This window comes from Coturnix japonica, chromosome 1 (assembly GCF_054131305.1).
Source record: "Coturnix japonica strain WE chromosome 1, WE-NBRP24, whole genome shotgun sequence".
NCBI classification, from domain to species: domain Eukaryota; kingdom Metazoa; phylum Chordata; class Aves; order Galliformes; family Phasianidae; genus Coturnix; species Coturnix japonica.
The window spans coordinates 41317461-41522310 of record NC_140663.1 but is presented as its reverse complement, the minus strand read 5'-3'; the positions used below and the strand labels follow the sequence as shown (position 1 = coordinate 41522310).

The 204850-nt window shown below is 41.1% G+C and overlaps 6 protein-coding genes, 1 non-coding gene and 1 pseudogene across 13 annotated transcripts; 3 read left to right on the top strand and 5 right to left on the bottom strand.

Moving 5' to 3' along the window:
• Positions 1 to 637: 637 nt before the first annotated feature.
• LOC146762366 (uncharacterized) lies at positions 638 to 11871 on the bottom strand (annotated as a pseudogene). The gene is made up of 3 exons (XR_014949008.1): positions 10766 to 11871; positions 6032 to 6141; positions 638 to 1147 (listed from the first exon to the last, which is right to left on the bottom strand). The product of XR_014949008.1 is annotated as an uncharacterized LOC146762366 (transcript).
• CDK17 (cyclin dependent kinase 17) lies at positions 11107 to 95354 on the top strand. Of its 5 annotated transcripts, none has more exons than XM_015858651.3 (18): positions 11107 to 11471; positions 45397 to 45545; positions 49808 to 49846; positions 58678 to 58842; positions 64756 to 64889; positions 77264 to 77389; positions 80232 to 80288; positions 82128 to 82242; positions 82778 to 82872; positions 83880 to 83942; positions 86344 to 86467; positions 87712 to 87832; positions 88296 to 88393; positions 88682 to 88787; positions 89587 to 89629; positions 90745 to 90835; positions 91621 to 91698; positions 91915 to 95354. In XM_015858651.3, exons 2-18 carry the CDS (start codon positions 45428 to 45430, stop codon positions 91950 to 91952), a joined length of 1611 nt encoding a protein of 536 aa, XP_015714137.2. In that variant the 5' UTR covers positions 11107 to 11471; positions 45397 to 45427; the 3' UTR covers positions 91953 to 95354. The 5 variants fall into 5 exon arrangements, with proteins under 5 accessions (XP_015714137.2, XP_085371320.1, XP_015714161.1 ...); XM_085515194.1 differs by lacking the exon at positions 49808 to 49846 and adding an exon at positions 13546 to 13653; XM_085515185.1 differs by lacking the exon at positions 11107 to 11471 and adding an exon at positions 13546 to 13653.
• A 3080-nt stretch (positions 95355 to 98434) lies between these two features.
• ELK3 (ETS transcription factor ELK3) lies at positions 98435 to 127751 on the bottom strand. Its single transcript, XM_015858690.3, has 5 exons — positions 127326 to 127751; positions 111197 to 111405; positions 104686 to 105480; positions 102212 to 102334; positions 98435 to 100057 (listed from the first exon to the last, which is right to left on the bottom strand). Exons 2-5 carry the CDS (start codon positions 111401 to 111403, stop codon positions 99959 to 99961), a joined length of 1224 nt encoding a protein of 407 aa, XP_015714176.2. The 5' UTR covers positions 111404 to 111405; positions 127326 to 127751; the 3' UTR covers positions 98435 to 99958.
• A 38096-nt stretch (positions 127752 to 165847) lies between these two features.
• Positions 165848 to 165919, bottom strand: TRNAD-GUC (transfer RNA aspartic acid (anticodon GUC)). Its single transcript has one exon. It is a non-coding gene; the product is annotated as a tRNA-Asp (tRNA).
• Positions 165920 to 166159: 240 nt separating this feature from the next.
• LTA4H (leukotriene A4 hydrolase) lies at positions 166160 to 178113 on the top strand. Its single transcript, XM_015858638.3, has 19 exons — positions 166160 to 166328; positions 166552 to 166682; positions 168101 to 168221; positions 168555 to 168623; positions 169053 to 169157; positions 169829 to 169881; positions 170637 to 170709; positions 171020 to 171160; positions 171326 to 171349; positions 172328 to 172398; positions 172509 to 172620; positions 173599 to 173743; positions 173827 to 173930; positions 174219 to 174289; positions 174779 to 174833; positions 175239 to 175334; positions 175877 to 175959; positions 177196 to 177300; positions 177599 to 178113. The coding sequence occupies exons 1-19, from the start codon at positions 166176 to 166178 to the stop codon at positions 177717 to 177719; spliced, it is 1833 nt and encodes a 610-aa protein (XP_015714124.2). The 5' UTR covers positions 166160 to 166175; the 3' UTR covers positions 177720 to 178113.
• A 2837-nt stretch (positions 178114 to 180950) lies between these two features.
• Positions 180951 to 192201, top strand: HAL (histidine ammonia-lyase). Its single transcript, XM_015858602.3, has 20 exons — positions 180951 to 181308; positions 181760 to 181820; positions 181997 to 182024; positions 182304 to 182378; positions 182483 to 182555; positions 182641 to 182707; positions 182902 to 182939; positions 183018 to 183143; positions 184369 to 184508; positions 185642 to 185689; positions 187340 to 187487; positions 187566 to 187661; positions 187778 to 187836; positions 188615 to 188695; positions 189502 to 189567; positions 189654 to 189819; positions 190183 to 190317; positions 190693 to 190801; positions 190898 to 190967; positions 191827 to 192201. Exons 1-20 carry the CDS (start codon positions 181062 to 181064, stop codon positions 191974 to 191976), a joined length of 1983 nt encoding a protein of 660 aa, XP_015714088.2. The 5' UTR covers positions 180951 to 181061; the 3' UTR covers positions 191977 to 192201.
• Positions 192202 to 194638: 2437 nt separating this feature from the next.
• AMDHD1 (amidohydrolase domain containing 1) lies at positions 194639 to 200548 on the bottom strand. Of its 2 annotated transcripts, none has more exons than XR_014934233.1 (9): positions 200386 to 200548; positions 200084 to 200190; positions 199864 to 199928; positions 199322 to 199599; positions 197913 to 198138; positions 196811 to 196999; positions 195823 to 195916; positions 195259 to 195419; positions 194639 to 194990 (listed from the first exon to the last, which is right to left on the bottom strand). XR_014934233.1 is itself a non-coding variant. In XM_015858614.3 (9 exons), exons 1-9 carry the CDS (start codon positions 200520 to 200522, stop codon positions 194876 to 194878), a joined length of 1308 nt encoding a protein of 435 aa, XP_015714100.2. In that variant the 5' UTR covers positions 200523 to 200548; the 3' UTR covers positions 194639 to 194875. The 2 variants fall into 2 exon arrangements, 1 of the variants encoding a protein (XP_015714100.2); XM_015858614.3 differs by having other exon boundaries at positions 196811 to 196935.
• A 1291-nt stretch (positions 200549 to 201839) lies between these two features.
• On the bottom strand, positions 201840 to 203181 carry SNRPF (small nuclear ribonucleoprotein polypeptide F). The gene is made up of 5 exons (XM_015858625.3): positions 203093 to 203181; positions 202819 to 202993; positions 202614 to 202739; positions 202440 to 202504; positions 201840 to 201965 (listed from the first exon to the last, which is right to left on the bottom strand). Exons 1-5 carry the CDS (start codon positions 203179 to 203181, stop codon positions 201899 to 201901), a joined length of 522 nt encoding a protein of 173 aa, XP_015714111.2. The 3' UTR covers positions 201840 to 201898.
• Positions 203182 to 204850: the final 1669 nt, after the last annotated feature.

Below are 204850 nucleotides of genomic sequence, written 5' to 3'. Positions count from 1 at the left end.
CTCCACTGCATATAAATTGCAACATTTATTATCAGTTTTCCAAATTCCTGTATATCATATGGCCTTTGCTTCAGCCCTAGGGCTGTACAGCCCCTATTCAAAGTTGCAGTAATTGTTCAGAGTAAGGGAGGTTTTTGCATTTACAGATGCATGGATTCATGTGCACTCAGTAAAATGGAGTTTCCAGCTACTGCTGAATAAAATTCCAATTTGCTGGATCACTGTTACCTCAGCGGGGACCTGCAGAGCTTAGAAATACGTGGATTTCTGAATCCCCTTTGAAATCTTACTCTGATGTCAGAGACATTCTTTCTTTATGTAAGACCTACTTGTTCTGGTCAGCACCTCAGCCACCTTCTCTTATTCTTCTCTTATATTCTTCTTCTTATTTGGCAGCCACCACTAGTGTACACTATCAGGATGTTCTACTTCATATCAATTCAAAGTTCTAAAATCATTATGATCAATGCCTGCATTGCTCCAGAACACTTCAGGGTTTAAAAGACTGCTCCACTGTATGCAGAAAGAGCTTTATTACATGCAGAATCAAGCTGTTCAATCAAGCCATCTCCAGCTATGTCTTTCTTCAGAGTGCGTGTGAGACAGGTATGTTTCAACAGGATAAATTAAAACAAAACAAATCCCCATTCCACAGATCTCTCAACATTACTGCTCTGTTTTTTTAAGAGAAACTGAAAATACAAAAGCAAATTAACATTTCCAACACACTTGGACAATAATTGCCATAGAAATGTGAAGAATAGTCATACAGAGAAGAATATATGCAGAGTCAGAGACCACAGTGACCTCCCACACTGCATGGTTCTTTAGAGTTACTGAAATTATAAACAAAGTAAAAGCTCTTTTTTACCAAACGGCCGCCTTGATGTCACTTGTTTCCACATTCCAGCTTCTGTCACTGCATCCCACACTCTCCCTGTTGCTAAGTGCTTTAGGCTTCTGCAATATGTTCCAGCAGCTCCCTGTTTCTCTCGGATCTCCAAACATGCTATCGTGTGAGAGCAGAATGTCTTGGTTTATCTGACCTGGTAAGAAAAAAAGGTTAAACAAATTACAGCTTCTTAAAGAACACAGGAATTTTTCATACCAAAAATGTCTTTGTAATCTTACATGCCCTTTCATAACACTTTGTTAGCACACGCTTTCAACTCGCAGTATGATATATGAGGGATGGGGGCATGTTACAGCTCCTAGGAGCAGCTGTAACTAAACTTTGACTGTAAGTAACAATAGCAACACAGAGCAGAGTGTTTGCAAAAGGCTTAAATCAGTTCTCTCACTGTGCTATGCAAATAAACTCACAAACAAATAGAAATCATAGGAAAAGTGAAAAAAAAAGAAAACAACACATCACTTATAAATTTATATCATTTTGTAATTTTATTAGTAAATATTGACTGTTTCATCATTCTGCCTTAAATGTTGTGCTTGATTCCTTCTACCCTTCTAGCAAGCACGTAGCAGCTTCTGTTCAGGAAATAATGATATTGTCACTGTTGTTCACCAAGTTACTCCACTCTTTTTGTGTTTTTTTGGAGGGTGGATAGGTAGCTTACTAAGTGTACTTTACAGGCTGTGTGCCTTTACCCTCTGTGGTGTAGTTCCACAGTTTCCCCTGTATCTCTGGCTATGGTAGCAGCATACCTGCCACTCCAATTGACAGCAGGTTTTGCTATATTTCTTCTGCTCAAGTTAAGACAAGAAACAGCAATAAAAGAGCTTTCTTGAAAGCTAACATATGTATTTCATACACAATGAACATCTTAGGTACATATTCATCTTGCATTTGCCATATCCCGGAGCCAGCTCAAGGTACAACCAAAGTAGGCTGTATTTACATGAGAAAGTAACTCAGTACATTAGGAGCAGATCAGTAGATTGAAACAGTTGATAGTGAGGCATCTCATTTTTCCATTATATGTGTTTTGGGGGGTTATTCTGGATTATACTTAACCTGGTTCCTGGAGCCAAGCACATCTGCTACATGTGTGGTAAAAAGCTTTCTGAAGAGAAAAAGTGTTTGGTATGTGCTAGAGGACCTTGTGATGATGCAGCTCACACACTATTTTAGAACCTACTGTCCCCATTAGCACTAGGGTGCATTTGGAGCGCATCTCAAGCAGAGCTTCTGTTTTCAATTCTTCCTTAAAGAATTGACTTTGTATGCACCAAAACCACTCTGAAAACAGAAACAATTCATGGTAAATGGAGACAATGACAGTATTTTTCTCTCAGCTGCACAATTGCTTTGAAACAAATTGCTAATGTAGACACAGCCCTTTGAAAGCTGTTGAGGGCAGAATTTTCTGCCAATTCCGTTTGAGCCTAGGAGAGGAGATCAACTGCTTTGGGCTGAACCCCTTCACTCTGCATAGACCACATTTCAATATCACTTAAGGCTTTTTCCTTCTTCCACATGCATTCTCAGCACCAAGGGAAGGTCCCAGATCTGCCCCATTGCCATCCATCTGGAAGACAAAGGAAGCAAACTGGGGCTGCTGGAAAATAGTGTATGCTGTAGAATGAGGACTGACAACTACACAAGACCTGAGCATGGAGTTGCCACAGCCAAAGAGAACTGGAGGAAGAGTCTCTAATGTAGAGCGGGCATACACTGGTTGTGAGAGAGTAGAAAAGCCCATGTAGCTTCTAAAATGCTGACACTTCTTGTTATACCTCAGAGTCCTCTTCTTCCATCCTCCTCAAGCATCCCCACAGTTCATGGTATCCTAACATTCACCTGGAACAAAAAGACCTTTCCTGACATCCCCTTTTTTAATTCTGAAATTCCTCACCTCCTACTGCTGCAGAATTTAATCAACTACATGAACACAGGATTTTTAAAGCCGTGTTTCAGCAGATGCTTTCTTTCTGCTTCGTTCTCCCCACACGGGGAAAAAGAAATTATTGTGAAATCTGCCTGGTTTCTTCTGGTTCCTAGGTCTCTTCTTTGCCTCCGGTCATATATTTTAATAACAGAATGCTGAGACAAAGTGTATCTTGACTCTGTCTTCATTCCCTCTATCTGGGCCTGAAACCAAAGCTGATAACCAGTCTTTCCCTTAATCAAACCCCAGGATAGGATGTTCCATCTCTTGAAATCCTAAAAACCTCTTTGGAAGAATTCTTTGGAATCTGTTGTTTTAAATAATTTGGGTTATTTTGAACCAGGAAAGGATAACAGCCAGGCCAGACATTGGTATTAGCTGGGATGCAACAATTAACAACTAAGCGGGTGTAAGAATCAGCCAAAAACTATGCCTCATCCCCTCCTAACTGTATAAAATAAAAGCATGGCTCACACCTAGACTGGGGCTAAGGCTCAGGCCAAGTGTGCATTCCTTACTGCTTCCTTCTTTTCCTCTGAAGCACCAGTTAAACTAAGGAGATTTTACAGCATAGGATTATGCTTAACTTATGATCAGCTCTGTGTAAATATCAATGGCGAGCTACAGAGAAACTCAAATGTCATCATGGCTGTTCGCTGGATCATTTCAGAGAGTCGGGGAGCACGGGAGGAGGAGAGCAAAGCTGTGTGCCAGAGGAGGCAAAATGGCGACGGGACAACAAGGCCGAGTCACCTGGAGCAGAATGGTGTGAGTGCGACAAGAAGGAAGGAAGTGCCCGACGGAGCAGAGGATGAGCAGAACAAGGTGATGCCAGTGATAACATTCTCAAGATTATTCTATCAAGAAAGACCGGAAAAAAAAAACATCAGGGGTAGTAACCAAAACAGTTTTAAATTCAATTGGCTGGGGTCAGAAGTCATTACCAGCTGACGGCTGTGCCTGTGATCCGTGTGAAACAAGCAGAGCGCTCGTGCAGTTAATTGGCTCTTATCCAATTAAAACAAAATATGCTGAAAAAACTGATGTGTTCCTGTTAAGGCCAAGGCATAATGCAGGTGGAAGCGGCCCACACCTCCCACGTAAGGAGATCAACCTGGGAGGCAGCGAGATGTGCTGCAGCACTGCGCCAGCTCACTAGCTCAGAAACAGAGTTCCCGTATTAGCTACGAGTGTCTCTTTAAAGGTAGTATACAGATGCAGTGTATTCCCTGAACTCTATTCTTGGTATGTTACTAAGAGACGGTTGTTTCTATGGAGAGCTCATTGGTGGGCAAAATAAACCATTTTGATGAATTATAAAAAAGGTAAATTAATTTTTTAAAGAAAATATTGCATGAGAATGCTAATGATATGAAGCCACACTAATGCAGAATTATAAGTACATATTTCCTTTCTCTCTTTTTTTTTTTTTTTTTTCATTTCTAGTGGACGTTTAACCTAAATTCTGTATTGTCTACAAACTGATATAAATTAATGTCTGTCCTGCAAAGTACTTAATGGATGAAACAGCCACCTATGTAGCAGCTACAAAAGCTTCAGCTGAACATTGGTTTGTTTTAAAGCTATGGAGGATTGTACAGCAGTTTATTGTGGTTTATAAGTATCTACTTGACTATGCCGTGATGTGAACAAAAGTGCTTTGAAATGAGAATTTTAAGGGCAGAGAAGGAGAGAATAAAGTACAGCATTTAATTTTAACATGCCTCTGTGATAACAGCTAGACTCTACAGATGACAAGCAATAGATATGTGGGGGTTTGTAGCGTTCCTGCTTCTTTCTTGTTTATAGCTCTAATTATTTTACACTGTGCTGAAACAGACCTTGAAAAACGTTGTGCTTGACTTAGAGAACGGTTTAGTTGATCAGTCAACAATTTGGCAGAGTAAATAACAAGAAGCTACACAAAAAGAAGTCAGTGAGGAATTCTACAATTAAACCAGTCAGAATTTATGTGAGTAACCTTTTCTTTCTCTGTCTTTACATCTGTAGAAATTATTCATCTCATCTGAAGACTCACTGTGACATTTTCTGTGTCAGACTCAGGAAAATTCTGTATGTACTGGTTCATTCAATAGTCTTTTATCACCCACAATGTGTTAATTACTCTGCTTTTTCACCAGCTGGCTATTAGGGAGGTTTCAGTGATACTAACAGTGCAAAGAATGCATTGCTAAAGTTGGATCCTGTGCAACTGACAGGATCCCTTCAGGCCCTCAGTGACTCAAGGAAGGTTAACCAACAAAATCATCATCTCAAGACTTCTAAAAGTCTTTTTTCTTTTTCTTTCTTTTTCTTTTATTTTTTTCTTTTTCCATGAGCAGACAGGAGCTGCCCTCCTGTTTTTATGCCACACTTTTTTCTCCCTTGCTTGCTTGCAGTCTTTCAAGTCCAACACCAACATACGCATACGAATCTGGCTACATAAGGCAGGAGGGTTTGTGGTGCAGCAAAAATGACTTAACAGGAGCCTGACGTGGCTGTGCTGATGTAGGAAACAACTCATCGCACCTCTTCGTCCCTCCCATCTGCCAGAGGGTGCTGTCCTTGCAGGAGGTGTGGCAGAAGAAATGCAGGCATCTGACTCACCGCCCCAATGTCCTCTCTAGTGGTTAGAGTTAATTGCCACACTACGCAGGGGAGCAGGCCGGGCTCCAGACCTCTCACCCTCAGGCCGTAACAACTTGCAGCGGAAGGGTAGGGTGGTAAGCGCGAGCAGTGATACATTAAGCAGCAACGTCTTAATTCTCCCGACCTATCCTATATAGTTAGAGCACCAAGATTATAAAACAGAGGACATTAGCCTAGGTGAATCCCTGCATCTGCTTACCTTGTCATTTCCTTGCATTTGTCTTCCATAGCTTAACTCTAACATTCTCTTTCATCCCTGGGCCCTCCTCACACACCCCTTATCTTAGTGCCTGTTCTGAATAGACTATCTGCCACTCGCATCTCAAAGGCTGCCATTATAAATCTGCAAGCAGTCCTGTCAGCCATCTGCCTGTGCACAGAAAACTATATAAGGAACTCTGAATTCTCTGCACATCAGCAATACACTCTATACATCTGACTGTCTGTGCACAGAACCTTTCCACAGTTACCCACATTACTCACTTTATTCTGTCCCCAGATTTCCTTTACCTCTTTTAATCTCTGACATTTACTACGCATGCTTGGCTCCACACTCATGCACTTTCTCATAGTCTTCATACTCTCTACACTGGATTTTAGTTCCAGTTCCACTTATTTTCGTCCCATGTCTCTTCACAAGTTCCTGTTCAGTCATATACACATAAACTTGAGAACTGTTCTCATCTTCATGGCATCAGATACCTTTCCTAGAAGGAACTTCATATTTAAATACAAAGTTTACAGGAAAGTAAGGATAACTTTTCATGGTTGAAAGCCATGCAACATAAGTCAGGAAATTCTCTGGAGATATCAGTCATTAAAATAAAGAAGGAATGATAAGTTTGACACCTATAATCTTGTATCTGCAGGAGTCGCTGTGTTTTTTCTGTGCTTTATTTTCAAATCTGCTGTTTTGATTTGGCAGTGGTTCAAATGTTCAGAGACTCACTGATGGCATTTCTAATCAGCTCAGGGAGTAATGACTGCAAAATTCTATGAAGCAATTTACTTGCAAAGAAGAAGGAAAATAGATGCTTGCTATTCTGTCCCAGATACTGAACTTGAAAGGAACAGGAGAAGAATAGGAGCCTCTTTCCCTGACATTTCATTATTTGTTTCACAAAAGAGAGATGTGCATCCCCAAATATATACCTAAGAAGGAGAAGCAGCAGAGATGCATATACCCAAGTGACCTGCTTTCATTACCTGCAGATTTTCATTGCTTCAGTCAAATTCTTTCCACCCGTTTTAGTTTCCAACACTATATTTAAACAAAATATTAAATATATATATATATATATTTGAACAATCTTAGGCTTCAGTTTCATAGCAAACTATCTTCTACTGCAGAAATCTGCCATTTTTAGGCAATCTATAGAAAATACCTCACCATTTCCTACCTGAGCAGAATAATTGTATGGGGTTTGGGTAGGCCTAATATTTTTGGCTTTAAAAAACAGGATGTCCTGCATTTCAGAGCAGGAGCAGAGAAATAAAGGAGTGTCTAGCCATTTGTTTGCTAAGCAGAGCAGAAATGTACAGGAAGAGCCTCTCTCCCTGCGATTAATTTCTTTGTCAAAGGTCTAACCACTTACTGAAATCAGCTGAAAGACTTCCTTGTTATTAGTTGGAGATGATTTATACAAGGAATTAAACTAGATATTGCTCCCTCCACCAAAACAATGGCCTATGTCCCAAAATACCATTACCTACATATCTGTCCGTGTCCCAGAAATGCTGGGTACAAACAAAAATATCTCCTCAGATGTTGTTAAGACATAAATGCTTATCTGCATGAATGATGAATTATCTTCAAAATTTGTAATGAGCTATAAGCAAACATGAAATAATATTTAAGTTGGATTTTGATAGGATGTTGTGAAATTAGGAGTGGGAACTGAAAAGTTAATCAGCATAAAGGAACAGGAAGAAGAAAATGGCCAATGGTAAGCCACGTACATGTATGTCATATATTATATTCATATGCTACAAAACGTCAGTAATGTAAAATACATACAGGCCAAGCACAGGAAGACAGAATTTTCGGTAATGGTAATTTCTCCAGTATTTGATCAGTCTCTGGAGGCCACTATAGCACATGAATGCAAATCTCAAGTGCAGACAACAAACACACCAATATTTGCACTATGGGAACTCTCTCCTGCTTGCCAAGCAAGTAAGGTTTACAAGAGCAAACAGTAGCTTTCCCTATTACTGTCCAGAACATACAGTGCAGCTATGTCAATGACCAGTCATCAGCTATTCAAATCAAGGTAGAAACGGCTGTATTTCTGTTAACAGAAAGCGTGTATAGCTTTTTGTTTCTTGAAAGGTTGAACTTCTTGCTGCCATTTCCTGCTTCCATTCATTCCAAGAGGAAGGGGCTTGGTCTCCCAGTGACGTTAGCAATTATTTTTTTTAGCCTAGAGGTCTGCAAGTAGTACTTTGCACTAAATCCAAGTAACCTGGAAAAAATATATGAATACCAGCTTGGTATAAGAAAGCAAGAATCCATCTTAATTTAGGATTGTTAAGCGGACAGGAGTTTTGTGTAGGTGGAAGACGATCAGTACAGAAAGGAGCGCTACACAAACTAATATATAAATAGCAGAGCAGAGCAGAACAATAGCTCTGTTTCTTCTCTCAGAGCACAGATACAATTAGTTAGAGGATATTGCATTCTTTAGAAATTTTTGGCATCCAATAGAAAAAACAATTGCATTTTGGAAAAAAAAATATATTGTATTTGAAAATCATTTCCTCTTTTAATTACCTGCCAAGACCTTCAGTCTTTCTCCTGCAAGTGAACACATCCCTTGTACTGGAGCACAATGCTTTCCCACACTGATGGGTGGCAGGGAGGGCACTGATCCCTGATGCTGCAGCTCACCATCCTAAACTGGGTTCTTGTCAGGATGCTTTCCACACACATTGTTATAAAATACATATGGTTCTGTAATGTTTCCATCTACCAGCATGTGCGCTTCCCTGATTTAACTCCTATACTTTTACTGTCACAAAACAACTGCATCCTTCTGTTCTACAAACGCTGAGGCAAGGCCAGTGTCTTCATGTCTGAGGCAGGAAATCTTGGTCCCCTGACGACACAGTATTCCTACTGCTGCCTCTATGCTCTAATGGCTTATGCAGGTTTCATCCGATCATCCAGAGGTAATAATTCATGCCATGGAACTTGGACATACTCTATTCTCGCTGTCTTCATAACAGACCTATTGTACTCACCAGCCAATCCATTTCAAAACTAGTTTAAAATATTAATAATCACGGTTAGCTAGATGGAAATATGATTGATTGCTACATATTCCACTAAATAATAAAAAAAATCAATAGCTAGAGTTATAAAAACAGCCTTGTGGGATACATTAATCAAAATCAGCTCCTACATTTCAAACTTCAGTCTGTCACTGTCTTGCTTTGGTACTGTCTTTTGCACAGACATGAAAATCTTTCTCTGAGGGCACACGGCAGATGAAGCATACAAAGGCTAGATGGAGAACAGGTAATACACCGGTACTGACTCTCCCCTGTTAACTCATTATTCTCCTTAGTACAAGCGGAAACCATAAAACATACTAATTCCTGCAGCTACTGCTCATACCTTGGCTTTTGGGTAGTTGATCCTAACCACTCAGTTTTTGGTTTCTCATCTTGTCACAGCTACTTTGCTGAATTATGAGTGGCAGACATGGATGTGTATAAAATAAAATAAGCACAGCAGAAGCATCACTATCTTACTAATATTTTCATACTTGAAAACGAAAGCACAGCTTCATGAACTCCCAGCCCACCTCCTTTATGAAACATAGTTTATTTGGGTGTGCTGCAAGTGCACTTGTTGCTGTGCTGTCTCAGGAACTTGTTCTACAGTTCATGTATGTAATAACAAACCTGCACACAATCATTTATAATGATATTACTTACCCAAAATAGCCTTCAAATTGAATAAGATAAAACAAAGCACAGATCATCTCGTTAGCATTCAGAGATGAGAAGAACTGGCAGGTCTAACAAGAACTGGTAGGTCCTGAGCTGCAGAAGAGATCTTGTAAGGGATATCTTTGCATTGCCAGAAGTTCAAAGCACAAATGTCTGCTTCCTCTGTCATTAAAAATCCCACACATTTTGCAAAGGTAAGGCTATCCTGTCTTGAATGCATTCAGAATGAACTCAGTAACCATGTTTTGTCTACGTAGACTTCAAGCATGCTTCTGAGTCATATTTACTGCTTTTTATCCTCAACTGATTTCACTAGGAGCATACATCAGCATGAGCAGAGTGAATTTGTATGCACGTAATAAGTGGCTTGATGCTTGCATTCCTTTTTAGGCAAGAGCAAGCTACTTCTGTTTACTGGGAAACGTTCATCAGAGTTCTGGTTCATTTGCACTGCTAGAAGGGTGCAACTGAGCTGGAAGCAAGGGAAATTTTTGCTGGAATTGCTCTTGCAAGCACAGCTCCCAGTTGGCCCCACTGCGGAGAAAGAATGGCTGGAATGAGCCGCACATGCCTCCACCTTAGCACAGAGTTGCCTGCAGAGCTTGGCCTCCCTGAGTGCGCCTGGATGTACCATGAAGCACGGACGTCCCATCAGCTCCCCTGTTTGGTTTCACCCATTCAGCCAGAAGGCTGCAGGTCTGCTTGGATAAAAGGCCTTGTGGCCATGACACTGAGCTTTGGCCAGCAAAATAAAAGCAAAAATATGTCCAAAATGAAAAGAGAAAAAACCCCAAAACAGCAATTGGCCAAAGTGTGCCCTAAGCGTATCTGTGACCCGGTACTTGAAGCTTAAACACACATCACCGAGATCACTTTAGATTTGGACGTATTGTTCTGTTTTGTTCTTTGTGTGGTGGAAACATGACAAGAGGAGATAGCGCAGAACAAATTGTTTGTAAGGGTAACTCGTAGATTTTGTTCTGTAGTACAGGAAGGTTATGACAATTGGGGGCAGAAAGGACTGAGAAGTGAGGGAATGCAAACTGGATCATTTTGAACAACAACTATAAAGGGAAGAGCAAGGAGGAAGTATGGTTGGTGCGGGCAGGATGTGCACTGGGATGGCACACAGACTGTGAATGCAGCAGAGGTAAGAAAACACCAGGGCATAACGGAAAGGACGTTTTCATTGTGATTGAGCAAGAAACCTGCAGAACCTACACGGCCACCCCTAACCCCAGTAACAGCCGAGGGGGGCGGCTGCTCCCCCAAAGCCGGGCAACACCCTCCCGCCAAGCCCCAGCCGAAACACCACAAGTGCCGCCGGCGGCCTGTACACCTGAAGCGATGGCAGCCCCTCCCCACGCTGACACAGCCCCGGGGAGCCCCGCCGGGCCGGGCCCCGCGCACCCCGCAGGACAGGCCGCGTACAGCCGCGCGGGAGCGGCAGCGCCCCCTGCGTCCGGCCGGGCCCGGTTCTCACACCCCCCGCCCAGGGAAGGCGGCCCGAGCTCCCCGCCGCCGCTCAGGGGCATTTCCCGAGGCCGCCCGGCCCTCTCTCGGTCGCCGCTCCCCGCAGCCGCTAGGTGTCGCCGGCGCCCGGCCTCCCCCGCGGCCCCTCCTGCGCTCGGGCTGCCGGCGGGGCTGGCTCAGTGCGCTGCGAGCGGGCGGAGGCGGCAGCCCGCAGCGGAGACGCGTAGCCCGGCTCGGCCCGGCCCGGCCCGGCTGACTCAAGGCCCCGCGCTCGGCACGGGTAGCGTTCGGCTACCGGCACGGCCCGCGGCCGCGCTCCAGCTGGGGAGCCGCGGAAAGGCGACGGCGGGGGAAGCAGCCATGTTGGAGCGGGGAATAAAGTGACTTCGCTCGGGGAGGTGGTGCGGCCGGCGGCTCTCGGGGCAGTAAGGGGAGGGGGCTCGGCTCCCGGCGCGTCCGGATATCGCTCTCGGGCGGAGGAGGAGAGGAAGGACAAGGGGCAGGAGATTCGCCCCCCGGACCCGCGGAGCCCCGGCGCTGCTGGTGAGTTGGGGCCGCTCATTGTCTTCGTGCCCGGGCTGCGGGGCCGGCTGCCGAAGCGGGGCCTCGGCCTGCGGGGTGAGGGGCGAGGGGAAGCCGCGGAGACTCGAGAGCCGGGCCGGGGGCGCCTGGCGGGGCCGGGGCTGCCCGAGGACCCGCATGCGCTGCGGGGGATTTCCGCCGCCCGCGGACGGCCCCGGGGCCCGAGCGGGGGCGGCTCCCGGGGGCCGCCGTCGCTCCTCGGCCCCGGCCCGAACGCGAGGCCTGGGGGCGGCGGGGCGGCCCGGGCTGTGCTCGCGATCCTGGCCGCGCTTGTAACCTCCCTCCCCGCCGCCCCCTCTCCCAGCGAGGCTGCTTTCTTCTGACAGCTCCGCGCTTCGCAGCCTCCGCACAGATGACACATTCGGTCCTATTGCAGCCCCCCCCTCCCCCCACACACAAGCACACTCAAAATCTGTCGGTTCTGTGTGTGGCATAAGAGCTTTTGTGCCCTGCGCTCCTACGGGTTGCTGCATGACAGGATACGTGAACACTGGCTGACCATGAACTTCAGTGAACTCCTCTTTTTCCTCCCCTTCCTTTGCCAGATATGTGATGGCACGAGGCCAGCGGGAGCAGAGCAGTACTTCCCCCCCCAGGAAGGTGGGATGGGTGCCTGTGGGTGCCTTTGGTGCCTTGTAAATCCCCTGGAACTGTACCCACACTCGGGTTCTGCTACAGCCTCCACGGAGGTGGATCTGCTGCTGTGCTGAGTGCTGACCTCAGTCCTCTTTGTCTCTTTTCTGTACCAATTTCAGCAGCAAAACAGAGTTGTGTTCCAGTCTGGGCTGTCTTTGGCACTTCTATAATGGCGGCTACTGGTATTATGGGTATGGTGAGGGAAACGGGGCTGAAGCATATCATACTCCAAATTACTTTATGTCAAAGGCTTCTATTCATTTTATTTCAGTAAATAACTTAGGTGTGTGGTTTCTTCCTTTTATAATTTAACAGAAGATCAATAGTAACTTGCTCATATCTGTTGTGACATATATGAGGAGAGGAAGCCTTCGTTCTTGAATGGTTCTGATTGAGCTGCAGACTAGATGAGCAAAGGTTAAATACGTGGAAGACGTGGGTCAGAAGAAAACTTATCAAATCAGACGGTGCCAGATTTGGGTTTGTTTTTATGTTAGAGCTGTGTAAAACTGAAGGAGGTGACCTGGGACTTTATGTGCTTAAGATACTAAAGAAATTGCCATATTGCTTTGTTGTAGGAATCCTGTGTGCTCATTGCACAGCCCTTGTTATTTATATCTGCACTCGATGTGATGTGAGAAAGGCCTGTTTTGAATAATTAACGCAGAAGTAACAGATACGAAAACGTGGAATCATATGTCTGAAATGCGGAGTGAAGTAATATCCCTGAAAATTATTTATTCTTAAAAGAACAAACCGAATCTCCTCCTCCAACAGAGAAGTCATTACAGTGTTAACTTGACGTTAAAAAGGCCGCTTAAATTTGAGAGATGAAAGCATCCCTTTATGATGGCATTATGTAAATCCTGCCTGTCAGTGAGCAGTCTGCCTTACAGCACCTTTAATGGGACAGAGCCATGCAGCTCAGACCTGGGCTTTGCGTGTTGCTGCATCCTGGTGTTCTCCGGGGATGGAATTGCACACAGATCAGTTGGGGTCTGCCTGCATCCACGCTGCTTGCAAATGGGAGCCTGTGTTGTCTGCAGCAATTGGTAGCTGGGAAGCATGGGGTCATTTATTTTTAGCTTGGCCAAGGATGTCGTGCATTAATTCATCTATTTAATATAGAAAACACCTCTGACACGTAGTGAAATACTCAATATATAATTTGAGATCTAGGCTTAGAATAACTGAAAAACAGCTCTGTTTTTCCCCTGAATGGGAAAAATGTCTTCAATTTCTGCATAGCGCTGCAGCATAAAAATAGGAGATTGCTTGTGGCATAGAAATCCTGCATGCCTGTTGTGCCACACAGTATCAACAACTAATAAGCCAAGATTTCTGTCTGGATTGTTAACATGTGCATCCTTCTAATTTCTTAAATACGTATCTGTTGCAGGAGGACAAATAAATATTTCACTAATCTGAGGAAGTTGTGGTTCAGTGCAGTGTATTTGAATAAGCCAACCTAAGTGCCACCAGGAAGGGCTTCATGGAGGCTGATTCTGTGAGTGCTGCATTAAAACCTGAAAATTGCTCCTTCCACGTGGAGTGGAAGCAGTGTTTGATCTGTGGACTGACCTGCTTTTATTTTTGGCTAGGGAAAAAAAGTGAAAATGTCTGAAGATCTGAAAATTGTCTAAAAGTGAAGCTTTTCTAGTGTACCTTCGGTGTTCGTAAACACATCATAGGTTACAGTTCTTAAGTTACAAGTATCTTAAGTTCTCCGCTGTGTGGTTTTGCAGCTGCTTTTGTTTTTTAGGAGCAAGCTCCAGTTATCTATCTCATGACTCAGCTGCGCGCTGCTGTAATTGGTGACACTTCAGAATCTGATACAAAACTCTCCTCCCCAACTTTAGCTTAGAAATGCTTTCCAAATGCCAGATGTTTGCTCAACAGTTCCACAGTCTTCGCTCTGTTTGTGCTGCCCAGTGTTGCGCTTCACATCTAAAGAACAGACTGGCACACTGTGCTGCTGGTGACCATTGTCTTTTTTGCAGTGCGTGTCATTGTAACGATGACGTTCTCAATCTGAATGTAGGACTTCAGTTATTTTGGTGCCAGTTGGAGTGCTGATACAGAGATGGTTGTACTTGGATGTTAGAACTAAAAGTGTGTTATATTTGAATGCTTTTATCACAATGCAATAATTTAATTCTTAAAAACTTTAAAGGAATCTAAGGCTACCTTTTATGTTAGTCAACTTAGTAAATGTGTTATAACCTTTCAGAGCCTAGTCATGTTTTTCCCATGTGAACAATGAATAACAAATAATGCTTCCAGAAATAGTAATTTCACAGAAATGTCATTAATGGTGAGAGGTGTTTTCTTTTTTCTTTGTATTTTGTGGAGAATTGCGATCCGGTTTTGGCAGGTGTTTCTCTACAGATTGAGACAATGCTCATTTAGTCAAATTATTAGTAGTAACTCTGTATCAAATACAAATCCCTACTTGCGCACTATAACTTGGTGGATTGGTACTTCCTATAGAGCTGTTGGTTTCCTGGCCTTGTTTTTAGCAGAGGTATTGGCTGTAGGGTTCGGCTGAGCTGCCTTACTTTAATCTCTCACTGCAGCGGTTCTGGTGCAGTTATATGGAGAATGGCAACTTTAAGGGCTGCATAAGTTAGGTAGTTTGCATCTAACAAGCTTGTGGTAATCTCTTTTTTCTTTTTGCATAATATAATATCCCGCATGTATTACAAAAATGCTAAGTTCCAGTGGGAGAACCAGTGAGTGCTATATCTGTAACTGAAGTGACAAGTTTGGGCTTTGATTATGACAGCGTGAAGAAAGAATGTAGCCTGGAAAAGGTGATTTCTTGTACAAGTTTTACAGCATTTTTGCGTTCATATATTGTTGGAAAGCCACAGTTCTTGAAGAAAGCATGAAGTCGTGAAGGAATGCAGATCCGTGTTTAGGATTTGGTTACTTTCTGGAATCATGCAATTTATGGTGATAACATTAGATTATAAAGAGAGGTTAAGCTGGGCATTTCCATGCCAGTGCCAAATTCTTATTTTGTATTTTCTAATGTGTTGTAAATTCTCAAACCAAGTGTTTGACTATGATCCTGCCCTCCTCCCTCCCCATTAGAATATTATCTGGGACAATGAATCCTGCATATATTACGATGAACAAAGCTGTGTTATTATACCACAACAAAGAGAGATGTCCTGTTTATCCTCCTAGACACAGTTCTCGCTTGTTTTCATATTTTAGGTTGGGCTTGCTAGATATCTTGTGTAAGTGAAAGTTACTGCATGCTCTCTAATCATATTTCATTTAATTATAGCCTATTCCTTATAATTGTACGCCTTCCCCTGCTGCTGTTTTCAAGGCATGCTGGAGTTGCATGACGGTCTCTGATTTTTAGCAGCTGTGCCTTGTCAGCCTCGCTAAGATGACTTGCCTGCTTTCTGTTCCTTCTGGAGCTGGCAGGATCCTGGCTTATCCCCCTGTGCTCTGCAGGCTGGGCACTTTGCAGGCATCGTGTCTTCACATGAGCTTTCGTAGCCAGAACTTGTCTTTCAGGAACGTCCCTTCGCAAGTGTTTTTGTCTCCTTACACATTACTAATGTGGAATATCTTGGTTCGTTTGAATTTTGTTCTGATATGTGGAAGATGTTTTTATACAGCAAGCGCTAAAGGTATCGTTTAGTGAGGCTTATAGAAATGGTGCTGATTGGCATTCATGAAAATAAAGGTCTTTTGGAGATAGGAATTACCAAGACTAATCAAAGAACATTAATAACAGAAAACCCGTTGTCCTGTAACCGAGAGAAACCTGTCTGAGTTTCTCTCTAGGAGTATAAAAGCCAGTTCACAAAAATGTAAAGAAGATAAAGCGGATGTGGTTGATAAGCAAAGCCAGAGACTGTGATGAGGAAAAAACTGTGACCAAAAGGCAGGATGTGTTTTGGGAAGAAAATGAATTCTAACAAGGCTATTACCCATGAAAACACTAAAGAAAATGGTAGCGTTTGATGCTATTCAGAAGAGGTCAGTGAGGTTCATTAAATACTCTTATGACCATAAGTAAAACCAGATGATAGTCATACATGACGCTTTGAAGTGCTTCCTAAAATAGCTTGAAGATGTTGAAGAGCAGCCCCTGGAGTTGTGTGGTAAGGATTGTAAAATGTTGATGGGGCATTTTCTGGGGTGTGGATGCAGTTGGTGTTTGTCAGTTGGTCTTAGAATAGTGAGGAATTCTGTGATGAGCACAACTGAAGTGTGCTAAGAGTTGGTAATGAGCATTGTAATGGGTGTTGACTGAGCTAAAGTTGAGGTTAAAATGATCGTGGTTCGTCACAAGTTTATAGAAGATTGATCTTCTATAAACTTTTGAGTCTCTTGATTAGAGATGAACTTTATAATATGTGATGTTGGTACCGCAGACAGACTTCCATAAAAACCTTTGGTTGGTCATTACGTGACATTTTGATTCAGGAACTACAATGGTTGCTCATGTGTGTGTGTATGATGGAGTAAAACCTGGCTGGCCAATGGCAGGAGCCAAACGCTCCCTATAAATACCACAGTTACGTCACAGTGCCATGCGGGCGCAGCAGTGTCACGGTGTCTAGGGGAGGCTGTCAGTGCTGGCTGCCAGGCGTGTTTGTCTGGGGAGCAACAGAAAGTGAAAATGGCTCACTGTTCTCATACATAGATCTCACAGAACTCAGCCAGAACGTGCCATTGGCGCAGGGTGAGTGCCTGCAGTAACTGCAATTTGCCTTGTATGTTAGAGAGCAGATAATACATTTTGATCTATGTTCAGTATTTGGGGGGGGGAGGGTCAGCAATCAAAAATCATACGCAGGAGGTCTAAAATCAAATTTAACGTAATAGATTACATTTTATTAGACTTGCATTTCTGACTGTAGAGTTCATAAACACATAGGCCAAAGAAGTGGTGTCTGTGGGTTGTAACTGAGGAACACTAAGAGCCTTGTTTCTAGTCTGTTCCTGGCTTGTTGCAGGAGCCACGTCCTCTGTTTTTTCTCTGTCCATGAAGATCCAGTTGTCATAAACAGCAGTAGAGTGTTTAAATGTGCAGGAGGGTTGTTTTCTTCTTAACTACCGCTCAGTCTTAAAAGCCTTGTCATAAATATCTAACTAAACTGTTTAAGTGCCTCCTTGCAAAAGTATTTTATAATAATTTACCTTATTTATAGGCTCTTTGAAATCCAAATGTGAAGCTCAGATGGCTGCAGGAGGCTGCGCTTGGCCCTGTGCTGCCCAGCACCAGCAGCTCCCGCTGGCAGAAGGTGGAAATTGGCACGAGCAATGTGGGCTGTGCTGCTTGTGGCTGCTCTGAGGTGCCAATGGAGGTTAAGATAGGCACTGGGGTGCAACCTCACATTTGTTGGTTGGGTTGTTGTTTTTTTTTCACATATTTAATAGTCACCTTCTGCAGGATCATGGAGAAACAGCAGTTTGTAATTATTTATTTTTCTAAATATCCTGAGCAGATGGGAGGGGAAACTTCCTCCTGCATGGAGAGGGAAGGAGGTCCTTGACTGCTAAATATACCAAGCGTGTATGCTTTATTAAAGACTTTTAAAAACACGGTGCAAAATGACAGCTCAGAGTTTATTTTGGTACTGAAAGAAAAGAGACAGTGGGAGATAGTTGCTGGTAAATCATACATATAGTTTGTTTTGAATGCAGGTACATCTTTGAGATGGGAGCTGTGAAGTTCTCTGTATTGCAGGACAGAAACCTGTAGAGGTCTAATTTATTTATTTATTTATTTATTTATTTATTGTTCTTGAAAGTAGTGTTTAAAAATTGAATGATTTAATGATTTGAGCTGAAATTGAGTTCAGAACAAGTGTCTGAGTAGACAGCAACAAAAAGTGAGTGGCCACAGTGGTCATACTTCCAAGGGACTTTGGTAGGGCTTTTGTGCAGGATCCACGTCCTTTCCAAAGAATCGGTCACCTGAGGAAAAGATGAGAAGAGCATCTTTGGCTTTACTGAAGCTACAGCTTGGATTTACATGGCTGGTATTGCTACTCAGTGTTCTTGACAATAATATCCTGTATTTCTAACCTGTACAATAGCACAGTTTCAGAGCCAATTTCAGAACTTGAAGGTTCTCCATAGTTATTTCATTACCTTAGTCAATATGATTCGGTAGGTTATGGCAAATCAAAATATTTTAAACCTTATGCTATTTACCTTCAGGATTAAATAAGATAAACAGCTTACAGTGTTCCCAGTTGCACAAGTCACAGTATTTTTAAACCTGCTGCTTGTAATACCGGGTTGTTTATCAGGGAATGCAGTTAACCTAGATGTTGTATTGTGGCTTCTTTTTGTTTCATCTGGATATAATTCTCAAAAGCAAAATGTCTGATCCATAAGCCAAAAAATAGCTTTTGAAATGTATTTAGGGAGAGGAAGTCGTTTTGGTACTAAGCATACTCCCTTTTTCCTGGGCAGCTTGGGAAAAACAACATAGCTGTGTATAGTAGTAAAAAGATTCCAGAGCTATATACTTTTCTTCTTGAATTTTCCTATTTTAGGAACAGTGCCAAGTAGATGATGAGTTCTGAAGTTATGGACTTGCTGTGCTTTTGTAGCAAGTTTAGCTGTTGCATTTTAAAATGTGTTTTTACTCTGCATTATGAAACGTACAATGAAGATAAGGAAGCATTCAGAACCTGCTTCCTTTACAATGGGATTTTGTTTTGGTATTCTTACCTAACAGGAGGTTTTTTTTTACCATGCTATTTAGGATTGTTTCTGTTGGTGGAAGAGCAGACATTAGTTGAAGGATTTAAGTTGTATGTTGTTCGTCATTGTTAAGTTATTTGGTGGGTGAATGGATGGGCAGTGGTTATTTGCACCTGTGACTGTCTTAGCAAAACACCCACGTTCTCTTTAATCATCTGTTTCTAGAGTGAGTAGTTAAAACTTGGAAACTATTTTATCAAGTAATCTTATCTAAAATACGATTTATGCCAGACTGGATGATTTGAGTGCTGGTGTTTGTTCATTTGTTTGTTTTCTACTACTTGTATTTATAATCAATAGAGTAACGCTTTCAAAGGACAGCATTAAGATCTTAATGCAGAACTGCCTCTCCTTCCACATTTACTACAGAGTAAGTCCTTGTTACAGTATTGCAGCATCCCAGTTTGAGCTGAATTTAAGCACTTGCTTCAGCAGTTCTTGCTGCATTAGTAAACTGAGTAGGATTCCACTTCATGTGTGGGAGGGAAGGGAGTTGGAGAAGGCTTACGTGGCTGATGGTGAAGAAGGCAGGGTGGCTGAGGAGCAAAGCATTTTCTTACTGGTGCTGGAAAGCTGGTAGTTGACTCCACATTTGATATGAAACTGTCTGCAAGGTGCCTGGAGATAATGTCCTCCCTCCCCCTTCCACCTTGCTATTCATACAGTTGGGTCTGTAATATGTAAGTAAGACACACAGGCTTTTCTTTATTCTTCCCTTCTACTTGCAGAAGCCTACGACAAATTAAAATCCAGCAGCGTCAGTAGTAGCGATAGTGATATTATATTTTAATATTGAGATAGATCCCTGTGCAGTCTGTTTGCATTTTATATCTTGTATTTTCAGAAATGAAGGTTGCAGGAAAAAATGAAAATAATCATTTTTGTATTATCAGAAACTGATTTTTAGGGTATGTGTGGTCCAAAATAAAACAAGCCTCCTCAAGACCTGAACTTACACTGAACGTGCTTTTGGTGCTCATTACAAACTTCTAATGTCACTACAATGTGGTCAGTTGTCAATTTGCATCTTTCCATGATGGGGTTACATTGCCGTAGTTGCGCATGGCAACTGAAATCGCAGGTCATTCCAGAGGTTCTTTGCTGGTTTTGCTTGCAAGATGTGATATCTCTATTTTACTAGTACACTGAGAATGAGTTTCTTGAGTTTCACTATTTGCAAAGGATATATACGTATATATTTAATATGTCTTAAATAACCAGTTGAAGATGTAATTTTAGTAAGGTGCTGTTAACATCAGCCAGTTTTCATGGGAAGCAGTGCATCAGTAGCTAATGAAGAAGTATGAAGGGAAAGATTATGTGTGTTTTGTGTTCTTAACCAGAGGCTCATTTAAGGTGCTAATCCTCAAGGTGTGAGCATCAGGGCATTTTGTAAATCAGACTTAGCTGGGTCTGCTGCAGACAGCTGCAAAGAGAACTAATGCCCCTACAGACTTGGAAACGTCATACAGTATAGATTTGTTGGTAAACATTTAGACTTTTCTAAGAAACAAGAGGATGAGAAGCACAGAGGTGGTGCATCTGTTAAACACTTTCAGGCCAGCTTTGTGTTGACATGATGGGATGCCTTTCCCTGTGTCTGGGGCTAGCTGGTGTCTTGCTGCCAGTATTTTTATACCTAGGTAAGTGGATCTGTCCTGAACTGCTTAACCCACATTACTGCTTTACGTCGCAGTCTAGGTGATTGTTCTGGTGCCTTTTCCATCTGCGCATCAGACAGAGCTAATACACACGTAACCTTGCAGCGGGAAGTACCCTCCCTTATCTGCATTGGGTGGACAAAGCTCCCAGTACCAGACTACAATAACAAGTCTTTGTCACTTCAGGAGGTTCAAAAAAAAAAAAAAAAAAGGAAAAACAACTCGCCAAAAACGAAAGCAACAAAACCTTCTGATAAAGCACAGGAAGCAAAATTGTTGACGGAGAAAATTCCTTTTCTATATCGTCACTTTTATGAGAAGAGCCACACCCCAAAGGTAATGCATTTAACTGTTAGTGGATCCCAGTGACAGAGATATGTATTCACAGATTTAATAGAGATCGAAAGAATCTTAAACAATGTAACTTTCACTGTTATTGATGGTAGTTGCTATATTATTCGAATTTATTAATATTTTCTCTTTGTGGCTGCAAGAAGCTTCAGAAAGTTGCATTCCATTTTGTGTAAAAAGTAGTTGGTGTTTCTGATGGTTCTTTCATTTTTTTTAACTCCTGACAGTGCTCCTTCTGCATAGTGACCCAGCCTTGCTTTTTCTGTTGGATAGTAGCGTTGTTCCTGTGGGATTTAGTGTCTGTGAGTCTTACAGCTGTGCAAGCTTTTTGCTACACAGCGTGGAATAAAGGGAAGCTGCGCCCTGTGTCAGAGCAGAGGTGAGCCTTTATTTCAGTACTGTTCCTCTTCCCTCCCCGTCTGTGTGACTGTGCAGCTTTGTTGAGCCTGATTTCTGAGCCAAACCTTGAGGTCAGCAGTGGTTTAGTTGGGTAGAAAGGGCAATGAATATAGATTACACAAGAGAGTGAATGAGTCTATAGCAGTGACCAAACGAGAGCTTTACAGCCTGGGTGTGTCACTGTGGCAAGCTGTGTCAGACTGGAGATGTAGTGGAATCTGTTCTTGTGGGACAGCAGAGGTCTGGTGCTTTTGGTTTGTTTTAAGACAAAGAGTCTAGAGGTTGTCTTAGGGCTTTGCTTTATGCACTGTCAGCAGTATTTTTGGTGTAAAAGCTCGGTCAGTCATGTTTATCCACTGACATGCAGTGTACGTGGATCTGCCCCCGAGATGCTGCACGCAGCATTGCTCATGGTATGTTCTTATTATGTGTGCTGTGGATAATGAAATGCTTTCAGCTCTTAATAAGTCATGGGAATGTCCTCAGCTCTTTCAACTTCCGATCTTGAAATGCTGTAGGTTGAATGCAGTGGTGTGCAGACAGTGTAGAGGTGACTAGTGGTTGATGCTGAAGTGTCGGAAGCGTTACAATAAAGGAGACTGAACTGAAGCTAAAGGTGTTTGGGATGCCCTGCCATATTGTGTTCTGGTGACGCTGCTTTGTTGCTCTACCTGGTTCAGAAACAGTTTTTCTTTGATCAGCACCTCTGAGCACTGTTTGCTTCTGTGCCTTAGTGCTCACAAATGGGTTGCTGCTTTCAGAATTGCAGGGCCATGGGATGCCTCTTTCTACTTTCCTACTGCCACTTTTTTTTCTTATCATTGAGAACCTTGAATCTTTAAATATATGTGTTGTATGCAGGCAATGCCATGAATAAGGTTTAAACATCCTACTGGCCAGAAGCATTATCCTCCAGAAATTCTAATCTGTGTGTGCAGTTCAGAAATTTATTTACCCAGATAATTTTGCTAATATTTATTGAGTAAAATGAAAGAAAACGATGGAGATTTCGAAATGAAAACAGAGAATGGCTGTGAGAATTTATATTGCTATAATTGAGCCTTGTAGTTTCTGATCTATAGTTTTACTAGTTTATTTTTTCACTAGTTTAAAAATATATAGATGTTTCTGTATGCAGTAATACAGCATTTATACATCTTTGCTTTTTTACAGTTAATATAGGTTTAATTTTTTTTCATTGATATATAGCAGCAGTTGAAAACAAGATATGTGTTTTGTAAGTACTGATGAATGCTGGAGTCTGCTTCTGAAAATGATGTATTTTTGGTTAAATTTAATACTGATTATGTGTGCTTTCCTACCATAGGTAAATTCCTTGGAGATCAAGGTAGTGTTTGGGAAGAAAAAAACAAACAAAATTGCCCTAAAGAATGATTTAAACGAGTGTAATTTTGGGACACTATTTGAAGACAGTGTACCTGATATATTGGGGTTTTTTAAAATAAATTTTAAAGGTGATATGCAGTTTAGCTTAAATAAAAAATAGGAAGTATGTTCTATTTTAAATGTTAATTAAATTCATGGAAAATAGAAAGGCAGCTGATGGATAGAAGGGTATTATGACCTTGTGGAAAACAGAAGGTATTTAGGATTCTAATAAGCATTTCTGTATCATAGAACTTTCTGTTTTGTTTAAGAGATCTTGAAGTAACATTAATTACTGCAACCTATTTTTAGGTTTATTCGTGTTTTGGAAAATTGAGAATCTTACATGTGATGTACATGAAACCTTTCTCACTTTAAAGATGTGAGGTAAGCTTCAGGCTTCTCTGACAAAACACATTCACATACTGAGAGAAAGAGATTATAATTGCAATTTTATGGCTGGGTGAAATTTGTATGTAGCAAATGAGATGTAAAGAAAGGTAACCACATTTTCTTCACGTGTGCAAGGCCATCTTCTGTATGCAATTTCTGCACTTCCTTTTGTTGTGTGCTTCATGGTTAGTTAATGTACATTGGGCATGTTACAAATGCATGTCTGGCATATCAGAATATCATTTATACTATGTAAATCATAAATACTTTATTCAGTATTTTCACTGCTCATTACACAGACTCTTCTAGCAGCACTTGAGAGGGTAAATGAATTCTCTTAAGACCTAAGTGCTGTCACCAGCAATATCTACCTGTTTACATTCTGTATGGGCTGTACACAGAGCGCTTTTTGAAGGAATAATCCACTGGATGAATAAAGAATATTCATGTTTTTGTCAAGCTGAAGTTTACTACAAATTCTAAATGAAGTGAAAATAGTGTTCTTTTTTGTTGTTGTTGTTCTTTTTTTAGTGAAGCATCATGTCTCAAAACAGCAGTGTTAATAATTTAGTAGGGTTAAAAGAGAGGGTTGCTTTTTGGCAGTTCGTAATTATTCAAAGTCAGTTGAGTTTAAAGGGGGATGAGAACTTCCTTTGTATGAACTGGCATGCTGAAATTAACCTGCCCTGTCCTGTAGCGTGGGATGTACTGTTTTATCACAACGGCACAGCATAATGTGATCAGCTTCTACAGTTCAGTCCAGTTGAATGAAATAGCCGCGTCTTTAAGGTGTTTTTATTTGTGAAGTTAGATCGGGATGATCACTGGAACTGAAAGCAAAGGCAGAGGCCCCGTTACACAAGGTCATGGGCTGGCTGGTGGCAGCTGTTGTGCTGTGGCAGCTGGGCAGGCCTGGTGCAGGGAGCAGGCCGCTTGTGTGATAGTGCCAGGGAGCGCCGTGCCCAGAGCAGGCTGTAAGTTTGAGAGTAAAAGTGCTTTGAGGTGAGTACCTGTTCACTGCAGCCTCCAAAAGCCATGCTTACATGTATGTAATTGGTAGCTTGCCACACATGAGTATTTAGCATGGCAGTTTGGAGGCCATGCCCAAGAAAAACGCTGCAGAATATATGGTATATGTAAAAGTAAATATATATATATATATATATTAGTAGTGTTACATATTAAAGGTTAACACTGATAATCTTCTCAGCAATAAATCTGTAAATATTGTATACTTGGCAAACAGTGTATGTAAGCTGCTAAAAAGTCAGACATAATCCTAGTCTTTTTGCAGTGTTCTTTAAAGACCAGCGTGATACAGTGCTCTCTGAAAAAAGCAAGAGGAATTTCCTGCGTGTTTCATATACCAATATGAAGTGGCTCTTTTTATACTAAGACATTTCCTTAATTAAATTCAAGTGTCTGAATAAAAGCTAGTACATTTGTGTTGTTCTGATACTTACTTTGTTGTATGTGATGTGATACATAAAGAAGTTGTGATGTGAAACATAAAGAAGAGCTTGCCTTTGCTGTGTTAAAAAGTGCTCTTGAGTAGAAGATTTATATGCGGCATTATCTTCTACAGATCCATGGGGAAATTTGATTGTAAGCCAGCTCTGGTGGCACAGGTAAATGGTTTTGGAAGAAGTATGGATCAGTTTGTGAGTGTGCAGTACCAGACTGTTCTGAAGCTGAACAAACTTTAGTAATTATTATCTTTTCCCTACTGGACTGTACCAGGGTTTGAACATAAAGGTAGATTTTTGGAAACATAAACCAGAGGTGGCCGTGTGTGGCACAGACTCTGCTTTCTTCAGCCTTATCTCACATGCTGCATTTTCCATGTGATTCAGCTGTTGCGATAGTAGAAGGATGGAACTTCCTGTGGCTTGTTGTCCACAGACACTTCCCTTCTCTCTTAACTTTGCTGGACGAGCAGTCCCAGGGTAGAACTGCAGCCAGCATGCTGAGCATATAGGACTTCTCCCTCTTACCTCTGTTATTTGCTTGGAAAGTATCTGCTGTTTGTGCTCATGAACCTAAATGTTCATATGTGGAACTGTTTGTTGAACATGCATGTTCAAAAGAATTGCATAGTTTTGATTTATCCTTAATGATAAACTATGATGTGTCTGTGCAGTTAACATAATGAATGGGAGATGGCTAAGACTTTCAGTAGTCTTGATGAGTAAGTTGGTAATTCAGACAGAGGGTACTTACTGAAGTTAATAATAAGTCATTGGAATTGATTAATTACAAGCCCAATTAATAAGAAGCCTTTATTGCATACTTACCCATTGCACCCTCATTGTGTCTTTCTGAATGTCAGAACAATATGTGATTGAAGCATTTTGAATGATTTCTCACGTGTCATAGTAAGCTGTGAAACACAAAATGCCAATCCTGTATGCTATAGCAAAACTTGTTGCTTTTTGAGCTTCGTGGGCAAATTCATTCAGTATGAATTTTTGCTGGTGAACTACAACGGGAATGGATTTCCAGGAATAGTTTGTTGAGTAGTAGATAGAATAATACCTTCTGTTTGTTTTGGTAGCACTAGAGAGACTTTGATCCTTATTCTTGTTTTTGCTTTGCTGTGAACATGCTGGTATAGGGGGTTTAGCACAGTGGTTAAACTGTGCATGAGAAATAGGAAGTTCAGCCAGACTCCTTGCTAGTATGAAAGCCACTCTCTGTCCTCAGGTTATTTCTCTCCTTGTTTTTATTTTTTTAATGTTTACTTTGCTCTGTGTGATATTGAAGAAAATACAGTGTATATTTTGAAAAAGGGATGCAAAATGTAGAGTATATTTCAAGTGTTCAGAAGTCATCAGATTTGGCTTTAAAAAGTCTACTTGAGCTTCAGTGTATACCACCAGCTTTGGTATCCAATATCCAATGTAGTCTAATTTAATGGTCTGTAGATTCCAGTCTGATGTTTTTTTTCTCCAAAAGCTTTGTTCTTTCTACCAAAAAGAGTTTAATTTGATCTGCTGTATGTTGATATTTTGTGTTGCCTTGCTGTGATATATATATTTGCCTTTTGAAAGGTTAATTTACTTTTTATTGAAACTTTTAATCTGCTAAATGTCTCTTCTGCTTGACTTTATTATACTCGTCGGTTATGCTCTCATGTTGAATGGTAAGTAAGAACAAACTTAGTCTGGCAGGGAACTGGATATGTGGTTTATGTAACTTTATTATAATAGATTGGTGCAACATGCAGAAAGTATGTGTAGCAAGAATAGACTTTAAAGTTGTTGGTCCCTGTATTTGAACAATAAATCAGCGATAACAGTATTAGCCCTGGTAATTGCAGTTTCTTAAAGGAGATCTAAGATCTTTATTGTTGCCAGTCATGAGTGATAGTCACTGAGTGAGCAGAAGTTGTGGAAGGTGTGTGTAGGGGAAAAAGAACAGCTCCTGTGAGGATGCACTAGGGATGACATTGTGTCTGTCTGACATCCAGCCTGTGAACTTAACATGTTTCTTCCTTGGATCCTACTTATCCTTGCTGGAGGATAAGTAATAAATTTTGTGCTAATTTCAGATTTTTTGGGTTCAGTATTTATATCTTTTTTCTATCAGGCTGTCAGAGAGCTGCACGCTTAGTTACTTCAGCTCAGAAGTCAAGTTTGCAAACACCTTAATTTGTTCTGAGCCTCACTGAGGACAGCAGGTGCTCATCAGGCATCACTTTTCCAAGTGCAGTATAAATGTATTGACGCAGATCCTCCTCTCTGTGCAGATCTAGCTGAAGACCTAGCAAGTGGGGAGGCACGCAAGCTGTCTAGAGTTGTCTTCGTATACTATGTATTTTTGTCTAGTCACTAACACTTCTTAGAACTCTCTTAAGCTTATTCCAGGTGCATATTGGTTCTTGGGAAGGCACTCCATCTATTTATATGGAATTGATGTTGCATGGGGGAAGTGTAAGAGAGATTCTTCTTATGGAGTTAATTAGAGTTGATGGGAGCATATCATGGGGAAATTAGGTACTGGGAAAAAAAGGTATCTTCATGCTTCATTTATTTCAGATTCGCCTTGGTAACGTTTGAATGCCTTTGCTTTTTTTGCTGTCAAAATGTCACTATTTGGATCTTTCCCAATGTTTTCATTCTACTGATAGGAAACAGAAGGGAAGGAACTAATTGATATTAGTCTGGAAAACATGTTCTGAATACAAGTACAAGCATTTGTGTGTTCCCATCCAGATTTCCAGGGTGTGAGGTATGTGACAACAGGAGCATCATTCTGGGAATGCAGTTAGATCTCTCAGGAGGCCAAAATGAGTTTCCTTCCTTACTGCTACCAAAGGAAAGTGCTCATACTTCTCTTGCTACAGATTCTCTTAAATTGTTGCTTTATAATGAAAAGCTTGTCTTTGCTAGCTCATTAGTAATTGCTACCTCCTACTCTCTTGTCAGCAGGGGGTAGGATTGCCTCCTACACCCAAGGAAAAAACAACAACAACAAAAAATGTGAAAATTAGATTGTGACAGAGGCTAAATTCAAAAGAAATTTGAGAAGAAATAGGCCAGGCTAATCTTTAATTCTGCAAGAGAGCAATTCTTTCTGCAGGTACTAAATGGGAACAAAAAACAACAACAAAGCCATCGTTTTCATTACAGCGGTGTCTTTGAGGGCCCAAGCAACTCCTGTGTTACCAGGCAGAGAACATTTCCAAATAGTATATGTTAGCAAACTGAACCTGGCATTCCATATTCGAGTAAGGCTTTTCGAAGTGGAATCTTTCTGCAGTTTAGAAGCAGTTGCGTGTGGTACCTGTTTACAAGAGGGGAAGGCGCTTCTGTGCTTCAGGAACAGCATAAGCTGTGAGAGCTGTGGATGTTTGTGCTTTGGCACTGGGACAGTATAGGCAATGACACTTCAAACAAAAACATGAGAGGAAAGTTTGTCAAAACTCTGCTGTGGTGACTCATGCATCTTTTTCATCATCTCAGATTCTGTCTGTGCTGAAGTCACAGCAGTGAAAATACGATGGTAGCTGTTAAGTATTGGTTTGCATGCTGCTACCCACGGCAGCAGTTCCTTGAAATTAGTTGTAAAAAAATGTTATAAATCTTTCTATGAAGTCTTCCAGTCTTTCTTACTTGAATTTTTTTATTCCCTGAAGATTGAAAGCATTTCCCTTACATTTTTTCACATTCCATTTAACTTTAACGTTCAGTGACTATGGTAAATGTTTGTGTTGTTTCAACAATTAATCTGTTCTTCAGGCTGTGTTTGCAACTGATGGATGAATATTTATTCCCCCTTCCTGTCAATTTGCTGCCTTAACTGTAGAATACAATATACCATACAGAATAAAAGTAACACACATAGTGGTCAAGTTTGTCTACTTGACTGGCATGTTGTGGTTGAGGCTTTGTGAAGCAGTGGCTTATTTTGAAACCATGGGTTTTATTGGATGTAGTCACCTGTTGTCGTGGTTGTTCAGATCTAATACGAATATATTCCACTGTCATATTGAAATAAAGAATAACTGTATTATTTATGGGAAATAATATTTGATGATCCTTGTAATATTCCCTCCTTTCCATTGTGTGTTGTGGTTTTTTTCTTGTGGGAGTAGACAGCTTGTAACTTCCTTATATATTCAGGTGAATATGAGCTTAAGTGGTCACAATCTGTTTGAATCATCAGTGAGACTTATGTTATAAAACAGGTTATGTGGCATTACTGACACTTAATTCTATTGAACTAGAAAATTGCTTGTAAATTCTTGCCTTCAGACCAAGCCTTCCTTTTTTGGCATCTGGAAAATCAAGTCACTGGTTCTCAACAATTCAGTTTTGCCTTTTTTTTTCTTTAATAGCTTGATTATTTTGCCTATTTTGTAGATACTAAGAGTCTACAAGTGCATGGACAGTTAGCGTGAATTGACTTATATGTCGTCAGTCAGTCAGGTGGCAGTGCTGAGCTGAAAGCTGATGTAGAGAAGACAAGTAATGCTCATCAAAAAGAGCACTGTCCAAGTGTGCAGAATAGGACTATTACTTATTTGCAGTCAAATTGCTTCTAAAAAATTGTTAGGTTGAGATTTAATACTAATTTCTTTTGATTCTCTCCCATTTATTCAGTATATACGTGTTGATTCATAGGAATGGTTTTTTGTTGTCATTTTTTTTACTTCAGAAAATGGAGCTCAATTTGCGTGTGGTTTGCAGGAGCTTTATGGTTTTCCTTTTTGAGTGCTTCAATAGGGCAGCTTCAAAAAAAAAAGAAAAAAAGAAAAGGGAAAGCAGGGGAGAGAAACAGCACACAAAGTCCCTCTACCTTGAAGGCATAATCAAGATTCTGAAAGCTTGCTTGAATGGGATCTGGATCAGAGCAGAATCAACTGAAAAGTGTTTTGATGTGCTTCTTTTGTTGGAATAGCAAATTGGTAACTTCTAGGTATGGCTTTAGTGTTTAATTATTCAGTCATACAAGATAAAATAATTATAAATGAGATAACAGGGAGAAAAGATGGAAAAAAAAATCCTAAACCCAAGTTCATGTGTTACGCTTTGATGTTGGGATTTTAGTTGAACTTAAATCAGTATAAACTGTCCTAAAATAATCTGGACAAAAATAGTTTCGGTGTTAGTGGCTTACACACCACAATATATACTAGGTGTGCATGTCATAATACTATAATATACATGTTCTGATTGTTATGCTTAACTGTTCTGACCATATCTCATGTTCCAGCTCATCAAAAACTTCTCATTTGAGCATTTGAGTTTGTCTACTGTGTGACTTAAAGTAATGGCTACAGAAAACTGAGGGTGGCTGTGTATCTCTGTTCAGAGAAAATTCTTCCTCAAAGATTAGTCTATAGGTGTATTGTTTACATTACTTTTTACCAAAAGCACCAGTTTTGGACTTCTTTTGGTTACAGGCTTTTTAACAGTAGCTGTGTAAATACAGGGAAGGAGCATACGTATTTTTTTCCAATGTTCATATTAGTATTTTTTCTTTTAAAAGTTTCCAGCTTAGGTTATGCATTCATTCCTGAGTTGGATCTAAACTCCTTCTTGCTGTTCACTGAACTTAAAATAGCTTTAAAAAAAAGAGAAGATGAACAGAAAAGTCACTGCTCACAGGATAGCCTTCAACTGTACCTTATGGCCTTCTCATAGGAATAAGAATTTCTATAGCTCCCAAGAAATCAGTTCTGTCATTAACATTTAGACTTAAGGACCATGTAAAGCTCTTAAGTGCTTTCTCATATTTTAAGGATTTTTTAAAAAATTGTTGCAGGTTAGTAATTTATAATATTTGAAATTGTAATTATAATTACTGCAGAACAAGATACGAAGACACGTCGTGACAACTGAATTATGTAAAATATCAAATTTTCCTGACAAATTGTCTGAGTCACATATTTCTCTCATTTTGTTAATTTTATTTTGTTGTGAAGGTATTTGAAACTGAAAAAAAACTCATATGCAGGGAACAAGATAATTAGAAATAATAGCACGCTTTGGTATTTTTACTTGAATAGTTTCATCTGCATGAATTTTAAATTGGCCATCTAGTTTAAGGGGCTGAATGCATGTGCTAAAGTCATTTAATGGCTGTCTAGTCATCTTCATAGCTGAGATAATTGCCTTAATTTAATGTGCAAGGAAACAGAGTTTAAAAAATGTAGATGTACAGCAAAAAGTGTAGCAGTTCAGTGGTTTTTTTTTCCTAGCATAGAATACATTATAATGAAGAAGTTTTGGCCACATAGCCAAAAGTGATTTACTTTCAAATGTGTCTGATTTAATGAATAGAACAATGCAATACAATTTTTTCGAGCATGTTGAAAATGTAGCTAGACTATGGAAGAAAGAAGTTTGTATTTCTTGCTCTGTGTAAGAGTTGTGTCCCTGTGCTGGCTTCCTCATGGAAATCACATTGTGTCTTTTGCTCTTCCTGACAAGTAATGGAATTGTTATCAGTTTACCTGCAGGGGATGAGTAAAGATGAATACTCGACTGCTTTGAATATTACCGTATTTCTGAATAAAACAAGATTTCTGTTAGGATTTGGATGACTTTTGATAAGTTGTTCTTAGATTTTCTTTGTCAGTTTCCATGGCCCAACTTCTGGCTTCGTCATACTTCTGTCATACTCCTTCTGTCTTTGAGGATTGGATAAGTGAACAGAGAACAGAGAGACTTCCAGGGTGAATTTGTGTCTCTGAAGAATGAGACCAATTTCAGTTGTCTCAGTAGATAATATTCTGTTGCTAAAATGATTTCCAGTAGTAACCCTGCAGTGACATAACGCTTCCTGTATGTGGAAACTGGAGATTTTTTGAAGCTTGAGAGGTCATCTCTCATTGTCTTTAATGATTAATATCTGACATACGCATGTGAGCATTCTCTAATTGGATGCTGAAAATCACTAGCATATTTTGTGATAGAACAAATAAGATTTCACAGTGGCAAATTAGCCCAGATTTTGTTTTATTCATTACTCTTAGGCATCCTTCTTAAGAATCACTTATCATGGACTCACAGAATGGCCTGGGATGGAAAGGACCTTAAAGATCATCCAATTCCAACCCCCTGTTAATGGGTAGTGCTGCCACCCATCAGCTCACGCTGCCAGGGCCCCATCCAACCTGGCCTTGAGTGCCTCCAGGAATGGGGCACACACAGCTTCTCTGAGCAACATGTCCCAGTGCCTCAGCATCCTGTGAGTAAAGAATTTCTGCCTAACACCGAATCTGACTCTCGTTTAAATTAAAGCCATTCTGCCATGTCCTGTCACAATCAGACCGTGTTGGAAGTCTGTCCCCTTCCTGCTTATAAGCTCCTCTCAAGTACCTCTGAATTAACAACCTCTTGAAGCTAGACATTTTACAGATACGTGGCTAATGTCAGCAGTTAAGTATAAAGTCGTAATCTTCACAGTGAGTGGAGGAGAGAATAATATCTTGATTGAATGCATCAATTTAATACACATATATTATAATGTCAACGGACTCCACAGGAATGGAATCACAGAATTGTAGGGGTCGGAAGGGACCTCCAGAGATCATGGAGTCCAACCCCCCTGCCAAAGCAGGCTCCCTACACCAGGTCACACAGGTAGGCGTCCAGGTGGGTCTTGAATATCTCCAGAGAAGGAGACTCCACCACCTCCCTGGGCAGCCTGTTCCAGTGCTCCGTCACCCTCACTGTAAAGAAGTTGTGCACATCCGTGCGGAACTTCCTATGCTCCAGTTTCTGGCCATTTCCCCTTGTCCTGTCTCCACACACTGCTGTAAAGAGTCTGGCCTCACCACTTTGCCCCCCACACCTCAGGTATTTATAGACCTGGATCAGGTCCCCTCTTGGTCTTCTTTTCTCAAGGCTAAACAGACCCAGTCTGCTAAGACAAAGCCTTTGTTTCAGGTTAGTCCTGTGAAATAGGAGCATTGTTAAACATTTCTTTCTGTTTCAGGTTAGTCCTGTGAAATAGGAGCATTGTTAAACATTTCTTTCTTTTAAAATTGTGAAAACTGCAATATTCAGGTTTGGAAAGTAAAAATTTCTTATTTTACTATGTATCTATGTAAGTATATGCAAATTTCAAAAACCTTCCATTCATTGAAATTTGAAGCAAGCCTTTGGGTCTCTGAGATGTGTTATGTTGGCATAACGGTGCACCTGGGTTTGGGTGGAGTTCTGATGTCTTTGCTGGACAAATAATTAGCTCAGTGGTGGGAGATTAAAATAATAATAATAAAGTGTAAAGCATTTACTAAATCAAATAATGGTGTAAAAGACTTCTTTACATAGATTAAAAAGTAAGGATATTAACTTGTAATTGACCTTCTTGAAAACTGCGTTTCTGTGATGCCTGCAGTAAAATTGTTTTGTCGTTGTTTGTGCTTCAGAGCTCTGTACAGCCAGTCCTACACCAGCTGCCTGTACCTTGGATCACAGCTCCACCTCTAGTAATAGCAGATTTGTTCTTAATGCTCACTGTGGGTTCACCCATCAGTGCCAACATGATCTGGATCAAGCATCAGCAAATAACAGCACTTCTGTTGACTTGATCAGAACACACCATCCTGTTGCTTTTCATCTTTGGTGTGGCTATGGTAGGACAGATGATTCTTTGTTCTGTGTGGGTTTGGAACAGAATTACATTTAGAAGGCGTTTGGAAGAGATTTGTACAGAGAAGGCAGAGAGCTCTAGTGCTCCGTATCATGTGAATGTATGGGGCTTTGATCTAGTAATGAAACAGCCTAACAACCATTACAGGCTTAAGATTTAGATCAAGTCTCCATCATATTTTTCTGCTTTTGTGGGTGGGAGAACTTGTTGCCTGTAGCTTACTCTAGTCCTTCTCTCTTTTGTTTCTAATTACTTTGTGAATCAACTCTACTTTCTTCTCCCCTCTTGACTGTCAGTAGTTTGTATGTTTCTTCCATTCATTGCCAATTGCAGTTCAGTGCTGAAGCGTATTTCTCCATTGGCTTTGGTTGCTTTATAAACATCAATTTATTTTTATCCATAAAAATCTGATTGTTGCAACTTCTTTTTGAAAACCTGTGTATTCTGGAGTGACTTCCCTAATAAAGGCAAGCTTTTCTGTGCAGCTTCTAACTTTGTTCTTTTTCCTGTTGTAGAGGTGGTGCTGGTCAGATGAAATGAAAATAACTGATATGTTTTTTCCCTACATGATGGTAGAACTGCATTCTCTTTAGTGGCTCATAGGCTTTAATTGAATACCAAGAAGCAGAATGGGCAATTGAAGTAGCTTCTACTTAAATTATAATGTGGGCAGTGAAGAACAAATTAGAGCAGTTAAACAGTAATCTTTGAAATGGGCTTAGTGTTGTGTTTTGGTCTTTGTAACCTGTGTGGTTTTTGTATGCTCACTTGGGTGCTTGCCACTTCCATAGATTTCTGTATCAGATTTCTTTGAGTTATCAGTGTTCTTTTATCTTTGTTTGATTTCAGTAACAGACCACCAAGATAGTAGGTATTTGGGTTCATTATTTGTCTGGAAATTGAAATGGATTAAATCATTGTTTAACAACATCTATTTTGGCAAATTCAGCCTTGATTCTCAGAAACCACCCTTATTTTCAGTAATAGAGCATGCTTTATATATTTATTTTTTTGTGTGTAAAGCAAAAGCAAATGCACTTCTGCAGTGTCAGAGGGCACTTTGTATGTACCATGTTTGCTGCCATCAACAGTTTCCTGTTAAAGCTCTTTTTTTTGTAACGTTAGTGAATTAAGAAGGGAAGTCTTTAATAATCAGCTAAAAAATGCTGTCTGCCTTCTTCCTTCATGTTCAGTAACTGCATTTTTGACACTGTTTGCAATAGCAGAGATAGCTGGGTTGTAAAGAACACAGTTCTGTTAATTTATGAAATAATTCTGTAAACATTTGTCTTTTTATTATTATATCATGACATCTTTATAGTTCTGTGGTCGATTTTATTGCCCACTTTTAGGTTCTCATAATTTAGCCAATATCCTGAGCTCTTCATCAGCTTTTTATTGGAGCCTCTACTCTCAGATAAGAATCCATTCATAAAGGTGGGCAGTGTAGTTATTGGGACAGTCACAAGAATTAACTAATTCTAGGAGTATCTGTAAGTACCTCCTTAGAAGTCCTGAAATTGTCTCCTTAGTATTTTGATGGCAGCAGAGAAAATTAAGTTAAAGTGATTCTGCTGAAGCTCCAAAATGAGTTCTTGATTGTAGTAAAAGAAGAAAATCTTAAAAACCCTTTGGTGGGATCAGCTGTCATGCAGAATGCATGCCTGATCAAATAAAGGGAACAGGAGCCTGTCACCCCACAGTCCTTCTCTCATGAGGAGCCCTGCAGTCTCTGGCACCATACCTTTATGGTGAAAGAGTTGCCGATGCAGTGAAGGTCATCTAAAAGAGACAGGAAGCTCCCAGATTATGTCAGGTTGACATAAATACCATTTTTGTGATACTGTGGTAAAAAAAAAAACAACCTTTATAAAAGTGTTCCGTGAGATTGCTTGAGTCTTCTCTTATGGGTAGAGCTGGATCAGAAACAGACACTGGAAGAACAGTGTCATAACTGGATTATTTTGTGCTTTTATGAATCGCTGTTGAGGCACAGATGATGATTCCTTTTGAAGACTTTCTCTTGGGTTCCCTTTTATTAAACAGAAATGTAGACTGCTTTTCAGGAAAATGAAACTGCAGAAGTACAAGCACTAAAAATGAAAATTGTGGTGCTCCTTAGAAACTTCTGGGAGTATTTAATTGCAGACTTATCGATCCTAGTCATTAAAACAAAGTGAACTGCAGTGGAGGGGATTCTTCTGGTTGCTCTTCAACAGCAGCATACTTGGCTGGTAGAACAGATTTTATATTATGTGCATCTCTTGGCACGGAGACTGCGGATAGAAAACAGCAGTATGAGTGCCAGGTTGCTTCAAGAGTGTTTTTGGAGAAGGGGCAAAGGAGTGAGAGGAGCTTGGACTGCTCTTCTGATGTAGCAAAAGAGATCCTGCATGTCTTCAAGCAACCCTGCTGGACTGTTCTGAGGCCTGTGTCATTTGGTGACATAATAATGGTTAGGACTCCTTTATTTTCTGCCCTGGATTTTTACAGCAAAACAGGTTTGGTATTTCTGTGAGAGATAAAGTTGCATTCAATGTGGATCTATATTAGACTCTGACATTAAAAACTTCTGAAGTAATATTCTCTAGGGAATGCTGAGTATCTCTCTGTATAGGCAGCAGTTCAGATTTACCTTTTCACTAAGGATTTTCTCTTTGTGAGACAAATCTTGCGGCTTGACAGCATTACCCAGGTCACTGACAGCAGGCAGCAATCTCAGCCTCTGCAAGGCGATTGAGATGGAGAACGTGAATCATTTTGCTGAGGGAGGTGCTCACCTTCTGCTAAGCTGTGGCAGGATGAGGCTCCCTCACAGCCGGGTTCTCACAGCAGAGTGATTGTGTTAGTGAATCAGGACAAATTATTTTGAAGACAAATATAAAATTGCACTTCCTCCTTCTGCCAGGCAAACAAAAGAGAGCAAATGGGTCTGCTCAGCACAGTGATGTGTTTGTTACAGTGCTTGGGGGATCCTTTTACTGCCTTCTTTTCGTAATAAAATACCTGGTTATGTTTACGCAGGCTTAAAGGATCCCAGAGAGATTCCAGTCACCAATGTGTGTGCCTGCTTTTGTTGACTTTACCGGTTTCAGTTCTATTTAAAACATTTTCTGGAGAGTAATTGTCACTCTGTTTTTGTTTGCTAATTACTCATGTCTAGTTTAGTATTATTTGTTAATGTTAATAGTTGCTACTCTCCCAGTTGCCCCGTATCCTAATACCACCTTATTGACCTGTCATTTACTTACAGATTAGCCTGTTTCCATGTGACAGGTTGTTGCCATGTCTCCACTTCCCTGAGCCTTGCTGACCTCAGTTTGATCCGTGGCAGTTGCCTTACTTTGTATGCTTAAATGAAGAGGTACTATTCTTTATATGCTCCTGGAAAGTACCCTGGGAAGTACCTGTTATGAGATGTGATAGGATGGCTTAATGAGGGAGTGGGATGTCACTGCAGGAGAAGCACAGACACTGAAAGGGAAAAACCTGCGTGTGGTTATTACATGGTAGGAGCAGTCTGAACTATTGGAGAGTGAAGGTGCGTGTGCTGAGTACTTGTTTTTCATTTCCTGCACATTTGATCTTGACAGATGACATCCTTCTTTAACAATATTTTCTATTGTCCTTTATTTTATTCACAAACTCCATTTATGTCCTCCCTCACCTTCTCTTTAACTAGACTAAATTAGCTAAAGGTAAAACTCCCTGAGTTTTTCAGGCTGTTTTTCTAGTACTCAACAGTAATACCACATTACTCCTGGTGCAGACAGTATGACATTGCATTCAGTGCACATCAGTGATCTGTGCTGTACCTCCAAGAAGGCATTAACATGGCTTAAGCACATTCTTGCTCTTTCTCCTCTGCTTTGCACTACATATTACCATTACCTTGCTGTTGCCAACATAACTATTTGTGAATCCACACTACAAACATATGTCAAAACTCTTCTTTCTTTCCCAGGTTGTCAGCCAGATCATCATTTGCATTAGGCACAGTGTCTTATGTGTTCTGTATCTTTGGCACTGGGTGCTGAAATGAGAGCGAGCACTCTGAGTCCCTGTGTGCATATCCAGTTGACCCTTAAATGGCAGCGTGAACATATCAGGCAGATGTAGCAGCATTTGTCTGAATGTTGTAACAGAACAAATTGGTCCCACGCTGGGACATCTTGACTGCTATGTAAAAATTAATACAGCAGAAAAAATTGTAATCGACTTATTCAAAGCTTTGCTGTTAGTGAGGAGTTTCAGGAGCTGTATCAATTACAAGACTGGAGAAGGGAAGAAAAGACAGTAACCAGGCTGGATGTGGCTCTGGGCAGCCTGGTCCACTGGTTGGCGACCCTGTACATAGCAGTGGGGTTGAAACTAGATGATCATCATGGTCCTTTTCAACCCATAAAAAAGAAATAATAAACTTATTTAGGTAAAATACAGTAATTCAAATGTATTTTGGGGCCATAGTAGAGAGAGTGCATTGCTAGAATGAGTTTATTTACTCCCTCTTTGGAATTGCCTTCACAGTATCTCTGTGGAGATGTTACACATACTCAGCTTGACTGTGACAAACGTTTTCAGTCATTGTTTCTGTCAAGAGTGACTTACTTTGTTTTAGCCGTCATTGTGTTGTTTCACAAGCAGTAATTTCACCACAGTTTGCTGTTGTCAGAAGTCTCTAGAAAAACACAGAACACTTCTTCTGTGTTAAATAAGACTCCATACAGGCAGTTCTGTTACAGGAGTGTTTTCTTAATATCTTGCTTTGTGTCTCATTGTAATGCATCAGTGCATCAGATGAATGTGGCCTGCTATTCTTAGTAGGGAAAATATCATGGATATTGACAGTACTGTAGAATATGCTGCCTATGTTGTCTCTTTTTCTCTAACTGAAAATCCTTTGTGTGTTTTTATGCCGTATTTTCTTTTAAAAGAAGAAAAACAAAACAACCAAACAAATCACAGATTACATTGAAACAGCTTTGTTTCTTTTTTTTTTCCTGAGTTGCCTTCTGCATGTATATAGAATTGAGAGGAATGCATCCAAAATTGTTTTAAAATCATCCTGACTTTACGATATTACTCATGCAGAAATGAATACATACAATAATTATGAGATAATTTGGTTTTACTTCCTTTGTTATAGGTTTGAATGTAAAGTTTTTCTGGATGTGTTTTTGTTTGTGTGTTCACGTTGTACAGATACTGAGAACGTGTAGCCGAACATTCAACGCTGGGAGGAAAATTGGTACAGTGGTAGTGCCAGTGACCAAATAAAGTAATTATTTTCCTGATTGTATTGTCTACAGTTTTAATCATCATTCTAAGTCTTGGGTTGTAAATATGTGTTTTTGTGTGATGGCACTACAAAAGCCAAATGTTGAGGCCTGGTCATGAAAGGTCAGATGCTGCAAGGACAGGTGGTGATAGATTGAAAACTGAAGGTGAAGCAAAGCTCCTTCTGTATGAGACTCTTCAGTTTTGTACCTGAATCCTGGCAATAAAGGAAACTCTTTGGTATTTGAAAGCGTGCCTTCTACAGATAACATTGTTTGGGCCCTCAAAAGAGTGCAGTTCTTTTGCAATCTTAGAAACAGTATTCTTGGGTCTAGTAGAGGATTTCTGCTCAGTTTTCTTGCTAGGGCTGACTCATTGCAAGGCTGAAGAAGGTGGCCCTGGAAGAGATGAGTGCACCATTGTAGATCAGTTACTAAATCAATCTCTGTATTGGGGGATAGCAAGCTTTCTGTGCCCGGTTTTTAAAGATGCTTTTCTTCTGAAGCCGTGTTAAGGCAATTTATGCATATTAATCAAAATTCAGTAAAATTGCAGGCGTCTTGTTTCCAGCGCTCCTTACATCTTTTGATGTGGAAAGTTCCATTGGTAGTATGTTACATTCATGTAGTATTCTGGTTTTTGCCATTTTGTCTGAGAGGAAAAAGTATTTTCAGTTTATGGGCCCGACAGCAAATGCAGGAGGCTTTGCCAGCCAGCTCGTTTATTTTGTTGGCTTAAATGTCATCTAGTTTAACCAGAGTCATACTGTGTTTTTTCACTTGGCTGGTGAGAGAACACAACCTTTGATAATTAACATGCGGCTATTCATTAGTGCAGTCTATCTAATCTAGGGAGATATAAAATACAATGTCTATATTGATTTTTTTGCTATTTGATGTCGCTTGTATCTCTGGGGGGGAGAATGTGTGTGTACATTTGAAAGTATGTAAACTTGCTGTGATAGAATAAGGAAAGCTGAGTCCAGGGGAAAGGTAAGTATATGATATGAAGGAGGACTGCCAGAGTTAACCCTTTTGGAAAACCTGGGTGGTTTGTTTCATTATTTTCTGTACTAATGGTATCGTTAAATACATGTATAGCGATCATTCTCAAGGTTTTATTTTTTAATTTAAAGATTATGATTTGTGTCAAAATTTGTTTTTGTTTCCATTCTTCATTACTTTTTAAAGGTGAAGTGATTATGAGGACAAGGCAGAAAAGGAAATGCATTCTGAATATAAATTCAATTAGGACAGGCTAATTTCCATGCATTTCCTCTGTATGCAAAAGTTTTTCTAGTTGATGTACATCAGGAGCTGAATGTAGCTACGCTCTTACTCACCTCAAAGAGGAGACTCTTTGCCTATAATACAAGCCTCTGATAAGAGGCACAGCTTTGTGAATACATTTCTGCTTGCAGTTTTCAGTAATTAATTTGCTGTGATCTGTAGATATATAGAAGGGCCTCACCTCAAAAGATTAATTTCATGTTGATTATTGTTTTGTTAATAAGGAAATGGCCGTGAGAGTCCTCTCGCCCTTTTCAATGCTTGGAGTTCAACTGGGCTGTTATATTTGACTTTGTAATTATTGTTTTTTTATTAGTAACGAGGGTCTTGTTTCTCAGCTGTCACTTGGATCTGTGCTGTGTCATTTATTTGGCAAATGCAGCATAAAAGACAATCTCTGAAGCAATTTTGTTCCTAACAAGAGAGTCTGATTGGCCAGTCATGTTGTTCTAAAGGCATGGAAAAATGTCTTTTTTTTTTTAATTATTTTTTTTTCCCCATGGATGTAAACAAATGTGAGTTGAAACAAAACCAACAGATGCAGTGAGTAAGATGCCATATTTATAATGTATTCTTTTAAAGTAGATCTGTGATTGTGAGGAAGTATTATATGTGAATTTTACAATTTGGAACTGTTGGTTTATCGTCCTACATCAAGTAACCATATATTTTTCATTAGTGTAATTTAGTTTGTTTTGTATTTGATGCGCAAGATGCTTGTATCATCAGTAGCTTTTCTCTACCTTCTTTTTTCTTTTTAATTCATATAAATTGAGGCGAATTTAATAGATACGAACACTATAGAGTGCTCTTTTTTAGATTAAGAGGACAATATCCTTGACAGATGTTCCCTTGTCTCAGTTTTTAATTAACATCTTTTACATTAGTCCAGGTTTTGCAAACTTCTTTCTGACACAAGCAGGGGTTATCACCTTCAGAAATACTCATGAATGATAAGCATCATGATAAGCATCTGAAGTTATTGGTGCAGTCAAACGAATGACACACAGCTTATCATGCGCTTGAAAATAAGACCTGTAACTGGTGTAATTAAGACACAAGTAGAAGGTTAAATGATGAGCTGCTCAGATTTGAAAGATAGACCGTATGACATTGCATTTTGAGAGTCACTGAGAACTGACATGCTGAGAATCGCATCAGAGGGGTTTTTGTGCTTCTTGCTATTGGTTTTTTTTCCTAGGACTATTTTTATTTCTCAGGCTGTAACACTGTGCTTGATTTTCCATCTTAGACCCTAAAAAGTGTAAGTCCCAAAAGCTCATCCTGACCTCCAGGGTGGACAGCCAGCTCTGTGGCTATGCTGGTATCTTCTTGCCTGGATGTTCCCCACCTGTGGCTCCTGAGCACCTCAGTCCCATCCTGGTGTTGTTATCAGGCTGTTTTTATATGAAGTATCTGGGCTTGTCTTTTCCTCCCACTTCAGCTGCTTTCCTTGGATAATGAGTTTTTCTTTCCACCTTCAAATGTTTGGGAAACACCTCTCCCTCTTGTAAAGCAGCTTGTAAAAATAGTCAAGTAGTAACTTCATTTTGTGCCAAAGTAGGAAAGTAAATGTTAAAATGCTTAATCTCTCTGTCGACGCACTGTAATGCAATTTAACATCTGGAAACTGGAGAGTCAGCATTTAGTTTGATCCAAAACTTACTGAAGTGGAAGGACAGGTTCCCATTGGCTTCAGAGGGCTTTGAATCAGCCAGATCTTGGTCAGCCACCAGAATCTGTGGCCCTCCTGAAATAAATGGCTAACATGTAAGCTATTAAATAACTTTAGCACTTCTGAAAATTTTGTCTGAATTTGGTTAAGCTTACAGGATTATGCACTCAGTGTACGTTAATTGCAAATACAGACCTTCTTCATTCCTTTTCTTCAGCAAATCAGGGGGCTGGGAGCTTAAGGGAAGTATTGTGGGTTTGTTTGTTTGGTTTTTTTTGAGGATTTTGACTATCAGCATTATAAGGCCTCTGATTTTTTAGTGAGTAGATGAGTGCAGAATCTAGTCGAGTTATTACTTTGAAATGAGGATGCTTTGATGCGTGCCTGCAGTGTATCCAACGTATTGCCTTGGATCTGGTTTAGCCAAAGAGAAGGTGCCATAGTACAGGCATTACAAGAGGGATTGGTTTGATACAGAAAAAGGGAGACAGAAGCCATGTGTTTAAATCTAATTTCACCTAAGTGATCACCTAAGTGATCTTAAAAATGTGATGTTCGTTTTTAAAACTGCACCGTGGGGATTGTTTTTAAATGATGTGCAGAGAGTGAAGTGGGAGCTCGAGGCTGTTGAAGCATCAGTCAACAATAATGAATATTGAAAAAATTTATTATTTTTCGTATTGTAAAGAGCAAAATATGTGTGAAAGGTAAAATTCAGTAGTTTCTGAGGATTTAGTTGTGCTACTTCCGAAGACAAAAATACCAGCTGTTCTGGGTTAGACTGGAGGTCATTCATAAGAAGTAGCAGCCCCTTTAATGTGTTGTTTTTTCCTTCATTTCCTGTCAGTTTAAGGACAGAACAAATATGTCTCTGCCAGTTTTTCTGGCTTGTAACAGATAGTAGCATGTCAGACTGCTTGTCCTCATTCTGTCTGCGGAAGACTAGAATTTGCATTAGTTGCATTCAAGTGTATGCACCTATATGTCTTGACATTTGAAATAGTCGGTTTGGCTTCAGCTTTGAAATTCAGAGTAAATAAATCTACAGACCAGATTAGCAAAGTCCTCAGTTCCATTCTAAATTTTCCAAATAAATTGACTGTGCATATTCATCTCACACTAAGAACTCAGGAGAAAATAATGAGTCTTGCTTCATCTAATCATAGCAGCTACATGTGTATTATTAATCAAGTAACTCCATTTTAGATTTGAATCAGGCTTCATATTAAAAAGAGAAATTAAGTATGCACCTGTTATCAACTATTGAAAGTGATTGTCAGACTGTTTCCTTGTAATTTTGATTCAAGTGAATTAAATTGAACCTTTCTCTGATTTTTCTGACGTTTTAGACATTTTATTGAACCAGTTCTTCCTTTTGATTGTGTAGTTTGTATTTTTGAGGTTCTGTTCTCTGAGGTAGAGAGAGGTAGAAAGATTTAACGGGTTCTGCGGCTTTGGCCAGAAGTGAGAATGCAGAAGTTGGAGAGTGAGGATGTTCCCAAATGCTGGATACAGTCACTCCATATACATTGCCTTCCATTTCTAGATACGTGTATAATGCATATCTCTACATGACTGAAGTAGCAGGAATGTCAGTACTTAAAGCAGGAAGATTTGGTTTCATATAAGTAAGCATCTTTTCCATTAAAATTAAAAGAATAAAAAATCTGAATTGTTTCAGAAGAAGAAAGCATTTACGCACTTGTTGATTTGCCCTCCTTGTTCTTCCTCACTTCTAAATTACTGTAAAATCAAGTCCTCAGCTTACTCAGAATCTTGCTAATAATGTTGCTTCAACACCCCATGAAAACCTCACAGAACAGAAAGAATTTTGAAACTGTAATTAAGAAAATATTTACTTTTATGCTCTCTTGAAGTGTAAAATCTCTGTCAGATTTTCTGATCTATGTCTGTTGATTTGTATGTAATATTCTTTAGCGGTAGAACTTTTTGATTAAAAAAATATGTAGGCTTAAATATTTGCAAGATTAAAAGCCAGGAACAGCCTGTTTCCATATAAAGGCATCTGTTTTTGCAGTTACTGCCCAAGTGGAAAATTGGAAAGAAATTGTTGTGCTTTCCATTAGCTTTAGGGCATTACATAGCTAAAAATTCCATGTATCCTTTTTGAGAGTAGTACGTGTAGGAAGACGCAGGTTTCAAAAACACCAAAGGATAATTGAATAAAACCAAAATAAAAGGATGTGTCCGTATTTTTTTAATTTTTATTTTTTAATTTTTTCTTTAGTTTTTAAGAAGAATCGTAGGCCATCTTCTAGGAAAAATTAAACATAACAGTCTCAGATAACTTCTTCAAAGCAAAGTCCTGAACAGGAAAAGTAAATATTCCCCTTGGAACATTCTGTGTTGGGTTCCTTAACAGTCAGATTATCATTCTGTTGAGTGAGAAGAGATGAAATTATTCATGCAAAGTTGTGTTTTTATTGCATGGGCAGAAATGCATTAAAAGAAAAGTACTCTGCTTTGTTTTGTTTTGTTTTTTCTGACCTAACTGCATCTCCAGAAGTTCTATTTTTATTTCCTACACATCTCCTACCCATAGCCTGACTATTTCTGCCTACTCCTATAGTAGCTTTGATTGCCTCAGGTATTAACCCTGTGTTGTGGTCTACCGTTCTCCCCTTATACACCATTCCTTCTTTGTTGCTTTTTGTGCCATTAGACTCAAATCCCATAGGTCGTTTTTTTATCTACTGTTACATACTACAATGAGCAGTGTGCTCTTATTATTGAGGCTGTATCTGCATTATCCTACCATCAACTGCCACATCCAACCTCCGCTACCAATTTCTTCTCCTTTTTGTAATCTAACATCTAAATAAAGGGTAATCAATGCAGTTGAAATGTGTATACTTAGAGGGGTTGTGGCAGTGTAATAAATGAAGTCATATTCTCAATTCATTATTAAATGTAGATATTTACTGTACTGCTTTTTTTATTTCTCTACTTGGAGGTGGCTATCAAGGAAAATCTGGTTTTCTGGTTTTTTCTACATGAATTATGGATTTAGGAGTGTGAAAAGGACAAAATGTATGAGCAGCTCAGCAAAGAATGTTGTACTTGTGTGTTACAGAGCCTGTGTGAGTCTTGGAGGCTCTGAGCAGATGAACGAGATTCTGAGAAGTAACATCTAGGGTGAACCGTCCATATGGGGCAATGAAAGACAGCAGTGTGCTTAACTGCAGTGCGCCATGTGTTTGCCCTTACGTGACAAAGTTCGCTTACCGGCTTAGACTTGCGACAGCCTGTTTATCTGCCTATACTTTTGATATTATTGCTTCTTTGTTTGCTTACCACTTCCCACAGAGAAAGCGCCTCTTGCTTTCTTCCCAGTTTATTCCTGTTGTCTGGCTGAAGAGAGGCATCCATTCTAGGTGTTGTTATTGGGCCTTGGCTGTCAACTTTGGAATTTGGGAATTGCTTTTGTGTTTTAAGAGTCTAATGTTGTCTTCCTCCTCATTTGGTGTAAAGGGCAACATAGAGAGGTCAGTAACGTGTCGTCCTTAAGCAGATGGGCTGAAAGAGACAGAAGGTTCCAACGTGACTGTCTCCAGCAGCTTTGGAAAGAGACTGCAGCAGGGGTGCAATAAAGTAGGCAACAAGAGCGTCAGCAAGTTTTCAAATAGCTGCTATTTTTATTATTTTAAAATTAAACAGTAATCAAATTAACTGTTGTGGGTTTTGCTAAGCAATGATTCTTACTTTCTCTAGTATAAATCGAAATCACAGAAGCGTATGTCTCAAGGCATTGAGTCATTGCCAAATGATGTCTTGACATTCTTCTTCAGCCTGGTGGAGAAACCCTGGTCTAAGGATGTGAATGTTTTGTGGATAAATTGCATAGTGACTATAATTTCTATGATTTTTTCTTCATTTTTATATAAGTTAATTAGTTTCCTGATTAAATAATTTTGTTCTTGCTTTTTTTTATTCTTTCTTTACAGGCTTCCTTAAGCCAGACATAATATTGATAGAATGAAAAAGTTTAAGAGGAGACTTTCCTTAACCTTGCGTGGAAGTCAGACCATTGATGAATCGCTGTCTGAGCTAGCAGAACAAATGACAATTGAAGAGAACAGCAGCAAAGATAACGGTAAGCAGGTCTTTCACTGAAATGTAAGAATTTTGATCAGATCTCGCATGAGGGAATGATATTGGGTTTTATTTCAGGTTTCATGATTGCATGCACATCCTTATCAAGCTGTTCTTTTAGTTTACCTTATATTTGACTAGTCTGGTTCTTGTAGCAGTCTGATACCTTGTCACATACTGGTTTACTTTAATATCAAATTGTTATACATATTTATTAAGAATTACCTGAATTGCTTTTTTAATGTGTTGTGCAGCAAGGATTGTAGATGGTCTATCAGTAAACAAGCCCATTATTGTATGAATTTCGTGGGTCTTGCATCAACTTAATATGACTTCAAATTGTTTATTTCCCAAAATCATTATTCTATAATGTGTTGATAATAATTGCTTAGGTAGTATAAGTGTAACTGTTTAACTTATCTTTGGTGACATAGCACGCTAGTCTGAGAACTGTTACTCAGAATAAGTACTACCTTAGTAGTTATTTAGAAGTACCAAGGATAACTAGCTTGTCTGTGTATTCTTATGCAAGTCTTTGTCTGATCCCATAAGCATACTGGCTGCTGTCAAGTCTGCAGTAGTGATAGTACTGCTTCTGAACCCGCGTCGCAATAATAATAACTAGAGGATATTTTATTTGCTTTGTTCTGTTTTCTTGGCTGTGGCATTGAAGTCACGTTGCATTTTCTGTGCTGGTTAGTATTATTTATTGCTCTGCTGACATCTAAGGTTTTCTCAAGTATCAAGAGATCTGATTATTATTTTTTCACCTCACACCAGTAAATGATTCTTAGTGTTGCTATTGAATATTCAGAATTGGCAGGGCTGGGAAGTTTGAACAGATGTAGAGACAGTGGAATTTGCCCTGGAGACTTGTAAGCTCCATCCAAGATCTGTTGCATACCAAGCTGAATTTACCTTTGACAAAACAAAACAATTCATATTTTTCATTTTTACCTTTAATCTCTGCTTTGTTCTTTGCTGTTGTCTTCATCATGGGCCATACCTGAGAGTTCTGGAAACTATGTCTATTATAACTTTTTGTGTTTATTCAACAGATTTACTCCAAAACAGTAATTGTAGTATCTTCTCAATAATATGAATAAAGCACTTTCTGTAACATTCTGAGGAGTAGTGCCTCATGGTTTGTATTAGCCTTTGTTACTGAAGCATATTTTTTTCAGACCTGTATATACTTCTGATATGTTGATTCCATTATGCAAATAAGTGTTAATGAATATAACTTTCATGCTGGGAAATAAGCATCAAAAATTGTCACCGTCATCAGTGAGTGTATTGAACTGGGTTGCTGAAGTGACTCGCTTGAAAACTGGATCCAGAAAGTTTAATCTGTATGACGTTCTGGATGCTAGCTCAAGGGAGAGAGGACACAGTAACTCATTCATGAAGGTGTGAGCTTATGCCATCCTAGACCACGTATTGGCAGTTTTTAATATTTGAGAATCAGCCAGCAACTTAGATGTCTTCTGCATGTTGATCACTTTGACAACCTTGACAAACTTAACTTGTCTGTAGGTATTTCAGCTGTTTCTAATTGCAAATGAATGGTTTCGCTTTCAGTGCTTGTTTTACTTTGCTTTCCACATTATTTCATTGGTTCAGAAGAAGCTTATATGCTAATATTGTGTGGTACAATGCTTAGAACTGCAAGATGCTGTTAATGCCATAGTAGAATACCTTTGGACACGTTTATTAAGCATTGTCAACCCTTTTCAAAGAGGAAGAATAGTAAATACAATTGTACTGTCACTATGTATAATCTTTAACTCATAACTTTTAATCATTTTAAAAAGTTGTACCACCATTTTCTTGACTTTTCTGATAGTTTTAGAATGCTTACGTTAGTATCAGTTCAAACTCTGATATTGCAGAGATGGACAGGTACTATTCAGGGCATTTTTATTTTCCTTTGAAAACTAAAAAGTTGGTTAAATGCTTGCTACACAATTTATGAGATCTTGGTTTTCAGGCAGATCATAGGAGTCAAGATTTGTAAAGTGCTATCATACATACATATGTGTGTGTGTGTATATACATATTATATATATACAACATAATGGGAGAGATTTACCTCAATCTCTTTATGTATGTACATGTATACTATAAATATACACATATATATATAGAGATAGTGTAAAGAAACCTGTATTAATTGTAAATATCAAATTGAGACACATGAGAAAGTAGTGTCTTAAAGAACACCTTATGAGTTGGTAGATACATTAAGATCATGAAAATTGCATCTTTTGCTGCAGTAGTGATCATTTCAGAAGTTAGGAGTAACTTTCTATCCCAGAACAGAAATCAAACAGCTCTTTAACCCTATGAACAGAGAAACTCAAATGTGACCAGTTTTGCAAGCTGTGTGTCTCTTCTTAACAGAACTTTAAAGGCTCTGTCTAGTAAATCAAAGGCAAACCAATATTTTGATCTCCAGAGAATCAAAGTCAAGGATACAGTCAGTCTTCAGAAGGTTTCATCATGTGTCTCTTAACTTCAGTTATATTTCTTATGCCAAAAGACAAGGTACTGTCTAAATAACCTGAAGGCTTTACAGATTTTTTTCTTCCACCATTGTCCAGTTTTTAGTTCTTATATTTTTCTTCATAGAGAATACCCCGTCTTGTCTCTTGTCATCCCCTTCTGATAGCCATACTCACTGGAGCATATATATGTTGTATAAGGTAGCTTTTTTCCTTCCTGAAAAAAGTGTCTGGTTTACTGCGCCTCAGGGGCTGCTGAGGCTACAGCCATAAAAATTCACTTAACAGCTGATCTGCAATCCACACTCATCCATGTGCTTTTTCATAATATTGTTTTATAAAATCTTTATTGGGAAGTTCCAGTTCAGCTTTGTGATTCTGGATGCAGATGACATGGACATCATACCAGGGGCCTTTCATCATGGTTCCGTTTTGCAGTAGACTGTTCTATTCAGCCCACTATCAAACCTTTCCTCTCCTAGAACAATTGCCTCTGATTCCAAATAGCTGCAGCACTCTATAAACCTACCTTGTCATTAACTCTTACTTCTGAGTGGGTTGTTTGAAGTCTGGTTTAAAGGAACATTACTACTATGCAGAACAAATTGTTCCATTTGTAGTTCACCAATGTAAAATTAGATACGTAACTTTTGATTTCTTTGCAATGCATTGATACCACAGAATGAGCTGACCTTTTGTATGCAGTTCCATTTCACATGCAGCCTCCTTCATCGTGCTATGTCAGTAGAGTCTCAGCATGCAGCACTTACCCTTCAGCAGCAAAGTGGGATTAGCAGAGATCAACCTGGATTGTTCAGTGCAATAGCAGTATCGTAGCACAGAGTTATTGCACTGAACACGGAATAATCAACACTGTTCTTTCTGGAACACCATCAAATTACGCTGTGACCAGAAACCTACATATGATTAAATCTGCCTTAGAAATTACATTCATCATAATTGGCTTTTGGGTGAGAAAGCATCACATAATCAGATGTGTAAGCCATAAAAGTAGATTGACCAATGAAATGCCTAATATGAATCTGAAGCCTTGTGTACTGTGGGCTGAAGCAGAATCCTTTTCATGGTCTCTAATGCTTCAACATGTAAAACTAACTAGTTGGATTTGCTGTGTACTTTTTAATTCTGCCTTGATTCTAGCGCAATAACAATTTGCTGCCTATTTCTTTTAATCCTAGGTACATTAATATATATGCATTCAGATTAATATTAAAAATACTAAGTGGTAATTTGTAGCACTTGACAACTAAATTTGTTCCTGAAATTTTTCCTTGCCAATGTCATACTAATGAAGTTTGGCCAGGAGAAACATCCAAATCATACATATTTAGAGCTCAATTAAGTGTAAGATTTATGCGAATGCTTTAAATATATATGAATATGCTCCCTAATGAAAGCGAAAAATGGGGCTGTATTGTCTAATATTATAAGATGCTTTAGTATAAGCTCCAAGCATGCTTTTAAGATTAATTATAAGATATACTCATAAATACATCCGTAACTCATGTTAATATATATTAAGTGACAATTCAGTTGGAATGCCATTATATAATGCCATCTTGTTCTCTCTATATATGTATACATACATGCTGAAACAAAATAAGTGAGGGTCCGATATAATTGACTTCCTGAATATCATAGAGTAACATTTATCTCCATTTAATCTGCTTTAGCTCAGTGATATGATCGTAGGATACGGTTTCACAAACACTTCCATAATTTTTTTGTAATTTTACAGGTGTGAGTAATAATGGAAGGATCAACTACAGTAAAGTGCGTAAGTGTTTTTTAGGTTTAAGGCCTTAATGACACGTTTCTGCTCTGATGAAAAGAATCCATGTTTGTAAAAATTGACACATTGCAGTGCTGTTGTAGAGCATCCAAATCTTTGTGTAGTTGTCGTCATTTCATATCATCTTCAGTACAGCTGAGAAGTTCCCATCTGCTGTGTGTGATTCCTTGTATGTAAGGAAAACAGTGGGTTGCAATGTATTTTCAAGACAATGCGCTTGAATTGAAAATATGAGCACAAAAATACTTCCAGTAATAAATCAGTACATTTTTTAATTGTTTTAATCGAGGAACGAATCAATATTAACATGTCAAGTGTGGGGGGTGGGAAGGCGTTGGGAAACACCAAAGTGATGGAGCTCATTCTAGAGATACAGGTTACTGCAAATAACTGGGAGTTGTCACAGCTAAATACTGAACCGCATATTCTTCCTTACGCTATTCTGACAATGGTTTTATTATGTTTATATGTACCCTTCTGTGCTGTGGCATACATCAATTTTTGTTGTTACTGATCAGTATGGTTTTCACATCTCACATATGCTGCACAGCATAGTGTTCTTTCTTCCCTTCTGTTTTCATTTGCTTCATCCCACAAAACCTGGAGGCTCTGTTCATGCGTAGAAGTGCTTGTAAGTAGAAATCAGCATGAACATCCAGCACCTGAAAGCCAGCTTCAGAGACTTGAGGGGTTTTTATCCACTCATCTTTTCCTTCAGGACTGGAGAACAGGTTTGGCAGGAGAATACGGTGTGTGGATGCAGAAGTGGACTCATTATATATGACACGCTTCTGCTAGCATAGTCTCACTGATGAATATGTAGAAATTTCTCCTTAAATGGCATTTAGATGGATTTGCAGAGTATGGAAAAATAAAATGGACGTGTGGTAGTTGTTTTTTTTCCCTAAAAGTAGGACAAGTAGGCAACTAGATCCTCTCTTTCCTGATTTGGTTGGCAGTGTAGCCTCACAGGTATTTGTGTTGGGAGCTACAGGGGGTAGCTGTGTGTGGGAAGGCAAGAAGGGAGGCAAGGGATGCTTTTATCTTGACTGAGTGCTGACATACTGATATAAATTGTACCTGCAAACAGCATGTGAGAGATTTCATGTTGTGTGATGCATTCTGGAACTGCGTGTTCTAAAGGGAAGACTAATACTTGCGGTAGGTCATGCATACACAGTAGGAAGGTGCAGAGCTACCATGCTTGTGTTCAAATATGTGTTCTGGTAGCCATGGGTATTTTCTTGATAAGTGCTTTTTAAACCAAAATAAATATATAAATCTGAAAAGGCAGATTTTCAGCTTTGAGTACCTACCTTTTCATTTGATTGTGATCTCCTTCATCTTGGTAACTAGACTGAAGGTAAAAACTCACTGTACATAAATACACCTTTGAAATACTTTTTCTTGTGTATTTTAGATGTCCTGATCTTACTTTTGCCTTGTGTATTGCCTGTTGTTTTGGTGATTTTAAAAAGTCAGTGGTAAAACTTACAATTTTCATGCCAAACTTTGAAAATAAAAACAAACAGGATCCTTACGTGCCATTTTATTATACATTAAAGTACTTTATCTTCATTTCCAGGGGAAATTCAAAGGCTAGCCTTCTGTCAGCATTTTTCTTCAAATGTTTTATTTTTTTGTCACGTATCTTCCAAGTGGCAAAACTTGCTCTAAGCTTCACTGCTATACACAAAAGGATTAACTTTGAGCAATGGGAGGAATCCGTCCAGAGTTATGCTTGGTTTGTAATGTTGTTACAGTCACATTTGAAGCTTTCATTTCATTGTTTAAAGAATAAATACAGTTTTGATTGGTTTTGAGTGGTAGTTCTATTTTTAGAGCTCATTAATGTTTTCCTAGTTATCACACAAAGGAATCTGCGGAATCAATCCCATAAAATAATGCATAAGTTTACGTTAATTCATACACTGCTCCATGAGAGTGCAGATAACAGGAAGTGTACAGCTACTTCAGGTTATCTAAATATTCTATGACAGCCATCACCTGCAATCAACTAATTTTACTAAGTGATTCTGACAACCTTCCAGCAGTATAATTAAGTATCGTATCATGCAGAATACCAGCTCTACAATGTCAGAAATTCACATACTTACATCCAAGGACTTAATTTCTTCAGAAAAGCAGTTTATTCAAAATATTTTCTGTTGCGAGTCCTGAAAAGTAGGTCACTATTACCAACAAATACATAAAAATTGAGCGGTTATTAATACAGAATACTTTCAGATTAGTTAAATGAACATGTAGTAGATAATGCTGAGACATAATTAAACTATATTGCAATAGCACTTAGGACTTTGAAGCATTTGCTAATATTTTTTAAAGGCTTGGATAGATCATACTTCATGAAAGCAGAGCTGCCTAGAGATTGAAAATATCATTTCCCTTTTGTAGAGTTCTGGTGCTTCCCTGCTCTTTATTAAAATGGGAAGAAAAATAAAAAGTAGCAACAAAGAAAACAAACTTGAAATTTTCTGGAACAAGGGTAAGGTCAAGGTGGGTGGAAGAGGAACTGCATATTGTCCTACAAAAACTAGTAGCTGATTCTCAGGGCATTTAGTGAGCCCTTGCTTGTAGTTGAGCCAATCCTGAGTCAGGCTCTGCAGCTTAAAGTGACGAGTGAGATTCTTCCGTCTCCCCTGTGTTAGGGCCAGCACTGCAATGGCCTAGTTCAGAAGCCTTCTTTTTGCCAGAGCAGGATCTAGGGATATCTTTTTGGTAGCATCAGTGAATTGTGTCATGTTTGCTGTGACGTAAGTTTATCTTTACTTAAAATGTGGAGCACACCTGGATTCATTCCTCATTATATATCAGATTCAGAGGTCATTGAATCTGGGTTTCCAGCATCCTACTTATTTTTATTAGCAGAAACTCCAATTGTTTACTTTATTTGTATGAAATTTAAATATATGTTTATTTATTAGAATGTGTTTTTTTTTATCTCCAGAATGGAGAGTGGTTACTGAATAATGCATTTTCCTGTAGACTTTTCAGCTCTATCAGTGATGCCTGATTTAAAGGGAAGATGTCATCATGTATGACAGGTGATTTTGATTCTTTAATAAAGCCATCTGAAGAAAATATTCCAAAACTTAGACAGTGGCATATGAAAGCCAGCCCAGTCTTTCAGTCACACAATAGACGTACTCATGGGACATGAAAAAAATAAAAGAGACAGTTGAATATCTTCTATTAGATATTCATAAAATGTATTTTAAAATGCATTTACATTCCTAATGAAAACACTTTCTTTCTTTAATCCACCAACTGAGTGACATGTGACAGTAGCTGAGGTCTTGCATAGAAATGCCAAGCAATTTGCAGTCTCTCTGGAACTCAGATTAACTAAATCCAGTTAAATAAATCCAGCGCAGGGAAGAAAGAAGTGGTATGGCCCTTTGTTAAGATGGATGGATAAGAAGAAGAAACACTGAGGTTTTATTGAAAAAATACTGAATTTGGGAATAATTTCAGGATAGAATTTGTGGTTACTTTAAATTACAGTTAAAGGGAAAAGACAAGACATCTTTATAGCCTCATAAAATAGTTGGTTTAATTAATTCCTTGGATGGTGTTCTTGGTTATATAGTCTATTGTTCTACTCTACACTGGCAGTGCTCATAATTATGAGCATAAATTTTTTATTGCTTTGTAATTGAAAATTTTGAGCAACTCAAGTTCTTTTCTGTTCTCAGATGTTTGTTAGCGCTTACATAATTTCAAATGTAGCAAGACAGGTGGTACCTGTGCTCTACGACAAGTCTGTGTGGTTTAGCAGCTCTTAAAACAACAGTAAGCCAGGCTGTTGTTGTGTGGAAGAGTATTTACTTTTGGTAGTGCTGTTGTAGTTAATTTGTGCTGCGCCAATAGTAATGGGAGTTTGAGTGATAGGATACAAGCAATATGAGAAAACGATCCAAATTGCATAAAACAGCTCAGCATAAACCAAGCTTGAAAATCAAGTAGTACAATAGTATTTAGGCATTTTGTTGCCCAATTTTTAACTGAGAGACCTAACATAATAGCATGCATTTGGCTTTATAAAAAGGGTATGTGTGTATAAATAAAAATACGCCATTATATATTTATATGTAGATATATAAATGCACAAAGTATATTTATAATTTATGTATACAAATTTTTCAGAGGCAGATACATTCACATTTCAAAAAGTATTAATGATTAAGTTAACTTTTGTCTTATTTGAATAAAATATTTGCATTATTAATGTAATAGACAAATACTACATTTCTTAATGAAATGAAATCTGTTGAGAAATTTAAGAGTTGAACTAAATTTGGTTGTTACATCTTGAAAGATGAGCTGAAACTGGAGTGATTTTGTAGCCAGAATACAAAGAGAGCATAGTACTTACTGAGAAAAAATAATTCAGAAAGAACAATTTAGCAGTCTGTCTTTCAGCTTGCTTTTCACATTAGGAGGCTTATCAGTTTGTAATTGAAGTTTACAGAGTCAGTTGAGGAAGGAGCCAGAGATGATTACTTGGGCCTATGCAGGAATGGCTGTGGTAGCAGGAGCAAAACCCTCACAGCTGCACCCTTGCAGCAGAGCTCTTGCCGTGTGAGGATGAACGGAGCTGTGGATAATTTGCCTCTGAAGGTGATGTTTGAGGGAGAGTTTGAGATTAAACCCCAAAATGTACTCAGCAGCATTTGTGTCAAGTCTTCTGCCTGTCTCTGGTTCAGAGACTTCCTCATCTAGGCGAGTTTCTGTGTATTTAGTAACCTTGAGAAGGTCTCAGTCTCCCCTTGGCGTCTGGTATGCTTTTGGTCCTCGTCACGTCCTGTGTGGTGAGGAGTTTCCAGAGACGTGTGTTGTGAAGAACCACTTCCGTGTGTTTTACGTCAGCTTTTGCAGGGTCCTGCTCTTGTGCTGGAGGAGGTGGGTACGGCTGGTGAAGTTGCTCTCCAACAAGCCTGCCGATTGTGCTACATCTTCCTCAGTTGTCACTTTTCAAGGAGGAAGAGTCCTAGGTTGCACAGGCATTCTCACAGCAACTGTTTGCCACCTTTGGTTACCTTTGTTGTAGTTCTAAGAGCCCTGTCTTTATAGTTTTATTCTGTTTGAGAGATAAAGACCAGAACTGTGTATGTTACTCAGTGTGATAGATCAGTACATTTGGAGCACCTCTCCTATGAGGAAAGGTTGAGGGACCTGGGTTTGTTTAGCTTGAAGAAGGCTCTGGGGAGACCTCATTGTGACCTTCCAGTACTTGAAGGGAGCTTCTAAACAGGAAGGGGAACGGCTGTTTATGAGTGTGGACAGTGATAGGATAAGAGGGAATGGTTTTAAACTGAAACAACAGGGGAGGTTTAGGTTAGATATTAGGAGCCTGATCCTGGTGGTTGGCAGCCCTGCACATAGCAGGGGGGTTTGGAACTGCGTGATTGTTGTGGTCCTTTTCAGCCCAGGCCATTCTATGATTCTGTGATTTGCATGGTGAATTTTCTGCTGTTTCTCTATTCCCTTATTATTTTGACTATTCAAAATATTAAACCAATAGTGCCATGAAAATATCTACCAGAAATTCATGTCAGCAAAGCCCTTGGGGAGTTACTGAGTTGCATTTATTGAGTACAGTGATGCTGATTTAAGGAATATGAATTTTATATAGTGAAACGCTTTTTTAAAGACAAACCAAACCTATAACCATGGGGATAAAATTATGTGAGGCAGTTTATAAATGTATGTAATAAAATCGTATAACTTTTACAGATAGTTTGGTCTCATTCAAAAAGAATCAGTTACACTAAATTCTCACCATAAAAACTGCAGTGTTACCCTTCAAATGTAATGATTCAAAATATTAATAGCTGTGCAAAAAAATGGATTATGAGAGTAGGTGAAATTCAGTATGAACTTTGGGATCTTTGTGATTGTTGGACAGAGAGAGCTAATACATTTTTTTTTTGAAAGCATTCCCTTTAAATGCTTGTATCTTAAAAATGTGCAAAAATAATAAGTAACAGCCTTGTAAATTAATTTCCAGCAGGACTTTGCTGATCGTTTTCAGCATTCATTCCAATTCTTACATGTTAACTGTTGATTCTGCATGGAGGAATTCACAGTGGTGAATTCACATGGACATTATTCTAGATCTGATAGCATACCACATTGCAAATTAAACTAGATATGTTATCTATAACAAAATGCCTATCAGACTGCAAGCATTTGTTGTACCTTTGCAAAGAGGAAACTGCTTATGATCCTTCCTTTTTCCTAAATTAATGTTGTTAGGATTGTAAACAAAAAAAATCTTACAGTTAGGTACTATTAATGCTGATATCAGTCATGAGAATTCTAATAGTTCATATCATTGTTTGAGGGTAGTAACACTTGGCCTACCACATGACTTCAATTAGTTTTGCTAGATTTTATAGTGGGCTTCACGATTTAGAACAGTACTTAATGATTACACAGAAGGATAATAGTTGCCTATGTTGAGAAAAGTTATTTCTGTATAATTTGATCTTAGTATAATAAGTATTACTTTTGTTTATATGAACTTGCTGTTAGTTTTATCTGTGTTTATCATCAAGCTGAGTTTTTATATGTTAAGATGTTATTTTTGTTTTAAACTGTAAAAGATATGCAAAGTTAGCAGTGCCATGACAGAAACACATTGTTGAAATAAACATATCTTGTTCATCACACTTTCATGCTTGTAATGAGCATAAAACTTAATCTCTACTTAACGCCAAGTTCTGACCTTTTTAATGTGCTCCACGGTTCCCAGAGATTAATTGTGGTACAAGTAAGCAAAACCATAACATACAGTGGAGATTGCCGACACTGTACGTACATGAAATGTAGTCCTTATGTGTGGGTACAGCACAACATGATTATGATACCAGAATTGTCAGCAAATGTAAATGTGGTGACGCTGATTGCGATTTGACAAGACTGAGATGATGCACTGTCTTGCTTGTAAGCATTTTTGCTTCCAGTCATGTGGCCCTGCCCCTTCCTTATCACTCCTTCAGTACTTTCTGACCCTTTATGAGGTACATCCTGGCATCTTACTTTTTCAGTGTAAAGAGAAACTCCATTGTTTTGATGCAAAATGTAAATTTTTGTGTAAAAGGCATGTGCTGACATGTCCTTTCAAATTCTGTTTTCTGCCTGAAGCCTTTTTTTAGTTTGTTTTTCCTCAGCAGCTGTGTTAAAGCCCTTTTTGTCTTAATGTATTATTCATGTTATATGCAAACATTTCCTGCATAATTTCTTCTTCAAGTCCCTGGTCTTCCTGTCTGTACTTTAGTCTCTTCCTTCAAACCAATCTTGGTAATGTATCCTCATGGTTTTTGCACGTGTGTGGGAGTTGTGGGGGAGGGAGGGGACTCCCTTCAAAGCCCCATTTTAATTGCTTGGGTTGTGAAGTATTTGTTGTGTTCCTTTCTCAGTGAAATTCTGCTTGCTGTAATATTCTGCCCCCTAGCTAGATGGTGCTTATTTTGGAAGGACAAAGAATGCTTTGGGATCCCTGCGTGTACAGATGATGTCAGGGTGATGAAACAGGATCCCAGGTTGCTCTCTGACACAGCAGTGGCCCCAGAAGCACCCGGGAGGCTCTGCTCAGCAGCAATTGCACTGTGCAGAGGTGCTGGCTTTTCTGTTCTCTATGTAACACCAAACCACCTGCATATGTAATGGTGGCAAGAATCAAATGGTAGAAAAATAAGATCAGTCAAATCTGAAGCATCCTTTTGATACATTTAGTCTCAAATTCTTTGGTTTTTAGCATTTCCCTACTGTATGGTTTTAGTGCTTGTGGGTAGCTTCCTTTCCCCTGTGCATATTTTCTGTAGTAAAAGCATTAAATTCTTGTGTGAGTGGCTTAATCACTGGCTGATGGTCTAGTTTTGTGACAGGCAATGTGAGTTGCCTTCTGTTCTGCTTCTTGCTGGAGCAGGAAAACCTCCCTGTTTTTAGTGGAGACTTCTTCAGATCCTGAGCCACCCTTTGCATCTAGTTCATGTGTGACATCAGGGTACTGGGAGAACACGCACAGTTGGTTTGTGTACACACTTGTGAATCAGAACTTAAAATTTCTCCTGTTTCTTCCCGAGAGTGTAATCATCAGTGATTATAATAATAAAAACATGTCTTACAATCCTGGTTTTGAGTCTAAGCACAGCGGGCTGTTAGAGACATCATCCAAGAAAGCCAAAATAACTGTTTTAATACTTAAGTGATACCAGAATTACAAATAACCTTAATTGTGACATAACCCCTGTGGTGTGTGTATGGACAGGTATGTTTCTTTCTAAGGACTTCCAGTAGCAAAAGCCCTCACTACGAGTGACTCTCAAGAGTTTTGAGAGCGTGAGTATTTCTAAAGGCTTGCTGTTGAGTTTGCTTGTTGTGAGAGTTGATCTAACAGCTGGTTTATTTAAATTATAGTCAAGATGAGACATTGTGCAATCAAACAAATCATTAATTCTGAAGGAAAAAAACAAATACTGAAGGTCTCTTTCTGTTCTTATTTACATTTTCAGACTTTATGTTCAGATTGTTTACTGATCCTGCAGTAGAGTGACAGAATTTAATAGATGAAATTTGGGAAATATTTAATGCCACGTTTTGTATTAATTTATCATAGAGAAATGGCTGTAGTATTGTGGTCTACTGTTAGTATGAACAACAATGTTAATGGAACGGTGATTTCCTGTCTAGTAACTGTTTTTTTTTCTTTTCTTTTTTTTCCTTCTGGCACGTTCCTGGTACTCCTATTTGCTTGTGGGAATGAATATTTTGATCCCTGTGAATTCTAGAGCCTATTGTGAAGAATGGCAGGCCTCCAACGTCACACAGTATGCACTCATTTCTCCACCAATACACAGGATCTTTCAAGAAGCCCCCTTTACGAAGACCACATAGCGTCATAGGGGGCAGCCTCGGCTCTTTCATGGCAATGCCCAGAAATGGGAGCAGACTAGGTAATTTACTATATTGTTTGTTTAAATTCTGTGAAAAATAATGTCTGTATTGTTTCTTAGCAAGGGACACGGTTACTCTAATGCTTCAATAAATCTCAGGGAATGCATTAATTTTTTTTCTGAGGTTGCTGGGAAAAATTCCTTTGAAGGTACTGAATATCTCATAGAATTTTAGGATGAGAGCAATTAAAAGAACCTGTGAATTTTTGAGGAGTTAAAAAGTTCTGAAAGCTGCAAAGTACTCTTAATACTTTACAAGGATGGAACCTTGTGTCCAGCTCAGTTAAAAGCAGTGGTGAGAACTACAACTGAAAATGGAAGATAATCACTGTATCTGGAATTGAAAAATGCGATGCATTACTTAGAGTTTTCAATAATGCAAGAAAAAAAGTGTTTTTCAGTGATAAAATAAGGCTACTCAACACTATCTTTTGTTGGTGTCTTGAGTTATACTTTTGATTCTGTGGGGCAAATGAATTACAAATATGTTTTTTTGTTCTGTTTCAATTAATTTATCATATTGTTGCCTCCAGTCAACATTAATGTTTTATCCTGCTTTTATGTTTTAAATTCTGCGTAATTGATTAATGCTGGTAAAATGAGAGCAAGTCAGCTTAATTAGAATTTTATGAATTTTTCATCTTATGCCCTTTTTTCAAAGTGTGTGACACTTAAACTGATCTTGTTCAAGATTAAGCTACGAGTTTTCAAGATACTTATCAAACCACTTACATCTTACATCCACTCTTCCTTGTTATCACTCATGCAAATTTTGACTGCAGTATTCATTCCTGGTTTTACTCAGCTACTTCATGGTACTTTTTATTTTTTTTGACAGTAATCTAATGGGAAGGCAAAGTGGTTTGTTTTTTTTTTTTGGTGTGTGTTCTTTCTTTTCTTTAACTAAAGATTTCTCTGCTTAGGAGTATTTTGTCTTTTATGGGCAATTTATATGTGAAATGTGTACAGAAGGATTAGCAGAATATAGTTTTGTATTGTGTGTTGCTTTTAAATGATGTGGTAGCACCTTTTGAAGGGCAGATTTGTCAGTAACCTATTCCTTGTCAAATTTCCACTATAAGCTTCAACTTTGGGGAGGGGGAAATCCTCGACAGGTTGTGTTTTTTTAATCATCTTCTGGTTTTCTCAAAGTTGTATTTTTCACCAAAAAAATATATTAGTACTTCAGTAATACAGAATAATGGCATTTATTTTCTTTTTAAGGTGATCAAGTCTTGTGTGTTTAATACTTAGAATTTGTAGAAGGTGTTGTAGTACCACGTATTTAATATCTACCGATCGCCATTTAATTTGTCATTTCACTGAACGTGTACAGAATAGATTTAGTGACTGTGCTACGTATTCATCATGTGTTTTCCCTCTTTCTCTCTAGAAGGATTAGTCACGCAAAGTTTGATATTTCTCTTATTAGTTGTCATCTCATTTAATGAAAATTTAACCTACCTGTACAAGTTTAATAGCATTTTTCCATTTGTCTGTGGAAGCAAAATTGCTAATATTCTCTCTGCTGCTTCTTTGCATCTTTTCTCCCTTTGTTCATGCCATATGGGAATGGTTATTACTCAGCAGGATGCTTAAGTATTCTCCTTTGGGGTAATGACATAAGAAAAGAATTGGTCAAATATCCCATTCTACATGAGGCTTTTGTGTGTTTGTGTATTTTTATTCATTCTATTTTCTTTCATTTTTTTCTGTGCTAGTGATGGGAACATGCTATGAGATTCTTGAAATAGCACATAGTGGTAGTTCTAAAAGGATGACTTGATTAAAAAAAAAAAAAACAAAACACAGAATAAACCTAGGTCTGCCACAAGTACAGCTTCAAACAGCTTGCTTCTGAATGAGATTATCACTATGAGAATTCACTGAGCAACCTGGGAGGGATTTCTTGCTTGTTTTCTGAGCACTAAATGTACTGCAGAGTTCCTGCTGTTGTGGTAACATGTAAAGTCTCAAAACACTTTTTAAGACCTTTCTATGTGAAAATATTTTGATTAATTTGAGGTATTGTAAAGACAGAATTGTGTCTTTGTTTAATGTTTTGCATTTGGTTATTTTGATGTTTTTTCAACAATACAGATGACTCTCTGGGTGAACTCTCACTTAGGAAGTCCACTGATGCAGGTCCAGATGAGTTTTTCTCGCTTTCGTATACCTCATAACTATAAAGCTCCTGTAGTCCTGCACTTCCAGAAATGCTTAACTGTTGTAGATCCTTAAACAGTTGGAATTAATAAACAGTGTGTGTGCCCCATCTGGCTTAATATAGGGCCAACTTCAGGTGTCCCTGTTCCATATCTATATTACTGGGAACACTGAAGTGGTATTTGGAATACCCAAAGCCAATTCTGACCAGCATGGACCTCTGGCTGGTTATCTTCAACAGCAGCAGCAACTCACCCATGCTTTGACCAGTTGTCTCAATACAGTAATGAGGATCTGTTTCCTTGTCATAAATATCTCAGTTGAAACGAGAATTGTATTTTCATAGTGCTTTCATAGTCTATTATTGTTAACAGCAAAAGTTCCATAGCACAGCCATGCTGGATATTCAATTAGATATGTAAGAGTACGCTAAAACATCTTTGTAAGAGATGGCAATTGGATATATTATTAAACACTGTTATTAAATATTATTAAAGCCTCTGAGGACTATGCAAGCTGGCTTTGGTGCAGATGAACTTGTCTTAGAAAAGCTTAGTGTAATTAAGTATTTGCATGATTTTCAGCTTTGCTAATCAAATATTATCATCATGCATACCTGTATAAAATTATCAGAATGCTTCATTCTGGTACTTATGCTATTAAAATAATGAATAAGCTTCTATCAGGGCTTTTTCAGTAGAATAAAACAAAACGACATTCCTAAATAGATAATAACACTGCCAAGATATTAGGAAAGAAAACAACCTTAAAGTATCCCACTTTAGAATACAATTAAAACATCTGCACACCTTTCTGGATAGAAGCAGCTGGATAGTCAGCATATCAGAAATGTAGACACATGTTTCATGTTAGGATACCATCTGTAACTTCAGCAAATAATGTACTTAGAACATTTTGGTCCATCATGGTTATGTAGCTTCTCCAGACAGCAGAATTAATCATGTCACAGTAGTTTTCCATGTGGATTGATTGTCATCATCTTATGGAAGTCTGAAGTGCTACATTTTAGGCTTAAATGAGACAGACTGGCTTTGTCTTCTCATTACTGATTTGTAAAAAGCAGAGTCGTCTAACATCTCAATTATCTGTCCCAAGTGCATGGTTCTGTATTACTGGTTCTTGAAATATTCCTTAGTTGTGTATTACTGCGTTCTTTTTGTCAAGTATTCTTTTGAGTGGAAGAATTATCTTTGTCACCTGGAGTACTCTGGTTGTGAATGCTGCTTTTTGAAGTATAATGTTTTTTTAAAACAATTTCATGATACATTCTCTTACACAGATGGAACACTGTGTATTTTAGAAGTATGACAGTATCAGTCACATGATTATGTACATGTAACTGTCAGGGTTTCTTTCCTTTTTTTTTTTTTTTTTTTTCTTATATGATGTAATTGTTTCACAGCTTAGAATACAGTAGCTCTTTAGTTTCATGGACGTTGTCCAGAAAACTGTCTATTGTCAAGCATTTGTCCCCATAAAGCAGAGCTCAGAGCTGCCCCTCCACTCCTTGTGAGGAGCTGCAGCCGCCATGAGGCCTCCCCTCAGCTCCTCTGCTCTGCGCTTGGCACACCAGGGTACCTCAGCTGCTCCTCATGCCTCGTGCTCTCTAGGCCCTCCGCCATCTGTTTTGCCTTCCTTTTAATGCTCTCTGATAGTTCTGTGTCTTCCTTGTGTTATGGGGCTGCTCTTCAGCCTCTCGTTCCCCAGTCTGTACATACATGCTTCATCCCAGATATGGTCTGGCACTTACCATTAAAACTTCATGCCACTGGTGATTGCTTTGCCTTATCTCTTCTCAAGGGAGTCAACAACTCGTCACAATTCAGTATTTTGTTCAGAAGGATGCTATCAGAAGCTGTAGCAAAGGTTTTGCTGAAATAAAAAACATCACAGCAGCTGATTTTCCTTGGTCAAGTAGGTGGATCACCCTGTCATAAAAGAAAAAGCTTACAAAGATTTGACAAAAATAAGTAATATTTTATCGTTTTAGCCTAAGGTTAAAGTTGATCTTTGGGAATCAATTTCTGAAAGTCTTTCCCTTGTGTTCAAACTAAAGTGTCTCTAGAAGTACTGATGAACCTTTGGTTTGAAACCAAGCTGCAAGGAGTGAAGCTTATTTATTTTCACTCTTGTTTAAAATCTGAGCACGACTTCCTGAGAAAATTCTGATACACTCTGGACTTTAATCAAAATTCAATTTAGACCCATGCTGCTGCTGTAAATTGTGCTTTGTATATGGGATTTGTACTTGAGGAATTGTAATTAAACACAAATTGAGTTAAAATAGATGCTGTGTAAGTACCTTATGAGTTACTCTTTTAATATCCTTTATACTTTCTGTAAAAAGAAATTCATAGTACTAAGAAAGAATTTAGTCCTTTGAAGTTGATATGATTCTGCGTGAGCTAAACTAGACAAACATTTGAGAAGATGTGTTGATATCCAAACTTCGTCCTGAAGGGTTTTTTTCTTGAAAAGCCAGTTTTCTTTCTTGGCAGTGATAAAACATGCATGTTCTCTCTCTGCCTCTCTCTCTGTCATTCTTTCTGTGTGTGTGTGCTGTGTGGTATTTGTTGTTTTTTCTTTTAATTGCTGTAGTTCCGAGCAAATGCTAAATATTTTGAGGTATATTGAACTTTTCATGTTTTGTTTATGTAAGTTTTTTTCAGGGTAGAGTTTGTTTGTCACGATCTCTTTTATACTGTCCAACATCATGCTTAGTAATAGGAAGAGAAGAGGTCAGGGAAATTTGTGTCTTTTGCCACCTCTTAGGTATGTGCATGTATTTAGTCTGCAGCCTTGCCCACAGTGGTGGAGTTGGAACTATATGATCTTTAGATCCCTTCCAGCCCAAGCCTATCTGTAGTAATTTGGAGCTCAAATATTTTAGAGATGAGAATGGAACATTACTCAGGGTAACTTGCTTGTATGACCAATTTCACATTGTGTGTGTACTTTTGCACACCATTTGTCACTTTATGCTATTAATGATGCCACTTCAATTCTTCTCTTCGTTCTTTACAGTAATAGACTTTCAAAGTCTGGAATATTCTGTGGCAGAAAAGAAATGTGTTTGGTACATACAGGACATATGTAAACTGTTTTATGATGGACGAATCTGCAGGGTTATATTTGAAAGTACCGATTTCAGTTTTCATAAAGATCCTACAACCCCATGTAACTCCACATTTGGGACTTCTGAAAATGATACCTATACTTTTTGGTTGTTTTGTGTGTTGATTTATTTAAAGTTTTTTTATTTAAAGGCGCTTGCAAAGCAAATAGTCTGAAACTTTTAAATATTCTCATATTTTATATATTTTCTAGTGAATCTCAGCTTTCCATTGCAAACACAAGTTTTTCTAATCCATTAGTAGCTAGTAGGAAGAGATAATGAGGAAGGTCAGAAGCTGAAATCCTGATGGGAGGGTGGCTTCTGGGAATTAAAATAGGGATTTGACCATCCTTTGTTTTGGAAAAGTCTGTTCTGCTGAAAGCTGAATAAGAAAAATAACATTAATGTTTGGGTGTGAATTTTATCAAGTATTCCTTTTCCATTCTGAGATCCCTGAGCCATGAAAAGTGTGCTGAGAGTACTATTACTGCAGCGAGCATTTGAAATACAAATCACTGCACTGTTGTTTTCTGCCTGTACAAGAGAGGTAATTTAGTGGAAAACTGACTGGTCTTTTTTGTTTTGTTTTGTTTTGTTTAACTATTTTTAAGATATTGTCCATGAAAATCTGAAAATGGGGTCAGATGGTGAAAGTGACCAAGCTTCTGGAACATCATCTGATGAAGTTCAGTCTCCCACGGGTGTTTGTCTCAGAAACCGAATACACAGAAGAATCTCAATGGAGGTAAGTTACTTTTCATATAAGGATTGTTTAAATTGACAAGAGAGAATGGAGTTGTTCTAGTTCTTTGTAACTGGTTGTCTTCTCAATCATTTTTAAGCATTTTGACATACTTAGTGTGGAGAGGATTAATACAATAGTACTTAAAATGTCTAGCTCCATTTGTCACACACAAATAAGACAATTGTCTTGCTTTGTTTATGAGCTGCTTAGTTTGAAAGCTAAATATGTTTTGAAACTTTAATTTCTAGGAAGAATTTATTATACGTAGTTTTTAGAATATCTGCATATTCTGTACAGTTCATCAAGTATGTTGAAGGAGTGGTGGTGTTTAGCTAATTTTTTTTCTTGAAACTGTTGTGTAATCTTTCTAAAACGAATGTTGCAGAAGCAGCGGCCCGGTCTGCTTGAGCCTTTCTTTCTCTTCCTGTTTTTTAATGAACGGAACCTTACAGGATGGTAAACAAAAGGAGGAAAAAGTACCTTACGAAGAACTGTGCACATAATTTCCTTTATTTATGAGTCTCATTATGAATACTAGCCACCCTTGTGCCTGCTTTGTTGTCGTTTCCCTTGGCAAAGAAAAACAAAATGCTTCCATGTTTCTCGAGTGTGTAAAAGTGATAATAGTCCCTTCGTTACAGAAGCATGTAAAATTTTGCAGTTTCTCCATAACAGCATGTATACCAATATGCATAGTTTGTAAGATTTTAGATCTTCTTTCAATATATGAAGTATAGAACAAGGGAAGCAGATCTGTGTAAGTTACGCAAGGGTAAAAATGCCAGAAAGATTTGATTAGTGAGGAATTCTGTTATGCTTGGAATTCCAGGACTCCAAGCATGTAATGCTGGTCTGATTCCAAGAACTTACAAATTATTTGTATTCATTATTTATATCTTCTACAGCACCTTTAATTTTTCAATAGATATCAAATAAAACCAGCTTTTTAGTGGACTCCTAACATTGTGAAGAAGTTTCTAGTATTACTCTTTCAATGGCTTTCAGAAGTTTTTATTTCAGTTTGATTTATTCAGTGCTGATTCTCTCATTTTTCTCCAAATTCCAAGTGCTTATTTCTAGTTCTTGAACATTATATATTTTTTTAATTGAATAGCCCAGTCAATGAGAGCATTCATTTTTTGGCAGCTATTCCAGGATGTTCTGTGAGAATTTTAATGTTTCCCCCAAATCACTTTAGTGTTAATTTAGTAGCTTTTAAAATAAGATTTCAAACTAACATTTGAGAACATTCTCACTTCTGGATTTTAGGAATGCTGTCACTGATGGATATTTTTAGCTGACACCAGTTTATACTTTTGAAGTGGTCTGTAGCATGGTAGGTGGGGTTTTTATCCTGTTTGTACATGCCACAGAAAAGGAGCTGTAACAATCTTTATATCTTTGATTGAAAAGCCTTTCTAATCGTAATTACTTCAGTGCAATCTATCTGGTTTCTTAAACAAAAAATCTGTAAGTGATTATATCGTCTGCCTGTCATTCCCTCGTCCAATTTTTCCCGTGGGGTTTTTTCAGTCAGTTTTGACAGATGAGAATCTTGGACGATAATTTTCTCCTCATTTCTACAGGGGGGGAAACTTCTGAATCAGAATAGACTACTAATCTGTACACTGTGGGAAAGATGCAGCCTCTTAAATACTGCAGAATCCACATAGAATTTTGGTCTCAAGAAGTACATCCATAGGAGACCTGTTTTTCCTGGCTTTGCTGTCCATCAAATAGCAACAGTTGCTCCCTTGGTCTTCCTGGATGCCAAATAAAGGGTTTCATTCTTAGTTGAAATCTTGCCTGCATCATGGAGTTGGCTAGTTCAGTAGTAGTGATGCCATTATAGAAAGAAATGGTCTTTGTTCAGAAGTGTCTGCTATTTCAATTTTATTTTGTTAGTGTGTGGAAATCTGACATTTTTAGACATGATTAGGTAGCTTGAGACTGTATTCCCTTTATATTCTGTGTGTGTATGTATATATATACATATACACCCTACACTGCATACACTGGTTAGAGTAAATTAGAATGTGTGATAAATTTTTATTTGCTGTAGTCTGCTTTAGTCATTAATCATATATGAAATCCACTGCAAAATGTACTTGAAATATACATAGTTGGCTAAACTCAACAAACCAATATTCTTTGTTTTTCTGTGTTAAAACGAATATGCCTGTCTCAGTATGAATATATCCTTGTGCTTATTTTGGCCACTATTTACTGTACTTGTAATTCTTTTTAATATCAATTCTTATATATGTTTGTTTCTACTGAATTGGCAAAAGTCCTGGGTTTTGTTTTGGTTTGTTCTTAAGGAAATTAATCAGGTAAAACCAAAACTCTGGGAAAATCTTTTTATTTTTAAGGACTTATTATAAATATCACGATTTTATGCATAACTTCCTTGAAATTCTGCAAATCAGCAGCCCATTAACAAATAAAAAAAAAGCTCTCTAAAAGCGTTCTGTAATCAGTGCTGATTACCAAGGCTGTGTCCTGGTGTTCTTGGGATGTTTTTTGCACATCAGAATACACACTATGATCTTTTGTGTCTGCTATATTACTGCTTTCTCTGTAATTGTTAAATAATTCTGAGCTAGAATAAAGTCAAAATGTTGTGAGAGAGCAGACATATTTCCTTGTCAAGGGTATTTGGAAGAGCACATGCCGGAATCTCATTTTGTTGTCTAGATAAAATGTATTTTGCAAGTAACCCATAAGATTACTAGTAGTCCATAGGACAGTTGCTTACCCCCTTTCAGTACCCATACTGACAGTAGTTACAAACATATATTGTGTGGGGAATTTGACTTCCAACAGCAAGTGTTCGTTGGAGGCCCTGTGCCCATGCAGTGGATGGTGAATTCTTCATTAAGTACAGTAGTGGGTAAAAAATAGGGAGATACAGTTTGTGCAAATTGAAACATCTGTTTTCCTTTCCCAGAAATCCAAAGTCTGTAAGCTGTCTTCCTATGTGAACTGGCAGAGGGCCATAACCCACTGTTCACCAGCCTGTTTCCCAGATACTTTATCCTGAGAAACAGTTCTTATCCATCTGACTGTCACATTAGTGGCAGGAGTTTGTTCCAGATCAGACTGCTTCTACCACATTGCTGTAGGGTATAATTTTCCCCTGGGAGGATTAGCTGCAGATTTAATGCTTTTAGCTCAAAAAAGAAACAGAAAGACCATAAAGTAATCCTGTAGTTAGGTGTGAGTTGTACTGATTACCTTCAGAAAAAAAGAATGCATGTAGTTGGGAAAAAAAAGGTTTTGGTGTGCCTACACTTTTACTAAGGTTATGAATCCTGCACGAGTCTTGACTGATAGAGCTTGAATAACTGGATTGGTTCCTGGTCAGGGAAATGTACATGCTGCAAAGAGAAACCCACAAAATAAGCTGGCCTTTAAGCAGATGTAGTGCTACAGTTCTCTGTTTGTAAGCTTCAGGTTAGAACATGGCTCAGAGGTCCCCATTTCGATGTGTTGTAAATAGGGCACAATCAGCCTCCATTCAATTGAAATTCTTGAACAGAAGACTGGATGGCAGTACTGATTCAGGCTTTAAGTCAAAGGCAGTACAGTATTTTCTCCTGTCATTAGTTTTGGAAGCAGGAAAAAACTGCAAGAATCACTGCAGAGCATGAGCATTCGTCTCAGCATCTCTTACTGTTTGGCAGGGTGCTGTGGATCTCTGCAACAGTGCCTCTTGGGTAAGGCTTCGCTAAGCAAAGATTCTACCTGCTTCTCTGGTTGTCAGCTGTATAATCCTTTCTGCCTTATTTATTGGATTTTGTATAATTACCTTCTCTATGCATTCTGAGATGGTGTAGATCTGCTCACCTCTTCCATGAATCTATGCGGTCACCTACCAGTAGGTAGGAGCTAAAAATATCCATGAAGCTGAGTACCATCAAGATGTTTACTTCCTTTAACATGGTGCTGTATTATCTGTTTTCATTTGCACTTGGAAGCTGTCTGATCATTTGCAATGTTACATAAGAAAATGTGCTGTTGTGTTTGTAGATTCCCACTTTGAGGCTCACATAAAGCTTGATTCTTTTGAAACCCCACTTCAAAAAATGGAGGTCCACATTCTAAATGATTAGTATGACTGAATGATACATATAAGTATGATTCTAAAAGACTAGTATGACATTGATGAAAGTGATGGGCCTCCTTTTGATCTGTTTGATTAGCTGACTTTCATTTCTTCTCCAGTCAAAGAAAACAGTCACTGCTACAAAAAAAAATAATTTTAGCTGGGACTTCTGGAACTTTCCTTCTACTAGATTTTTCTAGGAATAGGGATAACTGTCAGGTAACAGCAGAAAATACCTTTCTGTTCTTCTGTTAGGAACCTCTATAATCCTAAAGGTCCTCATGTTCCCTTTATAAATGTGGTTTCCTTAGAAAAGTTACTACATTTTGCAGTACCCATTTTATAAGGATGGAATATCTGCTTTTTTTGCTTTTTCTTATCAATAACTCAGCTCCTCTTTTGAGTTCCTCCTTTCCTGAGTTCCCTTTATGTACAGTTGATGTATAGTGACAATAATGCGAAAATGGTACAAGAGAGGTGGTGATAAGTATCCAAAAGGTTATTTAAAGGAAAGACTCACCCAATAGAGGACTTCAGTCTGCTGGAAAATGCTAAAGTGATCTCAAAGAGATGCTGCTTCAGTGGTGGTCAGCCCTTAAATGAGATCTAGAGGAGGTGGAGTCAGGCTCCACCCCTTCTGGGAGCACAGCTGAATTACCCTCACCTGTGCTCCAACAGCTGACCCAAAACTTTTCTCAGCTGATTAATCAGAGGTTCAGGCTGTGATTACCAATTTCGCATACACCATCAGTTCACCTCAGAGCCTTCTCTTCTTCAGGCTAAAGAGCCCCAGCTCCCTCACCCTGTCCTCGTAGGTGTGGTGTTCCATTCCATGGAGAAACGAATTGTGCTGAATTTCTCAGTAGACTGGCTAAGAACTGTGTAGATCTGTGGAGTGAGGAATAGCAGCGTTCCTTTATAAAGGATCTTAAGATTCTACTTTTGCTACTGCTTCTAGCAGAAGAAAGGATACTCTTAATTCTCCTAAGCACTAAAGATGTGCAAAGCCATCTTTTATGTGAGGTTCTGAATAATTGGTAAACGACATCTTAGTAAGCTGCTTGTCAGCTCAGTACATAAAATTAAAACAATAATTAAGAAAAAAAAAGGATAAATAGGATTTTATATACCTAATAGGAAAACTCAGCTGTTAGAAGAGTGGTTCTGGTTATAGTATTGAGTAATTATTTATAAAATTGAGAAAATAGCATGCTTGCATGAATACGTCGGGTTTTTTGGTGGTTGTGTATGCTGGTGTTTTGCTTCAGGACCTTGCCAGTCTCTTAAGTCTGCAGTGCTGTAACCAAATGAGAAAAATCTGTGCAAATATCTTCTCTGATTAGAGGCTGTTCTTATTTTTTCCATTTGCTTTTGCCTGTAGCAGTCTTGCAGTGTGTCATAATACTGTACAGGATAAAGTTGGCTTGAACCATGCTGTCACTTGAAAAAAAAAATGCACTGAAATTTGATAAAGCAGCATTCAGGGGGAAAAAAGAAATCTATATGGTATTTGAAACTGAAGTGGGGTAGTATGCTTACATTCTCATAGACATAAGCAAATGTTTTTCAACTTGTTTGCTTTGCGAAGCATGGAGTATACCATAAACACTTTTAATTTAAAATCTGTAAGGAAAATGTACTGTAAAAAGTGGTCTTTTTCATACTAAGCTTGAGGCTGAATTGTGTACATATGGGATTATACGATGTAGCATTTTAGATCTTGTTAAGCATTCCCTAGTAAAACAAACAAACAAAAAAGCACTGTGACTTATTAGTGAACATCTTGTGGTTGCAGCTGACATGTCTTGCTGTTGCTTGCTAAAGCCAGTGAGGGGGCTAATTCAAACTGATGCTTACACAAGAGAGCAAATTGCACTGGTTTGATGTATAGAGCATTGTTTGGACTATCAGAGTGATGGCTATAGACTGAGAAGATGAAATAAATTTTTTCAGAAACATTATTTAGCAATATCAACTCCCAAAAGATAATCTAAAATCTTAGGAAGAGTTGGGAGCTATTTGTCTGCTAACATATATTAATTGTGTTTTGGAAACATAACTACCAAGAACGAGCTGAAGAACCGAAGCAATACGGATCTTCATATAATGATGCAGCTTGGCAGTATCATTAGGCTCGTCCGCTGACTAGCTGTTACTGATGGAGATAACTTCCTTTTTGTCTTGGCTCCTGAGCTTGAATCAGCAGGTAATGACTCACGTTGTTTGAAAGGAGAAGTAATAGAAGTAGTCTTCTGCCAGTTTTGCTGCTCAAACCACATTGCTGAGTCATTAGGTTTGAGCCTGTTCTCCAAGGAACGTGTGGCCACAGGCAGTGGAATATCACTTCTGGAGATAGCTGGCTGTTAGATTGTCTAAATGAAACATATAAGGAATAACCAAGGATGATCAGACAACTTATCATGGGTTTTGTTTCTGGCTTTTCTGACCTATTTCTTGATAAAATAGGACAGTCTTTTTTTTATTTTTTCACTTTTTCCTACTTCACTGGCAGAAGGCCAGATCTCTTTTCTCTCACTGCTGTTGTGAGTATAGTATCAGCCTGAAGGAAACAGTCCAGAAGTTGAAAGTCTGGCAGTATTTGTAGTCTTGATACATTTGGGGAAGAATTATTGTTGCTAGAAAGAAGCAGTCTGCAAACTGGCACAACCGTGAATGGTAAAAGTCTCTGTTTTTCTGTTTTTCCAGCTCCAACACGCTACACTGCAGTGTAGTGAGAGCTTATGAATACCTCAACAAAGTGCTTCCAACCTCCTGTTTGGTTGGGTTTGGTTGTTAGTATTCTGTTTTATGCAACTCTTTTCAAAGCATTTGCTGTATCTAGTGCTGGAAACAGTAAAGATGAGCGCAAGTTGGGGTAGTTTATCTCTGTAGACAACACAGCGATATTAATGTCACAAGTGCTTACATGTTTATCTCCCAACATGCAGAGTAGAACAAATGTGTTTCACATTTCAGGCAAATTATAAAAATAGTATACATTTCTCTGCCAGCAATAAAGCAAGACTGAGAAATAAGCATTGCACATGAGGATAGAAAATGTGTTTTTTAAATATAGAGGGAGAGGGAAATGCCATAGGCATTCTGGTTAACCTTGCAAAGCAGCTGATGCTTGAATGTGTTCTCCAGAATATATTTTGGAAATGGATCAAAAAATAGCTCATTAGTAGCATACAGTTCACTTTAGGCATTTGAATATTTAACAGTTGTATGTTTACTCTGTCCTGATTTGTACTGTTGCAAGTTGACCCGAAGGGTAACCATAAAAATAAATAAATAAAACTAGAAAATGTACAGATTGTTGAGAGCTCTTTCATAAATCATACTTCATTCGGGAAGCAACATAACAGGTAAATGCTACCATTTCAGTTTTCTAAAGGATAATTTTTTTTCTACCTGAAACACTTAGTTGTACCTGAAAGCAAATGTTTTGTGTTCTGGTAATCCTTCACTTGCTAGAGTTAGAAAGGAATGCATGCAGGTTCCCCTGCATAGCTGCAGAGGTACTTAAATCACTTGTACAACAATTAAAAAATGTATGTAAGATCAAGGAGTCATTCTCATTTCCCCCCTTAAAAATGAAACAAATTTAAATATTCTTAGAGGGATACCAGTATTAGAGTGTTAAACAGATGGGTTTAAAAGTTCTAGGTATCAATGTTAATGTTGGGAAAATAACCCTGCAATTAGTTTTACACGCTTCCTTATTAATACTTTAAATGGCACTGCAGCAGAATGTTGTAGCAGCCTACGTATTTAACAGCCTGCTGATTATTTCCATTTTAAAAGGTTTTTTGGCTATAGTGTCTTTGTGTTTTAGGGGTTTTTTTTCCTCTTCTGAGAAATGCTAACATGTCATTAAATTCAGTTGTACATTGACATTAGTCTGAACAAAGTCCTCTTTCTGAAAAGTGTCCTTTTTATTGCTTCATGGAATTCCACAGAGGTTTAAGAGAATTAGAAATTCTTAAAAATCACCATTTCCTACTGTTGCTTGCATTCCACTGGTGCAGCCTGGCATCCTACCAAAGTGACAGCAAGTAGCCCAGCTGGAGAGGGCAGGTTTGGCTACAGCTGAAGGAGCAGTTAAGGCTGTTAACGGGCACGTCTGGGCACAGCTGCGGGAGTGGCGTGAGGGAGTGAAGATGGCGGATGTGTCTAATGCACAAGCTTCACACACTGAGGCTCCAGCTTTGTCTGCCTGCCCCGTTCACTACAGCCCAGTGAGAGAGCAACAGGCTGCCTTCCCTCAGCAGCTCTCTCCGCCTGGTGCATTCATCATGCTGCCTTGTGGTTGTGCTGGGCCAGGATGAGTGGAGGCCACTTCCTTCACAGCAGCCCCTGTCTGTGGAGCTGCACAGTAGCTGTGCCACTGGCTGACATGGAGGCGATAGCCCAGCAGGGTTGGGGCAGGTGCTGAGCCCTGCCATCATAATGTCAGGACTTTCTCAGTTCCCCTTACAGCACTGGGTGGGTGAGAGCTGGGACTGGGCACGGTAGGACAGCTGGCTGTGGCGATTTTCTGTGCAGTTTGCCTTGTGCTCTGTGAAAAAATGGTGGAGGAAAGGGGACGCTTGTGGTCACGGTGTTTGTCTTTCACTCTCCAGCAGACACTGGGCAAGATGAGGCCCAGCTTTCCAGGAAGTGGCTGGACATCTGCCTGCCAGTGGGAAGCAGCGAATGAATTACTCCTTTCAGTTTGTTTGTGTGCACAGCTTTTGCTTCCCTTACTAAAGCGGCGGTCCCACAATCCACAGGTCTGCTCACCTTCCTTCTGTTTTCTCTCCATCCTGCTGGTGTGGGCGGTGAGCATGAGGCCAGCACACATCCGGCCCATGTCAACGGGCATGTCTGGCTGCTGGCAGCCAGCAAGTTGCCTCCACGTCACATCACTGTCTGTAAGCTTTAAAGGCTTGTGCTTGGCTGGTAGGTTTGCTCTGGGACTTAATCATCTCTTAAGTGAGTTTTTTAGCTGTATCGAAATGATGCATTTTAGTTACCAGCTTTGCTGCTTAGCCAGTAGGAAATGTGCTTATTTGCACATTTGATGGATCCCACTTCATGCTGCACTGCAGCTTTTAATTATGATGGCTTTTTTTTCCTTAATGAGGTGATTGCTTCAATTATTACAAAAACCGGGAAGGATTAAGATGACACAGGCAAACAAAATGCATTAATTCCTTTCAGCCATTTGGGTTTGCAGTCTAAGTGACTTTCTTTAATTTTGTCTATATTAGTTAAGTAAAAGATAATTACGATGCAGAAAAGACTTCCTCTGTCAACCAAGTACATGATCTTTCAAACATCGGTTTCATAAAAGGATTCTGACTGTGGTAGGTGACAATTTTAATATGAGGTTTAAAAAACATTGTAGCTTAGTAGACATTTCAGCACAGCCAAACGTGTGTATAACAAATAGAAGTGCAGTGCAGATCGTTAGGGGGAAAATATCTGTGAAGTGCCTGCTGTAGTTTCCATGAAGTCATTATGTTTCCGTGTAGAAAAGAGACTTTCTTCAGCTCTGCAAAGTTAAGGAGAACAGGTAGTTGATATGCCAAAATGTTATGCTTCTATCACAAAGTAGAAAGCTGGGGGGGTGGGGGAGTGGTTGAGAATTTTAAAGCTGTGTATTAGAACCACTGGAATTATATTTAAAAACAAATATCTTACCCCTGAAAAGTTCTTCTCTCTGCTGTTTCTGTAAGGGTCTGTTAATGTTTTTTAAAGAAGCTCGCAGGAGAGGCTGTTGTGTGCTTAAAGTAGACTGTTGATGATTAGGGTTTTTTTGCTAACTGGATCGTGTTTTGGCCTTTACATCATTAAGTCCTTATATTCAAAACAATATTTGTGTTATGCACTGTGGAGCATAAAACACAAGGTTGCAGCTTAAGGTCAGTTGACAGCTGAGGATGTCACATGGGATCTCTGGAGTAAGTCATGGGGAGTTTTGCAATTACCTATTACAGTAGTGCCACTGCTGGAGCTTTACAAACAATGAAAGGAGAGTGCTGTAAGAGAGTTGCTAGCTGCCATTATAATATTTTCTGTTACTTAAATGTTGTCTCCAGCTTTTACAGTGTCTGGACTTCAAAGTAATGAATCTGTAAGAGCTGTAAAGAACCTTAGATTTGTTTCCTTTCTTTTCCTCTCCATTTGGAAAAGTATGTGTTTATTGACAGCCGGCCTTGTGTACAGTAGGGGCATATTTTTCAAGTTTTTGTCAGAGCTTAAGGATACCTTGACTTTCTTCTCCCCACATACTAATCAGATTTGCATGCTTGGAACTGCTTCTCCCATGCTGTGGATCTAGCTGTGAAGCACCACTTCTGTTACCCCAAAGATGAGTGCTATGTGAGAAGATGCAGACTGAGAGCTCTGGGGTACAATCATGAGGGCTTGGAATTGTGGCCCATAATTTGAGTACTCCTATAAGCAGATGCTATTAAAATGCACTACACAAATGGTAATAAGAACACTGCAGCAGATTGTTGTAGTGATAATAGCTAGGAATAGGAGAGAGCTATTTTGCTGTGGGGCATATAGGATAATGATGATATCTACTGCGTTCAGCAAATTGCGTTAAAAACAACCCAGTGTTCTTTACTTCTCATGGCTTGGAATTTCTGTTTTAGTTTATGTTCCTGAGCAACGGGAAAAAGAAAATTAGGACATTGCCCCACAGTTTCTGGGGAATCATAAGAAGGTAGAGTAGAGGCTGATACTGGTCCTCTTCCTGGCATCCCTGTCTGTTCCTGCAGTTGCAAGGGTTCCCACCGCAGTGGACTCTAGTTTTGTTGAGTCTGAGTTGCCTGTTACAAAAATGATAATAGGGAAGCTCGTTGAAAAGAGGGAAAATTCTTTAGTGGAAAATACAGTTGTACTGAAGGATTACAGCTTGCTCTCATTACAATTAATTAGTTCCTCCACTATTCCCAAGACCACATAGGCACTTTTAACATTGCCAATCTTTTAACATTTTTGAAATGCCGAAGTTGAAAATTAGTAAAGAAACAGGAAGCTGCCAAAAGTGAGGGATCTTTTTGTTGCCTTTTAATTGATCTTCAAAATGTTGGTCAGAGCTGCCATTCTGTGAGCAGTACTCCTTTTGTTTGAATACTGGGGTTCTAATTTGAAAATCTGGTACAGAGTACAAAATGCAGACACTGAATTTTCCAGTTCTGCAGAGAAGCTGCTGTTGAGCAACAATGCAGAAGCTAACAGAGACTTTGTGCTCCATACTGAAGCAGGTATGAGGGGTGAAAGAAAACAAGAGGGTCAAATGCCAGAAGTTAAACCTTTCTTGACAGCTCTCCAAAAATTTGTCTGCATGCGGTAGCTGGAGTGAAATAGCACATGTAGGTCAGTCGCATTGGAGGTTGAAGGGGTTGTGAGTTAGCACTTCTGTCCTGCCTGAAGTTCAGTTAATTGCAAAAGTAAATTTATTTTTTAATATATTTTAAACTACATTTTTTACTCAGCTCTTGTTCCAAGTACATATATAGGTCATACATAGATGTGGATCAAATACACTGCAACCCTGAAAGCTTAGTGAGTTGTCTACTCAGATCTCAAGTCCTGAGAAGTCTGATGATCCAGTTCTTTGGCTTCCTAAGCCAATTTAGCTGCTGGCTTCCTGGGATTGCCCTGCTGTCTCCTTTGCCCTGTGTTCAGGCTGTGAGCTCGTCTGACCTTACACTGAACCTTTTTGGAGCACAGAGTTGGCAGGAAACTACGCACTTCGTGTGAGATAGTTTCTCAATGATTTAGCATGCTGAAATAGTTCAAAGCTGCTGCAAAGACATGAGTAGAAACACATGGTCAAGGCCGAGGGGGACAGAACGGGGTTGTCACTGTAGTTAGAATTTAGAAGTTTATAACCTTTGGTAATGAGATGACAGTATCTTGTTATTATAATTGTAATATCAAACTAAATGTGTTAACTACTCTTTCAATTCTCATTTTGCAGCATTCCAGGTATTCTAGTAAAGTCAACAAATGTGTCCACAATGCAGTTGATTACATTTTAGTATTTCATTCTTCTTGTTTTGTTAAAATGAGTTTAATTTTTGATGAAACAATTTGAAGTATTATTAGAAGAGAGTGTGGTTTTAAAAACAATTTTCATTTCAGCTTTATATTTCAGTTTTAATTGGTAACGTCATAGTAACAGTAACACTAACCAGTGTAAAAACATGCTTTATGAAATCCTGAATTACACTTGACACTTCTCTTTCTAACGTTACTGCAGGATTTGAACAAGCGTTTGTCCCTGCCTGCTGATATCAGGATACCCGATGTCTATCTTGAAAAGTTACAGATTAACAGCCCACCGTTTGATCAGCCCATGAGCAGACGTTCTCGTAGAGCATCTCTAGTAAGTGTAATGCATCTCCCTGACCTCTTGGGTCTTAAGATTCCATTCAATGCAGATGTCCCTGTACTAGAAATGTAATTCAACTTCATTTGCACCTTGGCTTTTCTCTCCTGAAGGACAGAGCAATTTGGTGTATACTGAGCACCTTTAAAATCCATTTAAACAGCACGCTTTCCTTTCATTCTCTTCCCTTTCTCTCTTCTGCAAAATTTTCCCTGTCAGTTCTTGAGCTGCTGAAATCTGTGGCTAAGCTTTACTCCTTTATATAAGTACATCCTTATATTATTTTGATCAGTTATGATCGTTTGAGCAAAGAGCCTCTCTAGTTTTAGTACCACACTGTGTGTCTTGTCATGCAGTAGGAGGGCTCTAAGGTAGTGTAGTATGAAAACAGCTATTCACTTTCTGTGTTTCTTAACAAATTTTCTTTCTCAAGTTTGCTGTTGAAATTATGGTATTTTTTGAGAAGCATATATGAATTAATAATAATATTAATAAATACATTCCTATGTACCTTTTTAGGTATATCTTTATTGGCTTCTCAAATCAGAAGTCTTTTTTGTGAATGACAGAGAGAGAATTCTTGCATACTGATAAAAATGCCAGAAATCCTGGTTAAGTATTAAATATGCATGACCCTAAAATAGTCCAAAAACTAGCTTTTTCTTTTTGCAAAGGCCATTCAATTTTAGACATTATTTGATTGTAATTGATTTGTGGCAGACTAAAGCCCTGATCTACATCTTTTGCAAGAACAATATTAAAAGAAGGGATGATTGGATCAAAACACTGGAAGGTAGCAGTAATGTAGCAAGTTCAAGACTAATTACTTAATGATGTAGCACTGAGTAGGGGACTGTGTTTTCCAGAACCTTCTCATATATTGCTGTACTGAAGTACCTTTCAGCAGAGTCTTTTTGGTGGTAGAATGTAATATTTGAAGGCTAGGGGAGTTACCTATGTATCTTATTTTTGTTGCTCTTTTAACACCGAGCAGTTGGAGTCCCCTCCTCTTTACATTCTAGAAGAATGAAAGTAAAACACTGCCCTCTAATGAATATGATACGTGTATGGAATCAACTTCCTGTCACGAGGTTGTTTTGCTTTGAATTTTGAAAATGATATTCAGGGCTGAAAGGTCCTCTGCCAGCAGTGCCGTGCTGACATGGATTTTCTGCATTGTTCTCTCATTATTTCAAAATAGCCTAGAATCATTATTCAGAGATTGTCACTGAAAGTTTGCTAGCTGTCAAGTATTCACAATATATCAATATTGTTTGCTGCTTTAAATGTATGTCTCTCTTCAAGGCTTAGTAGGTATCAAAATAGAAAAACAGTAAAAATTATTTGGAACTTGTAGTGCTTTAAGTCTGGTGAATTTCTTGGAAAAAATTAGATGTTATGGTAATTTTAATTTGTGTATACTGTTACAGTATTGCATGCACTGCAGTATAGGTGCTTCTCTTATGCATCAACCTCTTTAAATAAGAGACCATAAATAGAATCTGTCAGTGTTTCTGGGTAGTTTTTTTTTTCTTTTCAGAAATTATTAGCATTCAGGATTTGAAGTTGTATTCCCTTTTTTCTGACAATAATAAGACTAATGTGTACAAAGTCTCATTTATTTTCTCCTTTCAATTCAGAGTCCTGTCTTTTAATTCTGATACCACTTCACAGTACATCTGTAGGTCAAAATACATTTTGGAAACATAACTTTTACTTTACTAACATTGTTTCTGCATTAAATGGTATGTTTGACATCTCGCTGGAGTTATAAGAATTGTCAGTATCAATTTTGCATGTATTTTGAGATAAGCAGGCTTCACACCAAGCTTCTAAATAAGCCTGATGCTAAAATATCCTTGTGCAACATTAAAACAGTTCAACACTAATATAAGAAACTGGAATTACTCTTTGGGCTTTCATGTTAAATAATTTACACACCCATTTTTTCTTTTAGATATGTCAAAGGCATTTGTAGACATTTACTTCATGTGTTTTCATGTTCTGAAAATAAACACAGATATTTTTGTTAATGCACCATAATAGTATGTTGCTGTCAAGTCTTAGTTCAGCCAACAGTATCTGTGTTGCACACAGTGATATAACATAGAATTCTAACATCCTTTGGATTTTAGGAGCAAATCAGCTTTCTCTGACCTGTGGATATAACTGCTGAAACCAGTCAGGGGTCAGAGTATCTTTCCTTAGAAAGAAATTTTATGTGTAGAAGTGCAAGGAGGAGGTGATGCAAGAAAACTTGGCTTTTCTGTGTTACAGTATGTTTGTCAGTAAGGCAAATCCTCATGAAACCAGTGGGTTTGGGATTTTGGCATGCTACAGGATACATGCACTTTGTAAATCAGTTTAAAAAGTGTCATGTTTTATATCTGCTTTCAACATTCCTGTGCTGTAAGAGCAATTTAAAAATTTGGAGTAACTGAGAATGGTCTTAAACAGAAAGAACTTTCATAGATGACTGTTAAACATGAGAGTAACAGTGGGTTTAAATGGGAAGAAAACAGTGGTCTTAGAGGCTGTCTTCCAAAAACATAGATTAACTGTCTTGGCATGCATTATAGAGGTAAGTCATTGACCAAAAGTAAAGAAAGACTGACTAACAGTCTGAATATTAGGCTTGGATACCGGGATGCTTTTGTATCATAATATGCTGAATCATTTTTAAATAACAGGATTTCTTGAAGTTTGCTGTAGTACTGTCAGATAATTTTCTGAAAGAAAATTCAGTTCATTGGTTAAATTCTGTAAATGGCAGAATGGATGGTTAAAAGAATAAAGGTGTCAATTTTTTTTGGTCAATTTTCATTCATTTTCTTTGCAGTCAGAAATTGGATTTGGAAAAATGGAAACCTATATCAAGTTAGAAAAGCTTGGAGAGGTATGTATAGATTTTTGGTTTTTTTAATGACTCCTTGGCTTACATTTCATTCTTGGGTAGATGACTGAGCACTTGCAGAGGGTACCCAGAGAGACTGTGGAGTCCCCTTCTTTGGAGATCTCCAAAAACTATCTGGACATGGTCCTAAGCTATCTCCTCTAGGTGTCTCTGCTTGGATTAAGGGGGCTGAACCAGATGCCTTCCAGAGGACCCATCCAGTCTCAGCCATTTTGTGATTCTGTGATCTGATAGTGGTGATTTATGTGAAATTTACATAAATGTTAACTGAAAATCTCTATAACCTTGGAGGTATCTGTTCAGTTTCTCTTTGCAGTAAATCAAGCATTTGACATTGTGTACCAGCATCAAAATCACAAAACTGTTCTATGCGTGTATAATCTAAAAAAAGCAGAAAAAACATCATCGAGTTGGGGAAGAAGAAGATTTAAATAATACCAAGTTTTATTTGGCTTTCCTTTTGGGAGGGCAGTAATATGGCTTATCTCTACTCCAACCTGCCTCTGATTTTCAGTGAAAATACAGGATTCAGGAGGGATCAGTTTGAGAGTGACCAGTAGTATCAGAAAAGGATACAGATGGGGCACTCAGAATGTTGCAAAAGCAACCATCCTGTGAATATCACAGTTAGTCCTCTGTTTGCAGTGTTCTTATTTCCAAATGCTTTTTTTTTTTACCCTCTAGTACTTATTAGGTGCTTCCCTAGACATAATGTTGCCCAGCTTTGGGGAAGTATTAATCTAGTAGCTATCGAGTCCTAATTGTGCTTTTTATCTCACTCATGTTACAAGATGTAATGGAAAGTACAGGATGCATCTATGGTAATGTAGTGGACTTTCCCTAAATTGTTTGCTTCCTCTTGCAATTCATGATGTTAGTTATGCTTACTCACTGTTTTGTTATAATTCCTTGTTGTGTAACATACCTGAAGAGTTTTGAATCTTCTATTGTCTACCAAAACTGAAAAAGATGAGCTTTGCCATATTCACGTTCAGGACTTCGGCTTGTTCTCTTCCCAGAACATTCTCAAATAAAACAAGTAGCAAAGACAAGAAACAGTGACCAAAAGGAATTGTGTTTTTCTAAAAATAGTGATAGAATTTGTCAGCTGCCATTGGAAACTTAACCAAAGCACAGTATAGCCATATCTGAGGTAGTTTAATCATAGACTCATAGAGTGGCTTGGGTTGGAAGACATCTTAGACACCATCTACTTCCATTTCCACTGGGCAGGGTTGCCAACCGCTAAATTAGACAGTAGAACAGGTTGCCTAGGGCCCCATTCAGTGTGGTCTCGGAACATCTCCAGGCACAGGGCATCCACAAGCTTCTCTGTGCAACCTTTTCTTTGTTCCAGTGCCTCACAACCCACTGAGTAAGGCATTTCTCCCTTGTTTCTCATCTGAACCTACAGCCTTTAGTTTAAAGCTGTTACTCTTTGTGTTGTCACTGTCAGACTGTACAACATCAGTCTCCCTCCCAGTTGTAAACTCCCACAGTTGCCCTTCAAAGCTGCAGGCTCATACTTCTGGCTGTTTAAGGTGCTAAATTGTAACAGTGAGCTTAATACAAGTTGATCAAACTTCTTTGGGAGGTATATGGTGTACATCTTTTTTGTGTAATTTCAGAGCTGGTAAGTAAGTGTATTCATCCCTTGTTGTCTTCTGTGTGTTCAGATGTTTACCAAATATTTTTCTAGTTTAAACTATCAAAAAAAAAAAAAAAAAAAAGTAAAAGCCCCAATACAACCTATTACAATCTTAGATTGAAGTTTCTTTTTGATCTTTCAATGAAGAAGCAACTTCCTTTTCCATTTTGTAGGGTACTTATGCAACAGTTTATAAGGGGAGAAGTAAACTGACAGAGAACCTGGTGGCTCTGAAAGAAATTCGCTTGGAACATGAAGAGGGAGCGCCTTGTACAGCCATAAGAGAAGGTGATAACTTTTTGTTACTCTAGAATATCAGATACTTCTGGCTTTCTTTATGACTTAAGTATTGTTAGTTCTTGGAAATATATCAGCTATATGGGACATTAAAAGAACTGGTGCTAGTTTGAGGAAAATTTTCATCTTAGCCATGTTAAGAGTTAATGTTTCAAACAATATGGGGGATGTTTGTGTTCTCAAGCATAGTATTATAAAGGAATGAATTTATGCAGAATTAGACTAATACTAGTAATTTTCAATGATTCAGAATATATTGTATGAAATGACTGCTTCTGCTTGAACAGTACTGTATAGGAAATATATATATATATATATATATATATAATTTTTACCTAAATGTGTATGGTACTTTGATTAAATGCATTTACTTTATGTGAATTAAATTAATGCCATATGAATTTTCTGGTCTTAAAAATAGCTTTTTAATTTTTAAAAAATTAAGTTATACATATGAACTTGCTAGAAATGCATTTATTACATCTTTTCTATTAATTTGCTGTATATTTAAAATTCTCCTTTGCAGTGTCATTATTAAAAGATCTGAAGCACGCGAACATTGTTACGTTACATGACATTGTTCACACAGACAAGTCTTTGACTCTTGTTTTCGAATATCTGGTAAGCCTTTAAAGCAATGAGCTTTATATTCAATTTATTTCCTTAAAAATACTGAGTAACACAAACATATCAATTTATACCCTGCATCCAGACTTATTTGACTGAAAATTTACACAGCTGTTTTCAGTTCTCAGAGTGCTGTAAATCAGCAAATACTGTTCTGATTCATACCAACTCATACCAAATTCAGTAACTATAAAAAAGGATAATTATGCTGTTATCCCACAGGGATTTTTCACAACCTTTGCAAATGATCTTAGATCTTAAGACTGATGATGCTAAATTATGTGGAGCTTTTGACACCCTCGAGGGTAGAGAGGACATACAGAGAGATCTTGACAAATTAAAGGGTTGGACGATCACCAACTCATGAAGCTTAACAAGAGCAAGTGCTGGTTTATGTACCTGGGATGGAGCAACCCTGAGTGTAGGGGATGAAAGGTTGGAGAGCAGCCATGTGGAAAAGGGCATGGGGGCTGTGGTTGAACGTGAGTCAGCAGAGTGCCCTGGAATCCAAAAGGGCCAACCATATCCTGGGGTGCACCAGGCACAGCACTCTCAGACAGGCAGATCTCAAGCACTGGGTGCAGGTTTGGACACCACAGTATAACAAGGACATAAAGTTATTAGAAAGTTTCCAGAGGAGGATTTTAAAGGTGGTGAAAAGTCTAGAGGGCTGCATATGGGGAGCAGGTTATCTTTCTTTCTTTGTTCAGCCCAGAGAAGAGGAGCTGAAGGGGAAGGCCTTTATGGCAGCCTACAACTCCTCATGACATAGGCAGCACTGAGCTCTGCTTTCTGGTGACGGCAACAGGATCCAAGGAAACGGGAAACAGCATGGAGCTGTATCAGTGGAGAGTAAGGAGGTAGATAGGAAAAGGCTCTTCACCAGAGAATGATCAGGCAGTAGAGCAGGCTCCCTAGAGCAATGATTTCTTACAAAAAATAATTATGTTCACGTAATCTGTTGTCCATAATTTTACTGAAAAGTAATGATCTTTTGACAGGACAAGGATCTGAAGCAGTACATGGATGACTGTGGTAACATCATGAGTATGCACAATGTAAAGGTGAGTATTCTAGTGAGTCTTCCAACTTGCTCTGTTCTAACTGAAGAATTTGAAAGAACTTAATAATCAGGAGCTGAAAAAGTTAGAGCTTTCAAAAAAAGAAAAAAAAAAAACCAAGAAAAAAACCACCTTTTTTTAACCATTGGACCTGACTCAACTACATCTAATCAAGTGAAGTCTTTCTTTTGCTTTTGGTGATCTTTAAGTGTTTAAAGCAATAAAATGAATTTATATAACTTTATGTAGGATTTCATTCGCTTTGACATTAGATATTTAAAACAAAATTTTTCTTATAAGTAGTATATCTCTATCTGTATTGACATCTTGCCATCGTTGTGTCCTCATCCTTATTTTGGTATGTCCTCAAAGTCTGTGTGCTCAGCAGGGAAAATAAGACCTCAGTCGTGATGGTGGGTTTGGATTCTACTGTCTGTCACACAAGAAAGATGCTTTAATTTGTATTTAACAATACATTCTCCTCTCTGTTAGTAATAAAACAAAATTGTTTTATTTAAGATGTAATTGGCGGTCACTTTTAACTGTAGCTGTGGCTGGGTTCCATGACTCAGTTCCAAATCTGGCCTGGTGAGACTGACTCCATTGCAAATGTCTTTTCTAAAAGCAGTTTGTCATTTGGAAATCTAGAATATCTAGAGTCATGTTTTTTAATACTACAACTTTATGAGCAAGATTCCAAAGAGAGGAAATTGTGAACTTGAAATGAGTTAAGTTTCAAAGGAGGCTGGGTTAACACAGTATTGCCTTGCTGTCTTGCAATCTCTGCCGTACTGTACCTTCAAAGCAGCTTAATTAAGCTGTATATTATTCATGTAATGGTTATTATTGGTATAATAAGCGTACCTAAGAAACTCTTCCATGCCTCTTGAGAAATACTGATTGTATTCTAATGAATAGAACCACGAGTGCACAGATGAGATGGGAAAGTTGCTTTAATTCTTAGACAAGAGTACAGCACAAATTTCATTGACAAGTCAATATTCCAAATAATGTGAAATGATGGATTTTTGTACATACCAGGAGAGTTGTCACCCTTCGTTTTGGCTTAGGTGCATGTTGTGAAATCTGTACTTTGTTGAATTTCATATGGGGTTTAGCTTTGGCACTGGTCACTGCTTGGTTAGGTTATTCTTTTGTTCTGTTGTCACATTAGCATTGATACTTGTAGGAAAAAAAAATCCTCCTGGCCTAATCTGTTGCTTCCTTTGAGAATCTGTGAAAGGAAATTATTTAATTTATATCTGCTTCAGTGAGACAACATAAAATATAATTAAGCTTGTGTTTTCAATTAAATAGAAATTAGAAGCAGTGCTTTGAGCATAAAAACTAAAGAAGAGCTGTAAATGGGAAGCAGTCCCTTACAGGAGTGCAGTTAAGAGTTCAGGGAGAATCTGCCTCGTGATAATCTGAGCAAAGCGGAGAAAAATGTTTTTCCATGTTTTCTTGAGGTTTAAACTGTGCCCTAAGAGCATATTGATATGGTCGGTACCTCTGGCACCAAAACAGCTGCTTAACTGTGGTAGCTGTGTATGCTTATAATACAATAACTGGCAGTTGGGTCTGTTGGCAGTTGATTTCTCTTCAAAAAAGATTTCTCTTCACGTAAAAATAGATACTAGCAAAGGCTACCCAAAAGTCTTGTGTTCAAATTCAGACCTTTTATACCTAGAGAAACTGAAGTGATACAGTAAGCTGCTTTGGCTGCCCATTGCTAAACCTTTCATCATCCCTTAGTACCTTTAAGTCTACATATATGCAGCATTAATATGTATGACTGGAGTTGCTTCACTGGCTGGCTTTTGAGAAGGAGCAAAACAAACCTGTGTGTATCAAGGTGATGAGATGAATGTAAATGCCAGAGGCAGAGGGGTTGTGTTAGTAATTTTCATTTTCTCCACATTTCATGAGCTTGTGAATCCTGTTGTATTTTTCCAGTAGCCTGCCAAAATATTCTTTACACAGTGTTTCACAGTTGGATGGAAAGAGTGCTGAGCTGCATTTTAATAAGGGATCTTGTGGCAGAAAGTAACTTGAGTATAGTCAGAGACAGTTACCTTTAAAGACATTAGTGTGGGAAACAGCATTGATAAATACTTTAAAAAAATAAATAGCCCCGTGGTTCTCTTCAATTACGCAGAACAAATCTCTCAAAATCTTTGCTGTAAAGTATCATGGAAAAGCTGCACATTAGCATAAAAGGATTTTAAACCTGATACTCAGGAGTGTGCTCATATGGAAAGTTAATTCACTTCTTCAGAAGTATTGTTGTCTTGCTTACAGTACAGCAACTTAACTCTTGCTGTGCCCAAATAGACTTTTATAGTTAATGTAATCTGAAGATTGGTGTTTATGATCTAACTTATTTCAATGTTCTCTTTTGTAGCTATTTTTATACCAAATTCTTCGTGGTTTGGCATACTGTCATAGGAGAAAGGTGCTACATCGAGATCTGAAGCCACAGAATCTACTAATCAATGAGAAAGGAGAATTGAAGCTGGCAGACTTTGGTATGGACTGAAATTCTTCTGTAATAAATATTTTCTTTATTCAGCATTGGGAAAATACTGAATGTAAACTATATAGAACTTTGAAATCTTTTGAAACTGGGAATGTGTATTTGCACATTTGCACTAAGAACACTGGGAATGTGAACCTAGGAAGTGTATTAATTCATCTTCTTTGTACATCCCTGTCAGTTTAGAAGGCTGGACTTTAGGATCTTGTCCTTGTTGCTGTATCTCAGAAACATTCTCTAGTCAGGATCAGTAGGGAAGAAATTTGCTGTCTGTGATGTAAAGTAGCTGTATGACAGTAGTAGTTTCTTGTAGTAGTTTCTGAACTGTAGCTATGGGATCAACATTGATGCATATAGTTCTAACCCAAGTCTGTGTTAGTTTTAGTGTTCTTTAGGAGTTGGTGCTTAGTTTGTTTATTACTTCAGTCATGAATACAGATATTCCACAAACTGTTGTTTTGGTTCCTATCTTTCCTTTGAATAAGTTAGTGGAAACAGTCGTCATGGTTGCTGGAATTCATCTGAACGAGGCAAAAGAGAGAAGAGCGTGCAATTACTCTCACAAAGAAAATACAACATCATGTCTGTAGTAAATTTGTGTGTTCTCCAAAAGTGAAAGTCAGTCTTTTACATGGTTATTAGAAAAGATCAGGATGCTGCTTGAAGTTTGAAAGTAGTCTTACTGCTTTGAAATTTGCATTTAGTCAAGTCATTAAGTTGGAGCCTCTAAACTGAGCCAGAGAAAAGATCTGTCTTTATGCAGTATTGTCAGGTGTTGCTCTATCTCTAGAGTAGTGCATGAAGTTCTTTCGGGATTTCCAGTGAGCACTTGCAGTGAAGCATGACTTTCACAGTTTCCCTTTATTTTTTATGTCAGGAAAGTCCTTAGAAATTTGTGTGCCACAAGGGATTTCACAGACCACGAGGGATGATGCTTTGTTGATATATTGCTTTGTTGTTTTGATGTAATGTATAGTCAAAATTAGTGCAGGTTTTGATCTGCTTACCTGTCTTCTTTGCTTAAAAACACTTCTTATTATGTTCATGCACATACTAGGAGACAAATGACAGAAATTAGGATTCTTTAATGGAATATAATTCAGAAGGAATTTAACAGGTATATTAAGGTTGATTTCTGTCATAAAAATCCTTTGTTAATTCCATGTAAAATAAGATTTAAGCAAAGCAGCATTGCATAAAAGCAGCACATTACCCTTTATTTTCTTTTTAATCAAGGATTGGCTAGAGCAAAGTCTGTTCCTACGAAGACCTATTCCAATGAAGTTGTCACATTATGGTACAGACCACCTGATGTGCTCCTCGGATCTTCAGAGTATTCAACTCAAATTGACATGTGGTTTGTACAGCTTTGTCAAGTTTTAACTTTTCTGCTCAGTCCAGCTGAAAAGACATCAACTCTTCATTACTATATAGTAGCATTCAAATACTAATCTTTGAATTTTGGAAGCCTGCATCTGAGTTAGGTTTCAGAGAAATTCTGAATGCAAAATAACTTTTTATTACTTTGATTTAACATGCATCAGGCTGATATTTCTAGGGGAAAAATAATCCTCACATAACACATGGTATTTACTATGAGCTACAATACAATTGACTAACTTGACATCTGAAGGTATATTTGATCTTTGACAGTTCTTTTATTGATATACATCTTCTTTCAAAATGATACTTTGAATAGCAACATCGGGTTAATTAATAATTTTCTTACGTTTAAGATCTAAGTTACAGAAGTCTTTAAGAACCGGAAGACTAAATTGCTGGATTTTTTCTGATTTATCTTTTTCTCTGTTTCTGTGAAGGGGTGTTGGATGCATATTTTTTGAAATGGCATCAGGAAGGCCTCTCTTCCCAGGCTCCACTGTTGAAGACGAACTGCACTTAATTTTCAGGCTTCTGGGTAAATATGTACTTTTAGCAGTACTGTAAGTTTATTCTTCTAAGTGCTCTTTCTGTGAGAATTGTACATCTATAAAAAAATGACATTTTATGTTCCATTGTATTTAAGGTGAATGACTTTATTCGTGATGAAAATGATAAAGCTGGATGCATAGATGAGCTTGTACAGCATTGTCTTCTTTTTCTGTTCAACTTACAGAATTAAGTGCTTATTTGTGTAGAAGTTGTTTCCTTATAGTTTTATGTGTTTTGTTTTGTAAGTTGAATTTGTTGCTTCTTTTAAATACAGGAACCCCGTGTCAAGAAACATGGCCAGGCATTTCTTCCAGTGATGAATTTAGAAACTACAACTTTCCCAAATATAAACCACAACCCCTAATCAACCATGCACCAAGGTACTTTGTGTTTTACTAATAGAATGTATGCATTCCGTTGTCTTTGAGTATTTGTAAATGCGTGAACAAACTTCTAAGTAGGATGTGCTGGTAAATGCTGGAAAACTATATATCAGTTGGGCAGATATTAAAACTACATACTGTTTTATACTGTGTGTAAAACTATATGCTGTGGGCAGATATCAATGCAGAGCAGAATCCTGCTACTCTGTGCTTACTTAGTCAAATGTCATTCAAGGCACCACAGCTCCATAATGACCTATAGAACTATAAAATCCTGTTAATAATGTCTGCATAGTGGGAGTATTCACTCAGCACTTCCAAATTCTCCTCTGCTATATAATAGGCTCATTGTTAAATTGCAGGGTTTCCTTGAGCAATCTCTTAAAATCATTCTAAAACGTTATGAAGAATTTGCAGGGTCTGCATCAGCATTGTTAACAGCACAGAGATTATAAATAAACTTTATAACAAAGCCTAACACATTTTCAGTGACTCAGAAGAAAAAGATCTAACATTGTGTCCTGCCAGTAAATGACCTGGGTTGACCTACTAAACCACAATGCAAAGCTCAAGAGTTTTCTGTTCCCGGTGTTTTCCAGATAGCCTTATTCTGAGATACTGCTATTTGTGAGTGTACGTATTCACAAGAAAAAAGTTGTTCAGATAAAAACATTCTTGCGTTTGAATTTAATTTTAGTTTTAATATCATTTAATGAAATCAGTTACTTTGCAGATTGCCTTTTCTAAGTATGCTTCAAGAACTGTTCTAATTTTTGTTTAATATTTTTCTTTTTAGGCTAGACACAGAAGGAATTGAATTGATAGCAAAATTCCTGCAAGTAAGACGTGTTTTGTGGCTTTATATATGTGCAAGTTTAGAATTTTAATGTATAACGTTAAAAAATATATGTATTGCAAGCATAGTAACTGCCAGATGTAATTCAAAGTGAAGCATGCTGCTCAGTCTGTAGTAAATGATAGATGTGGGAAGAATGAGTGCGAGGCTGCGTGCTGTAGGGATTTAGAAGCTGATGATTTTGGTTGTAGTTTTTGTAGGTGATGGGATTTTTTTTTTCTTTTGCCAGAGGCAGTTTTTTCTCTGATTGCTGTTTATAAAAATGTAAAATCTGTAAAGTTCTATGTTAGCTGTTCTCTGAAAGACTGAAGTACTTCTGAAATTATATTTAAATGGGGTTTTGAATACAGATGCTCTGTTTCTGTAAAGACAGACTTAGCTTACCACTAGAGAAGCAGATACTAAGGTGTAAGGATACTCTTTGATCTTTCAAACTGTCTGTATTCAAAAGGTAAAGTAGTATGTGGCTTTAATCTTTGAATCTGCATTAAAAAAGAGCCTGAAGCAAAAGGAGGGGGAGCAAGATGGAGCTCTAGGTGTTTGAGTAGTTGGAGAAGTCCTGTAGCTTCACTGTGTTAAAAAGCACCTGCAGTTGTTGTTTGAAATTTGTTCTTACTTGTGTGTGCCTTTTTTAATGTCTGCATCTTTGTCCAAATGTGCCGAGCACGAGGTGTGTTCAGTGTACATTTACGACCTAGAGTCTAAGTCTAGAGTTTCCTCTTATGCAAAATGCTGTAGCGTAGTTCATCTGAAGTAGAAAACATTTGTGATCTCTTGTAATAGCATTTCACTGCAATTTAATTTATAACCTAATCAGCACTACAACTCTAAAAAAAGTGTGTTTTTTATTTATTATCCATTTATAGCAATTTCTTTTTTAAAGTATTTTAAATTATTTTATCAACCATGTATATTGATAATTCTAATTTAGACAGCCTATGCTAGGTATTTCATGTGTAAAATGAAAGCAAAGGAAACAAAGATGTCCCAGTGAATTGGTAGGAAAGATTTGAGCAAGTTGGACTCTTCCTTTGGTCAGATCACTTAATGCAAAGAATTTTTTAATGAAAACCAACGTGCATCCTTTTATGTTAATAGTATGAATCAAAGAAGAGAATTTCGGCAGAAGAGGCCATGAAACATGCATACTTCAGGAGCCTTGGAACAAGGATACACACTTTGCCTGAAAGTAAGAAGAGTAGTAAAGTAGCAGAATACTGTTGGGATAGTACATGAAAGCCAACTACGTTACTGTACTGGGCCTTGGTGGGATGGAGTTAATTTTTGTATGATGTTATGCTTGATATTTGTCACAAAAACATTGCTGATAATGTACCAGTGTTTTATCTGTAGCTAAATGATGTTTGCACAGCATTGAGGCCTTTTCTGTTTCTCAGTTTCTCCAAGACTGGGGCTGGGGGCATGTGTAAAAAGTGAGGGGGATACGTGAGATAGATGATCTCAAGTAAGTAAACAGCTATTCCATGCCATAGAATGTCATGCTCAGCAATAAACAGGAGAAAGGGCAGGGGAGTTGTTGGGGAAGTTAACCATCTCTTGCATAGGAACTGGCTAGGCAGTGGTCTGCACATGGGAGGTGGCAAGTGATTGCCTTTGCGTAGCTTGTTTTGTTCTCTTTTATTTCTCTTTTCTTCAGCTTCTCCTTCCCTTATTAAATAATTCTAATCTCAGTCCACAAGTTTTCTTGCTTCTAGTCTTCCTTTCCTCATCCCCACAGAGTGGAGGTGTGGGGAACTTAGCAAGCATCTGTATGAGCCCTAGCTATCTATCAGAGTTAACTCACAAGAACTTAATGAAAAACTTTATCTGTTACTGATGACCAATGTATGTTGACTTAAATGTGCAAATAGGAAGAGGACTTTTTGCACAGAAACTGCTAAATTAAGGATAGAATTAGCTCAGTTAAAGCGTTGTTGTGTTTGAATATAAATTGATTTATTTCTTATATTACAGGTGTTTCAATATTCAGTCTAAAAGAGATTCAGCTGCAGAAAGACCCTGGCTTTCGAAATTCCACTTACCCAGAGACAGGTATGGAAAGATGAATATATTCTCTTACTTACAAGTATGGAAGTGGGAGGAAAAAAAGGAAAAAAGAAAGAGATCCTGTGGTGGTTGTAAAAGGCAGAAAGAAAAGCTGTTGTCTTGATATAGAATGACAGAAGGACATGACAGAAGAATATAGTGATTGAATACTCTGTTGTGCAGATGCTTACGTTTCTCACTGTGGTCCATGTTCTGTTATAGGACACGGGAAGAACAGAAGGCAGAGCATGCTTTTTTAAAGTGGGCAGTTCAGAGTCAAGCCCCAACCTATCCTTTCAATCAAGGACTCGGATCTGAAGGCAGTGCTCTCTTTTGGTGGACTTGGAATCGCAGTTTGTCTACACTGTCCTCTTCACAGTGGAGTCTTTTTATTTCCAACCTGCAGATTATGTTTTTATATTTGTTGTCACAGTGTGACAATTTTTTGTACAGTTGGTTTTAAGGTCTCCTCTGCCACTAGAGCCAGTAGGTTACAGCCGTTGATGTAACTGTAGCTGCAATTTTTGTGCAGGACTGAGAAACACAGTGCATTATTTATTGCGGAATCATTGCTGCTAAATAACTACTGTCTGTATAGTTAACACAACAGTTCCATGCCTGAAGAAGTTGCAGTGGCTTTATAATATGTGAATGCATCTGTTTCTCTTCATAAAATGTTCTACTGCTGCGGGGTTTTTTTGTATTTCGTAAACTGCAGTGTTTCCTGGAATGTAAGCATAGCTTTGCTTGGCTATAGGTGAACCATCTTTAATGCTCTGAGTTCATGGCACTTAATTCCTTATTTAACATTGAAAGTATGTGTTGAAATAGTTGAAAAATTATAATGCATATTATGTTTTTGAAAAGCACATGGTGTGAAAGTTGATTCAAACAAGTGAAAAGTAACTATTATTTGCTCTCAGATCCTATATTAGTTATTGATGAATTAGAGCATGGAGACTGGATGATACATCTTGTCAGGCTTACTCCAGCATAAGGTATTTGCACGTTGTTGTGCATATTGGGCCTGGCAGAAGCAATGACTTGCAGAAACAATGACTGTTTTTTACCTTGTTTTTAACTTAGGAATACAAATAGTAGAGGAAAAAAAGAAAAAAAAAAAAAAAAAAAGAAAAAAAAAAAAAGATTCATACACGTTGGACCCTGACTTACTTTTGGAATTTTGGATCTTTTCATTACAGAGGAACGGGACGACTAATTACAAGAATATGGGAATAATGTGGTGTTTTCCCACCTCGTTTCTCTCCCATTTGTGCATTATTCACTTGAAATCAACTGGAAAGATGCAAGTTTGTACTTGATAAGAACTCACTATGCTAGAAAGCTTTTAAAATGGGAACTTAGAGAGTTTTTCAGATCTTAGGTGTTATCTGTTTACCAGAGATAGTAAACATGTTACTACTACGCTTATGCATCTCAGTGAGTATCATAAGTACACCCTTGGTGATGGTTACAGTATTTTTAAGCATTTGTGTTCACCTTTATGAACCTATTTGTTTAGTGCATCTTAAAGAGACTGTAAATCTTTATTGGTATATTTTGAAATGGTCATGTAAATCTTTGGCTGGTATATCATGAAAATAGTCATAGGTAACTTAATTTTTTCCTGACATTCACTGTAAAACATTCAGGGGTCCTACCATTTCTGTTCAGGAAATCTTGTAGTTTATTGCTATTTAACAGTATTAAGTGAATTTTTGTATATTTCCTTTTAACTTTATTTGTGAATAGTGATCGTGGCATGTTTGGGGGTGTTTTATTAATATTTCATCGATACTGGTAAATTTGACTTGGGATTTATTATTATTATTTTTTTTTTAATTTTCTGAAAGAGAGGAATTTGCGTGTAATGGTGACTGTTGGACCACTACTGCTTTTCAGCATTTGTAAACCGGTTTTACGTTCAATCTTGTAGACCTAACAAACTGCTGTTATTTCTAACTGACCGACCTGTATTAATATTGTACTTTTGAAAGTATAAATATTATGTGGAATTCTTTGGTTTTGTTTTGAAATTTATAATAACAAAGGCCCTGTGTTGTTAAAAATACAGACCAAGTGAACTTGCAGTTCCTGGGGCATTGTTGGAAACTCAGCTAGATCCGTGTGTTGTGGGAGTCAGCGGTTTAACTTGAGCTGCTTACAAAGTCTTGCAACAAAGAAGTAGTGGCAGTGAAGGTGGCGTGACTCACCTGCAACTGAGGCTGTTCAGGATCGTGCCGTAATCACGGTCCATAGTCTAATTACTAGCAGTCAAGTCCTGCACGTCACCTGGGTTTGTAAGTCTTGCCTAGTTCTAGGGAGGTGATATGTGTCTGGGATACATGGATTGGTCTCGCTGATACCAGCGGGAGCGTGGTGTGTGTGTGTGTGTGTCAGAGGCAGGTTTGGCACCAATGAGAAACCTTTGTCCTGAAATAGTTGTTAATATATTTTTTATAGTTGATACGGATCTGATCTAGATTTTATACTGATTAACTTTGTAGGAGATACGTTGTAGATGTGATGGTGTTGAAGGAAGAAGTATGCGAAAAACATCTTTTTTTTTTATTCTACAGAAGTAGTGATGATATAGAGTAAATGTTCATTGTGAATAAATGTGGGTTTAGCATTTCTAGAACACAATATTTTCTAGGTCATAAAAGAACAACGATAATGTGATGCTAATGAGTAAAGGACTTAAAGGTTTAACTGGTAAAATGAAGTGCATTAATGAATTTGGATGGGGATCAGCTGTGGCTCCCAGAAGGAGGTGTCCATTTTAAGTAGGCAGTCGGGTTTGTTGTTACAGGTGAAAAGATATTCCATATAATTAAAGCATTCTGCATACATAGAGATTTTTCAAAGGATCTACGAGTGGATTGGTTTGCTTCATTGGGAGGTAGTTTTAAAGAATGCAACTTGGCATCTGGTCAAGCCAGTTTTGTTGGAGTCCTTTTTATTTGGTCCATAAGTCCTGTATCAGCAGAGACAGTTGTGTGGCAGATGCCTGTTCAGGGCAATAGTGAGCGAGTCTGAAGTCACTGGGCACTTCTCTGACATTGCTTTGGTGTAATTCAACATTCTGTCACCTGGCTGGCAGCATCAGGCACTACAGGCTTGGTTCCACTGCCACTGGGAACAACTGGGAACAGTCATTTGGGGAGAACCTCAGCCACAACGAAAACCAGGCAGATGCTCTGTAAAAGTAGCTGACTGTCAAGATTTGGTGTGACGTTCTCTGTCTGAAGATGGGCGGTCAGTTAAGGAGAAATGGCCTGCAGGTTGTCTCTGATCTAAAGTAATCATCTGTAGAAGATACCTGTTGTATCCCATCTACCCGGAGGTAGAAAGGGTGAGGTGTGTGTGTAGGGGTGTGCAGGAAGATGGTGGCTTTGGAGACCAGAAAGAAGCAGGTGGTAGGAGGTTGTGTGCTCATGGCAGGCGAGGGCTGAAGGGGAGAGAGAAGGGGTGGGTGGAGGATGGGGATTTACAGGCTGGGAAAGAGTGAGGGATGGAAGGGAACAACCCAGCTGCACGGCAATGCTCTAGTGAAACATGCATCTCAGCACAGCTGTGTTATTTTTGTGCTGCTTTACCACAGCATTAAGTAGCCAGAGTGTATCCCTGAATTGGGCAATAAAAGTTAAAATAAACAACTACTAAAGAATCGGCGTACTTTGTATCTGCAAATCATTTGAAAAGCTGCAAGGTAGCGTTCTTGGGGCTGCTTGCTTGTTTGCATGAGTTTTTCGATTCATTAAAAGCACGTTGTTTCTGTTTTGCAATGTTAAGATGGAATTAAGGTTAAGAACAACACATTCAGTTATTCAGGACAGAATATATGAAAGGCATGTTGTAAATATCCACAAGCTAAGTATTACAGAGCCAGGAAATACCCAGAATGCAAGTCAGACTTGAAAGAAATCCAAACAAATTAGGGTATGGAAATGCAGAGCTGCAGCCTATGGCAACACTGAGAAAAATCACACCTTAGTTGGACAGCATGTCCCAGATGTGTTCGTTTTGTCTGGTGACTAAAAGGCAGGGATTAAATCATTTTTGTGCCTTGTTCGTGCATTTCAGTACCTTGGGTTTTTTTCCCACTTTTGTGATGTTTGGATCTTTGTGAAACAAATGTGGGATCTTTATGAATTTAACTCTGGGCTTCCTTTCTGCTCTTTTTTCCACCCCCATTCTGCAGACTGGACTGGTAGAGATCTACTGCTGCTCCGTAGCCCCAATGGGTCAGCACTCGTATCTCACCAGCAACTAATTTAAAAGCTTGGCATGAGAACAAGCACAGACTGTAAAACAGAATGGAAACCCTGTATGGGTGTTCAGCTCATTAGCTGAGGTTTGATTTTGGAAAGTATGACAGATTAGGTAGATACCTGGCCTTGCCTGTGCAGTTTAGTTGCGGAGACCAATCTCTCGTCGTAGGCTGCGGTGGAAGTTTTAGTTGGCAGGACTGGGATTAGAGTTCCAGATTTTTGTAATCTGTGTTTTTCACTGGCCTGTACTGCCTTTCTCTCCTTAACCAGGAAGATTTGATGTCAGTGGAAAAGTGCACACATACATTTTTCCATTACTTTCACGTGCTCTCTGAAATGCCGTAACTCATTTAAGTCCTGTGATTTGTGAGCCAGCTTAAGATGTGAATACGCACACGTGCACAGACTTAGTGATGTAAATAACTGCTCCATTTCTTGTCCTGGCTGCATCCTCCAAAATCAGTTAAGCAGCAGGCCTGCCGAAGCAGATTGCTTTTATGGACCTCTTAATGAAATGCAAGTCTTGCTTGGCTCTCATGCCATACCTCAAAACAAATTATCCCCCAGAGAGCTATAAGCTCCTTCGTTGTTGCAGTGGGATCTTCTTGCTGACAGAGATGCTGTGGCTTGCAAACCTGGAAGGATGCACTTCTCTGTTCCCTTTCCAACATGCTCTTACAGAACACCTCCCTCCAGGCCCCACATAGCAGTGCCAGCACTGCTCACTCCTCCTCAAGCTCATCTTTTCAAAGACTTACTTTTTTTTTCTCCATTTTTCCATGTCCTTAATCCGCAAAAGGAGGGATCTGGCCTGGAGCTAGATTAGGAATAATGAAGGTTGCATTTATCCCTATGCACTTACTGCAGAGTGAACGCAAAGTGAACCGATGGGAATCTCTCCAGGGAAGAAGTTGCAGTCATACCTCCTGGAGACCTCTCCTGTAAGAAGCTGTTCACAGATACCCCACTGGGCAGGCTGTGGCACTGCTTGCTCCAGAGCTGCTGCCTCGGGTTCAGTCTCCTTTTCTCATTTAAATAAATTTATGTTTCTCCTTGCTAATGCTGTCAATCTCTTTGCCCTCAAGAAATAGGTTTGTGCTCCGTCTGTGTAGGCCAAGCACTTACGTATTAGTTGGAAAGAGCAGCTACAGTTAAACTAAAAGAGGCAAAAAGGGATTTCCAAAGTTGTAGCTTTGTAGAGGCATGCTTACATCTGAGGGACCTGTGTTTATCCTAAAGGATGTGCAGACAACTTCAAGATCAGAAGGGATCAGCGATGCCTTTACACACAAAGACATCTGCACTTACTGCACGTGTTCTAAATTTATTTGGTGGCCACAATGGCTTTGGAAGATGCTTCGTACAGTCACAAGATCACACAGCCTCTCAGTGCAGGAACTCAGCCTGTTAAATCCCCCTGCTTGTTCTGAGGGCTGTCTCACCTTTAAACATTTATCTCCCTGGAAACAACCAACTTGGCAAGCACCTGCCCGGTGGAACAGTTGTTCTTTGTTGATGTAGTGGACTCATTTCCAATCTTTCTGTAGTTTATCACCCATCACTGTTTTCCCTGCCTTGGAAGTACTCCTTGGAAGACCTGGACGCATCCCCCAGTGCCACAGAAGCGTGGGCTGAGAGTAGGGCTGGTGCTGTGTGTACTTTCATTTCATGCTGAACTTTTTTGAAAGAGTAATTTTGCCTGGTTAACAGTAAAACCTTGGAAGAAACAAAGCAATGAGAACCTGGTGCTTTGTCTTTCAACAATCTCTTCTGTTACCCTACTTTCTCCTCTCATTTTTAATGTTTCTTTTTCTCAGTGTGGTATTCAAATATTTATTGATTCAAAGACTACATTTTCATGAATACCTGAGCAATGAGAAGAGCTTCATCTTTATGCCTTGTTCACCCATTAACTGCATTGGTGTACATGAGGTGAGAGTGCTAAAGTGGGCATTTCTGCTTTTCTAAAACTGAGTAAAAAGCTGGCTCTGGAGTGTGAGCAGCTGCTTCCACGTTACTTTCAGTTACTGCAAAATATTCCACCTAACTGGAGGAAGAAGGCTGCTGTTAAAAGAGGAATGTCTGCTCTGCAAGCCCTTGCGATGTAATCTGCACTAGACCAGCCAGCCCCATTAGTTATATGCTGCCTTCAAACCTGCACTAGTTTTAGTTAGTATAAAATCACCCTGCACACATTCATGCTGCATCTTCTGGTTTTGGCTACACGGGATGGTTGCTCTCAAAGCTCTTACAACGCTGAATCAAGCAAATGACAGCCCCATTATTTTGTTCATTTTCCTTACCTCTTGCATCTAATTGCCCTGCTTATCAGCACTGGTGTTGCATATAGATGCAGAGGTTCTTGATTCAGGTAATTATTTTGAGTGAAACTGAGGAGCCTCAGGAAAATTCCTGCTTACTCTTGACCAAATTCCTCTACCCCAAAAACGGCTTTTCAACATCAGAGCTGCAGTAATAAAATGTTTATTTAGCACCTTTCAGTTTGAAGGATCCAAAAGCACTTTACAATTAACTACACACATCGTCAATGAAATGCATCCGAGCAGAGAATCAGCAGACAACTCGCTGCATAGGTTTCAAAATGCACAGACTTGCGACCAGCTGCTTGGCCAGGAAATAAGGCAGAGGCTCTACTGACTTGGAGCAAACATGATTCTCTTTTTTGTTTGGTTTTCGGGAGGTCTCATCTGAAAGACCTAAGTAGCAAAACAGCATTCAACCCAATTTAGCCACCTCAGAAAACAAACGGGATGATTTGCATGAACCCTGCCAAGATTAGTATCTGCGGTGCCAGGGAGTCTGGCCCCATCCTAACCTGGCATTTAGATGACTCAGCCATCACCTCAAGGCAGAGGACATACCTACTAAGTTCAAGTTGCAAGCGTATGGTAACACAGCGCTGCTTTTTTCATCCAGAATCGAGATGTTTCTACATAAACATGCCAGATGTGCACGGCACAGTGCGCCTCTTGACAAGCAGCAGACATCTGCAGTCCTCTAAACTTCTCCAGCTGCGGGGGAAGGGGAAATGCGACCCTTGAGCCATGGTAGCGAGAAGGATCCTTCCAGGGAAGTGGTAAGAAGGCACTTGGCACGTCGGAACAAAGCACCAGGGAACTGGCGGGAGTGATCCTTGCTGTGGGAGAACGGAGACTACCTGCAGGCTCTCCAGCTGTAGCGCTGACACTTCTTAAGACCTACAGACCAAACAGATTCTGAGCCACGTCTCCTTTCCGACAGAAGGATTTTCAAATGCTGGCAACGTCTCACAAGCACACGCAGCCCGGTTCTTCCCTGCTGCAACTCCACAGAAGAATCCGTGTCTAAACGTGGCTTTGTTACTCCTGAACACATCTCCTGACTGTAACACGTTTTTTGCTTCAGCAAAGAAAAATTATAAGGCTATTTTTCATACAACTCGAAAGCACTTAATACAAAGTTACATGAATACGCTGCATCATATGGCCTATCCGTGGAGAAAATACTGACATCCTACCGTAGGGTTGCTCAATACTAGTTTTGTCTTTCAGCTTTTCATCTTAATACTAGAAAATATATAAATCATTTACGTGACATTAGGCAAAAAGAAGGCACAGCCGGTTATAGTTTACACAAGCACAACGCGTAATAGGCAGAAAAAGGTATTAAAAAGAAGCTTCACATCCTTATTAGATACATTGTTGCAATCCATTACGGAAAAGTACTTCATCAACAACAGAAGTGTTCAACACTTGAGAGCTATGATATAAAAAAACTATAATTCATTTAATGCAAAACAGATTTATATATACTTTTATATATAAACACTGTTTTAAAACGCTAACGTAATAAAAGTAGACTATCCATGTAATGAAAAGTGCAAACCAAAGTAACAGAGGGTTTCACGATGTCCTCCTCACGACACAGGAATGAAGTAGCCCATAGGAACGGAGTGTTAAATCCACCAAATGTCCTTAACGTGTGAGGCACCATCAGGATTTCTGGGCGTTGGGTGAAAGCAGTACTGGAGAAGAGGCTCCATCCAGACTGGGGAGTGGCACTGGGATGTGACCATTTAGCAGAGTTGGAAACTGCAAGAGGCCAGAAGGGAAAAGTTACTCTCTTATCTCACAATGCTCAGCCTCAAAGCACACGCCGTCCACACTTGCTACCCACCCCAGATGTTTTCAAGAGCGCTGACTGCCGTGCAGTAGGATGGGTACCACATGCCTGCGTCAGACACCAGGAATGCAAAGCAAGGGATGAAACCCGAATCGCTTCTAAACGTACGGGGATGGGTAAACCTGTTATTGGCTGTATTTCAGAGAAAAGCTGACACACAGCAGCTGTAATCACACTGGAAAAGTGAATAACATGGAGAAATGGTTGCCCTCCGTTCCGTTTCCAAAATCCTTTCTCAGCCTACAGAACTTTAATTACAACCCATGCTTTCCATCCAATTAAAGCTGCGCAGGGAAACCCTAACAAATGTGAAAGTCAGGTGCAGTTTTAGGACTGAAAAAGCACAACTGTGAGCACAAAACGCCGGAAAAAGGACACTCGAGTAGTTACAGTTCATCTAAGAAACAGCCCGGTCGCTATGCCAGGTCACCTAGTACTTGAAGCAGCACCTTCTGCGGCAGTCTGTGCTAACAAACACCTTCTGACCTGCTGCGCAAAGATTACTTACTCACCACCTGCCCCCGTGCCCTGGCCCATCCCTACGCCCTGCCTGCAGCCTTCCTAACACGCCCAGGCCAGCAGCAGGGTGAGGCTGCGGCACCAGGCCCCCATTGCACAACATCAGCCCTGGTGTAATTAACTGCGCAACAGTGTGACTTCAAAGGGAAGTACCTTGCAGGTAGACCCGCCTATCGAGCCGATCTGTGCAGAAGGTGCATGGGCGGCAGTGAGTGGGAGCTGCTTTCACCTCATAAGCACAGAAGGAGAGCTTTCACCAGGTAATTCTATGATTCTATCCACACTGCCAGGCCCAGCTGTGCCACGAGCTCACCAAAGCAGGGACTGCACTGCCCCATAGGCTCGTCCCAGGCTTGCTCTGTTGATGAATTCTGTCCTGGTCCTCCAGAAATGCTAACGCTGTAGAGCTAGAGCCAGGGCTGAGCACAGCACTGCTGAGAAAGCAGCACAGGCCTGAAAGAAAACCATGTACAGAGCCTGCTCCCACCTCCCTGTGAGTCAGCAGGCAAGGGGGTGAGGCTGGCAGTTGCAGAGCAACGTTGGCCTCTGGCTGCTGGCAGCATTTTGGCTCCTTTATCAGCAAGTAAATATTCCTTTCAACTCAGGTGAAAACCAACCAGCCCCAGGGCTCCTTGTGTTGCATCTGGAGGTGGAAGGACTGCCACCCAACCCAATGCAGCTACCTCCTGAGAGCTCAGAGCACCCTCCAATGCTGGCGCTGGCCGACAGCAGCATTTGGGGCCTTCACTCCCAGACTTTCCATGTGTTCTTCAGCTGCTTGGCTGGCCATGGGTTTCTTGTGCTTCCTGCCAATTAGCTGCTCAGCCTCGTTCCTCCTGTGACTCACTCAATCAGCTGTTCTGCTGCAGCTGGAGCTGCTCAGGCCATGCCTGCCATCCCTTCCTCAGCCTCAGAGCGCTGCCCCTGAGCTCTGCAGCCATTGCTGTTTGCTTCACACCTTTGATATTTATGACGTGTCCATAAAACTGAGATTTTCACAATCCCGGTATCCATGAAAGAGGACAGTGCTTCTTTTCTCCTGGTAAATACAGAGAGGTGGTGCTCGGATGGGTAAGTGACCTGCCTGCAGCCACCCAGGCAATTTGCAGACCTGGAAACGTGACCTTCAGAGTGCCCTTAAGTTACATACAACTGTATCCTGTCTCCCAGGTGAGAAAGATGAGCCAGGCCTTACACAGCAAGGTGGTGCAGAACTGCTCTTGGTTCTCCCATGCTCTCCTGCTCTGTGCTCCCACCTCAGAGCTCCGAGGGCTCCCTTCTCCCTATCAAGGCACAGTGCTTACTCTGTTTCCTGCATGCAACATGTATGTTTCTGCTGCAGAGCAGACGCTGCCCAGGACAGTCTAGCTGTGCTGTCAGCGCTCTAAAGGTGGTGCAGGCAAACACACTTCTCTTAAAAATGCTCATCAACTCCCATGTTTCCTCAAACCATCTGAAAAGCTGCGGACCAACATGAGATGTTCCCCTGACAAGGCTTCCACATGCACTTCTAGAAGTGGAACCTGTGTGTTAGACAGACCTACCTGGAACAGAGTGTTGGGTCCCTGCAGCCTGGCAGGACTCAGAGGAGCAACGGGGCTGAGGCTGCTCCAGAAATGGATGCTGGACAGCAGCGGGCTCGGGGTCAGCAATAATCCACTTGGGGTCTGCAAGACAGAAAATGTCAATATTCTGTCACATGTGGGGTAGTTTTACCTCTGCTGAGTTACATAAGGAAAGAATAAGGAAATACTAAGGAAAATCTGGAGGTGTTCATTCACACCTAGGTACAGCCACAGAGGGAGTATTTGAGGCCAAGCTGTGCTCCATTCAGATCTGCAGCTGTGTAAATGTGCCCAATGGCAGTGCTGAGCCAAAGCTTGCACACTCTGATGCACACCTGATACAGGTGCTTGTACCTGTGAGCTGTGCCACAGCCAAGTGCCAGCCAGAGCAAGCTTCTGAACCTCTACACATTTACTTTATGCAAGTGGAGCAGTATCACCATCAGACAAGCATCAGAGCCACCCGAGGAAACCTAAGCAAAAACTGCGTAGGCTGGCCTCACGTTACATGTGGAAATTCATGTATCCTCATTTTCTGCCCTCACATCACTATACAGCTGGTGCTGGATGTGAAAAACCATCCATATGATCTAAGCACAGCAACAGTCTGAATGGGGGCAGCTCACTGCAGCGATGCTCAATGAAGGGACAGCACCTGAGCCCATTTCCAGCCTGTTACAGCTGTCATGCCAAGGGTTTACAGTTAGATGAACACAGCTGCTGTACAGTTTTTATTTAATTCCTTACGACACAGGATGCTTCTTATCCACACTAGAAAGAGACAGTTAAAGCCACACTGCTGCATAACCCAGCATTAAAATAAACGGACCCTGGGTGACCTTGTGAGGTGCCATCTGCCTCTTCTGAGAGGGGACAACCTGCCAAAAAAGACGTGTAATGGCACTCAGTTGGATGATGGCCATCAGTGCCATAGCGAGGCATCCTACTGAAAGGGGTCACACATGTACAGTCAAACATGTCCAGCCTGCTGTGTTTATATTTTGTTGCCCTCTTAATACATATATATATTAAAGAAAAATAAATAAAGAACAGGTTTTGTTACTTATGCATTTTAAGTACATTGTGTATTTTGTACGTGGCCCAAGACAGTTCCTCTTCACTCAGTCTGACCCAGGCAAGCCAAAAGGTTGGACATCTGTAATTCCCTTCTATGACTTGCAGGGCAGGAAGGACTCTGGGTTCCCAGATGAATGAGAAAATGAAGTGTTCAAAGAAATGATTACAAAATGAGGAGAGAAATCGCTCTTTATCCTGAGTTCTGTGGCAGCAGCAGATTAAAGCAAGCCTGTAATAACTCACACTGTCATTCTGTCTAGCTGGCATCTGATAGGATTTGTCAAATTTGCTGCCTACAAGCAAAACACTTACTGTGGTTATAGCACAGAGAGAGGCTGTGTGAGCCTGCCAATGTGCCTCAGCTTTGGTTTGCCACACTCCCGTTCTTCCTGCCACTCATCACATCACTCAGAGGCTTTACGTTGCACAGAATGACAGATAGCAGCCCACAGATTCCTCTTTCCTTGTGGCACAGCCCTGTATCTCAGAGGCCTGCAAGCGTGCCTGAGCCACAGTGGCTTTGCACAAATTTCTGCATCCTGCTGAAAGGTGCAGGGAGAATGAGCACCATGATGGCCAAGCACACATGCTGCTCCCCACAAGGGCTCCCACCAGGACTTTTTAGTCTAATTTTGCAGTGACAGAACAGAACAAAACTCACTGATGAACACATTGGATTGTTTTCTGTTATGTGATTTTTTCTCTTAGCCTCTGAATTAACAGATTATTTTTTTTTTTCCACAGACTTGCTTGAAAATCAGATCTGCACATTGACATTGCCACAGAAACGTGATTAACTGACAGTGATTTTATAGAGAACAGAGGAACCTACCAGTTATTCAGGTCTGTACTGAAAGGGAGCTCCGGCAAGTACTTTCTGGACCTGTAAAACTTTGCAAATCAAAGCTGGCTTAAAAGCCTGTCCTGGACACCAATCAGTTATAGAATCTTTTGAGTTAGAAGGGACCTTTAAGGGCCATCTGGTCCTTCTGCCCTGCAGCGAGCAGGGACACCTACAGCTGATGAGGGTGCTCAGAGCCCCTTCAGCCTGACCTTAGATGTCTTCAAGGATGGGACATCCACCAGATTTGTTACTTACTCCCTATCTGAAACCTAACATCACAATTTGAAGGGCTACAACACCTAGCACAGAGCTCCAACCAAGCACTTCACAGTACCTACGCTCAGTTTCCAATCTACAAGAACCCTGTCCTCCCTGTCATTCTCCCCACAACCATACAGAAACCCCTGCAAGGAACCCTCTCTCCTCACACCACTCCTCCACTGGCTGACAACATGCCCCCAGCACTAACACCATTGGCCAAACTGAAGGAGAACTGCCTATGGAAAGAGCACGTGAGGCTGGCCAGCCTTACCTGTGCAGTGAAGAAAGCTGGAGTCAGTGATCCCGAAGGAAGAGCAGGACTGTTGAGGGCAATGGAACCAATATCGGTGCTGGAAAGAACCATAGGTGGGGCTGAGATTTCCAAGCCTTTGGGTTTCTTAGCCTTTGGGGGAAGAGAGGGTGACTTCGCCTTGGAGCCCGAGGAGAGGTTCAGCGGCTCGAGGGAATCTGAGTCGTGGCAACTGGACTCAAAGAAGAGGCCCCTGTGCTCCGAGGGGAGGGGAGAAGTGGGAGACAGCGATGGTGACCTGGAAGAGGATGATGATGGAGATGAGATGCTGGCACTGTTGGGTAGCATTAAGGAAGAGATTTTGGCTGATACGGGTGAGCTGAGAAAAGCAGAGGCAGCTGCTGTTTCAGAGGTGGAAGGCAACGACACCATGGGCCTCATCACTTGTTTGTCTGTTTTGTTTGTCACAAATCTTATAACAGTCCGCACTTCCTCGACCGGCGTGTTTCCTTCCGACTTCTCCTCCAGTTTTTCTGTTTTGATTGGCTTGTAAGCATCTGGCTGGTTCTGCAGAGAGTTGATGGTGAAGGAGGAGTACAGGCCGGAGTGGATGTACTCGTTGCGGCTCGTGCTTTTCAGTGCCGACAAGCTGTGCTTGTGCACGTCCCTGCTCTCGGCGGCCATCTTACAGTCGCTGTCCTGCAGCAAAAGGCTCTCTCTGCTGATTTCCACGGCGTGTGGATCCATCTTTAAAATCTCAGGGAAGGACACAAACTTGTACACAAATTTCTGTCCAATCACCTTCTTGATGATGTTCTGCAAATACAAAAGCAGATGCTAGGAAAATCGGTATCATGGAGGCACTAAGTACAGCAAACACAAAGCACAGAGGAGCACTACGGCTTCCTCCGGCCGCTCAGGGCTCTTCAGAGAAACAAAGGGCACTATTTCCTGAGATTTCAAGTGATCTCACATTTCCTGAAGCCCCTGCTAGAGGGTTTGTCTAAAAGACTCTTAAAAATACTCCCCAAGCAGTGACCCTGTTGTGGGGCACACGCCTGCTGCCTCTCTTGCTTGCACTCTACAAACAGACCTGCCTTACTGTACACAGGGGAATGTGAATATTTACATACTACATCTTTTTTTTTTTTGCCACAAAAGCAGGGTTGATCTGGAGAGAGGAGCACGTACTTCTGTCTTGGGTCATAGAATCGCCAAGGTTGGAAAAGACCTCCAAGACCACCCAGTCCAACTGTCCACCTACCACCAATATTTCCCCACTACCGTGTCCCTCAGTACCACCATCTAAACGTTCCTTGGCTGGCACTTCCTTCGGGCACCTTCTTGAATAAAAAATGAATCTCAGGAAGAGATTTGCTCCACAGGTCAGAGCTGCCGCACAAACAGAGAAAGCTTCTCAAGTTTGCAAGCATGGATGCATGGTGTGGGAGGAGAACCAACTTTGGCAAGCTCAGGCTGGAAGCACAGAGCTGCTCTCTCCCAAGCCGAGCTGAACGCATGTCTGCCCACCTGGCTGATCCCTCAGTGCCTATTTTTGCAGTCCTAAAGTTCAGGACATATATTTAGCCCATGGAATATGTCTGCATAAGCTTTAACTCCCATGGCTTTGGCCCTGGCCTAGATTTTTCTGTTAATTAGGTGAAACATTAGATGGACGCACTTTTTCTGTCCTGTTTCATTTACGAACACAGTACTTTATTTTCCACCAAAAAACACAGCACCTTCTAACTATTCTCATATGAGAAGAAACTTCCCAATTTTGGTTTGTCTCTTTCTTTTAATATATATATATATTTTAACTTAAAATAATCCCTCCTCTTAAGCATTATTATTCCATCAAGCACCAGCGCAACTTGTAGATAAATGCAGGCTTGAAACAGGGAACCACTGCTATAAAAGGCAGCCAAACAAGTTGAAGAGTTTATATATCCTCCAACATTATTAAACGTATTTTCAGAAGGTCTCTCAGTGCAGCTTCACTGTCTCCATATGCCTGCAACGAGCCCACTTAATGATGGCTGCAGATGAAAGGGATTCAAGTGCAGACCCCTCCAGCGCTTTGCAGGCTTCTCTCAAATGAAGAGCCCAAGGAAATCTCCATCAGCGTTTAAGAGAAAATAAGGACACAAATTAATTAACTGCCTCTCAAATGACGCTGTCACTTCAAACATTTTTTGAGGAACGATTGAAGTGAAGGTTAAGAAGCAGCTTATTTTTACATCACTTTGGTGATCTGTCAGAATTATTCTGAGCTGCAGAAGATGGTTCCAACCAGGGAAGACAGTGACGGGCACTATGACACGGAGGGCTTTCCACCCTCAGTTTCAAAGAGCAAAAAAGGTTTCCTGATGCTGACCACTTCTGCAGGCAGACTAGGCCTCTTGGTGGCAGGCCAGTGGGTGTATGTGCTCCTCCAGCCCCTCTGTGCTGTTGGTTGGATTTTCTAGGTATGCCACCTGGCATCACACTGCACTCTGAAGGCTCTGAAGCCAGCTGGGTGCTGCTGCCTGACAGCTGCACTGCCCCAGCAGTGTGTTGGGGAGCTCAGGCATATCCGCAGCACAGTGCTTCAGGCACTCAGCCCATAGTACTTCAAAGACCAGTTCAGAGCAGGTGGATCACACTTCATGCCCTCCTGCTTATTATACTGCATGTATAGTGGGATTCCTTTTCCCTCACAAACATTAATTATCTGCCACTGTTTTTTGTGAGTTTCTTTTCTCCTCCACCAATTATCAGTGCCATATCCTTCACTCTCATCTTTCAGTAAGGATAGCACCAACTAACTACTTTTATGCCATTTCAAACACTGACTTCACTTCCACCCACCACTCTCAAAAGAAGCTCCTTTCAGTTCTCCAAAAATCTATTTTCTAATGCTCCTTCAAATATTTCCTCTTCCCCTCTCACCTGCACCACTACAAAACACAGAGCTGGTATCTACTGCCATCATACTGCTATAGTTCCACTGCAGTCCTCTATCTATCCATGAATAAAACACAAGACATCAACAAAAGCAGATGAATCATTTCTGCTCTCAGCTCATATCCCGAAGTTTTGGAAGCAGACCAAGCAATGGACCTTTGTCCAGGAGAATCATTCCATACTGCCACACATACTTGGGCATTAAATACTGGAACCAGTAACCAGGCTATGGGGTCTGATGCGTTCTTACAGGCAGGGAGGGAGGGCTGAGGGCACCTCAGAAACCTTTGAGTACTTGAGAAACGCTGTCCCATCTGCTCCATCACACACAAACAAGAACCCGTGTTACTTATGTACTACATATTGTGCTGCCATCTATATCTAATAAAACAGAAGCAACTGGGCAACTTCAACAATAAGGGAAGTACAAATCCTACTTGAAAAGGAATTTTGTTTCCACACACCAAGAAAAAGTGCTCTGCATGGGAACAGAAGTGAAGGGCTTCTTTGCCTGAAAGCATTACAAAAGCATTTTGATTGGCAGCATATAAGATGGACAAGCTGCTCAGGCTGTAGGTTGTGCAGGATTCCCTCCCTTAGTGCCATCTGTGCATCGCTCTGTTAAGGCAACACAGGAAATGCATGAAATAATAAGAATGAAGGGAAATTTGGGTAACAAATGAAGCAGGAAATGGAAAGTCTTCAGATTATCTGCAAACCTTTAGCAACCAGAATCACAGCAGCAAATTACAACTGAGACATGCCACACCATACATTTCCTGGGGTGCTTTATATGTGAATTTAACATAAACTTAGCCATCAGCCTCAACAGCACATCGTGTCTGCTTCAAAGCCAAGCTAAGGAACTTGCCCTAATTGTGTTATTTTTCTCCAGCACTGGAATTAATTTACTTTTAACTTCAGATGAATCAGATGATGAATTTTAACAAGCCAGCGTTCCCCCCAAGCACAATGGCAGAGCTTATAAACCTCCACTTATCCAGTGATCAGCTTTTATTCCTCCACAGTGAATAATTTCAAAGACAAACTCGCTTAGTGTCAGCTGCATATGGTAACAGAGGGTGGCTCAAGAAAGGGAGGCCCAGCCCATGGGCCACCATCACCTACCTAAGATCACTGCCCTTGTCTCAAACTCACATGATGACACATCACTCGGGTTATAGGGGGAGAAGACACTGTAGATACACAAGGCCATTTTATATGGGGAAAGAAGAGCTTATCCTTCTCTCCGCCAAGGAGCTATGAACTCCACTGAGCTACAGAACCGAAAGAAATGGCCAAAATCGCTATGCCACACCTAGATAAAATTAGCAGATGGAGGAGAGCACATGGGTCAAGGAAGCAGCAGTAAGAACAGTGAGCAACAACCACACCACGCTGAAGACTGTACAGCCACTTCTCTGGCAGAAGCTGAGGAGCAGAGACAACAGAGAAGACAAAGGTGCGTGCGTGATGGGGATGGCAGTGGGCAAGCAATCAGAAACAGAATAAGAAGAAAGGGAGGCTCAAGTAAAGAGCCATTACATTGCTTTGATTTGAAGAGATCAGAGAGATCTCGGAGGACAAGAGTTACAAATATCTTGTCCCCTGTTTTCAAGCAATGCCTGCTCAGTCATTAATGGTGTATTTGTACTTTGTCTGCATGTACTGCTCATCCAGCAGCAGGCTCTCTCTCCCCACTGATCCCAGTTAAGTTTATAATTAGAGAGGCTGGAGTCATATAACGAAGCGAATTTCCCCATGCTGAGCAGAAGCCTTTTTAGCACTTTGTGAAGGGGAATTCATCATATCAGCTGCTCAGAACAGCCGCTGCGGTGTCCTCTGAATCCTTTTGTGCCTTCTCAGCCAAGCCACCTTTGAAAGATGTTAAGTGGAAAAATCTGACTTCTGGCAGACAAAATACTAAAAACATTTCACTGTAACACTCGGAGCTCTAAATCTGCAACTAAAACATTCCTACGGCCTCATACAGCCTTTCAAATTCCAAAGTGAGGGGGGAAAAAAAAGGCTGGTCAGAAAATTGTGCAAAGTTAATTTGCGATCAGCATGGTCTCTGGTTGCTGCGTTGGACTGGTTGCACAGTGCCCAGTCACACTGTGCCTCCAAGATTAAGTGCACTACAAATAATAAGTGACAACAATATTCGGAGTTCAGTTCTGCAGGATCAAATTCCCCCCACCCCCCCATGTGAAGGTAGCGCATGTGCCAGAGCTGTGCTGAGCACCAGTGTTACTCAGCATATAATCTCACCTCACTGTCCTTTCTAAAAACCAAGGTGAGAACAGACCACTAAGCATGGCTGTGAAGTATTCCTCTCTAATAGGCCAAATCTAATGGTTCTTCTTTTAAATGTAACCTTCAAGAATACAAGGAACAAAGGAACATAACAAAGAATTCAGATATATTACTAAAAACATTGATTTAAAGGGAAATAATCTCCAAATTATTTAATATCTATAGTCTGCCTTCAAACATCTTTCTGTTGCAGCAATCTAACTCAAATTCTGCTTACTCCTTGCTCTCATCTTTGCATTCCTTATTATACCGTTGCCAAATAATAAGACCAAGGATTAAATTTCCAAGTGAAGAATGGTTTCATGAGAGCAAGAGTCATCTTACCAACTCCCACTATATTGCGTAAGTTTGATTTTCAGAGGCGCCAGCCAACAGTACCCTCTACTGACTTCTTCTAGATTACAAGCATGGTCACCATTGCTGAAAATCAGAAGCAAACTGGTTGACCTGAATACTTGCAGATGAGTATGGTCAAGTTTTACTTTCAGATTTCAGTTTTTTAAGAAGAGGCTGAAAATAGACCTCTAACAGCCAATGCTAAGTGTGTGCCTACACTGCCCATCTGTCACCAGCTTCTGAGAGGGGCAAATAAACAAAGCTCCATCAAAATATTTCTAGATGTTTTTCAATGCTGCGTTCCCAGGTAAACATTATAACCCAATACAACTGTAATAAAGAAATTCTACTACAAAGCTCAAGAAAAAAACATAACCCATAGTTAAAACATGGGCTAACAGCATCCAGGTTCCAAAAGTTGTGCCCACAAGCACTTTGAAAACTCATGCCCACCCTCTATGCTGTCGGGTTGCCTGTGTGTTCTTTCCTTGCTCTAGCATAGGGGGTACCTGCCCCCTATGGTACAGCTGCCAGTACCTGCAGCACTGGAGCATTTCTGCTTTCTACCACCTCCCTGCATTCTGAAGATCCTGTGCAGGCTGCAATAATCAAACAGTTCTCTGTTATTAACAGTTATTTTATTATTGTCAAATGCTACAGAAAATATCAGGTAGTCAAACATGGAAACATATGAAAGCATCAGTAAGTGTAAGCCTGGGTCAAATCCTCCCCCAGCTGCTGCCCCTAGAAATGGATGTGCAGTGCTTCCCTGTGGATCTTGGCTGCCCTCTTACCTCCACCACGATTTCCTTCAGCAGTATTGTCTGTTGTAAAAACTAACCAAGAGAACTTTAAAAAGCACCCACAACAGGGTTGAAACGTTTAACAGTAGTGTTTCTACTTTCTTAGTCTGCATGAGAATAACAAAATTTACCTTGTCATAATAGTATCTGAGCGCTCGGCTCAGCTTGTCATAGTTCATATTAGTTTTGTTTTTTCTGAGTCCCCACAGCTTAGCCACTTCTTCTGCCTTGAGTAGCTTGAATTCGCCATCATTAGACGTCCAGCAAATCAGGTGCTCATGTTTCTGGTCTAGCAGCAACTGCAAAAGGAACTGCCACAGTGTGATTGCACTCTCCATACCTACAAGGGACAAAGGAGAGCAATGGTGTGAAAAACATTTGAGAGCAGGTGTTCCAGCCAACACTCCATTCAGCAATAAGCTCTGCATAAGAACCATCTGACATAACTTAGCGAAGGAAACCACATCGTTCACAACCAAATGTCCATAAAACCAGCAAGTCTCAAACTCCTGTTTCAGTCATGTTTGGTTTTTTGCACTGCTGTGATGAGACACATGAAAATACAGCAAGTATTTAGCAAAGCACTGCCCACTTAGTTTACATGGTACAGGGTCATCTCCAGTCCAGGTCTCCACTACAGCGCATGCTGCTACCTTTGAAAGGAATGTACAACATTAAAAAAAATAATAATAACAAAATAAACCCCAGATTTGATATATCCACGTGCCAAAAGCAACTGCAAAACTGCTACTTACTGTCATGTCAGGTATACAAAACCTGCTTGGATGTTCCCCCATCCAAGAAGAACAAAACTAAAACACGGAGGAGTTCCTTTGTTTTAAGGACCAGAACCCACACCTCCCTTTCCCACCGCAGCCTGCTTTCCTTATTTCATACAGCCTTTATGCCTATTCTGCAGGCATGATAGAAGTTCAATATTACTTAAGCACACTCTCAACCTTTCCCTAACAATGTCCTTTCCTATTATGATTACATATACAACTGAGAGCAATGAATATTGTTAACAGTATCTGGCTCTCACTTGCTAAGTGCCCATGCAACTGACTCTTTATCAGAGAGAGTAGGGATAGTACAAGGAGTAACAGTTTTAAACAGAAAAAAATCAGGTTTAGATCAGGTATAAGGAAGAAATTCTTAACTACAAGGGTGGTGAGGCACTGGAACAACACCGATGACCCATCCCTGGAGTGCACAGGGCCAGGTTGGATGTGGCCCTGGGCAGCCTGAGCTGGTGGGAGGTGTCCTTGCTCATGGCAGGGGACTGGAACCAGATGATATTTAAGGTCCCTTCCAACCTAAACCGTTCTATGATTCTACATTATCTCTACCTAATGCAGATTAAGAGGTGCCAACACTACTGGGTTAATTCACTCTGCTGTGAATGGGGTCAATTATTACTTGACTTAACTTTGTGTAACAAGGATATTTTTGACTTTATCGAAACAAACTCTCAACTTTTAATTTCCCCGTTCACTTTGGGTCTCAGTATTACTCTCGAACACACCAGGGACCCTGCCTCACCTCGCCTTTGGTGTGCTGACCACCAGAGGGCAGGAGACCTCCAGCTATCCCTGCAGACAGCCATGCAGCAGGGGACTGCTTTGCCTCTTCAGTCTGCCCCAGAGCTACAGAAGCCCTTTCTTTCTCTCACTAATTCACCAGATGCTGCTGTATGCTTGTCTTCACCACGCACTAGTTGAGAAAGAAAATAAACGGCATATGCTTCAATTGGTAAAAACAAGGTAAAGATACTTGAAAAGGTTGCAGTGTTGCAGAAAAACAGAATTTGGAGTTTCGCTCCAAACAATTTGCACTGGCCAAACAAGGGTTTGCAGAACTAATTCTGGTGTTCTTATCTTTACAAAAGCCTCGTTTCTCTCTGACTGTGAATGCAGTCAGAACAACAGAAGGACAAATATATATCCATGAGAGCCAGCCATGCAATGCAACTTCACAGCACCTTCAATAGATGGCAAAGGTTCACAATGCTGTTAGCTTCTCTTGAAACAAAACTGCCTCTTACGGGTGCTTTGGCACTTTCAAGGGTTTGCACTTGCTTTGTTGTTTGTTTGGTTTTTTTATCACTTTATACCCAGGTTAAGGCATGAAAGATATATATAGCTAGAATTCAAAGTACCTGGAACTTATGTATTTGCTCTACGGTCTTTATAATAAAGTTCCTTTAAACTACACCATCTGTGCAAGTATTAACATCCTTCGTAGATCATTTATCTCTAATGTCATAATTATTAAAGTGGCCCTAAACATCTGGCACCACATATACGTACTTTCTCATTAACATTTAAAGCTTTATAGCTTGTATTACCATAGATGGTAGGTATATGCAGACACATTGCTCTAAAACAGTTTCTATACACTATGTATTACAGAGATACTTGCATAATGTCAGCTTGAATCATACTGCTCTCTTCAACAAGAAATCATAAACAGAACTTTCTTTTTTTTTACTCTGGAAAATTGTTGGTAGTGGTAAATAAATTCCTTCAAAGTTTGATTACAATGCTTGCAGGTGTCCCAGGCTACAAACCTGTATATGTAATGCCACAGAATGGAAGGGGACAGTAGAGACCTCTGGAGATCATCAAATCTAATCCCCCACTAAAGCAGGTTCCCTACAATACATTACACAGGAAAGCACCCATGCAGGTCTTGAATATCTCCAGAGAAAGAGCCTCCACAACCTCTCTGGGCAGTTTGTTCCAGAGCTTGGTCACCCTCACAGTACAGAAGTCCTTCCTAAGGATCATATGGAACTTCCTGTGTTCCAGCCTGTGTCCATTGCACCTTATCCCATCACTGGGTACTGCTGAAAAGAGCCTGGCCCAGGAGGAAATTAAAGATGGAAGAGTTATACAATCACCAACACCAGCTTTACCTCCATGACATGACTGAAAACAGTCCTCAGAGATGCAATTCTTCCCTTCCAGATCATCAATCACATATTCTTTCAGATGATCAGCAATCACGTCTCTTCAGAGAGTTCAGGTGGCACTGATCTCACAGTGAAGCATACTTTGCTGCAGGTTCCCTCATCCCCACTCACCTCTAGCTAAGAAAGCTCTCAGGGTAACCTGCAGCAAACACTGCACTACACTTGCCATTGTGAACCTGTTTTTTGGTGCTTATCACCTTACCAAATGTAAACAGTTTTGGATTCCACTGTATTTACCAAGTGTGGGCCTACACGGTGACTCAGCCGTAGGCAGATCAGCACAAAGCTGTGTGAGCAGAACATCCTACGCGGGCACCCACTCAGTGCTACCAACCTGATAACAAAGGAGAGGTTACTTCCAAAAAGTAACATCTATAAAGAGTGATTGCAACCATTTGTAAAGGAAAAGGTGGCTCCTGATCAGTTCTTTAACCACCTGGGTAGCATGTGTGACCTCTGGGGGCAATCCAGGCACTGGATCCAGGGCAGATGCTTGTGGTAGGAATTGATTTAGGCACCTCCTCACCAACTCATTTGCCTTATCTCCTTCCCAGCGAAAGCTGTGGGTCAGGTCTCCATGCACATAGCTCTGAATAGGCTTAATACAGAACCTGCAGGCCTAAAAATTCAGTATCCGTGTGTGTAATCAGTACCTGCATAAGTCTGCTCTTAGATACGAGCCAAGCCTGCCCATACTGAAATGAGACAAAAAGAGCTCAGTGCAGCAATGCACTCCAACCCAACACTGAGTTCCTATGTAAAACTTCCCACATTGCTCACAAGCTTACAGCAACCATATATACATAATTCCTGCATGAGGCAAATCAGGCAAGCTACATTTTCAGATGATCATTACTCATATGGCCCTTTTCTTCCAAGCATCCAACTTGATGCCATCAGTTCTGATGTGCTGAACACTGAATATTCCCAGCTGTAACCACCTTAAATGGAAACTTTGTGCTCAGCATAAATGATGATGTAACATCCTACATATTCTGACAAAAGAGGCTTTGGGCATTTCCTATGGACTAGCTTGTAGGTGGTAAACTGGTATTAATGCTGGTGTCCTGTTTTCATTCCCTAAAATGATTTGCAGTAAAACTCTCATCTTTTCTTGAAAAAGTCCAAAATTCTTGATTTACAATCAGCTCAACCACAATATGAAACTCTCCTTTCTTTTTGGGCATCATTTTGGGGTTTCACAAATTACCAGCTCCCCTCCCAGAAGAACAACCTGGCCCCACAGTGCACATGCAGCTGATTTGAGCAGTGGACCAGTACAATCACCTGCAAGAAGCATTACAGGCCACGTAATTTAATCACTAAGTTATTATAAATTATGACTAGGAAGAATCAGAAATCTTCAGAAAACTCTATATATCATTTATGTATTTTCTACTTCTTTTCATCTTCTACTGACTGAAAAGGAACCCACCCTTTCTCCTTAATACAACATGAATGTGTACAAGGATGTGGTCACTCCCTATGGGGCATATATTTCACATTTCATTCAACTATTTATTAGTATCAAGACGTAACAATAAATATTCCTCTTACTTCTGTGCTCTGTAAAGGATTTGAATGCTGGGCAGAAAATAATACATGGAATTATACACTGAAATTACATGGATTAAAAGAAAAATAGTATTTAAAAAGCAGTAATTTAGTGGCATTCATCTATGGTACAGAATGAGACAGGCAACCTATGGAACAGAAACATCTATTCCATGCCACAGAAAGACTAATCTGAGTTCATATAGACAACAGAGTCAGAATTTATTTCTTCATGTTATTTTTGATGTGGTTTTGCAACTTGGCCATTTTTTGAATATTTATACAATGAATTCAAGGCTCGCTTATTTTCTGAGCCAGGAAACGAGATCTGCTGGACTTGAAATCGTATGGTAATTTTACTTTGTCATCAGTTTCACTATCACTGATGCAAAAAAAATCAGCGGCTGAGCTCAAATGAATTACACTGGGAAGTGCATACAGTGTCAAAAGGATGTTTCAGGTCTGAAAATCCATTTCTCAGGCAACAGTAACAGCCAACCACATTAACACCCTGTCTGCATTCCTAAGGTACATGCTTTCCAACGTACCCCTGTATGAATCCTACAAACTGCATGGCCAGCATGACACAATGTGACCTCCGTGCATCAAATGTTACGTTCAGGACCAGTGTGGGAGGAAGGCAACTGGGGATACCTGTGCTGCTAACACTGCCCCTATTTGTTTCAAACAAACTCCTTAGTTTCCTGACTGATACGCATGAACTTGGAGCAGCAACAAAGTCAGAGCCGAAAGCTCTCCCTAAAGGGCAGACATCCACAGGGGAAAGCATCCCACCCAGAATCTGGTTTTCCTATGTAGTGTTAGGTGGCAGCAGGGGAAGGCAAAGCCTGGCTCTTTGTGAATGCATGGAAATCAGCTTCTACCAGCACCAGCAAGCACTCTAAAACCTTATATAAGTCATACTAGAAATGGTAAAGACATATAAAAGAAATGTGTGTGCTGATGGGCTGCATTGCTACCTCTTGACCAAGGCAATACATATCAAATTCTCTAGGATAAAATGCCAGCAAAGTGGCATTAAGGCTTCAAGGATAAGTCATTAACCTACTGGGAAAAAAATAAAACACATATGCAAGCATCAGAAAACTGTGAGTGTCAGAGACAAAGCCAGCTAAAGAAGGAGCTCCCTATCAGAAAGATTTATGACATGAGCAATGAGATAAGCAGAGAGCTCTTTGAAGCATTAAGTTTCATAAGACTGTTGCATAGGAAAAGCTAGAAGGCGGCAAGGAAGCCGGAAAGCAGCCCCATAGCATCCTGGATGCCTGCACAGTTCCTCAGCTTCCACATGAAGAAAGAGCACATTACAGCTGCGTCCTCATCCTTCATTCCCCCAGACATGCCAGGCCTCCTAAATGAATCCTTTATCCCCACTGTTGAGTGGGGGATTTAGCCCCTCTGCAGCCTTTCTAAAATAGAGGGACATTCTGCTGACCCCGGACAATCCATACGAACAAGCTCTGAAGCCTAAAACCAGAGACTGTTCCAAGCACGAGGATCTAAACCAGCTCCTTGTCACTTCGGAGGGTCTGCAGAGTACACCTGGTGCTCCAAGCCATAAAACAGGGCACGGCACTTGGGACAGAGGGGGGATGGATGAGTGGGAGAGGGGGCCAGGGGAGCCTGGGGGACAGAAAAAAATCAGCTGGGGATCAATTAAATCGGGAAGGTGTCAGCCAGCATTATGCTCTTTAGGTAGTCACAGAGAGCTGGTGATCAGACATGTATGTGAAAAGGATTAAGACGCAGACTCAGGGCACGGAAATGAATGTCACTTGACGTCTGAAAAACACAGCCTTTCCCTTCTGCAGCCAAAGCAGCTGTAGAAGATCCAGCTCCTTTTCTTACACGCGGCCACAGCAGGCACACACCTCCATTTACACTGCTCTCACAGGGAAGCCAGCGCTCCTGCAAGCACGCAGCGTTTCTCCGTAACAAATGCCTTGTTTTTCATTCCCAACCAGCCTGGGAAAGGCACGTATATTTTTTGCACATCCATCTACTGCTTTTGTACCCTAATTCTGGCGAGCAGCACATTTTTCGGAGCAGGGCGACGTGGGGCATTGTTAGGTTCTCATTCACGTTCACATTCGGCTTCCTTTATTTCTGCAGGTTGCAGCCAGGAAACTGGAAAATGGGCCACAGGAAACCTGGCCTCCTACATCTGTCCCAGTTTGTAATAGCAGCTCTGGTTTTATTTTTCTAACTGTCTCAGGTTCATTTTAACCCTTGAAAGGACTGCACCAACACATGGAAGAACATGCCCAGTTGCTTTTTTAACATGACGCATTAGAACACATTAGAATGCTGCTCATCTACACTTGTTTTTAAAATACGGTAACAATTAGAAGCACTTCGATGAGCTTTTAAAAACTCATTGGAAATTACCAAAGTAATTCAATTCTGCAAGGGCACATACAAAGACCAAATAACGTATGTAGGGAATAAAGCCACACAGTAAGGCAGCCTGTAGCTGCTTCAGCCATAGATGTCTACACATCACTCTATGATTAATATTAGTATGGAATTCTGAACAGCTTACAAATGCTCTATGCTGATTTTTTCTCTTTATATTTTAGTTTCTTAAAAATAAAACGAAACCAAAAAAGAAAATGGAGTGTATTTGCTTTATACTTGATTACAGAAGAAAAAGAAAGCTGAAGTATCCATCAAAAAGCAGTCATCAGAGCAACACGTATAACATGGGAGGTTACAGAGCGCTGCCAAATCTGTCCAAATTTCTGCTAAGAAACGTTTGAAAGGACAAGGCAAAAGCCTGAGTCAGTTCTCGCACTTGGTTTCTCAACAGAGATGCTTCCAGAGTGATAAATAGGATGTGGTTGGTGAAAAGTCGATGATTCTGCCAGAAAGGAGGAAAAACAAATATCGGTTTGTTTACTTAGGAAGTTTTCAACTATTCATCATCCATGGAGATCCTGCTGCTAATTTAATTGGCCTGGAAAAAATAAGCTCACATCTAAGTGTGTAAATATACCTGTTTTAACACGATGCAGAACTTTCTCTGTTAAAGGTTAATAAATCAAACCAAAGGTGTGATCTGCATCCAAGGCACTTGAGGGAACTGGCTGGGTGCATGGGACAGAGAGCTGGTCAGTTTTCCACATCCAGCAACCAGGACGTTTCCTGCCAGAGCATCCTCTAAGTTCGTCTATTGTGTTGAAACTGCAAAAACTTTCTAAATCAGGACTTCCTCCTATTATACTTGAGAGGCGTCTTTCTGGGAAATGCAGATTCAACTGAAAAAAAAAAAAAAAAGAAAAAAGGAAAAAAAAAATAGGAATTCCTGCAGCACCACCCAGTGGAAACGTTAGAAAAAGTTGGAGGTGCCCCAGCACAGAAGTTCCGATCCGCACTACAGCAATACTACAACACACATCCAAACTGGTCTAAGGATGTGCCAAAACAGCTCAGGGTTTTGCTGGCTGATGTCCTCAGCGCAGCCACACAGCACAGTCAGCTCCACCACCCCTGTGCGATTCTCTTTTCTATGTGATAATTTAAGTGATTACTGGCAATAAAGTGTAGCAATTAACAGGGTCTCCTCCTCAAGCAAGAATGCCTACTGCTCCATCCTCAGTACATTAAAAGCAAACAGACTCCTGCAGCTAACAGCAACACGAGAGACAGCAGCAAGACCCAGCAAAACACAACATACCAACATCAAGTGTCCCTGCAGAAAAGAAAGCACTTGTACAACACGCATCCAGAAACGGTTCCAGTAGGCACATTTGGAAATACAGTGTTTTCAGTTTTTCCTTTTTTTTTTTTTAATTAATCAAAGAAAGGCTGAGGCAGGCGTCCAAAGAAGTTCCGCTACCTACACAATAACACCAGGAAGGACTGGTCGTCCGCCAAGGAGGTGTGATGATGCTGCCCCTAAAACAGGGCTGTTTGCAAAGTCTCCGCAAGGATGCAGTTCTCCAGTTCCTGACATAAGGATGCAAGAAACCATTTTAATCACAGTGAGCAGAAGCCATCAGCAGGAGGAAAGATAGCTAGGCTAGCAGCCTCCCTGTGAAAGGCTTGAAAAACAACCTGCTCAACTATTTGTAAAGCTAGCCAAAAACAGAACAACATAAATCCACAGCGGCCCCAGCCATGCACCTTCGGAAAGACGTAAAATGAGTGCAGGCTCCTCATACTGCTTTCTGTCTCCTCATGTGGCGCACATCTGTGGCATGCTGGCAATGCGCTATGCTGCAATCGGAGGGACTTCTGGTTCCAAAGGCAGCTCTATATGTTTATTTTCCCCACAGGACTTCCTCTTAGATTTTTGCTGAAATTGGTAGGACGCAGCTCACGGGTACTGGACTGTCCAATATAAATCTCTGATGGTCTATTTGATAAATTCAGAGAAAATATGTACAGAAAAATAATGAAAAACAACAAAAAACAGCTAAAAACACAAGAGGGCAGATAGAATCATAGAATCACTAAGGCTGGAAAAGACCAGTAATGGCACCTAGTCCAACTGTTAGCGCACCAGCACCATGCCCACTAAACCATGTCCCCAAGTTGATACAGCCTTCGGGAGCAGTGGCTATTACAGAAGTCTACTTGACACCCCAAGAGATGATCATTCCTAGATGCTTTTTCCTTATCAGCACTCCTATCCTAAACCAAAATATCAAAACTTCCAGTGCTGGGACAGCAGACTGAACACTCTTTAACTTATTCTAGAGGCTGTAACATTAAATGACATACTAATGTTATCAGCTGGATCAAATGGTGCTTTTAAAAGATTCCATATTTCAGTTTTTTTAAATGATCTTCCCCTATTGATGGATTTTTCCAGTAATCAGCCAAGCAATATTCTGATATTCGGTCTCTCTAACGCGGTGCTGACAGAGGAGGCTGGTCAAAATGAAAGGCAAGGCAAGCTCTGCTCAGGCTCACTGAGGCAGCTGGCTGTATCTGCAAGAGCTGCAGCTCAGCAAGGTGACAGCCAGAGCTCCCCTTCCTATGCACAATGAATTGTTAGAACATGCAGGAATAGCACTAGGAGTCACCGAACTAGTCAGTAACATAACCAGCTCACCCGTACATTCTCACATTGCAAGAGGATTCAGTCACAGCACTATACCAAAAGTGGTGTAACGCAACTGGGCAGGTGGTAACGGATGTGCATACACAGACATTTTACCCAGACAATCCCTTTCCAAATAGCACTATTTTAATAGTTCATGGAGCATAAGCCACGGTGCAAGTTCCTTAATCATAACTAACAAGCAATTAGTTGCAACGCCAGTAAAGGTCTATTATTTTTCACTTTAAGTGATATTAATTCTGAAAGGTCTCGTTGCGAGAACATAAATTAAGAATCTCTCTTACATGTCAAAATCTCAGCAATCTGGTATTCTCCTTCCTTCTCAGTGCTAATCAAAGTTCTGTTATGCATGTTTACCATGCACTAAGCTAAACTGAAACCCAATTGAAAGACTCTTTTCGTTTCTAAGATTACTCATTTGTCTAGAACACCAGCAAGAACTTGAAGGTCACACCCACACACTTCCCCTCTCATCGCCCATCAGCCACTGGAATACCCAACAGAATGGTCAGCCAACAGAAGATCTGGCTGCTGGCCTCCTGTATTGTCCATGTCCTATCTACCTCAACTAACTGCCATGGCTGCAGCAAGCTATGAAGGAGAGAGGAAAACAAGAGGGTATTTCCATTCCTACAGCAAACTTCATAAGAACAGCCTGGACTGCATGTGTTTAGAAATGACATCAAATGGGCTGTTTGCGTCTCTGCTGCTCTGGAGAACCCACAACAGCCATGATTTTGATCTGCACACCAATTCCTGGGTGAGAGTCCACATTTAAATAAAGATTACATCCCCTCTCCTCAGCTTGGACCAGACTGCACATTGCACCCTGCTCCCAGGAAAGAGCAGGAGCCACTCCAGCCTTGACACTCTTTGGTGGGAGTATGTGCATCAGAGAGCCTCCAAATGAAAGTGCTGTCGGGAACAAAGAGGGCAGGACAGACACACAGCCCATACCAGCCCCACATGACACCAGCAGAGTGCACCTAACCACACACCAGCTGCTCTGAGCCCACTCTGAGTTACCAGGCTTCATGGTGCCTGTATCTCGGTGCTAATCCCAATTCCCACCTCAGCCATATAAGCATAACACAAAAGAAATTCTCTGAACATAGTCGACTTTCTCCAGATATTGCTAACAGCGCCAATAGGAATCTGCTCTTTAAGTGCTTTTTAAAGATTATTTATTCTTGTGAATTACCATAAATTGCTGAGAAGAGATAATAGTAGTGCTCGAGTCTCTAAACTTTTTGTTTACACCGTACCGTGTCTTGATACAACAGAGGCCACTCAACATTACCACAAGATAAGCATTTACAACAATAACTCTCATTAGCATCCTTCCCCAAAAGCTCACAGTAAAATACATCTGCTCAATTTGCTACATTAAAAAAAAAAAAAACAAAAAAACAACAACAACAAGAAAAAGATGGAGAGGGAGACAAGAGACTCAGTGAAGAGGTGCTGTCACCACACTAGAGGGAAATGGGTGTGTAATAGAAATCTGTTTTCCAGATGAACTGTAAACTGCTTTGCAAGATGAGAGTGGGAAACCTGCAGGGGGACATTCAACTGTAGATATTTTGATTCTTAAGATGAGCTCTTTACACATGGTGATGCAATGGAACAGGTTGCCCAAGGAGGCTGTGGATGCCCCATCCCTGCAGGCATTCAAGGCATTCAAGGCCAGGTTGGATGTGGCTCTGGGCAGCCTGGTCTGGTGGATGGCAGCCCTGCATATAGCAGGGGGGTTGAAACTGGATGATCATTGTGGTCCTTTTCGACCCAGGCCATTCTGTGATTCTGTGTGCTCTATAACACAAGTTTATAAGAACAGATACAACTGCAGAAGCATTATTTTACACAGACTTTTACACAGCATTTCTGGAGGAAGACCCACCTGGTAAAATCACACTATCAGGATTGAACAGTTAGGTTAGTGCTTAGAAAGCTCTTACCAATTTGGAATGACTGGTAAGAATCGAAAAAAATTACAATCAAATGATTCACTTAAAGACAGATAAAACAAAGAGAAGAGAAGAGGCAAAATTGCATCCCACACAATTGATCCAGTTATGATCGCTAGATTTAAAATAAAAAAAAGTATCCCTTAAAGCAGAAGAGACTAAGTGTTGTTTGCAAATATGTTAATGCGTAGTAATCAGTGTATGATTACCCGAGCTATATTTTCAGTCTTCAATGACCACAGAGTAAATTGTCAAGCAGAGACTCAGACATGACTCGAATGATTCTGAAATGAGTCTGGGGGAAATCTCACAGAACGGGCAGCATAATTTGCACGCTTAGTACACACAGACAGTGCCAAATTTAGAGCAAGGCTACAACAGACCAGGAGGACTTGCTCAGAGCAGGCAAATGGTACAAAGCCTGCAGGAGCCACACACTAATACTCTGGTGACACTCAAGGCCCAGAGTAGCAATGCGTATCAATGCTTGCAACAAGCATTCACAGAAGCACTGTCACATTCGAAAATAAAGATACATCAAAGTGCTTCAAAGAACCAAAACACAGCTACAGAAATTCTTCTCTTGAAGGGCCTAAGCTATATCTAACTCCTCACACATAGAATGTGGCAGAGTCTTTGTGAAACTTTCTTTACATAGTGTATACACATTCATCCTGGATGTTCATAGGTGTGATTGCTGCAGGTGAGCTGTTGCCAGCACATAGTTTATGCATGCAGGTGTAAGCGTGCCCCTCCTAAACTCACCCTTCAAAAGCTCCTGGGTTAAAATCCACTCCTAAAAGCAAACCCTTAAGAACCTGAACTGTAGTCTGATGGCTGGTGTATAAATCCCCAAGCAGCCTACAAAAGGTGTGAAGACAACAGTGCACCTTCTTTGCATGGAGCACAGAGACGGGGAGTACTCAGTGCTCCATCTGCTTTGTCTGCAGACACGTGGCTGAGAGCTGTGCAGAGCAGTGAGCTGGCCTTCCCATACCCACACCTTGACATACCCCTTAAAACCATGACTAACTCTTCAATCATTCCTTATTCAACAAAACACTTCAACATGAGAACAGATACATTCAGCCTTTCAAGAGCACTCAACAGCTCCCAGAATGTGAGTTGATTCACTTCAGAAGCCGCACACCAAGTAAACATCTGCCTCATGATTCAAGACTGCAAGATTCCCTCTTGCGGACAGCGCGGAGGGGAGAGTCATGACGAATCACCCCTTGCATGTACAGCACAGGATGGCTTCCAAGGGCCCAGAAGTGACAGCCTCTGCAGGAGCCATTGGGTATGGTTATAAAGACAACAACTCAAAACCAACAGCACCCTCTTAAACTGGCCCGGGCTCGATACATCCTATAATCAGTGCCCCATCCTGTAATCAGAGTCACAGCTCTATGAGGGATGCAGAAAGCTGCCTTTGGACACATTGCACACTGGAGTCACCAAACAGAGATAACTGCAACTAGACCAACATACAAACTTTGCATGAGGTCTCCACGGTGCACCACATACACACATCACAAACAGTCCGACATTGGTTCTCTCAGTCCCATCCCACTCTCCCCAAACTTCAGGGGCCAAACGTCTTTTCACTTCAGCATTACTTCTTTTCTTTGATCTGCTGAAGCAACACAATGTCGTGTAATTGCATTCCCAAAGCTAAGATTCACATTTGCTATGCAGCTGCGGAAACCCTGTCTCCACAAGCACTATGAGTACATGTAAGAGCCTGACCCGCAGGGCAAGCCTTGAGCTCCAATGCACCTCGGTGAACCTGCCAGGAGACCTCCTTTCTGCAGCAAGTCCTCCAGAACAGATTTTTAAATGAAAGCAGGTTTCAGCTTCTGTTACACTGCCACTCCATCACTAATACTTTCCTATAGGAATACCTTGACCGTAACACACCCTGGAGTTGGCTTCTGTCCCAAGAACAACGTTACAAGAAAGTGAAGTTTAGATCACCAGACCTAGAACACAGCCAAGGGGAATTCTTCGGCCTTCAGAGTGAGACACCTGATTCGTTTCCGTGATTTAAGCTTAACAAAATATTAAGTAATAGGGGCATCAGTAAGCAGTGAGAATTGATCACGGGTAAAGGCAAAGTTTTATTTCTATGTATGAAAGCATCCATGCACGTTGCGTTTTACAAACACAGTTACAAGGAAAGCTGTGCTGAGTCTCTCCCCCTGTGCTTGTTTTAGCTGCTGCATAAAAGAGCTAGTGGTATCTAAAAGGACAAAGGCCTGTCATTTGTCATTCTTAGGAAGAACCCACGGAGGTGATGAGAAAACTAAGATATAAGCAATTATGACAGTTTCTCACCCCTCAGCCAGCAGTACACAAACTTTTCACACACTCCTGATTTCATAAATTCATTATTTGAGTGGAAAACCATCATGCTCTATAGGATATCGGGATTTTTTTCTCTTCAGAACAGAACTAAAGCTGAGTGAATACTCCATACCTACACTACATAAATTTCCTACCTGTCCGGACGAATGCTCTTCATTCACACTGGTTCAGGAAATGGCACACTGAAATCCCACCAACATTTAACACAACAGCGGCCTATTACAGAGGCAATATTTCAGGGAAAGCCTCTTCACTGCTCCATCACGTATCCCACAGTCACCTTTAATACTCTGCCCATTAATGCCCCTCTCTCTCTCTCTAAAACCTCACAGAAGAAATAAAACTCCAAAACCAGAAGCCAGCCCTCACTACTCAATGACTGCATTCACCTGGCAGAGTTTAGGCGTCTTCTCTTTCACATGTTCTTTTTAAGTTTTTCCCTGCCCAACCATGAAAACAGGAGCCATCCGAGTCTGCAGCCTGTGTCACCATCTACTAATAGAACTGCTCCGTACAGCAATGTTAACGAAGAACTGTTTTGTGCAGCTTGGATACAGAAAGTACAGGAAACACTGAAGATCCTTAAAGGTAAACACGTGGTGTGCAGCAATTAGTTCTCCATCCAGCTATGGCTTCTTCGCACAACACTTGCTGGGTTTAATGGTATCACGCGATAATTCAATCAAGCAGCTACGTGTTATTTCCTATTACTTGCAGGTTTAGTCACATTTTTTGGACACTAAGGAAGAAGAAAACACTTGCAAGCAAGACTCCATTTTCTGTTTGCTCCAGACCATTCCCCACGCCCCTGAAAAGCCAACCTCAATTTTAAACTGAAGATCACTGGGACATAGCAAAGACCTTTCTAATTCCAAACACAGGCATTTTTCCTTGGCTACCACAGAAATAAATTATCACAAACTAATTACACAAAGCACCGAGTTAAAAGAGACATGTACGAAATAAATATAGCCTGAAAATGCAACGTGCAAAGTGCCGAAAGGGTGAGTTTATAGGACTGAAAGCACAGCTCAGCCACGCTCACAGCCTCAGCACCTGGGCACAGGAGTGTCTTCTCACAGCGCAACCACATTGACTGGCATGGATGCAGAGAGTGCGTCTGCCTTCAGCTGCATTGCATGGACCCCACTTCTTGTGCTGCTCCTTCTGCAAGCATTTATTGCATTGCATTTAATCCAAACTAACTGAGAAGTCCGTAAGAGCAAAATGCAACACGAACCACGACCTCCTGCTTGAAATGGGACGCAACCACTGACTTTTAAAGTCCCTAAGACTGAAAGGACGCTGCACCGCACATACTTGTCTCAGCACTGCGCCCCTGGGTAAATAAAGATGTAACTTGTCTCCCTTTCAACTACAACGCTAGAAGGGCTGTCAGGGCTTCACAAAACCCTCCTGTGTTAGGGAACGGAAACTCCTAATGAGATTAGTTGGTGTGTGTGCAGACATTACTTAGCCATGACTAAATGGGCTCCCTTCCTGCAGCCAGTGGAAAATTCAGGGAACTTTTTCCCCCTGCAGCATCAGAGTCCCTCTAACCTTCAGCACAGCCAGATCCAAAAACAACTCTCCACTTTCTCTCCCTTTCTCTCTCTCTCTCTCTCTTTCTCCTCACAAACATTAGCAGTGTTTTTAGGCTGGTGGTGGAAACTACCGACGGCGGCCAAGGGGTCTCGGGGCAGAGCGAGAGGGGGGAGGGCCGGCAGAACGCAGAGGACTACAAAGGAAACTGTAAAAAGAGCAAATACATAAACCTGAGAAGGAGAAAACCACAGAGTTTCTTTGTGAGCAGCAGTGACTCATTTTCAAGATGTTGTCTGCTGCCAGTTTCAAACCGGAAGCGCATGGCAATTAGTCTTGCTGTTTCCAGACGAGCCAGAAACTCTCCCGACACTTTTTTTTTTTCCCTTTAAAGCCCCTCGTGCAGTTCCCGCTGCAGCCTTTCCCCAACCCCCCTCCGGCCTCCCGAGCCCTCACGGCGGCTCCGGGGGGACCCCTCCGACGCCCCCCACCCTCCTTTAGGCAGCGATGCTGCCCGGGGGAGCCGAGCCGTGGGGCCGCAGGGACGCGATGCGCTGCGGGGGGCTCGGGGCTCGCCTACCCCCGGCACAGCCCCCAGCTCCGCCGAGCCCCCGCTCCCCGCTCCCCTCACTCACATCGGCCGACCCCGGGGCAGCAGCCCGACCCTCAACACCCCCCACCCGCCGCCCCCCGGCCGGACCCGCGCCCTCCTCGCAGAGCCCCGAAACTTTGCAGTAGTTCTCCCTGCGCTGCGACTCGGTACCTACCCAGAGCGTGCGGGTCCCTCCCGCTGCCTCGCGGTGTTCAGAGGGAGCCGTGTAAAACCCCCCGCTTTCCCATGCTGACAGCCTTCTGCGAACGCTCTGTTGCTGTTGTAATGAGATCCTGATTTTTTTTTCCCTTTTTTTTTTTTTTTTCGGCTTTTTTTTTTTTTTTTCCTCGGCCGGGGTGTGTGTGTGTGTGTCTGTGCGAGCAGGAAGTCGGAGCAGTCAGACAGAGAGCCGGCTCACTTCCTTTCCTGCATTATTCCCCAGGCGGTTTGCAGTCTGTGTAAACAGGCTTTTCCTCCCCTCTCCCCTCGCTCTGGCCACTGATGTGCGGCATGGCTGTAACATAAGACACACACATAGCACGGCGCTAACGGGAACTCCGCGCACTCACGAGGAGCTCCCCCGACCTCCACCTCTTCCTGTGCTACACCCCCGGGGAGGAGCCACGGCCCGGCCCGGCGAAGGGAGGCGGCCCCGGAGCGGCCCCGCAGGTGGCACCGGGTGTCCGGATACGGAGCTCGGGGTGGGGGCCGTGCGGGATGGCCCCGGGGTGCATCTCAAATCGGTACCGAGGGACAGACGGCAAAGTAACGATACGGCGCAAAAAGGACGCGCTAAAAGTCGAGGGCTGCTGAAATCATCGAATCTGAGCAGCGTGTTCCCACTTCAGATAGCGCAGACCGGCAATAAAGCACTGAGCGGGGTTTAAGTTTTGACCAGCAACTTGCAGACCTCGGTTCTCAACTGTGTGTTTGGATTCGTTAGAATGAACGCTTTCCCCAACAATATCTTTCATGGCTTCTCTTCTATCTCATATACCTGTGTTACTGAATACTGCGTTCAGTTCTGGGTCCTTCGCTGCAAGAAGGACGTGGAGGCCCTGGAGTGTGTCCAGAGAAGGGCAACACAGCTGTGAGGGGTCTGGAGCACAGATATGATGGAGAGCAACAGGGAGAACTGGGATCATTAGGTCTGGAGAAGGGGAGGTTCAGGGAAGAGTCTATTGCCCTCAGCAATGACCTGAAAAGAGGTTGTAGTGAGGCAGGGCTCAGCCTTTTCTCCCACATAATGGTGATAAAACAAAAGGGAGTGTCCTCAAGTCGCACCAGGGGAGGTTCAGGCATTGGAATAGGCTGCCCAGGGGGGTGGTGGTGTCACCATCCCTGGAGGTGTTCAAGACCAGAGTAGACGTGGCACTGAGAGACATGGTGAGTGGCCATGGTGGGGATGGGCTGATGGTTGGGCTGGATGATGTTAGTGCTCTTTTCCAAACTTAAAAGATTCTTTGGTTCTATGATTATACTGTCCGTTTCTACATTTATTTGTGAACTCTCCAAGTGAAGGACATACCTTCTGACTGCCCAGTGTAAAGCGCAGTGGTGCTAGTAAATCCATAATAGGTTACCGTCAAGAAGCAGTACACCATTCGTTAACAGTCACACCATTTATCAGTCAAACGCTAATCACAGCTCAAAATGTTCTCAATGTGAAACAATACAGAAGCTATGCTGATATTTTACTACCCTGATAGTGTCGCTGGGAACAAAAGTGTGCTCCATGTTATGATGAAACTACACAAGTCACCAAAGTTGGCCACTGGTCATGAGTCAACAGCAGCCCAGCTGCTGGCAGAGAACAAATGTGGTCTGGGGAAGCCAACAGATAAACATGTTCTTCTTATTTACTGTGAGCCCTAGGAGTCTGTCTGCAGCACTCATCCCTCTTTGTCCACGTAGTGAAGCTGAGATCTAAATGAAGGTGTCATGCTCAGGGCAGGCACCATATGAGAGCTTCATATCACCCGGGAGATGGTGAGGAAAGCGAGAATGCTGTTTAACTGAAAAAATCCACTGGGATATGTTGGAAACATGAAGAATTCAGAAAGCTCTGCTGGAGGTGGAAGATGTGAACATTTGGCTACTGATTCTTGTAATCTGGAAAATATTTTTGTGAAGCAGCATCTATGTACTTGATAAAAAGACTTTGTTTTACAGAGCTGCTATTAAAATTCTCTCATCCGTGATAGCTGCCTAGCTCAATTAATGCAGACTTATGGCTGTCCTTAAGGACTGGCTGATGCAAGAATATAAGATGATGAATGGAGAAAATTGCAGGTTTGTACTGTGTAGGAGCTCTTTTCTTCTGCAAAAGCAGTTCCATTCAGGAAGCCTGTTGGTTGATGTAGCCATAAAAATGCTAGTTATGTGTTTGGAAGGGACTGCAGTCAACTTGTCTCTGCCTGTGCCCACCCATCAGCGTGTATTACAACCGTCAATTCTAAAGCCTGAATCCCATCCTCAAGCTGTGAAGATCTGGGGGTTTAGCATCACAACTGTTGTTTGTTGCTCAAAGTTGGTCCAGACAACAGCTGTCACACTCAGAAGGAGTGAGGAGTGGCTGGAGATAGCTCTTCATCCTCCGGGGAGGCACAGCACCATGGCTCAGGGTCTTGATTAGATGGGTGCAGATCAACCCTGAACAAACATGTGGACCTAAATTGTCTCTGTGGTCTGTTCGTCCTGCAATTGTACAGCCTGTAAAGGAGCCCGTGTTTATAAAGCTGGCTTTTTGCAGAAAAAAATATGCCCCAAAGCATTCCTAAGTGTAGTGACTGCAATTCTGCCTCATTTTCATTAGGTTACATCAATTAAGAAACCAGGCTTTTTCTGTCCTTTCAGGTCATTTCTGCCGTATTTTTACACTGTTCACAAATCTCATGTGCTTCTATAATTAACCTACCTAAAGCAAAGAACAAAAAACAGAGGCAGATTTGCTGCTCTGCAGAGCTCCATCTAAGCTCTTCAGGCTGAGGTTCGTGTCCATGCTGGTCAAGGCTTCAGTGTAAATTTGCTCAGTCTGAAGCCCACCGTAGTTTAATATAAGTAATTATAAGGTCACTTTGCAGCACACCTTCTTCCTTAAAAATACATCGATGTTTATAATTGTGCATAATTATCAAAAATGAAGTTGAAAGTAGATGGAAATAATGGTCATTTCAGTTACTAATTTAACTGCAAGTGTATTCAAATGTACATATATATTATATTGCCCTCTCTAAATACTTTGTGTTATTTCTCCAGATTGCAGGCTTTGTGGTGAAGAGGTTTCAGCTTCGTATCTGTGTTTCTGATAACACCACAAGCTGTGAGTATACGGAAATGGATCACCTGAGTTTGAGCAGCAGCCTAATTTGTGCAGGATTTTGTATTGCCCTTCACAACACTCTGTTTAAATGCCTTAGAAATGCTGCATCAGCATTGATGAACGTTCCTCCTGCAGGTTTGGCTTTCTTCTTTCTCACTTCACTGTAGCTGGACAAACATGGGCTTCAGAGCCAACAACTTCATTACTGCAAAAAGTCCCAGGGGATCCATTCTGCTCACAGAATGGCCAGGTCCTTGGTTTTATCTCATCTCGCAGGCAGCTTCACTGGCAAGCAGAGCTCTGTCTGCAATACTGTACAGCGCTGCCTCCAGGGTGTAATGCTGACTGTAAGTTCTTGGAAACTCAATAGAATGGGCTGCACATTGTTCCCCTTCAAGTGTTCTTTCTTCTTGGGCTTTGCTGAGCTGTCTTAAGTAAAGCTTTAGAAAAGGGTTAAACGGCAGACAGTGACAAAACTGTGTGTGCTCTTGGAAATTGGATCTGATTAGTGGGAAAAAACAATTGCATGTCAGTATCAAATGGTTGAACATGGATGGGTACCACGTTTTCTGGAGCAAATTCTGCAAGTTTCAACCTAAAAAGTTTCCTGTCTGAGACAGGAGACAGACTAAATATGTTTATTCACACAGCTGTGCAAGTATCCCATGCAGACCTTGACCAAGAAGTCTCTGGGGACTCCTGTTTTCTCCAGAAGCACCTTCCAGTCCCTCATGGCAGAGGATGTGGATGAGCATTTCTGCTGGGCTGCAATTAGAAGTCTGCCTTCAGTCTTTAGAGAATGATGTTCTGAGACCCTGAGGTGTTCATCCTGTTCTCTATCCAGCCCAAGAAGACTGTGGTGCTGGATCAGGAAGGAGTGTTTGGGAAATTACTGCTTTTACATTCCTTTTCCTCTGGCACATTTTTTCTTCCCTGAATGTTTTGCGTTCCCTTGTATGTTGCTGTGGAAGAACACACATGACCCAACACGTTTAGATTAAAAGCATCGCTTACATCTGTTATTTCATTAGGTTTGCCTTCTTAGTGAAAGATTTATATGGCATTACCTCCTGTGTGCAATGTAATTGCCTACAATTTGTTGTCATTTCAGGAATGCCGTGCCATGGTGTGTTGGAGGAGCCTATGGCACCTAAGTCAGCCGTGCCTGAAAACAGGGAAAGAGGATTCCATGAATCTCTGAATATCCCCATGGTCAAATCCGGCTGCAAAGATTAACTCATTGAGAGGTCACCGTGCGTCTCTTAAACCTTTCAATATGTTCTACTGCAGGCTTTTTCCCAGGTTAATTAATTAAAGGTCTGAGCTAAAAGTTTAGTTGTATTTTATCTCTTTTTTTCTTCTGTCTCTGTCCCGCTCCAATTTAGGAGTGAGGCAAAGGTTCTTTTAATAATGTTATGCCCAGCGTGAGATTAAGAAGAAGAGCATTCAAATGTTGATCCGACCAGTTTATTGGAAATAATAGACATTGAGGGGATGGGGAAGGGAGAGCGACGAATGCCAAAATTAGGGTGATGGGGAAGGGAAAGTAGGCGATAGAAAAAGGTAGAAAAGAGCAAGAATTACGTTAAAGCGGTGAATGCAGCAGCGTCCCGTAGCACGTTGTTAACGTCGGTCCGGGGCAAAATAAGCGTAGGGGAGAGCAGCAGCGAAGTAGCAGGCCACAGATCGATGAAACGCAGAGAAGATGGTCAGAATAGCGAGGTCTCAGGAAGTGGAGTCTTGGGCAGCGAGGTCCCTCAGAGCAGAGTCTCGAGCAGCAATCCCAGAAGAGATAATAGGCAGCAGTAGGACAACGGTGGAGGAATCTGAGGTCAGATACCTAGATACCCACAAAGGTTCTTCAGCATGCAGGCATCTTCTTCAGCATGCAGGCGCTCGCGTAGAGAGGCATCTGATGACAGAAAACCTCCTTGTTTCCGTAGTGAGGCATCTGGTGTCAGAAAACCTCCCCAAATTCGGGGTTTGTCCGTGCCCTTTTTTTCCTTCTTTCCAGCCTTCGAGACATTTCGGGATTGCTCCGGTCAGAGTCCTGTGATTTCCTCAGAGATGTCAATCTTCCTTGAGATGGACCAACACGAGAAAGACCACTTAAGGGCCATCAGTCCTCAGAGATGGCCATCTTCCTTGAGATAGGCCTACACAAAAGACCACTTAAGGGCCATTGATCAGTATCTTATCTCCCTTTTGTAGCTCCCGGACTTGTCCATCTCCTAAACAAAGGGATTTCTCGAACCTTGGTTCCTGTGTATCTCAGACAAAGGGAGTCCTGGAACCTTGGCCAGGACTTGCCTGAACTTGTCCATTTCAGCAAACTTTGAGACAGTAATGTAAAAAGCATGGCCTCTTACAGTCTCCCATCTGTCTATTTTACTCTAACTTAATCTCTAAATGTAACTTAACCAAGGCTGCTGCCCAGTATCACCATAGCATCTGAATACAATTAAACAGCTTTTACTGTTCTTGGATGCTTTTGGTCCAGAGGAACACAACTCACTGCTGCTTCTATTCAGCCCACATTGATTCTGAAACTTTTAGATGGCAAATGATGCGCAGATTTTGTGTTCAACATGTGGCCTTACAAACTTTTGTGTTTCCTTGTATGGCCAGTGCCTGGCAAGACATTTCTCCTTAACAGTGTTCAGTTCAGTGCAAATGACCATGGTTGTTTCCCTTTTGATTACCTTGTGTTTGATGATGATGTATTGTCATGTTTGTAGTTACAAAGTTAATTACCCATGGTCTTGGTCATGTGCATTTTCTAATAAAGTAATTGACATTTCTTTTAAAGCCTTCCCTGTTCTCATACTCAACAGCCACAATTATAAAACTCACAGAAAAGACACTTCAGAAAAGCAAATAAATCTTCTAAATATCTTTGAGTTTTTAAAGCCAAAACTACCCCTTAGCCAGGCATTGGTGCAGACCGTAAAGTATATCTGTTATGTGTTTCTTATGGGATGTGATTTCCATTAGCATAAGCACAATTTCACTTGCAAGAAAGTGTATTTTTTCTAAGTCACATTACACAAAACAATTTAAAAAATTGGTATGTCTTAATCCTTTTACCTTACATGTGCTTGTATTTTTCTTAATGTGCAGTAAAGGATAGAAAAACAATTAAAAGAATGTAGTTAGGTAGTTGGGTGATCTGGAGGTGCTCGCATCTCCCTGCTCCCTGCAGAGGGACCATAGGAAGCCTTCCCAGCTTGTGCAGCTCCCCATAGTGGTCCTTCAAGGTAGGAGACACAGATACCCCTTGGCTTTGTATTCTTCATTCAGTACAGCTGAAATATGGACTTCCTTGTTTAATGTTGTGCAGTATGTCTCAAGAAGAAGGGGGAAAATCATGAAAGACTATGGTGAGATTTCATTCCAAAAATTCCCAGACCATGAATCTGGTCTGCTATGTATTAGTTCAGGACAGCTCTCCTGCCTGTACCTGAAGTATACACATGTTGAAAATCTGATGTGCATTTGCCTATACACTACCCCTTTACCATGCACTAATGATAGCTGTGATTCTAAGAAGACTACCAATATGCAGCAAAAATAACAGTTATGAAAATATTGTCCTGTCTTTTTGTCATGTGCTGTTGTCTGGCTGATATCAACAGATGCCACATTTACACAAAAAACCTTTTTTGACACAAACTGTAGGCTTCTGATATCTCTCATCCACAGTCTGGCTTCATGCAATAGTAGATTTAATCATATTCTTTGGGCTTTGCTAAAGGCTTCCCATCCATGTTCAAAAGGTGTTGAGATTACAGGAAGTTTCCTTTGACTTCAGGGGAATTTATTTGAGCATCTACTGTGCCCAAAGTGGTCTTTAGGATGATCTTGTTTTAATACCAAGTTTCTACAAAGTCTCATAAAGGTTGCATTATAAATTGGTCCAACACTTGCTTATTCTGCTCAAAGAAGAATGTTCTCCCAAACAGGCTGTCCCTTAGTTTAGTCCACAGAACATAGCTTGTATAATTCATGTTAAGATCTTACTAAGAAGCTGCAATAATACATATACATGGGGATGTATGGTGAACTATAATGTAAGTGGTTTAAAACATTTTTACACTGTTGGTAAATTTTTTGGATGCTGTTTACGGTTGAACTTTTCTCCGTTTTCCTGTAGAAACTTCCGCATCCTCTTCCTGTGTCCCTACAAAGTTTTGCACAATGCAGAACAAGAAATGCTACAGGGATTGTGCTCCACCTTTCTCCTTCCTGCTGGGATATCCTTTCTATAGAGAAATGTAAAGTATGTAATATTCAAGTAAGAATGTTGTATTATTCTTTATCTCAGTCATTTTCTGTTATCTACAGCATATCAAGCTGAGTCTACACTGGTTGCAGAAGTGCACCGCTATTTTCATATTTTTATGACATATAAGTTACTCAGCCAAAGGTAGCTAAAATCAATTACAGACTTTCTTGTTTTCCAGAGTCTTATCAAGGGTTCATGTCTAAGCCAAACAAGACAAGGGTGGGTTGGGTTTTTCTCTTCATTGTTCAGATTGAATTAACAGGAAGGGGGGAGTACTTTACCTGTCTGACACCAGAGCAATATTCATTAGCTCCCACTTCTCACTTGCCTGTCTGTCCAGACTCTGTCTGCATCCTTGTGGGAACTGTACAGGATAGATTTCTTGACTCCCAGTAATAAATAAGAAAATTAGTAAAAGCCTTTGATCTGAGTTCCAATGCCTTAACTCATTCTAAAAAGGTCAATACTTATAACAACAAGAAAGAGATCGAGACTTTAAAAGCTTAGTTAATGTAAGTGCAACATATTCTTGAGCAGTCAGGGTAGGCATTCACCGCTGTGTTATACCAAGGAATGACAAAAGCCTGTTTTATAGGCCTACATGCATATAAATGCATATGTATACATGCATATGCTTCTTCTTGAGATCATTTAGCAGTTCTTCTCCTGCAGTAGCATCAAGGCACGATGGTGGTCAGCACTGAAGAGAATTATTCTGTAACCTTGTTGGTTATGACTGATCATTCATCTCAAATGAAGTTATATATGTAAGATAATAAATGATCCACAGGGATGTCCAATTCAAGTAATGCAAAAAGTCAGTCTTTTAAAAGTATGTAGGTGTTTCAGACAATTTATTGAAATAGCAAATAGGAAGCAGATGTTTTTAAAGTGATCTTTAGAAAAACACCGCACAACAAAATGTATTCATCTGCATGGATGAGATCTGCTGAGTCAAAAGTTTCGTATACTTACCAGCTTTTTAATTTCCTCTTCACCTTTCCTGATAATGCATATTTCACTCATTTCTTTATCTTTCATGACAAGTAGAACAGGTAAATAGAATAAAGGGAAACTTTTAGACTATAGGCAGTTAATAGTGTGAAGAGCAAAATAGGAATGTCATCAACAAAATTATCTGTTTAAAAATTGTGCCTTCACTGATCATCAAACTGGTTAAGAAGAACATATTAATTTAACCTCTGTTATATTTAAATTGTATTTATTTGTTTACGCTATAGAGTTCTTGCTTGACCTTTATCTCCATAAAAACTATTTATTTAACAACAAATAATTTAGTGCAAGGTTATTATGCAGCACTGAATGGTGATCAAAAAAATCTGCATGTTTGAAACTAATATAATGATACTGTAAATTATGAGGGTGATAGCTTTCCAAGCAAATGATGGGATCACAGATAGCAGTGGGAACTATACTTTTGTGTGTGACAATCAATTATGATTGTGTTAGAGAATTCTGCTTCTGTGGTTAATGGATTTGACTCCAGTTCCTGTTCTGCTCAAGCTCCCTTGTGTCTAAATGAACAGACCTGTGCTGAACTCATTGGTAGGACTCAGAAATTTCACTGGTCTAATTATGAAGAATTTCAGACTCTTATTTGTTTTACAGAAGGAAATGCTGACTTCCCAATCCCAAAAAGAACGAAACAACTGTGGTACGTTTTCTTAAAGAAATAAGGTTTTGTGATCATACACCATCAGTTGATGACTTGAATATCTCTTTGTTGATTCATAGGTTTTAACAAGTTTGCATGGAAATGCCTGCAATTTCTCCCTAATAATTCAGCCTTCCCATTTCAGCCAAACTGACAGAAATTACCTTGAAAGTCCAACACTAAATTCCATGAATATTCCATGAATATCAGCTCTTGGAAAGAAGAACATGCCAGATCAGGAGGATGCATTACTGGACTCGGCAAGCCAGGGACACCCATGAATCCACATGGTGAGCTGTCATGAACTTTAAAAAACCTGAGATTAGAGTCAGTTGTAGTTTGCGTTTAGTAAGAACCAGAAAACTCAGTCACGTTATATAACGCAATGTGAAGCCAGACTTCATTAGCTTCTCTTTTCCACAAGAATTTGGGGACTTATTTGCACAGCATCACAGAAACATAAATTCTCTCCTTGTTCAACATGCACAAGAGGCCACAAGGAAAGACTGGACTGTTACATTATCCAGTTATACTGTCCAGTATAACAAAGATTATTGAACAGGCTTTGTTGTTTCTTCTTCCTCATCTTTCTCCTCTTTGGTCTTTCTGATTCTCTAGATAATCTTGGTTTGTTTATTGGAGCATCATGAGACCTTATTTCAGAAGATGTAGATAACTCTGTTGTACTCCCTGGATTAACCTCAAAAGCAGTGCAGGCTGTTTGATACCTTCCCCCAGAGGTTGCAAGTCTTCCTTTCTTGAAAACATCTGTGTAAAATTACACATGTGCTACTGATCTTAACAAGAACAGTGTTGGTTAAAAACAAGGTGAAAATTCATTGAAAACAAAAGAAATGTGTATTTCACTCTAATTTATCTGTTACCCTTCTGATCAACTCTATTAGATAAGAAAGTCTCAGCTGAGTTTTATAGAGGAAAAAAAATACAGAAATAAGTAGCTTAGTGAACAATTTGCTCTAGTCTCTGGAGGGTTCTCTTGTTGCACAGCCAGACTGACAGTGCTGAGGCCAGGAGCTCTCTGAGCTAGTTTTCCCTATCACCTACACCTCGAAGGCTGTAAACTCATTACCTCCTCTAGGACAAGTAGAAACCTTTGTGCTCCCAAACTTATATTAGTCCAAGTGGAGTTGTGAGTAGGCAGTTGGTTTTATTTGATATTTCTCAATCCCAGAAATAAAAACTGCTTTTCAATTTGAAAAGATTAAAAACAACAACAAAAACTCCTCACGTTTGTTTCTATGAGGATTTTACTGGGGGAAAGACGCATTAAAAAGATGAGTGCTCTATCTAGTTCTGAAAGCAGTAAAGCTAGAAACATTTCTTGGGTCTCCTGTGGGAGCAAGACAAGTTGGACATTTACCATGATGCTGAAAAGGTTCCCTTCCTCTTCCTCGTACTTCCCCAGTTATCATAGCCTGATACATTCCATACACTCATGGGTAACATCACTAAATCATGACCATAAGTCAGAGTTAGAGCAGGGTTGCATCTACCCTTGCAGGTTCCAGAGTCTCCACTTCTATTGCTTTCCCACATGCAAAAACCTTTCTCTGGGGTCTGACAGTGCCCTTAGCTGAGCAGGGAGTCAAGGGAGTTTATGTTTGTGAAGAAACAAAAATTAGTAACAGGCTACTGATTAATTTAATAATCTAGAAACAGATGCCCATGAGGATGTGTTGTATAGTAGAAGAAACAGCAACTTCTATGATGCCTGTCTTTTTCCCAGGAAAAATCACCTCTGTCTTGCTTCTGTATGGCTTTGCCAAATTGTCTTAAGGTAAATGCAGGTTTTGCCCATTTGGCGACCCCTGTGCACAAAGCAAAACTGGAATTGTAGCATTTCAGTCTTTTTAAGGAGTTTTTCTGCTTACAAAAGTCCTTAATTTCCATAGAGCTCTACGAGAATATGCGCCTCTTTTCCAAAACACTTTTTCTTTCCCATCACCTCTCTTCAGAGTTCTGCATAACCACTGAGTGAGGTGAAAGAAGGAAGTGAGATGTGAGTCTCATAGGAAGAGTGTCAGGAACTGATGAGCAATTATTGGTAATGGTCCTCCGCTTCGGGAGTGGAGAACTTAGCTGTTTCCAGGTCTTTTCTGAACAGGGAGAATATTTTTTACCTTCAAGGGGGACTATTATTTTGCAGAGATTTGGAAATTACTGCATTGTCACTCTCCTTGGGTCTGTAGCAAAAGGTCATCTGCCTGAAAATAGGTATTTGTGAGTACATCAAGAATAGAAAGAGTCCTGGGAGGCTGAGTTAGGGCTTCTGGTGTTACATGCTAACCTTTCCAATTAAGTTGCTTAGAAAATTGGGGGGGAGACAGTCTCTGGTGGTGATAAGGTATCACCACACTGTTGCTCTGTAAGTTATATGCTAGTTGAGTGACTTCATGCAAGACTCATACATAAGGAGGTGTCTGTCTTTGAGAGGAAGATGGAATTCTTCCAGGATATAGAAGAGAAAGTGCCAAAGATGGAAAGGGCATGAAAACTGTTTAACATCTCCAATTTTCTTGTGTGTAGCATGAAAAGCTCTGAAAGGCTGTAAAGCAAAAGGAGATGAGAGAATAGAAAAGGAGAAGAATAATGAAAGGATTTAAAAATGTGTTCAGCTAGATCTGATAGCTTACACCTTATATAAATATCCCAAATCGGGAGTTACACCTTCAGTTATAGCTGCTTGTGGCCTCAGACAGACAATAGGAACTCTGCTCATTAATGTAATGTAATGTAATGTAATCAATAATGATTACATACAACACTGCTGTGTACTGATTGTGCTGTTACTACATAAGATAACAGCACACCTCTGCTGCCAACATTAGGCAGTAAATGTGTTGATGTTTAAGTTGTGAACTGAAGAAACTTTAGAAGTGGTTGCTTTGGGCTGCTATTCTTGCTGAAGTAATTTCATAAGGACCTTACAGTGATGTCCTAACCAAAGGACTCAGCCTTTTTTTTTTTGTCAAGGACACCCATGAAATCACTGCCAAAAAACAAAATTCAAAACTGCTGTCACATTTTCATTCCAGCATTTCAGCAGTTGACATCCCCTGTTATGAGCCAAATGTATTGAAGAATTAGAATCTCTAACTGCACAACCTCTTATAAGCCTTACAATTGGGAATAGGAAAAACAACGACTAACTGGTTTTAGCCAGGTACATATTTGGGATTTTTGGAGTGAGGCTACATTTTGAACATCAAAGTTCACTGAGCATGAAGGTTAATTTGCTAGTAGGAATCAAAATTGGTGCTGTTTGTGTTAAGTGCTCGTCAGGTATAGATCAAGCCTCTAATCACATTTCTTTTCTACGTGGCTTTTCAGGTGTGGCTTTTATTATGTTCTTCCTCAAAACAGCAAGAACAGAACAGTTAGATAGGAGACACTTTATGAGTGGCAGATCAGCTGTGCATTTTCTCAGCCTGGAAGTGACCTACACACTATGGTGGGGTGTATGTGGTGTTCATATCTGGGAACCTCAAAGTGGCCTTCATCTCTGATTTATAGAAAACAAACAAACATCCTTTTAAGTAACATGATGATCAGCTGAAGAAAATTTATCCTATGGCCTCATTATCGTCAGAATTGAGCATGGCAGTTCTTGTGGAAGGTAACAGAGCATCTTTCAAAGTGTCAACTTTGCCTCTTTTTTTAACCTATGAGGCAGATATTTTGCCAGCTAGAATTATTTGAGTTGTTCTTTTCAAGCTGTGTTAGCATTCATTTGGCTTCTGCAGATCCTCATCCTACTGGTTCTTTTTACTGATCTTCTCAGACCTATGGTGCTGTATTTTCCCTTTATTTTTTCCCATTTTCAAATGCGTGTTTTCCATATTTTGAGGATAAGTCAGGGTATATCAATGAGTCTGGCTTTCTTCGAAAAATAAAATGCTTTTAAAAGTCTGGATTTTATTTTATATTCACATTTAGATATTTTTTTCACATCTGTTTCTTTTTTTGCAAGTATTCTGAAAGAATCGCGCTGCTTACATTTCTTTTTCTTTATCAAAGCACTCAAATTCTGTTCCTATTTATTACAAATATTTTCATGTTCAGCTATCTGCAAAATAAAATTCATCTGCAGCTCATTCCCTTTCCAGAATAAAAGAGACTGAGGGTTTAGGAGGCAGACAGGAAGTTGTGCCCTTTTGACCCAAAGGACTAAGAGGAAGGTTGGGAGGAAGATGATAAAGAAAAAGCAAAAGAGGAGGTGACTTGTATCCACAGGTCATAGATCTTCTGAGTTTTAAGACCCATTAGGAGGTACAATGTGGAAACGTCATAGTCTACCATGCTGTGCTGGCTTTTTTTTCTTCCTGCCCCTAAGTCATAACTTGGAGATAGCTGTCCCAGCACATTTCTTAGAGAAGACCTTCTCAAGCTTAATTTCTGTGATGCTTTCAAGAGGTTCTGTGTGAAATTAGAACACAGATTGCTTTTGCACAGACGTGCCAGTCCAGGACGTTCACATGGCAGCAGAGGCTTCATCTACTCAGTTACTTGGGACTGTGATTTCTTTACTGTACCTCCATCTTCTTCACACTTTCTCATTCTCATTAGTTGCATACATCTCTATCTTGCAGCTTTTTCTCTTCTTTTTCCTTACATTTATATTTATTCTTTTTACATCATCCCAGCACTCTTGATAATCTTCCAGTTCCTATTGGAAAGGAAAACAGGGCAAACCTTATCTTTTTTTCCTTTTTGCAGATGAAAATTGAGAGGATGCAGATAGAGAGACACAGAGAGATGGAGAGAGATGGAAGGAAAGAGTGCTGCTGCTATTGGAGCCTTCTCTGCATTTCCCCTTCTGCAAGAGATTATCCTTGCAGAGCCCTGCAGGATCCTGGGGACTAGGGACAGGAAGGGACTCTGAAACTGCCTGAAATAGAAAACAGGTAACATAATCCTCCTTTTATCCCACAGGAACCTGAGGATGAATGGGTGTGCCCAGCAAGTGTGACAGCAAGGAAAGAAATTAGAAACAGAGTCCCATGTAGTTCCCACACAACAAGCTTCACCAGGAGGCTAAAAGAGAAAAATGGGCAGAGATGTCAAAAGTGCATTTTACACACCTCCTCAGCATGGAGGAGGACAGGGAAAGGCAAGGAGTGGTACTTGTGCCCTCCTGCACTGCCCAGAACGTACAGATAGCCAGTAAGACAAGTCACTCCCACCACTGCCATTCCTCAAGAGAATAGGATGGGGGCAAGAAGACTTGATGTAGGGTGTCCCCCAAACCCCTGCTGGCTGGGACACCTGAGAGCAGAGTCCTCTTGAGACCTCAGAACAGACAGAAATGCCCCGCCAGCAATACAAAACAACAAATATGCAAGTGTCTTTCTTGTAAACTTAGTGAGGTTTTCAGAGTGACACTTCATGCTTTGCCACAGATTTCTCTCAGTGAGTCTTATACAAACAAATCATGAGCTGCACTTGTCTTTCATTAGAACTTCTTCCAAACATATCAGATGATTGAATTTATGAGCCTTACATTTATTAAACCAACCTTTCATTCATCCATTGGATTACAACGTTATCAGAGCTTACATTTTCAGGCACATACACCAAACAAATTTAAGTTCAGCAGGCGTCCCAATGCCGTGATGACACTGCGGTAAAGTTGAAGTTGGTCTGGTCTCTTCAGAATCATGAAAAACATAGCCAGGTATAATAGCCCTACTTCATAGTTACATGGATAAATGTACATGAGTTTCTCATAAATTCGGTGAGTTCGTTCCTGTTGATTATATTTGACAGCTTTTACATATACTTGTCTACTTAATGTCTTCCCAATACATATGACTCTTGGCAATGAATAAAATGTAAAGCTGCCGATAAGCTGAATTGCATGTTTCCACTTAAATCTGCATTCCTTGTTGAGCTCTTTTGTTGGGTTTCTTAAGAAACGTCCCAGGACTTTGCCTACCATGTTTGCAGTATACCTGTACTTAATGCACTTTCATTTCCTTTGTCTAGCACAAGATGCTGTTATTCCACAAAGTCCCAGGGAGAGTGGGAAAAACAGAGGAAAAAAACGTTAATTTAGGAAGTAAATCTGCTCAGCGTTTTATCCCAGCATCCTGTCCTCCTGCTGCTTTTTATATGACCTTTTGCACTGCACAGAATTCATTACTATTGTAAGAAACATGGTTTTGCTTCTTAGAAAATTTCAAGAAATTTGTGACCTGTTTTAAAGTAATCAGGATCCGTAAGTGGCAAAAATACGTATTCATACAAATCCTTTTCCTTCAGTATCAGCTCCAGAAGTTTTCTAATTAGACCCACTGAACAAAAACACCTCAGCAATAGCACTGTGCAGAAGGAAAGGAGAAAGCTTCATCACTGCAATTTTATTTACTGTTTCACTGCAGGACAGCACAGGAACCTAAACCAGGTCAAGACTTCATTGTATCAGGTGCTGTATACAAAAAAAAAATAGCAGTTCCTGCTCCAGGAAACATGAAATTTTTGCATGTATTTATAGCCAAGCTTGTGGCCCCATGGTAACTCATTTAGCTATTACCTCCACAAATGTTAGTGTAGGCACCCAGAAACATATTTTGCATGGTACAAACATCTGTGGTTTCCCTGAGGCTGAAGCCCAGTGTACTTTCCCTGACACAGAAGGGTAATAGGGCCTTAGAGTAAATGGAGTGGAATAAGGCCCAAAACACTTTGTGTTCTTTAAATGAAATACACTTTATACACTCATGTATGTTTACTGAAAGGCCTTGCAAAGAGGCATAATTATGCAGGCATCTCTGTGTAATTCGCCTGGGTCATTGCTAATGTTGGAAAGTACTTATTGTGGGTCAGATGAATTACTACAGCGCTCAGCCCCTGGCCTGTGTGTATGTAATAAATCACTCTGCAGAAGAACTTGACTAACCTGTATCTGTCTTAGCTTTTTTAATTGCAGACCACAAACACTGATAGAACCTAAAATGTTTGCTCAGTCTAGACCAAGAGGGGAAATGAAAGCTTACTCCACATCTTCTCTTCAGGGATTACCTTCTGCTCCTTCCAAGGAGGCAAAGTCTACGAGTGACACCAGAAATACCTAATTGCATACAAAAGCAACAAATGCTAATTGTCCCAAATGCTTCTTTAAAAATAATTTGGGAATAAAGTAGTCAGGTCTTTGTGTGTTCAAATCCCACGGGGATTTGGGAGTCTCTGAAAAGTGACAGGCCAACTGCCAGCACACAAGTTGAAGCAGCAGGTGGGACACCACTGCAGACCTCTGCTGTGTCTTCCTACAGAGGACATGATCATCCACTGGATGAAGTGGGCCACAGAGCTGCAGAGGATGCCCTTAGAGGCGTGTCAATCAGGGAGTGCTGGCCCCAGCATCCTTTCCTGTGCCCTAGCTTCTGCCTGGACAGCCATGCAGGAAAAGCCACCTGGACATCCAGCAAATCTGCAGCATGAACCCTCCGGTGTGAATCGTGTTGCTGTTGTAAGGTCTCTTCCTGCAGACAACCAGATGCAGTGAGGGGAGAGACGTCAACCCGCTCCTCCAGAGGCAAGGTGCCCAGGACCTGAGGTGAGTGGGGCTGCTTGGCTTCTGCTTTCCCCACTCTCTACTGATGGCCACTCCTCGCCTCCCCCCAGCACTGGGCATTTCCATGCCACTGGGGCAGTGAGACCTTTCCCACCTCTGCAGGAAAGCTGGGTTTCCTATTTTGCCATTAAAGTGGCAGCTGAGGGATTCAGAAGTATCCCACAGGTGGTGCCAGGAGGCCACTGCCTGCCAGCCTCCAGGGGCTCCCTCCCAGATCCAGGCCTTCATCATGATCCCCCATCTTGTTCAGATGTAGTGAGGTGCTGGAGTTTCATAATCTGAAAGCCTTGCTCAGCTTGGGGTGAACAAGGGGAATATCACGCCATGTTTCAGCCTCATTCTGTTCAGCAAGCCCAAGAACAGCATTTGAGAGGTACGGTCTCCATCTAGAGCCACAGTGTGGGCCTACAGGCCATGGCCAGCATGCATATCTCTCTGGTGGTTTTACTTCCTGCCCATAGATGGGATGTTGTCACCGTCACCCTTTGTTGGGAAAAGCACATCTTCCACTGAAAATACAGTCACTTTCTTGAGCTGATGAGTGCAACAAAATGTCACTCTGGTATAACTGAAAGGTTCAGGAGACAGAAGGCAAATCAAAGCAACTCCAAATGCCACTGTTTTGGTTTTTTTTAATTTTTTTTTTTATTTATTTTTTTTTTTCCTAAGAGACCTCCAACCCAAGGAATCCCTCATTCATAGTTTCCACAACAGTGAGGTGGGTCGCACTCTGAGTGATGCATGGGCTGCAGCAGCTTTCACCTTCCTTGAGGAGAAATACAGCTGCTAGCTCTGCATGCTGAGGCAGCAAGGCAGTGGACAGAGCCACATGCAGTGGAAAGCTGGCTGCCCTGCTGGGACTGGTGGATGCTCAGAGCAATAGGAACACTCAGGACTTCACCTGGCTTCCAGCTTGGAAACGTGCAGCGGAAATGGAGACACTCCTCCAGCCAGCTGTCCCTTTTTCCTGTGAGCCCCTCTGAGCTCCCTGAAGACTTTTCTAAGTGTCCTCCAAGCGACTGTTTAAGGGCAGTGCCAGGAACAGTGGAAAATCCTCCAGATGGCAGAGCTACACCCAGAACAGGAGCACTCCATCCTCCCAGCCCTTGCTGCTGTTGTGGTGCCAGTGCCGTCAGCCACCACAGGGGCCCCTCACACTGCAGTGGAGCTGGAAGCCAAAGGCAGGAATTCCTGACTTGGCTGACCTGAATCCAAATATCAGAGATTAAGCATGGAAATAAATAAATAAATAGGCAGTTAACTCTTTTCAACTGAGTTAATAATGAGTGCTTTCCAGGCTTGTCTCTATCTGTCTGGCAGCAGGAAGCAACGCCCCAGCATACTTATTGAGACCCCGTTTTCATGTGTTGTCTTGGCCTGTAAGGGTCACAGAAACAACCCAATGCTAGGGCTGCTCAGCCATATCAACACAAGCACTGAGTGCCCCTGCCCCCCTGCTTGGGGCTAGGGTTGTTAGAAACCAACATGGGAAAGGCTTGAAAGGGTTACCAGGCTGTGAGAGGGAAGGGTGGGGAGCGGAAGGCGAGGGGGAACCGCGGTACTATTACAATCGTCAGATCAAGTCACAGGGTGGAGGAGGATTTTCCAGATCCTCTGACCTTAAGGTTGGGGAGTGAAAGGAAGAGGAAGCACATTTGCACAGATCCTCTGTCAGAGCTTCCTCAGGGAGGGGCTCAGTCCTCCTGGCCCTTTGCTACATGCAGGGCAATACGCACACATAGGCACAGCTAAATAAACACAGGCATGGAGTTCAAAGTAGACCCCCAGGAGAAAACCTAATCTATGGGAACCTTTTATTAACACTTACGTTCAGCAGCCCCTCATATCTTAAACATTAAATGTTTGACCTGCCATAAATGAAAACGTTTACTAGGTACCAGGAATACCTTGCAGTTCTGTAGCACTTTCTAAGGCTTTCCAATCAACTTATAACCCATTAAGCTTGATTGTGCATTTGGGTAGGCACTTTAGAGGACTTGGGAGAGTAGGGAAACTGAGATACAAAAGGTAAATTAGCTGATGGTCTCACGTGAGGACCATGATAGAGCTGGGCAGAGAGGCCTCCTAGTTCCCCATCTCTTACATTGCACCTGATCCACTGAAAATGATGGGCATTTAAAAACTGATTTTAATAGGCTTCAACTTAACCTCCTCTGCCACAAAGACATCATCATTTGTTTTATAGTACATCTCTGTTGCAGAAACAGATGCTTAATCCTTTGCATGGGTTTCTGAGACATATTAGATATAAGCATGAGAGGATATCCCCTATTTCCCTATTTTATTTTATTTTTTTCCTCAAAAAGTAATAATAAAAAACAGCAGTTCAAAGGTTCATTAACAACACAAACAAATTTCGCTTATGCTTTTCTCCTTCTTCTCCCTTGTTTCTCCTCTTGGCCTTTTTTTTCCCCCTCCTCATTTTGTTTTCAAGCTACAGGAAATGTTCGCATGGGCCATTTTAGATTAGACAGAGCCTTCAGTCAGTGTGACCCTCCCTAACAGCAGATTTTGAAGAACAATTAGGACATTATAACTGAAGAGGCACTCAGACCTGCAGAACTGCTCAGTGGTTTGTTTCCTGAATAATTCAGCTCCTGTTAAACATCAAAAATAATAATGTGCAAGGATTTCATCTCCTTATGATAGAAGAACTGCCCCTGCCAAAGTATCAGATTCAGTGCAAGTGCTCTTTTGCACTATTTTTTTCTGTCAGTACACATAATGGTACAGTTGCCAGAGCGGCTGCAAGTTTTAACCTTTTGCCACAAGGTAGTGCTTAAACAGCATTTGGCTCATCAAAGTGCAGAAGGAGACCCCTTGAACAGTGACTTACAACCCTCCACTCTGACATTTTCATATCAGAGAACCACAGATTCTGACAGACAAACAAGACAACACAGCAGAACACGAGTACATTTTGTCTTTATAGCGCTTCTTTGCTCCCAGTCATCAGCTTTGGTTTAGTCTATCTTATTTCTTCCTCTTACCTCTGTGTACTTTACTCCCATGAAGCAGATAGTGAAAATATTTTTGTCTATTCCCTTTTGTAGATGTAAGTTTTATTTTAAGGAGGACAGCAGCAGGCCAATTCTGATTAGATTTTATCTCTAACCACTGGAAAGAAAAAAAATAATAAAGCTTGCACAGATAAAAGGGCCTAGACATAATGAGAGCATTGTATGCTTCTGCTGTTTCCATAAAACCCTCTCCTTCAGGGACATCTAAAATCTGTTTCTTTTCTGTTCTACAACTGCTTGTGCAAAGGCTTTGCTATCAAGAGGTCTGTCATTGGGTTTCAGTGGCAAAACCCAGCCTCGGGCACATCGTGCTCACTGCTGGATTCCTGCAAGCCAGGTTGTGGTGGAGAGGCAGCACTTGTAATGCTGGTGAGCAGCCTCTGACATATCATCTCTATCCAGCCCTGTCCTGCAGAAAGCCACAGGAGTTCTGAGATACGTTCTTTCTGAGACACTCTGAGGTGAAGAGAAAGAGCAGGAAATGGCCTTCACCTTAGCCTGAACTCAGTGAGTGAGCAAGGAATACGCAGCACAAAAATTCAGCCCTATCTCCCAGTTCTTGATGTCTGCCCACCCCAATGTCATCTCCAAAAACACTGCTTGTAAGATCTAAACATTTATTATTTTTTTGTTCTATTTAGTCTCCCAAATGCTTCTGAATAACCCAAATATTCATGACTGCTAAAATTTTTCTTCACTTTGCAACTGCTGAGAGAATTGCAAACCTGCAGACTGGACTTTGGGACTCAGTGTCAGAGCATCTTTTGCAGCAGCAATTCATTCATTAGCTGCAGTTTGTTGTAGGTGCACACATACCCCTTCACAGCCGAAGAACTCCCTTCCATACCAGTTTTGCTTGCTTGGTTCTCTGCTTGCTGACCAAGGCAGCACAGCCACATCATGCTGATGCTCATCTCAGCACCAGTCACCAAGCGAAATACAGTTCCAGGTCTCCAGACAGGAAAGCCCTTCCTGGAGCAGGTCACTGCTTTCTGTCTATGATGGTACATTCCTTTAGCACTCAAATCATAGAATCATAGAATTATTAATGTTCATCCAGTCCAACTGTCAGCCCACCCCCACCATGCCCACTAACCATGACCGCCAGTGCCACATCCACATGGTTCTGGAACACCTCCAGGTGACTCCACCACCTCCCTGGGCAGCCTGTGCCACTGCAGCACCACTCCTTCTGAGAAGAAATGTTTCCTAATATCCAACCTGAACCTCCTCTGGCACTACTTGAGGCCGCTGCCTCTCATCTATTTGCATTCTCTTGGAGTAATGATGTTACTACCAATAGGAGGAAGTCCACAGGAATGGGACTTTAACCATACTCCTTACTCACATAAGAGACAGGAACCACTTCAGGCTTTGCGGGTGGAAACCAAAGACAAATTTCATTTCTTCAGCTCAGCATTTCTTAAATAGCTCTTTGGGAATATACAGGCAGTCTCAAGCAGTAGTATCCCATTGCCTATTCCAAAGTTTAGTTACAGGAGTGAAAGGAGGAGGAAGACTGACTTCTTGAGGCTGCTATTCTTCCTGCCTGATTGTGTGGAAGGGGCCTTGGACCCAGTGCTAGGGGCTGTCCATCTACAGCCCCTGCAGTGATGCTCTGCTCCATAGCCACCTGGGGTAGGGCACAACTGAACAGGGTACTTGCAGAAGGAGTTTGTGATGTGGATGTCCTACTGAGAAAACTGAAAACGAGCACAAAGCTAAACACAGCTTGGAGTTTCCTCCCCGAGGTCAGAGTCAGCTTCCAAATTTTAAGTCGTGTGTTTTCGCTCAGCCCTGTGTGGACAGAGGAGTCATTTTTGTCTTGTTCCAAGGCTCCCTAGAGGGGCCACAACTAAGCTGCAACAGATTTTTACATTTCAACAACAATATATTGTGGTCTTTTAAGGAAAAGAAAAAAAGTGTTGCTGTTCACAGCTTGAGCTGCCACTGGAACAACGGAGCAATGTCTTTTTCATGCCTTTGCTTGATAGCCAGACTGGTGTTCTCAAGGAAGATGAGACAGATGGCACATTGTGCTTCTGAAGCTCACAACGTCCATACTTGCTGCCTGCAACAAGCACTTCTTCACCAGCTTTGGTTGCGGTCTGTTCTTTCTGCCATTTTATGAGCCTTTTAGTGCAACACAAGCAGAAATTTGAGGCAAAATCCCAGATCAGGTTTTAGAAATATCTTGCTTGCAATTCCAGAATCTGCTGCCTGCTGTTAGCTGAGTGGACATCATTGACAGGGCTTCCATTCTGTAACAACTTGCAAAAATGATTATGCTGTTGAACTGATTTCTGCAGTGTTTTCTGTTTTCCATCTGATGGCCATGTGACCACCCCTAAAGAATTAAAGGGACTGTTTTCTGCACGTGTTATGATTTTAGCTTGTAACTTTCTTTAAAAATCCTCTCTTTTATGTCTTCAATCTTTTGTTTCACTTTTTTCTTTTCCCAACATATACTCTGATACTAACACTGAAAAGGAGAGTGAATTACACCATAGCAGGATCCAATAATGAACAAATTGATTGACATTTCTTTCAGAGATGAGGAAACGGTAGGGAGACGGGGGAGCAAGTGCTAAATATCTAATTAACCAAATTAACTAGCGGGATCAACTTTGGGGAATGCTTTATGTCTTATATTACCATTCAATTAAATGTCAGTATGATATTATGGAGCTATGTTAAATTCCACTTAATTTCCTGTAAGCTCTCATGCTGAAAGCACAGGTGAAAGCTGATCCTATTGATCTCTTTTGCTCTCCTCAGGTTAGCGATGTGAGCTTCATCTGGACTTGCCCTTTCTGAGGTAGCGATTTGCTCCTGTAAATGGCATCACTGAGGCAACTTCACGTTTTCCTGCTGCCTCCTGGGGCACATTTATGATGCCCTCCTAGCAAAAGTAGGCTGTGGATGGCTCGTGGCGCGATGCTAATTTTTTTGTTGTCCTTTCCTTTCGGTGTTGCTAAAAGCCATGATGATGACTAATATTTTCCCCAGTGCAGGAGCGAGTCCCTTTTTAAAGCGGTTAAAAAACAAAGATTGATGTGGTGTGTGTATGTGTGAAATTAGTTCTGCAGGTTTAAACAGCATCATTTTGCTGCTGAGTATCAGTCTTCAATCACTAATGCTGTATTCATCTAAACACCTTACCTTACAGTCTCATTCAAGAGTAACTTACCATGAAGAATAAATGAAGGCAATCAATAAGTTTGGGCAATTAGGGGAGGTTAAACTGACACGAATTGCAATGTTGGGCTGTAATTAAGTTTTTTCTTAAACGCTTGTGGATTTTATGAAAATCTCAGCTGTTCATTAGTTACTACAGCACCAAAATATTAATGTTTCGCATTCCTGCCATTAAAGGGAACTTCACGGGGTTTCACTTTAGTATCAAGCCCCACAAAGTTGGTCATCCTTCAGCACTATCAGCTTCTGTAGTTTCTATGGTGCACCATCAGCACCACTCTTCAAATAACCATATCCTCATGAGGGAGAGGAAGGAGTGGCAGCTCAGGACAGACCAGAGCTGAACAGAGAGCTATGGCAAGGATATGCTGAGGCCATGTCAGCTCCTACTTGCTGACGCTAATTTGTAATTTTCATGAATGCCATGATCAAATAAATTTAGAAAAACACAATCCAGATTGCTGGGGCAGAGAAACACTGAACACAGGGCTGCTAACATCCTGTTACTGGCCCTGAGCCACTGCCAGCTGCAACGTCTTTATGCTGGAGAGATGAAATTGCTGCTCCTGAATGCACTCAAATATTTAAACAACCAATGCAATATAAAGCTGAGGATATAAGGACATTGGAAATAAAACAGCCCTTTGGCAATAAATCTTGTTGAAAGAGCAACGGTTTAATGAATCCTATGTAACTTTTAGCAGAGCTTAGACCTAATGCTGACCTCTGCCAGTACATTTGTGCATGGATTCAGTAGCAATCCCAGCAGTTTGGAGTCTTGGTTCTTCTTCCTCCCATCTGTTACTGACACAGCACACGTCTGACATGACTGTTCCTCTCCATCTGAGACCTGCCAAATAAAAATCCTTTTATTTTCATGAGTAATAGCTACTAATAAATTGCATTTACAGTACATTGCACCTTCTCTTGAAAACTTGAAGCACTTCATAAATACAAGGAACTGAGCTTTTAATACTTCTGAGAGGTGGTGGGTTGTTTTACTTATTCAGAACTAGAGAAGCAGAAGAGAAAGTGTCACATTCGATGCTATGGCTGAAAGAGAAAGGCAGAGCCTTGAGGAGCCCGCTGTTCCTTTGGGTGCCTTTGTCACAAAAACACCCAGCAGCAAATGAGAGCACTGCACAGGCTATCAAAAGGGCAGTCACACGGCGTGGAGTCAGTAGCATTACCTATGAACGCTAACCAGTCTCAGATTCAAAGAATTTTTATGAAACCTCTTCATGTGAAATGTTCCTGTGGGGCACTTTGGGTCAGATTCAACCTGCTGAACAGAGGGAAGGAGTGCTAATTCACATTTAAGGGCAAGGTCACAGTCGCACTATTATTAGTAAATGTGGCAAACAACCGGTCTATCTACAGTTCAACCAGAGGGATGCCGACAATGGCTGACTTCAGACCTCCCATCCGTGTGCCCCAGCAGCCTCCTGCTGACTCGATGCTCCTTAAGGCAGCAAAGAGCTCCTCACACAAAGGCACTTTATGGCACCGCCGTGCTCAATGGGCCCCCTCTTCTGCGCTGTGAGGGCGGAGGGAGCGCGGCTGATACGAGCCGGGTCTGTGCCTTCTCAGCGCCTTGTGACGGGAACTGCAGCAATATGTTGCCTAGTAATGATCTTTCTAGGGACTCAAAAGCTTTATACATTTTTAATGCTCCAAATTCATTTTCTGATAGCCTTAGTACACGTTTATGATTTCAGTTGGTGAAACAATAGCTGGTGTATATTCCTAGTAATTCCAGTCCTGCTACATTTTTTGGTGTATTTTTTTGGTACTATCTCAGTTTTGTCCAAGACCTCTTTTTTAACAAGAGCTGCAATAACAGTCTTACTGGTTTCAGCTCAACAGGCTGGGTTGGGGCAGGATGGGGCTTCAGGTCTCACACAAATTGGTTTTAGAGTGGGTTTAGCTCCCTGAGCTCTCTGTGGGTCTGCTCCTCCTTTACACTGGGCGAGCATAGGATAAGGATCAGGCTGTCAGCATTCATAACTAACTTCTCTTCCCAAGGATTCATGCAGCAGACTGCAACACAGGCAGTGAATATATCCATTCTACTTGGCTTCCAGGCATTCATTTCCTGTAACATAATTTTTAAGGAGTCTCTGGCAATTCAGTGGAAAGAGACTTTTTTTTTCTATCTAATCTCTCTTAAAGACCTATAGCCACTTTTAATTACCACAGTTTAATTTTTAAAGACAAAAAGTCTAGCAGACTTGCTGAGCTCCTTAAGTGTCTCGTTAATCACCCCTGGTTAGCACAGCTGCTATGTGATACACAGACTCAATGAAAGACAGGACAGCAGAGGCAGCAACCACGCATCTACCCACCTATGTCCCTTTATGGCATTCCTGTACCTGTGCTTTCCTCCTTTTTTTGCCCTTTGAATCCATTTTCAATTGCATCACAGACATGTTTGTACCACTAGGTCTGCATGACTGAGACACCCCTTGCTCTACCGGTGGCATGTCAGGATACGAGGGCACCAGCCAAGCACTGGTTGTGTTGCTGGGGACATCCATCCTGATCATGGAGCTGACCAGCCATCTCCTGTTCCCAATGGGAAGCAATACAAGTCAGTGAGGTTAGACACTGTGCCAGAACTCAAGGCAGGAGGAGGCAGAGGGAAAAATGGTTTCATTCTCACAGCAGCCAGCTGTGAAAAGCTGTGATGCAGTCAAGGACACTGGGAAAGTTCACACTTGGTGCTGCATGTCCACAGCAGTGCAGGTTTGCTGCTGCCACCCACAGCAATCCCATGTGTGCATGGCAGCTTTCACTTACAAACATCCTCTGATCACTGGGGATGTAACACCACCTTTCCACAAGGAGGGGCAGGGTGAGCATCTTGACATAAGTGGTGAAGTGCTCATAGAGAGAGCTGCTGACTGCTGGATTCTGCTGCCTGATGGGAGCTGCAGAGCAGAGAGAGCACATACAGGGATTCCCTGTCTGCAGTGCTCTTCCAATGCTTTAAGCATCTTCCTTTCTCTGTGAGAAGACTTTACAGAGGGAGATGTCTGTATGTTTCAGGCAGTAATTCACTTCTGCCAGGGTTTCCTGAGTAGTTCATGATTCACAGTTGTTTACCTGGTGTGTGTAAATGAGCATGTGTCACTTGGGTTGTGTTTGGATGGAGAGAACAGGATAAATAATGGTATGATGTCTCAGGCAGCTTTTCCTCTCCAAGATGCAATGAGGCTTTTTACTGCTGGATCATTGTTTGCTGTGAACTCTGTTGTAAAATCTCCTACTGCCACCATCAGGACATCAAAAGACAAAATACTTCTTTATACAGAGGGCAGCATCCAAGCCAAATAGATCAGTACATCCAATAAAAACACAGCCAGAGTATAAATCTTTGGGATGTACACAACAATATGTGCTGAACTGGAAAATATAATTGTTTGTTTCTCCAGAGAAACATCCATAAGGAAAAGTGTGGGTTGTTTTTGGTTGTTTTTTTTCTGTTACTTGTGCAATAGTAGATAATAGTAGATAAACAGTCCAAACAAAATAACCAGCATTGCACATATCCACAAATGTGAATTAAGGGACATCTAATAATAACACCGTGAGGACGCTAGGAGTATTTTTGCACATACTTCAGTACAAGATTTATGGCTGACTGAAAACTGCCTTCTTTTCTTACAGACACCTACTAACTTTCTGAATTCCCAGACAGCTTTTGTATGTAACCTGGAGAACTAAATTCTTAAAACACTCTTTCTGCCATTGTACTTTGCAATGCAGTCACAATTTTCTGTGAAAAACCCAAGTACTTAATATCAAATACAGCCATCCAGTACGGTGATATCTACACGATATCACTTGGCTGCCATCAGAAAGACTTGGTTATGGCCAGACTGAGCAGGGTATTGGCACATGGAAGTGATCTCCTTCTAATGGGATTTATGTTAACAGAGAATTTGGTCTTCTTAATATAGCTTTGTTGCAGCATTGTGTAGTCCTCTATCTACTGTTGTGTAGTGTTCTATCTACAGTTGTGGTTGCTCAGACCCAGTGCTCAGCTGTCATTACCATGGCTAAGGTGCCCAGAACACATATGTGAATGTGTATTTTTAAGGCACACTAATGGTAACTAGTTATTTACTGTTACCTACTGTGTGCATAGGCCTGAGGTTGGCAAAGATCTTCCTGCCCTAGGAAAGAGGGTGGAAGTTTTCTAGTAGAAGAATTCCCTGTAATTGAATTTTAATGGTGGAAGATCTTTCGCCACAGGACCAAAAAACACAGTAGCAACTTCACAGCCTTTGTAGAGTGACTTATTCAGATGGAGAATCAAGGCATATCAGCCAGGTAAACATTACTACAGACCACTAAGGTCTGGCCGACTGCTAAGAGGAGGAGGATGCACAGCTGATGACCTTCCTCTGAAAATAACTCATGTCCTGGGCACACATTTATAGGCTTTCGAGAAAAATGCCTCCAATTGTCTGAGTTTCCATGGAGGTCTGTGGGGGGAAACATGGTCCTTGAGGACCAGGCTCTAAAGCATTTACCATACCGTTTTACACAGAGCCAGCAGCTCAGATTACATCCAGATGGGGAAATGGCGTGGCCATGTAATTCCTTCAGCTGACTCTCCCCACTGCCTGCCTGCGCTCTGCTGGCTGGAACGGACGACTGCCTTAATTGCATTGCCGTATTGCCACTTACTTGTACTTGAAATAGCCACATCCTGTTAAGTAAGAAAAAGCAGGAGGGATACATTTATGTAAGGTGGAACTAGGAAGGCCAGGTAGCGTCTCACATTTGAATTATTGGGCATCTAAGGATGTACGAGTTCTAGCAGATGATTTTCCTCTTGTTAAGTAGAAATGGTTCAGAACGGTCTCCTCCATGATGCCTAAAGCAGTCAAAGTGTCACAGCCTTCACTTCAGTTGGGGCACTAGTAGCTACATATTTTCAGTTACTGAGCATTGTTTCTCCTGGGCATAGTAGCAGGGTTACGTGTAGCTTTTTGTTACCTCCCTGTTACGACTAGTCCCTGTGAGCAATCCTGTTTAGTGGATGTCTGATGAAAAGCCAGATACCTGCCTGCCCACATCAGCACACTGATCATAAAAGCATAGAAGCATAGAATATCCTGAATTGGAAGGGGCCTGTAAGGATCATGAAGTCCAGCTCCTGGCTCTACACAGGACCACCCAAAAATCAGACCACATGTCTGAGCACGTTGTCCAAATACTTCTTGAACTCCATAAGGTTTGGCACCATGCCACTTCCCTGGGGAATCTGTTCCACTGTCCAGCCATCCTCCTGGTGAAGAACCCTTTCATGATAGCCAACCTGTTGTTAGCGTCTCAATAAAGAGCGAGAAGAAGTCAGTTAGAAAGCTGTATTCCCCACACAACAAAGTAACAGAGCCATAAGAGGGTGTTTGTGACCCTGTGGGGATGCCCTGTGCAATAAATGTACCCCAGTAATCAAAACAGTGGGAGTCCTGCTCTCAGCACTGGGGTCAAACTGAGCATTGCAGAAAGCCTCATTATGGTTATTCTCTGCACTAGGAACAATTCAGAGGAATCTGAAACAAAATCCAAGTGGGAAAAACTACAATTACCTTCTGCTTTCCAGAACCAGAGGCAAAAAATGATTCCTTCATGAATTAATGCACTGGATATATTGATGGTTCCCTCTGCTCTCTTTCTGCACTTCAGCCATGTTTGTATACAGTATTACGATTACATACAAATGAGTTTTATAGGGACAGATTCCATTCCTGAATATTTAAATAGTCAGACTGGGGTGCTATATCTTGTTGAACAGATATGAGATTCTCTTTGTTTCCATACAAAGGCATTGAAAGGGATTGGGGGAATGCAAAGGGGAATGTGGAAAGATGAGGAAAAAGCCACCTGGAAAGGGCAAAGGGAAATGGAGAGCACTACATACACAAGCCTAATTTGGCTCATGAATTTAACATGTGCGTAATGTTTCTTACAAGAAGTCATGTGAGCAATTTAAACTAGCCCCTAGGCAGACCTAATCTGAACAAGCTGCTCTGAGACAAGCTACAAATTGCAAGGCTTAATAAAAAGGATAGGCCAGAATGAGCAAAGTGGAGGATAGCACAGGATTGGGAAAGGACTAGTAATAATACCATATCATGAAACAAAAACTCCATAAGCAGGTCTTAATAATATGTCAAGTTAGTAAAGACTGAAAATGAGACATTGGATGAAAACCCTATGGTTTGATTTGTAAGTTGTGTAAGTTATCTGATACTCATTTCATACCAGCAACAGAGTTCTGTTAGCTCTGTGGTACCACTGCTGTCCTGCACCGTGTCCCTGCCATTAGGTGTCACCAGTCCACAGCAGTAGATTCCTGAAGAAATAATTCTAGAAAGTCTGGTCTAATATTGCAAGTGTGGTGTTTCTTTCTGAAACATCGTCTGGCAACTCCTACAAAAGCATCTTCCTGGGTAGCAGGCTGAGCTACTGCATCAGAAAGAAAGTGCTGGATAAGACTGGGCAGAGCCTGGAAGTTTGGTTTAGTGGCTCATAATATTGAGGTTCAACTACTGGGAACATTCAGCTACAATACATTAAGGCCTTTAAGGTGCCTTAATAGCCCAGCTCCTTTGTTCATCCTTCACTCATGACTGGGACTAACCCTTTAGAACTGTCCCCAGTGGACAAACAGCCAGCACGTTGTTCGGTTTGGCTCCATGTTGCTCGCATATGTCTGACAGGCCACAGTTAGTCCACCTGCAGGCTCACAAAGCCCAAAGTGAAGATGGGACTAGCACTACTAGCTTTGTTTTGTGGGTAAAATGCAGTTCTAATTGTGCTCTCTCTTCTCTGTGTGATGTACAGGAAAGCTGTGTGGCTTCCCCACAAGGAGAGACTATGCTACAGGGAATAATTAAGCACTTAGTACTAGACCAGGTTTGGGACAAGCAAAACAGATTTTGGAAACCACAGCAATATTTGTTAACTGGCCCCCATTAATGGCCAGTAATCTGCCCCAAAACAACCCTTTACTCAGAATTTTTCACCACGAATGCAAAACAGTGGCTGAAACATCCACACCATCTACATCAGACCAGCACAAACCCAGTTTCTAACAAAGACTCCAGTAAGCCTTTCACACTGCTGGCTCACAGTGCTGTTGTTTGGCCTTGCTGCATGGGACTGTGCGAGCCCCAGAACCTAGCTCAGCAAGGTAAAGGCCAGCCCACAGGGGGAACGTCCCAGTGGTTGGCCCAACACCTTCAAAACACCAGGATTCACTGGAAATCTGTGGTAGAAGCCTCCTTGTAGATGGTGTTTGCTTTGTGACTCAGGCAAGCAACTGAAGGCAGAACACCAGTCACAATGTGGAGTTAAAAATGTTAATCCTCTTTGCTGATGGTGCACTCTCTGTCACGCTAACTGTGGCCACGATGGCCTGAGGCCATGCCATCAGCTTCCTCTTCCTGGCACTAGGAGTGCTGTGCTGGTCTGACCAAGTGCAAGAGCCCCATGGCAGCAGGCTTCTCATCCTGCCTACCACCTGCCTCCCACCACAGGAGGAAGCTGAAGTGACCACTGTCCTCCTATTTGACTCTGTTGAGCCCTGTTTATACTCTCAGTGCCCCCAGCATCCTGTGATGATGAGTTTCATAGTCCTCTTGGCTGCATTTGATTCATACACATATAATTGCATGAAAAACAAAGCTTTCTTTTTTTTTGCTTGCCTGCTTGCCAGAGATTTCATTGGGTGCTTCCTCATTCTTATTTTATGAGAAGCGATAAATAACCATTCGCAGTTCATCTTCCCAGACCACTTGTGATTTTATAGACATCTATATTAAAAAAGGTTTAAAAATGCATTCCCTGAGCTTTTATCAATGTCCTCACGTAAACCTACAACCTGTTTCATATTACTTAGGCTGAAGCCTGCCATGGCTATTCTCCAGATACATATTTTAGCAACAAAAGTAAATATGTCCAGCCAAGCCTTGTGCATTGTCTTGTGTATTTGTCTGTCAATACTGCTCCCTCCTTTCTACTGCTTAGTAGGAAGTATTTATTTAAAAGAAAACCTGGATGAATACTCCCCTCATTAGACTCTCTCAGGTACTCAGAGTACCTGTGCAGAGGGATTTGAGACAGAGAATTGCCAGCTCTGAGATTTGCTGCCTTGATATAGGTGCAGGGCACAGTTATACATTAAATGGCAAGCTGAAATGAATGCTTGCACTATCTGCTCACTTCTGCTGAATTTTGAGAGCAAGGCTGCGTAGTGTGAAAGGGCGTATGCAGGATTTCCTTTCAATAAGACATACGTTATGGGAACCAGAGGAAATAGGGACTACTTAGCTTGCTGGCTAATGGGAAGCAGGAGGGGGAAAGGTGCTGAGCCCAGTGGCTGGGGTGTGCACTGCATTCTCACCACATCCAAAATCCTTCACTGCTGACTGTTTGCTCCCCTGGATTGCAGAGGGTATGGGTGCAGGAAGGGCTATCTATCTGCTAGCTGTGACACTCCCCAGGTCCCTTGGCTCCTTCAAAGGTACAGAGGGGACACCAGCTCCCTTGGCCACTCCGGAGTGCCTGAAACCAGATCCTGACACACAGATGGGCTGCCTGGGACTTCAGCCAGAAACGTGCAGAAGGCAGGAACATACAAGTCAAATGTATCTGTGTATGTCTTCTGAAAAGGTCTCTCAAATTTATTATTTCCCCTTAGCAAGTCCATCTCAGGAGCTCCTGCCAGAAGGAGCCATCTACCCTTCTTCTTCAGTCCAAGCTATGTGCTGCCTGCCCAGGTGTCCTGATAAGGGCAGGAGTTCCACCAGTTACAAGTAGTATTTCCTAATATGCCTGAGAGCTTTCCTGCACTTCCATGCTTTTCTTGTACAGCCAAAATTTTCAGCTCTGATCTCTTGAGCTTTCTTGAACCTTTTTCTCTGCTAAAGATGGTTTCAGACAACTCAGTAAAGACCTTCCTTTAGGTTGTGTTCTGAGGACAATGAAAAATCTTCTTAGTCAGCCTTCAGCCATCTGAACTTAACCAGTGTGAGGCATTAATGATGCAGCATAAGGTTTTCCCTTGAGTGAGGGATGTATCCTGCCTATGTCGGCAGGGAAGCCAAAGGGGAGAGGGCAAAAGGTCTGCAGGTTCATAGCCCCAAATAGCTCTGCACACTCTCAAGTCCTTTCTTCTGGGTTCATGGCCTTTCCCTGGGAAGTCATACTTCACAGGGTGGGAGTTATTACTGTACTACAGGTATCTTAATGGACCAGTCTCGCTTTGCCGAGGTTATGAATAGTGAGCCAATACTTCTGCTAGAAGCACCACAGCTAAGGAAAGCTGGATGGATGATGTGCTCCGTGGGTTCTTAGAGTTTGCCACATGAAGAGCAGACTTAATCATGTTGCGTGTTATGCAGCAAGCTGGGGAACAGATAGGAAGCACTTCTGCCATGCAAAAACAACTGGGAGAAAAATATGGAAGTTGCTGTTAGTGTTGTGAAATGATATGTCTATGTCTGTGGTCATTGCCTCCAGTTGTTTTTGGTTTGGGGCATCCCCATTCCAGACAAAGAGGGAAGTTTGCTGGCACATCTATTTAGGGAGTCTATGGTAAGGATGCTGTGCAGGCTATGGTGGTGTTCCTGCCGTGAAGCTGAGAGCTTGGAGGAGAAGGAATAGCAGGGACACCTAATGAAGAGCATTGAGGAGAGCAATTCATCCTGGCTAAGTAAAACTAACTGTGAGACTTGTTAACCTAGTATAAACATAAATATATATGTATATATATATATAAATAACCTAATATAAATATATAAATATAAATGCCTAAATAAGGAGAAGCAAAGGCACACCTAGGAAGAAACATATTTGAAGTACTTCACAGAGAAGCGATGGAAGACACCGTTCAGAGATTCTGAAGAAAGACCTTCTCCTTGTCTCTTTTGACTAATCTCTGGTTTTCCTTCTCTAACAAAGTACCATGTAATTAAATCTCTTTCACTGATCACTGTGGAAACTACAGACATAACTCAATACGGAAATAACTCAATTTTCACAGCTTGGCCTCTAGAAATTGAAGCCAATGTTGCTGCCAGGCGAAGCTTAACACAAGGGTCACAGGGACAAACTCTGATCTGAAAGTTTAATTCTTCTGTGGCAGACAGAAAGTCTTTGAAATTCGGAGGGACTGGTTACACCACATACACAAGTACAGTAATATAAACATTGATGTGACGCAACATCTAAGTCTTCAGATCACACTCAAAGTCTACTCATAAGAGGGGACAGAAGCATAAAATCAAATGGTTTATAAAAATTTCCTTTACTTGATGCTGTGTTAACAGGAGAATTCTGCAGAAAATCTGAATGCAGTAAACCAGGAAGAAGTAAGCGAACCCTCAGCAACCTCATAAATATATGAGGTTCAGAGAGATACTGTCACACTGACCAGAAAGAAAGCATGTGATTATATTTTCCTTCCAAAACCCTAATGGAGGCTTATGCTATTTAGTAAATATTTCTTCTCTGTTCTACTTTTGAGTAAAGGCATCTGTGGAAGAGATGGAAAGACTTCTTTTTGTTTGCCAAAGCCTCTGGGTAATATGGTACTTTCTTGCACAGTTACTTAGTTTCTGCTTTTGTTCATGCTCTGGTTTGCATTTCTGGTCTGATATTGGATGTAAGGGACAAATATCTAGATACTTACATGCAAAGGAATTGCACGTCTTACAGAGGAATCAAAAAGGCTCAAAGAAGCAAATTCAGGCAAAACGAAAAAGGATGGGCAGCAAATCCAACCTAGCAATCTATAGATGTGGACCATTGACCTGACAATAAACTCAAGAGCCTAGTTACTGCACATTACATTGAAGACATTGCTTCACACAGGATCTTGAGGAGACTGACTTATTTCTGTGCATGTTGGTGGAAGCCAGCATCAGATCCAGGCACAATTAAATATCACTCCTACCCCTAAAACAACACCTTCAGTTTATCCAGGGGTCAGTTTGTATTGATGTCCAGGGGAAAGGTCACTTAATGCCAAACCCTATAAAAACAGACATGAAGCCACCTCTTGGAAGCCTCCAGATACTAAATAACAGAAATAAAAACCCCTTTGAGGTGTCGGGGGAAAAGTGGTGAGACCAGACTCTTTTCAGCAGTGTGTGGAGACAGGACAAGGAGAAATGGCCAGAAACTGGAGCATAGGAAGTTTCACACAAATGTGTGCAAGAACTTCTTTACGGTGAGGGTGATGGAGCACTGGAACAGGCTGCCCAGGGGGTTGTGGAGTCTCCTTCTCTGGAGATATTTAAGGCCCGCCTGGACGCCTACCTGTGGGACCTGGTGTAGGGAACCTGCTTTGGCAGGGGGGTTGGACTTGATGATCTCTGGAGGTCCCTTCTGACCCCTACGATTCTGTACTGTAGGGGGTCACCATCACATCTGGTTTGAATTAACAGCTGGCTGGCTGTGAGATGGAAGAGCTTCAGCAGGAGGCTGAGATAAGCTTGTTGCAGAGTTTGTATGATTCTGTGAAGATAGCATCTGGGTTCTCCTCAAGCAAAGCACTCACAAACATGCTTTGTGTTAAATACATACACCATCCCTTTTGTTTCAGTGGAGATTCTCTGATATTTAAGATTTAGCATGAGCTTGTTTCCTTTGTACCTCAAGGCACAGAAATAGTGCAATCACTCAGAAGCAGATGCTTTAAAATGAACAACAGGAGGGATTATGAAGCCAATAACAGCTACAGATTTATCGAAAACACAGGCAATTTCTTCACATCCAACAGTTCCATCTGTACATTAACGTGTGTGCACTACAGTTCTCAGATGCAGAAGGTCGCTGCCACCACCACTGGTAAGTGTGAATAACATGGCTGGAAAGAGGAAGTGTTGCCATCCAGGAGATTTCAAAACCTTGAAAAAGGTTTGAAAAGGAAAATATTTGAAAAGCAAACAGAAAAATGCTGAGCAGGCTCAAGTTAAGAACAGATAACTGTGCATCGTATGGATTTTTGATGGGAACTGTCCTTTTATGATCACAGCTCAGTGACACACTGAGGATACCAAACTACACAGCCAAATAACACCTGGAGAGGAAAATAAATTTCACGCCTCGAGGGGGTAAAAATGAATTGTGTGTTGAAATGTCCAAATGACAATTTTAAAGTGAGTTACCTAATAGTATATACCACCATTCTGGGTTAATGTCTTCAAATATGCATCATGATTTTGAGATGCTTAAGTTCTGAAATAACCGAGTCCACTCTATGGTACCTCAGGCAGAGCATCCAAAAGCTGAAGTTCCTCATCCTGGTGGTGTCGGCTGTGTGCATGTCTAGCAACATGGGAGGGTCTTAAAGAAGAATGTGCAAAAGTGTTTAATAATTAGAAGAAATTAAAAAAAAAAATAGGAAGTGAAAAAAATTACAAAACAGATTCCTTCTGCGTGAAGGGAAGGATGAGGGAAATTATGTCTAACAGCCCATCTGAAATGTGGAAATACAGCTGTATGAAATGGTTGTATGAAGGCTTCTGTGGTGACAATGGGACTGAGAAACACTCTTTCTCAGGAAAAAAAGAAAAATCCAGCAGAAATAAGATAGTCCTTCCAGGCCTTCTGAAACTGCTCAAAAATAAATGAAGGATAAACTACTAATAAAACATTGCTTTCAAATATTATGCACCTGTCCATGGATCCACTCTTGTCCATTCATGTAGTAAAAATATAAAGTTCTCTGCAAGCCATTATGCTTGAATATTAACAACTCAATACATTAAGAGCTACTGGAGAAAATGTGGACAATTAATTTACCTATGTTATAAGCTAATGTGGAAAGAGGCCAGGCTAGTCTGGAGAGGTCATAAAACTTCAGTATGCATTGGGATTGAATGCCTGATGTTGGCCTGGGTGGGATTTGATTGGTGGGTATGGCTGTACTGCGCCTGGCTTTGATTAGTGCTGCTGCACTGATCTGACCAGGGCTGCAGCAACATGAACCACCTGGAGATTCAGACCTGGAAAATGTACATGAAAGGGCTCAATCACCTTCTCCTCAGCAGCACGTTGTGCTTGCAGACCCCACATCATGCTCCGTGGCAGCTGGCTGCTCCTGGAGGCTTGGGACGCCCTGCTGCCACTGTCACCAATGGGTGCAGCTGCACAGTTCCATGTGAGGCAAGCAGAGATAGTGGCAGTGCCCATGGACCAGCTGTTGTCCTTATGTTTTCCCAGGAGCAGATCCAGGGCTGGCCCTATCATAGGGCTGGTGGGGGGCAGACAGGGCCCTCTGTGCTCAACGAGGCTGCAGTGCCCATTAGACTTTAAAAATAGTGAATTTTACAGCCTCGGAGCAGCCTTTTCACTGCACATCTTGTAATATTACAAGGGGGTAGAGTGCCCCTCAAATATACCTATTGTTCTGCAGTCAGTACAGAATAAACTGGCATTTTCTTCACCCCTTCTGCTCTTGTGATTATAAACCATTTTTGGAAACAAAAGAAAGAAAAGCCAAATAATTCCATCAAAAACAGCAAGGCATTATTTCATGAGTTACTTGTTTCTTGCTATAAATGTACTGACACATATGAAGAAATACAGGACAACCACAACCCTCTGACCATTGCAAAATGGTTTTGGTAACAACAGAGAAACCTTTCCTGACTGACACTCATACAACACAGTGCAACAGTACCCAATGTGGTGCAGGTCTTCCTGGGTCTGTTCCTTCTGTCAGTCCTTCAGAGCATGTATTGAAATGGTTTTTACTCTGCTTTAACCAATCTCCATCTATTGATTAGGTTCTTTCTAAGTGACAAAGCAATGAGAATGATTCTGGCAGCTCATTATTCGTACATGTCTCCTAGAACAACTGCCAGAACTTATTTTCAGCTAGGCTTAAAACATGAACTTACCGCTTTCATTTAAAAGGATTAAAAGGTGCTTCCTTGGAGTAACCAACAATATAAAACTCCCTAGTTCTCACGAACCCATGTTTCCTCATTACTAATAACACAAAGCAGTTTCCAACATTTGCAGACAACTTGTTCTGCTTTCCAAAAGCCTTCTTGACAAAGGTTAACTGAGAAGCTTGGCAGAGTTAAGCACACATACAAGGCACATATTTAGACATTCACGTGGATACAATACACTCAGAGTTCCAAGCTCCCAGGGTTTCAGTGTGCTTCAACAAAGTATTCCAACCAGGTGCAGCTAACAGGTGCCCTTCCTTTTACCTTTGCCCATGCAGCAAGGAGACTGGCATTCCAGCTGCACTTATACAGCAGCTCAACTCTTGTGTAGCTTTGCACGTGCCCTGTGTAATGTGAACACAGGAACCCCGACTAAGCAGGTCTGGAAGTGCTTGCAAGACTTTCTTCTGCCTGCAGAGCACTGTCAGCATATTTCTGTCTGGAAGGAATTGCTTTTCTAATCCGTTATTGCTTTATGACAGCTGAAATTGCCTAACTTGATACCAACATAACACGAGCTACTAAATGGTTCTTAGATCTTATTTTATGGTCCATTCTCAGCTTTGAAACAAACAGATAAGCACCATCTTTCTGCTTGCAATGACATATGTGTGGATTTTCAGAAAGGGAAGCAGGCATGGAAGAATATTCAGATGTTGCAAAACAAAGATCAGTTTCTGTTCCTCCTGCAATACACGCAAGCAATAGGCCTGCTGAGATCCCCCTTCCTCTCCTGCTGGGTTTATCTCTGTCTGCCTGCATGGATCCTCTAGAGCAGCTTTGTACACAGCTTCTACGTGCCTGGAGAAGATGCTCCTCTCAAGGCTGCAACCAGCTGAGGCCCTGAGGTGCTCCAGTAGGCCCATGGTCTTTGCTTTGCTGTGCACCACAGTTTGGGGGTTAAGCTCTGCAGCCTGTATTTCACACCCATGGTTTCTGCAATGTCCTTTCAGAAGCAATCACCCCGCATTGCCAAACCTTGTGTCAGAACAAATCTTCATGCTTACCACATTTGTGGCCAAATAGCAGACTCGCTGTTCATGTGCAATAGGTCAATAATCGCACACTCAGGAGAGGCATTGCTTATTTACCTCAGGTTTGCATAACTCTGAATGCTTGGTGGTTTCCCACAGATCAAGCCCACCAAACAGCCATTATCTATCTGTGCTGTACCTGTACACAAAACTTGCACAGTTAGTAATTTTCCAAGCCTACCCTCTTTAATGTTAATTAGTCATTTACATACAACTATAACACTGCTGACTCTATATTTGTATGCATGCTTGGGGGAAGTGTCTTCACCTGCAAAAGCTGTTTTGAGCTGTTTAAATATGAAAGTGCATTCAGAGATGGTAGCTCAGATAAGCAGCTGAACAGGCTGCACTGCAAACCATGCGGGCCATGCGGTGCTGAAAGAGGTGAGCAGAGAGGATTGTAATACCTTTCTTCTGTACATATCTGTTCCCTGAAATTGGGGTGCTATTTCGGGTGGGGTGGTGTGGTAGGGGGGTTATATTTGCTGCAGCCATAGCTTTCATTTCACAAAAAAATTGCTTTTTCACAGAGAAAATAGAAAGGTGAAAAAAAAATTGTGTACCTCCCCGTCGGGGAATCGAACCCCGGTCTCCCGCGTGACAGGCGGGGATACTTACCACTATACTAACGAGGAACTGTACAGCGAGCACTGTGGCAGTCAGCACTACATCCCTCCCATTCCGGCCGTGCTCCGCCCTCCCCCCCCCTCTCTCCCGCACTGCACCATGAGAGCTGTGGTTCTCTGCTGCTGCTGCCAACCCCCCCGTTAGCAGCACAGCACCACGCTTCCCACAGCCCCGCGCGCCGCCCTGGCTCTGCCCTGTGTGGGCGGGGCGGTGACGGCGGCATGGACCCGCGCGGCCGCTCGGGGCGCAGAGCTGCTGTGAGCCATGGCGGCGTCGGACCCGAGCTCGTTCTCGTCGCCGTCCTGCTGCCTCACGCGGCACCTCCACCTGCGCTGCCGCGTGGATTTCGTCGCACACGCGCTGCGGGGCACGGCGGCTCTCACGGCGCGGGCACAGCGGGATGCGCTGCGTTGCCTGGTAAAGGCGGCCGGGCCCGGATTGAGGGGGGATGCGGGGTCAGCTTGGGGTCTGCTGAGATGTGTAGGCTCGGTTTCCTGTCCTCAGCTCCCAGCTCCCAGCGTGGTCGCTTTGCCTCCCTGCTTCCACCTGAGAATGCTTCCCTCTAAAGGCAGACTCGTGTTGAAGGTACAAAGGTACGAGGAAGGCCCTGCAGGTCCTTACGCTGTTCGCTTCCTTCCAGGTCTTGGATACAAAAGATCTCCAGGTATTTAAAGTGACTGCAAACGGACAGGATGCCAAGTTTGCTTTTGGAGAGAAGCACAGCTTCAAGGGGAGCCCCCTGGAAATCACACTCCCCTTTGAGATGAGGAGGTAGGCTGTGTCATTACCACTTGGTATCACCTCACCTGCCAGAGTTGCTTTATGAAGAGGTCCTTGTGTTTGAATTAAATTGTCCAGTAAATTGTTTCTTATCGTCTCGCATTCAAAACTGCTTCCCAGCTCTATAAACTCATCTTTGATTTGTAGTATTGTGGAAGAATAAAGAATATGCCATAAGGCATCTGTCTCTTCTGGGACACAAGTCACCTCACGGGTCAACCTCAGACTGAAAGAATGAAGTCCTGGAGCAAATAGGTGACAGCAGAGACATAGGAAGTTCATAGGGAGTTGTTTCTTTTGTCTGACTTCCAGCTTTTTGGTTTTTATTGTAGCACAAAGTCACAAATAGAGCCTAAGCTTGGTTGTAAGCATTTATAATCTTGTGTTAGACACAGTCATTCTTGGAAATCAAAATAAAGTGGTGATAGGAAAGTGAAGAGTTACAACTGGAAGCTTGACTGTTCAGCAAGCATATGTGCCTTATGATAATACAGGTGGTTTTTTCTTTCACTCTCAAGTATGTACTTTGGAATGCTAGTAATAAATTAGATATGTGTATCCAGTCAGCTCACCTAGTGTCCAACAGCTTTAATTAGCTGGATTTTGTGCTGAGTTAGGCTTGATTTGTTAATTCCCAAGAGCAGTTTGTATAGCCTGCAACTTTCAGGTAACCCATGCAAGTACTTCTGTGCACAGCGATTACTAACCATAACAAGTTTCTTCTTAAGGCTTGCTTTTGCAGAGTGTTCAACTCCTTTGTTATTATGCAGGGCTGACAATAGCGGGACATGGGGAAGTGGTTTTAAGTTAAAAGAGGGAAGATATAGGTTGGATGTTAGGGGGAAGTTCTTCACTAGGAGAGTGGTTAGGCCCTGGAACAGGCTGCCCAGTGAGGTTGTGGATGCCCCGTCCTTGGAGGTGTTCAAGACCAGGTTGGACGGGGCCCTGGGCAACCTGATCTAGTAAAGGTGTATGTTTGGTGGCCCTGCCAGGCAGGGAGGTTGGAACTACGTGATCCTTGAGGTCCCTTCCAACCCGGGTCATTCTGTGATTCTGTGTGATCTGTGATTTTTTGTTTGCTTATTGCATTGAGTTTTTTTATATTTACGTGTACAATGTTTCGTAGTTTTGGGGAATCTAAAAACTTAGCTGGTTTAAGGAACCTAAAGAAAAAGTCTTTGTTCTCCACAAACTATAGAAAAGGAGAATGGAAGTGTCTTTTGGTGTTCAAATTGAAATACAACAAATGACTTTCACTATCATAATTGAAAAGGGGTAGTTGTTTGCTCTTATTGTTCTCAGTGCTTCTGAGACAGCGTGGCTGACTCTCTTCCTTAAAGCTTTGTAGAGGAGTTTCAGAAGCGATTGCAAGTCATGTCAAAACTGTCTGACTGTTCTTTATTGTACAGGGGACAAGAAGCAATTATCGAGATTTCCTTTGAAAGCTCTCCAAAGTCTTCAGCTCTCCAGTGGTTTACCCCAGAGCAAACTTCTGGAAAGAAACACCCATTTCTCTTCAGCCAGTGCCAGGTCGAGTTGCCTTAGTTTTTGTTATGTATTCCTGTAATTCCCTCAGTTTCTAAGCAGAGAAGTAGATCTAATAGGGAAAAGTACAGCAGCCTAATACTGTGCATGTCAAAGGCTGTAAACAAAAACACTGTAGTCAGTGTATTGCTGTGATTTTATTATATGTTTGTGATTTAGTAAGCTACAAATGACCAAGTATTGGTTATGGTTAATTAATTCTCTGCAAAAGCTGTGTAGATTTCTAATATAATATATTAATTTGATTTATTCCCAGTTCTTTGTGCAGGAAAAATGCTTTTATTTTAGCTGATTTTTTTTTTGTTTGTTTTCCTCCAGGCTAACCATTGCAGAGCCATTCTGCCTTGCCAAGACACACCTGCTGTGAAACTAACATACTATGCTGAGGTAGGTGAACCTAAGGCACGTGTCTAAATAAAGACAAACACTACAGTGTGGGATTTTTATTTGCTTATTTGTGGTGGCTGCCAAAAAAAAAACCAACAAAATCAGTGGCCAGAAATGGCTTTCCTGTGTGTCTTAAGTAATGTGGTACATAGCTGGGGTATCTTTGCAGCGCTGGTTGTTTTAAAGAAGCAAGAAGGGAGATGTGCATTGTGATGATCAGTAGTGAAAAGAAAGTGAAACTCTGAATGCTTGTTGAAGGTCATCCTTTTGGTTATAATTCAGTATTGCCAGCCCCTGAGGCAGCATTTTCTATCTGAGGGGGAAAGTTTTCCAATTGGACATATCTGGGCTATTCTCTTGCTGCTTTGAGTATACTATACAACTCTGTATGCCAACCGAGCTCCTCACAGTCGCAATGCCTTCTTTCAGATATCTGTTCCCAAGGAGCTGGTGGCTCTTATGAGTGCCCATCGTGATGGAGAGATGCCTGACCCAGAGGACAGCAGTCGGAAGATTTACAGATTCAGTCAGAATGTAAGTGCTACAGGCTAGTAGAGGGGTGCCTGAGGTCTTACTGCTCAATTAAAGGTTGATGTTCTGTTACGTAGAGCGGCTAGTTCAATGATTCCACTGTTCCTAATGTGGCAGCCTCAATGTATTCTCCTGGCTTTTTTGTTCTCACAGCCTTTTAGGCTGCAGTCTTGGTGTCTGTGGGATCTCTTGGTGAGCCTAGTTCATATTGCTCAACAGGCTGGAAAAAAAATTAAGCAAAGAGAAATGCAATAAGCTGATCTGGATAATGAGGGTCTGAGTGCACAGAGGTAGGGACTTGAGTGGCTGGAGAGAGGAGTGGAACCTCTGAACTGCAGCAGCTGTTGGACTGATTTGGCTGCTATGTGAAATCTGAGAGAGGAAAACAAATAGTTACCTCATCTGTGAGCTCTTCAGTACGATGTTGTACCTCTTATGTAGAGGAACAAATAACATTGAAGTAGTTTATGGCTAATAAGTGGTGGCAGTTTTCTGAATGGTTGTCTCTAAGTAATTGTATTTTAAAGTCTTACGTATTTAACAGTGTTTATCCTGCTGAAATGGATGAGGGAGGGTTGTAGGATCCTCTTACGTACCTTTGTTTTACTTTGATTGAATCAATGATGTTGACAGCTCACATTAAATAAGGTAATTCTTTTAATGTTCTCCTTTAGGTTCCCATACCTTCCTACTTAATCGCTTTAGTGGTTGGAGATTTAGAAAGCAGGTGAGTGAATCTGCACACAGTATACTTATTAATAATGGGTAAGAAAAAATATTAACAGGTTTTATTTTTGTTGTTATTTTTGTGAGTTTTTCTTTGGTCACTTGATTGGATTTCTAGTTTTTAAAAGTCTGAGAGGGCCTACGAGTAAGTCAACTTTCTCTTCATCCTGGAACTGAATTTCATTGTTCTTCAGTTCTGCACCTTACTGAATTTATTGATTATTTACTGCCTTCCGAAGTCACAGAATCAGACTATATGTATCTTAATTCACTCTTGCATCACTTTTCTATCCAGTATACTTTTGCATTTAGGTCAACTGTGAAGGTTTTAGAGCCGATTGGAGCACTAAGGGCTCCTTTTAGCTCAAGGAAAAGTGTATTTTTTCCCCTTGGTAACAAATGTACCTGCTGACATGAAGAAGGCAGAAAATGAAGACTTCATCCTCTTTGCTTATCTGTGCAAGGATGTGTTAATCAAGCTGGTAATAATGCCTGTATACTAGGGCTTACAGCATTTTTATTATCTGTAAATGCATCCCCTATTTGTTTGTCCTGCATAGTAGATGTCTGTGGTTTGTTTTGTTTTCTAAAGCCTATTCTAGTGTCACTTTAGCATTGGAGAGAAAAAGGAGAGGAAGATTCTGTAATGAGTTTCTTGAACATCATCTCAAGCACGTTAAATATGTTTTCTGTGTTGGCTTCCCATAGAATATTCTCCAGTTCACAGTGTCTTACTGATGTTTTCACTTCCAACAGGAAGGTTGGTCCAAGGACGCTGGTGTGGGCTGAAAAGGAGCTGGTGGATAAATCAGCCTATGAATTTGCTGAGGTATGTAATTAACAAAAATGTTTCCTAAACTAATTGTTTTACATAGTGCTGAAAAAGGAACAGGATGTGGCTTAGAGATTTATTCATCTGTAGCCTTGCTCTCCCCTTTTGGTGGGCCCCAAAAATGTTGCTGTTCTAGTGCAACACAGAACTACTACAAAACATAATTATTGCTGCACAGTGTTTTCTTGTTTTGCATGTGGGACATACCCAGGTGAGAGAGAATGCAGTGTGGGGTCAATAGCTTATAACTTCTCTAGTGTTTGTAGTCAGAAGTCTTACCGTAAACCAATGTGAATTCTTCTTTCAGACTGAAGCTATGCTGCAAACAGCTGAAGATTTGGTGGGGCCTTATGTATGGGGACAGTATGATTTGTTAGTCTTACCACCTTCTTTTCCTTATGGTGGTATGGAGAATCCTTGCCTTACTTTTGTAACTCCAACCTTACTGGTAAGTGTAACACTGCTAAAAGTCAGCTTTTCCTTACCGTTTACTCATCCATCACATGATGGAGGTTTATCTGCAGGCTGTATTAATCCTTTGTCCAGCAAGATTTGTCTGGTATGTTTTGAGTTTAACCTGAAATGACAGTTGCCTTTTTTTCTTCTTTTGTAGGCAGGTGATCGATCTCTGTCAAATGTAAGTGCAAAATAAGTTCATGTTTTCAGTTAGGTTATACCTTGAATTTGCATCTTAGCTTTGCAATGAATGTCCGAAAACTTAGTCTCTTGTTCATCCAGAGAATTAAAAGCTAACACAGTGATTCAAAGAGTCTTACGCCATGTGTTTTAGTTCTAAATAAATTCTAGAACAACCATTTTGCATAATGAACAGATGAAAACAACTTAATACGTAGGGGACCAATGTCAGCTACTCAGTAGCTTTTTTTTCCTGTCCTGTATTATACAGGAGCATGGATATGTTTTAAACATATATATGTTTTAAAATTACAACCAAATTGTTTTCTTCCAAATTGTTTGTAGGGAACTTCTTCAATATATCTGCCTCTATGAGTCAGAACTTGCATTGTGTATGACTTACTTGTAAAGTGGAAATAATGAGTACATGTTGAATAAATTCTAGTTTTGTCCAGTAAGTTGAATACTCTGGAAGCTGTTTTATCTCATAAGTCTCACTACTGGACTGATACAGTGCTTTAAAAAATGAATATTACTCCTTATACGATGGTTGTCCTAAGAACACTGAAATATTAGACATGGGTGCTTTTTAATGTATCATTATCCTTCTAGGGGTCAACTGTTTTCTTCTTGTTTGCTACTTAAGAACAAACCAGCCCTGCAGCAGTCAAACAAATGTGAGGAAGTAATGTTAGTCCATTACTTGACATGCATCCAGTGTTCTGTAATTTGATTTCACAAACAAGTGCCTGCACAGTCTATGATTTGCAAGCTACAAATCCAGAATTATTTCTGATGAAGGTTTGATCGCATAGGGTTAGTCCTCAAGCTGATGTTTAAATAGGAAAGCTTACAGATCTGTGTCTATCTGTTGGTCTTGGGAACGTAGTGCAGTAATACTGCTAGGATTCTTCCTTTCCCTTGGGATTTCATTGTTTTCAAGAGAGTCTAGATGGTAAATCTTTGTTTTCTGTTCTAGGTTATTGCTCATGAAATCTCTCACAGTTGGACAGGAAACTTGGTAACAAACAAAACATGGGAGCATTTCTGGTAGGTATGATGTTCAGTACAGCACAAAACATGTATTTAAAATCTGCAAAGAGAATAGTGAAATTTCTTTTGTCATCCTAGCAGTGCTGACATTATCACTATGTTTCCAGGCTGAACGAGGGACATACTGTGTATCTGGAACGCAGGATTGGTGGTCGGTTGTTTGGTGAGCAGTTCAGGCACTTCAAAGCCTTAGGAGGTTGGAGGGAACTGCAGAATACGGTAAATATCTTCAAGGTCTTGTTAACTTTGTCTGGGTGTACACCTACATAGATTGCCCTGAAAGTAGGACTGTGGAACTACAGAAGGTGCCATAAGCACAATAACACTATTGGATAGACCAAATTCTCAGCTAGAAAACAGTTTTTCAACATAGACACCACCATTAGCTGTGCATTTTTGGCAGCGAGAAACAAGAGCTTGCGTGCTGCAGTCTTAAAAATCTGCACCAGTAGAATTGACCCACTGTCACTACTGCCGGAATGCATCACCCACTGCCTTGCTGTGCTCACATCCACTATTTGGTCTCCATGCACCTTTGCTTCACATGCACTTCTGACAGTTGTCATTTTGTCAGACTGCCCCTTTGCTGCCCTCTGTCTCACAGCAAAAGGGTGTAACAAAATGTTGGCAGGAAGGTTCAACCTCTACTGCCACACCACCATCCAACCATCAACACAACCTACTGGGTCCCATCACTAAATTACGTCCCTTAGAACCTCAAGCTTATCTGTAGGCATCACCATCAGAATCACCAGTGCCAAATGCAAATACATTATTTGGCACTCTGGTATACATGATCTCACTCTGGTAATGCAGTTTACCCCTTTGATTATATTTCCACATTGTTGGGATTTGTGTTTTTTTTAATCTGTTATTCCACCTGTTTGAAACAAGTAGTTTGTTAATAAATGGATAAATAATCCCTAGGTTCTCATCATTGCAACGTGTGACAGTAATCAACTACTTAGGAATAATAGGAGCATGAAATAATTGATCCTAAAGTATTTTTGTTTGTGTGGTTGGACATTCGTAGAGCAAAATGAGGAAAAAGAAGTTCAATAAACTGCACAGATTCAAAACTTAGAAATGAGACAGTGATTTGGAATGAGGCTGTCTCAATTTTGGATGGATGGTATCTTTATAAATAGGATTAGCAGTGATTTTTTTCAAGAATATCTTACTATATTTTTGTTGCAGATAAAAGCACTTGGAGATGAAAATCCTATCGGTAACCTTGTCCCCAATCTGAATGAAGTAGATCCTGATGTTGCCTATTCATCTGTTCCATATGAGAAAGGCTTTGCTTTGCTCTTTTACCTTGAACAACTTCTTGGAGGACCAGGTAAGCTTTAGTTAGACTTCATATATAATTCTTTTCCATGTTAATTTCAAACACTGAAATGGTTGTTTCTTTTTAACTACTAGATGTCTTCATTGGCTTCCTGAAGGCTTATATTCAGCAGTTTGCTTATAAGAGCATAGTAACCGATGACTGGAAGACATTCTTGTATTCCTACTTCAAGGATAAGGTTGGGTAGTATTTAAAACCTTTTGATTGTGTGAAGCTATGACACAACTCAGGAATTAACTTCACTTTTTTATCTCAAAATCTTAATGTTACACAGTCTTACACTCTTACAAAGATGGGTTTGCGTTTTGATGTTTGTGGATTGGTTTGCTTTCTGGAAGTATTCTGTTTCTGGAATGTTTTGCATGGTAGTTGGAGGTACTTAAAAGAAATTGAAGCTGGTTTCATAGGGTACACTTTTCTCTAGAAACGACTCTTAAAATTCACTAAGAACTTGTGTGTTTTGTAGGTAGATATTCTTGATAAAGTTGACTGGAACTCTTGGCTGCATTCTCCAGGAATGCCACCCGTGAAACCTACGTAAGCTACATTTTGTTACAGTGTGTCTATTCCTTCCTTAGCTCTTGGTGTTCCAAATGATAACAAAGCAGTTTGTAAGCAGGGTAAAAGTCTTCCCACAAATGCTTTATTAGAAAACAGGCTTGTGCTATGTCAATACCAATACATGTTTTATATAGGAGGGAGAAGTGTTATTAAAATTTCCTTATTGTTTTTATGCTGGTGGAAATTTGTTTTGCTTTGAAAGTTGCCAGGGAATGTATCTTTTTCTTTTATTTTTTTCTTGGCAGCTTGCTACAACATTCTCTTTTCTTGTGCATGGTGTGACATACGAATAATAAAGCATCATATGCTCAGATACTGGTCGTTTTAGGAGTGTGGGGATCAATAAATATTGTCACTTATGTATGGAACACTTATAATAAAGCAAAAATACATCTTACATGAATGAAAACATTGCAGAAACTTCTTGTTTCCTAGGTGTGATCCTTTCCTTATAATCTTTGACAGGTATGATATGACATTAACAAATGCCTGTGTTGCCTTGAGCCAGAGATGGATCAAAGTGAGTAGTTTAAGAATTTAACTGAGGTGTCGGTATGTTGAAATAGTGTGTGTTTGTTTGTTTGTTTTACAGAGTGAACCATTCTTCTTTTCCAACCTGGGTATTTCTATGGCTATGATTCTGTTCTGAAATCTGTTACTTGCTTAGAAAGATTGTATATATATACATATGTATGTATATATATGATGATAGTATTGCTGCCAGGGGTCTTGCATGATGTGTAGTAGCTTTTCATCATAGAGTTGGTGGATTTGCTATGGCTTCTGTATTTAAAGTGCAGCACATTTTTAATAAGGCGTGCAGCCAGCTCTATATGACATGTATATGCAGATGTTCAAACAGAAAGTTACGCCTGTTTATGTTTAGGAATATCTATTAGGAACTTAAGAAATTGTTTGCTTTTAGGCAAAAGAGAGTGATCTGGGTTCATTCAGCTCAGCAGACCTGAAGGGAATATCGTCTCATCAGTTAATTGAGTTCCTGGCACTGTTGCTCCTGGAGGTAAATGCAAGCCTGGGAAATACTGATTCTGGAGTCACTAAAGCAGTCACAGAGGCTCAGATGTTCTTTGGAATTAAATTGTCCATCTTTTTTTCTTAAGTCATGCTACAATAACCTGCTCTTGCTGTGTGTAGTCACTAAAACATTCAGCCCTGCCCCCCCGACTATGTTTGGTTCTCCAGCTGAGTTGGGAATGTATGGGCTATTTTGGATCGAAAGATAAAAAGAATATTAGAAGTTGCTTGAATTTGTTCTATTATTGAAGTTTGTGACCTGCAAATAAGCTATAAAAGCTGTTAATGAAAGAGGATGAATGTTCCTCAAGACTTGATAGGGCTAGTAGTTCTGAATGTGGGAATTTGCTCATGATTACTCATTGCACCTTCCCTATTGCTCTGAAAAGGTGAAAGGAACAGATTTGTCAGCTGAATTTTTTAAATCCCATGTAACTTCAGTCCTCTAGAATGATCCTGTTTGCTTTTGAAGTATGTGGTTTGGGGTGTGCTCCTGCCTTATTTTGACTATGCAACTGCCTTTTTCAGGCTCCCCTTCCATTGGCACATGTCAAACGAATGCAGCAAGTGTATGACTTCAATGCTATCGGCAATTCTGAAATACGATTCAGGTTTGTTCTAGTATGGATACTTTTTCTAGCCTTAGCTGCTTTCATAAAACAAATTGCCCTGCTTCATAAATGGTTTGAGCCACACTGCTTCATTAAACTGATGCGGTTGTTTGTACATTTTGTACGTGCTTGTGTAAACATGCTTACTTAAGTGGTATTGTTACTTATGAGTTGGGTAAATGTAGTGTAGTAGAGCAAGAACTGAACAGTGTGTGAATGAGGCTGTGCCTCATTCTCATCTGTCAGGCCAGCAAAGAACCTGATGACCTTTTAATTTATCTTAAGCATATATAATATATATATATGTTTATATATATATATGAACAATATAATCACAAGACTCTCTGTGATTCTGAGATGCTTAAAACATCTTTTCAGTATTCAGTCAGGAACAGATCTTGTAGGATGGCCTAATGAGTTCTAGGTCTTCTGCTGATGTGACAGAAAGTTTTCCAAATTACACTGACGAAAACCCATGCTGGTACATCTTAACACCTGCTATTACAGAGCTTTTATCTCTTAAAATAAGTGTAAATATCAAGGGAAGTATGTAAACAGGTAGGAGAGGCTTTAGCTGTGTGTCTCAGTTCTTACTTCTTCTACGTGATATCTACACATTGTTGAAATATGTCACTGGTCTTTAACAAATGTATTTTTGAGGTCATCATCTTTTTCAAGTATCACGATGACTCACATATTTTGCTACTGTTATGTACTGGATACATTTGCAGTAGTGATGGTTATTCTACCTTACCTCTAACTTGGATGTCTTTGTTCCTTGTTATTACAAACCTAATTATTTTCAAGCGTATGGTATTTCTCTTGTTTCTTGCAATGTCATTTTCCCATACTTAAGACAAGTACATGTCAGCTTTGTGAGGCTTTGCTTGCAGGTTTTGTATTTTAGTTTTAGAATATTTTCATAACTAGGTGCCATGTGACAAGTGCTATGAAATTCAGCTCAGGGTGATGCAAGAGGATGCTGCAGTAATACAGTAGAAATATGTCGCCTCAGGGAAAACTAGCAGATATTTTGGAGAAACTTTGAAGCATTTCTTTAATATAATGTAGAAAAATCTGCTTTTGTGAGATGCCATTCAGACACCAAATATCTTATATTGAAATTATGCCATAATTCCATTCCCATGAGCTGTACCGCTTGGGGAGTTTACAGGAGCAGAATCACAGACTGGCCAACTACAGCAAATGAAAGTTCCATTTGTTTATTTGTTCCAGATGGCTGCGCCTCTGCATCCAGTCCAAGTGGGAAGAAGCAATTCCTCTGGCTCTAAAAATGGCAACAGAGCAGGGCAGGATGAAGTTTACTCGACCCTTGTTCAGGTAGGAGTTATCTCCGTGTTGTGGGAGCTCGTGCTGCTGGCACTTTTAGTGTAACAGAATAAGCAATTCTAGATATTGTGCATGCATTATGTTATGAGTTATAGCGATATAACACAGAATTTTCTATATGCTGCAAACCAGATTATCTTTGCAGTCACTTTCCGCTTTCTGGCTTTTTTTTGTTTCATGTGAATTTAGTCTCCTGGTACATCCCTAAATGTGAAAAGTAAAACGTGGAGGGAGATTTCCATTGTACTGTTGTTCAGGCTTTTTTCATATGTTTATTTTCTTTTCATAGGGATCTTTACAATTTTGACAGCTCTCGAGATCTTGCTGTAAAAACGTTCCTGGAGCATAGAGCCTGTATGCACCCAGTGACAGCAATGCTTGTGGGCAGGGACTTGAAGCAGGATCAGTGACAAACTTTGATTCCTTTGGAGTTTTCTTACTGCTGAAACAAGACTGATTGTACAAACTGTTGTATGCATGCTTGATTATGCCGTAAAATGTTCTGCTGCTTTTGGTACTAATTTAGCTCCAAATGAACTTCCTGATCAAATTTAATACTTTTTATTTTGCACTTCCCTGTAATACTGCAAAAAATCACTGAATCTTTGGAACTAGGAGAAGGGTTTCCTTGCAAGCAATGGGTAGAACACAACAAAGTGTTTTGAGATGTAGCCATTTGTCTGTCATGGAACTTAAAACTCTGTGAAGAGCGTGGCTCTTTGTGCACAGCTTTCTTTTTCATAGCAGAATGCAATTAGAACTTTGAGTACCTGACAACCGAAAAATAAATCTTTTTATTGCTCACTTGTCTGTGTATTGATCTGTATCAAAATAGTGGTTTTCTTATTTACTGGAAGCTGACAAACACTGTTGCGATTTTCAAGAAATAGATAAAACAACCTTGTTAATTACAGGCCTGTCAGTCTTACTTGGGTTCCTGGCAGAATCTGGGAGAAGATTATCTGGGGAGTTGTGGAAAATACCAGGCAGTGCAGTCATTGGTCAAAAGGGAAGAGTCAAAGAGGGAAAAGTCTTATTTAATGAGCTTAATCTCCTTTTAGGACATGGTTACCCACCCAGTTGACCAAGGGAAGCCAATTGATGTGATCTTTTTGCATTTCTGCATATCACTTGATTAAGTCTCACGCAGCATTCTGGGCAAAGCATCCAGCACACAGCTAGACAAAAATATGATGCAGTGAGTGAACGTTGGGCTCAAAGGGTTCCTGTAAATGGGATTCCATCAGGCTGGTGACCAGTCTAGTGAAGTTTTGCAGGGCTCCATTTTAGGGATGGTACTTCAGTGTTTTTGTCAGTGACTTGGAACTACACTAAGTACATTTTTGAAAGACTCTGAACTCAGAGGTGCTGCTGACTCCCTTCAGCATAGAGAGATCTTGACAAGTGAGAAAGTTAGGAAATCATCAGTAACATAAGAAGTTTAACAAGAGCAAATGCCAGGTTCTGCATTTGGAATGAGGCAACCCAGACTGTATGTGCAGAGTGGGAGAGGCTGGGGAACAGCCCCATGTAAAAGGGTATGGGGTTCTGGTTGACACCAAGTTGAATATGAACCAGCAGCGTGCTCTGGCACTACAGATGGCCAAGCATACCCTGGGCTGTACCAGCACTGGCACCTGGCTGAGGGAAGGTATTGCCTTGCTCTGCTTTGTGGCCTCATCTCAAGCACTGGATGCATGTTTGGGTGTCACAATGTAAGAAGGGCATAAAGATATTAAAGAGTGACCAAAGGAGGACTGTGAGGATGGTGAAGGGTCTAAGGGCAAGATGAGGAGTAGCTGAGGTCCTTTGGCTTTTCAGCCCAATTTGATTTTGCATGGTCCTGTGTGGAGCCAGGAGTTGAACTTGATGATCCTTGTGGTCCTGACCAACTGGGAATGTTCTTTGATTCTATGATACTTTTAGAACTTATAGTTCCTGCATGGTTTTGAATTTGTTTAATACTTCCATTTTACAAACAGTTCTGGCTGTGACCACTCTATGCTAATATAACAATTTAGACATAGAAACGGCTAAAAACAGGAAGAGGGCTGTCTGTGTTTCTTCCTGTTATTTTACCCCTAATTGTCAATTTAGGTGAAGCCGTTGTGAATACTGCCATCTATGGGTTACTTTTGGAAGTGAATCTGAGAAGAGCTTTTCCTGGAAATGATCAGTTATGATAATTTTAATCCCTAGACACAGAGATGACCCCATATCAAGGAGTAACGGAGAGCAGGAAAGTGCTACTCTAAAGAAGAAAGAAAACTGAACATAAATCATGGTGAATGGTTGCATTTAGAATGGAAATGGAGACTCGTTGAATTTATTTCTCATCTGAGTTTTAATTAGTATAGGCTTTCAAGTAGATGAATCTCACCAGGAGATTCATCTTTTCCTGTTAGCATCTCTAACATAAATCAAGGCCTGAATGCATCTTGTTAGATTTTACTAAATCAAGGTCTTCTGGGTTCTTCCATTCCGATCTAATCTACATATGTCTGTTAGCTGAAATGAGCTTAACGTCTTACTTAATGTTCTGTCAGACATCTTTTAACAAAGTCATTAAAGTACTGGCTTTTTTGGAACCAAAATAGCATTAAACGAAGAGCAAAGAAACTACCTAAACTGTTAAGGCTCTGGGCAGCCTGGTCTGGTGGTTGGTGACCCTGCATACAGCAGGGGGGTTGAAACTGGATGATCACTGTGGACCTTTTCAACCCAGGCCATTCTATGATTCTATGATATTCTATGTAGTGATTTAAATGTTAGCAGTTCATACTACCACCTGATCTTAACTTCTTGCTGCCAGAGCTAGGAAAAAGGCAGTGGCAGATATGGCTTTCAGTATTGTCCTGCTTTGCTGAGGTGATGGCTCCTACACACTGGCTTCCACCAGTCTTCTGTGGGGACACGGTCGTTGCTAAACGTTGTTTTTGCACCATTCTAATTGGTATTTCTGCACATTTTTTCTTCTTTGCATTTGGCTGCAGAAGAAATTTGGCATAGCAGTACCAGTCCTGGAGGTGTGCACATGTGGCCTGTTATTTGTGCTATCATTCTAACAATATCATCCCAAGCACATGTGAGAAGGAAATGGAAACAAGTTCATGAATCATCTTCTCACCTGCAATAGAATATTGTGTCCTAAAAGTTCAGCACAGGAGTGAGCAGTGTAGGAGTGAGCAGTGCCTTACACTGCTCACCTTCATCCTTCTCTGGATAGAGAGCTAAGGATGTAGTCCGATCTCCTTTCCATCCCAGCAGCCATGAGCAATCCAATCCATCACAGGCTGAATACCTTCCGGCCCTGTCCCTCATGGAGGTTTTCATTCATGCAACCTAATGCCATGTGACGGCCTGTTAACTCTCATAAAACCCTCCAGTTTTCAGAACAGTTGCGCTTCCTCTCACTCAGATTTATTTATTCTTAATTCATCATAAACTCCAGCTCCTACATTTTTGCTTTATATTCCTGATCTTGGCCTAAAAACCTCCTGTGGCAGTAGCTTTCTTTTCCCTTTCCCATAAAAGGGTGTGCTCCCTCCATTTGCTTTGATTGGATAAAGTTAACCGAATGCATCGATCTCACTTATTTACAAAGGTGGGGATCTCTGGGGGAGGATTTTTGCCTTTATCTGATCAGGACACTGCAATCCAGCCAGACACCACTCTCCAGGCTGCCGTGTGTGAATGTAAGGCTGCTTCACCCTGTGGCTGCTCTCAGGCGAAAAACAATCTGGGGAGGAAACATGCCAAGATACACGGTGCATGTCCGAGGAGAATGGCTGGCAGTGCCATGCCCACACAGCACAAATACAGTCGGATGGCTGGGAAAGGAGGCTGTGAGGCGGTATGTGAAGAACAAACCTGATAACGGTGGATTTACCTCAGTGGAAGAGGTAAAGTTTTTTGTTCGGAGGTGCAAGGGTCTCGGCTTGCTGGATCTTGACGATGCAGTGGAGGATGCCCTGGAGGACAATGAGTTTGTTGAAGTTGGTAAGCAAAACCTTAAGGTGATGTGTGACAGAATGATTGCGCTGGAGCCTGAGTCAGCAGCTGTGTTTTAGTTCATCTAGTGTTGTATCCGAGACAGTGTCAAAGATTTGCATGGAAAAACAACCAAATGCAACCTTTGTTAGTAAGAACTATTTAAGGTTTAGGAGTTACGTGTTGTTGTGTACAATCATCTGTGTGAGATGTCATATGCTGTGGATGATAGGGATATGGAGCATGTGTCTGAGCATTGGACTGTCCTGTTTTCACCTTTAGAGTACATAAAATAAACTGCATGAATGCTAATTATTTTCCTGGAGGCGTACAAATGTGTTTGGTGCTGACAACTGCAAATTAGATTACCTAATGTTATGTACTGTATTTAATAACATATTCATCTATACATAGAATACGGTTAGATCCTGTTCCTATTCACTTTGCGTATCTCTTCCAGTTATAGAAGGAGATATCATGTCTCCAGACTTCATACCATCTCAGCCAGAAGGAGTTCATTTGTATCCTTTTTGGAATCTTCTTTGAACGTTTTATATTTCCAGATAGACAGTTTGCTATATTTCCATGTTCCTAAAGCATTCCTTCATTCTTAAAACACTTTTCCAGCTCTAATCAAACAGACACTACTGCATGTGACATCCCTTTCACCCTTTGTTTTCCTTTACAAAACTTTCAGATATAGCAAATATCGAGAACCAGAACAGGTAGGAATAGCCAATGATTGCCCAGTAGTGATCTGTATTTATCAGAGCTTGTTGAGAGTTCAGCCACTGCACTATTCATGATGCTGGTGGGCCCAGAAACATGTATTACAATTTCCTTAGTGTGTTTTTGTTATGATGTTCTTGTCTTACGGATGAGAGTGTGCACGAGCTTCCCATCACTGCTGAGCTCTGCCTGTTTGTTTTGTTTTGTAACTCTGATCGTTGAGCAATGTGATGTGTGTTATGTATCCCAAACTAAAAGGTGGTTTCTCGGTGTAGTATATCTCTTTAGATGGCAACAGCTTAACAACACGGGACTTGGTCAACTTAGGAAAAGGGCTCTACAAGATAAAGGTAAAGATTCTGAACAAACATGGCTAAAAATTACATGTTGATCTTTCTACACTTAGAATTACACGAGGATCCATAAATTAATGTTCAAAATGCACATGTTCTAGCTCACCCCTGAAGCTGAAGCTAAAGTCAAGCAGTCACGAGAAGTGATTGAAAGGATTGTAAAGGAGCAGACAGGTGAATACTTTTATCTCTGTTCACTGTTTCTGTCAGTCACTTTGATGACTTTCTCTCCCTAACCAGAAATGTCTGGCTCTTGCAGTTGTCTATGGAATCACCACAGGCTTTGGGAAGTTTGCCAGAACTGTCATTCCAAACAGCAAACTGATGTAAGTTACCTATGCGGCTTTCTCTCTCCTTTCCTTTGGGGAAAGAAAGAAGAGACTGCAGAGAAGCATGTTGCTGACCGCATGCTTATTCTCCTGTGGCTGGAGGAGAGAGGGCTGCTTCACTGTATCTGTTTTGTGCAAAACAAAAATAATCTTTGAAAGAGTTTCTTACGTAACTCTTTTACTTTCTGCAGGGAGCTTCAAATGAACTTGGTTCGCTCACACTCTGCAGGTAAGGGGAAGTTGCTCAGTGCTTTCCCTTTCTGTGCAGTTGGTAGCAGGATGGTAACTGAGCCCGTTGCTGTTTCAGGTGTGGGGAAACCTTTAACCCCAGAGAGGTCCCGCATGCTGCTGGCACTGAGGATCAATGTCCTCGCAAAGGGCTACAGTGGGATATCTCTAGAAACCCTCCAGCAAGTTATTGAAGCATTTAATGGTAAAAAGATACTTACAGAAAGCTCACATTTGTTGTTGTTGTTGTTATGTTTACATTTACTGTTTTCATGTTCTTGTATGCTTTGTTTGTTTTTAGCTATTTCTTTAAAGGACGGGCTCAGTGAGTCAAGCTGTGGATGTTGTTCTTTTGTTCTCTTGACTTGGCAGTTGTGAGAAACCAGGACTCACTCCCCTGCAAGCTCATGGATAGAGGCTTTACTGAAGAACTTGGGTGTGAGCAGGAATGTCAGGAAAGGTTAATGACTCAGCTGAGCAGCTCAAGACTAAGCAGAAAGGTTCTGGCAGAAGCAGGAGCTGAATGTGAATGATGTAGATCCTTGTTCACACTCAGCTTTAGTGCCTGGTGAGGCATTCTAATATGGCAGTTGTGACCAAAGAGCATCTCCTCTTCCTCTGCAGGACTTGTCATTGGGATAAATGGGGGGTCTTGTTGAGAGGACTCTGCACTGTATGAGTTTAATTTCCCTTCTTTTTAGCAAAACCTGTAGAATGGAAGATTGCTCTAACACTGTGACACATCTGTGACAACAGAGCCATGTTTATAAACATGAGGCCTGAAGAATATAAGGCTTTGTGCTGCTTAGCACTTTAAAAGAAAAGAAATAGGATGGCTTCTTCCCTCCTTTTCCCTTGATTTCCTGGGTTTCCTCATTTCACAGAATCATAGAGTCATTAAGGCTGCAAAAGACCTCTAAGATCATCAGTGAGCACCACCATGGCCACTAAACCATGCCCTGAATCCTGGAAACGCGAAGGGTGGAAAAGACCTCCAAGATCATTAAATCCTCATATTCATTGTGATAAGGCAGGGAAAAAAGCTTTGGAGATGGTTTCTAAGAGTTACTCAATGTTTAGTGGAATGAGGAATGAACTTTGAGCTTTGACTGGTGGTAAGCCTGTGAGGGGGATCTGAGAAGAGTGACGTTTTGGTTGTACCTTGTGCTTATTAGTTGCAATCACCACTACCCATGGTCCTCTCACTCCTTACAGAGATGAATTCAGAAGGGAACCAATTTCTTTACAAACTGCAGCTAGTCTGGGAGCAGGCACAAAACCTCTCTGCAAGAAGAGTAGTCCTATCTGTGCCACTGATCTTAGCCATTAATTATAGAGCATAACTGACCACCTTCTTACTGGCTTCACTGTTTTCCAAGGAGTACATCAAGGGGAAGCTCTAACAGGAGCTGTATTTGTTTTATTTCTAGCTTCCTGCCTGCCTTATATCCCTGAGAAGGGAACAGTTGGAGCCAGTGGAGACTTGGCCCCCCTCTCTCACCTCGCGTTGGGATTGACAGGAGAGGGAAAGATGTGGTCCCCAAAGAGTGGCTGGGCTGATGCTAAATATGTAAGAATTAAGAGCATTTGGATTTCATGTACTATTTGTATTGGGTCTAGGTTGTGTTTAGCAGCTCATGCTCTACCTTGAGGGATCCATAATAATGGGACAATTGGCTCATGTCCCTGTAGCAGAAATGGATGCTCAGCATGTCCAAAAAAAATATCATGCTATGTTATCACAATGTGAAATACTGCAGTGACACCATTAGAGTTGGGCAGTGTGATACCAGCTGTGAAAGAGCTATTAGTACATCTTTGACTCCATAAACATCAGCACTGTTCCAACGAACCCAAGGTCAATTCAGAACTGCAAGTAGTAACTGGAGATTAATTGAAAACAGGAATTTATCAGTAACATTTCTAGTGCATTTACGATGGCTTTAAGCAGAAACACAGATTTGGACATTCAGTTTTAGAAAGATTAACAAAAGTCACTGGGAAACTTTACAGCACCCTCCTTTACAGCAAGATGCCTTATAATGGAATTCTTTTTTAATGAATTAATTGTTATCCTGTCACAATACATCTGCAGATTGATCTGGTGTTTAACATCTCCAAGACTGGGTTCTCCAGGGTCTTTCATGGTACTTTGTTCTTTCAAACATACCAGTCTAATCCATAAATGTTTGAATACCAGCTTTATTTGTAGATTGATAACTATCATCCATCACAGTAAGCTGGAGAAGTAGTGAGAACTACATGGGGAGGGGAGATAGAGAGGAAAGAGGCCAGCATGTCCTGGACCTCCCATTTCCTGATGTTAGAGGGACCTTGGCTCATTCTTTTATGGACCTGTGTCAGACAGAGCTATCATCACAAGGTGTTTCCAGCCTTCTCTACTATTACTCCTTCCCACCAGGTAATACATGGTAGATGTTAATGGGCTGTGGCAATATCTTGTGTACAGTGTTCCTACCGCCTTCTTTTAATGATAGTTTAGAAACTCCAAAATGCTGTCCCTTATTTAGCCTGGAAGAAAAATTTGTTTAAATTGTTTGTAATATAAAGATTTTTTCTTACTTCACTTGGGGATTTTACTTTGTATTAATGTACAGAAACGGTTAAGATTTTAAACTTTGGGGTATTGAGTTACTGAAATTCATAGATGTGTAAACCTCCTTTCGTTGAATTCCTTCGCAGGTCCTCGAAGCCCATGGTCTGAAACCAATTACCTTGAAACCAAAAGAGGTAATAAAGGGTAATATCAGCTGATGAAAAACAAGTTTAGTCAATTGTTGCTTTATACTTGCAATTGAAGCCTGACATGAGCCAACAGTCATTTTAGATCAAGCTTCAGAAAGGTATTTGAAGTCAGCCATGGGGAGGGATGCCAGAGACTTCATTCACCAGCAGGGCTTATGGTAGCATTTCCATTGCAGCTCCCATCTGTGTGGGATTCAGTACAACCAGAGCTAAACAGAAGCTCTGACTGTAAGGCTTTAGGCCAGCAGACAGATAAGTCTCATCCTGCCTCCTGCCCCCATTTCAATGCCAGTGATGGAATCCAGCCCTTTTGCCAGCAGTAACTGTAATGGATCTGTATTTCCAATGCTCCTGACCATCAGTGGCAGTTAATGCAGTAGCAATCCCATGTGTCTGCAGGTCAGTGGAAGGTGGCATCAATGAGAAGAGAATTCTTTTTGATGGAATCCACAGTAATGCAAATAGTAATAGTAGATGTATTCCTTGCAGCACCAGTGCTGATCCATCCTTCTGATTGCCAACCAGTAGTTCATTTTGCTGTCAAAACCTAGAGGTCTTGTATTCACATCTGTCCTCATTTTGCAGCCTAGGCTTTGTGATTTGTTACAACTATGAACTTACACATAGGTTTGTATTGCATCCTTAGAGAAGATGGCTCTTATTAGTGGGTTGTGGAAGTCTGAAGGCTTTTGCTATGGATGGCTTTAGAAAAAGTGCATCAGTTTCACTTTTAAAATATACCTTATGATGCTTAATGTGCAGCCACTAATGGTAACATGAGTGGATTAAGCCATACTTGATAAAGTACTATCTATCACAAATGGAATTTACCTCTCGTTGTGTCACCCTGCTTGACTTGAAATGTTAGTCCCAAATGTGATGTGACAGCCATCTTGCAAAAACACTTCCTCTCATCCCAGAACAACTAAGAAGCTCTCTGAAGGCACCTTTCTGCCCTTTAACCAAAGCTGGAGTTCATGTGACAGACCTGAGCCAGACAGCTGACTTCTAGGTGGTTAAAATCAAGTGAGATTAACCTCACTTCAAGTAACAAGTTTACACGGGAACACTGCAGATTTGAGGGTTGTGGAGTCCTCTGGTATTGGGCCTCAGAAGCCAAATCCAGTATTTCCTACAGGCAAACAGAAAACTCATGTTTGTGTAGAACAAAGCTGTACTTAGCTTTAATTGCACTCAACAAATCTTTCGAAGCAGTTAAAACTTTTAATTCTGTTTCAACTCTACATTTCCTTCTTATGACCGCTTTTGCACATGCTACAATCCTGGCTTCTTCGGTTTAATGACTTAAGAAATTTTTAAAAATAAATTAAATTCCATTTCCAAAGCACTTGGAAAAGACTTTTCATTTTAAGTTTGAAGGAAGATGAACTAAACCTCTCTCTTGGAACTGCTGGAATTCCAAAGGTGTCTCTAATGACTTAGCTGGGTCATGAACATTGACAGTTTATGTAGCAAAGACACTTGGTCAAGCTGTGCTTATTAGGATTTTCTTCAGGAAAATCCAGGGAGCTCAGCAAGGGTCTTTAAATAACTTATGTGAGAAAGAGAATTGTCACAGAAATGGGGAATGAGCGCAGCATGTGGACTCAGTTAACATCTGTTCTCTCTTTGAAGGGTCTGGCTCTCATCAACGGGACACAAATGATCACCTCGCTGGGATGTGAAGCAGTTGAAAGAGCTAGTGCCATTGCGAGGCAAGCAGATATAGTCGCTGCCCTTACACTTGAAGTCCTGAAGGGTACAACTAAGGCCTTTGATACTGGTGGGTACTGGGCTTTTCTTTATTTGCTGGCAGACACTGGAGAGAGACAGAGCCAAACAGCCTCATTTGTTTTGCTAGACATCCATGCTGTGCGTCCACACCGAGGGCAGGCTGAAGTGGCATTTCGATTCAGGTCCCTTCTGGATTCTGACCATCATCCATCAGAAATAGCAGGTAAATAATGTCAGCCTTCACCATGCCAGCTTGCACAGGGCAGGCTGGTCTTACAGCTGTAGCACAGTTGCTTTTGTGTGGGGAGTATTTGGGTTTTGTCCCTTTGTTCTTCCTAGAGAGCCACCGATTTTGTGACCGAGTTCAGGACGCATACACAATGCGCTGCTGCCCTCAGGTAAAAATTGACTTCTGTTTCCTTTCCTATCAGTAGAAAAAAATGATATCAGAGTTCCCACCTCCGAAACACGGTCACCTGTGCATTTTGTCTGACTTCATTAGAGGAAGAGATCTCACTTTTCTTTTCCCTCACTTCAAAGTTCCTATTAATAGTGATGTGTAATTTGCTGATCCCCTGAACACGTCTGTGTTAGGATCTGAAAAAGGCCCAGTACTGGAAGCAGGGGAAGGTGCTGGTTTCCCTATTTGTAGATGTTGTAGGGTATTTCTTTTGCACTGATGTTAATATCTCGAATTGAGGAAAGGTGTTTCTGGGAGGACACAGAGTGACAAAATGTTTGTGTATTTGTAGAATCTCAAACATACTGGATGAACTCACTGCCCTGAGTTTTAAAACTATTAAATCAATGGAATTACCAAAAGTTGGCTAATTAATAAGAGTTCTCATTTTCTGTGGGGGGATTTTTAAATAACATTCCCCTAATAACACTTACACCACTGATGAAGTACCTTATCTTGTGTTCTTACAAACACAAACAACTAAAGTATTTAGCACTACTGCTATCATAATAGAAAACCAGCTCTTTCAGGTGCCTAGGGTGGGTAGTGTCCCAAAGCAGTATTGCTTCTGATTTTAAGAGCAAATCCAAGATCATCTTCAAATGTGGATGTAAAGACTGTGACAATGGGAAAGAGAGTGCCTGCAACTGGGTCAGCACCACGAAGGTGAACTGAATGCATACACTCAGCACAGATGCTAATGTCTTTTCTTCCAGGTCCATGGAGTAGTGAATGATACAATTGCTTTTGTGAAAGACATCATGACAACTGAAATCAATAGTGCCACGGACAACCCTGTATCTTTATATGATTTTATTTCTTTGCAAACTTTTGTCTGTCCTTTTTTTAATCATTTTTTTTCCTAAGTAATTGTTTGCATATGAGGCAAAAAAGAAAGTCCTATAGACTTCAGTCAGTAGCTACCACTAGTTGCCAACAGTGCCTGCAAGTGTGTGTTGAGGCAAGGAAGCCACTTGTGATTTCAGTTTAGTGCAGATTAAAGATGTACAAGACAATACTCTACATGCTTATGTTGAATACATAGAATGGTGGGGCTTAGCAATCAAATGGACTTAGATGGATGGTGACTTGTCATATGAGACATCTGGTGGTGCAGCACTAGTGAAAGCTGCATTCCAGGGCAAGATTTGTCTGTCACTGAGATAGGCAGACAAAATGTGTGTGATCAATAAGCCTCCTTGTGGTTCAGCAAGTCTAGCTTCTTCTCAGCACTATAAAGATGCTCTGACATCCCACTGTTAGCTGCCAAGCAGTGCTGCTTGTTACCTAATACTCTACCTGCCTCAGAGAGAATTCACCAAGAAGCTGTGCTAGGATCCAAACACGTGTTTCTATATAACCCTAGTAATTCCACTCCCTAAATGAACACTTCATCCAGTCCATTTGAAAAAACACGTCAGAACTGTCTCTATGAGCTCAGACAACTGAGACTGGGCTTTCATTTTCTGAAAAGTGACTTTGTAGATGCAATACAATATATCTGCAAATAAAAGCCTACTAGTGCAAATATTCATTCAGATAAGGAAGATATATCTGTCATATAAGCTCTACTTGTTGATGTTTGTGCCTTAACTCCTTCAAGATGGTGTTTGCTGAAAGAGCAGAGACCATTTCTGGAGGAAATTTTCATGGTGAATACCCCGCAAAGGTAATTAAACATATGGAGAAAATAAAGACATCTTTTCTTCTGTTTAATTTTCCTGCCATCTGATTGAACGGGGAGATCTTTTATAGGCTTTGGACTACTTGGCCATCGGTGTGCATGAACTCGCTGCAATTAGTGAGAGAAGAATTGAGAGGCTCTGCAACCCCTCGCTCAGCGAACTACCGGCATTTTTAGTCACCGAAGGAGGTCTGAACTCCGGCTTCATGATTGCACACTGCACAGCAGCTGCCCTGGGTGAGTGCTTAAGCAGTATCAACAGGGCAAATCAAAGATCAGTTTATAACGAGGCAGTTGTAATTGCAAACAACAGGAGCAGAGGGCATTGGATCAATGAGTAGATAAATACCTGCAGAAAACTAGTCAGTGAGCTACACCCAGACACTGGCATTGGTGACTTTTTCAAAGACAATGGCAGTTTCCAAGGTTCTCCTTGCAAAGTACTCAGCTATAACATTGATGCATTCTCCAAAGAGAAGCAAAGCTGGACTCTCCTGCAGCCTGTGGTAGTGGATGGGCCCCTTTTTTCCAGGCTGGCCATTGCTTCTGGTATCATTTTCTGTTCTGCCCTACATTCATTCCCTTGTGGGGTTTTTGCAGTGTCAGAGAACAAAGTCTTGTGCCACCCCTCCTCTGTGGATTCTCTGTCCACCAGCGCTGCCACGGAGGACCACGTGTCCATGGGAGGATGGTCTGCGAGAAAAGCACTGAGAGTCATTGAGCATGTGGAACAAGGTAACATCGAAATTATGATTGCCAGGCAGATTTGATGCACGTAACCAGATTAAGATATTAGTGTCATTCTATTCAGATACTACAGGCTGCTAACTACAGGCTGCTCAGCAAAACTTTGCTCTCTTGCTTGAAACAACAGCTCACTCTCTTGCTTCTTTATTCTTTCATTCATTCATTTGGCAGAGGATGAGCTTAGATACAGCTGTTAGTGGAAGAACGCAGTACACCAGCACTGAACTCATTTGCACATATGTGTGAGCGCTCTGGGCTGTGCAGATCACACCAGCTACAGCAAACACCACAGGGAAATTGGTGAAGGAAGCCTCACACTGAGCTGTGTCTGCTGAATATCTCTCTCACTGTTGTGCTTTCTAGTGCTGGCCATAGAGCTGCTCGCCGCCTGCCAGGGCATTGAATTCCTACGCCCCCTGAGGACGACCACCCCATTGGAGAAAGTCTACGACCTCGTGCGCTCGGTGGTGAGGTAAGATCTGATAAATGCCTCAGGTGGGGGTCACCCATTGCTTCAGAGCCTGCTGCTGGTGATGCCTGTGGTTAATGTTTGGCCAACTCATTGCAGGCCTTGGATAAAGGACCGCTTCATGGCCCCGGACATTGAAGCTGCTCACAGGCTGCTGGTGGAGCAGAAGGTGAGTTCTGGCTTCTGGCAGGTCGGTGTGGCCATCACTACACTCACTGCTGGAGCCAGAGGCGGTGCTCCTGTACCAGGGAGCAGAGGCTCTCTCTTGGTGCTGACCCCCATTTGGAGGGGCTGCATATGCTCCCCAGCCGGGAGGCTCCTGGGCACAGTAAGGAGACAGGAGTGAGGGGACAGCAGCCAAAGGTGCTAACCAAGTGTTTGCACAGCTGTGGGACTGTAGAATCTCTCTTATTTGTTTGTAAAATGTAACAAAACAATTCTGGAGAGTAACCAAATGGAATAAGATCCCGGTCTGTCCTCTGTAAAACGTTTGATCTGCCGCTGTCTTGCTGCTATTAAAGAAGAGACAAATGAAACTGTAGAACATTTTCCTCTCCTTTTCTGCCTTGAACAGCAGCCACCACCACCCCCCCCCCACCCTTTCCCTTTCCCTTTGGCCATGTCAGATGCCATTTGTTTCCTTGGCCCTCTCATGACCCAGTGACGTGGTAACAAATAGCAGTGATCTTCTCCCAGCTGTTACAGGCCAAGCATTAACATGGCTGCAAGGCATGATTTGACTTCTTCATCTCACATCCTTTCACCTTGTCCCCCCAAAGCTGTATCTTCCTCTATCCCCCCTCAAATCCATTCACATGCTCTTCCCCACCCCGCACTCTGGTGTTACCCTGCTGTTTCTACTGATCACCTACCATCAGTGCATGCAGGTCTGTAATTCTCACCTACGTCCCTCTAACTTTCCCACAGGGTTTCCTGCAGTTGTGTGCTGATGCCTGACCAAGCATGAATTTTTGTTGTTGTTTTTTGTTTTGCTTCTCACTCCCCTGTTTCACTGTCTGATTTTACAGGTGTGGGAAGTAGCTGAACCTTACATTGAAAAATACAGGAGAGAACACATCCCTGAATCCAGACCTGGTTCACCAACGGCCTTCTCATTGGGATCGCTGGGAAGGAAAACACACGATGGCCACAACCACAGGCATCAGAATGAACTGTAACAATTGCCCTCTCAGGCACAGAGCAGACCCAGGACCTGCCCTGAGTGTGGCTGTTTCACCAAAACTCAGTGTGGTTTCTTCAGGTGGCCCAAAGGAACCGTCTGTCTCACATGGGGGCACATAGCAGTAGTAAAGAAATGGCTCCCTAGTTCCTTCTCGTGGGAAAGAGAGCTTGGTCACGATAGTGTGGATTATATTAAACACCCTGAGCTTTCAAACACAAAACATTCAGCCTCCTGCTGAAATCAGTGGGTGTCTTACTCAGTGCCTTCTGTATTTTTGTCAGCTCTTTGCTTGCATTCTCTGTATCTCTGCCAACGACACTGAACAGCTGAGACTTGTTATTCTCACTTTTTTTCTTCTGTTTTTTCTTTTTCCTTTGGGAAACTACTGCAGTACCCTTCATTCTGCCATGAGAAAACTATCTCAGCACTTAACCCTTCTCCCCTTTGTACCTCCAGCACCATGCACATCTTATGTGAAGCCAACAGATTCTTGTATAACAGAAGTATTTTGGAGACAGGTTCTTCACAAATCAAAAGAGCTCTGTGCATAAGAACACACTGTGGTGATTACTGCTCCAAAACAAAAGCACTGCATTCTGGCAATGGACTACGTTTAACACAGCTTTACAAGACCCATGGGCTCACACCTGCAATAAATGCAGAGGTTCCACATATGGCTACAGCAATGTGTTTTTCCATCATGATAAAAGCTGTTAAAAGCAAAGGCTTAGCTTAGAAATAAGCAGCCCAGGTGGCAAATTGACTGCAAAGGGTGCTGATGGTTTCTAGGAGAGCAGGAGGAGGAGTTGTGGGAGCAGTGGATGTGAACCAGCACTGGAGACCTGCACTTTCACTACTTAATGGGCATCCAACTGCCTGATCGCGGCCCTGTTCCACTTTGACACTTGTGTTGTAATATGCTCCGTGTTACAGCATCGACCTCTGGCACAGGCTTTGTGTGTTTTGCAAGGGAAGAGTCAGGACTTAGGCTTCCCATCATAGCACAGTGACGACATTTAAGCGCCAGTTAAAAAACAGTGACCTCAGCAATACCGGCCTGATGATCCCAGCCATGGGGGGTCCAGTGTGGGCTGGAAACCCTCCAGGCCATCAGCTATGCCACAAGGGGCAGCCAAATTACTGGTATGGGGTCACCCATATGTGTCTTTGGGGGCTGCAATGGAAAGTATGTCTTGAGGATGGGACACACACCCACTGGCAAGCCAGCAGGGACACTTTAAACCTGGCCAGGATTATGCACAAGTTGTGCCTGGTCCTGCCCTTGCCCTACAAAGAGCCAGGTGACTTTTGGCCTGTCACTCTGAGTTACAAACACAAGTGTGGTGATGGGCCTACAGCTCAGCAATGAGCAGACCTGGGAATTAGGACAAACCTATGGTGTGTGAGGTCCTTCCTCTGATCTCTGTCTCTTCCCCTATGTGCCAAATCTGTCTCCACCCTTCCAGCTACAGACTCTGCAACAAGTTTATCTTAACCTCCCACTGAAGCTCTCCCATCTCACAGACAGCCAGGTGTTAACTGAAACCAGCTGTGATGATGACCTCCCTACAATACACAAGCCTGGTTGTTATATAACAATCTGGTTGTTACAACATTTGCCTTCAGCCTCAAGGTATGGCTAAATAATGCAGTTTATCCAACAGCAAAACCCTAGACAGTTCTCTGCTGGTTGCTGCTATAACCTCAGATGTGGGAAACAGCACCTGAGCAGCGTGAATGTAAGGAAAACCAAACGTGAACAGAGACACGTGGCTTACATTTTGTATGTTAACAGATGAGCCCATGGCTCAAGGAGATCAGAAGGGCATGATAGAGCTCCTACCAGAATAAGACCACAGTCCTTCGTTCAGAGTCTAGTTTACTAATAGCTCTGTCTACAGTCAAGGTCAGATGCTATTGTTGACAGCACATTTTTGATGCAAAGCTCTTCATGCTTATCAAGTATTGTTTAATGATTTTTTTCTTGAGAAAGGTAAGTGTTTTTGTTACTATAGCCACCTTCCATTTGAAAAGTTGAAGAAAAGCCTCAGCCAATGTGCACGGAGACCCTCTCTATCCAAGATTCTCTGCTTAGAATACTGTAACAGCTTGAACTCAAAGCTGTGTTATCTTCTTTCTACATATCACATCCCCAGAGGATGGTACCATAACCTCAATGCATGTAGGAGTAATCTCTAAGGTTTAGTGCATCTTATCTTATTTCAGTGCCTGTCCTACAGTGCACTCAAACTTTCAGCAATCCACTCAGTGCTGTACCACTTTGCATTTCCCCCTCCTGTTTCTAATACCTGCTATGAGATCTAAACGTGACAGGATGTTGCAGCTCAGCCGATAAGAGATACCTTGTTGGACCACACTGATTCTCAAGTTTGTAGAAACCCCTCTGGGTTGACCTGACTTCTCAGAAAGGTAAGACACTGTGCTTCCTACCAGGTCTGTGGTTCCTGGTTTCTTCTGAGTTCAAGACTCAGCAGACCTGGGAGCTATGAAAAGGTCCTGCATCCTCCTAGTACTGCCAAGGCCATTCCAAACATGCATGCCTGAGACCCCAGCCCTAGGCATAGGTTACACAACATCACTCTTCCGTGTTAATCTTACCTGGACCCAAACTTCTTTCTTCATTCATAAATCATTGGTTTTGTGGTTTTATTTATTTATTTCAAGTTTTACAGATTGAAGCATTCAGGAAACTGTCTTAATTCAAACAGATAGAATTGATTTTTTAAATTTTTTTATTTTTTTATTTTTTTTTACTTGATAAAGTGCATTTGAATAAAAGGGGTGGTAAGATGAGCAGTGAAACAATTTACTAGTAAATACAAAGCTGATTTGTCTGTGGCTTTGAAATAATCCATGCACGTGATTGTCTTCTTTCAGTAACTGCTCGTTATCCCACAGCTCTCATTTTTATAGACAACTTTTCCTTTAATTATAACATAGTCGATCAATGTTTGGTGTCCCCCAAACTGGTATATCAAGTGCTCCCACCTAAAAAGACAACAAGATGTTTAAGAATATCCCTACTTGCACAAAAGCAGGTCACACACCTGTTATTTGCTTTATGTTTGCTTTAACCATGGGAAAGCACTACGCCATGTTGATGACAACTCAGAATTCCATGTTTACATGTTGATCATGCATGAATACAATGAAATAATGTACAAGAAATACATTAAGATCTCCACTCTTCATGATATGGAGAAAACTGAAGTCCCTCGTGTTAAATCACATTACAAACAACAACAGAAGAACATACCTTGGTGAATTTATAATAACAAGATCCCCTTGCTTGCCAATCTCTATGGAACCATGCGTGTCTGATTTTCCCAGAGCATAAGCTGCATTAATGGTGGCAGCTGCTAGGGCTTCATTCATTGACATCTTCATGTTTACACAGGCCAGATGCATCACCATAGGCTAATGGGAAAATTAAGCAGAAAATGGGAGTTTCCAATATACAAATAAAGCTGTTTAATTCTCAAATCCCAAAGCACTTTCCTCCCACCTCAAGCAACAAAAGGAGTCGTCTTGCGCAATGTAAATCTTGCCATTTCCAAAATGAGTAATGTGAAATCAAGAATTTGCAAGCTTGTTTTCTAAGCCTCTCGGTGCATTTGAAAAATCAAACCCCTTCAAATGTCAAGAACTTCTGGCGAACAGTACCACCCCACATAAGCAGGCAGGATCAAATGTCTACGCTGGGCGTGCAGCTCTCTTTGTGGATACGAAGAATGCTTTAGGCATGTAAGATCTACGCACAAGCTGTGCTAGCAGAAAATTTTGTCATTTCATGTTCTTGTAAGTATTAGGGATCGCTTACCATTGAAAAACAGTATGCATTAGGATTAAAGTCACTGCCAAGAGCAACAATAACTCCTTCATCCAACATTTTTCTGGCTTGAGGTTGCTTCAGCCTAGTGGGAAAAAGACGCTTGTCAGTACCATTCACTTAGTTATCACATGAGGAATTCAAAAGCAAAAGTCATCACTCGGTTTGGCTAAATTGATGTATTCAGTTACATCAATCCATTTGGAGATGAAAGGCCAAATTCTGCTCTTGGCTACCAATCATCCAACGAGTAGCATAAATGGAAACTGTGATCCACTGTTTCTGCAGTAGCAGCACGTGACAACAGCCACGATCAAGAACCAGGCTGCAGGCTACTAAAATGCTGCTATTTATCCAGGCCTCAGCCACTGCAGGATTTACATGATGAAAATCTCCATGTCTCAAAAAAGGAATGTTCTGGTCTGTATAGCTTCAAAGACAGGCTTGCAAACATAAGCAGTGGCATAACCAACACAATAGTCTGTCTCATCCCAGTTCTGTTGGTAATTCAGAACAGGAGATTGAGGCTGTGAATTTAATTAGTATATGTTGGATTTCTGTCACTTAGCAATGTTAATGCAAACAATTGCTATGGTGAGCTGCTTCATCAAAGCCCATTCTCCCACTGATGTCTATGTAAGTATCTCACTGGGGTGGTGTAACTTCTAGGTAGCACAGGGATTCTGCTTCATCGATCTGACCTCCAACCATTCACTTACATTAAGAATGTGATGCCCCAGTCACTTGGCAGCTAGAAAGTACCTCAACCACTGAGCAACCACCAACCAGTGTTGCCTCATTTTGAAGGATGTGTACCAGAAGTAAGAAATGAAGAGACTTGTTCAGCTCTTTGTGATGGTCTTCACTGATCCATTCTGCTCATGCACGGACAGAGACAAGCTTACACTTGGCACTACCAGAGGCTAGAACCAGAAACATGGGGTGTTTTATTTAGGTTCCTTCCATCAGGTGGCCTTACCTTAGCATGTAGGCAGTGGTTGGCAAAAGGACAGCTGCACACTTAGCTTTTGCCATTGCTGCGATACCTTCATCACTAACTTCTTCTAGGTGGCTGATAGCCTGGGCTCCTAATTCAGCTCCGAGCTGAGAGAACAGTCAGTGTTACTCACTGGAGTTAATTCAGTGAAACAATGTTGTCATCAAGTGACTGGAACAGACAATTCATTATTAATGTAAAATTTACTAACAGAAAGATCATAAAGAATGCCTGAAAGTACCAATGAAATACAGGCAGGATACTTTCTAATTTGCTGTATGGAAAGCTAATCATGGCAAGGTATTAAGTAAGTACAGACTGGAAGTGTACCTTCAATGGCATTTCTAACAGATGAATTTGCAAACTATGGGACTGCCATGAATAAAATTATCACCAACTCCTGCCCACAAAGCAAGGAGAAGAAATAGGGGGACAAGACAGACACTGGCTGCTGAACAAATAACATGCCTGCTTCTTTCAGTAGAGAAGCATCTAAGAGGCTTTTTATAATGAAAATAATAATAATAATAATAATAAAATCTTTTAAAATCTTTTTTTTTTTTTTTTTTTTTTTTTTAAAGACAAGAATAACTTTCCCACAGGAAAGAATTCTTTAAATGATGGCAAAAACTTTGAATCAGGCACTGTCTTTAACAAAATAGTCTTGAATCTTCACTTGACTAAAGCAGAGCTCTGGGTGTGCTTACTGCACGTCTTGCTACAGCTAGACACACACTGAAAGAAAAAGCATTTTCCAAGTTGCATATAAACCGTGCTTTTGTCATCCTTGGGTTCACATATACCCGGGTTCCCCAGCCATATCACACGTGAAAGATGAGCAAAGTCAATGTTTGATTAGGCAGTGTATGTTAGTCACAGAGGTCAACGTTTCTCTCCATGTCCTCAACTCCAAAATTGCACAATGGCTGTACTTTCCTACTATCTACGAATGATCGACTTCACAAAGCCTTAGGACAAAAACAACCCCTGGCAGTGAAAAATGCAATTCATCCACAGGTTCAAGTCTCAGAAAAGCAAGGCAAGACCAAAAAAGTGGCTTCATTGTATGTTAAGACAGTAGTACCTCTGCAGATTTCATCGGATGCAGCTCATCACCATGGAAGTTAATCTGTAACCCTGCATCTTTTCCAGCTTGAAGAATTCTCCTGGTAGAATCCAGATCAAAGACTCCCTTCTCACAGAACACATCTATATTGTTAACATGTATTTCACCGCTTTGTTGGAGTTTTTTCAGTTTAGGGAGATGGTTATTAATAATGTCATCTGTGGCTTCAGTAGCAGTTTTCCCTCTAATGGAAAGAAAACGTTACAGAACCATAAGAATAACAACTTTGAAGCTTGGCAAACATTCAAACCATGTATAATAAACTAATAAATGATTCAGAAAATGATGCAAATACAAATCACTCAGCCTTCAAATTAAAAAACGAAAGCACTGTAACTTATGTACATCAAACATGACTTACTTCCCATTTAAAAAACATTAAGATAACATTACAATTCATTTTTGTAAGGCTGGTTTCTTTGGATGATAACCAAGACATGGGACATTTACAAACCAGCTCTTTGGCTTTCCTATTCATACAGTCTGATCCATTTATCTTGTTTCCTAACATACAACTATTCAAAATATGTAACTGATTATTTCAGTGCTTTGAATGATATTCATGCAATAGTTTTATGCAAGTATCAAAGCTCAAAGGGCACGTGTAGCAGAAATCACTATCTTTTTACCCATGCATGCTGATGGGGAGGAACAAAAACTGCTATGAGCTGAGCAGCCATATTTTTCTCTGGGATGGCTCAGACTGAAGTAACCTACAAGGTTTAGTGCATACTTCAGTAAGCACTGTTTATAACTGCTGCACTGCATCATAGCCTCACAGGATGATTTGGTTTGTAGGGACCTCTGTAGCTCATCTGCCTCAATCCCTGATGCAAAAACGAGATCAATTTGAATCATGCACCAGTGTTCCTTCTAGAAGCTGAAAATTAGATCGAATTACCACATAGCATACAGAAATCATGAACAGATATACACAGCAATTCTCATCATTTGCTCAGATATCCACGAGGTAAAAAAAAAATGACTAGTGCTGGAGACAGGCTCCTCTTAAGGCTTAAGACTCCACATGTCACGCAGACACTCATGAGCCAGCAGAGGGCCTGTGCTCTGAACATTCAGGTCTCAGATAAGGGAAGAGCTGCAAAATTCCTCCTGGCCAGAATAAATGCCTGAGGCAGAATCTAAGTTCAGTGGGTCACCAAAAATCCAAGATATTCTGGATATGAGCATGTGAATGAAGAGAATGGGATTTAAGAAGACCCAATGTGGGTAACACAGATGTATAGCTTTGAATACACCTTGTTATATTTTAGGAGGGTTGGTCAGAAGTTATTTTTCTCAAAATAACAGCCAAATTTCAATGCATAGTGGTGACAAAAATGGCAAGAAAAAACAAGTTATATTACTTTGGCACAGAATGAGCTCCACAGTAAGTTGAAGAAATGCCAATATCCATGGACTGTCTGGCACGTTCAATCACTCGGAGCATTTTGAGTTCTGTTTCTAAGTTCAAACCATATCCACTCTTGCACTCAACCAAAGTAGATCCTGCTCTAAGCATGCGTTCAAGCCGGTGTTTGAAAGTAGTGAACAGCTCTTCTTCTGTGGCCTTCCGGGTGTGTTCCACGGTGAAATGTATTCCTCCTCCTGCCTGGTGGATTTCCATATAGGAAGCACCTGCCAGCTTGGGGAAAAAAGGGGGGAACAAAAACACCCACCACACACATAAAATTAGCCATGAAATGTGAGTTTTCTATCCCAGGGATTCTGGAAAGTGGTGCCCTCACAGCTGACAGTCTTCAGACATCACTCCTCCCCCCTTTGTTGGATTATGTGACAGAAATTAGATCATTTTCTACCAAACGCAGGTGTCATCGGAAAGAAGGAAGGGTTATGCATTAAAGATAAATAAAAAGGGGGGGGAGGGGGAGGGATTGCATGCCATTACCTTCATTGCAAACTCATGCACCCTATCACCAGCCCACACGGGATGTGTATGTGCATCCACCAGGCCTAAAGGAAACACAGCACATATACGCTCCCATTATTTCACTGTATGACAGAGCTGTGGGAGCACACAAACAAGTTAAACACAGCAGAAGCTCCCTACAAAGCCCCCCAGGCCTGCAGCCCTTCTGTATGATACCACTAAGGCAAAACACACCCACCTGGCAATACACACTTCCCAGTGCAGTCAATTTCATTTTCAAACGTTGCTCCTGCAAAGCGGCGGCGGATTGCATCTGCCGGGCCCACGGCTTTTATAGAACCATCTCTGCAAACAGGAGGCAGCACACAAAAGCCTGAGCGTGATATGGATTCAAGCTTTGAGTTGCTGGCAGAGCTCCTGAGGCACCAGCTCTCCCAGCCCAAAGCAAGATATGGAGAACCGCACCGGTGCACCTCCAAGCCCACACTTAAGGCCCGGCACCGACCCAGGGACACGCTGCCTCCTCCCAGCCCTACTCACAGCCCCACTACCAGGCTGGCATCATGCAGCACATCCAGCCTCGCCATGCCCTCCCGCAGCAAGTACTGCTCGCCGTGGTCGCACACCAGCACCAGCTGCCGGGCATTGGCCAGCAGCAGCCGGTACTCCCCCGCCATGGCCCTCAATGGCACAGACAGTGTCCGGAGAGGAAGGCAGCTGCTGCTCAGCTCAAAGTCCCCCGGGGCGGAGCGTGACCCCTCCTGCCCTGCCAGGCTGCCCTGGAGGTGGGCAGCAAAACGCTCTCCCGACAACAGAATGGAGTGTTTCTGAATGGGTGTGTTTGAAGGTGTGCTCAGCCTGGGCACATCCCAGCCCCATGGGAACATAATGCCTCACGGTGCTCCAAGCATCCAGGCAGGAGTTCCTTTTCTGGGACACACAAGGGGCCCAACCCCTTGATCAAAAGGTTGGTTATGGGGTATGATGGGTATGTTGGCTCAAATGCCGCACCACCGAGCAATGTGCGTCTTCATTCAGAGCATTCTCCTTCACCAGGCACACAAAAAATGAACAAGAGTTGGAAGGTGATGCTGTGCTGATCCCAGGAGTTCCTGCTGCTTATTTTGGCCTTCCCCACCAGTATCACAGTATGAATGAAAACAGAAATCAAAGAGCGGCAACAGTGTGAGCCAGTGTGTCAAGCATGTCGCACAGCACAGTGGTGGAGCTCAGCACAGCAGGTCAGTCCTGCCCAGCATATACTGGAGCTTCCCAGTTACACTGAAAAGCTAACACTATCACACAGGTGTTTTCATGATGACGGCACAACCTGCTGATGAAGCATTAAGATGAGGCACAGTTGCAGTGCCCTACCCACAGCTCAGTGAGCCACGCTGATATGGGAGCAAGTTCTGTTTACACCTACTATGCTGGGGAGTTTTAACTCCACAGCTGGCTCACTGCCTTTTTGCTGTATTTAATCCATCTGTAGCACTGAAAGTATACCTGTGTATTTGAGAATAGATGTAAGACAAATGGTCACTGATGAGACAGCGCAAAATCACACACAAATCCATGAGGTACAGCCATTTGTGTTTTGGCTTGTAGAACCTCTCTCCAGCCTAGAGATGCAAGTAGATCCTTCACAAGGGGAGGCTCTGACTAGCAGCATCAGCAAAGCAATGGTTACCATCAGGAAATGCTGATAGGTACAGAACAGCTTCGGTTAATGTCAATGGTTGCTCTTAACATTTGAGAAAGCAATTGTGTTCCTGCCAAAACTTCAGTTATCTGGATGCCTAATAACAAAGAGTGGCTTGTTGTTAGTGTTTTCTGTGTTCTTTCCATAATACTGCAGATTGAGATCAGGCATTCCCATTCCACAGGCTGTTTTAGCTCTATGAATGCCACTGAAATTCACGACTCTTTATAGCCTCTGGATGAACTTCCCCCATAGTCAAATACAAGAACAAAATAAACACCTGATGACAACGTTGTGGAAAAGAAAAAAAAAAAAAGAAAAAAACCCCTTTATTTCCAGATATACAAATCATCATTCTCTCATTTCTCCATCTTCTTCCTCTTCTTCCACACCTCTGATGTACAAAACATTATTGCACCTGTAAATAGAATCAAGAGCTCCCTTAGTTGAAATGTCTTAATTTCCCTCGCAAATACAATGCTCACTTCACATGGGAGTTACAGCAGCATTTAGTGCTCCAATACACAGAATCACACAGAATCACAGAATGACCCGGGTTGGAAGGGACCTCAAGGATCATGTAGTTCCAACCCCCCTGCCTGGCAGGGCCACCAAACATACACCTTTACTAGATCAGGTTGCCCAGGGCCCCATCCAACCTGGTCTTGAACACCTCCAAGGACGGGGCATCCACAACCTCACTGGGCAGCCTGTTCCAGGACCTAACCACTCTTCTAGTAAAGAACTTTCCCCTAACATCCAACCTAAATCTTCCCTCTTTCAACTTAAAACACAAGCACATCCCCTAGATCCACCAGCTTCAACAAAGCAGTAACACAAGACACAGAAGTCCCCACAAGACCCCGTTCCCCAGCTCAGGCACCACGATTACCTTATCAAAACTTCTCCCAGGTGTCCAGACAGTGCTCCATCGATGTACTCTTCTGTGTTTGCAAGCTTGGAACGAAAACCAGCACAAACATTACACCAACAGGAGCCTCACCACCGCTTCCCCTCCACAAGCAAGCAAGGCCCGGGTCCCTCCATCCCTCCCTCCATCCCTCACCTGCATGTTCATGTAGCCGTCGACGGAGACGAGGTATCCCTTGTACTCCATCCCCCACTTCAGCTTCACCATCACCGGTTTCCCCGTCAGCCCGTTGAGGAAGGGCTTCGGGTTGAGCGGCAGGCTCTAGGGGAGAGCAATGGTCAGCACCGCCCGCCATCCCAACCGCTAACGACAGCCTCCCCCCACCCTGCCCTGCCCTCACCATGGCGATGGGGCGCGATGGCGGCCCGAGAAGCGCAGAGCCAGGCGGGATCGCCTCGTGCGCGCCGCGGGCTGAGGCAGAATGGAAGGCAGCGCTGCGCCACCTTCCACTTCCACTTCCGTGCCGCCGCGCCGACCTCCAACCTCTCACCCCGCCGCGCCGCCTTTGCGATTGGCTACGGAGCCACGGAGCGCGAAGGGAAAAGGGGTTGTGGGCTCAATCTTATTAGCTGGAATGGCCGCCCTCCTCATTGCTCCAGCCAATGGTCGTATACCACCTCTGGTTGTGTCGTCTGTGGTGGCCGGGGGGTGGCAGCGCAGCACTGTGCCGCCGCTCTGCTCTGTTAGGCCTTTGCCCCTCCATCCCTCTCCTCCCCTTCCCTGTCCACCTCTCCCTCAGCCCCCGGCTGCCTCACACCGTGTCTTCTGCAGATCCAGAATGTCCCCCCTCACATCCCTACCTTTATGGATGGATAGGATAAGAGCAGCAATTACGATTCTTCTTAATAAATGTTTATCTGAAGTGCACTCGTATTTGTTTCTGTGATAATTTATAATGAATGTGTTTGTCCTCATGTGTTGGCTGGGGAACAGAGATAACGTTAAAATAAAGCTTTTTTTTTCTTTCTGACAGTAAAACTCACTGGGCGCCAGTTGAAAGAGAATTGCTTATAAGTTTATTGCAAGGAAGTTAGTGCTGAGGATATGTAGGAAATCATAAACAATGTGGGAAATCGTGTATATGGACAGTTTTCATGCCCCTTGCAGCAAAGAATAGAGAACTTGGAGTGAAAACATACAAGGCATCAGAATGCAATGAGCTTAGCATGAGTCCTTTGGGTTAAAGGCCATGGAAGACTTGCACTTTTCTGACAGTTGTTAATGGTGTATATGTGAATGACAATAGAACAATATGAGTGTTTTGTCTGTAAACAGCACTTTTTAGGTTTGGAACCAACTTTTATCATGTCTCCTACTTGTGTTGGGAAAGCTGTGTACCAAGAAGTACAGGACCAGCTACATTCTTTTCTTCATACAGTCAGTTCCTCTGATGCATGACTTGGAGAAGGACTTGGGGGTCCTGGTGGATGAGAAGCTGGATGTGAACCAGCAGTGTGTGCTTGCAGCCTGGAAGGCCAATGGTGTGCTGGGCTGCATTAAAAAGGGGTGGCCATCAGGGAGAGGGAGGTGATTGTTCCCCTCTGCTCAGCTCTTGTGAGGCCCCATCTGCAGTACTGTGTCCAGACCTGGGGCCCTCAGCACAAGACAGATGTGGAGCTCTTGGAACGGGTCCATAAGAGGGTCACTAAGATGATCATAGGGGTGGAGCACCTCTCCTATGAAGAAAGGTTGGGGGAACTGAGCTTGTTTAGCTTGGAGAGGAGAAGACTCCAGGGAGACTTCATTGTCACCTTCCAATATTTGAAGGGAGGGTAAAAATAGGAAGGGAAACAACTGTTTATGAGGGTGGATGGTTGTAGGACAAGGGGGAATGGTTTTAAATTGAGATGGGGAGGTTTGGGTCAGATATTAGAAGAAAGTTTCTCACACAGAGAGTGGTGACCCACTGGAACAGGTTGCCCAAGGAGGTTGTGGATGCCCCATCCCTGGAGGCATTCAAGGCCAGGCTGGATGTGGCTCTGGGCAGCCTATTCTAGTGGTTGATGACCCTGCACATAGCAGGAGGATTGAAACTGTATGATCATTGTGGTCCTTTTCAGCACAGGCCATTCTATGATTTGATGATTAAGTATTCCAGCCCTATTGTTATAAAATCACCAGAAAATAGAAGCATTTCTCAGAGTCATAGGTATCAGTATTGGAGTCATAGTTGGGAGTAGGAGTGCTTAGCTTCTAGTTTCATAATCAGTGCAAGAATTCATGTGTCAGTAACCTCATCAGCTACAGATGAGGTGTTGCCTGTTGGTAGGGTAGAAAGATGTCCTGAAAGCACAGAATGGATGACTGCGTCTGCTGTAGGTAACTGCATAACTTGGTTAATCAGGAAACAAAATAGCTTTTTCCTTTTTTCC

What these genes read in the sequence shown, in the direction of transcription:
- CDK17 (XM_015858651.3), top strand. Translation starts at nt 45,428, where the DNA reads ATGAAAAAGTTTAAGAGGAGACTTTCCTTAACCTTGCGTGGAAGTCAG. An exon ending in ATTGAAGCTGGCAGACTTTG is followed by an intron (nt 86,468 to 87,711) that starts GTATGGACTGAA and finishes TTTTTAATCAAG; the next exon opens with GATTGGCTAGAGCAAAGTCT. An exon ending in GATACACACTTTGCCTGAAA is followed by an intron (nt 90,836 to 91,620) that starts GTAAGAAGAGTA and finishes CTTATATTACAG; the next exon opens with GTGTTTCAATATTCAGTCTA.
- ELK3 (XM_015858690.3), bottom strand. Translation starts at nt 111,403, where the DNA reads ATGGAGAGTGCAATCACACTGTGGCAGTTCCTTTTGCAGTTGCTGCTA. An exon ending in TCAGATACTATTATGACAAG is followed by an intron (nt 105,481 to 111,196) that starts GTAAATTTTGTT and finishes TTGTATTTGCAG; the next exon opens with AACATCATCAAGAAGGTGAT. An exon ending in GACCCAACACTCTGTTCCAG is followed by an intron (nt 100,058 to 102,211) that starts GTAGGTCTGTCT and finishes GGCCTCTTGCAG; the next exon opens with TTTCCAACTCTGCTAAATGG.
- LTA4H (XM_015858638.3), top strand. Translation starts at nt 166,176, where the DNA reads ATGGCGGCGTCGGACCCGAGCTCGTTCTCGTCGCCGTCCTGCTGCCTC. An exon ending in ACAACTTCTTGGAGGACCAG is followed by an intron (nt 173,744 to 173,826) that starts GTAAGCTTTAGT and finishes TTTAACTACTAG; the next exon opens with ATGTCTTCATTGGCTTCCTG. An exon ending in TTTACTCGACCCTTGTTCAG is followed by an intron (nt 177,301 to 177,598) that starts GTAGGAGTTATC and finishes TTCTTTTCATAG; the next exon opens with GGATCTTTACAATTTTGACA.
- HAL (XM_015858602.3), top strand. Translation starts at nt 181,062, where the DNA reads ATGCCAAGATACACGGTGCATGTCCGAGGAGAATGGCTGGCAGTGCCA. An exon ending in TTACCTTGAAACCAAAAGAG is followed by an intron (nt 185,690 to 187,339) that starts GTAATAAAGGGT and finishes CTCTCTTTGAAG; the next exon opens with GGTCTGGCTCTCATCAACGG. An exon ending in CTCGTGCGCTCGGTGGTGAG is followed by an intron (nt 190,802 to 190,897) that starts GTAAGATCTGAT and finishes AACTCATTGCAG; the next exon opens with GCCTTGGATAAAGGACCGCT.
- AMDHD1 (XM_015858614.3), bottom strand. Translation starts at nt 200,522, where the DNA reads ATGGCGGGGGAGTACCGGCTGCTGCTGGCCAATGCCCGGCAGCTGGTG. An exon ending in TGGGAAGTGTGTATTGCCAG is followed by an intron (nt 199,929 to 200,083) that starts GTGGGTGTGTTT and finishes TGTTTCCTTTAG; the next exon opens with GCCTGGTGGATGCACATACA. An exon ending in GGAGCTCATTCTGTGCCAAA is followed by an intron (nt 198,139 to 199,321) that starts GTAATATAACTT and finishes TCTTTCCATTAG; the next exon opens with AGGGAAAACTGCTACTGAAG.
- SNRPF (XM_015858625.3), bottom strand. Translation starts at nt 203,181, where the DNA reads ATGGAGGGGCAAAGGCCTAACAGAGCAGAGCGGCGGCACAGTGCTGCG. An exon ending in AGACGACACAACCAGAGGTG is followed by an intron (nt 202,994 to 203,092) that starts GTATACGACCAT and finishes GTGGCTCCGTAG; the next exon opens with CCAATCGCAAAGGCGGCGCG. An exon ending in CTGGGAGAAGTTTTGATAAG is followed by an intron (nt 201,966 to 202,439) that starts GTAATCGTGGTG and finishes TTCTATTTACAG; the next exon opens with GTGCAATAATGTTTTGTACA.